Source organism: Saccopteryx bilineata, chromosome 6 (genome assembly GCF_036850765.1).
Source record: "Saccopteryx bilineata isolate mSacBil1 chromosome 6, mSacBil1_pri_phased_curated, whole genome shotgun sequence".
Classification (NCBI taxonomy): Eukaryota; Metazoa; Chordata; class Mammalia; order Chiroptera; family Emballonuridae; genus Saccopteryx; species Saccopteryx bilineata.
This window is the reverse complement of record NC_089495.1, coordinates 184623212-184911569: the sequence shown is the minus strand read 5'-3', so window position 1 is coordinate 184911569 and position 288358 is coordinate 184623212. Positions and strand designations below refer to the sequence as shown.

The following is a 288358-nucleotide window of genomic DNA, read 5'->3' as shown; positions in this document are numbered from 1 at the left end:
CAAGTGAGGACACTGTGGGCAGTACCGGTCTCAGGCCAGTCATGACATGGAAGGCGAGAATGCTGGGACACAGCAAAAAGCTCGGAGTGTGGAGAGCAGGGCCTGGGAGGGCCTGGAGGCAGCTCTGACCCAGCAGGAGGCTTTGTGAAGCAGCTGAGATCCTGTACCATGTAGCCCACGGTGCCCAGATCTGCCTGTTCTGCTCTGACCTTTAAAAACCAGAGTGTGTGGGACAGCTCAGCTATCCAACAGCACCACGTGCAGGCAAAGAAAATCAGCCCCGGAAGATTTCCCAGGAGCCACGCCCATCTTAGCAGCCCCAGGAGGTCAGGATTCTGCCTGTCCTACAGATAAGGAAACCAAGACTTCAACACCAGGAGCTGTGAGGTTATGCAGCGGAGCCTCCTGCCAGGTCTGCCCAGTGTTAAAGGCCAGGACTGGCTTGTTCAGTTCTATTGAGCTCCATCAATATGCGTGTAAATATGCAACGTGAGAAAAGCATGCCCAGGGAGACAACTTTAAAGATCACAGGCAGTATCAAGGAAGATCAGTCTATCCCTCCCCAGCCTGTTCTGCGTCTCAGAAGCAACAATAGATAGCAAGGTCTCGGACTTCCTTCTAGGAATATGCCATGCATATTTATGCATAATGACCCTCTTTTTACTTTTTATTAAAAGAGCTGCCTCTAATGTGAACTTTTCTGTACCTCGCGTGTCTCTAGCAGCGGGCTATCTGGGAGACAGTTCCGCATCCGTGCACGTGAACCTGGCTCAGCCCTGGGGTGGTGTACAGCTTTTTACGGGTGAGCCCTAATTTATACAGCGTCACCCCATTACTGAGCAGCTGCAGTTTCCGGCATTCTCCTGTAACTTTGGGCGATGTGTGAGAAGGTCTGCAACTCTAAGGGAAGTTGCCAAATCGAAGGGTGTGTTTGTTTTTAATCTAAGTGGATATTGCCAATATCGCCTAAGAAGTTAAAACGTTCAAGGGTTGTCAGATGTCCCAAGCCAAGAGATTGCAGGGTGTTGCCAAACTCTGTGATCATGCCCATCTGATAGATGTCTCATTTGCATTGTTATTATGCGTGAGGCAGGGCAGCTTTTCAATATACTTTCAAAGCCAACAGTAATTTCCTCCCCTGTGACTTAGCTATTCAGGTCCTTCAAAAGACACACCCTTGGCATCTTCTGCTCCGAAGATCTCCTTGGGTGGGCCATGAGGAGTAGGCTTGGGGTGGGAGCAGCGGAGGGTTGCAGGGGTCTTGGACTCTTATGACCAGCGCTGTACCCAGCTCTCTGTGTGGTCTTATGCAACCACCTACAAATGCTGTTTCTTCAAATAAAGGAGTTTAAATCAGATAATCCTAAAAAATCTATGACTCTCGTTATCACACAGACAGTTGTGGCTGGCAGTTTGCTATCTATTCAGAAGGAAATGGATCTGAGCTTCAGAAGAAAGAATTTAATTTAGATACTGTGGAAAACTTCCTGACGTCTCAGGATATTAAACTCTGGAATGAATGATGACGGTCTGGGGCAAATGTCTTTCTAATACAAAGAACTTCAAAAACACGATGACTCACTCGTCCTAATGGGAAAAGTTTCATTCTGGCTCGGAGGTGGGCGTCTGAAGTGACATGAGGGTCTTGTGGGTCCCCGAGCGTGACGGGTTTAACGAATGTTCCCCTCGCCATGTGCCAAGATCATTGTTGATACTTGGCCAATTACCTGTCCCCACCCCCTCCCCCGTGGTTCAGGCATTATCTAATTTCATGATTTGGCTCATTACACATGTTAGAAGCAGACACACTGTCAGGTTGAACTTAATGAATTACTAAAATTAGCATTATTGAAAAAATGAACTGTAAGGGAGACTGCTGATTTTAATCAATAGTCCAAGAGCATGGTTAAAGAATGCCAAAACTCAGCAAAGCCATGCAGGAACTCCACACCAACACCTGGGTCTGGTCTTTTTAGGGTGCAAAGTGTTCCAGATAATTGAGCTTTCCAGTTAAAGGACACAGGATGCGTTGTGAGTACCCAAACGTCCTTCCTTGGAGCCACTCTAGATGGATGGCATTGTGGACACTCTGTCTGGGGTCCTACCTCCGTTAACAGCACACTCGGCATCACCTAACCATTTTATGACGACTCAGGGTCCTGTTAATAACACTCATTGCTAATGCAGACAGTTGACCTCGCATTTTGCAGAATTTTAGAATATTAGTATTATTTGAGGGGAACTCAAGCTAATCTGACCTTCTCAATGCAGGGGAGCACCTTTCAGTAGCCCCCCCCCAAAAAAGAGCCTACACAATCCTCAGGGAGGAGCCTCTACTGTCCGTGGGTGGGGGGATGTGTGTGAGTCCCCCCGAACCACCCCTCCCGTCTCCTTACTCCCTCACTTTCTCCCTCCCTCCCGAGCTCCATACACTGTTCTTGGGGCTCAGGAATTGGTGGTGAAACAGGCAGGTCAGATCTCCACCCTCAGGATGCTTGACATCGAGTGTGGCCATAGAGGTTAAAGAGATTCCAGCACAGCCAAACATACAAGGACAGACTGTCGCAAGGAAACGTACAGGGTATCAGGCAAGTGACAGCAGATGATGGCGGCGGGACCCGAAGGTGCTACGGTGTCTGTCACAGACATCTCAGCAGCATGCCATCCCTGGCGTCAGGCTGCAGATCACCGGCTCCGCTCCTCCCGGTCACAAGAACACCTGCATGTGCACATGCTTTCCGGAGTCCCTGACCTAGCCTTGCGGGCCTGCAGGGAGCAGGGTCCCTGCGCTCAGCGGGGAAGTCCCTCCGGCACTCTTTCAGCCTTTCCTGCTCCCTGGACCCCCAGTACAGCTGGGCCAAGGGGGCCCGGAGGGACACATTTGTCATCCCTGGATAAACAAACAAAACCCAGGAAGCAGGAAGGGACCACAGGTGGAATGAAGATAGAACTGGGGTTAGATTCCAGGTTTGGTCAACCCCCAAGCAGGTGTTTTCTGGCCAGGTCCGCCCCGTGCCTGAGCCCCAGGCTCCCCTTTGGTACAATGGGGAGTCACTTCTGCCCCCAGGCAGCGTTGGGGGTCGAGGGTCACTCTGTGACCTGAGCAGAGGACAGTGTCCACGTGGTCCATGGAAATGGCCCCTTCCTCACTGATTGCTGACGCCGCTCCTGGCTCCTGGCCCGAGGGCCGTGGGCCCCTCCTTTACTTGGCTGAGAACCTGGAAACTGGACACAGCCCTTTGGATTTGGCTTCTGTCCGATGCTAGAAAGACATTCCTGGGAAAGGCAACCAGCCAGGGTTCTGAGGAAGGGCTTGCTCTAGGGTAACAGTTGAGGCACAGAAGCCCGAGGCAGAGCAGTCAGGGGACAAGGACCCAACAGCAAACAACCCTTCAATGCCCCCTTTCACCTCTGCTCCAGGTCCCCCCTCTGTCCCCTGTAAGACACACCGGAGCCAATGGAGGCTCAGGGGGCCAGGGTCATCACCACCTAGTCCATCCTCTACCCCTCCTTCTGACAGCAGGCTGTCACCTTCCTGTGAAGACAAGCCTGCTGATAGCCAAGTTCAATAAAGAATCAATTATCAAGTCAAGTGACAGTGCTGCTCACTCTGCTGCTTCTCGGCAGGTACCTGCGAGGGTTGATGCAGCCCGTAATTATAGCATTAGGTTTACAACCTTTTCCGTAGTAAATAATTTGTTCTTGCAAGGAAAGAATATACATATATCCATGTAAAGGTGGTTAAACTGGAGCTCCAGCAGAGGTCCGTGCTGGTGGCAAAGCTCAGATGTTTCATTTTCTGTTTTGACTCAGAAACCTGGCGCTGCATTCTGCTCCTGATCAGCGAGAAACAGCCTGTTCTGGGGAAACCATCTTCCCCATGATTTACTGACCGGCGCTTTGGGAACCAAATTAATTGCTAAATGTTCTATCAAGTCACTTGCCTTCAGCATTGAAGTCTGTGACATGGGGAGGTCAGCGGTTTGGTGACCAAGGGCTGTTGTGGCAGTGGTCTCTTTGGGGAGCAGAGCCCATGCTCGGGGACAGGAGCTGGCTGATGGGCCAGAAACCTGGCTGCAAAAGTCGGCAGTTTCAGTTTCTGCAAAGAGCAGGGGCCCAGGCTGGGTTGCTGATTTCCAGATGTCCCCAGCTCCAGGGACCCTCACAGTGGCTGTACCAGGCCTGGGCCTGACAGGATGTTTGTGTTTTTGCATGTGGGTGTTGGTCCATTTGCACATCCATGGTCCCTTCACCTCCAGGTGGGGTTGAGCTTATGACCTGTGACCAAGGGGGGTGTAAGGATCTGACCCAAGCATGTGGGTGTTTCTTCAGGCCCTTCTGTTCCTAACACAGGCAGATCCAATCAAGAGGTGAAAGTGGGTTCTCCAACTTCGCATGCTGTCCCAAACCTTGAACTGTCTTCCAGCATCCTGTGGACTCTAAACTGGGGAAGAAGGGCCTACATTGGGGAACACACTCGCCCTGCCAGCCCCCTGGAATGCAAGTGGCCCCACTTTCATGAGCTCACCCCCTTTGACTCTCACTAATGTAATTTTGTAATATTTGTTTCTAAATCAATCCTCCCTTCAAAAAAATGCTATAGATTTCTTTACAAAGGGTTGGAAGTGGAAAATCATCTTTCCTTGCCATAGTGGGTAGACAGTAACCATGGAAAGAAAGGCAGTGGGACAAAACATTATTAAATCTGGCTGGGAACCTCGCTCGAGAAAGATTCTGAGCCCAAGGCCTCCTTTGTTCAAAGGGCGGTTTGCCAGCGTTCAGGGGGCCGATGGTATATTAGAATGGGATTTTTATTGATGTGATCATAAAAATGACAAAGAATTGGACAGGAAATAAAACTTTTCTTTATGTGACTTGTCATTGCAACACCATACTTTAGTAAACTCGAACAGAGCACAAAACTTCAAACCCCAGAGGGGGACACTGAGGCACTGAGTGGAGATGAAGTAAACCCCAGGTTAAAGGGGAAGGCCACGCCTTTCTGCTCACCTGCCCCACCCTGTGCCTCCGTGTGTCTCCGGTTCCCTCTGCCCAGGCTCCGTGAGACCAGGTATTGGAGAAGTGCATTGGGCCCCACCCTCAGCACCATGCCAGCCCTGTCCCTTCCTTTGCCTAATGATGACTCCACTTCTGCCAGAGAAAGCCAGAGCACGCCTGTCCCCAGGCACTAACTGTTGGTGGAATAGAAATGTGCAAATCCTACCAATTTCTTCTTCAAAAACCAGAGGGAATGTTTCAACTGGAGCCAAATCAGCGGATGGAGGGCAGGGCCGCCATCAGGAATGTAAATTTCCTTGGCCTGTTAAATCATCTCCTCTGGCTTCTTAGTAGCGAGGACAGATTTATTTTTATCTCTCCCTCACCCAACTTTCCTCACATTTTGTGGAGTGTTTGTGTGACAGTGGAGAAAAAGACAGGCCAGCGCTCGGTGGTCCATTACTGCAGGGGACTATGGATGAGGCTGACAGAGCTGAGGTCAAGGGGTTCACAGTATATGGGGAAACATGCTTGAAGAACACCCCAACATCTGCCATCAACAGCCACTCACCCCCTTGCTCTACCTGCCGGGACACATCAGGAAGGCCATGGAGGCCCTTGTGTTTCTCCAAAGAGAGTTTACCATCTTGGAAGGTGATTTTCCCCGTACTGTGGGGAAATGCTGAGTCACTGGGTGAGAGGGCCCTATATTGGTGAATGAGGAGCCAGCCTCAAAGTAATGCACGATTACACCAGCTCATGCAAACAAAGAGATAAGACCTTTCCTTCTTTCCTTAGAAAGAATATCTATCTGAACTATTCCAATGCCGCTCTATTTTTCTCCTGCAATTTGGTTGCCCAAAGGGGTCTTGGTTGTGGTAATGGACAGGTAGGGAGGGGAGGACCTGTAAGAAAAGATAAATTTCCTCAAAGTTATCAATGCCATGAAATGAAGTCATAGGACCCTGTTCCTTCTCTCATGGGAAATGCTGAGGTTGGCCAGGGCAGATGCAGCTAACCCCTTATGAGCTTTGTCAAAGAGAATAAAGAATGTGAAGAAAGTGTTCCTTGTCTGACACATTAAAAGAAGAATGCATTCAGATTGGGTGTATCCCCTGGGTGGTCACAGGAAGGCCGTCTACTGCACTGAAAAGACATTTGCAAGTGTTGAGAAGAATGAGCTGCCTTTCTCCCCAGGGGAGAATTCTGTGCAAAGAGGTCATCCATCCTTTTGCGAGTTGGGTCAAGAACAGGGGGCTTAAGAAGGACTATCGCTTCTGAAATGTGATTGATAGGGTGAAAGGGATCTCAGTGGAAAGGGAAGTAAGTCCCATTTTAGTGTGGAAAGCTGTCTCCTAAGCCCTTCTGTGCTTCAGGACAATGTTTCAACCAACCAACCAAGCCATCTGGCCAGGGCTCTCTAAGATCTCTATACAAAGTAGATGTGAGAGGGAGATCACCTCCACAGTGGTAGTTACTGTCAGGAGCTGCTCAGGGCCACTGGGACCCCCCAGCCCAGAATGGGCACCCAACTCAACAGGTACAATGGTGGGACACAGCTGTCATAAAAGCTTGCCTCCCTGGAGTATAGCTGTGACTTCAGGGCTCAAGGATATTGGGAGCAGCATGGGCCACATCTCATTCTTCATGGAATCATCAGGTTAAGTAGATTAGGGGGCCAAGTGGTTGCTCGCTTCAGGCATGGGTGGATCTAGTTGCTCCAGTGTCATCATGGGACTCTGTCTCAGCTGCCTTTCTATGTACTGATGCTAAGTTCTGCTCCTTGTGGCTCCCACTGTCCTAGGCTTGCAGTGGAAAAGAATATCTTCTTCCTCATCACTACAGCAAATGGCTCATAACTAGCCCGGATTGGAAAGTCTGGGTCACATGTCCTTCCCTCAGCCAATTACTGTGGTCAGTCAGGATTATGTTGACTGAGTCAGGACAGAGTTGCATGACGTCCTTCCCAAAGATCCGCAGTGTCAGCCCCATTTATCCACATGGACCAAGAGAGGGCAATGAGTCCTCCAGGAACATCCAGATATAGTTACTAGAAGAGAAATGGATACTGAGTCTCCCAGAGGAACATATGTCCTCTGTAGTCCTTTTCATGCAAATTCTGACATCTTCAGAAAGTAAGTCCTATTATGACACATTTTGCAGATGAGCAAGTGAGGCATAGAGAGGTTAAGTAACTTACTCAAAGGCACACAGTTGATAAATTATATGAAGACTCCAACACAGCTGCAATGTTCTTTATAACGACCCTGAAAAAAGTTTTGCTACTGTTGGTTTTCTGCGCTCCTTTGTGGCTTTGCCGCCACTGGCACAGTGCCAGACACACAGTAGGTCTAAACATGCCACTCAGTAGTGTCCACGGGTGTCTCCTTTGGGTGTTGGTGTGACTGTTTATTCTTCAGAGTTGCCAAAGACGACAGAGTATTCACAAGGGCAAAACACATCAATTTTTACTGAAAATTATTTTTGTTAATAAATGATAGATAAGTTTATGCACCCTAATTAACCAAAAATTATTTATTGCAGCAATTAAAATGAAGTTGTGTAAATGACTGTGATTTTAAGTTCTTGACAAAGCAATAAAGTCCATTAACACCTCTCTGCATTGGTTGGCACTCCTTGAAAACCTGCCAACAGCTAGTGTTCTGCCTCACATGAAGCCTTTAAGGAGCAAATTCAGAGAGTCTATAAGTCCCCTGGAGAACTAACTACAGGTTGGAATTTGCTCCAAACCCTCAGCGAGATAACAATCAGCATCTTTGGACTTGTTATACCAGGGAAGGGATTATAATTCACTAAACCTACCAATGCATCCAGACACAGAGCTCTGTGCCCTATGCTTTCAGACAACCCAAAAGAGCCAGGTTTTCTTCCCTCTAACTTTTACTACTTTTGACAGAAGTCACTGTCAGTTAGTCCCATGACTTGCTGGACCAACCTAAAATGCCTTCTCTTCCTCCTAGGCTACCATTTATCCATCCATCCATCCATGCATCCATCCATCATCCATCCATCCATCCATCCATCATCCATCCTCTGTTCATTTTTCCATCTGTCCATCTATCTCATGGTAAGATGTGGGATTCCAAGCAGACAAGTACAACCTCAAAGAGATCTATGTGGAGAGGAAAGATGCAGGGAGGAGAACAGAAGGAAGAAAGTGGAAGTGAGAAGAAATGAAAGACATTTCAAAAAAAATTGGGGCTACAATTTAAGTAAGTAAACATGTGTAAGGACTCTTCTCCCCATTCTCCAGGGGAGTGGAGGGTGAAAAGTATGAGTAGGCTTGCCAGATAAAATGCAAGACACACAGCTAAGTTGAAATTCAGGGAAAAAAATTAGCATAATTATGTCTCAAATACTTCATGGGATATAGTTATACTAAAAAATTATTATCTGAAATTCTAATTTAACTGGATGTCCTGCTTTTCTCTTCCTGTCTCTCTCACCCCTTCCCTTCCCTTCCCTTCCCTTCCCTTCCCTTCCCTTCCCTTCCCTTCCCTTCCCTTCCTTCCCTTCCCTTCCCTTTCTTTCTTTTCCTTTCTCTAGCAACCCTCAGCCCAAGCTTACAGACAACCAACTGGGTTCAGGTTGAGATTCTACTCCTGCGAATAGGGTGGCCTTGGGTGGGTCACTCTGACTCCCTGACACTCATATTTCTCATCTGTAAATGTCTTAAGGCATATGGCCTAAATTGCCCACCAAAGGGGCCCCGTGGGTGGTGGAGTCTGGAAAAGAGGCATGGGAGCCATCACTAGCGACCAGAGTTCATCGCCTGCAGGGCACAGTTCAAATGCAACGCAGATCACAGAAAATTCACCTGTGGGCCAAACGGGACCTAAGGGCTGCTAATTTGCAAACTTTCACCTTTCTAGGGTTGTCGGATTTTTTTTCATGGCACTAACACACACTAATTACTAAGGTCAGTGCCCCTGACTAAATACAACCATTTTCATCTCATGGCACAAATAAATTAGTTACTAAGGGAGAAGAGGTCAGGGCCCCTTTTTCTTTAGTAATTAGTTTATGAGTGTGTGAGAAACAAAGGTTGAAAATCACTGGTCCAGAGGATCAAATAGGATACAGTGCTTCAAGCTGATTGATTTGCACTAGTTATGGCACCGCTGTTAGAGCTGAGGCATGGCTCTCCATGCAGAAGTGAGTCCTTAGGTCTCTGTGTTATTCTGCTCTCCAAGTTCCCCTCTTCCCTCTCCCTTTCTTAGCCTCTCTTTTTTTGTGTGTGATTTCACCCCTCCCTACTTTATCTACCTAAGAGACTTCTGCGTCCACAAATGGCCCCTGATCACTCCCCAAATCTACCCCCAATGGCAGTATAAGAAAATTTGCAATTTTTTTTAAAAGGCTCTCTCAAGAGCCCATGTTGAGACTTGGATTTCGTAATGAGACAGACTTACACAGGAACTTGAAGATTAAGTATTTGTGTGCTACTAGCTGGGTGCTTGTGGGGGCCTTCACGTTTATCATCCATGAAATGGATGCAAAGATTAGGCCTCACAGAGCTGCAGTCAGTGATCCCTGATTTATACAGATCCAGAAACCATGCAGGATCACAAAGGTACAAGGGCCCTTGGAGTTCACTGCCTCCAGTACAGGATTCATTTGGGGGGGGTTGATTTACAGCTTTCCTATGCCTTATCTTCTAAAGACAGAGTCAGAACAAGGTGATAGCTTGCTCCCCCAGAAAATGCCTAAGAAATTTTACAAGGATGGGCCCTCCACTGTCAACTTGTTGCTTGTTTTAAAACATTCATCCATCTACAATTTTTTCAGCATCATGACTTTAAAGCGCTGTTAAAATGTGTTAGTCAACATCCTTTTGGTTGTAGGAGCTAAAGTAACTAACTCTAAGAGACTTGAACAGCAGGGGTTGACTTATCCTATATAACTAGCAATCTAGAGAAAAGAGATAGCTTGGCAGTATAACCAAAAGCTGACGCTTTCCCTAACTTTCTGTTTTGCCATCCTCATGGTTACAATACAGTTGCCATAGCTCCAAGTGTCACGTTCTTACACAACGACATTACAAACAAGAAAGAAGGGGATACAAGCCGAATAGCCTTTTCTTTTATGAATCTCTCTTTATTCAGGGGAGATAAAAGTAGATTTCATTTCGTCTTTCATTTTCTGAGAGGAGCTCATAGGGTCATCCTTATACCGAGCAAGACAAAAGAGAGTGTGATTGCACTGGCTTAGATGAATCAGCACCCTCTCAGTGGAGCTGGGCACTTCGCAGCACAAAATCAGGGTTCTATTCACACGAACAAAGGGAACGCGACTGACTGCTGGGTGGACAGCCTGCATTTTTTAAACTCATAATAATGCAGATGAAAACAGCTTTTGGTTGTTGAGCACTTACTCTGAGCCAGTGACAGAGTTAAATGTTCAGCATGCATGTGTTCGGTTCAGGGCAGCCCTGCTTCCGCCTCACTGCAACCCAGTAAGCCACACTGCCTCTTCCCACCTTTAGGGAAGCCGACCGGCGCTCGGAGCATCTGGTGCAGGCTGCCCCCACAGCGAGCCCTGAGTTCACAGACTGTGTCTCATCAGTCAGTCTGCAATGAAAATCAGAGAACCCACCAGCGACCCCACACCTTTCTCCACTTTCTGAATTCCATGCATCCAGGTCAGGTCTGGTGGGAGAAGCCAGGAGTAGACCCCACCCCGCCATTCCCTATAGGGCTGCAGGAGGAGTCCTGGGCCCCATGCTATCCCTTCAAGTGCATATTTCAAGGATGTTGCAATATGTTGGGCCAAAGCAATGATTCTCAATCATGGAGGTCGTGCCCTGTGTCCCTGCCCTCCCAGGGCACTTAGAATGACTGATGACAACTGTTCCTCTGGGGTCCCTCCAGGCTGCATACATCTGAGACCTTCTGACTGGGGAGCAGTCACAGGCAGCGGGCCTCAGGAGTGTGAGCCCCATGGCCAGGACCAAGTGACCACTGAAAGGAGACGGAGCAAGTGAGAGGACGGTTCACACAGGAGTCGGGGATGGAAGGAAGTGGGAAGGGGAACAGCATATGGCACTTGGGCCCACTTCTGAGCCATGAAAAGAAGCTTGAAAAGACCGCTGGGTGCCCACACTGTGCCAGGAGGGTCGCCTGGCCCTGCCTCTCACCTGCTCCGAGCTTCCTCTAGATCTGAAATCCGTCTTTCTCTGTAGGCAGAAAGCTTCTCTCTGTCTGTCTGTCTGTCTCTCTTCCACACTTGTACGTATGAGTGTCCGCACAGGTGAGTATACCTGAGCAGGTTCTGAGGCCTCACTCTGCAGGCAGAGAGAGAGAGATGACTTTTTCACAGGAATCAAAAGCCTCTGATACCTGCTACCGCGCAGGCATAGGTGGGAAGATGCCTCTGGATCAGGGACCGGCTCAGTACAGAACGGCCTCCGTTTCTCGTGGCGAGTATCTACCATCTGGAACGCAAAATAAGTTTTTTCTGTTTTCAGTACAAAGAAAATTACACAAGTCCTATTGAAAATGATCTCTCTTGCTCTCAAAAGTTTTTATCTAAAGATTTCTATGTCTAGACAATAATACAACCCTCTCCTTAAGAAAGCGCATATAAGGGAGAAACACAAGACGACAGCTTCTGCCCGTTGGTCTTTTTCCCTGAAGCTGAAAATGTCTACGTGATATTTTCCAGGAAGAAAAACATCTGTGTCTCTATCTTTCTGTCGTTTTGTCTTTTTCTTTCTGTATCTCTCTCTCTCTCTGTTTCTCTCTCACTCTCTGTCTTTGTCTTTCTCTCTCTCACTTTCTGTCTGTCTGTCTCTCTTTCTTCACTCCTGCCACCAACACACACACATGTACTCAGGCAGAAAGTTCTATTGAATTTAAAACTAGACAGAAATTACTTCTCTCATTTAGGGAAGTAATATGGGAAGTATCATTTGAGGGGGGAAAAACTGTCTCTGCTAACACACAGAAAAGAGAGAGACCTCCCCTCCCGCAGCCGAGGCTCCATTGGAGCAAAGATGGCCCGGGCGCTGGGGATGGCTCTGTGGCCTCTGCCTCAGGCGCTAGAGTGGCTCTGGTCGCAACATGGCGACGCCCAGGATGGGCAGAGCATCGCCCCCTGGTGGGCAGAGCGTCGCCCCTGGTGGGCGTGCCGGGTGGATCCCGGTCGGGCGCATGCGGGAGTCTGTCTGACTGTCTCTCCCTGTTTCCAGCTTCAGAAAAATAAAAAATAAAAAATAAAAAATAAAAAAAAGAAAAGAGAGAGAGAGAGTGTGTGTGAGTGTGTGAGTGGGGGGGGAGAGAGAACTTATTCTGGCTCACAGAGTCTCTCTAAAGCTCACTCTCTCTGGGCAGAAACACTGTCTCCCTTGAGAAAGTACGTGCCAGAGAGAAAAACACGCACACAAATTCTCTGGACAGGAAGAAGTGTGTGTGTGTGTGTGTGTGTGTGTGTGTGTGTAAGATCTGTCTCTGTCCTGCTCTCTCTCTCTGAAAATAGAAATGCAGAGAAAGTGTTGTCTCTCTCTCTCTCTCTCTCTCTCTCTCTCTCACACACACACACACACACACACACGAAAGTGTCTCTTTCACAGGCTGCATCACTGAGAAGAAATGTCTTGTTTCTCTCACTAAGGAGGCAACACCGGGAAAACCAACACAAGTTTGTGTTCCTACTCGCAGAAAACTGCCTGGGTTTGGGTCCCCAGGCAGACGCCCGTCCCCTTCAGACAGCGCCCCCGTCTGGTGCTTCTCTCTGGGAACAGAGCTCCCCGCCAGCGAAGCCCTCACCAGACAAACCCCTTCCCCCCGGGGCTCTCTCCACACTCAGAAATGTGTGTGTGTGTCCTTCTACGGGCAGGGAAATCTATACATGTCTTCTCCAGGCAGAAAAACCTGTCCTGAACACACAGGCATGCGCACGCGCACACAGACACAGACTCAGACAGGATGCACACCTGCAGAGCCAACGTGCCTCCCAGGCTCACAAAGAGCCGTGGGCATGCTCGTCTGCAGGGAACATGTCTGTCTTCCTCCCTCTCCACAGCTCTCAGCCTGCGGGAGAAACACACACACCAGGGGGATAGTCAGGTCACTCTTTCACACTCAGAAAACTTGTGTGTGTGTCTGTGTGTGTGTGTGCGTATGTGAGTGTGTGTCGTGCAGGACAGCAAACCAAACGGAAGCCGGTCTGTCGGCCTGAATCTCTCAAGAGATCGGGGATGTACGTGCCGTTTTCCAGGCAGTAAAACAATCTTGGACACACGCACTCACACACTCACTCTACTACAGAGGTCTCAGGGTGCGCCCCCAGAAAAGCCAGCCCTTCCTCTTGCTTCCTGGCCCCAGACACGGTCTGCGTGCATCCAGGTCTCCAGGAAGAAATTGTTCCCTCTCACTTAGACAAGACCCGTCTGAGGAGCCTGGTTACCAGGCAGAAAGAACTCCCCTACTTAATAAATGGCACAGCTGAGAATACCACACGTGTGCACGCATGCTGGTGAAACAAACACCAGTGTCAGGTGCTGCTCAGTCTCCCTGCAGGCTTGGGAAGACAGAATTTTCTCCCAGGTACGAAAAAATTCAGTCTTTCCAAAACACACACACACACACACACACACACACACACATTGTGTGTGTGGCACTGGGACAGAAGAGTTCCCCGGCCTGCCTTTGTGTGCACAGCCTGATGGAGACCCCACTTCTTTCCTCTGTTTCTTGGTTCACAGAAAATCATCCATGTCTTGGGCACGAGGCTTTCTCTCTTGCTCAGAAAGGACTCTTTCCGAAACACTGTCACAAGTCATAAACTCCCCCCCAAAAAACACAAATCCGATAAGGAAACACACACTCATGCACTCGCACACACAGTAAGAGGGGTCTGTGTGTCCTTTGGGGGGCACAAACAGAAATGTCTTTCTGGTTTTTTTTTTATCTCATTCCCTTCCTCTCACACAAACACCTCTCTCTAACCATTAACCACTTGAAATATTTTTCAGCTCATGGAAAATTTTGTGTGCATTTATGAGCAGAAATGCTTTCTCTCACTCAAATATGCCTGTCCCGAAGCTGCCTCCACCTTCTCCCACACCAGAAAAGCCTACTCATTCTGTGTTTGTGGGACTATGAAACACACACACACACACACACACACACACACACACCCGAACAGAAGATAAATGACTGTGTGTCTGTCTCCTGCAGACAGAAATGTATGTGCCTTTTTCTAGGCAGAAAAATCCCTCTCCTGTGTACATGTGCAAAAATGTCTCCCTGTCACTCTGTAAGCTTGCACCAACACTTTTCTTTGCAATTCTTGGCTCTCAAGAAATCATGAGAATGTGTCCAGGAAAAAACGCACTTGCTTGCTGAAAAATGTCTCAAGTTAATACCAGGTAGACACGTGCCCTCTCCACACACAAACACACTCACAGAAGTCGAACAAGCACACAGATTCTTGTGTCACCTTTTCTACACACTCACACGCACATGTACACACACACACTCAGGCAGAAACGTGGCCTCTGCCCATTAAGTGTACACTACCAGAAAATCAACTCTCTTTCCTTCTAATCCTCAGCTCACAGAAATCTGTCTCCAGACAGAAATTAATTCTTCCTCCAAAAAGCGCTTACCACTTGGAGAGAAGTGACCCCACCCCAGGAAAGGGCTCTCTAGAGGAAATACTCCCACTCCTCTTCCCATACGGAAAATTGTGTGTGTGTGTGTGTGTGTATGTGTGTATGCGTGCAAAATTACTGCTTTTGATCTGTCTTCTTGCAAGCCAAAAAAAAAGTATTTTTCTTTCCAGGCAGAAAAACTACTCTTAGTCTCTCTGTCTCTGCCTCTCCGTGTCTCTCACTCTCACACACATACACACACACTCAAGCACGAGTGCCTCTCTTTTGCTCTCTGATTTGATGTACTACCCGAGAAGCCAACACTTAATAGCTGTCAGATCATAGAAAATGTCGGTATTTCTAGGCAGAATGTATTATCTTTGTCTCTCAAAAAGATCTCTGTCTAAAGCTCTCTGTCCACGGAACAGAAATGACAGTCCCCATGCCACTAACAAACACGTGCACAGAGAGCTGGCAAGAAGAGATGTGTGTGTGTGCATGTGTGGTTATCAGCAGAAAAAAAGCCTGTGTTGAGCCAACTCACGGCAAGCAGAAAAATATATGTTTTTTTGCCAGAGAGGAAAAATACTCCCAACTCTCTCTCTCTCTCTCTCTCTCTCTCTCTCACACACACGCACACACACACACACACACACACACGGTGGCTCTTTATGTCTGTGCTACCTGAAAAATGAACAAACAACAAACACTCAGCTTGCAGAAAATTACGCGTGCTTGTCTCCAGGCAAAATATTTTTTCCCTATTTCCACTCAGAAAAGTCACTGTTTAAAAATCATTGGGAGACAGGTACCCTCCCTCATAAGTGGTCTACCAGATAAAAACACAGACCCTTTTTACCTACTCAGAAAATTGTGTGTGTGCATGCATGTGGAAGGAGAAACGCTCAATTTATTAGACTGTCATTTTCTGCAGGCAGAAAAAAAAGCATAATTTTTCCGGCAGCAAATCGTGTATGTCAGCCACACGCACAATGCACACACACGCACGCACACTTAGGCACTCTTTTCATTTTCTCACGAAGTCTGCATCGCCACACTTTGCAGTCTTCAGCTCGCAGAAACACGTGTGTCTCCAGACATATAATGTTCTTTTTCGCTCTCAGAAAAGTCTCCCTCTAAAGCTTTTTGTCCCTGGGTGAAATAACTTCCCTCTTGCCCAAAAAGCTCACACAAGACAGAAAACACATATTGGAAAAGAAAAAAACTGTATGTGTTTGTATGTGTGTGGTTACAAGCAGAAAATGTATCTCTGTGGTGACCCAACTCCCAACAAGCAGAAAAAATATATGAGCTTTTTTTTCAAATAGAAAAATAGAATGCTGCTGTCTCTCACTTTCTCTTTGTCTCTCTTTCTGTCTCTGTCTCTCACATTCTGCCTGTTTCTGTCTCTGTCTCTTCCCTCACTTTCTCTCTGTTTCTGTTTCTCTCTCTCTCTCTCTCTCTCTCTAACACACACACACACACACACACACACACACAAAGCTATCAGGCTCCATCACCAGGCAAATCTGTCCCCCACTGTCTCCCCACCTGAAAAGTGCACACCACCTAAGAAACAAACACTATTTCTCGGTTTAAAGAAAATTATGTGCATATGTGTGTGAGGAGGGGAGGCAGAAAATGTCCTCCCAGTCTGTCCTGCTTTCTTTCTCTCTCCCTCTTGGAAATCTCTCCTCTGTTGCTGCCAAGAAACACACATCACATTAGAAAAATACATGGACACGCTCACTCTCTGGACAGGATGCTTCATGGGTGTGAGCAGAAGACCCCTGTCTGTGCTCTGTCTCTCCTGCTTACAGAAAAACGTGTGTGTGTGTGTGTGTGTGTGTGTGTGCGTGCCCGACTTCTCTGGGAAGAAGAAAATCAATCTTTCTCTGTGTCTCTCTCCCTCTGGAGGAAAAGTGTGGTTTATTGCTCCAAGCGACCACCGACCACGGTAGAAATACCTTCCTCTCTTAACCCCTGCAGGGGCTGCACACACGTCTCCTAGCAGCCCCGAGTCTGGCTGGCTCTCTCCCTTTCTCTGGAAGGGGGACATTGCTCTCTCTCTCTCATCCATTGCCCTCACAGTTAGGAGACTGCGGCTGTTTTTCTCTCTAGCTATGCTCTCTCTGTGTGTCTGTCTTCTGTGTCACTCACACACAAACACATTCACACACACACACACACACACACACACCTGCAGGCTGAAAAGTGTACTTCTGCCACTCCCGGGGCCCCAAATCTCTGTGGTTCACCTTGGCAATGAGAAGGAGGGACATTTTCTCCTAGTGCCCTGGGCCCCGGAGTTTCTCGGAGGGTCGTTCTCATTCTCACAGGACCTTGACCAGGTGGAAACTGGTCTTCCCTTTGCGGGCAGGCTGTTCTGTCCTCCTTCGCACTGCACAGGGGACTTAGTGTCCCAGGCAGATGTCCACGTACCAGTGCCCCCCCTGCCCAGGCAGGACCTGGGATACCCCTCCTAATTTCTCCACTCCAAAAGGACACTGGGCTTCAATCATGCCACTCAGGGACTCAGTCAAAGCCAAATCACCCCAGCAAAGGTCCTTCCTCCAGCCCCTTCTCCCAGTGAGGGGAGCTGCCTCCTGGGACCCCATCTCTTCTGGGGGCCATAGGAGGGAGGCCTGGCACTCTAGAGGGGCCATTCCAACAACCAGGACCTTGCCCTGGGACCCGAGGAGGGGCTGCGGAGCCAGAAGAAGGGGAAGGGGCCGCCTGCCGCCCCCGCATGGCGCCTCCAGGTCTGCAGAGCTCTCGAGTCCCAGAGCCGCCGCCCCCACGCACCGTGTTCACTCGCTGCACAACAGCGCGGCCACGCGGTCACAGGCGGAACTGCAGTCGATCCGCGCTGCAGCCGTGCGCCCCGCCCGTCTGCGATTCCCGCGGGTCTGCGGTCACTAGTTCTCCGCGGGGTCTCAGAAGACCCACGTACCCTCACGCAAGAGACGACTGTGAGATCTCTGCGTAACGTTCTTTGCCCCTTTTCTCCTCAGAGATGCTCAGCCCCAAGACTGGAAGAGAGTCGTTTCTAGAAGCTTCCACCAGCCTTTCCTTTTAGGGATCCAAGGGACCTTGACTTGGGACCCCCAGAAAGAGGGGCTTGCCTCCAATTTCCCCTCCTCTGTGTTTGGACTTAAGGTGTTGCTCTCTACTCATGTATTTAACACTTTCCCCACTCCTAGGGAAAAAAAAAAATTCCAGGCATCTGATCGAAGTATTTCACTAAAGGGCAAACAGGATATGATCATAGACTTGGATTCACCTGCTGACCTGGGGTGCTGGGACAAGACACGTGGCTTTCTGAGCCTCATTTTCCCCACATGTGAACCACACGTTCTCAGGAATTGCAGGGAGAATCGCAGGAAGTAAGAAGCTTTGGGGGGGGGGGGGGTCTGAACATGGTTTAGACCTTGGAAGTGCCGCTACTTAGCAAACAGGGCTCCCCGGGCAGAGGAAATGGGGCCTTGGGGCATGAGTTACCACAAGGATAGGTGTGGGTGGGATGCCTCTGTTCAAGATGGGAGGCTCCTTGGGGGGTGGGAAGTCAAATGATTTGTGTTCATTGTGTCCGAGGAAGAAGTTCTGATCCAAGAATAATCTGTCCTAATGATTCCCTTGTCTCCTATCAACACGAATTAGATCAGCCAGGTAGATGGATTATGAAATATGGATCCCACTAGGATCCTCATCGGGTCACTGATGGACCTACCCTGGGCAGAGTCCACTGGGGCTTCTCAATCACATTTGGGACATGAGGCAAAGCCACCACCTTCACAGCTGGTAAACTCACGACATTCTCTTTATCTTCACTCGAACCACAAGCATTGGTGTGGCTGAGAAGCTCTCCCCATGTCTTATCTCACTTGTTCCTCAAACCTGCCAGCTGAGGTAGGTTAAGGAGACCATCATTTCCTTCACTGATGTTTCTTAAGAAGTTGCTGTCTTTTGGGAACTGCGCTAGCTACGGGAATACAGTGCGAACATGGTAAGACCCCTTCTCTCAAGGAGCTTACGTTCTAGTGGGGGAAAGAGCAACAAACAAGTAAATTAATAAGTAGACAGGTCATTGCATATGAGAAAGCCTATGAATTAAGCAAAATAAGATGGAGAGTAATCAAAGGGGCTCCTGTAAACAAGGGGGGTCAGGGAGGGTTTCTCTGAATACTAGGAAGGCACTGGCCAGGTACAGATTGGTTGTAAGAGTGTTTTAGGTAGAGAGAATAGCACGTTCAAAGGCACTGGGAATAGTTTAAAGAAGTGAGATCAGGGAAGCAAACAGGACTCATCTGCATTAGATGAGAAGACAAGTTGAATGATAAGGGTTTTAGTCTAAGTTTGGGAGAAGCCAGTGGATTTCGAGTATGGAACTACATAATCTGATTAGCGGTTATGAGGTCTATCTGAGACTTTGTGGAGAGCTGAGAGCCAGGTAGCAATGCAGACTCAAGGAGATCAGTCAGACTACATTTGCTGTAGTCCAGGTGAGAAGCAACAGTTGGAGATGGGAAAATGTGGTCAGATTGGGGAGGTAAAGATAATAGAATTCGTCATAGAGTAAGGTTGCCCCACTTTTCAAATATTTAGCCTGAGGTACAAAGTAAGGTAGAATGGTCTGGCTGGAATCCCACTCTCTTATGGTGGGGAGGCTCCTCAACATTTTGTCCTTCATTTGTCTGTCTTATCTGTTGATACCTTGAGTCATATATATTCAATATATACATATATGACTAATGCTATTGAGCTAGTTCTGTGTCTTGTTCTCTTCCTAACTAAGGAGCTCCCTTGAGGACAAAACTAATAACTTCCTTTTCCCTTCCTCACAGCCCTTGTAGGAACTTACCCACTGCAGCTTTCATGAGTAGTTCCTGAGATGTCTGCTCTGTTCACTGCTGTTGGCACTTATATGTTTGTTGTCTGATGAATGAATGAATAAATGCAAAATTTGATCTCTCCACGGACAGTTGACCAGATGGCCAAAGGTTTGCCAAGTCAGCTTCTCCTTTTATCATCTTTTACTGAGTGGCACTGGCGCACAAAGACCTCTTGCCTTGGGGTTTCCTTCAGAAAATGCCTCACTGCTCCTCTGAGAAACCATTTCTTTGTGGGTGGTGTTGTTTTCTCAACATTCTTACATGTTGACTTAAAGATCTTCAACTTCCTTACGAAGTGTCTGAGGGAGAGGGGCTGGGTCCACATGTTGGCTCCAACTTTGAAATAAAATATTTAAACAGCTTGTCTCATGATATTTAAAACAATAGTTGAAAATGTGTTCTTTAATAGTCATTGATATAAATGCATAGTTCCCAAATCACCACTCTCCAGAGGTCACATGAAAGAACCATGGCCAATTCGAACATTTCCTGGATAGGCCAGAGCAGTTGTTCTCACTTGGTCTCACTTGAGAATCACTTTTAAGGAGGAGACTTTCTCAACTTGCCAAATCTTATCATGTTTATTTTTAGAAGTTCCAGTTCCATAATAATTTGCAAATGAGAAGGGCTCTTTTGCTAAAACTCCCTAAGAGGAGACTTGATTGTATTACCTAAAAGAGGAACAGAAGTAGAATTTTGGGAAACATCACTTCCTTGTCACGAATCCTCCCATGGCATATGTGCCCTCATTGTAGACCCTCATCTGCAATATTCACCTGCTGGAAATGGAATTATATTAACACTTTACACTTTGGTTAGAATAAGAGGCACTTGTTCCAGCCCTCTGTTATGAATCCATGTGAACCCCAAGAAAAAAATCCCCTGGTCTGTCTTAATTTCAGTGTGACCAATGAAGGTAAGGTAGGCTTGTGTTTTCTAAAACCTGAAGACAGCATTAGAGGCAAGATATGTTTTGGATGATGGAGGTTTTTCCAAGATCTCTGGGGATCTTTGAGAAGTACATGCTTCGGCTCTAAAAAGCCATCTGGTGAAATACAGGGGCTGGCCCTCAGAAAGAAGAACTCACCAAAGTAGAGAGAGAAGCCTTGCTTAGAAAGTCTCGTTAAATTTGAGTCTTGGTTCTCTCTCTCTCTCTCTCTCTCTCTCTCTCTTTCTCTCTCTCACTGTTTGACCTCTCAGCCAAGTTCCAGTCTCATAAAGGGATGGTCTGAATGCTAATTCCAAATCTTCCACGTCTCACATGAGGACACAGGAGCGAGTAAAAGAGGGTCCTGCCAAGTTGCCAGCATTAGTTATTCTTTCTGACCCTCAGCATAAAGCCAGAGGGACCTCCTTCCTCATGATTGTCCGCATGAGCCGCGTCTTCCTTCTGATCCGAAGTCATCTGTCGTCTGAGAGCTGAGAAAGGGCTTCAGAGCAACGGCAAACTTCTCACCTGATGTCATCGGAAGTGAGGAAATTTAGGTGAAGAGCTGCAACAAAAACTGGTTTTTGCTCTGCTGTCAGGACCTCATACCTGAATGTAAGATTTCCCTGGAGCTATGGCTCCCCCTGGTTGCTGCAATCCAAGAACTGAAAAAAAAATAGTATTTTGTCTTCAAGGTGAGAAGGAAAGGAAAAAGTAGGAAAAGAAAGTAAGAAATTAAAGAAACAGAAGGAAGAAGAGAACTGGGTTGTGCTGAGTTGGGTTGACATGAGTTACGTTGAGTTGAAGTCACTTAAGCCATAAAATCAGAGCGGATTTTTCATGAAAGTCAGATTCTTTCTGTCTCTTGTCCAATTGTTCAAGCAATTATTGTGTGCCTATTGTGCACGAGGTGCTGCGCTACATCCTGAAGTTAGAAAGAGAAGCAAGATTTGGTTTGCATCCTGAAAGAGGCTTTGGCCTCCTAGGGAACACCCACATTTAGGTTCTAGAAAGAAGGGGAAGCAGCTCACTTGACATTTCTTCCCTTGTCCCCTGTGGTTCGTCCTCCTCCATTTCCCTGGTCCTGCATCTTGCTTTTTTCTTCCGAGCTCTCTCTGTCTCTCTTTGACCATGGGGAACAAGTACGTTTTTTATTCATTGAATGTGTTGCATCCAGTTTGTCTTGCTGTCCCTTAACTTAGAAGTGAATGATTGTGGAGTGCATTGAACCTCTCTCTCTCCATTCACAGTGTTCATTTGCTTTGTTTTGGCACATGGGTCTCTTCATGGAAAAAGAAATTCTTGCCCTCAAATTCAGGGGTGTGCCTGTCATGCCTCCCACCATAAGACTGGCAGTTCCATTGGATGCATTTTTTGAAGGACCAATTTTAATCTTCAACACAGAGGCTGAGTAAACCACCTAGACACGTAGGAATTTATTTATTTATTTATGTTTTTAGGGATCCTGGGATAGTGCCCAGCTGAGAACACAAGCAGTTTAGATTCAGGGGCATTATGGTGCTCAGACTGTTTACTACATGAATGCATGCATGATAAATGGTGACAGGAGCTGGCTTAAAGGCTTTGCTGATTGGAAAAGATCTCTCTAGCTTCACCTTTCCCAAGTGGCAGAGCATATTCTTGGTAAGACTTATTTTCTGTTTAGGCAGATCCATCCTTCTGCTGTCAATAAGAACAGAACCAGAAAGGTCACGATTTTTCATTGTCAACAAGAAACAATGAGTGAATGAATTAGGGCTTGCAGGCTGGAAAAACAGGAACTAGAATAGGATCCCGTCCTCTCATTCTCTTTCCTGGCCCCAGTGGGCCAGTTAAGTATGCACCCTTCCTGGGATAAAGGCTTCTAGGTCTTAATATGTTGATGATCTTCAGTTACTCCCTATTTTTGGAAGGGTAAGGAAGGGAATCAGAAACAAGACAGAAGATGGAAGCAGACCCCCATTCTAAAGTGGAAAAGTGAGGTTATGTTCACCCGAGGAGCACACTCAACAACTCACAATGTATATTTCTTGCCACTCACTGGCTACTGGAACTATAATATTTTTAAGGCTCCATGACGTGCTTTAAAAATGGCACATCTTTAAACCACAGCGGTCCGGGAAGTTCATACACACACATGATCAACGCCATGTTTTGTAGACGTGTTATCTTCCCCTTTTATCTGGTATGGCCTGTTCAGAGGGCAAGTGGACATGGCAATCTACAGATAAACGTGTCTGGGTCCTTTTTTAGCATGAAAAGTCTGTAAGGACCTTTGAAGATCAGACATCCCACTGAGAGGGGGGCCCACAGGCTTGAGAGCAAACGATAAATGGGTTCGTCATCTTTCCCCTTTGTGAAAACAAGCACATCATCGGTGTGATGAATTAGGGAAGAAAATGTCTGTCTGGTGATAGATGACAAAATGAATCCAAGCAGGAAAAAAAAAAAGGACTTTTAGGCTATACACCCCAAATGGCATACTTATGAAATGTTAAACCTCTCCTCCTTTTTTTTTTTTTCATAAAAGTAGTTTCCCACCATTGAGATATAGTCATTATATCTTTAAAAACACACACACAACTTGGCATCTGTTTTAAAATCCTTTTAATGAGGTAATTGCAGAAAAAAATCAGAAAGAGATAGAGCGAGAGACCTTTGAAAGTAGATTTAACAGGCCGTTGTTTGAGAGGCCGTCAAGTGAGATCTAGAAAAAATTGCCCAGAGAATTCATGTTGGCTCAGCAAACAAACTAGCCCTGAAGAAGCTGATTAATGTTTATTTACGTGCACCCAGTGTTCGGGCTCCAGTGGCCACAGCAGGCCAACCGAGATAAGCACGCAGGGCCCACTCATTACGGGCCCGCCTTCCTCCCCGGCTGTCACTTCATTACCCCCGGTTCATTTACTCGCTTTGAAACTATGATGGGGAATTGACGCCTCAAAGTGTGTGCCTTGTCACGACTGATTTCTCCTTGTTTGTGGAAAAATTGGGTGCCCATCCACTGTTGCCTGGATGGAGGGACCCTGGTTGGGTCCCAGCCCCGGGGGCCAGAGCCTCACCAGCTGCTGCTCTCAGCTCGCCCACCTCCCACCACTTGGGAACATGGCCAAGGCTGCCAGGCCTTTTGATTTTTCAAGAGAAGATGCAGATCACAAACTGGGGCTCCATCTGGGGCCTCAGAGCTCAGCAGCTGCGTGCATTGATTGCCCAGTGGGGCCCGAATGCCTCCACCCTTTCCTGGAATGGCCTGCAAGTCTTGGGCCACAGACGGTACTTACCAAATGTGCTGAAGGCATGTCCATTCTGTGACGGGGCTGGTGTCACGAGACAGGCCACTTTCTCATTTTCCCTGGGTCCCCAGGGCAATGTTGTTCCTCCTTGGCAGACACTAGGTTTAGGAGTATATGACGGGGACTTTGAGTTTGGGCTGTTTTCTCTCCCTTTGCTCATTTCTGCTCCTCACTGGGCATGTATTGGCTTCCTCGGGAGACTCTGGTTTTCCCCTTCTGGGGCCTCGATGATGGAAGTAGGGACACACAGAGTCTCCTTCCCCAGGCCTGGGGTGACCAGGCAGCCACCGCCCAAGGCAGAGTCATCATCATTCTAACTGTGACACTACCTCCTTTTGCAATGACAGTTACTCAGGAACAAGAGTTTCCCAAATTGAAAACATCAAGCTATTTTCTACAGGCCCTTGGAAGAGGCCAAATGGGTATCAGCTGGAGACGGGGCCCGAGGAGGTGAGCGGTGGCCTGGGCAGCAAGGAGGAGCAGGAGGAACGGGGCAAAGGAGGGACTCAGGGAGACTTCCTGACTGGGCCTGTTGGTCCCTGCATCCCAGCTGACCCACAGGGTGAGGTCTGGATTGCAAAATTTCATGCTGGGTCATCAGAGATACTGTAGGCTTTTTCAGGGCAGGGTATGTTTTATTTTTTTTCTTGATTCCACTAGGCTGGATAGTGACCACACCTTGTAAATAGCCTTCTGACACCTGAGCTGCTCGGGCCTGTCATCTCGGCCCGGGAGGAGGACGGAGAAGCGACCTCACTGTGAACGCCAGCAGCTGGGGACAGGAGTCTGACCCTGCGCCCCTCTCCCTGGAGGTCCCAGTTCCTGAAACCCCCCAGAGAGGAACAGATATTTGGTTTCTCTATTAGAGCTCAGGATCAGCGTGCCTAGGGACAGAGATGAGGGCAGGACTGCTTTCTTGCAGGATTTTACTGACTTTCTGGGTTGTGCAAGAACACACCCTGCTAACAGGGGATATTGGGGCCCCCTGATTCAGGAAAGACCAGGGACCACTGTACCCTCTCGTCAGCACTTTGGTCACACCAAAACCCCTCAAAAATAGTCCCTCAAAACCAAGCCGGGAGTCCAGTCTCCCCTCGGGCCCTGATGGCTGGCAGCCTGACAGAGAGCTCTGGCGCCACCTGGTGTTGCTTCTGGGAAAGCCGCAGAACCATCCAGAAACCACTGGTCCCCGTTTACTAGAGTTGTTCCCCAAAGCCGCAAGCTTTTCTCTGTCTCCTGTTTTCCAGCCTCTTGGCATCTGTTCCCCTTGGAATTCCCAGGTGACCCCACTGACCTCACATAAAGTGGGAATGCGCGGGGGCCTTTGGTGGCGTCTGAGCCAAACCAGCCACACTTGCAGGACCCCCCTCCCCTGGCCTTGGCCCCTTGGAGCTCTTCAGATGTCACTCAGCAGCAATCAGGTAACTGCGGAAGGTAGGTCTCCTGAAAATTAGCTTAAGGCTGGGGGTAAGAGGGAAATTGCCAGGCAGAGACTTCTGTTTACGAAAGCTGTCCCTTCTCACCAGTTTTCCTTCCAACTAATCAGCCACCCAGCACTTTCCCTCCAGAGTGAGAACGAGAACCGCTCAAAGCCCCGAGCTCCTCACATTGTGCAGACCCGGCCTCATCAGCGCCTCTCCAAAGGGTTTGGGTTTCAGCAACCCCCAGGCAGGCTTCTACCTCACCGGTCACGGAGGACAGAAAGAACCAGGGACTGGGGGGACCTCCAATGTCTGTGGTCCACCAGCTCCCAACCCCGTGGGGCCTCGGCCCAGGCACTGAAGTCCCTTAAGAAGAGCTGCACAGTGGATAAAGCATCGACCTGGAAATGCCGAAGTCACCCATTCGAAACCCTGGGCTTGCCTGGTCAAGGCACGTATGGGAGTTGATGCTTCCAGTTCCTCCCCACCTTCTCTCTCTGTCTCTCCCTCTCCCTTTCTCTCTCCTCTCTAAAATGAATAAATAAAATTAAAAAAAAAAAGAAGAAGAAGAAGAAGAAGAGCTGCACATCCTCACTGAATGCCGCTGTCCACCCTCTCCCCCGCACCCACGGGAAAACTGGGGTGTCTTAGGAGGCTCTGCTGAGGTGCACCAGGTGATCCCCTCAAAGCTTTCCTCAAAAGGCATAGTCTGTGCCCTCAGTCCAGTGAGTGCTCCTGCAGTCACCGCGTAGGACAGGACTGAAGTTTCTTTCATTTTATTTCACATGGCATGTATTAAATATTGTACAATAATGAAATATATTTCTCATAGGGCAGTGGTTCTTAGCTGAGGGTGTTTCACCCTTGAGGGGACACCAGACAATGTCAAGAGACATTTTGATTGTTCCATCTGCGGTGGGGGGATGGTATTAGCATCTACTGGATGTAGCCCCAGGATGCTGCTCAACAGCCTACAATGTGCAGGGCAGCCCCCCACAACCAAGCGATATCCGGCTCCAAATGTCACTAGTGCTGAAGTCGAGGTCTGACTTGATGTATAGAAAGGTATCCAAGTCTGAAGTGTATTTGTTGATGGATATTCATATACAGGCACACTGTATTACTTTCCCAATGGCGCTGTCACAAAGGACCACAAACTTAGTAGCTTAAAGCAATGAAAGTTTATTATTTTCCAATTCTGGAGGTCAGCAGTCCTAAAAGCAAGGTGTTAGCAGGGCTGGCTCCTTCTGGAAGTTTCAGGATAAAGTTATTTCCTGCCTTTTCTAGCTACAAGGGGCTGCCTGCATTCCTTGGCTCTTGGCCCCTTCCTCCATTGTCAAAGTCAGCAGTGAAGCACCTTCTGATCTCTCTCTACTCTGACCCTCCTGCTGCCGGCCTTCTTATCATGACCCTGGTGGTGACATTGGGTCCACGTGGATAACCCAAAATAATCTCCCCATCTCCAGGCCCTTCACTTCATCACCTCTTCAAAGTCCCCTGTGCCATGAAAGTAACATATTCACAGTTTCCGAGGACTGGGATGTGGATCTCTTTGGAGGCCATTTTTATCCTAACACATATATGCAGATCAAAGTAAATTGCATCCATGATCCACAAGGCTCTGGTGTGGCTGTGCTCCCCAATACCTCCCCCAGTGCTGTTCCGACTTCTAGTGCCATTGAAAAATGTGCTGTTTCTTTGGATCAATGACTTTTAGAGAAAAAGCTCTCTTTATTAAAGGCTGCATATGAAATGCTGATATGATTATGAAGAAGTCCTAACATCGGACCCCTAGAAAGCCACAGGGAAATTTGTAGGCTGAACATTCAAACTCAGCTTAGAAAGGACTAGAACTTAATTAGAGCAAGAGGTGGTTATTTTACAGCCAGAGGTTCCCATTAATCACAGAAGAGGAGGAGCTGGGGGCTGGGATGCGAGTGCTCGTAATTAAATATGTTCGCAGGGAGCAGATCATGGTGGAAGTTTTAAGACACTTAACACAGTTTTTTTAAGCCCCTGGCACTAATATCCAAATAGTCTTTCTGGATGAGGGTGACGGGGGCTAGGCTGCCCCATAGGTCTAGAATGATAGACTTAAAGGTAGCAAGTTGCAAACAGTCACACCTTTTCTCCTTTATCCAACAATATTGGAATCAGACCTGGGGCCAAGCACCTATGCTCAGAAGATGGAGGCGGAAGTCAAGGCTGGAATGCACAAGGGGCCAGACCTCGTCACAATCAGAGCTCACCATCTATGGCGGAGGACAGAGGGTGCAGGTTCAGGGGGGCAAGGCCCCCACCCTCAGCCCCAGGCAACCGATGATCTTTTACTGTGTGCGCAGTTTTGCCTTTCTCAGAATGTCATGTAGTTGGAATCACGCCATCTGTAGCCTTTTCAGACAGGTTTCTTTCACGTAACAATGTGCTTTTAAGGTTCTTTCTGAGTGTCTTTTCATAGCTTGCTGGGCCTTTGAATTTTTAAGGCATCGTGTAAGCATGATGGTTGTTAGGTCTAAGATGAAAAGATGTTAGAGGATGTCAAAGGCAACAGTCAGTCATCAAATGAGCAAAGTGTTTACCACTGAAAGGCTTGGACCCCACACCCTGGCCTGGTCCTGCCTCCAGAAGCCCTTTCCCAGTTCTAGGAGAGAAGCCACACAAATGTGTCACACAGTCATGTCTTTGTCTGGTGGTGAGCCCAAAGGCAAGCGGAATTACCCAGGGGATCATGGGCTAGGGGCTTATGCTCAGAAGAAATTTCTTCATTTTCTTGTGTCCAGAGACTCTTATGTCAAGACTTTCAAGAGTCCTGTGTTTGGAAAGACTCCAGGGGGTTTCAGGGTAGATAGTGAGCACACAGCCTAGTTTCCTCATCCCTCCTCCCCTGTGAGACCCACATGGTCCAACTGTCCCGACCCTGCTTGCTGTTCCCCGGCCGACATGTCCAGCTGGCTGCCTGCCTTTATGAGCTCACCCTGGAATATACATACGTTGTGTGCAGAGCCTTTTCAAATGTTTTTTTTCTCTCTCTTATTAAAACAATAATGGCTGCACTACAAAACTATTAATCTGGCAGTAAATTCTTACAGGAAATTTATTGCTATGGTTGTATTTCAGAAATTGACCGTATTATCCCAGAAGGAGGTACAATTAAACATTTAAGAATAAAAGTCACACAGGATTTAGATGGCGCCTCTTGTCTGAAGGTTTCAAAGACTGTCTTTTTTTTTTCCATCAAATGCTCTACAGATGGTTTCAGAGGTTGAGAAATGGCAGAGCCAAGTCCAAGGTCAACCATGAAGTCATCTGCAGAACCAGCTCATCTCATTGTTTCCTTGGCTGTGTCTTGTGGCTCTTGTGGCTGCTGGTCTTGCTTTTTGGTAGGTGCTTATCCCACTTGAGGGCCCTGCAATCCACCAGGGCTCCTCAAGGTGGTTTGACCTTGACGTGTAGCTTCCATGAAGGTCAAGGTACTGTCAGATCAGTGGGCAATTGGGAGAACTAATATGAGAAGGGGAAATATCATGGATAAAGATCGGGAGGAAAAGGAGTAAATGAGAAAAGAAATGACAGGTATAGAGGGTCCATTTACAGAAAGCCCAATCTAGATGCCCAAGAGGAAACAGTCAGAGTGAAGTGTGGAGCAGAAGTCCGAGGCTGTGTCTGGGGAGGGAGTAGATGTGAGTGTGAGGCAGGTCTCAGCCCTGAGGGAGCCTTCCCCCTGTGTTGGCGGACCTGATACTGTGCACACACAGAGGGTAATCCACCTCAGATCAAGGAGCTGCACACTATGCATATGGGTTTCTGCACTGCTTTGATCCAGAGCAGAAAAGTGAGAGGAGGGCCCTCGGGAAGAGGATGTTTCAAGAGGCCAGTGAAGCAGGTATCACTAGGGCCTTCCTGTGGATGAAATTCTAGACGGATGACAGGGGCCTTGAAAGCCAACCGGAGAAGGCTATTTATTCAGCCACACTCATGAGCCTTACCCCATTACACGTGCTGCGGGACAGCAGATCCTGCCCCGGGCAGCTGGGAGCCATGGAAAGCTGATGGGTGAAGAAGTGCCCTGAGGACCCTGGGGTTATAAAAAGAAGCTTCGGGTGCACTTTTCTCCTTCTGTCCATCCCTCACTTATGCATCCTAACATGGCAGCAGGTGTGATCTTTGCGGGCAGAGCACCTGGTCTTACTGTCTCTGGATTCTGACGGTCGCAGTAGCAGCTCTTGCTGCGGGCAGCACAGCCCAGCTGTACCGTGCAAGCTCATTCACTCTCTTATGCTCTGTCGCTGGGCCTGCCTGCTGCTGCAGCCACACTGTGAGGCAGCTGCTGTTAGGATCCCTGTTTCACAGATGGGAAAAGGGAAGATTCAGGAGGTGCAATTAGTAACCTGCCCAAGACCAGCTGGCCAGTGTCACAGACAGGAGTCTATCCCACAATTGTCTTGTGGCCCTTCACCCCCTGGACTTGGGGTTCTTGGTGCCCAGGGAAATCTCCGTTTTGAGGCCTGTGACTGTCTTGTTTCTTTTGGCCACATGGGATGGCACTGTGGATGGATGGGATGAGAAAAATCCCATTTGGGCCCTGGCCAGTTGGCTCAGTGGTAGAGTGTTGGCCTGGCATGTGAATGTCCCAAGTTCAATTCCCAGTTAGGACACACAGAAGTGACCATCTGCTTCTCCACCCCTCCCCCTCTTCCTTCTCTCTCTCTCTCTCTCTCTCTCTCTCCTCCTCCTCCTCCTCCTCCTCCTCCTCCTCCTCCTCCTCTCCTGCAGCCAAGGCTCCTGCAGCCGGGTGCTGAGGATGGCTCTATGGCCTCCACCTCAGGCGCTAGAATGGCTCTGGTTGCTATGGAGCAATGCCCTGGATGGGCAGAGCATCGCCCCCTGGTGGGCATGCCGGGAGGATCCCAGTTGAGTGCATGCGGGAGTCTGTCTCTGCCTCCCCTCCTCTGACTAAAAATAATAAAAAGAAGGAAGGAAGGAAGGAAGGAAGGAAGGAAGGAAGGAAGGAAGGAAGGAAGGAAGGGAGGGAGGGAGGGAGGGAGGGAGGGAGGGAGGGAGGAAGGATCCCATTCACTTCCCTGATTCTCACATCAAACCCTTCCTGTTTAGTCCCCCTGGCCCGGGGATGAACAGGAGAACTGGGGGCAACAGGCTAGCTTGCAGAGGCATCTGCCTCTCGCCTGCTCCATCTTCTTCCCAGGCCAATGCTGGGCCCACGTCTGTGTGAGTCACGTCTCCCGGGTTCGTTTTAACTCTGGGGTGAAAAACAAGTGCATTTCTGCAATGCATTTGCTTCTCATATTGATCTGAGTGGTCCGCATGGACCCCAGGAAGGGCAGAGACAGAGGAGCAGAGGGGCGAGGCAGAGCTGGGTTCTGGAAGGAGGGGGCTGCCATGGTGGGAAGGGAAGTGTCTACTGTGTCCGAGGAGGTTGTGACATGTTCCAGCTTTCTATCTTGCCAACCTTGGATTGTGATCATCCTTGTGGTGACCCCACCTGTGTCTTTCTGAAGCTCGGCTGATCCTACGCCTTGGGCCCAGCATCCATATTAGATCCCTGGAAGAAGCTCTTCTCATCGGCTCTGAGGAATAGGATGTGTCGTGGGCTTTCTCCACACGTGACCACCCCAGACAGCCCCTCCAGTCTGTTGGAAACCTGGCATTTTATAAGAGGATTTTTTGTTTGTTTGTTTTATTTTATTTTTTTTAGGATTTTAGGGGAAATATGTAAAATGATGCTCAGAAAAGGTTGGGGAGATGCCTGGGCTTCACAGCGAGCTTGGACTCTAATGAAATTAAAAATAAAATAAGAGAAATGGTGCAAAATTATTGCAAACATATTTTCTCCAAATTTGGGGGGATGTTGAGGAGGGGAGAAAACATCTTTGACTGAGGTTGGGAAAAGGGCAGAACTGGCTCTAATAAACATCTTGCAGGAAAGCTCGCTGAGGAGTGTCCTGGATCCATCGCAGATCCTGCACTCAGCAGGCTCCCGGGAAACACCCCAGTGGAATTAGCAGAGGAATCTGGGCCCTATCAGCATATGGCCTGGCAAGAGCTAATGAGCACACACCCTGAGCCCTGAAACGGAGCAGATGGGGCTTTGTCAGAGGAGAGAGCTACTTCTCATATTACGTTTCAGAGGTTTTGTAGGGTAATGATAACATCTTCTTTTCTGCTTTTCCCAAAGCACCCCATTTTGGTAAATAGGTCAGCACTATGTGGGTCCTCAGCCCTTACTTCATCAACAGGAAACTCCAGGCTCAACCTAGGAGGCTGAAACACACCCAGGTGGACAAAAGTGGAGACAGGGGCAGAGCCAAAGGTTTCTGAGTTTCTAGAAGGGTTCTCCAAGCTTCTCATGCAGAAACACTGTGTGACTATTCTCCGGAGGTTGGAAATGGGGACCAGAGCTGTTCCATGGCATGGTAGAGTGGTCCCTCCCTCTTTCCTTTCCTTCCTTCCTTCCTTCCTTTCTTCCTTCCTTCCTTCCTTCCTTCCTTCCTTCCTTCCTTCCTTCCTTCCTTCCTTCCATTGACTTAGTTGCATTTGAAAATTGAGAATTCCGGAGGTTGGAAATGGGGACCAGAGCTGTTCCATGGCATGATAGAGTGGTCCCTCCCTCTTTCCTTCCTTCCTTTCCTCTCCTTCCTTCCTTCCTTCCTTCCTTCCTTCCTTCCTTCCTTCCTTCCATTGACTTAGTTGCATTTGGAAATTGAGAGAATTCCTGTTGTAATTCAGGAAGAGTCCTGAGGTCTGCATTCATGGCCTGTTACCACATGGTGCTGACACTCAGATGGGGCTGGATGGGGCATGTGCTTCCTGGTGGGATAGCCACTCCCAGCCCAGGTCCCTCATTTAGGATCTGGCTCTGGCCATGTCTCTGACCTGCCATCTGTAGGTGGGTGACACCTGTTCCTTGCCAGGACCTCCACATCTCCCATATCTTTAAGGCAAATGAAAACAGGAGACTGAAAGAACTTCTCAAATAATTAAAAGGGAAGAGTTGAGTTCTTGCAGAATGTAGTGGGCACCACCCAGCCCTGCTCACATTACAGCCCAAGCTAACCCTACTGCCACCAGGTCCTCTGGGGCTTAAATCAGTAGTTCAGGGAGTGGCTCAACTGAGCCATGTCAAATCCAGCTAGCCTGTTAGATTATGTGAAGGGTCTTAAAAGGAAAAAAAAAAAACACATTCATGGACCTCTAAATGCCTATCAACAGAAGTCTGGCTAAATAAAATAAGGTATTGCATAGAATGGCATTCTCATTAGCAGTTAACATCAGTGAACAACGGCTCAGCTGACATATATTTAGATGCACACAGAACATAACATGGAACACAGGGCTTGGCACAGCACCACCCCACTGCCTGTTTTCGTAAAGTTTTATTGGCGCCCATCCATGCCCATGTGTTTACACATTGCCTGTAGCTGCTTTCACACTGGAACGGCAGAGCAGAGTAGCTGAAAAGAAGACCATATGGCCCACCACGCTGGAAATGTATACTAGCAGGCCGTTCGCAGGAAGAGCTTACTCTCCCTTGCTCTACATTATTTTGAGATCTATATAAACATCAATATATAACCCAAATATTTCACACGTAGGTATTTGGTTGGAAAGATACTTAAGTTCATGGCAGAGCTCGTCTCTGAGTGGGAGTGCAAAGATGGGGACTAAGTAGTGTAAAATTTCCTTGATCCTAAAATTCCATTTCTTTAGTGTAAAAAAAAAAAAAAAAAAAACACATTTGCAGCAATATGAAAAAATGTTAAGAACTGTTGAATTTCAGTTGAGGGTTCACAGGTGTTTGTTTTACTAGTCTTTGAACTTTTCAGTATTTAACGTGTTTTAAATAAAAATTGTCACATAAAAGAAAAAAAAAGTTTTAGGAATGGAATAATTGCACCTGCATTTTAAAAACTCTTCGAGTGATGTTCTAATTATATGTGTTGAATGATCTATCATGGCTATATTAAATCACCAATGTATTAGCCTTCATTTTAGTCTAAATTATTTGGAAGAAAAGATTTTGGTTTCAGGTTTTCTTAATGCTTGTATATTTTATGCATTCCCTTCTATATCTTTATAAATAGTTTCCAGGTACAACCGACAAATTCACCTAATCCAGGCCCCGTTTCCCCCTCCGGGGATCTGTTTTATTTCCCCTCATCACAGAAGCAATGTATAGACTCACCCAAGAGTAACTGCCCAATTATGCAACCAGTGCCTTCCAACATGTAAATAACTTGTCTAGGAATCCAGGCAAGACCGCCAGCCGGGGGCCTTGTCCCACTTACTCAAATCACACGGACAATTTACGTTCGTGAATTGGAATTTCAATTTGATCTCGGAGTTTACATGTAGAAGCCAAGGCACATTATACGGGGGGGAAGGGAGGGGGGCTGAAGAAGTTGAGAAGAATTGGAATTAAAGTAATGAAAAACAGACGCCGGGACTCTGACGGATGCCAACTAAAGCCAGGTGCTGGGTCTAGGCAGGTAACAGGGAGGCAGGGGTCCAGGTCCTGGGGAGCCTGTGGGCAACGTCGGGGATGGTGGGCGGGCAGCACTATGGGGCCCACAGTGGTTCCAGCTGCAGGTCTCTCCACCCGATGAGCTGAGCACGGGGTCTGGAAATGTCAGCAGAACACACCCTTTTCTTTACCTGAATGAGGAATTATTCAACAACAACAAAAAAAATGATGGGTAGCCAAGTGGGCGTCTTTTGAAAACAGACTTCTGGAATTTCCCAGACTTCTTGCAAATAACCTACAGTACTTTGTCAGGGTGGAAAAACCTGAATTTCTTCCTACTCTGTCTGGAATATATACAGTGAAGTCTTTGTGACTTGGCAGGGCGTGCCTGGCCAGGGAGACCTCTCATCTCGGCCCTTCTGTGCAGCAATGAACTTGGTAACCTTGAAGAGATCGGGCCCCTCCGGGGGCCTCTCCCTCTGGGTTGCGGGGTCAGGGGGCTGGCGGAGGTCCAGGGGCCCCAGCCTTTGACCTTCAATTTCCCAAAAGTCAGATGATCTTGGACGTAGCGCGTGATCGTGACCGCTGCAGATGTGGCTGCTGGGCTGGGTGGGCTACCAGCTGCTGCAAGGACTGGATAGAGAGCAGAGCTGGGGCTGGAGAGCCTGAGTGCACGGCCCGGCGGAGGGGAGGGCAGGACAGGCCGGGGGAGGGGCAGGACAGGCCCTGCACCCGTGTGACTGTAGCCGCTGGTCACTCCAGGAGAGCCTCCGGCCTGGCCACAAAGGGGTGCTGTGCCTTGTGCCTTGTTGGAGCTGCGCATCTCAGGGTCCGAAATGTCCGTCCTTAGATCCAACCTGATAGGCAGCTCCCGGACCCTGGCTGCCCACACTTGATAGCTCAGCAACTCTGAAAGGCACTGGCTGTCTCTAATGCAGCAATTTTCAACTTTTTCATCTCATGGCACACATAAACTAATTACTAAAATTATGTGGCACACCAAAAAAATATACTTTTTGCCGATCTGACATAAAAAAAATATATGGTATAATTTTGATTCATGCATCCCGGATGGCTATTGTTGTGTTGGCTGCTGACATTTTTAAATTTGACAACCTAAGGGAAAAAGAGGTTCGTGCCCCCGACTAAATCGTCAGGTATCGCATGTTTTAACAATTCTTATAGCACACCGGTTGAAAATGGCTGCTGTAAGGCATGGGTTCCTCATAGGAAAACGGGGGTGATCACCTCATCCTGACCCCCAGGTTGCAGCCCCGCCTTTCTCCTACAGCTTCCACCAGGAGACTTTCTTCTGCAGGTTTCTCTTGGGCTCAGGTCACTGCGCACCCCCACTCCTTGTCCCCAGGGTCCCCACCCCGGCCTCGAAGACAGTCCCCTTCGTGCACAGTGTGTCCTCTCTTGCACAGGGGCGTCCACACCCTGCAGCGACTCTATCCATTGGTACTCGAAGGGCCTCCTCAGCACCAGGCACCATCCTCACCCCGGGGAAATGACCTTGACCAAGGAGACAGGAGCTTTGTGGAGGTTTCGTGGCAGTGGGGAACCACAATGGAGTGAATAAAAGGAAAAATCGAGGCAAGGATGATGGGAGGGAGGGGTGAGCTGGTGCTTTGGGCAAGCTGGGGGTTGGAGGAGGTGGTTTGGAGCTGAGACCCAGCTGACCAGGGGGAGGCGAGCAGCTCGCCCGAGACAGTGCTGGCTGAAGGTCTAGAGTGGGGGAAGAAGAGGAGTAACGCCAGTGAGTGGGCAGGTCAGGCGGCCGGGTGGACTCAGCAGTGGGCAGAGTCAGAGTCAGACCCACGCATGCTGGAATCATGCGTGGAGTCTGCTTTCCACTTTAGAAAGATCTCAGCCACTGGTGGGCAGAGAGCGGACCGCAGGGGGCAGCGTGAGAAGGAATGAATCTTTTCTCCACCTCCACTGCCCTTTGCTGGGGAGGATGGAACACACTTTCTAATTTAAGCTCTGGCTAAATTAAACTAATTTAGCTTCATGCAACCTAAGAATTAATGGACAGTCCAATGACCCCACTACCGCTGAAGAGAGAGAGAATCATAAGGCCTTCCACACGGAGCGGATAATGGAAAATGCTGATGGGTTCTGACCTGCTTGGCCACAGCTGGGTTTTAATAAAATTAACACATTTGGGAATTCTGTTGTATTTCTACTTCTCAGAGCAACTGCAACAACAACTTAAAATGAAACGTACCACCCTGGTTCCTATTGAAAAGTGCATAGTCTCCCGGAGCTGTTCTGAATATCTAATTCTGTATTATCAGGATTTCTCATAAATTTCCCCCAAAGCAAAGCCACAGCTCTTCAGGGGAAGGTTGACCTTAATTTAATTATTGAGAATTACTTTAAGATTCATGTTTTTCCTCATCTTACTGAAAAGTAATCACGGTAACAATGAAGACCGCATGGTTCTGGATCTAATTATTAAATTGTTATATTGCTTTATAATTCCCATTGGCTGTTTTGACTAAAGGGTCAAATGAGAAAAAGCAAAAGCTTTTCTTTTCTTTTTCGCTTTGACATTTTAGTTTTCTACCCACACAATTCACTCCAGCCCGAGGAAGGGCAGAGTAGGGATTGAGCTGGCATTGCCTGGGGACGTGGAGTTGGCCTTCAAAGCTGTTGGGGTCCCTGAAGGACATAGATAGGGTCCCTGACAAATGGGAACCAGGTCAAGGGTTCCCAGCGTTTGAGCTGGTGCCTGCTTGTTGGCCAGAGGGACTCAGGGGCCAAGTCTAGGCACCTTTTCTGATTGGCCCTTCCCGTTGTCTTAACCTTGAACAGACTCCTCCGACCCTGGCCCTAGGCACGCCTGCCTGCCTCCCTCAATGTCCCCTGAAAGGTAACAGCAGAGCACAGAAGTTAGAAGGAATAAATGTTTGATTATGTACCTAAAAGGTTATGTCACTTCTGCCAGTCAACTGCCAGGGGCTTCACTTATAATAAAAGTTTAAGTCACCAGAGAAAAAAAGAAAGAGCAAAACCCATGTTTTAAAAATGCATAATAAAATATCTGTCAAAAAAAAAAAACAAACAGTAAGGACACATTAATTTTTTACTTTTTTTGTGTGTGTGAGTAAAATTACAAATAATTTAAAAAGACAGATGATCAAATATTTCCAAAAATGTTCGCAGCAAAATGTCTCCCCTGAAGCCGGGGATGCCGTGGAAGAGCACTTGTCGCCTGCCCTGCCCGGACCTCCTGGACTGCCTGGGGCTTGCAGTAGTTGCTCAGTAAACCCTCTGTGATGGACTGCTGGTGGAGTCCATGTGGTGTCAGACTCCAGCCAGAGGGAACAGTAATTCAGTTATGGCCCCTGCGTCAGCTCTGGTGAAGGCCACCACAGGGCAAATTAGCTGGTTATGGGTTCATTTCAGAGAAAACAGGGAGGCTCTGCCACCAGCAGGGGGCGGAGGGACACTGCTGCCTGGGCCCCCACATCTGTAGGGACAGCAGAGGGGACAAGGACCCTATTCAGCATTAAACATACGCAGGCCAGAGACAGAGTCACAGGGCCTAGAGGGGACATGTGCACCTCTGTTTTTCAACATCTTTGAGGACCATATCAGCTTCGTCCTGTGCTCAGACCGGTGCTACCCTGAGCATTTAGTAAGTGTGTCAGAACCGAAGTGCTGCGGGTCTTCCCACACATTCCATTCTTCCTGAGTAGGACAGTGTTTGGCTTTCTCCTAAGCTCTAAGACCAGCTGTCATCTCTGCGCTTGGGAACTTTAGTTCATCCTGCTTTTATATATAATTACAAGGTGACCCCAAGTCCCTCTTTGCAGGAATCCTTTGCAATCATGAGGGATTGAACCATGAAAAAATGCTGAAGGACCTTAAAGTTGTGTGCTGTCTTTGTTTCACACCTCCAGCCAAACCCCTAATGGTTATTAAACTCTGTGATGATTGATCCACAAGGATCCTTATCTCAACAAGAATAGGGAGAGGAACCCTTCCCCTGGTCAGTCAGCAGAGCTGCCAGTCCGGGGACACTGAGCTGGCTCATTCATTCACTCACTCACTCATTCAGGTTTTCTGAACCACATAGGTCCCTGCTGTCATGGACTCAGCTGCCCAAAGTGTGTTAGCCTTGAACACAAATCAGCTCCTCTGCTTGTGGCAGTGTGTGCTGGGGGCGGGGAGAGGGGAGGGAGCGCCCTAGTGGTGGGCTGGTAAGACTGGCCTTTCTGGGCATCCCAGGATGAGCTCTCCCTGCAGAAGGAGGGAGTAATCAGGCAACAGGAAAGAGGTCAGAGGGACAGGGGAAAAGTGATCTGGGGTAGAGGAACAGTATAGGCAGTGGCCAGGAGGCTGGGAGGGTGCGTGAGAAACAGAGAAGCTGGGAAGTGAGGGTGAGGGCGGGGGCGCTGACCCCTAGCGGTATCCTCAGGGTGTGGTAGCAAGAGCCACTGCTCCCGCTTAGATGTGCAGGTGTTGGCCAAACCATCCCTGAATTCCAGAGAGTTTCAAGTCCTGAAGTGGTTCTCTAAGGACTTCACTCCACTTGGCAGGCCACGGTGGGGACCAGACATAAGAACAAGAAGTAAACTGTGGGGAAGGGCAGCCCTCAGAACCCGTGGGCACCCTGCATCGTGCCTTGCCGGCAAGAAGGGCCCTGCAGACCTGTCTCTCTCTGAGAGCAACTCTTCAGCCAAGAAGAGTGTCAACAGCAGGTCCCAAGAACATTCTGGAGATGCTCAAGGGAAAGACACATGCTGGGGACCTGTTTCTCAGAGCCAGAGGCAGCTTTGTGTTACAGCTGATGCACCGGAAGCCAGAGGGGGTCTGAGCAGGGACAGCAGCAAGTGAGAAACTCAGCCCCAGAGGAGCCCCTCCTGTTCCCTCCTGTCCCCTCCTGCCCCACCCTACCCTGCCTCGGTGGCGTAGAGAGACCTCCGCAGGTCTTTGAAAACCAAGGAATGGTTCCATGAGTGGGTTAATTTACATTTAATAAGGACAGAAACTGCAGCCACGACTAACCATAGCAACGAGTAATTATATTAGGCTGAAATTTTAAAATGGAATTTAAAAAAAAGGAACACCTCCGCAACCTGGCTGACGATGGGGATGGATCACAGCGGGGTCAGCGTCACGAGTGTGTCCAGGGCCTGTCTGTGCCCACAGGCGCCCACGCCGGGCTTCATTCTGGACTGTCGCCCGTCTTGAATTTCGTAACAACCGTGGAAACCAGGGGTCTTCATTTGCATTGCATTGGACCGGGTTACAGAATTGGGCTAACATACCTGGCCCATCCCTCCCTGCCTCCTTTTACATAATCTTCTCTTCCCCCATACACAATTATTTCATCCCTAATTAATCTCTTAGTGATTATTTATCTGGCCTTTTAAATGCAAGTATAACATACTTAACAGCAAAACTCAAAAACCTTAATTATTTTCTCTGCGGGGTTGAATCTCTGTAAGGTATGAGGCGTTCCTGCTCCCCCAGAAGATGCTCTGGAGCAGGTGCCCGCCCCCAGCCCCCACCCCCGCACACCACATGTGCGTTTGTAGCAGTATTTTATCTCAGAAAAAAAAAATGTATTTAATTTCCCAGTGTCTCTTGGAGATTATTCAGGTATTTGGGAATCTAGAAAATGTTAAGGGAAACATAAAAGATAGAACTATTTTCAATAACTGTGGCTATGGTAAAAAAAAAAAACCCCAAAGTTGAAAGACTATCTGAGCCCTTTAAATAATGTAGACCGTAATTCTATTTGGATGGTCCATTTCTGCAATGAGATCCTTGGGTCTTTTACGAGATGCTTTTAGGGATCTGGAATCATATATTTTTGAAATGATATCTTATCTTAAATGATCTTAATTGTTTCATTAATGTGAACTTGATATAAAGTAACCTCGTCGAGTGCAGCGCTAAAGGAAGGGAAGGAAATTAATAACCTAATCAAGCGTTTGGGAAAATCTGACATGTCTCATGGAAAGGGCACTCTAAAAATGTCCATATAAAAATGTAATTATATTGATTAGAAAGACGTATCCCTTTGTTTCAGAGAATGGAGCTTATAGTTTGAGAGCATTCAACTGAATTGATAGAATTATATTTAAAATGCAATCTTCTTAATTGTATGAAATGTCATTTCCAGGCTTTTACTACAGAAATAGTTGGGTTTCTGGAGCCTTCTGTCGTTTCCATATTAATTTGGGAGGGACCACTGGTGTTACTGGGATGGAAAATGTAAGAAAGTTAGATGTTCCTAGTACGTTATTGTGACGGCGGTGCCCACCTTGCTACAGGACAGGTGGGCGTGGCCTCGCAGGTAGCGGGGAGAGGAAGGAGCTACAGAAGGGGCTGGCAGGGATGTGCCCAACTCCAGGTCTGGGAAGCCGGAGCCTCCCTCCTTGATGCTGCTTCCCCGAGAACCAAGAGCCTGAGCCCAATTTTTAAAATCTTCCTTGTAGTGTCACATTTTCAAATTTTGTGGGACGGCTAATTTTTTTTTTTTTAATTTCTCCATTGACTTGAGAGAGAGAGAGAGAGAGAGAGAGAGAGAAGGCATCAACTTGTTGTTCCACTTAGTTGTGCACCCTTTGGTTGCTTCTCGTATGCACCCTGACCAGGGATGGAATCCGCGACCTCGGCACACGGGACACCACTCTACCCACTGAACCACCCGACCAGGGCCTAAATTGTTTTCAATTTAGGAGCTGAGACAAATTAGTGATGAGCTGGGAAGACAATGCTCTGAGATAAGGTCTCAGATAATGAAGCAAGTCCCCCAAGTCCTCAGGCTGGCTTCATTGTGTGCCTTCAAAAGCTAACCTCCTTTCATCTTGGGGGTCTTTCCTCTCTTGGCTATTTATCCTCAGGAAAGACCACCAAAGAAGGAAGAAAAGGTTGCATATACAAAGATGTTTAAGGGCATTGAGAATGATAACTAAATAAATAAACAAGCAAGTCCCTTCAGAAACAACTGCAATGTGCTCTGCCTGGGTGGCAACAGCTCCTGCCACCAGGACCTTGCCCCCAGGACGATGTCACAGAGACTGCCCGTGCATATGGAAACATTCAGGAGATAAAGTAAAGAAAAAATCCTGAAACTCTAAAATTGTAGGTACTTGGACAACTGGAAAAAGGAAGGGCGGGGGAGCTGTTGTGTCAAATTTGTGGGATTCTAAGGAGAGGACTTCTCCTCTTGACTTAAATGTGTCTTCACAATAATAATGCCAAGAACAAGGAAGAGAACCACAGTCTTGTGTCCAGCGCGGTGCTGTCTCTAGATGGGGCAGCCATTCCTCATGGAACTACGGAGGATGGGGCAGTGGGCGCTTGCAAGTACAGGTTTTTCACATCCAATAACCAATGTTGGAAAGTTCCCAGAAAAAATGTTCATGTAAAATCACGCTCTTTGTTCAACAGCCAGTGAGGATATTATTCCTATTGCTATATGACAGGGGGACACTGGCTCTGGTCCAAGGCAACACACTGAGGACTTTATAAAGTCCTGTCTTGCTGGAGGGGAAGGGACTTGTCCTCTGAGACAAAGAGGCTCTTATTCACACGTCCCACAGACTTCCCAGTTCTTCCCCAAATTGGCTGTTGTCAGTTTGATGGCATCCGTCACGTCCTACCTGAAAATTCCTTTGCTTCGTCCCGGCTCCATTGCCACCATTCTCTCAGTGTGGCATCCAGACCAGCAGACTCAACCTCAGAAGTTGCTGCAAAAATCCCCATCCCAGACCTACTGAATTAGAAACGATGGATTTTGACAAGCCTTCCAGAGGGTGGCCACGGATGGTCAAGTTTGAGGAACTCTGTCCTGTGGCATTTTAGGGCAATTAAGCCAATACATAGTTAAGGAGAAATATTGTTGCTCATCTATATGGCTAATTCAAACTTAAATCAGCTCGGTTCCTTTCTTTCACAGGACTCTGGTGGTCTTGTTTTTCCTAAGAATTGCATTATTTAAATAAACACAAAGCATAAGCTCTTTATGCTCTTTCTCTAAACCATGCCTGTAAGTCCAGTGCATAAGCATCACATTAAAGTCCAGCTCTGAAGATTTGTGCTCAGCCACATTCCTGGGCCACTCCTCTGTTGGATGTCAGTCGTGGCAGAGAATAAACTCTCCTCTGCGATGCCACACCTTTTTACTAATAGACCATTAAGCTGTCTGAAACAGAGCTCTCGCTGATTAAACAGGAAATGCCATCGGTATCCTTCCAGGGTCTGAGAAGGATGGGACCCAGACAAGGAAGAATAAAAATCCTTTTATTTGCTTAAAGTGTTCTAAAGCTCAAGATGACCTACAGGGAAATAATCGACAGAGAGCCTGGTCATAACCCTGCAGGGAAGAGCAGATAGGAGTAACGACATCTCCGCGTGGGGGACGGGGACACTGAAGCGTGACGGTAAAGGGATTTGCCGCATATGTGTTGTCTGCTGAGTGTGGGGTCCCACCTCGCTGCCTAGTACACATCTTCCTTTGAACCAGAACTCGGAGAGCTTAGCTCAGATACAAGCTTTCCCCGAGCCATCTGCTCTCACAGCCATCAAATAGCTGCAGTGAGTGAAGTGTGGGCTCTGTTCCCAAGTCAGGCTGAGTGTCTCAGGCCTCATATGTCACCCCTAGGTTGTCATGGTTTTGTCAATACTTTGGTGTCGCCCAGGAGTCTGATGAAGCCAGAAGGGTTTAATTAAATAGATAATTGGTCCTGAGAAAAGAAATGCAATGAAAGCACAATGAATGTGCTGTGCTGTTTGTGGACATTTGTCAGCTCTAAGTGAATAACCTGAATTAATTAGAAGGTGTAATTCCTCGGCATTTTAGCTGTCTATTAGAGTGGATCTCAACTGAGGTGATTTTGCCCTTACTTACAGCCTGGGGACATTCAGGACTGTCTAGAGCAGGGGTCCCCAAACTTTTTACACAGGGGGCCAGTTCACTGTCCCTCAGACTGTTGGAGGGCCGTACTATAAAAAAAACTATGAACAAATCCCTATGCACACTGCACATATCTTATTTTTAAGTAAAAAAACAAAATGGGAACAAATACAATATTTAAAATAAGGAACAAGTAAATTTGGCCCTGGCCGGTTGGCTCAGCGGTAGAGCGTCGCCTGGCGTGCGGGGGACCCGGGTTCGATTCCCAGCCAGGGCACATAGGAGAAGCACCCATTTGCTTCTCCACCCCCACCCCCCCTCCTTCCTCTCTGTCTCTCTCTTCCCCTCCCGCAGCCGGGGCTCCATTGGAGCAAAGATGGCCCAGGCGCTGAGGATGGCTCCTTGGCCTTTGCCCCAGGCGCTGGAGTGGCTGTGGTTGCGGCAGAGCGATGCCCCAGAGGGGCAGAGCATCGCCCCCTGGTGGGCAGAGTGTCGCCCCCTGGTGGGCGTGCCGGGTGGATCCCGGTCGGGCGCATGCGGGAGTCTGTCTGACTGTCTCTCCCCGTTTCCAGCTTCAGAAAAATGCAAAAAAAAAAAAAAAGAGGAAAAAAAAAGAACAAGTAAATTTAAATCAACAAACTGACCAGTATTTCAATGGGAACTATGCTCCTCTCACTGACCACCAATGAAAGAGGTGCCCCTTCCAGAAGTGCAGCGGGGGCCGGATAAATGGCCTCAGGGGGCTGCATGCGGCCCACGGGCCGTAGTTTGGGGACCCTTGGTCTAGAGAGATACCCTTGGTCGTCACAGCCTGGGGAAAGGTGCTGATAGCTCATAGGAGGAAGCCCTCAGTCCTGCTAAACAGTAACCAAGACAGGCCCCACCACGGAGACTCATCCGGCCCAGGGCTGAGAAAGTGTTGTGCTGTGGCTTTAAGCAGGCAGCTGGCTCCATTTCCCAACCTGGCCATACCCTGGAAAATCATAATGAAATAACACAGTAGGAACATGCGAGGTGGGAGGTGTGAATCCCAAGCACTGAGAGTACAGATTTGTTGATGATCGAAGTGCTGTCTGAGTGTTAGCCCCTCTTGGCCAGAAGGAGGATATTCCTACTGAAGGCTCATTAGTTGAGTGTCTTTCGGCTCTCTTTTGGGCAACCAAACAACCGATAAAAAAAATTTTTAGTGGAGTTTAAACCCTAACCTTAGGCCAACTGTATTGAAATATGGATTTGGGGTGAGCAGGCCCTTCCTGCTCTGGACGCAGGCCAGGCACTGGTCGAAAGAAGCAAACCTCCTTACTCTAACAGTTCAGTTCCTTTGGACGGATTTGTATCGAGCATCTATGCTGTTAATGGCCTTGGGGCCACTGGTGGGTGGAGGAGAGTCCAGACAAAGTACAGAGAAGGGTGTCGGAGGGCAATAACCGTCTGAGGGGGGTGATACTCACCAGTGGAGCTGATGAGAAAGAGAAAAAGAGAAGCTTGGGTTCGGGGAATTCTCTGCAGAGCCAGAGCCCCCACCTTGCTCCCGCATAGAGGCCAGGCTCCTCCCCAGTGTGCAACTACTGAGAACAGTCTCTGAAGTCACGTGGGGGAGAAATTTCAATGGAACTCTGAGGCGTGAGTGTCTATTCGGTTCCCTTCACCTGCTTCCGGAAACACTGGTTCTGAATAGAAAACACAAACCTACAGTGTGCAAACCCCCCAGGGCCCTGCACCAGGTCCTCCAGTTTCTTAATTGGAGAAATAAAAGCGATGGTGCCCGGCCTCCTGCCTTCTGCATAAATGAATTCATTCTGGTAAAGTGTACGAAGGTGCTCCGGAAGACACAATTATTCCCGGCTGAAATGGACCATTGCAGACTCACCTCATGAAACACATCTCATTTGCTCCCACTTGTAATCGGATTTTCATGCGCTAACTTTATTAGTGTGAAAATGCCGCCCAAGTGCCCAGAGAGAAATGTATAATAATGTTAATAATATTTCCTATGTCCAGAGTACCTTCCTCTGATCCCGGGGCCAGGAAGAAGGTTGGAGTGGTTATGGCATTGCCCTCATGATGGAAGCCTGGTGCCCACAGGGAGCAGCCAGCCCAAGACAGAATTACTCTCCTTTTGAAAACTGGGCAGAACCGGACACTCTTGACATGCAAGTCCCTGTGACTGAGACAACCTTGTTTTCTGGGGAGCTCGTGTGATGACTTTTGAGCCTTAGAACAGTGACTTGGCTCCAGTTTGTTTGTTGCTGTTTTACAGATATAATAAACGCATTTTCATGCTTTATGTTGGCTCACAAAACAGAAGGAGAGGCTCAGGCTGGCATGAGTGCATCGCATCAGATAGGTACAAGGCACACACCAATTCGGTCCCCATGCTGGGAAGGACCTCATTCAAAGGCAGCTAACTGGAATGTTCCTCCTTTCAGATTATTCATTATCTGCAACAACATCTTAATAAAACAGACAACGGGTCAGTAATCTGAGCTTGGCAATTAAGCTGAAAAAGAACAGCATAGTTCGACTGTTGTGCACCTTAATACATTCTGACATCTAAAGACATAGAAATGAAGGCAGGGGCATGGGAGGGGTGGCCCAGTAGATGAGATGTTAGCCAGCAGCCCTGAGCTTGTCTCTTCCCAGTTGGTGGGGAAGGGCCTGTGTCCAGGTAGGATAGCTTTTATTGGCTGGGGCACCCGCTAGGGCCATGGACAGATGCAATTTCATTTAACCAGATTGTAAGACAATTCAACGAAAATGAAATGTCTGTGTATTTTCATTTCTTTTAATAATGGCAAATGTGAAGTTTCCTGAGAAGCTTGCCTGGAAAAAGAAATTGGTCTCAGCTTCCAAAGAGGAGGGAGAGGGGAAGCTCTCGTAAAAGTCCTCGTATGCGTGTTCGGTGCTGGACGTGGGGGAGGTGGAATTCCACAAAAAAAAGCGGGGGGGGGGGGAGAAAAAAAAAGAAACCACTACCCCAGGGGGCTGTCACTCCCACTGCACTTACCTCCCGCTAATTATAAGGTCTTGAGAACTTTGCCCTGGGGAGTGGAAAGCTCGGTTTAAGAACCAGAACTGTAAGGATGCAAGGTTCATCTAAATAATAGACTGTCAAATATGTGCAGGGTGTGAACTGTCACTCTGAGAGTGGGTTTTCCAGCCATGGTAACTGGTGGGGGCATCCGGGATTCAAACAGCCGACCTGGAGATTAGGAGTCCCTCAGGAAGAGAGTCGTGGCAGGTGTCTAGGCCCCCATAAGCTGGAGCCCAACATGAAGGGCCTTCTGGTTGTCTAGCTTCTCTCATTTTTCCTTTGCCTTCAGAGATAATCACACAAACACTTTCATTTGTCTTTCATGCTGAGAGAGAAATGTCGGGTTTAACAGCCCCGACCAGGCATATGTGGTTACCTCCACGGAAGGAGAACTCTATCCCTTTTGATGTTCTATCTTCTGCAATGCCCTAGTGACCCTGTTCTCAGCGACATGCGCTCCGTTCCCACTCGCCCGGTCCCTGATCACTCCGTGCAATGCTGCTGTCCTGATCCCAACTGGCTGGGCAGGCCCTTTTTTCTTCCAGGGCTGGAAAATACCGTTGTCTCCAATTTTCCAAGTCTTGAGCACAGTAATCACTTGTTCCAAACCTACTGTATAAATTTCAGCCCACCAGCACAGCATACTGTGCAGGGTCAGGAGGTGGCTATCAGAGAGGGGTGCTGGCAGAGAGGGCCCAGCACAGCGGGGCAGGCTAACAACACAGGGAGCTCATTTTCCCTCCTAGCCTAGGCACATGCTTCACCACAAGGCACTAATTTGGGCAGTTTCCTCCCCCCATGGCAATGGTCAGTGACACTGGAGAGAACACTTGAGTCATTTTGTTTTATTGACATTTGGGACAATGCTCAGAAACCAGAGAAGCATCATCATGGTGTCCTTCTGAGTGGGAAGGGATGGGAGACCCTGATCATAAACTGAGTCCTGGATGACTTCTGGCTTCTGGTGGGTCAACTGGGCCCGAGGACTCACCCCAGGGTTATTTCCCCCAATTTACAGCTGTGTCTTTGGGATTGAGAGCTGGGGGGCTGGAGCCACCCCATATCAGGTCAGTCTTCCCGTGAGATGAGCAGCACTTCCATGAAGAAGTCAAGAAGAAACAGAACATTTATCCCTCTAGCCCACACATCACATCCCAGAGATGGGTGGTTATCAGCGCCATTCTTAGAGCTAAGAGATCAGGAGATGAGAGTCCCCTCCAGTCTCTGTGCAATATATCCATTTGGCCCTTGCAGAAACATGGAGGGAGACTATGGGCTCCCATAAGCCACCCAATAGTCCAGTGTCCTTGATCAGCTCCTCGCCAGCTTGTACCTTACCTTTGCTGGAACAGCAAACTCAGTCCCAGGTACAAGGTATGCAGACACTGACTGGGCAAATGAGTTCTTTTCCATCTCAGTCAGAAAAGATGTCCAGAAAAGGTTTGCATGGATCAGGAATGGATGACAATATACATTTGTTATTTTGTCCCAGGGCTAGTTAACTCTCCCATCCTCTGTCACAATAAAATCTGGACCACATGGACATCTGCAGGCTATCACATCGATCCATTACACTGGTGACATGGCATTGATCAGGTCAGAAGAGCAGGAGGTGATTAGCATGTTGTGGGCCTTGAGAACACGTACCTGCCGGAAGGGTTCAGGCAGTCACAGCAAAGAGTCAAGGGCCTGTTCCAGTGCTCAGAGCTCCAGTGATCAGAGGCATGCTTGACTTCTCCAAAGTAGAGGACAAAGTATTGCTTCTGACCTCTCTGACCATAAAGGAAGACCGTTTAAGTTTCTAGGGACAGCAAATTCCACATCTAGGCACTGCTGTGGTCTATTTTCTGAGTGACAGACATTCAGTAGCTTCCAGTGGGGCTCAGAGCAGGAATGGGCTCTGTGATAGGTCCCAGCTATGATGGAAGACACTTTGCTGCATGGACCACATGATCCACGAACACAATGTGGTTGAAGGTGTCAGTGGGGAGACGGCCACCATGTGGAGTTAGAGGCCAGCCCAGTAGGACACTCAGTGCAGGTCATGTCACCTTCACTAGAGAAATCTACACCCGGTGAAAAACAACTCCTGGTGTGCTCTGGAAAGGAGAGAATGCCTGAGCATGGGACTTCATATGACCAGAAGGTCATAACTGTCCATCATGAGCTACGTGCTATCTGCACCAAGCCATGCAGCTTAGCTGACCTTGGCATGGGGAATTGACTGCAAGGAGTCATTTTGGAAGCTGATCCCAGGAAACACAGGGAGAGGATGGAGAAAGAGACAGGGGAGGGCAGGAAGTCAATAAACTATGTTCTCAAACAGAGTCCCACAGGGCGCGAGGGTGGTTTATCCCCAAGTGACTCTGGGAGATGAAGTGGAACAGGTCCTCACTCCTTAGCGGGGAAATGCCAGGGTATCCACCCTCCACACCTCTGTCCATGGTTGCTTGACTCAAGGGCCATGAGTTCTGGCACTTTGGTGTTCCCTGTGTGAAGAGAGCTGAAGGTGCTCAGGTGGCGGGCCTCCGCGCATGCAGGTAAGCGCTGGGAGAAACCACACCGCTCCGCCCAAGCCTCCTGTTCTTAGAGGACAACCAAACAGCATTTAACTTAAGTGTGTTCTTCAAAGCTACTCACTGAAAACAAGTAAACAGATTGACTTTTGAAGGAAATTGGTACCCCTTCCCACCTTCCCTCTTCCCCTCCCTAATACTACTGTGGCCTGGGTCCCGTGCCGGTCACCAGGGGTTAACAGTGGAAAAGGCTCTGTCCCAGCAGTCACAGGTCTCAGTTTGGTTCTGAACAGCAGAGCAGTTCGCCTAGGGAATGGTGAGTTTCATAGACCGGAACGAATATGACAGCTGTTGGGTACACAAGTGTTCTTTAGGTTTGCTGGCTTGTATTGGGGCAGCGCCATGTGTGTGTAGCCCACGGAAGGCTGCAGGTGCTCAGGGCGGCAACTGCAAATTGCAGATGGCCTGTGCCCACGGGGAGGGGCAATTAATTGTTTGCAGGGGAAGGGGTATTTCTACCCGGCCCCCGTTTTGCTGGAAAGTCCAGAGAGGGGGAGGGAGTGTTGGGGGGCTTGAGAGCCCTGCTGAGGCTGGTGGGCGCCTGTGAGTCTGGAGAATGAGTCCAGGTTGTGGAACCAGAGACAGAGTTGGGGCTTGGGAGCCCTGAGATAAAGGGAAGCAGATTTCCCTGCCTGTTTTCCCGTCCCCCGTTAGGAGACTTTAGTAAATGGAATGGCCCACCATTTTCTGGCTCCACAGTTCTTTCACTGTCTGCCTGAATCCAATGGGAACCTGTATCTACATGGCCACAGCCACAGCCCCTGGCCCTACAATGGCTTACCTACAAAATTTTAAAATACACACTTTATTTTTAAACAAAGCATCACCCAGTACTGGGGTTTTTTTTTGGGGGGGGGGTTGTTTGTTTTTGTAGTTTATCCATCAAAATGCACACACATGTGGGAATCACTACCCCGTGTATGTATATTTGTCACATGCTCCGGTGTCTGCGGTGACACCTTTTAGTACCGGGGACCCCTGTACCTCACGAGGTGACCTTTGCCTTTCAAGAGAACTTCTGCTCATGGAGCGTAAACACAGCCAATCTATCTTTCCTGCAACTTTAATAACAGTTTTGTGAAAGCCCCAGGGGCGCTTTCCCTCCACTCACCTCCAAACCAGATTTACAAGTCAAGGAATGCCGGAAACGAATTAATCACTGCCCTAAATACAAGCCGGGCTCCCGAGCACAGAAAAGGGAGGGGAGGGGTTCTTGTTTCCTTGCACAGAAAGGATTATGGACAAACGCCCCTAATTGCTCTGCCTTTCATTGTAAAGCCCAATACTCCAACTCAGCTCCGTATCTCCTCAGAAAACGCCCTCTGCTGGCCTCTCTCTTTCCCTCTCTGTCTCTCTGTTTCTCTCTCTCTCTCTCTCTGTTTCTTTCTCTTTCTCTCTCTCTCTCTCTCTCTCTCTCTCTCTCTCTCTTTCGCAGATGCACATGCATCTGGGCACAGAGCCGTTCTTCTCCATCATCTGCAGGGTCAGGTGTGGACGGCCCCTCACCCTCTATACTGCAGTGGGCTACATGGCCTTCTAGATGCAGCCATGATTACTTTTGCTCTTAGTTCCAGAGTCTGAGAAGGTGAACGTGTATTTGCCACATGAAGGCGGCTACGCTTTTTGCCTCTCGGGTCTCCTTTTTGTTGGTTCTGCTGTGGTTTCACCAGCACCATCAGAACTATATCTGTAGACTTCTCAGGGAGATTAAACACACACACACACACACACACACACACACACACGCTGGCTTGGCTGGGGGTGCCTTCATTTCAGGGCAGGACTGTGGGGATGAAAAAGAAAAAAATGAAGAAACCCTGACACTCTCTGTTCAAGCCTCTGACTTGACAGGTACATGATTTAAAAAAGAAAAAAAAAATCTATTTTGAAGACACACACAGAGAAATTGGTCCCAAATCTTTTCCACATCAAACTGTATTTTTACTGGCAGATACACCCAAGGAAAGTAAGCTCGAGACTGAACAATGCTAGCCAATACTGTAGGCTGTGCCTCTTTAGAATGAGAGTTTGAAAAGTTCCAAGCTGTAACCAAAAAATAAAAATAAAAAAGGCTCTGGAGCCACAGTTTATCTAATATATTGAATCCAGATTTTGTAAACCACAAAAATGTCATCTCAAAGACCATATGCAGACACATGTTTGCCTCAGAACTTCTGACATGGAAATCAAATATACGATGAAGAGAGTGAGATGCAATTTGGAAAAAGCCACACCCAAGGGATCTGGGGCCTCTTTAGGCTGGGGCCCATTGGGAAGGGGATTCATACTTCTCAGGTGGGTGGAGTCCTAACTGAACGCCTGTGAGTACTTTAGAGTCAAGAATGCAGAGTATTTGAATCAACAGAGTGGGAGAGGGCAGGAGTTTTATTCTTTTTCAAATTTACAGTGTCGCAATGTTGCTTTGTAGATTTTCTTTTATCTAACCTTGATAATTCCGTATCAAGAGGATTATGGTCTCTGATATGTACTTTGCCACCAGGCAAAGGTCAGTCCTGAGGAATGCCTGTGCCCACAGGAGGGGGAAGAGAGTTTTCAGACTTTGGCCCGGACACAGATTGGTGGGGAGAGTCTCTGTGGGCTGTCCAGGCTGGTGTGATCTACCTGGGGAGAAGTGGCCTTCACGGGGCTGAAGTGGGGGTTGAGGAGGCCTGGTGGTCAGTGATCTGGCTCCAGGTGGCCTCTCTCACGTCTTGGTTTCATGTTCCCTTCTCTAAATGAGGAAAACATGCCTGCTTTTTCAGCTTGTGGTGAGGATCACAGAGAAAGCGTGAGAAGTATGTTAAGAAACTGGTTTCCTTAGTGATCACATTGATGATTTGAACAACCTCTCACCTTCATGCCCTGGGAACGGCTTGTCTCCTGCAGGCACACGGTCCTGACCAGGCTCTTCCTAGAAGCTAGGCTGTTTGTGAACCAATTGAATAACTGCTGAGGCTTACAGAGACGTTGACTCTTGTACTGAGTGCTTTGCAAGGGGTTATTTTCTCGCATCCTCACAAGGTAGGACTATGCCTTCTTCTCCAATGTCAGGAGATGCTTTCTCCTGAGGAGCAAAGAAGAATAAAGACGGGGCACAGTCCTACTTTGAAGTGAGTGCCACCGGTCAGCAGGTTCCAGGCCACCTGCTCAGTCTCTTCCTCCTGTTGGATTTTGGTCTTAAAAATGAGATGCTGGCCCTGGCCAGTTGGTTCAGTGGATAGAGCATCTGCCCAGCACACTGATGTCCCAGGTTCCGTCCCCAGCTAGGGCACACATGAGAAGTGAGCATCTGTTTCTCTCTTCCTTCTCTCTCTCTTCTCCTCTTGCAGCCAGGGGCTCGATCGGTCTGAGCATCAACCTCAAGTACTGAAGACAGCTTGTTTAATTCGAGCATTGGCCCCAGATGGGGTTGCCGAGTGGATCCAGGTCGGGGTACGTGCGGGAGTCTGCCTCTCTCTCTTCTCTCCTCTCACTTCAAAAAAAGGGGTGCCCAGAGTCACAGGGCAGGTTTATGGTGAGCCTGGAAGGTCCACGTTGAAGATTCCCATTCCTCCCCCTTCTGGCTTTTTGTCCTGACTCAGCCACCAACTTGCTATGGGACCTTGAGAAGGGCCTTTGACCTTCAGTGCTTCTACCTGCTCATGTATAAGTGAGAAAGGGTGCGACCAAGTAGCACCCTGAGGACCCCTCCCAGGCATTGTTTGTGAGGTGAGGGCAGAGTTTCAAGCACGAACAAAACATACACAGTCTGTTTATTGGGCATTCGTGGAAGCCCCTACCACATGCCGAGTTTCTCTAAGCAAACTGAGTCAGTGGGTGACTGGGCCGTGAGTCCATCTTACAATGTAGAGTCCCCTAGAAGCAGATCCTGACATGAGGATTCTTGCCATGAGGATGTGCTTTTGGGGAACACCTTTCAGGGAGCCGTGGGTAGTCTGGGGAAGGAGCTAATGAGTCAGCCTGATCCCACAAGGAGCTCTGAAAACGAGTTACTCTCCATCTTGCTCTCTACTCCCAATCCCCAAATGAGAGACCTACACCATCAGACCCCACAGAGTCATGGACGACGGTCATTCGTTCATGCAATAAATAGTTCAATATGGGGTGGTCCTGGCGAGGAGGGAGCACAGCCTCTCGGGCACCTCCAGGTGAGGGGGCTCCCATTGGCCAGAGGAGGTCTTCCAAAGGAGGAAGCAAGTGTGAGTATTCACAGCCGAGGGGTGGGCACCGGGCGGGAAACGGGAGTGTGGGTGGGGCAATGTGGGCATCCTTGTTTCTGTGATTTTACCATCACGGAAACAGAAGAGAGAGCATTTCATTTATACTTGTGGAACTTTTTTCAAGTACAGGTGTCTTCTGATCCCTTTGGTATATATCGTGGTCCCTTCAATAGCCACCGTGTCCTCCCCAGGAAGGAATGAATGAGGCCATCTGGTCTTGTCTCTAGTTAGCCAAGCTGTGATGAACACACAGTAGAAAATTGCCTCATTAGCCAAATGTGTCCTAGCCTGTTCTGAAATACCCATCCCAAAGGGGGGTGCATTCATTAGCAACAATGTCATTGCACACGAGCCTGTGGCAGGACATTCGGTCTCCGGGAGCAGGAGAGAGATGTCCCATTGCACCGTTCAGCATCAAGCTTTGCAAAGCATTGGTATTGAAGGGTCCCTGAAAGACAGAGGCCCACGCATACTGTGCACTTGGCCTGATGCAAACTCCCCACCCAGTTTCCGATGTAAGATTCATGTCCTGTGCATGTAGTACTTTTCCAATCAGCCCAAGTATTCCGTACTCCTAGGCAAGGCTATCGGGGAGATCGGAAAGAATTATTTTCTTGCTAGACTAGGAAGAAAGGAGATGTTTTTAAAAGACCTATTCTTGTCTTTTACGATTCAAGTGGACTTATGTGTGTATCTGTATCTTAATACCTGAGAGGAGCCTCCAGCTTCCCAGTTCCGTCTTCGAGGCCTCAGATGTCTTCAGTATCTTTGCAGCAGCCGAATTAAATGTGACAAATGATTAGAAAAATGAGACTGTTACAGCATGTGCTTTTCTTGGTCAAAGTCTGGAGTGAGGGTTGGGCAAGCTGGCTTCTTCAGGCTGTTGCACAGATGCATTGGAAGTGGAAATGGTCCCCGAGCAGGGAGTTCAGACCTGCCAGTTTTCGGCCGTGGGACTCTGGATAACTGATCTAAACTTTACGCCTCAGTGTCCTCATCTGTCAACAGGGTGACAATATCAATCTTCCAGCAGGTCATGAGAACTTTTCAGCATGCAGTGTGAATGTGTCATAAAGGTGAGCCGTTACTATTGTTAGTGACGGTTGTGTAACTGGCCTGTGGTTCTTCTGGGGCTCAAAGGCAAAAAAAAAAAACCTGAAAAGAGGGCCCTTATTCCTTGAGAGCAGTTTATTTTACAGGTATTTTTCTGGAACTTTCTCATCTGAGGGTGTTAACATTTCAGTGTCTGGTTAACCTTGGAGCAGAGCCATCTGCAAAGCTGGGGGAAGGAGACCACACCTGGAAATTGGGCTCCTCCTGTCTCCTGCCTGGGAACATTTTGTGGTGATTTGGGGGCCAACCCAGCTTTCTTCAGGGAAACGCAGCCCACTCCCTGGAACTGGGCAGCTGAGACAACACAGATGCTGAGACAGCTTGCGTTGCCTTTCCCCGAAGCTAAGGGACGCTGACTGAGGTCAGTTGGCGACTCCAGAGCTCAGCGCGCTTGGACACTAATCCTCTGCTGATAAGATGGAAATGATGTAAAAAAAAGTTCCTAGAGATTGGACTTGAAGCATTCCCACGCCAAGCACGGCCTCTCCCAAATGCTGGAGCCTGTGAGTCTCAGTAGATAAAATAACCTTGACTCTTCCCTTCCTTGGGTTACATTTCTTCCATCTTTGGACCCGTTCCTACCTCGCTTCTCAGCTCACATATGTTCGCCTGGATCTAATTAGGATGAGGCGCCCATGATTCACCGCGCTCTTTGGCAAACGTTGTAGCTGCATGCAGAACTCCGGGGAGGCAGGAAGCCACACTCGCAGGCAGGCCTGCATCACCTGGGGAGCCTGGCAGATCTGTTTCCCCAAAGCTCCGCCGCTCTCCGGCTGCGTGGGAGCTGGCCTTCAAGAGCGCAGCAGGAGAGACGGCCTCCAGGGTGTGGGCGCTCGCAGGAACGACGGCTCCCAGCGACAAGAGTGTCAGCCTGGTGACTACAGTTAATCATAGTTTATTGTATACTGGAGACTTCCTGAGAGGGGCGATCGTAAGTGTTCTTACCACACACAAACACACACACACGAAAAAAAGAAAGAAAAACGAAAAATAGAAATAATCCAAGTTGATGGATAGGTCAGTTAGCTTGATGGCAAAATCATTTCACAATGGATGATGTATGACAAAATGTCACAGATACACCTTCCGGGTCGCTCCATGTTTACTTATCAATTGTGCCTCAATAAAGCTGGGGGGATAAATTAAAAGCGGGCTGCTCTCTCACAACAGAAATGGTGCCCACACTTCTGTCCTGCTGACCCATGTAATTCTTTTGCAAGAAGGAAGAGGCCATTAAAAACACTTCCAGACATTCATCTAATGGGCCAAATGATTGAATTCAACCACGTGTCTCTTTAGCTCAGATATCTTGTCGAAACATGGCATAATGAGCATTCGTCTCTTATTGTAAATGAAATATTTTCAAGGCTGCTCTAATTTGGAGAACACAGTTGATTACCTGCTTTTCCACCTAGCCACGCGTGGGAAGCTGTGCATCTGTGACTAAGCAGAGGTTCTGCAGGCCACACAGTCACAGAGAGCTGACCCCAGAGTTTGCTTTGAAATGAGGAGGTATCATTAGAATGTCCAAGTGTAGGCAGACAGCACTGGGGAAACAAGTTTTTTTTTAATTTGCCATTTTCTCAACCAGATCTTTTTCTCTCCTTGGAGTTAGAAAGTTTTTAGAGGATTCTGAAGTTAATAAAGGCTTAAGATTAAGATGGTACTGTTTACAGAAAGTGGTCGGTCACTTTTCTCTTTCAGTTTTGGAAAAGATCACCTCAGTGCCTCTTATTTCTCATTCCCGACTTCTTTGGAGCAGACCTCTCAGTGATCCCATCCCTCGTCCTATGGATAATTGACCCCATGCATTTGGGTGAAGCAATGGTTGTATCTGGTCTTGGAATCTGGGCTGTGTTTAGTGGGGCACCTCCCTCTTAGGGAAGATGGCTCATGGCAAAGCCATTCTCTTATGCAGAGTCCAAGCTGTTTAGAAGTGTGATGCCTCTGGCATGAAAATATTCCCAGATAACTAGATACAACCCAGGCATCAAGATCCCCCTTGACAACATGATCCAGAGCCCACAGTGTCTGGAATGAGCACAGTTAGCGAGACTAGAATGCCATTTTTAATCTGTCTGATCCAAAAGGAAGACAGTCTGACAGAGACAAGATCATGTCTGTCCCTCTGACACCAAACTGATTGCTAGATCAATAAGGTGGGTTTCTTCTTCCCCTTTTCCTTCCTCCCTCCCTTCCTTCATTCTTTTGTCCCTTCCTCCTTCCATCCTTTTCTTCCTTCTTTACCTCTCTCCCTCCCTTCTTCTTTCTTCCTTAACTGTTTTTGTCCTTCTTTGATTTTTCTGGCTGGAACATTCCAGCTCAGTTGTTTATATAACTGAAACCAACTGTCTAATGATCAATTTTTCTCTCTGCTTCCTAATCCATAGTGTTTCACCTGAGCTAAATGCTTACTCACGCAAGATAATAAGAAATACTGAAAGCCGCAGAAGCACCGGGGAGACAAACAAGTTATAAAAATCGCCTATTAGGAACTCAAAGTTAAAAATCACTTCCGGATGGTCCTGCCTTCTTTGTTTTCACACCAGCTGCCACCCCTTCCTGAAAACCTCCAGGGTTACTTGCCGAATGGGGATGTTTGCAAAGGTCAGGTCCAGGGGGGCTCGCCTGGAGCCTCGATCACTTTCTCATCAAAAGAGAGGAGGGAGGAGAGAAGGCACCGAGACATTCTACAGAAGTTTTAATTAGGTACCAAAAGGCAAACATAAATCCCAGATTCTTCCAAAAGCTAGGATGAAATTGTTTACCCAGAATACCTGCTGCTAATAAAAAGTACAGAGGTGAGTGGGTGGGTCGTGTCCGTGACTGTGAAGACAGACCTCTGACACAGTCTGTACACATTAAAGTGCTATTCCACGCCAGCCAAAAATATGTTCAAAAGACTTTTGTAACTAAATGGCAAGAAAAATGTGTTATTTTCATGTCGTGTTAATGTGGTTTCTTCCCTCCCCCCCGCCACTAATTATGCTATTTCAATAAAATAATTGGAATTGGCTAAGAAGAAATTAAGAATAGAAACTTGCAAATTATATAACCTAATGAATCTAACTTTTGGTAATGAACCTAGTTGCTACTTACCACGCATCACTGGAGCCTGCAGTTAAACAGAGGAGTCCTCCTAATTCTTTTAATTCAACTGAACTATTCTTAATAATTCATAATTAAGTCTGGCCGAGAAATGATAGTCTCCATGGCAATATTGATGTATTTGTGTTTTGTTTCTCTGCCAAGTATTGGAAATGACAGGATTCTGAGTCTCAGAAGGCAAATGCCATTAACAAAGATAACAGAGGCAGAAGCCTAAGGAAGAGCTTTACCCAAAGTCCCTCTTCTCTGAACTTCCAAGAAAGATGAGATAAGAAATAGAATGTGGGGCTTATGGGCTTGCACACTGGTCTTAGCATGAAACAGACAAGCTGGGCTGAGTCCGGAAAACCAGAAACCCATTAAGATGTGTGTCTGTGATATGACAGCAAAGGTCTCCCATGTCTGGAGAAGACACGAGCCTCTAGCCACCCTGTCTCCAGCTCACGTTCTGCTTGAAAAACCCTCACAGTCTGAGCCTACAGAGAAAATGAGTTGAATGAGGACAGATTCAAAGCAGGCCTTGTTTGCTCCTCAATGCCTTCTCCTCGGGGCCCTTTAATTGAAGACACGATAGACTTGAGAGTGTGCGCTATTAGCATAGACTTGAAATACCCCAAACGGCCCTCCAACTGCGATCGCTCGTTTTTTGCCTGCTCTTCATAAAAATGGCATTCTGCTCCCGGCCGAAATGCTCCCCCAAAGACCCATCGTCAGCACCCTGAACTCTGACATCGAAGGAAATGAAGTCAGCTCAGATGCACAGATCGCAAAGCAGAACTATTATTTTTAGGACACGCAGTAATGAAAACAGTAATACTTATAATAAAAGTAATAGGCTCAATTAAAGTCTCTCTTCAGAGATATGAACAGGAAGCAAATAGTGGGAAAGCCTCGTATTTTAAAAGTCCAATTAAGAGTCTGCCGGTAAGGGGGCCGGGAAAAGGAACCCAGGCACCTTGAAATGCAGTGTCCAAAATCAGACCTTTTTGTTAACCCTTGAGGATATTCTATTTGTGATTTACTGTGCTTTTTCATTTAATAATTACCCGCCAGTTGGGCAACAACATTTTATTGACTGGGAGTCTGATGTGTGTTGAATCCCATACTAGAGATTTTTAAAATGGTTTAAAATAGTCTAAGGCCAGCACTGTTTTTCCAGATGAAGTTGCCGAAGCATCATCCAGACAGACAGGGTGCGGGGTGTCACATTGGAAAGGTAGGTTCAGTTCTCATGTACAAACCATTACAGCAGCGCATGACACTGACCCCCAGTGAGACTCCAGGCACTGAGCACTCTTGGTGATGTGTCTAGATAGCAGGAAAGAAGCAGACAGACCCGGTTCGGGTCCTACTCTACCGCCAACCAGCTGTGTGACCGTGGCCAGAGCCACTGGCCCTCTCTGAATTTACACTTCATTAGCTGTAAAATATGATGATTTCTCTGACCTATCTGTTTTCAAGAAAGTCAAAGGATGTAGTAGATGGAAAAGCAAAAAGGTAAGACACAAAGCAGATTACATACAGAGTACTAACTCTTCCCTGTTTCATCTGTGTGATCTTTACAAAGGTCCTTGACCTCTCTGTGTCTCGAATCCTATGTTTATAAATGGAGATAATATCAGTCTCATAGGATTGTATTAAGTGAATGAATATGAAATGATTTTTATTATCGTTAATGTTTTGTCGAAAAGCAAAGTGAGGAGCAGCTCATTCTCTCTTTTCTGAGAGGGACTCAACTTATGTCCCTAAAGTCATGGGACCCTTAGAGAGTTTCCTGACTGCCCCTGAAATAAATCCTGAAGGACAAGGGCATCAAAAGCTGTGTCCATGGTATAATTTAAAATAACATGCAATTCCCAGAAAAAAATGGAAACAAATAAGCTGTTACTCTCAAAAAAAGTGGGTGGCTATTGTCCATGTTTATCTATGTGGGGTCACACAATGAATAAATAAGCAGAAAACTTGTTCATTCACTTAGACAGCAACACTTGTTGAGCTCCTGCTGTATATGAAGTGGAATCATGGTGGTGGGCAGGCTGTCTATGAGAGAGATGACCTTGATCTTCAGGGAGCTCACAACTCTCACAACTTGGATGGGAGATGACACTATCGCATGGCACTACGTATGACAAGAGAAGAATGGGAAGAGCTGGGAGCCCAGAGGAGGGGTGCTGGGCTCTTTGGATGTAGGGGAAGGGGTTAAGGACAGACTCAGAGCTGAAGGTAGAGCCCTGAGCTGATGAAGAAGGGGTTAGTCCATTCCAGGCAGAGCACTAGGGTAGAGGGACTGACTCTTATGAGCAGGAAGGTGGGAAAGAGAGTGAATTGGGGCAAACTCATGAGGACCCTGAAAAACCAGGCTAAGGACTTTGGATCTCCTGCTGAGGCAGGGAGCAGTCAACAGAGGCTCTGAACTGGGGCAGGATGCCGGCAGACCTCCACTGCTGAGTGCTTGTTCAGGTGATGTGAATGTTGGACCAGACAAGGGGAAGGCTGAGGCGTGAGGCTCTGAGTAGATGTGAGACCACTGGACAGGCTGCCCTTAACCCAGGTGAAACTCTCTCATCCCCTGACTTCAGTGCACCTAGCAGATGTCCCTCATCCTCGGATGAGAAAGCACAGAGGACAATTCGGGGAGGGCTTCTCCCCACCATCAGCATTCCCCAGACCGTGTTGTGCTGGGAAGCCCAAGCGAAGGGCAGACGGTAGAGCAGAGGAGGACCAGGATTATTTGTGTGGGAGGAGCCTGAGGACCTAGAGAGAGTCTGTAGCCCCTTCCTTCCCTCCTCTGGGTTTGACTTTCTGGAACTGTAAAGAAGTCTTGATGTGATTTCCCCAGGATTTTCATCTCATGTAGGACCAGCCTTGATGGTCCTTGGAAACCACTTCAACGCCCTAGAGAGCATGGCGGCAAGCAATGAATGCTGTGCTAGCCATTTTGTGCCGAATGAATTAATCGACAGGAGCACGTGGAGGGATATATAAATTCCTCATTGATATGTGCTATTAAGGATAAGGAACTCATACAGAAAAAGGTGGTGTGAGTACCTTCAGCAATCCCAACATGGGAACCAAGCTTAAATGAACCTGCAGTTAGCCTGACCCCTGTTTCTGCTTCTTCTATCTCCACTTAAATTTAAAAAGCTATAGACGGCCTGGTTCAAAGATCCCTGTTTCCCTACTCAAACAGCTTCCTTGAAGTTTGGAAAATAGAAAAAAATATTTCCCCTGGGTGTAAAGAACACACAATTCCAGAACAAGTAACCTGGCAAAGTGAAATTAAAAATTTGGCTGTTGATAACAGCTGTCAGGCAGGACTGTTTGGTGATCAAGATTCTTGAACACAGCATGAAGTAAGAACTCCTTCCACGCAGACGCCAGGGGGCCTGTTAGCTTGTTCTCACATTCAGGTTCTCCGCACTTCTCAAAACTGCATCCAGTACCTGCTCAGCTTAATGTCTGACATTGTCCTCTCTCTCTCTCTCTTCATCTCTCTTTCTGTTTCTCTCTTTTCCTCTCTGTCTCTGTTTCTCTTCTCTCGCCATCTCTCTCTCTCTCTCTCTCTCTCTCTCTCTCTCTCTCTCTCTCCCTGTCTTCTCTCTCTTCTCTCTTCTCTCTCTTTCTTCCTCTTGTGGAACAAGCAAAGTCCAAACACGTACTTGTCATGTGTCCCCTGAAATAGCTAAGATATGAAGTGTCAACAATATTCGCAACATTTTAAAAAATCCGCAGCGTCCGAAGCAACCACCAGCACATAGCCGCTGCCATCTGTGTGCACCCTGCCTGCTCCCATTCACGGGTGCCGACACGTCCCCCTCACCCTGCAGGCCCCGGGGCGCCTGAGGATGGGCTTCGGCTGCACCCCACTCTTTGAGGCCAGATGATGGATTGACACTTAGAAGTGGAGCGTTTTTCCAGTTCCAGAGGAAATGATGATTACTCTTGGCATGGAGACGCTTGGCTCTCCTTCCTCTCCCGAGGACACTGAGTTGGAATGAACATTCAGCTGGGGAGGGAAGGGATGGATTTATGACTTCACCTCACACAAGATGTGATGCACATAGTAGTTAGCACTGGGCTCCTCAAATGGGTGTGGAGATTCACCCTCCAATCATCAAAAACTTTCAAAAGGCAGCTGGGTGGGGAAGAGACTTCAGCGGGGAAGGCCTCCACTGTTTACTGATTTGATTGTTCAGAGGGTAAGCCAGACTATCGTTCAGCCTCAGTTTCCTCACTTACAAAATGAATTAATACTGTTTACATGCAGTGTCAAGAGTCTATGGAGCTTGTAGGTGCAAAGTTCCAGCATGATGCCTGCCTGTCCATCTCCAGCTCTTTCTTTATTCATTTGCTGACTCATCCATCCATCCATCCATCCATCTATCCATCCATCCATCCGTCTGTCCATCTATCCATTATCTATCTATCTATCCATCCATTTGTCCATCCATCCGCCCATCATCTATCATGAACACCTGTTTCAGACCAGGGATGACATGTGCGCTGAGCACAGAGCGTCAACAGGGCAATAAATCCTGCCCTTGGAGAGCTCACGGTCTGAAGAGGAGAGAGACAGTGGTCAGAGTTCCCTACGTGCTGAGAAGAGAAGACAGCAGGGACACGCTATAAGGTGTGCTGGGCTAGCAAGAGCAGCCTTTGTCTTTGGACTGGACGGGCAGGACTGAGAGCTGGGTTCGAGCTGTCCAAGTGAGAGGTGCGTCTGCTGTCAGGAAAAGGCAGTCTAGTCCTCCTGACACCTCTGACTCCTGTGTCTGGCCCTTCTTGTAATCCCTGGATCAGGAAGCACCAAAAGGGGCCCAGTGGGTGAGGAAACCCCAAGTGGAGGTGGCTGCTTCCCTCAGTTCTCTGCCTTAAAAAGGTTCCTTTCTTGTGTCACCCACCCGAGGTATCTTATGAACAGACATGTGGTTCTAACTTCTTTCTTTTTGCCCAAGCGATACCACAGGACATCCATAGCTACACTCACTCCTGGCAGAGTAACCTAGGGACAAAAGCAGTTTTAGCATCAACATTTACTAACAGTAAAATATCTGGAACAGAATGCATGCCCATCAGAAGGGTGTGGGTTGAGTAGATTATGGCAGGACTTTTCATCCCTGGCCCCTATTGACATTTGGGGCTGAATAATTCTTCGCTGTGGGTATCCTGTGCATCGTCAGAGGTTCAGCAGCATCCCTGGCCTCTATCTGTCTGATGCCAGTGACCCCCACCCAGAGTTGTAATGATCAAAAATGTCTGCAGATGTTGCCAAACATCCCCTGGGGGGCAGAGTCAGCCCACCTCCATATGAGAACCCCTGGGTCCGGGTGCATAGATGCTATGTCATATTATATAGCTCCGACAGAAGGGGGGAGGCCTTTACTGATTCAGAATCCATGCAGGCCCAGAAGGACCCCCAAATCACCGGCAGACAGTGGAGACAGAGGCCATTTGCAGCGCCCCCGCGCTGCTGGGCTCCTCAACAGCAGTACTCAGAGGCACTGAGAAAAGCGATGGAGTGAGGAAAGGGGCCACAGCAGATGTGCCCCTGCAGACCCGTCACGAGGCTCTCCAGGACCCGAGAGGCCGCAGTGCCGAGAACATCTCGGCTCCCATCTCGTCCACCTTCCCGTGACCCAGGATGTGGTCCAAGGCTCCCTGACGACCAGCGTTGTTTGGGGTCGAGCCAGCAGCACTGGACAGATGTCAAACCATTTAGAAAAGCCCCGTCCTGAGAGTCATCTGAAGCCTCCCAGGATTTCGGTATGCCCAATTAACTCCAGTTGGCATCGCATTAGCAAGTTTTGCCTAACAGCATTCTTTTTTTTTTTTTTTTTTGCAAACGGTCCTCATTGGTTTTATTTAGAAAAACTCCAAGTGGCCCCATGAAGTGAACAAGATTAGCTGACAGAGCTATCCACGTTGGAAAAAAGTCTGTTTTCGTGGCTGTTGAATCGACGCCTGCTTTTCCATAAACCCAGGCGTGGGAGAAGTCGGGCTCATAATGGCTGCTTCGTCCATTTTCCATCTCCCCCTCTCTTTAATGCGTAAATGTGAAGGAAAAGAAAACACATATTTCTTCTGCTATCTTCCCCGCCTGACTCATGGGCTCGAAGGCTGCTTCTTGCTGGCTCAGCTGAAACTGGGGCCCAGACCTTGGCCTCCCTTGCGCACTGCAATGGAAACCAGGTGGCCTGAGCCGCGTTTTCTCACTTGTGTTCTTTCCTCCCCCCCAAATGGGGAAAGGGTCCCTCTTAGGTCATAAAAAAACGTGCCTTAAAAACAGAACATCTGGCAGGAGCTGATTGTTTAATGGAAACTTCTCCAAGCGTTCTCTACATGCCAGACCCCCACCCAACTCCGGGGGCCAGCTCGGATACTAAGAAATGCTTGCAGCTCAGCCTGGAAGGCAGGGCACATCAGGACCCGTGTTTCGGACCCAGCCTGTGCCACGTCCCACACGAACTCCCCTCAACAGAACAAGATGTGTCCTTGTTTCTGGGGCCACGTAAACTCAGGTTCTAACACTGGCTGCGTCGCTGATGAAATGCCTGTGACCTTGGGCTGGTGACGGGCCATGCTGAGATGCTGCTACGTGGGAACCAGCACCAGCGTATCTCTCCCCAGTGGGGTGATTGGGAGGATTAGAGGAGATGTTTGTGAAGCATTTAGCACGGGGTCAGGCTCTGCTACATTGCAACACACTGTAGCCCTTTGTGACACGTGGCGGCTCTCAAGGCCCTGGCTTTGGCACATTCATATGTATTGTAGCCACTGCGAGGATCAGTGGTCCCTCCCTCTGATAACTCTGTCCCCCCTCCACCCCAGCCTGTGAGAGTGTGTGTGTGTACAGTGGGGAGGGGGACTTCTCTGAGAATGTGGGCTCCAGCAGGGGGGAGAAATCCAAGGGCCTGCCAGGCCCCGGGCCCTGTGCCGAGCTGTCTGCCACTGCAAACTTCTCCAAGTCTTTGGGCTGCAGAGAGATTTCTTTTCCAATAACCACCTCGAGTGGCTCATTTGTGAGGCAACAGCACCCTCTCTGGTCAGAAAGCAGTATTTCCTCTAGAACTTTCTCTGGGGTTTCCTGAAGTGTCTGTACCCGGAGATTAAGACAATGTGCTAAGGCAGGGTGTGGCTGTGCCAGGGCAGGATTCGCCCAGGGCTCAAAGGCAGCCTCCCCCCCCCCATACCTGTGGGCCATTGCATTTGCTCGTTTCAGCCCTGGCACCTGTTTATTATCCCTTCCGAACTCCTGATGACCGGGTGAAAGCCCAGAAGTGTCCCCCTTGTCTGTAGGAACCACATTCGCCCCTCATTGGTTCCACCCCCCAATCCAGCGGTTCTTTCTGGGCCAGCGCCAAGTTGCCAAGCTTCTGGTTTTGCTGGTTCCGGCCTGTTGCAGTCCCAGGTGCTACTGCACCCCAGCGTCTCTGACCACTCCCCAGAACAGCCCCCACCGTGGGAACTTCTGTGCCGTCTGGTTTGGAAAACTCCAAGAGCCAGCCTCTCCTGGGGTGTCTCTTCCTTTGTTCAAGGCTCCCTGGGCAATGTCTGAAGAAAGAGAAGCATGGGTCTTCTTCTCAGAGCGCCCCCAGCGTTCCGGGGCCTGCAGAGCGTGGTCGGTGGTCTCCTGGCCGGTCGCTGAAGGGGGCAGCAGAGTGGGTGATGGAGCTCCATTGGAATCCAGCTCTGTGATCTCAGGCAGGCCTGTCCCCTCACTGGGACCCCTTTCTGTCTCCATGGGGCTTGGAGATGTGGCAGGGAGAAGGCAAGCCTTGGCTGGCTCCCAAGGCTCACCTCATGAGTCTGGCCTACGAGACACCTTCAGCAGCCTCGTGACCACTTTGCTCCCACCCCACACCTGTGACAGTCAGCAGAGGACTGCTTGCCTTAGTTAGTTCTTCACTGATGGCTATTAAGAAGCACCTGAGCAATTAGCTCAGGGTAGATACCAAGTGGAGTCTTTTGAAGGCAGTTACCTGAATTATGTCAATGAAAATGATGGTGATTGAGGCTCTGCAACACCCTACAGCAGGGGTCCCCAAACTATGGCCCGTGGGCCGCATGTGGCCCCCTGAGGCCATTTATCCAGCCCCACCGCACTTCCAGAAGGAGCACCTCTTTCACGGGTGGTCAGTGAGAGGAGCATAGTTCCCATTGAAATACTGGTCAGTTTGTTGATTTAAATTTACTTGTTCTTTATTTTAAATATTGTATTTGTTCCTGTTTTTTTTGTTTTTGTTTTTGTTTTACTTTAAAATAAGGTATGTGCAGTGTGCATAGGGATTTGTTCATAGTTTTTTTTTTTATAGTCCGGCCCTCCAATGGTCTGAGGGACAGTGAACTGGCCCCCTGTGTAAAAAGTTTGGGGACCCCTGCCCTACAGGACCCGATCAACATGATCTCATCACCTAACAGGCAGTTCACACTTCTACCACTCAGGCTCTGTCCGGAAACTCACTGAATGCTCGCAACAACCTATTTCACAGTTTCGAAAGTGGAGGTTCAGAGAGGGTGGGCAATTTGCCACAGTCCCCCAGCAACTGGGCTTGAAACTCAGGCAGCGCCAAGTCCCAGCTCTTAACCTCTATGCTTTGTGGTGATAATTGCTCTGTTTATTACGTGGCTCATAATGTTTTCTACTACGTTAGATGGTTTATATGCCTTATCCTTCCAAATTATCACTACAAGGAGGTTGCATCATGCCTACTTAATAGATATTGAAACTAAGGCATAGAGAGGTCTACCCAGCTAGAAATGGCAGAGATAATTTTCAAAGCAAGACTCAAGTGATGCTTTCTAGTGCACTTAGCTAGGAGGTGACAATGCCCTGGGGAAGAGTGCAAAGCTTGGGATGACGGGCGTTTCTCCTTTGGACTCCCCACTGCCTGAAGAGCCAGCAGCATTCTGAGACCCCCTTCCGGCTTGGGCTGCTGCTCACCTTACAAGCCAAGCACCAGCCTGCCCTCCACACCCACTCAGACCTGAACCTGGTTTCGTATCAGAGCTCAAATACGTCAATAGACACTCCCCACGGGCCCCTGTGGGAGACTTCCAGGTTCAGCTAACTCACATGCCTCACGTATGGCTAAGATAGTCTGTGCTGTTACTGCAGGCCGGCGAATCAAAGCCTCAGTCACAGAATCTGTTTCATGTTCCCATGATGTTCAAAATCACCAGATGGAGGAGGGCTGCTGGCGGGGAGAGGGTCAGAGCAGGTGTGAGGTCCCAATAATGAGCGAGTGGTCTTGCAGGGACCCGGAGGAGGACCTCTCATGGGGAGGCTGTGAGGTGAGATCACAACAGGAAGGAGGGGACGGCAGGGACAGGGTTTGGGGAACACTGTCAGGAGTTTGGGTTTTATTCTGAGCGTGTTAAGATGCCACCAGAGGGAGGAAATGGGGAGCTGCTCTCCAAAGCCCAGGCATACCCTTAGCCACTGTGGGGCAGGGACCCCTATCATGGCCTGTCTGTGCCTCTAGGTCCTCCCACGGGACTGGGCTTCTTGGAATGTGAGGTGGACAGATAACAGGAGGGGCAAGAGGCCAGGAAATGACCGGAAGAGAAGGCCTGGCTGTTCATGAATTATCTTGTTTCGTCCTTGGGACACTGTTGAGTAACAAATGAGGAAAGGAAGCTCTGGAGCTTAATCACTTGCGCAAGCTTACCTAGAGGAGTCAAGATTCAAGGCCACTCTGGCGATTGCAAAACTGGCTCAGTCCTTGCCCTGTCCCCCGCCTTTGCAACGCGGCTTCACTGCCTCTCCCATCAGGTGGTCGAGTCAGCAGGCAGATCTGCCCACCTTTGACTCCAGGCTGGCCTGGATCTTGCTTTGATAGGTAAAGCAAGGCAAGAGAGATCGTGCCAGCTCTGAACCTCGGTCTCAGGAGTCACGGTGACCTTCCACCATCTCTTGCTCTATCATGGGAGGCCCAGGTGAGCCTGATGGACACACAGAGATGAGTTGGGCCAGTTGAAGCCAGCCAAGGCCAGACACCCAGTAAGCCCAGCCCAAAGTGGCAAAGAGGCAAATCAGTGATGGTGGTTTGTAGCCAGTAAGTTTTCGGGTGGTTTGTTCCACAGCAGAACTCACTGCGGTCTCCTGAGGGTCCGAGGGGTTGTGTGCACAGAAGCCTGGATCCCGTCACAGTGCCTGCCTCCACCTGCAGGGAAGGGGTGTTCATTGCCTCCATTCCCTCTCCTGGGCCTCTCCTGCCATGTTCTTACCCCAGAACCGTGTTTTCCCTCCACAGGCTCAGCAAATGTCAGGTCAGGGCCACGCCCTGGGCACCCTGCCTGGCCCCATGTCCCATATCACATCCTAGCTTTGCTGCCATGGTCGGGAACCAGTGCAGGCAGACTCCCCGGGGTCTCATCCAGATCTTCTCATAGCCCCCCCACCCCCGTTTCCCATCTGAAACATGGGCACAGTACAACCTGCCACTTCACAGTCTGTTGTGAAGATAAAACCTGATGCTGTCGGCAGAATGCTGGGAACTGCTTCACAAATGCTATTTATGGGGACGCGTGCAGATATGGATACACATATGGAGATACATATCGCTAAAGGTAAATGCACTGTTACATTGTCATATGGCCCCAATTGACATAGTGGGAAATAATACCATTAATGATAATGGTGACAGTAGCCAAACAAGTCACCTTCATGTGCATTTTCTTATGAAAACTGATGCCAAAAAGTGCCTCACCCTGAACAGCCTTCCTATGGAGACAACAAAATGCCTTCCCTCAGCCTCCAACTCAAGGAAGAGTGGCCCTACTGACAGCTGCGTGCTTAGCACTGCCCCCCAATGACCTCTCGCAGGCATGCCCTCTCATTTGCTGCACCACGATAGTGCCTGGTGGAGACAAACCTGGGAGGTATTTTACAGGTAGAGAGAAGCCAAAGTCTGGAGACACCATCATTGATTTATAAATTGAGCACCTACTATGTGCCTGGCCCTGGGGAAGCAACAGCGAATGAGAAAGATAGGGTCCCTTCTCCGAGGAAGTAGCCTGTTCAATGTTGTACAGCTCCCAAGGGCCTGAGCTGGGATTTGCGCCAGGTCAGCCTGACCCCGGGGCCCTTTTTCTCTTCTGAGAGCTACCTGGCTATGGTCAGGGACCCCACAGAGGCAAGGACAGGGCTGTTCACATCCGACCAGACCTCCAGGTCACAGAACCTGCTCCCCATCCTCGATCTCTCTGCTTCTGCAGGAATCCCTGCCCACTGACTGCCACCCAGGGCTCTCGGGTCCTGCCTGCCCTTCGGCAAGGCCTGCCCTGCCCACCCCTCTGCAGCCGCAGGTGTGTGAGATACGAGCCAGCCCCTCGGATCTGGGGTCTTGCGGGAGATAAGCCTTGAGTGCTCAGGAGCCGCTCGCTCCCAAGTCCCCTGAGGTCAGGGGGGAAGGGGCCTCCAGACCACTCCATGCCTAGGCCAGAGGTGCCAGGGGGAGTGCTGTGTTTTTTACTTTTTTCCTCATTTAATTCATAAACATTCCAGTACATAGCACTGAAAAATAAGGAGAAAACCTAGAAATAAAGGTGGTCACATATGTTACTATGAGCACACTTAAAATCTTAACGATAATGCTCTAATGTTAAATAGCCAACCAGTGCTTAAATGCATGTGTTTTATGTACATACTGAGTACATATAGACTTTTTTTTTTTATTTGAAAGAGGAATCATATAATGTATGCAATGGATCAAAACTCATCAAATATGTTTACATTCGTGAGTTCGTCATGGCGTCACTGGTCCGCACGCCAGGAAGCAAGGGAAGCAACTCACGATTTGGGAAAAGTGGTGGAGGAGGACTGCCTTTGGTCAGTGGTGACCACAGAGGCGGAGCTGCAACTGTGAAGTCCCCCAAGATCCCGCTGTGGCCAGTCCTCGGGCGGGTGAGTGGGTTTGGGGGACCCTGGGCCCCTACTCAGGTGGGTCCAAGGCCGGAGCAATGCTCAACACTTATCTTATGTGGCCTTATCAGGCCTCTGCACCTGACCTCCACCCTTTGGGTCAGAGCAGCCACAGAATTTGGTGGTCCCAGTGCAAGAAGAGAATGTAGGGCCCCTTGTTCAAAAGTAGGAAGATTTTGGCCCTGGCCGGTTGGCTCAGTGGTAGAGTGTCGGCCTGGCGTGTGGAAGTCCCGGGTTCGGTTCCCGGCCAGGGCACACAGGAGGGGCGCCCATCTGCTTCTCCACCCCTCCCCCTCTCCTTCCTCTCTGTCTCTCTCTTCCCCTCCCGCAGCTGAGGCTCCATTGGAGCAAAGATGGCCCGGGCGCTGGGGATGGCTCCTTGGCCTCTGCCCCAGGTGCTGAAGTGGCTCTGGTCACAACAGAGCGACGCCCTGGAGGGGCAGAGCATCACCCCCTGGTGGGCAGAGCGTCGCCCCTGGTGGGCGTGCCGGGTGGATCCCGGTCAGGCGCATGCGGGAGTCTGTCTGACTGTCTCTCCCCGTTTCCAGCTTCAGAAAATATACAAAAAAGGGGGGGAAAAAAAGTAGGAAGATTTCAAGATGGCAGCAGAGCGTTAAACAAATTCGGGACATTTTGTCACTGCCCAGTCCTCGTGCCCATGAAGTCACTCTTTCTAGGCCGTGTCCCTCATGTGGGAAGGCTGCTGACCCCCAAAGGAAATACCTCCCAGGCTAAGGGGCAGCCAGGCCCAATTTCTGGGCCGTGTGGATAAGGATGAAATACATCTGCAGAGACCCCCAAAGAGCTGGAATACCCTCCCAAATCCACAAATCCAGCATCAGAAACCTCTGTTCCATGACTGAAAAGCCATGTGTGTGGCCAATGGGCTGCCACTCAGTGTCCCAGCTTCAGAACCCATGCTGCTGAGGGGAGAGGGGGGACACAGGGGCAGGAGGGGGCCTTGGAGCCTGCCCACCCCTAATGGGCCAGCTGGAGTGGGATTGCAAGGAGGCATTTGTGACATTGCCAGATGTGGGGGTGACTAATGGCCCTGCCAGGCCCCAGGGATGCAGGCATTCTCTGCACAGCAGATGTTTCATGATGACAAGGACATCGAGGCAGGCAGAGGCTTGGGAGCCCACGGCTGCACCTCTGGCCGGCAGGCCCAGCCTCGTTCAGGAGGGACAGACGGGGGAGATGGATGGACATGCCACGCAGGCCATCGACGAAGAGGCCGCCCATCTGCTTCCAATTAACGATCCCGCCTTGCTCTGCTGGTTCTGTAACTCATAAAAAGTCATCTTTTTTTTTTCCCCCTTAGATGAAGTTAATAGTTTTAAAGTCACCATATGCTGACTTCGGCCATTCATGTAGCCCAAGCTTAAGGTCCAAGTCTCCAAAGTGCCCTTGTCAGCTGAAGGTGCTTGTGCCTAGAGTGAGAGCACCCCCAAAAAACAGAGGTGCTGTTCCTCAAAGACGGGAAGACCCAGCCGGTGGGCAGACACCGCACTGTCCACTGTCTGCCAAGCCGGCATTGGCAAAGCAGAGAGGCACTACCCCTACCTGCCAATCCTAAGTGGTTCTGAGGAGTCGTCCCCCCCCCCCCCCCCGCAGGAAAAGCATGTACAGATTCTGTCATTATCCTGAGGGGAGAAAATTGGGGCTGAGAGCAGTCACCTGGTATAGCCCCGGGATCTCTGTGCCTCCAGCCCCCCTGCAGGACGAAAGCCATTGTCACTCAGCCGAGGTAAGAGACTGCATTATCTCCATTAGCTCCATTCTCACCCATCACCAGCAATCACTTCACATTTCTGTTCTTCAAGCAGGAGTCTGTCTGCGGGGTTTAAAGAAAGGGGAGGTGAATTAAGAGCTTTCTCCTGAAATGTGTCTGAATTCCAGGTTCGGTAGTAATTCAGTGGAGCCTGGAGGCTCTGGGACTCGTGGGAGCAGAAAGGTCTCACCCTGGGGGCTCGGGGAGCCCACCCTGGGCGCAGCGGTGGGATCCTCAGCCCGGAGAGAAGGAGAGGCTCCCTGCTGGAGTTCCCATCTCTCAGAGGGCCCAGGTGAGCACTCCTAAGTCAGGCAGGGAGACACCTAGACTTGGCGCCACCTGCAAATTCTTACAGAATGAGCAGCCCCGGCTGCAGCAGGAAGGAGGGGGAGGGCCGAGTCCGGCTCCGGAGGTGAGAGGAGACAGCCCCAGGACTTGGGACTCAGTCACTTCTCCTTTGTCCATTTTCTTCCCATTGCCTTTGCCCCCATTACCTCAGGCCTGCGGCTGGAATGCCTCTGAGTCACCTGGAGGGCTCACTGCTGCCCCAGCCACGGGGTTCTGACTACAAACCCTGGGAGGGGAGAATGTGCCTATCTCTCACGATCCCAGGGATATGGGCCCAGGGACCGCTTTGAGAACCGCTGTCTGACTTGACACGCTCGGCCGTTTTGTGAGGGACCGAGGAAAAACGGAAGGTCCGAGAGTGGAGGCTACTCGCCCAAGTTTGCACCGAAACTGACAGGGGCAGGATTGGAACCCGGGTCAAGCTGCTCCCAGGACTGCTGACCAACCACAGCCAGGTACTCGCTTCTGACATCAAGGCTGGTGCTCAGACAGGGGTCCTGAGTCCCAGCAGCCTCTTGGGGAAATGGTCTTAGACTTGACTCGACACTGAATCCCTTCAGAAGACTAAATGTTTCTGGCTGCCTCCAGAGCAATTGAAGGTGTCAGGAGCTCCTTCAGTCCCCCAGGTGGGTCCAGATGCAACCACATCGGAGGCCTTCAGGGCAGTGAGAGAGGTCTTAGCAATCTAGCCAGGCCGGACTGTGGGAGACACCGGGCTGCCGAACACCATCCAGCAGGTGGCGGTTCCTGTGCAGTCAGCTGGGCCCTGGACAGGGTCCTGGGGGAGCGACCAGTGTGGAGGAGGACGGTGCCAGTCCAGCTGGTGGCCACGTTGGGGGGGCCTCAAGGGGGCTGTCGGATAAAACAAGAATACCTAGGAAGATGTGAATTTCAAACAAACAGCACATTTCTTTTTTTCCACAAGTATGCCCCAAATGGGACATGGAACATACTTCTACTAAAATAATCATTTGTTGCTTATCTGAAATTCTAATTAAAAAATAATTTTTTTAAATTTAATTTATTGTGTTTACATAGATTCTAGTGTTGAAATTCTAATTGAGCTGGGTGTTCTGTATTTTTATTCGAGGAATGTGGCGACTGGACAGTGAATCCCTTTCGGAAGAGGGACCCCAATCCAGGTGGCTAACTCTGCAGAGAGGGGTCCCAGCCACCAGCACAGACCCTGGCTCTAAGTGGCTCCTCCTTCCCACCTCAGGGGCGAGGGGCTGAGGGAAATGAGTGAGAGTCACGTGATCAAGCGCTCTGAGCACTGGTGTGTGGCGGGGAATCGATTCTCTCCATGGAACTCCCGGGGCTCTGCTCACACCAGGTGAGAAGGGACAGCCCCCAGGTGCGGGTGGCACTCACTGTCAGGGACCCCTCCTCAGCCTCTGGGCCGGGGGCACTCTCACCTCACCGGGTTCCAGGCCTACAGAGCAGACGCATAGTTTTCCAACTAACTTGGAGGGTTGCAGCCTTGGGTTTATTGGGGGGAAAAGCCTGGAAGGGGAAAGAGGATTCTGGGTACTGGGGAGAGTGGGACGACCCCCCGCCCCAGCTGCCAGCAAGGGATGCCTGGCCGACACCTTGATTTTGGACTTATGAGACCCCAAGCAGAGGACCCAGAGCCCACTGGACTTCTGACCTACAGAAACTGTGAAATAGAGTAGGTCCTCAGAGAACGTCATTTTGTTCAATGTCCCTTCCTTATCATGCTGATAAAATACTGTAGAAACTTAACTCTTGTTTATTCAATTAACCTAGGGTCCAATTGGCTTCATTATATGTTGTTTTGTGTAAACTGACACAACCTATCCATGACACTAAGTGAGCACTTTCTGTGATAGGTGGCGTTTGAAGCTGCTGGGTTTGTGGTTTGTTATGGCCACCATGGAAAATAAATACACGCTTTGAATCTCTGACTTCTGCCCCACGTCTCTGCTTTTTAGGCCTTGAGGGGTTCCCACTGGGCTCACCCAGATAATCCAGGAGAACCCCCCACTTTAGGGTCTGTAGGTTAGTTAGTTCACATTCCAATATCCCTTTTGTCATCTCAGGTAACATGTTCTCAGGTTCCAGGAGTCGGGGTGTGGCCATCTTTACAATCATTCTGCCAACCACAGGCCTGTGCCACACCAAGCAGACATCTTCACACAGCCTGGAGAACTTCCCCATGCTCCCATACCCACTGCCACCCTCGTCAGCATACAGAACCTTCCTGGGGTCCTGCAGTCTCCCTGAGCCCTCACCCGTTCCTCCGTACCCCCAGACCCCTAAAGGTACCCACTATTCTAAATTGTATTAACTGTTTTAATTTTTTTTAAAGAAGAACCATACAATAGTTGCAGTTCTTTGTCTCTGATGTCTTTCACTTAACATTGTATCCGTGAGAGTCATCCATGTGACTGCCTGTAGCAGTACTGTGTTTCCCCATGTATAAGACGCACCTTTTTTTTGTCCCCCCTGAAAACTTTGGGGTCTAAAAACTGGATGCGTCTTATACAGTAGTTGTAGATTTTTTACTTGCATTTCCCACTTTTTCACACTTGTTTTTGTGCTCATTGTTGAAGACAGTGATTCGTCATCAGACACAGATCAGGATAAGTGAATGGATGGGAGTTTTTTTTTGTTTTGTTTTACAGAGGCAGAGATAGACAGGGACAGATAGGAACAGAGAAAGATGAGAAGCATCAATAATTAGTTTCTCGTTGCGTGTTGCAACTTCTTAGTTGTTCATTGATTGCTTTCTCATATGTGCCTTGACCGTGGGCCTTCAGCAGACCGAGCAACCCCTTGCTGGAGCCAGTGACCTTGAGTCCAAGCCAGTGAGCCTTTTGCTCAAACCAGATGAGCCCGTGCTCAAGCTGGCGACCTTGGGGTCTCGAACCTGGGTCCTTCCGCATCCCAGTCCGATGCTCTATCCACTGCGCCACCGCCTGGTCAGGCTGGATGGGAGTTTTGACAGTGATGAGGAGTTGCATGAACTTTATGATAAATAATTTTTTTTTCAAATTTCAGGTCCCAAAATTAAGATGCATCTTATACATGGGGATATACGGTAATTTATTATTTTTCACTGCTGTGTAATATTCCATTGCATAAACAAACCAAAATGTATCCATTCTAGAGGACAATGACATTGGGGTAATTATAGTTTGGGGGTCTTATGAATGCTGGCACATATTTTATTGCCAAGAGTCTGAAGATGGCTTCTATGGACACAAGTTATGAATATGTGTTTCATAAAAAGGCAAGCTTTTGTCTCAGACTAATTAGCATTCTAGTTTCTCTGTTGCTACTTGCTGTGTGGCCTTGGGCTGTCACATGATGTTGCTGTGCCCCATTCTCCTCTATTTACAGAGAATAATAACCATGCCTATCTCAAAGATGAGGATAAGTTACTTCAATGCCTATTGTAACTACTCAGCAAATATTGACTGTAATTACTATGACACTCAGCACATGGCAGAGTTGAAAATAGGTGAGGACTAATAACAGGGGAGGCAGAACAAGGCTAGGGACGTACTGTGGACTCGCGAGGGCATCTTGTGCCCGGAATACGCCCACAGCCTCTGGGCCCAGGGACACGTGCCTGTGCCAAGGAAACTGCAGGAGAAGGCACTGTGTCACCCTCCTAGATCATCACCCTCACAGAAAGATTTGAGGAGAACTATGATTTTTTATTTTTTAAGCGAACACACAGTTTGGAGTACACTGAAAAATCACTTGCATTTCTAAGATAAAATTAGAGGCTTCAGAAGCACCTGGTATTTGCTCTCCACACTGCACCTCAGGTTCTGTCTTGCAGATTCCCACTATTCTAAACTGTATTAATTGTTTTTAAAACAGTTGGCTGGGTGGGTCACTTCTGCCTTTAAGTGGACAAGCTGGAGGTTCTGGTTTGTGCCTTCTGGTGGCCACTAGAGGGCAGTACCATGCGTTCTGAGATTGATTAGGGTCCCAAAGTAAAAAGAAAAAAATGTTACCACTCCCACTTTTTCCTGAGGTTTACCACGGTGCTGTCTCTCTCTCTCTTTAAGTGCTTTATTGAGGCATTATTGATATAGCAAAGAACTGCACATACTTCATGTGTATGGACTGAGGAGTGTGGCCATCTGCAAACACGGGGATACTGTTCCCTCCATCAAGGTAGCAGACACATCATCACTTCCAGCGTCCTCTGCACCTTTGTCTTTGGGTTTTCCCACAAGGCCACTTAGCAAAGTCTACCCTTTAACAAATTTTGAAGTGCGCCACACTGAAGTTTATTTCTTCTTTCATCCCTGACACCGGTCATCTGTGTATCTTCCCCTTCTCTTGGACAGTCTAGCAAAAGGTTTGCCAACTTGATTGATCTTTTCAAAGACTTTCTTTTTGGCTTAATTGATTTTTCTGTGTTGTTTTAAGGTGTTCCTTTATTTTCTTCTTAATTTCTAGTCTTATTGTTATTATTTCCTCCTGTCTATTTACCTTGGATTTAATTTGTTTTTGTTGTGCTTATACATATACAACATAAAACTGACCATTTTAACCCCTTTTTTTAAGCAAGAGGAGGGGAGATAGTGAGACAGGCTCTCGTGAGCACCCCAATCAGGATCCACCCAGCAATCCTCATCTGTGGCCGATGCTCGAATCAACCAAGCTATCCTCAGCACCTGGGACCCACACTTGAACCAATCAAGCCACTGGCTGTGAGAGGGGAAGAGAGAGAGAAGAGGGAGAGGGAAGGGAAGAGAAGAAGATGGTTTCTTCTCATGTGTGCCATGACTGGGAATCAAACCTGGGACATCTGCATGCTAGGCCAACACTCTATCCACTGAGCCAACTGGCCAGGGCCCATTTTAATCATTTTTAAGTGCCTAGTTCTAAGTCATTAAAGTAAATTCGCATTGTTGTGCATCCATCAGACCGTCCATCTTTCCCAGTTAAAACTCTGTCCCTATTAAACAGTAACTCCCTATTCTCCCCATCCCTAGCCCTGGGCACGCCCTTCCCACTCTCTGTCTTTTGGGACATCAGATAAGTGGAATCATGCAGTATTTGTCCTTTGGTGACTGGCTTATTTCACTGAGCATAAATGTCCTTCAGGTCCACCCATGTTGTGCATAAGTCAGAATTTCCTTTCTTTTAAAAGCTGAGTAATTAATACTCATGGTGTGTATGTACCACATTTTGGTTACCCATTCGTCTGCCCATGGACTCCTGGGTTACTTTTGTTTTTGAGCTATTATAATGCTGCTAGGAACACAGATGTGTAAATAACTCCCTGATCCCCGCTTTCACTTGCTTGGGGGGATATAGACATGGAATTGCCGGATCATGTGGTAATTCTGTGTTTGATATTACGAGGAGCCGCCACTCTATTTCCCTCAGAGGCTGCACCATTTTGCATCCCCACCAACAGTGCACAGGAGTTCCAATCTATCCACATCCCACCAACACTTTTATTTTTAATTGAATTTTCGGGGGTGACACTAGTTAATAAATTATATACATTTCAGCTATACAATTCTATATCACCTGTATATTATATTGTGTGTTCACCAGCCCAAACACTTATTTCCTGATTTTTTTTTTTTTTACAATAGCCATCCTATTGAGTGTTAAATTTTTATAGCTTTTTAAAGTAAAAGCTTAGGGTAGTATTCTTCATCATTATAATCTGCCAATCAATTTTATTGAGATTTCATTTTGCTAAAGATTTGGGGGAAAAAATCTTTATATTCAAACAAATAATTGTATCATCTGATAGTTACAACCCTTAAATGTATATTAATGGCATTCAAGGCACCTTAGAGGCTGGGGTTAGGGAGCTTACAGAGAGATTATTATGAAGTGACAGTTTTGAGATGAATTAGGTCTCAGGATCTAACATATGCCATGGTGACTATAGCTGACATACTGTATTACTGTATTGTATAATTGAAATTTTCCGATAGGGTAGAACTTAGATGTCCTCACGCCCTCTCCCCACAGAAGAGAACTCTATGCGGTGATAAATATTAAGTAAGTAGACGGGCGGAATCCTTTCACAATGTATACATCCATCAACTCATCACAATGTACACTTTAAATTTTGTCAGTCACACCTCAATAAAAACCAGGAAAAAAAGGAGGGCAGGAGGAGAAATGGTGCTAATGTCCAACCACCTTGGCTGCTTCCCCTGGTGTTGGACAAGGACAAGAGCTGCTAGTCATGACTTCGCTGGCAGTTAAATTTCCAGGAATGTCTAAGCTGCTTGTTAACGTTACTAAAAATGAAAAAGTTCAACCTTATAATAAGTTATATAAGAAACCAAAACAAATAATTACTTCAAAGCCCTCACTTCCTAATTATCTAGCTCCAGTTCCCTATTCTCTGCCATCTGGGGGTTACTGCGCCCATCGTGTTGGCCAGGAGGGAGGCTGCAGGGGGGCTTGACGTGGTCTGTGACGGGGAATCAGTCCCTGTTATACTGCTGTGTTGATTGTCTAGAAAGTGACAGGAAAATGTTAATAATGCAAATTAACCTCCAGTGTGTGTCATGTTTATAGCTTTTCCATTGTGAATCACACAAAAACAGTGGGGGAATAGTCTTTCCTTATTTGAAAACGATTATCTAATTCAGCAGGGAAGTTACTCATGTCGTTATCGAGTGAGTGAAGTTTTGACATATGTCTTTGTTACTTCGCTTTTGGATTACTAGTTAACGTAAATCAAAACACCAACCAACATTCGGGTCGAAACTATAATTGTTTGTCAATGATGTGAGCCAGTTCTTGGCTGAATCAGATCTCAATTGAGCATTCATTCACAGCCTGCTAATGTGACTCCTGGTGACAGTAGAATTTTAAAGGCTGACAATGGATTGTGCAAGAAATACAAGCTATCCTGAAGTTGCAGTCGTATGGAATTCACAACGGCGTATTATAATTTACTGCGCTTGGGATGTTTGCTGCTCACCTTTGTGTCAGTGAAATTTATAACGAACATAACCACGTACTCATCCACATGTGCACGCGCTTTTATTTTCTGGAGAGCCAATGGTTAGGCTTCGCCAGCAAGCTTCTCCGCTGCCCCCTCAAGGCTTACCAGCAGCCCAGCCTCTGAGGTTATAGGAGGGTGTAGGAGGGACCAGGCAAGGGCACAGGCTGAGACCTCTGGCTGCTGCCTGGGAAGCCTGAGCAGCTACGTTTGTTTCCCAAGCCTGCAGGTTGCACCCTAAGGAAACTCGATCCTCCGGGATGACCCGGACAGTCTGGAGACCGCTGTATGGAGAGCATGGATTTATGAATCGGAAGCTTGGGCTGCAGAAGTGTTCCCACTGGGAATGATAATACAGTGTGTCCGTAAAGTCATGGTGCGCTTTTGACTGGTCACAGGAAAGCAACAAAGGACGATAGAAATGTGAAATCCACACCAAATAAAAGGAAAACTCTCCCAATTTCATACCTATTCAGTGCAGTTCGATGTGGGCTCACGCACAGATTTTTTAGGGCTCCTTAGGTAGCTATCCCGTATAGCCTCTACAGACTCGTCACTGACTGATGGCCTACCAGAACGGGGTTTCTCCACCAAACTGCCGGTTTCCTTCAACTGCTTATCCCACTGAGTAATGTTATTCCTATGTGGTGGCGCTTTGTTATAAATGCACCAATATTCACATTGCACTCTGGTCACGGATTCTAATTTAGCGAGCCACAGAACACACTGAACTTTCCTCTGTACCGTCCACATCTCCACTGGCATGGCTGTGGGCTACTCCGCTGTATACACGGTGTTACGTCATCAGCTGTGCATGCACATATGCTGCCACATCATCCTACAGAAACTGGGAGGATTTTCCTTTTACTTGGTGCAGATTTCACATTTCTATTGTCTTTTGTTGCTTTCCTGAGACCAGTCAAAAGTACACCATGACTTTACGGACACACTGTATAATAGAGAGGTTTTGTAAAGCTCTTTTCAAAAGACCTCACAGCAAAGAAGCTCACAGTTTAATTTCCTCTGGCACGTTGTTCCCTCCAGAAACTCTACCCAGCACATTGAGTCCCAGCGTGGGTGTGGGCGGCCCTGAATCATGGGGTCCACAGGGCCTGCGAGGAGTGCGCTGCTCAGGGGGAGCGCACGCCGAGGCTCCCAGGCCGAACACACAGCTTTGGCAGGAGTCTTCAGGCCGGCTCGGAGCCCAGTGGACTCAGGCTGGAGTTCCACACTCTCAGAGGTCCTTCTCCAAACACTGGAACTGTGTGGGATCAAAGGGCACAGCGGAGGCGCCTTATATCTTACAATTCAAAAATTATAAATGTGATCACTTAACTCACCACAAACATGTCTAGACTGTGGAAACTAAGACATGAAGTCTCAAGGGATTTTGAAAGATGAAGCAAATAATTCAAAGACATTCAGGTACTGCACCCAATCCCTCATCCCAGAGGCGCAACCTCTGCAGAGACCAAGAAACTGGAAAGTTGGGCTGCAATCTCAGTAGCATCCACCAGAGGGCAGTACCGCTGCCCAGGACTGACCACTGTGAGTCAGAACAAAACTCAAACCTAGTAGCAAAACCATTGCTGTTTATATGTATATTTTGTTGATATTATCATCATTATTTCCCTCTTCTGTTCCACTATTTGGGTGACCCCCTGCCTTGGATGCCCTTTGCAGTGAGCCAGGCAGCCTTTAAAAACACCCAATGCCAAAGAGACCCATTTCTACTGAGGCTATAGAAAGCCACCTGAGATTGTAGCTTTCAACTGGATAATCTGTAAAATTATCAATGTTGTGAGACCATGGAAACAATCCATCACCGAGTGAACGTATGTATATACAGGTCCTGCCATAGTATACGGTGGAGCAACCGAAAGCACACGTGCTTTCTACATGTTTCTGAGCCCCAAAATCAGAAATACGCCTTTTGTGCCCTGTGTGCCTTCTCACCTATCAGATCAAGTATCCTCCCATCAAGGAGGTCACCAGAGGTCAGTCTGCTTCACCTGGTACGCTAAAAACAGTGTTTCTGTCTTTCTGTCCCTTGTCTTAATTCGTGTGATTATTTGATTGTCTTCCCAACTGGGCAGTGAGCTCCGTGAGGGCGAGACCGTGTGGTTTGCTCACAACTACATTTCCTGCTCCCGGTTCCGTCCATGGTGGGTGCTCGCCAGCACGTTGCTGACTGCGTGAGTGGGTGGACCAATTGAATGCGTGAAGGGGTGAATGTGTGAATCAATGAGTGAGTGAGTGAGTGAGTGAGTGAGTGAATGAATGAATGAATGAATGAATGAATGAATGAATTCCACGTCAGCTATTCCGTAGCAGTGTGGTGCTGGGTAGATTATATAATTTTCTAAGCCTCCGCGATCAGCTTTTTGAAATGGGGACAATTATTGCCAGTTCCCATCTGCATGAGGAGGAGTGAAGTGAAAGCTGAGACACTTGACATTGAGCTTGGTATACAGGGTTTCCATTATTTGTCACAATGTTATTGTAGTTCTAATTTATTTTTTTTAACTTTTTAAAACTCGTTTCCAAGTGAGAGGAGGAGAGATAGAGAGACAGACTCCTGCATGCTCGCAGACCAGGATCCACCCAGCAATCTCCGTCTGGGGTTTATGCTCTGCATGGGACCATGCTCCCAACCGAGCTATTTTTAGCACCTGAGGCAGAGGCTCCACAGAGCCATCCTTAGCACCCAGGCTGATGTGCTCAAACCAATATAAACATGGCTGGGGGGTGGGGGCAGAATGAAAGGGGAGAGGTAGAGAAGCACACGGTCGCTTCTCCTGTGTGCCCTGACTGGGATGGAACCAAGGACATCTACATGCCACACTGGTGTTCTGCTACTGAGCCAACCGGCCAGGCCCTAATGTCTTTTTTATCCATGACTTCTCCTCACCACGTGTAATGAGGGCCTACATAGGCACATAAAATAAAACAACATTTTATGGATTGGCAGTGGTGAGAAAGATGAGTGAAATGTCAAATTTCTTTGCATGGCACAGAAAGATGACCCTACTTCTGTGACTACTGTGCGCTCCGCCCGCCCAGGATTTATCTCTCACCTCTCGTCGCTGCAACCTGGGCCTGCCCCCAGCCAAGGGGCCCCACCATATCACGAGGGTATGTGGAGTCGTGGGCTAAAGTGGTGTCGCCTCATGAGGGGTAATAATAACAGCAAATACTGCTGTCCTCACGCTGTGGCAGGTCTCATTCTACGCCCTTTGCTTGAATTTCCCCATTTATTTCTCAAAAACAATCCAGTGTGTTTGGTCCCATTTACAACCGATGCACAGATGAGGAGAGCATGGCAGCAGCGAGTATGGAATTGAGCCCAAAACACCCAAAATGCAGACTGCTTTCCCCGAGACAGTGCCATGCTGGCCTGCTTTTACTGGGATAGAGAGAAAATTGGTACTTTCATTAATAAAACAAATGTAGTCATATTGTTTGGTTGAACACAGGGCAATTTTTAGAAAATTTGGGAATGCTTTTTTTTTTTTTTGAGAAAAATCATGAGTGCCCTACTAAGACAAAGCAAAAAGCCTGGAGAGTCAAGCACCTGACCAGGCGGTGGCGCAGTGGATAGAGCCTCGGACTGGGATGCAGAGGACCTAGGTTCGAGACCCCAAGGTCTCCACAGCTTGAGCGCGGCTCATCTGGTTTGAGCAAAAGCTCACCAGCTTGAACCCAAGGTTACTGGCTCCAGCAAGGGGTTGCTCCGTTTGCTGAAGGCCCGCGGTCAAGGCACATATGAGAAAGCAATCAGTGAACAACTAAGGTGTTGCAATGCACAATGAAAAACTAATGATTGATGCTTCTCATCTCTTTCCGTTCCTGTCTGTCTGTCTGTCCCTGTCTATCCCTCTCTCTGACTCATTGTCTCTGTTAAAAAAAAAAAAAAAAGCCTGGAGAGTCAAGCTCCAGGGCTTCCGGGCTTCCTCAGGAGACCCTACAGCAGGGGTCGGGAACCTATGACTCACGAGCCAGATGTGACTCTTTTGATGGCTGCAACTGGCTCGCAGACAAATCTTTAATAAAAAAAAATAATGTTAAAAATATAAAACATTCTCATGTATTACAATCCATTCGTTTCCTACCACTCATGTTCATGGTTGCAGGTGGCTGGAGCCAATCACAGCTGTCCTTCGGGACAACACCAAATTTTTATTGGCTAATGCGCAACGTACACGGGTCATTGTATGGCTCTCACAGAATTACATTTTAAATATGTGGCGTTCATGGCTCTCTCAGCCAAAATGGTTCCCGACCCCTGCCCTACAGTCTCCTGGGCCTTTGGGAACTAAACTACAGGGGAAACGTGTTAGAGACTCAAAATAATCCCACCTTTAAACCACAAAGCTGGTAACGGGCAGCATTATGCCAGCGTTATCATTCTCGGGACTCATCACTCTGACTCTCACTTCTCTTCAGTCTCTCTCTCTCTCACTTCCACTTAAAGGACTCCTGTGATGATATTGGGATCCACCCGATGATCTAGGATGCTCTCCCTATTTTAAGGTTTAATGCTCCTTTGCCATGTGACCTGGTATTCTGCCCTGGACGAGGATGTGGTCATCTTTGGTGGCGGTGGGTCCTGATTCTGCAAGTCAATAGTCTCATTCCAGTTTTTTGTTTGTTCGTTTGAGCGGCTGTACCTTCAAATCAGGATCCCCCTCCCAAAAAAAAGATGCTTTTCATCACAATTGGCTGTCTCTTCAGTCTCTTAATCTATAATCCATAATCTCTTACAAACCATCTGTTAACAAAATCAGGTCATTTGTCCGGAAAGTTTTACACAACCTGGATGTTGCTGGTGGCGTCTCTGCAGTCCTCTATCCTCTGTGTTTCTGGATTTCCTGACAACAGAATCTAGATTTAGAGGCTGGATTAGGTTCAAGTTTGACTCGTTTTGGGGGGAGAGAAGGGCCAAGAGTATTTCACAGGAGAAGATGCCTACATGTATCTGGAGCATGAAATGTCTGTTCCTCGTTTTTGTTTTTGTTTTTTAATGTTTGGAGCCCTTTGTGACTGTCACCTACATCTGTTATTTTATTAGGGCTACAACATAGTAACATTCTAATTCCATTGTCTCTTCTTTATTTATTACATGGAGCTAAAATACTTTATAAAGGGACGTTCCCCTCACCAGTTATTTGTGAAATAAGGAAGGCAGGGAAAGGGTGGTTTTCTCTCTCTTTCTTTTTTTTATACCAATTTTCAAAACACTGAGTTTGTTTCCTTGGCTCCGTAAAATGTCACCAATTGGATATTAAGTATCATTACGATTTTGTTGATTTGGACACTGTGTATTTTAATTCATTGCAGAAATTGTTGATTCTTAAGTCAGCCCAGTATGAGGTCGAGCTTTTTCAAGTAGGCATCCGAACCTTTTTTTACACAACCTTACAAGGCTCTGATCATGTAATTATTCTATGATCATCTGGGACATTTCTCTCCCCAGACATGGAGTGGGTTATTTCTCCAAGGAGTTTGGGCTCATTGTAGAGGGAAGTGGACACCACAATCTCTGTGCCGGGGTGTTCATCACTTCTGGTCATTCTCCAGGGCTCCTCAGTGGACAAAGTGTGGACATGTGCATATTTTAAAGGAAAGATACATCCTGAATCCCCACTGACACTTTCAAATCAGACTCAGACAGCCAGAACTTTACCGACCTCCCCGATCTTACATCTGCATCTTCTTCCTCCTGCTCAGAACATTCCAGACCCCATGTCAAAGCGAGTACTCTGTGGCTCCAAACACCAAACACTCTCAGAAAGAAACAGAACACTACCAGCAAACTTAGGCTTACTAAAACCAGTTTAAGATTTTTTCCCAAGGTTTTTATTTTCTTTAGTATAATTTACTAGGGATGTATAGTCACGAAACTGTGTTTTAACATCAGCAAAGAGACGTCCCCTCTGGGTAGCAGTCCCACCCACTCGATATACAGTCAAGGTTAATTGTTTCATCTTCATTGTGATTATTAGGGATTGACTTAAAAGTAACCATCTATACATAGTTATATAATTTAAATATTACCTATTGTTAATGTTTTATAGCTAATTTTGTATAATTATGTAAAAATTGTCTCAAAGTCAAGTCTGCAAACAGGAAATATCATAAGTTTAGTTCCCGTCCCTGTCCTTTCTGCTTCCCTTGTCTTTCTATAAAGCGACAGGTATTTTTAACACTTTAATTTTTCCCTCTTTTTAAAAATAAAGGGATGTAGGCCATGGCCAGTGGTAGAGCATCGGCCTGGCATGTGGATATCCCCGGGTTTGATTTCCAATCAGGGCACAAAGGAGGGGCGCCCATCTGCTTCTCTACCCCTCCCCCTCTTGCCTTTCTCTCTCTCTCCTTCTCCCCTCCTGCAGCCATGGCTTGGTTGGAGCAGGTTGGCCCTGAGTGCTGAGGATGGCTCCATGGCCTCCACCTCAGGCGCTAAAAAGAAAAATTGGAAAAAAAAAATGGCTCCGGGTGCAGCAGAGTAGGAGCCCCAGATGGGCAGAGCATCGTCCCCTAGTGGGCTTGCCCAGTGGATCCTGGTCTGGGCACAGGCAGGAGTCTATCTCTGCCTCCTTTCCTCTCACTAATAAATAAGATAGATAGATAGATAGATAGATAGATAGATAGATAGATAGATAGATAGATAGATAGATATAGATAGCTAGATAATAGATGATAGATAGATAGATAGATAGATGATAGATAGATAGATAGATAGATAGATAGATAGATAGATAATAGATAGATCGAGGCAAGTACACACCCACACATGTTGCCACCCTTCTCAGATAAATACCGGCATTCCCATTTGCCTTTTTCCCGGATCACAGGCCAGCAGTACAAATAATACGTCTCTCATTCCTTTCCTAGAGAATGATAATTTGTTGTGTGGCTGTACCATGATGTAGTCAACCAGTCCCCTCCTGGGGACATTCTTAGCCCCTTCTGCTGCATAAGCACCCCCTGCCCCACTGCACAGCCCTACCCCCAGCACAGAGCCTGCCGCCTGGTTGTTGGGAAGACTCACGTTCTGGTTTTGGTGGACAGCTCCCTTGTGCTGCAATGTGGACTCTCCCTCGGTATTTTGTCGTTCAGACAGAGAGATATCTAATCCAGGACCATCCTTAGATTTAGCATCAGTTTATAAGGCAAGAATCTTTCATCAGCAGGCACTGCACCCTGTGGGATACATTACATCGTCTCCCTTTCGTGATGGTGACCTCGAGCACTCAGTTCACACATTGTCAGCCTGATTGAGCCAGGATATTGGCGCCCACCAATACTGCCCTTTGTAGTTATCACGTCCACAGATAACTATTGCTGAGCTCCACTGTTCTTAGGAAATCAAAGGGTAATTTAAAAATCTTTCATTCACCCTAATTTTATTAGCTGGCATTCCTCTAAAGAAGATTTTCCCTCATACCCATGTGGTTACGCTAAACTATAGGCCAGTCCATATGAGATGGTCAAGGTAAGTGCTTTATTCTTTCCCGCTATTTATCCATTTTTTGGAGGTCCCCTGCCCCTCTCCCATCCCAAACCTCCCTCCCTCTCCCCCCATTACCTCCACTGCATCTGCAAATGCGAATGTGAGAAAGACTGAATTATGTAATTTGTGATGGGGGGAGGGGGGTAAAAGCAGCCTTAGTGCTTTAGAGAAAGAGAACTTTTTCATATGTGATGATGATGGTGGTTTAGACTCTCCTCTACCTCCTTGGCCCTTGCAATACTAGTGTGTCATGACTGTCCTCCCCAGAGGACCTGGCAGCAGGTCACTGGATACTGCTAGTCCAAGCTGACCGGACGTGGCTACATGAGCCCAGGTGACTCGGCGACCTGAGAATGGGCTGGATCCTTCATCCCCAGGTGGGCCGACAGTACCTGGATCCAGTGCTTTGCAAGCTGTGTAGCCAGGTGACCTCCTACATACCTGTGTCTTCTCACAAACGGACAGTGTGGCCCCGCCGTCAGTGCGACTGTGGCTTTGAAGGTGGTCCTGGCAGGCATGGCCTTCAGTAAATGAAGCTTATTTATGGCCCACTCACGCCCTCTTTTGGGGACCCAGCACATTCCTTCTACCAGAGTCAGTCTCTGATTTGCAGAGCCTCGGCCGCAGTCTTTCCAGCCGCCTTTAGAGAAAGCCTGATCGCATCCTGGGTTCCTGGTGTCTCCTAGAGAAAAGCACAGGTGTATAAACATTCCTCTTTGTTTCCAGCTGGGTTGGGGCCACACAACACTGAAGATGTGAACTGATTTTGTCTTGGATGAACAGTAATAAAGTATTGGTGGAAGGGCACGTGTCCATCAACATCATATTGCAGGTTGTGAAATACGGGTCAATGTCCACCTTCACAGAACAAGCAAGTGTTCCCAGGTCCCAGGTTCTGTAAGCCAACAAGAAGGTGGCAGTGGCGCCTCAGTCACATTCTCACTCTTGGGGGATAGTAACCCCCACCATACATGTACACAATAACGATGAGAAGTCAGTTCCAAAGTCACTACAGGCCATTTGATATCATCTCCCATAACACAGCCTCAGCCGCTGCCTCCACTAACAGCAGCACCAACAATAGCACCGTAATGAAGGCAATTTTGGAAATAAAACAAAACAGTCTGGCTGGTCCCAAACCATGACGCAGCCAAATCTGGGGCTGTGTGAACAGTGTCGTCACATGGTGTCCTAGGACCAGGAAGAGAAAGAAGACCTAGGGAAGCAGATCTAAAACAATGAGGGGGCTCTTCTAAAAGGCTTTAAAAACTCATTAGTCTGCCAAGTTCTAGAAAGGTTAAGAGCACATGATAAAATCTGTAAAACCATGGAAGTCAGGACTGGAAGTCCAGAGGTTTCCATCCATCTTGGTGTAGGCATTTATTTCTTTCTTATCACTGTCATAACAATTCAGTGGCTTCAAACAACACGCACCAATTATCTTACAGTTCTACAGCCACGAGTCTGGCCCAGGTTCCCCTGGGCTCAAATCAAGGTGTCGGCGGGCTGTGTCGCTCGGGAGGTTGTAGGGGACGATCTGTTTCCTTGATCTTTCCAGTCCTTGGTTCCGGGCCTCTTCCTCTACCTTTAAAGCCAGCAGCAGCAGGCAGTCTTATCCAGTTCAGGCGGGGAGGATGGAAAAGCCGTGGTGTGGGCGGCTTGACCAACATACATTTATTCTCTCACAGTTCTGCAGGCTGCAAGGCCAAGGTCACAATGTCCTCAGTTTTGGCTTTTGGTGAGACGTCCCTTCCTGGCTCTATCTAAGTTGTTGTCTTTCTGCTTGTCCTCACATGGTGGACAGAGTGACAACTGCCTGCCTTCCTCTCCTGCTAAAACCATTGTACTATCAGATTGGGGCCCCAACCCGATGACCTCGATTAACCTTAATGACCTCCTAAAGTCCCTATAGCCACGTACACTCACGCTGGAAGTTAGAGCTTCAATTTGTGAACTTTGGGTGGACACACAGGGTACTTCCTTCTGATGTGGGACCCTCTGGCCTGGTCTGAGTCTCCCTCTTCCAATGTTCAGGAACTTTGTGATCACAAGGGCCATAGCCGGATCATCCGGGATAATCTCAGCTTGTCTGATTACCATCTTAATGCCCCCTTCAACCTCCATCCACTCTGCCATGTGACCTAACGTATTCACAGGTCATGAGGATTAGGACTGGGACATCTTTGGGAGGTCACTGTTCCGCTGGCCACAGTACATCAAAGGAACACGTCATACCCCAACATCAGAAAACAGAGGTTTTAGGATGAAAAACCAGAGGTACTCTTTTGTTTCTGTGAGTAAAACACATAAACTATACCCTCCTCCCCTTTGTTAACTGTGCAGCTCAGTGCTATACACTCTGCACATCACTGTACAGCGAGCAGACCTCCAGAAGTTTTTACCTGGACCCACTGAGCAGCACCTAGCCCCCACCCACCACTTGCAGACTCTGTACTTGCAAGAGTCTGAGCCCCTTAGGTGTTCACAGAGGGATCGTGCAACATTTGTCTTCTGTCCTGGCTCATTATACTGAGTGTGATGTCCTCACGGCTCAGTCACATGGTAGCATAACAGGTTTTCTTCTTTTTTTATTTAGAAAATAAATGGGGTGACATTAATCAGTGAGAGTATATAGGTTTCAGGTAAATATCTCTATAGCATTTGAACTGTTGATTGTGTTGTATACCCATCACCCAGTCAAATAATTTTCTATCACCTTTTATTTGTCCATCTTTACTCCCTTCCCCCAACCCCTCCCCCACATTCCCCTCCCCTCCCCCCGTAACCACTTTATTTTTATCTATGTCCATAAGTCTCAGTTTTATATCCCACATATGGGTGAAATCATACAGTTCTTAGCTTTTTCTGATTTACTTATTCCACTTAGTATTATGTTCTCAAGGTCCATCCATGTTGTCCTAAATGGCATTATGTCATCTCTTCTTATCGCTGAGTAGCAATCTATTGTATAGATGTCCCACATCTTCTTTATCCAATCCTCTATTGAGGGACGCTTTAGTTGTTTCCATGTCTTGGCCACTGTGAATAATGCTGCAATGAACATGGAGGTGCATGTGTCTTTGAGTAGCAATGTTGTCAAGCGTTTTGGGTAGATACCCAGTAGAGGGAATGCTGGGTCATATGATAGGTCTAGTCTTAATTTTTTGAGGAACCACCATACTTTCTTCCATAATGGCTGTACCAGTTTACATTCCCACCAGCAGTGAATGAGGATTCCTTTTTCTCCACAGCCTCTCCAACACTTGCTATTACCTGTCTTGTTGACAATAATCAAACAGGTGTGAGGTGGTATCTCATTATTGTTTTGATTTGCTTTTCTCAAATAGCTAGCAAAGATGAGCATCTTTTTGTATATGTTTATTCTTTGTACGTCTTCATGAAAGAACTGTCTGTTCAGGTCCTCTTTCCATTTTTTAATTGGATTGTTTGCTAGTTTGTTGTTGAGCTTTGTGAGTTCTTCATATATTTTGGATATTAACCCCTTGTCAATGTTGTTGTTTGTGAATATCAACTTCCATTTGGTTGGCATCTTTTTGTTTTGTTGTCAGTTTATTTTGCTGTGCAAAGCTTGTTAATTTGATATAGTCCCATTCATTTATTTTTGCCTTTACTTCCCTTGCCTTTAGGGCCAGATTCATAAAATGTTCTCTACAATCAAGATCCATTAGTTTAGTACCTTTGTTTTCTTCTATGTAATTTATTGTTTCAATTCTTATATTTAAATCTTTGATCCATTTTGAATTAATTTTTGTGCAAAGGGACAAACTATAGTCAAGTTTCATTCTTTTACATCTGACTTTCCAATTTTCCCAGCATTATTTATTGAAGAGGCTTTCTTTTCTCCATTGTGTGTTTTTGGCTCCTTTCTCAAAGATTATTTGTTCATATATATGTGGTTTTATTTCTGGACTCTTGATTCCATTTCATTGGTCAGTCTGTCTGTTTTTCTGCCAATACCATGCAGTTTTGATTATCATGGCTCTATAATAGTCAAGTTGTGTGATACCTTCAGCTTCATTCTTTTTCCTTAGAATTACTTTGACTATTCAGGGTCTTTTATGGTCTTTTATGGTTCCATACAAATCTGGTGATTTTTTTTGTTCTGTTTCTTTTAAAAATGACATTGCAATTTTAATGGGAATTGCATTAAATTTGTATACTGCATCAGGCACTAAAGCCTTTTTTTTTTTTTTTTTTTGTATTTTTCTGAAGCTGGAAATGGGGAGAGACAGTCAGACAGACTCCCGCATGCGCCGGACCGGGATCCACCCGGCACGCCCCTGGTGATGCTCTGCCCACCAGGGGGCAGTGCTCTGCCCCTCCGGGGCGTCGCTCTGCCGCGACCAGAGCCACTCTAGCACCTGGGGCAGAGGCCAAGGAGCCATCCCCAGCGCCTGGGCCATCTTTGCTCCAATGGAGCCTTGGCTGCGGGAGGGAAAAAGAGAGACAGAGAGGAAGGAGAAGGGGAGGGGTGGAGAAGCAAATGGGCGCTTCTCCTATGTACCCTGGCCGGGAATCAAACCCGGGTCCCCCACATGCCAGGCCGACGCTCTACCGCTGAGCCAACTGGCCAGGGCCAGGCACTAAAGCTTTTTTAACTGTTCATTTTTCCAATTTTTCCAATGGAATATTTTTCCATTTCATTCTCTCTTTTAATTTCTTTTAGTAATGCTTTGTAACTTTCAGTATATAGGTTCTCCACATCCTTTGTTAAGTTTATTCCTGGGTGTTTCTGTTGTTGTTGAAATTGTAAAATGAATTGTTTTTCTCAATTTCTTTTCTGAAATTTCACTGTAGCATATAGAAAAACAGTGGACTTTTAAATATTGGTGTTGTATCCTGTGACTTTGCTGTATTTATTGTTTCTAATAATTTTTGGTAGAATCTTTGAGGTTTTTCTATATACAAGATCACGTCATCTGCAAAAAGTAATACCTTTACTTCTTCTTTTCCAATTTGGATGCCTTTTATTTCTTTCTCTTGCCTGATTGCTCTGGCTAAGGCTTCCAGCCCTAAGTTGAATAAGAATAGAGAGAGTGGGCAGCCTTGTCTTATTCCTGATTTTAGAGGAAAAGCTTTCAGTTTTTCACCATTTAGGATGATATTAGCTGATGGTTTGTCATATATGGAGTTTATTATGTTGAGGTACTTTCCTTCTATACCCATTTAATTGAGTGTTTTAAACATAAATGGATGTTGTATCTTATCAAATGCCTTTTCTGCATCTATTGATCAGGTCATTTGTCCTTTGTTTTGTTGATGTGTATTATGTTGATCAATTTACATATGTTGAACCATCCATGTGCTCCTGAAATAAATCCCACTTTATCATGATGCATTATTTTTTATATAAATAAATTTTTATTAATTTTAATGGGGTGACATCAATAAATCAGGGTACATATATTCAAAGAAAACATGTCCAGGTTATCTTGTCCTTCAATTATGTTTCATACCCATCACCCAAAGTCAGATTGTCCTCTGTCACCTTCTATCTAGTTTTCTTTGTGCCCCTCCCCCTTCCCCTCTCCCTTCTTCCCTTCCCCCCCCCACCCTGTAACCACCACACTCTTGTCCATGTCTCTTAGTCTCGTTTTTAAGTCCCACCAATGTATGGAATCATACAGTTCTTAGTTTTTTCTGATTTCCTTAGTTCACTCCGTATAATGTTATCAAGATCTCACCATTTTGTTATATATGATCCGATGTCATCATTTCTTATGGCTGAGTAGCATAACCTAGTGTATATGTGCCACATCTTCTTTATCTAGCCTTCTTTTTTTTTTTTTTTTTTTTTTTACAGTGATTAAAGCCTTTAAGCAAACTCCTGGCCAATACAACAACAATCCATAAAAGAGTAGTGTCCTTAACATGTTCACCAAGTCCAAGTTGGCACCAACACCATTCCAGATCCCTGCAAATGCAACCCAACCCCAGTTCAGTCCATTAGGAGCTGTCACAAGGAGCAGGAATCCAGGAAAATTCCACATCCAGGAAAGGTCCTCATGGCACTGGAATTGTTGTCACAATTCTGTACTTTGCAGCTCACGTTCAAGTCCCAATGACCGCTGCTTCTAGCTGGTAATGATTCAGGTAGACTGGAAAAGCCATCTGCAGCATGTGTGGAGATGGAGCTTCTGTTCTCCTCTGCCTGGAGAGATGAGACCAGGTGGCTTTTCCCTGGAGCTCTGCGACTGTGGCTTGGTAAAGAGAACCTTGGGATACACTAAGTTGGGTGGCAAAGGTAGATTCATAATAGAAGTTGGCAAAAGGGGGAAAGAGAGCTCTAAATTAGAAGTAGGTCCCAGCCTGAAATATGAGTGGGGCATGAGGTAGGAGGAATAAAGGAAACACTATATATTAAACAAAGGAGCAGAAAATAGGACTATCAACACCCACAACAGAGATCTTTGAGGGAAGAATAAAAAACCTGACTATTCAGGCAAGACATAGTTAAGTGGCCCTTGTGCAAATGAGATCAGTTTACCTGCTTCTAAGAAGCAATACCCTAGGCTCATCAACAGTGTTGTAGATAGGGCCGACGGCCCTGGGCACCTTCAGCCTTCAGTGGCAAACCCCAGCATTCTGGGCAAGGTTAGGTCATAGGTGGCTGGAGCAGGGCTGGAAGAGACTGAACCCTCCCTTAGAGGAGCAAGGGGGAAGCCTACCTTCCAGTGTCCCTTTTTCCTCACAGCAAAAGCATGTAAGCCTGGCAGGCTTTAGCTCAATGACCTTCCTTTTCGCTATTGAAACAGGACCCAGATGGAATCCTATGAGACCCCTTTGGGATGTTGGAGCCTATAAGGGTGTATCCTAAAAGCTGGTAGTTCCCCTGATCTCTATTGGGCTTTTTCTGCCTCTTGGTCCCTTAAAAGCCATGCTCAGAAGATCTCGCTGAAGGGTTTGAGGGTCCCCATCTGCCTATATAAACCTTTTCTGTATATCTGGAGCTATTTGGAAAAAGACAAAACAGTGTGTTATTAGCTGGATTAAATAAAAGAAGGTAGAAGTTTGCAGGAGAAAAAAATTTGGCATCTCCTATTCATCAACATTCAAAAGAAATTTAAAAATTTTTAAGTAAAAAGCATGATATGGTAGACCTGTAGGAGTTCCAGGATATGACTCCCCCCTTTAAAATTTTTTTAAATTGACCTTGAAATATTTGCTGGGTATACTTTAATAAAACCTTGACTTTAAAGATTGTAAGAAATACCCATAATTCAAAAGGTTTGACAAAATACAGTAAATGCTTTTGCTACATATGCAGGAGCATTGTCCATTTTAACCAGTTTAGGAAATCCAATAATAGAAAAATGCATACAGACAATGAGCTATAACATGCTTAGCAGCCTCTCCTGTTCTGGCAGAGGTTACTATATATATAAATCCAGAATAAGTATCCACTGTAACGTGGACATAGGACTGTTTGCCAAATGAAGGTTTATAAGTAACATCCATTTGCCAGAGTTGTCCTGGTAGGAGTCCTTGAGGGTTAACTCCAAATGAAGGGACAGATTGTAGAGTAGGACACCTTGGACAGGATTTACCAATCTGCCATGCTGCTTCCCGAGAAAGTTGAAACTGTTTACACAGGGCTGCAGCGTTCTGGTGATGAATAGTATGAGACTGAATTGCTCGATCTGTCATGGTTGCTCCAAATAATCTTCTTTTGGGTAGCTTGATTAACAAGGGCATTCCCTTGTGCTAAAGCTCCAGGGAGCATGGAGTGAGCTCAAGTATGTCCTATAAAACATGGAGCTGTATGTTGACATAGAAGTCTTTATTTATTTATTTATTTGTTTATTTTTGTATTTTTCTGAAGCTGGAAACGGGGAGACAGTCAGACAGACTCCCGCATGCGCCTGACCGGGATCCACCCGGCACGCCCACCAGGGGGCGATGCTCTGCCCATCTGGGGCGTCGCTCTGTTGCATCCAGAGCCACTCTAGCGCCTGAGGCAGAGGCCATGTAGCCATCCCCAGCACCCGGGCCATCTTTGCTGCAATGGAGCCTCGGCTGCGGGAGGGGAAGAGAGAGACAGAGAGGAAGGAGAGGGGGAGGGGTAGAGAAGCAGATGGGTGCTTCTCCTGTGTGCCCTGGCCTGGAATCGAACCCAGGACTTCTGCACGCCAGGCCGACGCTCTACCACTGAGCCAACCAGCCAGGGCGACATAGAAGTCTTTGAAGAAGGAGGAACTGCTGAAATAGTTCCTCATCAGCAGTTGTCCCTAAGACAGCAGTCTTTATAGTGGAAACAACCATAAGTAAATATTTGCTGTCTGTATATAGATTAAAGGAGGAATATGGCAAATGCTGAAAAGCCATGATAATGGCATATAATTCTAGTCTTTGAGCTGATTTTAACTTGACTGTTTCAATATAAAGTTGTCCATTGATTTGCAAAAGTGATTTGCCATTTAGTGGAAGTTTCCCAGAGCCATTGTTGTTGATCCTTTGAAAGAAGGAACAACAATAATTTTTAGGCTCAAAACTTATAAGCTGTAAGGATTGCCTATGCCCCTTGATAATCCAGGAGGCGACAAGATCAAAATATGGAAGTGTATTCCATGGGCTATTAGATGGTTCAATGTGCCCAAGCTGTAGCTGCTCTTGTACCCAATGAGCAGCTGCCCTAAGTTTCTCCTGAGAAAGGGCCATTGGTCTACCCATACAGGATTATCTGATTTCCAAGTAATTGGGTCTGAACAATGTATTATTGGGGTAGCAGGAGCTACCAAGGCCCCTATGCTAAATTTTGATATCCTAATCCACACCTTCTGGTATTGGGAGCCACTTCTATGGGGGTGAGAATTCCTCACTGTTCTTTCCCTAGTCCTTTAGTGTGCAAAAATCCCCGATCAAGCATCTGAGTACTGACTAAACCCTTAGGACTGACAGGCAATGCTCCCGTATTTTTCAAAACATCTCTACCCCACAAATTAACTGGCCATCCAGGGAGCACATAAGGCTTAAAAATCCAGAATGACCTTCTTAATCTTCCCAATGTATAAAACTAGAACTTTGTTGAGGGGATTTATTCTGCCCTATACCTTGTAATTCTGTGGCTGCTGCATGAGTGGGCCAGGAAGAAGGCCAATGTAGCTTAGCAATAGCAGATACATCAGCTCCAGTATCTAAAAATCCTTTAAATTTATGCCCTTGTATTGTTAGCTCCATTTCAGGACGTTCCTGACCTATTTTTTTAAATCCAATTGGCAAAATCAGAGGAGTCAAATCACCAGTTTTCTTGGGGCCCCTTTTGCAAGATGTGGCCTGAGAAGCAGAATTAGCATCCTTATACTATTCTTCTAACTGTCTGAATTAGCCGTGAGACAAATTCTTTTTATTATTATTATTAATTTTGATGGGTGACATTGATAAATCAGGGTACATATGTTCAGAGAAAACATCTCTAGGTTATTTTGACATTTGATTATGCTGCATACCCATCACCCAAAGTTCAATTGTCTTCTGTCACCTTCTAACTAGTTTTCTTTGTGCCCCTCCCCTCCCCCACCCCTCCCTCTCCTCCCCCCCCCACCTTGTAACCCCCACACTCTTGTCCATGTCTCTGAGTCTCATTTTTATGTCCCACATATGTATGGAATCATATAGTTCTTAGTTTTTCCTGATTTACTTATTTCGCTCAGTATAATGTTATCAAGGTCCATCTATGTTGTTGTAAATGATCCTATGTCATCATTTCTTATGGCTGAGTAGTATTCCATAGTATATATGTACCAAAGCTTTTTAATCCACTCGTCCACTGATGGACACTTGGGCTGTTTCCAAATCTTTCTATTGTGAACAATGCTGCCATAAACATGGGGGTGCATTTCTTCTTTTCAAACAGTGCTATGGTGTTCTTGGGGTATATTCCTAACAATGGTATAGCTGGGTCTAAAGGCAGTTCGATTTTTAATTTCTTGAGGAATCTCTATACTGTTTTCCACAGTGGCTGCACCAGTCTACATTACCACCAGCAGTGCAGGAGGGTTCCCTTTTCTCCACATCCTCGCCAGCAGTTATTGTCTGTTGTTTTGTTGATGAGCGCCATTCTGACTGGTGTGAGGTGATATCTCATTGTGGTTTTAATTTGCATTTCTCTAATGATTAGTGATGTTGAGCATTTTTTCATATGCCTATTGGCCATCTGTATGTCCTCTTTGGAGAAGTCTCTATTCATTTCTTCTGCCATTTTTGGATTGGATTGTTTGTCTTCCTGGTATTAAGTTTTACAAGTTCTTTATAAATTTTGGTTATTAACCCCTTATCAGACGCATTGTCAAATATATTCTGCCATTGTGTAGTTTGTCTTTTTATTCTGTTCTTATATTCTTTAGCTGTGCAGAAGCTTTTTAGTTTGATATAGTCTCATTTGTTTATCCTGTCTTTTATTTCACTTGCCTGTGGAGACAAATCAGCAAATATATTGCTGCGAGAGATGTCAGAGAGCTTACTGCCTATGTTTTCTTCTAAGATGCTTATGGTTTTACAGCTTACATTTAAGTCTTTTATCCGTTTTGAGTTTATTTTTGTGAGTGGTGTAAGTTGGTGGTCTAGTTTCATTTTTTTGCAGGTAGCTGTCCAATTTTCCCAACACCATTTGTTGAAGAGGCTGTCTTTACTCCAATGTATGCTCTTACCTCCTTTGTCAAATACCAGTTGTCCATAAAAGTGTGGGTTTATTTCTGGGTTCTCAGTTCTGTTCCATTGATCTATATGCCTGTTCTTATGCCAGTACCAGGCTGTTTTGAGTACAATGGCCTTACAGTATAACTTGATATCTGGAAGTGTGATACCTCCTGCTTTATTCTTCCTTTTCAAGATTGCTGAGGCTATTCGTGTTCTCTTTTGGTTCCATATAAATTTTTGGAATATGTGTTCTATATCTTTGAAGTAAGTCATTGGTATTTTAATTGGTATTGCATTGAGTTTATAGATTGCTTTGGGTAATATAGACATTTTAATGATGTTTATTCTTCCTAACCATGAGCACGGTATATGCTTCCACTTGTTTGTATCTTCCCTGATTTCTTTTATCAATGTTTTATAATTTTCTGAGTACAAGTCTTTAATCTCCCTGGTTAAATTTATTACTAGGTACTTTATTTTTTTGGTTGTAATGGTAAAGGGGATTGATTCCTTAATTTCTCTTTCTGACAGTTCATTGTTAGTGTATAAAAATGCCTCTGATTTTTGAGTATTAATTTTATATCCTGCCACCTTGCTGAATTCATTTATTAGGTCTCGTAGTTGTTTGACTGCGACTTGGAGGTTTTCTATATACAATATCATATTATCTGCAAATAACGATAGTTTTACTTCTTCTCTTCCAATTTGGATGCCTTTTATTTCTTTTTCTTGTCTGATTGCTGTGGCTAGGACTTCCAGAACTATGTTGAATAAAAGTGGTGAAAGGGGGCACCCCTGCCTTGTTCCTGATCTTAAGGGGATTGCTTTTAATTTTTGCCCATTGAGTATGATGTTGGCTTTGGGTTTGTCATAGATAGCCTTTATCATGTTGAAGTATGTTCCCTGTATTCCCACTTTGCTGAGAGTTTTGATCATGAATGGGTGCTGGATTTTATCAAATGCTTTTTCTGCACCTATGGAAATTATCAAGTGGTTTTTGTCCTTCCTTTTGTTTATGTGATGAATCACATTGATTGATTTGTGAATATTGTACCAGCCTTGCCTCCTAGAATAAATCCCACTTGATCATGGTGTATGATTTTTTTCATATATTGCTGGATCTGGTTTGCTAGTATTTTGTTGAGGATTTTAGCATCTAAATTCATCAGGGATATTGGCCTATACTTTTCTTTTTTTGTGTTGTCTTTGCCTGGTTTTGGAATCAGAATTATGCTTGCCTCATAAAAGGATCTTGGAAGTCTTCCTTCCTCTTGAATTTTTTGAAATAGCTTGAGAAGGATAGGAGTTAGTTCTTCTTTGAATATTTGGTAGAATTCACTTGTGAAGCCATCAGACCGAGGACTTTTCTTTTTTGGGAGTTTTTTGATAACTGTTTCAATCTCATTTGTTGTCATTGGTCTGTTTAGGTTTTCTGATTCTTCCAGATTAATTTTTGGAAGATTGTATGTTTCAAGGAATTTGTCCATTTTAAGTAGGTTGTCTAGTTTTTTGGCGTACAGTTCTTCATAGTATTTTCTTACAATATTTTGTATTTCTGTTGTGTCAGTTGTTATTTCTCCACTCTCGTTTCTAATTTTATTTATTTGAGTCCTCTCTCTTTTTTTCTTGGTAAGTCTGGTTAAAGGTTCATTGATCTTGTTTACCTTTTCAAAGAACCAGCTCCTGGTTTCATTGATCCTCTGTATTGTTTCTTTAGCCTCTATGTCATTTATTTCTGCTCTGATCTTTATTATTTCCTTCCTTCTACTTGCTCTGGGCTTTACTTGCTGTTCTTTTTCTAGTTCTTTTAGATGTAGGATCAAGTTGTTTATTTGAGCTTTTTCTAGCTTCTTGAGGTATGCCTGTAATGCTATGAACTTCCCTCTCAGGACTGCTTTTGCTGTGTCTCATAAATTTTGAGTTGATGTATGCTCGTTATCATTTGTTTCTAGGTATTTTTTAATTTCTTCTTTGATCTCATTGTTTACCCATTCATTATTTAATAACATGCTATTTAGTTTCCAAGTGTTTGAGTATTTTTCAGTTTTTCTGTTGTGGTTGATTTCTAGTTGCATGCCATTGTAATCAGAGAAAGTGTTTGATATGATTTTAATCTTTTTAAATTTGTTGAGACTGCTTTTGTGCCCTAACATGTGGTCTATTCTAGAGAATGTACCATGAGCACTTGAAAAGAATGTATATTCTGTTGCTTTAGGGTGAAAGGTTCTGAAGATATGTATTAAATTGAGTTGATCTAGTATGTCCTTTAAGTCTGCTGTTTCTTTGTTAATTTTCTTTCTTGAGGATCTATCTAGTGATGTTAGTGGGGTATTGAAATCCCCTACTATTATAATATTGCTGTTGATCTCACCCTTTAAATCCATCAAAGTCTGCTTTATATATTTAGGTGCTCCTATATTAGGCGCGTAGATATTTATAACGGTTATATCTTCCTGTTGGATTGCTCCCTTTATCATTATGTCATGACCTTCTTTATCTCTTACTATAGTCTTTGTTTTAAAGTCCATTTTGTCTGATATAAGTATTGCTACCCCAGTTTTTTTTTTTCATTTCCATTTGCATGAAATATTTTTTTTTCCATCCTTTTATCTTCAGTCTATGTGCATCTTTTGCTTTAAAGTGTGTCTCCTGTAGACAGCATATGTATGGGTCCTGTTTTCTTATCCATGTAGCTACCCTATATCTTTTGATCGGACCATTTAATCCATTTACATTTAAGGTTATTATTGATATGTAATTTTTTATTGCCATTTTATTCTTTAAAACTGTATTCCTCTTTTGCTATATTCTTTTTCTCCTTTGATCTGTTTTCAACAGGCCCCTTGGTATTTCTTGCAGCCTTGGTTTTGTTGTAGTGAATTCCTTGAGGGGTTTTTTTGCCTGTAAAGCTTTTTATTTCTCCTTCAATTTTAAATGATAGCCTTGCTGGATAAAGTAGTCTTGGTTGTAGGCTCGTGTTCTGCATTACTTTGAATATTTCTTGCCATTCCCTTCTGGCCTCAAGTGTTTCTGTTGAGAAGTAGGAAGTCATCCTTATGGGGGCTCCTTTGTAGGTGATAGTCTTTTTTTCTCTAGCAGATTTTAATATTTTTTGTTTATCACTTAGCTTTGGTATTTTAATTATGATGTGTCTTGGTGTTGATTTCTTTGGGTTTCCTCTTAATGGAGTTCTCTGTGCTTCTTGAACATATGAGATGTTTTCCTGCCTTAATTGAGGGAAGTTTTCAGCTATGATATGTTTGAACAAAGTCTCTATCCCTTGTTCTTTCTCTTCTTCAGGAACCCCTATGATGCAGATGTTATTTCTCTTCATTTTGTCACAGAGCTCTCTTAGAGTTTCCTCAGACTTTTTTGAGTCTCTTCTTTTTTGTGCTCTGCTTCTGTGCCTTTATTTATCTTGTCCTCTAACTCGCTGATTCGATTCTCAGCTTCATTCATCCTGCTTTAAATTCCTTCCATTGTGTTCTTTATTTCTGATATTGTATTTGTCATTACTGACTGATTCTTTTTTATTATTTCAATGTCCTTTTTTATATTTGCTGTCTCTTTATTTAGGTGTTCATAATGACCATCTATTGTTGTTCTAATATCTTTTAGCATTCTAACAATCGCTATTTTAAACTCTGCATCTGGTAATTTGGTTATATCTGATTTATTCAGGTCTTTTTCTGGGGATTTCTCTTGATTCATTTGTGTTGCATTTCTCTGCCTTCTCATTTTCTCTATGTAAAGGAAGATTTTGGCCACTGGAGTCCACTGGGTGTGGCCTCTGTTCCCTAGGTATGGTCTGTCTGCATACCTGCCACCCCCTCTGCTGTTGCTGCCTAGGGCGTTTGGGTATGGGTGTTGCCCGGTGCCTGCCCACTGGGGCTGTTGCTGTGGTTTCTGCCTCTCACAGGAGTGGCTGTGATCACATACTCAGGTGTACAAGCCTTGGTGGCCTTGGCCTTTGTCCCACCCCCGTGGGTGGCATTATGCTCGGCCCTGAGGGCAGTGGCAAGCATCTTTGCTCAGCTGCAGGTCTCTGCCTATTTCCAGGCTTTTACCCCACCCTTGCAGGAGAAGCCCACTTGTGGGATGGCTGCAAGCCTTGACTCCACAGGCCGAGTGGGACTGCATGCCCATGCTCAGTAGCAGGACTCTGCTTCTTCTGGTTTTTTGGCTCCACCCCCCTGGGAGGAGCCGGCTCCCAAGGCAGGCCACAAGCCTCGGTTCCATGAGCGGGGCAAGGCTGTGCTCCTGCGCCCTTGTTCAAGGGCTGGTCGCCACCGCTTTCTGGGGTTCCCACCCTTCTCCCGCAGGCTGGATTGCAGGCTGCCTGCACCTGGGCTTTACCACTTTTGCATGCCCCCTTCTCCCCAGCCAGGCAAGACTGAGCTCACACCTGGGCCCAGTGGTGGCCAGCTGGCTTCTGCCCTTGCCGACTGAACCGCACTTCTGCGTCCAGTCGCTACCCACCTTCCTGAGAGCCCTCAGCTGTGTGGGTGGGGGCGCTACTGCTCAGACCCTAAGACTCACTACTGTAGCCCTGAAAGCTCCCTCCTTCTAAGTAACTCTGCTCTGAGTGCCTCGGGAGAGTTTGTTTGGCTGGTGTCCTGCTTCCCTTTGCTGGAATTGCTGTTTTCAGGGGAAATATTCACTTCAGACTTGGGAAGTGACTCGTCCCAGGGGTTAGGGTGGCTGTCTCCCAAAATGTTTCTCCCTGTGCCTCCTAGATTACACTCTCTTCCTGTTACTCTGGTCCTCTCCTCTCTCCCCATCCCCCAGAGCCCCGGGTGGGTGGTTGTGAGAGAGGTGTTCTGCACGGTCCCTTTAAGAAGAATCCTGGGTCTGAGAAATCAATCTCTTTCTCACAAACAGTATCCTGTCTTGTTTCCAGCTAAATACTTTCCATATGCCTCTTCTAGGCTCTGGGGCCGCAGGCTGGGGCTTTGTTCCTGGGACTCAGGACCCCCCCCCCCTCTGCTAAACTCACTTCCCGCCTTGCGAGTCTCTCCTGGCTGCCGTTCGCTCTGGGGAGCTGGGCAGCCCTCTCCGCGTTTCCGCTTTTCCTACCAGTATGGTGTGGCTTCTTCAGTGTTTCTTGGTTGAAGAGTCCTCTTAGTTTAGTCCAAAGTTGGTTTTTCCAGATGATAGTTCTTAAAATTAGTTTGTAATCCACTTTGGTTCTGGGAGGTGGAGGTTGGTACATCCGCCTACTCCATCGCCATCTTGTCTTCCTATTTTTAAAAATGTATTATTGCATTTTATTTGCTAGAATTTTGTTTAGATTTTTGCATCCATATTCATTAGAGATATTGGTCTGTAGTTTCCATTTTTGTGTTGTCCTTGCCAGGTCTTGGCATCAGGGTTATGTTAGCCTTATAAAATATGTTAGGAAGTATTGCCTCTTCTTTAATTTTTTTGGCAGACCTTGAAAAAGATAGGAACCAAATCTTCTCTCAATGTTTGGTAGAAGTCACCTGTGTAGCCAGCTGCTTCTGGGCTTTTATTTTTGGGAGGTTTTTGATAGTTATTTCTATTTCCTCTCTACTTATGGGTCTATTTAGATTTTCCACTTCTTCATGACTCAGTCTAGGAAGATTATATACTAGGAATTTATTTGTTTCTTCTAGATTGTTGAATTTGGTGGCATATAATCTTTCATATTTTAATATGTTCTTTTATATCTATGATGTCTGTGGTAATTTCTCCTCTTTCATTTTGGATTTAATTTATATGAATCCTTTCTCTTTTTTTCTTAGTGAGTCTAGCCAGGGATTTATCAATTTTATTAATTTTTTTCAAAGAACCAGCTCTTTGTTGTATTAATTTTTCTATAGTTTTTGTTCTCTATTTCCTTTAGTTCTGCTTTAATTTTTACTGTTTCCTTTCTTCTGCTGACTTTGGGTTGCCTTTGTTTTTCTTTTTCTAGTTCCTTAAGATGTGATATTAGGTTGTTTACTTAGGATCTCTCTTGTTTTTTTTTTTTTTTTAATTCCTTTTTTTTTTTTTTAAGATTTTATTTATTTGTTATAGAGAAGGGGGGGAGCAGGAAGCATCAACTCCCATATGTGCCTTGACCAGGCAAGCCCAGGGTTTTGAACCGGCAACCTCAGTATTTCCAGGTTGACGCTTTATCCACTGCGCCACCACAGGTCAACTCTCTCTTGTTTTTTAACATAGGCTTGTAATGATATAAAATTTCCTCTTGCTGCATCTAAGAATTTTGATATGTCATGTTGTCATTCTTGTCTGTATATATATTTTGATCTCTGCTTTTTCTTCTTCTTTGACCCAGTCATTTTTTAGAAGTATGATGTTTAATTTCCACTTTCTTTGTAGCTTTCTTTACTTCCTTTTTACAGTTGAATTCTAATTTCAGAGCTTATAGCCAGAGAATAAACTTGGTATAATTTCAATTTTCTAGAATTTGTTGAGGCTAGTTTGGTGGCCCAACATATGACCTATCTTTAAGAATGTTCCATGCATAGTAGAAAAGAATGTATAACATAGTTCTGGGTTGAAATGTCCTATAAATGTCTATTATGTCCATTTGGTCTAGTATGTCATTTAGGGCTGATAATTACTTTATTGATTTTCTGTTTGGACAATCTGTCTAAAGCTGTCCATAGTGGGTTGAGATCTCCAACTATGATTGTGTTTTTGTCTGTTCCAATTTTTAAATCTATTAGTAGATGTCATATATTTCAGTGCTCTTTGATTTGATGCATATATTTATATATTAAGAAGTAGTATGTGTTTTTTATATAATTTCCCCTTTATCATTATGAAATGTCCACCTTTGTCTATTGTTACCTTTGTTTTCTTGAAGTCAGTATTGTCAGATGTGGCTACACCTGCTTTTTTTTTCGATTTTATTTACTAGGAGAATTGTTTTCCAACCTTTCACTTTGAGTCTACTTTTCTCCCTGCAGCTTAGATGTTTCTTCTGAAGGCAGTATGTGGTTGTGTTTTGATTTTTGATCCAATCTACTACTCTGTGCCTCTTTATTGATGAGTTCAGTCCATTTATATTTAGAATAATTATTGATGCATAAAGACTTCCTATAGCCATTTTATGTTTTGTTTTCTGGTAGTTCTGTGTCTCCTTTGGTTTTCCTTTGTGTTTCCATCAGTTGTTTTTGTTTTATGGTTTCCATACTTCTTTCCTCTTTTTATTTCTAGGTGAGAGGAGGGGAGATAGTGAGGCAGACTCCCACATGCACCCCAACCAGGATCCACCTGGCAACCTCATCTGGGGCTGTTGCTCATGTACCAACCTATTTTTAGCACCTAAGACTGATGTGCTCTGATGAGCTATCCTCAGTCCTGGGGCCACACTCGAACCAATCAAGCCACTGGCTGCAGGAAAGAAAGAGGAAGAGAAGGGGAAGAGGGAGAGGGGGGAAGCAGATGGTCACTTCTCCTGTGTGCCCTGACCAGAAATTGAACCTAGGATGTCCATACACCAGGCTGATGCTCTATCCACTGAGCCACCGGCCAGGGCCTATTTTCTCTTTTTTTAAGCTATGTGTTTCAGTATTTTTTTTTAATGGGTGTTTACCATTAGGTTATTAAGAGAAAATTTTTCATATGTACAAGAGTCCTTTGTCTTATGACTGCTTCAGCACTCCATCTTCCTTTGCTACTGCCATTTTGCTTCAGTATCACATCAAATTCCCCCAATCTCCTGGTAGAAGAAGACCCACACACTCCCAGTTTCTCCTTTCTTCAGAGCCTTAAAGAGTGCTTTTTATCCTCTGCCCTCCATTTTTACCCTTCCCACCTCTAGTTGATTTGATGTGCAATCTTTTCAGGCAAGGCTGCACACCCAGCTTGTGTTCCTTCACTGAATTATAGCTGTTCAATTTGTTGACATTTCAAAGGGAGAGATCAAGGGGATCTCTCACACCACCATTACTCTGACCCAGGTTTTCTTCTTTTTTTAGGCTGAAAATATTCCATAGTATGGAAGGACCAATGGTATTTTATCAGTTACCCGCTGATGGGCATTTAGGCAGCTTCTACTTTTTTTCTATTGTCAGTAATACTACAGTGAACACGGGGGTACAAATACTTCTTCAAGATTCTGATCTCAATTCTTTTGGGTATACACCCAGAGGAGAAGTTCTAGACCATAAAGTAATTGTTGGAAAAGGCCATCTCACATGTGTGGTTTTGACCCCCACTCAGCTACATAAGAACATGGAGTTCTCACAGCATGTGCCCAACTTATCCCCTGTGTGGGACTCCTTCCCTGTGTTACACTCAATGTACCTCTACCTCTCATGTTCTCCTTAATCATGTGTCTTATGGCACCTGGTCACCCCTACTATTGTCTCTATCCCCTGCCAAAGGAATGGGGTCCTTCTGATGCAGTACCAGAAGGGTCGATGCAGGCCAACATCCCTGAGTTGGCTTTTAGCAAAAGGAAGGGGGGGTTGACACCCATGCTGAAGCTGGTCCTGCTGTGTCTCTTCTTTGTGTGGTTCCATCCAGTGCTTGACTGTGTTGTGTTTTCCTTGGTGCCTCTGACATCAAGACACAGTGGGCAGAGGTATTTCGACTTCTGCTCCCAGTGAAAGGCCACAGATGCCATTTACTTGGCCATTTGGGCACTGCTTGGGTAGAAACACTAGGGTCCCTTGGCCTCATTGCCCCAGGATGGTACCAGCTCTATGCGGTGGGAGCTGTGAGCTCTCTGGCCACAGGAATACTGCATGGTGTTGCAGGGTCACAGACAACATCCTAGGGAAGTAAAGGGCCTTATCCAGGGAGCTCTGCCAGGTCAGGTCACTGCAGGCCTCCATAAGATCTGTTTTCACTCAACATAAAACCACTGATGACGTTGCTGAAAATTAAGCTGTTGAAATGAGATCCTTCTCTAAAAATGAAATGCAGAAACTAAAGGGCAGGCTGGACAAAAGGCAGGGAGGTCTCAGCAGCCTGGTGAGTGTGCCTGTTCAGTGAAGAAACATTGCAGATCCAAATCTCTTGGGCATAATGGCACAGACAGGGATGGATACAAGGTCTCCTGGTCCCCACCTGGGACCAACAGCCCTTCACACCTATCTGGATAAAGGGGTCATGGCAGAATTCAGACTGTTCTTGAGCTCTTTGGTCCTGGTGCCCAAATGACAATATATCAAGGTCCCCATTACAGGAGGATTAAACGAATGACATTGGGAGCTTTGGAGGCAAATATGATGACCTGTGACAGACAGGTGCTAATCCACAGGTGGGTGGATCCTTTGGGCCATTTTGGGTGCTAGTGATTTTGGTTCCCACAGCTGTTAGCATCACAAGCTCTGGGATTTTGGTTGCTTGTGGCATAGAATGTCACTGCCTCCCAAAGCACCCTCAGCAAAGAATTTGAGTCATAGCAGTGGGTCGTGTCTACTGCTACCCAACCACCTGAGTTATCCAAGCCCCATTGGGCTATCTCTGAAAACAGTGCTGCACACCATGCTGAAAGGGAACACTGGTGACTCAGGACTTGCTACAGATAGGAATGATCCAAACCTGAGCACTTGGGGTCCCTGGCTGAGACCCATCCACCCGTGCTCCTGCTAGTCATCCCCACAAAATGCTGTCCCTGAACAGCAGAGAGTCTCTGTAAGCAAACCACACAAACAGGCGGTTTGGGGATGATTGGACTGGCTTCACCTCCACGTTGGGGACAGACAACCATCCCGCGGGGTATATAATGCTTTGTATTCATGCTTACCATGTGGTATGTGGGACACACATACTGAAGAAATACTTCTTGTTTATCTGAAATTCAAATTCCATTGACTGCTCCATTTCATCTGGCAACCCTATGTAATGAAGCCCTCTTCTCTTATTGAAGAAGGAATAGGAATTAGTTCTAAGGACTTCATGGTCAAATGGTAGAGTGTGCACCCCAAAGGCCATTAGCAATACTAGGCAATGTGACCATTTTCATTCAAACAGAGCAACAACAACAGCAAAATCAGTGTTTTATCTAAAAAACATGGTTATATGTTGAGTTAAAACATATGGAATTAAAATATAACTTATAAGATAAAGCAATTAACAATAAATTTATAGCACCCCTAAGTTTTATGTCCCAGCATCTGCAGATCACAAAACTGCTTCTTTGGAGAGAAAAATTGAGACACTCAGATGCGATACTTGTGATGGCCACTAGAGAGCAACTTGATGTGGTCACAGCTTCTGGACTACAAAATGAAACATGGGGAGAAGTACCTGTATAAATAAACCAGATGCTCTTGTTTTCTGTTGTTGTTTCTTTGGCTTCTGTAGATGCTTTTGTCTTTCTCTTCCTTGCCATCTCCCTCCACCCCTGCCCAGCAGCTCCAAGGGTTCAAGTCCCCCACTTCTTGCTGCTTCCCAGGCCTCCCTACAGGTGGCCACATGCCAGGGATCAAGTCCACTGGGGTAAATCTTTAATGAGCAGACACAGGAGGTGATAGTAAGTCTTTTTTCTTTCTTTTTTTTTTTTTTTTAAATTTACTCAGAGGAGGGGAGGCAGAGAGACAGACTTCCACATGTGCCCCCACTGGGATCCACCTAGAAAGCCCACTAAGGGGAGATGCTCTGCCCATCTGGGGCATTGCTCTGTTGCCCAGCAATGGTGCTCTTCTTAGTGCTTGAGGCAGAGGCCATGTAGCCATCCTCAGCACCTAGGGCCCACTTGCTCTAGTCAAGCCATGGCTGAATGAAGAGAAGAGAGAGAGAAGGAGAGAGAGAGAGAGAGAGAAAAGTGAGAGGGGAGAAGGTGGAGAAGCAGATGGTCGCTTCTCCTGTTTGTCCTGACTGGGAATCAAACCCAAGACACCCACACCCCAGGCTGACATTCTACCATTGAGTCAACTGCCCAAGGTGGTAAGTCCTTTTCTTTTCCAGTCCTTCACACCCAGTGTGGCCGTGCATCCTAGTTTGCCCAGGACAGCCCCAGGGGTGCTGCTGCCTAGGCGTCATTGGGGTAGCACCCCCTTTGCTCTCACAGTGTCTAGTCTGATAAATTATCTGCTTACTCTTCTTTTTTTTTTTAAGAGGATTTTTTTAAATTTTATTTATTTATTTATTCATTTTTAGAGAGGAGAGAGAGAGGGAGAGAGAGAGAGACAGAGAGAGAGAGAGAGAGAAGGGGGAGGAGCTGAAAGCATCAACTCCCATATGTACCTTGACCAGGCAAGCCCAGGGTTTCGAACCGGCGACCTCAGCATTTCCAGGTCGACGCTTTATCCACTGCGCCACCACAGGTCAGGCTTGCTCACTCTTCTTGTTCAGCCTCTAGGGTGGGTGCTGTGACAGTTGGGGGTGGGTTTTCTCCCTCCTTCTGCTCCTGGGTCCTCACCCTCCACTGGCTTCTGGGGGACCAGCAGGAGCTTTTCAAGGTGTGTGATGGGCACATCTGAGCCCAAGTAACAGCAGGCTCAGTTCCAGGAAGGACACCCACAGGGCAATGGTTCAAAAAAAATAATGGAGTAGGGGATTTCTGAGGGGAAGACACTCAGGGGGTGAGGGGAACACATCGCAGGAACTGTTAGGGGCACTGCAGGCGGCGGGGAGTGTGGTGGAAATGACTGAGTTCCAAGTTTAGGAGAAGTCTGTAAGGAGTGTCCTCTAACCTTGCTGCTCACCCCAAATCCCAGCCTGGGCATCTTCCGGTCCATGCAAAGAAGGGGAGAAGCAAGTCTGAGGAGTGACCCCAGTGAGCAGGGGACAGAGAGCCCCAAAGAAGACTGGGCTATTTCACCCCCCCCCCCCACACACACACACAGCCACCCAGAGACTCCTGCAGGGGGGGTTGGGTATACAGAACAAGCCCTTTACATAGGCTACAGGGAAGGGGCGCAGACTCTGCGTGGGAGGGAGGAAGGCTGGAACAGAGGTGGAGAGAGACAGAGACAAGAGGAGAGAGTCAGAGACCAAACTTCCTGTTTCTGTTCTGGAGTTTTGTGTAAATGCCATCATGCCCCGTGTGGCTCTGTGTGACCGGCAGCTGTGACTTGGCAGTGTTCACAAGGTTCATTATGCGGTAACGTGCACTGATAAATCACTCCTTTTATTGTCAAACAGCATTCCGTTGTACAGATAGACCACGTTTTACTTGTCCACTTATCTGCTGATGGACATGCAGGCTGTTTCCACTTTGGGGCTATTATGAACAGTCATTGCAATTTTTTCTGGGCACATTATGTTTCCACTTCTCTTGGGTCTATACCTATACGTGGCATCTCCCTGAAACCTGCAGAGATTTTTTTTTTCCTCAGGGGGTTTGAGGAGGCTTAAACTGAGAACTAAAATACAGCGGAAAATGGAAGAGAGAAGGAAATGTTGATTGTCTATGGAAAAAAAAACATAGACACATGTTGACTAGAATGCCAAATTGGGTAAGTTTTAGAGATCTCAAAAAGACCCAGCGCCTGCATGCGTCCACTGTAGTCTCTTGCCAGCCTCACCCTCAACATCAGATATCCTCTAAGAGGGGAATCGAGAAATTGGGGGAACCCCCAACACAAGCTTGGCTGCATGCTTCCTAGTGGCCACCAGAGGGCACCAGACCAATCCCTGAGTCTCAGATTCCTGGAAATAATGTGGTTTCTGAGTGTCTCTTCCCAAGCTGCCAGCAGAGCTGATCCACTGTGTTTTGATCCCAAAACTTCCCAAAGGAAGGGCGGAGGGTTTAGACTCCTAATGTGAATCAACACGTGGATGAAAGAGAGAGCAATGGAGTGCCCTCAGCTGGTGGCAAAGTTCACCCCAGAGCAGTCTGGCCTTGGAACTGTTCTCTGTGGCCACTCTGAGACCTTAAAGGTGTGCGCACCTCTGTAAGACGCGGAGAATCAAGGGCACAGTAGCCCATGAGGGAGGGCATAGGATCAGCACACAACCACAGTAGGTGCCCAGGAACAGCGCCATCACTGTCTGGATACATATTTGCCATTTGACCCAAAGAGTGTTTGGAGCCCATTCAAAGTGATTCACAAAATTCAGCAGCAGAGGAGACATGAGTCCAGATGGGGCCTGTGACCCATGATGGCCCAGAGAGGGTGGTGCAAAGGGAGAGAAGAACAAGAGCAGGGACATGAAGTGGGGCTGGGAGGTGGGAGAGGCACAGACGGCTCTTGGGGAGTCACCTCCAGGTTGATCACAGCAGTGGGCTCCCCACCTCCTGGAGCCCAGGCACAGCGCCGGGACTGCAAGGGGTGCGTATGGGGGCTGAGTGCCAGTTCCTGCAGCATCTACATCACTGGAGGATTTTAAACTAGTCATTTCGGTCCCAGACCACTGCAGGGCACACTGGATTTCTTAGGACTTGGGTTTGTACGTTGAGAAATTGTTGTTAGCTTTCTAAAGGGAAAACAGACTTCTCATGACTGCCAGAGAGAAGCACACACACACACACACTCACACTCACACTCACACACACACACTCACAGACAATTGCTCAGTGTGCCTTCTCCAGATTCCATTTTCTTTTTCATCATCCCAGCCACACTGAATAACCATGGTTACTTTAAAAAAGAGAGACAGAGATTGCTTTTCTTTTTAAAATAATTTATTGAGGTATAATTCACATCAGATAAAATGAAACACTTTTAAAGTGAACGATTCACTGGCATTTCTGTTTAGTTCTAAAACAAATTCATTGCTCCAAAGTAAAATCTCTATCCTTGTGGTAACTTTTAAACTTTTGTTTATTAATTATTTATTGGATGTCTACCATAAGGCAAATCTGTGTGGTGCTGAGGATTTTTAACAGTGTGAACTTCCATGGACCAACTTTCCCGAACCATCACTGAGAACAGAAGCATGGACTGTGCTGATTGGTCAGACGGGATCATAAGCCCACCCCCCCCCCCAGCAGTGTTAGGGAAGGGCCTTGCCTCCACCAGAGTTGGGAAGGGAGCTGCCAAGAGGGAAATGGAACTTTTGTTCCCAACCCAGGGGGACAGAGGCCACATGTTCATGGACCAGGGCCAATGCCTGTCCCCTAAAATCCCAGCACAGTGGTGCACAGAGCAGACATGTGGGACTGACTGAGATGTGGTGTGTGACCAACAGAGGCCACAATGTACACATGGGGAAGCCAAATGCATGGGAAAGAAAAGCAGAGGTTGAACACTGCTTCAGAGCAGAGGCAATGCTTAAGCTGGGTCTGAAAGAATGAGTAGGAGTTCTCCAGGGCATGCCCAATGGGCTGGGCAAAGGCACTGAGACATTGACTGGGGTTTGAATCCTGACTCTTCCCCTTCCTAACTTCCCAGGGCAAGTTACTCCATCTCTCTGAGCCTCAGTTCCCTTCTCAAAAAATGCAGGGCGAACATAGTGTTTCCTCCGAGAGCTGATGGAGGAGAAAATAGGATGAAACTGGGGACAAAGCAGTGGACGTGACAAAACCCCTGCTATCCCGGAGTTTGTATTTTCTCATCTGTGAAGTAGGATTATTTGCACCTTCCTCCAGTTGTTCGAAAGTTTAAGTGAATGAGTGCTCAGCACAGTGCCACCTAGTGTTAGCTGTTAACATTTGTCGTTACTATTGGTACAAAGTTCTGAAGGTGACAGAGAAGTCTGGAAGGAGATGCTGGAAGCAGGGGGCATGTACCCAGGAAAGGCTGCAGGTGGGTAGAATGCCCTGCTACATCCAAGTGCCAGCACTGCCTCTAAGCCGCCAGGTGGCGGTGGACAATTCTTTCCCAGTGGCTGCCTGCACATCTGCATGTGTGTGCTTCACCTGCTGGTGGAGTCGCTAGGGTTTGAACAGAAGGACCTCTGGGGCACTGCGCAGAGCTGCCCCAGAAAGCTCTCAGCGATGCTGGGAGGGTCTGTCCCTTTGGCCTCTGAGGACCTGTGCTTGTTACACTGAGCGAGTCAGTCTGATGGTTACGTTGACCTCTTCAAATTACCTTGGTGTTTGCTGACCGCATCCAAGTCAACAGAGGCTGCTAGCCCCCACCCCCACCCCGCCCAGACCCAAGACACCCAGATGCTTGTGAATGGAGGAGGGGTTGTGATTGGAGGAAGCACTCCGATGGACTTGGGGTGGGGTGTGGCCGGCACAGTCCTAGTCCTTGAGCTGGTTGGTGGCTACAAAGGTCCTACATACAGTACTCATTGAGCTAAATATTTGTTTTTTCTTATTTTTGAAAAAGATAGTAATACATATCGCTGGTTTATGAGAATGCACATATAGCAGTTAGAGTAAAGGCAGCCAAAGCGGCTTCCGCACGGGAACAGTCGGGGCCAGGGTCACTGTCCCCTCATTTCACCCTCCCAAGGCCATTTTACACCTGAGAGCACTGGGCTCAGAGGGGCCAAGCGACTCGCCCAGGGTCCCATAGAGGCTCTAACTCGGCAGCCTCTTTACAACGGGATCAACCGGCGGCGGCTTCCTCTCCTGCCCGGCTGCCCCTTTAACGTTTCAGGGAGTCCCGGGCACTGAGGTCCTTCATCCCAGGCTGCGGCGCGGGGCCGGGTCCCGGGAGATCAAGGTCAAGGCGGTGCCCTCCGTGTCTCCGCCCGCCCGACGCGGGGGCTGGCCTCGCGAAGCGGCCCCGCCCCCGCCCCGCCCCGCCCCTCCGGGCCAGCGCTTCCCGCAGCCCGGGGCCCCGCGCCCCCGCCCCCGCCACCGCCTCCCGCAGCCCCTAGCTCTGGTCGGCGCAGAACCGCCAGGCGGACGCAGCCCCGAGCGGCCTCCGGCGAGATGCGCGGCCGGGGCGGGGGGCGCGCCCGCTGGCCGGCGCCGGTGCGCTCGCTGCTACGCGCTTTCGGGGTCCAGGACGCTGCCACCGCCGCCGCCCGAGGCCCGGAGCAAGGTAAGCGACGCCGTGGGCAGCCCGCGCCCTGCCCTGGGCCGCTGCGGGGTGGCCAGGATGCCTGCTGCTCCCCCAGCACAGAGGTGGCGCCTGCTGGCTCCGGCTGCCCCTGCAGCCTCAACGGACGACTCTGGCCCCAGACAAGGACAGTGCGCGCAGCGGTCCGGAGGGTGGGCGGTCCTGAGTTTGGAACCCTCTTCTGCTCACTGCATGATTCGTGCACAGGGCACTTGGCTTCTCTGAGCCTCAGTTTCCACATCTGTAAGATGGGAGTGATCTTACACTTGAGTCTCGAGGCAGCAGTTGGGATCACGCAAGCCCAGGTTGCTACCCAGTGGGAGTTCGCACGTATTCGGTCAAGCGGGCCTCCACCTGTGCAGGGCAGGAGTGCCAGGGCCCCTGCAGGCAGACACCTGGTCCTGGAGCCGGTCCAGCCGCAGTTAAAGCGACAGGATCTCAGGAGAGAGGCCGAGGAAGCTGGAAAATGGTGAGGGCCCACTTGGCCCAAGGAAGGGGAGCTGGGAGCTAGAGGGAGCTGAGGTCTCCTGGCAGGTTGGGGCAAGTAGGTTTACAGTTGTGAGTACATGAAACAGTTTATTCTTGTATTATTATTTATTAATTATTGGATTGTTTTCCATAAGAACAGCTGTAAACTGACTTTCGCTCCACCCTGTAGTTGATGAGCCGCGGACTGAACCCTGGTGGGGTGAGGAGGGTTAGGCTGGCGTTTTCAGGCTGGCCCCGGTAAGGATCTCCAGGGAGCACTTAGTACCAACAGCTCCTGAGGCCTCCCCCCCTGCCTGCCTGAGGCCTCACCTCACCCCTGCCTGCCCCTTCACTTCCTGGAATCTGTATTTCTCCCCAGTGCCCCCGGGTGGTTCTGGATCTGGCCAGTCTGGAAACTCTGGTTTACACAGTCAGTGGTTCTTATCAGTGGCCCCTAACGGGAGTGAATCTGCCTGCCCCTCCTCCCAGTTTTGTTTCTTTACTTCTTACCCCCCAGTTAGTGCTGGCATCTGGTGGGGAGGAGCCAGCGAGGCAGCTGGACATCCTGATATACCCAGCTCTCCCCCTGCCCCTGAGAAAAAAGGAAAAGAATGATCTCGTCTATGTCAGAATGTGGAGGATGGGAAACTGTGATATATGGAGTCACAGGGTAGGCAAGGGAGGGACGGACTTGAGGGTTATTGGGACCAGCAGGTGTCATTGAGAGCCTGCTGTGTGCCAGGCCCCAGGTGGTGCTCTGAGGGTGCAGCGCTGCTGGTGAAGCTCCTGGCCACTTGTGCGTGGAGTACTGGGAGCCCAGCACAGAGGATGGACAGCCCTTCTGTTGCCCCCACTACTTGTGAAACCTTGTGCTGGACTCTGGGGTACAGCGGTGACACCAGGGCACACACCCTCTGCTGGGGACAAAAGCTTCCTCCCCAGAGCCCACACACAGTGGGTGCGCAGGACTGCTGCTTCCTCTCCCCTGCAATGCTTGGGTACTGACTTTGCAGCCAGGAGTATCGGGGCTGGGTTTTGAGAAGACATTTCATGAGCTGACCTTCAGCAGCTCGGAGGGGCATTCAGCGCCATCGCAAGTGTGTGGTCTGCCCGTGGACGTTATGCAACTCCTGCACACTCTCCTTTCAATTGTTGGGTGTTTTTAAAATAGTTCTGTGACTGCTGTCCAGGCTGTGAAGGACGGCTGGCTGTGCCACAGCTAACCCACTTTGGCCACAGAGAAAGTGGCCATTTAGGCAGCAGGTCAGCTGATGTTTATTAATCACTGGAAACGGGGCAGTTGCTGACCTAGATGCCCAGACATCACCCGGAGCAAGGCGGTCCACTTCCTGGCCTCAGGGAGCTTTGACTCCAGTGCTGGGAGAAAAGACCACTGACTGGAAGCCAATAAAACAAAACAAAAAGATAATCTCTGCAGAGAAATGTTGGAAAGAAGATAAGAGGAAGACGGGCAGTTAGAGACTGAGGGTGTGAGCTGCTCAGCTAGGGTGGCCAGGAAAGGCTCGGCAGAGACAGATGTTTGGCTGCAGATTCGAGTGGGGAGAAGCAGGGAGCCATGTGAGGGTGGAGGGTGAGGGCATTCCAGCAGGAGGAGGAGCAGGGGCAGAGGCCCTGAGATGGGAAAGGGCTTGGTGGAATTGGGGAGCAGGGAGGGTCAGCAAGCTGCAGATGGGTGTGCAAAGGGAGATGAACGGGCGGGCCCTGGGCTGCCGGGTGAGCTCTGGGCATTTCCTGTGTGCAGTCTGAGTCCAATGGCAGAATTCAGCCTGAGGAATTGCCGGACCTGCTGCCTGTGAGAGGAAGCTCATTCTGGCTGTCCTGTGGCAACAGGCGCTGGGTGGGAAAGAAGAGGCCTGCTGCTCGGAGGACAGAGTGGGCATGGGGAGGTTTAGGTGGCTGAGCCAGGAGGCCGCATGGGTTCTGTGTCCAGGCACCTGGGGAGAAGGCTTGGCGGAGGAGGAGGAGGAAGGCTGATTGTGGGGAGGGAGATGAGTTAGAGGGAGGAGGCTGTGCCAATTTGGAGAGGCCTGTTGACACCCTAAGGCAGGGGTCCCAAACTTTTTACACAGGGGCCAGTTCACGGTCCCTCAGACCGTTGGAGGGCCGGACTATAAAAAAAACTATGAACAAATCCCTATTCACACGGCACATATCTTATTTTAAAGTAAAAAACAAAATGGGAACAAATACAATATTTAAAATAAAGAACAAGTAAATTTAAATCAACAAACTGACCAGTATTTCAATGGGAACTATGCTCCTCTCACTGACCACCAATGAAAGAGGTGCCCCTTCCCAAAGTGCGGCAGGGAATGGCCTCAGGGGGCTGCATGCGGCCTGCGGGAGGTAGATTGGGGACCCCTGCCCTAAGGCATGGCCCATCTAAGCCTGGAGCTCAGGGCAGTGGTCAGCCTGGAGCCTCCCTCGGAGGTCCACAGGGTGTCGCTCCTCAAGGAGGAGGTCACTGGAGAAGGCTGATGCAGAGAGGGGCTGAGTTTCTGGGTAGCAGTATTGTATCTCAGTGTGGCTTCAGATGAGACCCGAGGCCATATACCAAATGTTGGTTTGGAGCCAGGGCCCAGGGACCCAGGGTCGAAGCCCTGCTGTGTGCTCACAACTCTGAGCATTCTAACAGCTGGACTTTGGTGGGGTCCCCTGGCCTCTCTCAGCCCGTGTCCGTGTCCGGGAGGACTTGCCCAGCCGCCTCCCGAGCCTGGCTCCCTGACTTGTGTGCCACCTCCTGGAGCTTGCTTTGGGTGGGTCTGCCTCCCGGCCGTGGAGGAACAGTGTGCTATTTCTGTGGCGGGGCTGCTTTAATTTAGGAACAAATTAGCCAGCAGCCATTCTTCCAGACTTTGACTTCTCATTGGAAGCTCTGACTCGTGCTGGGATATTTCTGCACCAAATGAGTTTTTTTTTCTTTTTTAAAAAATTTTTTTGAAGGGAAAGGCATGATCAATGATATCATGACATGTCTCAGCTGACGCTCATTAAAAGTTGTGGCTTTAGGGGCTGCAAGAGGCGGTTGGAAAAGAGACGCCTGTGTCCCTGGCTCAGCTCAGGGCTGGGCCTGGCTCCCTGAGGGCAGCGGCTCTGAAGACCCATATCGGGTCTGAGCTGCCCAGTTCTGAAATTGTGATGACAACCAGCTGGGCCTAGTGGGATTTTCGAGTAGCAAGTTACTAGACCTTTGGAAGCAAACTGTCAGCTCAGGCAGCCTCAGTAGCTCCAGCTAGCATCCTCTTCTCTGTCCTCGTCTTGGCTGAGCCACACTGCCCATCTTTGAACCCGTCACTGTGGCCTGGGAATGGAGGGAGCTGGACTGCTGAGGCCCCATAGGTCCGGCTTGAGACCCTTCCCCCAAAGAAAACCAGGCTGATGCCAGGAGAAGACAGAGAGCAGGTGCCAGGCATCATCAACCTCACATATGTCCAGCTGCGCCTCCACAGTGCGGGACCCATACTCCTGCTTACCTGACCTGCAAATCCTCTGTGGGTCTGGGGTCACCCTGCTGGCCTTAGCCTCCTCTCCTGACAAGTCCGGACAGAGTAGATGGCTGTGAGTCACCTGGCCAGGTGCTTGGGCATTTTTCTCATTACTTGTCCCTCACGTACGTGCATCTGCCCCCCCCCCCCAATTACTGTAAGGATTGCTGTCTGCTGGTGAACTTGGCTGATGAAATTGCTTGCTCCATTTTTGTTTTAAGGGAAATGAGTGATTCTCAGGCTTGAGACCAGACCTGGCCTATAGTTGGCTGTCCATGAGATTTGTCTGGTGAATGCATAACATGTTCTATTTAGGTGATGGGATTTTTTTTGGGGGGGGGATATGTATATAATTACGCTAAATGTTTCCTGAATACTTTCTCCAAGTAAGAAGTGAATACACTGCAGACAAGGCTAACACCTTCTTGGAACCCTATTCCTGTCCCCTCTCCTTCCTCCGTACCCAGAGATAACCCATTACCACTTAGAGTTTGCCCACCAGACTGTCCTGACATGTGCACGTGGGTCTGTCCCAGTGGGAATGTTCAGAATTCCTTCCAGTAAGTCTTTTAAAGAAATGGCATCTGGAAACAGCACGTCTTGTTCTGAAACATCTTGTTTTCATTCAACAGTGTATCTTGGAGATTTATCTGGGTTAATAGATTCTTTCTAATTGCTGTAGAATATTCCACTGTTTTAGCCTTTCTGGGGCTGATGGCCATGGAGGTCATTCTCAGACCTGCTCCACTGGGGGGCGCGCTGGAGTCAGCATTCCGCATGTTCCTCCCGGGGCATTTGTACCCCTCCTTCTCTGTGGGGCATGTGCTCAGATGTGGGGTTCTGCGGGACACGATGAGCACATTTTGAATTTCATGTGGTATTGCTAAGTTGTATCCAGCAGCTGTGTCCGAGGTGCCTCTTTCTTCAGGTGCCTTGAAATGTTCGTTGAGCGTTTCCAATCCTACAGAAGAAAAGTGGGACTTCCTTGGATTAATTTGCAGTCCCCTAATTGCTCCAGAGCATTTTTTCTTATGTTAATTGACCATTTGGATCTCACTTTCTGTGAGTTAGCCTCTCTTTTATTTTGCCCATCTTTCTATGCATTATTGGTCTTTTTCTAACAGGCTTGCAAAAGCTATTGATGTGTCCTGGACTCTCATTTTCTGTTTGCTGCTTATATTTTTGGTCTATCTGTGCTTGTCTTTTAACTTGATGTATAGTGTCTTTGGTTAAGTAGAAGTTGTTTTTTTAAAAAATATATATAATTGACATAACATTATGTTACTTTCAGGTGTATATCCAATTATTTGATACATGTATATATTGCAAAATGATCACCACAATAAGTCTAGTTAACATCCGTCACCACACATGGTTAGCAATTGTTTTTCTTGTAATGAGAACTTTTAAGATCTGCTTCTTAGTAACTTTCAAATATAGACTACAGTCCTGTTAACTACAGTCACCATGCTGTACACTATATCCCCCAGTTTTGACTTTTGATACAATAAAATCTATCAAGCTTTTTCTTTATGTGTTTGCTTTGTGTGCATGTGTGTGTTTCTTTAGAAATCCTTTCTGGCCTCAAGTTCAAAGTGAACACCTTCTCCCTGGGAGTTTGCCTGGGAGTAGTATCTGGTTTTAGCTCTGGAAGTTCTATTTCCCAAAGACCCTTGTATTGACATAAGAAATATCCACATTTGTAGAAAATTTTTAGGAGTTGATTTGGGCCTAACTGATGGCAATTGCAGGGAAGCCATATCTCAACAGATTGAGAAAATGATCCAGAGAATGGCAGTTTCACAGCATATTTTACACATTAGAATCAAAGGAGGAGACGAAAGGGGAGGATAGTTACATGAACTCTATTGGTGATAGATCAGGGGAGCGGAAGAGAGCAAAGTGGGGAGATTTCTGGGATTGGATAAAGAAGAAGTTGGAGAGGCTCGCCCTTCTTTCCCACTGACGGGTGCAGGAACACATGGAGATGGTGTTTGGGGAACATGGTAACAGCGAGGGGTTCTGTGGTCTGTGCTCTAGTGCCTGGGTGAGCCCTGCAGGGCCCAGACAGGAGAACACTGACATTTCAAAGGTATGTTATCATTGTAGATGCGGAAAGACAATAGACAAGACTCCGAGTAAAGATTGACCTTTGCCAAAGAAGCTTCAGGCCTGGGATGGGCTACTGCCATGACGTGCTCTTAGCTAGGAATCTGTATGTTCAGACCATCCTGTGTGGTTACTGTCAGCTCTGAGACTGCAGGGCCTGCCTTGCTAGCCTCCCCTGAGCGTGTCAGCTTTAGTACGTGGCCCTTTTTCCATCCACACCTGACTTCCCTGCAAACCAGGACATTTGGTCATTAACATCCATCCGTGTTTCCTTTTCATGAGTGCACAGCTCTTCTCTTTATGTTTCTTTTCTAATCCACTATAACTTACTTCCGTGAACAGTATGAGGGAGAAGAGAGAGTTTCAATGGGGAGTCCAGTGCACGACTTATGCTGACACTGGCTTGCCTCCTGGGGTCTGGAGTCTGGGCACGTGCCAGGCAGAAGGTACCCACAGAACTAGCCCCTGATACAAACCCCGGATGCTAAGTCTCCAGCAGGCCTGCCTGGGAGATAGCATTTCACACGTGACATCATGGCTGGAGGCGTTAAGTGCATCCTGTGTGGCCCCACTGGGAGGAGACTGGAAGCTTCTGCCCGGCTTCCCCCGGACGTTACCCCATGCACCATCTTTCATGCCAGTTGTCCTCTGTGTTTCTTTACTGCCATCAGTCACAGCTGTAACTATGACTGTGTTTGATCCTGGGAGTCCTGTAGGTGAGTCCCCAAACCTGGGGGACCTGGAGACCCCCACACAGTAGTCATCTTGCTCCTATGATGCTGCAGACCTGCCCGTTTTTGTGTGCACAGCCTGTAGCCCAGGGTCCGGCACGTAGTAGGTGCTTTGTCCATCTCGCCGCCGCAACCTTACTGAGGGTGAGCAACAGGTCTGTGGCGGGGCACTTCCTCCGCCCCCCGTGGAGACAGCAGAGCCATCCCAGGCTCACAGACAGGCCTTCCTCTGGCCGCATCTGTTCTGACACAGGGCTCTGTTCTGACACAGAGCCTCTGGCTCCTCCTTGAAGGAGCGCCACTGAACACAGCAACCCACAAATCCAGCCGCACTTTCCCTCTCAAATTGCAGGAAGCGGGCTTCTGAGGCTCCCGCCTTCTCCTGAAAGCGCATCCTATTTTTAGACTGTTTTGCATTATTTACACATATTTTGTAGAAGGGCAACTGGAAATGGGCGTGTGTGGGCCAGCCTGGGGCCTCTTCCCCCATCCTGACCCCGTGTGCTCTGCACCTGATGGGGCCCTTGGCAGTCACCTTCCCCTCAGCCAGGGCAGCCCTCCTTTGCCAGCTCTGCAGTCTGTCCCTGTCACCCCTGTCTGCTCCCTCCTGCCACCAGCAGGCGGGTGGGTGTGTGGATGGTGGGTACCCCGGGGCGAGGAAAGAGGCAGTGCCCATGGTGAGGTTTCCACTCCAGGTTCGGGACTGCACCTCTCCACTTCTCTGTGCCCCAAACAGCTGTGTGACCCGAACATGATCTGCCACCTGTGCCCAAATCTCTCTAACCACCGTCACCATACACATTCGGACAGCAAGGGCGTTGGTATAATAGAGGCTGGCTGCAAATTTCAGTTCCTACTTTTATTTTAATGGCTTCGCTGTTTGTGCTTTTTCCTATAATCCACTAAAATTTATGATAAATTAGCTCTCTTTTTTTTCTTTCATGCCTCTTGGTTAGACATCTGAATAATGAAAATGTAAGAGGAGACATTCCTCTCTGTAGATGAATGTGATTTCCAATTTGGAGAATTATGGCCATGAGTAAAAGTGGAAAATATTTCACAGTTGTCATTTGTGCTGGGTTCCTGTGGGAGTCACTACAGCGTGGGACTAGAGAGGAGCCACCTGAGACCCCTCTGCGTGGACATTGGGAGTCACACCAGCCCGTGCAGGAGGCAGGTGAGCCTGTCCTCGGGTCTGCTCACTCCTCTGCCCGGCTGCCCGCGAGGGGTGACCCCGCCGGGCACGTGAGGAAAACCGAGACTTAGAGAGCTGGAATGACCTGCTCAGGCCACAGAGCTGGTGGGGCCGAATTTGAACCTGGGCAGAGACTACATTCTTAGTCATTTTATTCTCTTACCTCTCACAAAATGTAATTACACTCTATACTTTTCATTCTGGAAGGCACTGCTAGTTCTCAGCACCCAGTTCCGGGACCCTAATGGATGCCCCCACCTGGGCTGCATGTTGGAGAGACCTGCTTGGGAAGGAAGAAGGGGCCTTGTACTACGGGTGGGGCACTGTGGCTCGTCTGTCTGCCCCTTGGCTTTGAGGAGCTCCTGTGAGTCCCCTGGGCCATCTGACCATCAGAGCAGCTTCCCTGTCCTCAGATTGTGACTGACTGTGACTACAGGAGGCTCCACGGCAGGGCCGAGAGCAGTGTCCGATTGAGTGACAGGGCGCAGGAGTCCTGGGGGATTAGAGTTCTGCTGGCCATGCTGGGTAAGTGGATTAGGTGGGGGAGTGCCCACAGCGAGCAACTCGGTACATGTGGGGTGACAGACAGCACTGTGATAGGACCTCACTGCCTGAGCGTATGGGGCTGGGGACAGCTGAATCCTGCTTTGAGGAATCCTAACATTAAAACAGACCACCCCGTGGCCCTGGCCAGTTGGTTCAGTGGTAGAGCGTTGGCCTGGCATGCAGGAGTCCCGGGTTCTATTCCTGGCCAGGGCACACAGGAGAAATGCCCATCTGCTTCTCCACCCCTCCCCCTCTCCTTCCTCTCTGTCTCTCTCTTCCCCTTCTGCAGCCAAGGCTCCATTGGAGCAAAGATGGCCCTGGTGCTGAGGATGGCTCTATGGCCTCTGCCTCAAGCGCTAGAATGGCTCTGGTTGCAACAGAGCAATGCCCCAGATGGGCAGAGCATCGCCCCCTGGTGGGCATGCCGGGTGGATCCCGGCTGGGCGCATGCGGTGTCTGTCTGACTGCCTCCCTGTTTCCAAATTCATAAAAATACAAAAAAAAAAAAAAAACCAGAACCCCCCCCCCCTAATTTGTAGAGCACATACATCAGTTGGTAATTGTCTCCATTGTAACAGTGATCTGTGCAGGAATGTTTCCTTACAGTTTAGCTGCAGGGCATCTTGAATAAGGAGGTGCTAATAGTCACAGTGTTTCTGGGTTCTGTTCACTGTCCCCGCCCTGAGCTAGGCTGCCTCCCTCTCCCTCTCTGTTGAATGTAGCACCCCATGAACCTGCCTTGTCTCCTGGACCTTTCTTGCCACCCTCCACTTTATTCTACTCCCAGTAGCCCCAGAACCTTCTGAGAGAGAAGGTAAATCCACCTCTTTCTCTCCTGACGGAGACCCTCCTTGGATTTCTGTTCTTCCCAGGATAAATCCATCCTCCTTCCCACGGTTCATGAGGTCGGCCCTTTGAGTTCTGGACCCTGCACCCCACCCTCACCTCATGCCACTCACCTTATCTCAGTTCCTCAAGCTGCCCAGCAATTTCCCACCCCAGGGCCTTTGCACATGCTGTTGTCAGAGCACTCTTCTCCTTGTGCAGAATGACTGGCACATACTCTATGCTCAATGAAGACTCATTGAACCAGTGAACAAATGAATTAATGAGTGAGTGAATCAGTCAATCAAACCCCAAACAGGGCCTTACGTTCTCCAGAATGTTTATCTGGAATTAAGCCTGGTGGATCTGCATGGTCTTCAGAACCTTGCCTTTCTAAATGAAGGGTCAGCTTCTCATCTTTGCTGGGTGTTATAGTTCTAATGGGAGCCAGAACCACCCCCACCTGACAGCCTTCCAGGGCCCATTTCTCTAAAGTTCTGGGGCTCCATTTACTATCACAGCATGAGTGGACACATGGGTCCCCCAAGTAGCCCTTGGAAAGAGCCAGGAGGGTCAGGAGTTCCAAACCCTGCAGCATGAAATGGCAGGAGGGATTCCTGTTGCACCCCAAGTCTCTGGACTGAAGTGGCCTCTGCTAAACACAGACATGAATATTATCCCCCTGCAGGTGACAGAAATCCCTGGTACTGTTATAATATACAGAATGGAGACCAGCAAAGGTGTTAGAATCTAATTGCCTAAGTCGGTACTGACCCCAAATATGAAACCCCAGTAGAGGCACTGGCTTCAAAGTGTGCAGTGGTTTTAATGAATTGTGAGCCCTGGAAGAGATCACAGCTTCTGAAAATACTGACATAGCCATCATTATTTATAGGCTTGAACAAGTAGATCTTTGGAATTAACACGCCAGCTACGGGACTGATGATGTATTTTTTAAGTACTTCCTATAAACCCAGTGTTACAGATTTTCTGTAATTTATGGAGCAGGTGCGATGCTGTGTTCAAACTGTTACACTGTAACACGTGCAGCTTGCTGTTTCTGCGAAGGGAGCGGTTGGTGACATAAATTCAGACTCTGGTAAGTCTGTAAGTCTGGCTCTGCAGTATCCCGTGGGAAAAGAGATGTCTCTTTAGACTATAAATCCAATAAACATATTAAAATGTACACGCTGAAGTGGAGAAAGTGTTTGGATGACACAGACCATTTTCAAACATGAATTATCTTCTTTTAAAAGTCAAAGTAAAATGGCCTGACGGTTTGAGCCGCAAGCATTCCTGTAGAAGAGGATGGCCGGTTGGCCCTGTTATTTAGATCAAGCATTCTGATCAGACAAGTGTTTCATGATCTGCTTCTCTGGGCAAGAATGGAAGCATTGGCAGTGGGAGGCCAAATGGTCCCTGTCACTGGTCTCCTGGAGTTGAGGGCAGAGCTGCCCAGAAGCCACCCCCTACTTTCATAGGGACAGGAGCCTGTGGAAGGTGCAGGGGATGATGTATGGGTATGTCTGTGTTCATGCTGAGTATCATTATATTATTGTTACGAAGTACCCACTTGTCCAAGAAGTAGTAAGTTCCATGCACATTAGAATACACAGATTTATGTCATTAGGAAAAAACTGCTTGTAACATTCCCTGTTCCCTGGTGTGGCTAGTCTATCAATCAGCTATTTACAGTTAGACTGTCTCCACTTTATCTGCCTTATTCATACCTCCCAGTGTACTTGGGCTTCTGTACTTGGGTACATCTGTGCTGGGTCCCCAAGAAAGGGCACTTTCTATCCTGTCAGAAGCAGCCAGCCGTACCCCCCACCCCAGCATTGGCAGGCTCTGTCTCAGCATTTCTGTCCCCTATAGCACATGGTACTGGGCCGGGGAATGGTTGGGTTCAATAGGTGGTTGTTCAAGCAAACAGCTTCCTTGTAAGCTGGGCTTGCAGGGAGAGATTTTGGCCAGAGGGGGTAGGCACCAGGAAGGCAGAGTGGGAAGAACACAGCAGTTCTTTCCTGTCCTGTTCCTGTCACTTGTTAGATGTGGGACTTTGGTGAGTCACATACCTTCTCAGAGCCTCAACCTCATTCTTCATAAGAGGAGAATAATTATTCCAACCTCACAAGATTGTTAACATAGGTAAGGTCCCTGGTAAGCTGCAAAAATGCTGTCATCATTCAGTGCCACCATGGCCACCTTCTGCTCCTTTTTCCATTATCACCATCAAATCAGTGACTTCCAGGGGGATCCAGTCATGAGGTCCCTGGCTCTGCCACTTAGGATATATCTGATGCAATAGCAGCGTGAGCTCCAGAGTGGAGGACCTGGGGGGACCTTGTCTCTGCTACCCAGCTGAGTAAATACTTTGCATCAGACTTGCAGCCTGTGAGTATGATAGTACCTACCTTGTTTATTAGTTTTAGCATTAGGCACATTAATAATTACAAAGTTCTTAGAACAGTGTTTGACACATAGAGCTATGTGTTAAGGAAATAAAAACCCAATCAACAGAGCTTAAGCTCCTGTTCCAGGAGATCTGAAGGGATGCAGTTCCAAGGTGCATCCTCAGTTGCTGGCATTCCATGCTCACGAGTGTCACTGCAGAGTCACAGGGTGGCCACTTTAGCTCCAGACCCCATAGGATCTTCAAAAGGCAGAAAACCATGCGGGCAGGTGACTGCACTAGGCGCAGTTTCTCCAATTACCAGCAGAGGGCGCTACTTCCCTCCTTAATACCCTGCTCAGGTGGGAGCGGCTTTGTCTCCGTCCACGTCTCTTCTTTGACCTGGAATTCCCTCCTGGGGTTTTTCCCTCTTGTCCCATTCAGTTTGTCCCCTAAGAGCTTGTACAGAGATAGTGGCCTCAGCAGTTCTTTTTCTTTTCTTTCTTTCCTTCTTTCTTTCTTTCTTTCTTTCTTTCTTTCTTTCTTTTTTTTTTTTTTTTTTAGTTTCCTGCTTAAATTTGTTTTCTGTTGGCGGATCAGGAGAAGCCACATGGTCAAAGGGGTGGGAGGCAGCTACCTCTGTCCCCCTGAAAGATTAGAGGTGAGTTGGGCCCTCGGGAGGCTGAGCCCTCATTGCTGAAGCAGGGATGACATGTGACAAGCCGCCCACCATATACATTCATTCATCCAGTCAGCAAGTATTTGTTCTCTGGGTGCCCATAACGTGCCAGGCATGTTTTTGGGTAAAGAAAATAAACAGAGACCCTCAGGCTCATGGGTGCTGACTCTGCCGTGGTCCAGGCCCCTCGGTGCCTCTGCTCTTCGGGGGGTCCTGGGAAAGAAGTAAGTTGTCTGGCAGAACAAAAGCACAACATCGATATAACCCTCCCAGTGCCTATAAATGGCAGCCTTGAGTCCGCGGTTGATGATGGTTCGCTTGGGTGTCTTCAAGTGTATCCCATCAGAGTGGGTGGGACCTTCAGGAGCTGGAGTGGCTGGAGCTGTAGCCCAGCCAGAGGTGTCTCGTGAGACTTACACCACAGCTGGTTCAGCACTCGCCACCTGACCCCTGGAATGGCCATCATGGAATGGCTGGGTGGGGGGTGACCTTGCTCGTTACAAGATGAGGAATCGGAGGCTCAGAGAGGGGTTGCCTAGCCTGCATCTCGTCCCAGACGATCTGTGAGACCCCAGAACTTGTGCCCTTTCCCTCAAGGACACCTGCTCCGATGGATCAGGTGGTGCCTGTGGGTCTAGGTAGTCATGGAGCCAAGCAGCCCATGGTTGGCATCACGTCTAATACCACATGTGTGAATGGGGCCCCCCTCTTCTGCCCCATCCGGCCCCTTCTCTGACCCTCCCCATTCTATTGTAAATATCAGACAGGATGGTTACCTTGACTCCCTCCCACTCCCCACCCAGATCCAAGTAATCATTGAAAAGTAAAAACGTGGGAGTCACCTTTGACTTCTTTCTCTCATCCCTCTGCAACCCATCCATCACAGACCTGCTGGGACCACCTTCAGAATACACTGCACCCGGCCTGTTCGGTGTCCCCACCACCCGCCGATGTGGGTGCCTGACTCCTTATCCACCCCCCGCTTCTGCTCTCGCTGGGTCCCTTCTCCATCAGCAGCCAGAGGGATCCTCTGGAGACCGTTTCTGCCTCCAGCTGCTTTCACCATCCTAGGCACACCATCCAGACGGTAACAAGGACCGTAAAGCACTGCGTGGTCTGGCTCCTCTCTCCCCAGCCTAGCTTCCCTGGCCCCTCACTCTGCCCCTTTTTGGGGACTTCAGAGCTCCACGTTGCTCCACCAGTTGTCCTGTCCCCAGTCTGTTCCTTCCACCAGGGGCACCCTCCCTCCTTGACTTGCCTGGTGAATCCCACTGAGCTGTCAGTTTCTGGAAGGTCACCCTTCCTTGGGTCAGGTTAGGCACCTCACACTGTGCTCATTGGCGTCATGGATTGACTGATTGCTTAGCTGCTAATTCTGTCTTCTCTGCAAAATCACTAGCACCACAAAGCCAAGGCCCAGTCATGGCTTCTTCACTATGCGATTCCCTGTAAGTCATGTGTTTGGGTACAAAATATTATAGATGTTCAGGAAAGATGTGATGGACAATATTAGTCTGAGCTTTGTGGAAGAACAAAGGCAGCTCTGGTGAGGTGGGCGCTGGGCCTGGGTCTTTGTGCAGCCTTCTCTCCCCACTCCCTGATAAGGGTGGGCACACCCTGCATATGTGGGTGGCTCTGCCAGCCTCAGGGTCACCTCCGCCATGACATCCCCCTGGATTGCCCTGGGCAGAGGAAGATCCTTCCTTTGGCTTCACCTCTTTGTGTTGTCGGAAGGGAGAAACTTGAGTAACCTAGTCTGGCTCTTCATAGTTCTGTGACGCAACCATATTGAGGTTACCAGTGCTTCCTGGAGTCATAAAATAGCTTTGGGTTTTCTGATCAAGGGCCAGAAGGTGACCCTGGGGAGGGCTTTTCTGATTCAGAGCTTTAGGAAGGAACAAAAAAGGTTTTAACCGAATTATTCTCTATAGAGGTGAGAGGTCAAACCCAACTATCCCTCACATCTAAAGCTCGACCTCTGTGCACCTGCTTTGTTATGTTTCTAAACAGCTTTATTGAGATAATTTACATAAATGGAATATAATATGTGATCTTTTGTTAAGCCCCTTTCACTTGACATAATGTTTCAAGGTGCATCCATGTTGTAGCAGGTATCTGGATTTTATGGCTGAGCAAGGTTACATTGGAAGAATGAATAGAGCAAATTTTATGTGTCTATTTATTGGTTGATGGACATTTGGGTTGTTCCTGTTTTGGGGTGATTGTGAAGTCTCATTGATTCCTGTTGTGTTTCCAGAGTTAGCTTCCCAATCAGTGTCACCTTTGCCAGGGGTCTTGTTGAGAAGGGACAGTGGGTGACATTCACAAAGACCCCTTGAGGATCCTCCAGGCTGGGACCCTCCTGCAGACAGCTGGCTTTCTCCCACTTTTCCCAGGCCTTGGTGGTCCTCGTTAGGGGTGAATGACTTGGAAGGCCAAATATACCAGGGGACAGTTTTCTGCTAATCAGTAGACTTAGGGTCACTAATTTTTTTTAATTAAAACTATTTTTATTACAGAACATTTCAAAGCTCAAGAAAAATAGAATGACCAGCCACATACCAACCCAGCTCTAACAAATCACAATACCTTATTAAAGTATATATTTTAAGAAATCAGCTTGGTTGTCACTCTTGTCTCCTGCCTTCTCATGCCCCACAATCTCCAGAGCGAACGCTGAGCCCTGGCCTCTCTGTGATTTTAAGCCCCGTCCATACACTTTGGGGGAGCATGGGGATGGGACTCCGCTGTAAACCATCTGAAGGACAGTAGTAGTTTTAGATGGATCACAGATAAGACAATAGGAGCATTGGCTTCCATAGAAAACTCCTTCTGTTCTTTGTCCTCCTTGAAACATTGGGGAGAACTTGTCTGTTTGGCGCCTGGGTGTCAGAATCCTCTCCCGCCCCTGCTCATCGTCCTTTTTAACAACTCACCCACTCTGCCTCGTGGGCCTTCCCGTTGACAGCAGGGGGCTGCCTTTCTGTCCCAGGTGAATGTTTTTTACAAAACGCTTGTAAGAGCAAAGACTCATTTTAAAGAAAAACCTCAGGTCAGTGGCGGTGTGGGTGGTGAGTAGGGAAAGCCAAGAAGCTGAGGGTGGTGGGTGAGTGGCAGACAGCTGGAGGCTGCTGGTGCCACCTTCCTTCTCCTTTCATCCCCATAATGCCCCTGGGCTGCCCTCCCCCCACCCCCACTGGCCCATCTCTGCGCCTGCTGCTGGCTGGTCCAGCGAGGGGCCCTTTCCTCGTTGTGTAGAGAGGGCTGAGGGTGTTAGGGGGTGGGTTCTGACACCTGCCCGTGAGGCCAGATCTCAGCATGGCTATGGAGGGGGTGAGCTGTCCATGGACCCACTTGCAGAGATCCCAGGCTAGGAGCATTGGCTGTATCCCAGCCCTGTCACAACCTGGTTTGTGACCTGGGCAGGTACCCCAACTCTGAGTCCCCTCATGTCTGCGATGGAGACTGCAGTCACTCGCACCTCCTAGGGCCATGTGAGGAAGAATTTCATCTGACACTGAAGTGCCCACCCCACAGCTGAGTACACCCCCATCCAGCAGTTTTATGTGGATAAAGAGTATCTAGTAAAATATCCTGCTCTGCTCGCTTTATCTTTGTTTCACAGTATTGTCAACTGTAATTAAATGCTTTGGGGGCATCTACTGGTGTGTTGGTGACCATTCCCAGTTCCTCCCTCCCTCCTGGAAGGCCCATGGGGGGGGGGGTTGTTTCTGCTTTTGTTCACTGTTGGATCCCTAATGCCTGGTGTGATGCCAACCACGCAGGAGACTCTCTACCCATATTTTGAATGGTTGCATGATTGAATATGTTTTCTCTGGAGGGGACTTCTGCACAGAGCCCAGAGCTCTGTGTGGACCAGCATCGTGTATTTCCCCCTATTGTGGAGAACCTTTGACCCTTCACTGGGGTTTATCCAGCCCTGCCAGGGCACTCCCCCACAGCCAGAGCCCTACATTAAGGACTGGCAGGATGTGAAGGAGCCACCCTAGGAATGACCCCAGTCTCTGTCCCCTGGGGTTGTTTGAGGGGCAGAAACAGGATGATGCCACCACCTCTGCACACAGCAGTGGCCTGTGCCTTAGCCAGAGAGTTGCCTGCATATCTCCCATTCTACCATCTTGACTAAGCATTGCTCATTAGCACCTTGGAGGACACCTCAGTAAAGCGGCAGCGCTAGGGGGTCTCACCTCCCTTGCCTGATCCCATCAACTTCATCAAGGAAGGCTGGGGGAAGCTTCCCAGGAGGGCACCGGGTGCCCCAGCTTCCTCTCTCCTCCCAGGCTAGGCGCTGAGAACCTGGAGGGAGAAGGGGTGAGCAGTGGGGAGGGGCTTAGGTGGGCGGGTGAGGGTAAAGCTAGGGGGCGCTCCCCGCATGGTGGAGCCTGGGCATGGGAGCCCGCTAGCCTTCAAATCCCCAAGAGAAGAAGATCCCAGGATGCCAACTGCCTGAGCTGCTGGGGAGGTTGGCCCTGCCTCCAAGGGAGGTGCCCTCAGGGTCTCCTCCCCTCCTGTGGGGAGAGGAAGAGGGAGCAGAAGCGTTCTGGGTTCTAGAGCACCTCTGGGGTGGGGGTGTGGGCCTTTCATAACTCAGGATCTAGCCCCCACCTTCCCCACCCCCGGGCCGCGGCGTGCAGTCCAGGTATTTGTAACCCCTCCCCAACACCACGCTCCTTCTCACCCCCCTCTCTCGTGACGTCATGCTCCTCTTCGCGCGGCATGATGGGAGAATCCTAATGTTTTCCAACAGATGCTCCAAGAACAGCTTTCAGATTAAAGCAATTGCAAGAGCAAAGATTCTTCATTTTTTCTTTTTTTTTCCGGGGGGTGGGGATGGGGTGGGGGGAGGGAGCGCCCTTAAAAATTCCTGGACATCACCCCCTGCTCCAAGCATGCAATAAACACTGACAAGAAAAAGTTTTTATTTCCTGGTTCAACTTTTTTTTTTCCTGGAATATAGACTGAAGAATGGGAATAAACACGAATAAATAGCAGAGCGAGGCCGCGCGCGCCGGGATGCGCCTGGCTGCCGCCGTGAGGCTATTGTCTCCCCACCCTGAAGCGGCCCCAGCCTCGGTCTCCGGCTCCTTCCCTTTCCCTGGGCTTTTTGATTTGGCTTTTTAAAGAGACGCCCCCTCCAGCTCCCTTGCCAGTGACCTTGGCCGCCTCGGATGCTCTGATTTCACGCGGCTCCCTCCAACTTGCCCCTGCGCCCGCTGGGCCCATGGCCGCGTCGGAGGACGGGAGCGGCTGCCTTGTGTCACGGGGCCGCTCACAGAGTGACCCCAGCGTCCTCACCGACTCCTCGGCCACCTCCTCCGCGGACGCCGGGGAAAACCCAGGTAACGGGCCGGGCGGGGGCGGCCGGGAGGGTGGGGGAGGCCCGGGCAGGCAGCACGCGGCTCCGTCCCAGGCGCTGCTCAGCGCCCCCGCCTGCAGTTGGGGAGCTCCGGCCGTGCCAGGCTCTCAGACTCCGCAGTTCGCGCCCCCCGTAATGCTGCTGGGGCGGCGAGGAGTCCTTTGTCCGGAAGGGAACGGGTTTCACCGGTAGAGCCGGGTGCTCGGCGTGGGCCTTCCTTGCCGGCTGGTGGGCGGTGCTGGCCCCTCTGAGGGGCTTCCCTTCCTTGGGTGCTGATCAGCTCCGGGAAGGGAGTCAGACCTGTGGCCGCCTCCGCCAGTGCTGGCTCGGAGCTCTGCCCCCGTCCTCCGGGCCCCAGCTCAGGTGGCTCGGTGTCCCCGCCCCGGCAGGGCAGCGCTCCTGGGGCCACCGTGCAGAGGGGCTTCCTCTGGACGCCCGACTCCGGCGTGGCCTGGCGCACCTAGGCGCGCCGGCCGCCTCCCCGGACAGGTGTGCTCCCAGCGCTGCCGGCAGGGAGGTGAAGGGCGTGCACCGGGATGGAGCCCGATTTCATTACATTACACGGACTTCGTTCACTCCCCACCCTTGAGGCAGCGCCGATTGTTTAGGTGATAAATCCGGCCACAAAGGCTTCTATGTGTCTTGATTGATTACTTTCCAGAGAGGAAGAAAGGCCTAATAAAGCAGAGGGGGGTGGGCTGTACGCGCGCCTTGTCACCATGGAGACGCAGGAAGCAAAGTGATCATTAAAACCTTTCTCCACCAGAAGGCAATTTTCACTTCATAGGGAGAAGTCTGAGGTTCAAAAAAAGAATCAAAGCTGGTGTTTTGGTAACAAGCCATAGGACTCAATATTCAATCTTAGAGAAGCGCCATCTCTTCATAGATTCCGTTTTGACAATAAGTTGCCCTCACCTTCCTTTGAGGGAGTATTTTCTCTAAATGCACTGACTCCAAATGGTACTCCATCATGACGCAGGGTGGGCATCAAATTTAAGACAGCCCTGGGGGCTGGATGAACAGGGCTCTGGGTGTGTGTGGTGGGGCGGACCCCTCCCCTGGAACACAGAGGGGCTTTCCTGTCTAACTACAAAGGAAGACCCATTAAAGGGAGCTCTGTGGGCACCAAAGCCCAATTCGGAATTTTAAACAATGAACCCATTCAAGACTTGTAAGATTTCTTTGTTAAGACTATTGACACTGTATCATTCGGTCAAACTAAGGTACCAGCCAGAGGAAATCCCTGTCTTTTCTCTATCTGAGAGGGCAAGTTCATTTCCTTAGAGCTTCAGGCAGAGGCTGCCCTAAGCAGACTCTTAAGGCTTTAATTAATCCTTTTATTAGAAATCAGGGATTAAGCCCTCGGCGCTCCCTGTTCGCTTGGTCTTCCTCTGGGCTGGAGGTGCTGAGCCCTGATTGTCCCAATTATGGAAGTTGAGTGGATCATCACGAGAAAGAGGATCCTTCCCAGCTCCTTTTGTCTCCCTGGCAGTAAAAGGAAGCAAACTTGAAGCGGAAATGATGGAGGGTTTGGCTTTTTTGGCTGTCTGTGAGTGGATGCTCCTGTGGGTGGGAACGGAGGGCTCGCAGGTGGCTGGTTCCTGCCCACCAGGGAGTGAGGTGGAGAGGGTTTGGATGCCCGTGATTAAATGATGGCAGGGGAGAGGGGATACATGAGTTAATCACTGGTTCAAATGGTCAAAACTGGACCCAGAGAGCGGATGTGTGAGGCGAACAGCCTGTTGTATGCACAATTCTGTGAGTGGTAGAGCCTCCCTAAAAAGCAGCAAGCAATGAAGTTTTCATGGATTGTATTAAGTAGAGGAGTTCTGGCAGAAAGAGAATCTTCAAGCTGGAAGCAACTGGGAGCTTGAAGCAGGAATAGGGGGCTAGGGGAGCACTTTCTACAACCGCCTTGCCTGGCTGACTTGGCATAAGCTTGCATACCTCTTTTGATGGGGGACTCGCTTCTTTCTGGTGCACTGCATGCCTCTTCGGGCATATCGATTCCAAGATTCTTTCTCAACCTGCTCATGAGAGTCTGCGGCATATCGGTCCCGATGGCATCTTCTCATGATGTGTGTTATAGGGGCTTTCTGAGAGTCTGGTGGTTTAGGTCAGTTATCCCACCAGCCTGAGTCACTCTTTCACTGGACTGAAAAGCCCCAGTTCTTCATCCTGCTCTCTCTTTACCTGTCCACCTGCTACTCTAGAGAATAACTCCTGAAAACTGAAGCTGGTCCTCCAGCTGTGGACATACCCGGCACAAAGTCAAGTGGAAGAGTCATCTCCTTCCACCTAGATTTTATATTTTATAAAACAGCCCGAGGTGGCATCTCTTCTTGTCCCCCAAATGCACATTAGTGCATCAGTATTCTCTTAGGAAAAACTCAGGACATTATCAGAGGGTGAGCTATGGCACGCCTCTCTCCAGAGGTTACCTCTGGGATGCCTGTCATGGGCAGACATCCTCTGCACCTTTTCACATGTTATGTGTGTGTGTGTTCTGAGGGGGGAAAGGCATTTCAGAAAATGTAAGTGTGAGTACAGGGCACATAAAGTTCTTCACCTGGAGTTTCGCCTCAGCGCTGGGTGCCGGACTCACCATGTGCTGTGTCTCCACCTTTCTCTCTCTTAATAGCCACACAGTCGCCCGAAGAATACATGTTCACAGTTTAGCTATTAGATATTTGCAGTGTTTTTAGTTTTACCCCCAACAGGCAACATAGTGGCAGCGACCCAGGCAGAGCTCCCTGGTACTCACCTCTGAATTTCCTCCCGGGCATGTTTCAGCCCGTGGGGTGTCTGGGTCTCAGGAGCCTATGTTGTATTTCTGATATTGCATCCCCCTGGAAAAAGGTACCAGTTGATATTGATACTCCTTCCAGAATCTCCGAGGGTGCCCTTTCTCCAACGCCTTGCCGCACCTGAGCTAATCAGTCTGCTTTTCTCTTGCACAAAGAGTGACAAATGCTGTCTCGTGTTAATTTGTAGCCCCTTGATTGCTGGGGAGCTGGAGCACCTTTTGTGGCCTTATTATTATTAGTGCATTAAATCTCTCAGCGGCCATGGACTGCACGGCCGGCATGGAAGATGTCCCCGAGGGCCAGCCCTTCCACTCTCTCTACGTCATTGCTCCATTAATGGCTTTGTCCGCGTCTCTGTCAGGCCCTTCTGTGTAAGTCCTTACTCCGGTCCCACAGCTGGAGACCCACACTGTAGGTCTTCTCCCCAAAGGCACCGTCCCCCTGAGCTCTCCTTCCAAGGCGTTCATACTCACCAGGAGTTCTGTCTCCTCTTTCCCCACTGGCTCCCAGGCTCTGGCAAGGCTGTCTGTGTGAAGACACCATGTCGCCTGTCCTGGCCTTGGTCCAGCACAGAGGAGACGGTCTGTGACCTCCTTGCTGTCCAATCCCCTAACACCCCCCAGCCTCCTCCGTCTTGTCCCCTGGCCCTGGCCCCTGGTTTTGGTCTGCTGCTTTCCCTGCTCCCTGCCTACCCTGTACCTTTTCGTCCTCCTGGTCCCCACACGGTTCCTGCAGGACCATCCTGCTGCCCCCTTGCTCCACTCCCAGCTCTCTCCCTGAAGCATCTCCCTGGTTCCAGATGCCAGGCCCAGAAACTGAGCTGAGGGGCACCTGAGACAGCTTTCCAAAACAGTTCTGTGTGGCCTTGTGATTTGCCTCTTTAAAGATTCTGCTCAGGAGGGTCTGATGCACAAGCAGGTGGGGGAACCTTGATCTTGATCTAGGCAAGGTCTCAGCCTTGGCACTGCTGACATTGGGGGCATCTCGTGCATTGTAGGGTGTTTAGCAGCATTCCTGGCATCTATCCAGTGCATGAAAGTAGTATCCCAGCCCTTAGTTGTGACAACCAAAAAATGTCATCAGATATTGCCAAGTGTCCCTTGGGAGCAGAATCTCCTTGGATTGTCGTTGACATAGATTATTCATTCTCAAACCTGGGTGCGTGTCCGAATCACCTGCAAGGCTTGTTAGCCCACCCCCAGTGTTCCTGCCTCAGCATGTGTGGGGTAGGTCTGATCACATACATTTCCAACCTGTTACCAGGTGATGCTAATGGCGCTGGGAAAGTGACCACACCTGGGGAACTACTGAGCCTCCCCCTCAGCCACAGTCTTGGTCTCTCTTCTGACAGCTTTTGTGTCTGTGTGTCTATGCGGGTCCTGCCCCAGCCCAGCTGGCTTCTGCTCTCTGGACTTCAGTGTGCTGCTGACCCCTTCTCTTTTGGGTTTTGGGCTAATGTCCCCTCAGCAGGCCCTCCTGTCTAGCTTAATAGATTCAAGTAGCTGCCCCGCCCCAGCCAACCCCAAACTCGTCCCTCCGTTCTGATTTGCACACAACACTCAGCAGCACCTGGATTCTGGTCCCTGTCATTCCCTGTAGACCAGGGGTCCCCAAACTACAGCCCACGGGCCACATGCAGCCCTCTGAGGCCATTTATCCGGCCCCCACCGCACTTCTGGAAGGGGCACCTGTTTCATTGGTGGTCAGTGAGAGGAGCATAGTTCCCATTGAAATACTGGTGAGTTTGTTGATTTAAATTTACTTGTTCTTTATTTTAAATATTGTATCTGTTCCCATTTTGTTTTTTTACTTAAAAATAAGATATGTGCAGTGTGCATAGGGATTTGTTCATAGTTTTTTTTAATAGTCTGGCCCTCCAACGGTCTGAGGGACAGTGAACTGGCCCCCTATGTAAAAAGTTTGGGGACCCCTGCTGTAGACTATCCCCCTCTTGGCGGGGAGCCCACTGCAGACCTCACATGCAGGAGGTTCCGGTAAGCATTTGGGGAATGAATGGACACAAACACCAGGCACCAGTGTCTAGGTGATGGAGTGTGGGGCTGGCTAGGCACTAGGACCTCCTGCCAGCTGGACAGGCCTCTGTGGACCAGCCGCTGAGACAGCCTGCAGGTGAGGGGAAGGCCGGTGTAGACCAGCCCCATCTTCCTGCGGGGGCAGAGCCATCTCAGAGAGGGAGACATCTTTCAGAGCACCGGCTCCCCTCCCGAGCTACAGACAGACACACAGGCACGTGGCCACCACCAAGCACAGGCTCTGGTGGCCCACACTGGCCACTTCCCCAACACATCATGCCTCTGTGGACAGAGCTGTCTGCCCAGTGGCTCAGCTTCCTCCTTCCCACTTCCCTGTCCCAAGACCCCGGCCGCCTGGAGCCCCTCTGCTGGTCTCAGGCGCTCCATCTTCTGTCTCCCAGATGCCTCAGCACCCGTCATAGTCACAGGGGTCCTCTCTTCCTCTTGCCCATCCCCCCACAGCACAGGAAGTGTTCCAGAACGTAAATCTGGTCTGGTCTCTCCTTTGCATCATCAGCCTGGGCCAGTTCCCCTGACCGAGTGGGTGAATAGGGAAGACCCGAGCCCCTCCCTCTGTAACGGGCTCTCCGCAGTCTGTCCCTCAGCTGTTCTTGGCTCTGGAGTCCTGAGTTCTGGGGATCTCCCTCTGGCCCCTTATAGAGTATCTTCATGGCTTAATTAGACTATGTACTAATTACTTCGTCAGCTTCTATGGGGTTATTAAAAATAAAAGCTGGATGCTGTAAAAAAAAATGCAGAGTTTAAAAACTGAGAGTTTTCCTTTCTGATTACAGAAGTACCGCACATGGACTTACTGTAGAAAATGGTTGGATGCTTTTGAAACTTGTGGTCCCACCCCTCCTCACCCTAGCGGGACACAGAAGGCAGTGGCGGGGACAGCATGGTGGCTGGGACCCTCTCAGGTGCCAGGCGTAGCTGTTGAGCACGGGGCAGTCAGCGGCCCCACTCTGCGCGTTCCTCTAGGTCACATTAGCAGATTTCCTTTTCTCACTTGTCTCTCTTTGAAATGATCTCACTTTTTGTTTGACAAGTTAGCTTATTATTTTCCTCTCCCTCGGGATAGCACTGCCCCGTACAGTATCCTCTGGCTACCTGTGGCAATTTAAATCTACACTACATAAGTTCAAATGCATTTTTTTTTTCTAACAGGCCACATTTCTAGTGCTCATTTGCCACATGTGGTTAGCAGCTGCCATATTGGATAGTGTAGATATCAGACATTCCATTCTCGCAGACGGCTAGGTCGCACTGCTCTGGACTGGAGGCCCCCTGACCTCAGAGCCTTGTCCGCTATGGTCCTGGCTCTTCTGCACTTGGATGCTCCCTGGTGAACAGTTATTGTGATTGACAGGGTCTTACAAACTCTCCCACCGCAGAGACCCTCGGCCTTCCTCAGTCTGATACTCTCACGCTCTCAAGAGAGGACACCCGAGCAGAGAGCTTCTCATCACCTCCAATAGCTCCATCTTATGTTAATCAAGTCAGGAGGTATGGACCCCATGAGGAGTGGGAGGCATAAGGGGGCAGCCTGAATGTTATGTTCGTCCAGATTTCATTTCATAATATTTATCAGGGGAACAAGACTGAGAAGGTCACTGACATTCATGGAGCTGACAGTCTGGTAAATTATCGATGACTGCAGAGAAAATGTGCTTGTCATCTCTGGGGTCACCATACTTTTTTAAATTTCATCTTCCTGTAAACTCTTAAGTTAGGGCAGAGGGCCAGAGGGTCAGAGAGATTAAGTAACTCTGCCATGGGCACATATGTCTGAAAAGGTGGCTTTGAATCCAGATAAGTTTGATGCCTCACCAAGACCTTAGTACCCTGTCCCCTCTCCACCCCAACCACCTTCTGCTGACCGCATCATGCCTCTTGCTGGAAGGCCATGTGTGCTTTAGACGGAACAGATAAATGTTCCATCCCATTCCTGATTCAAGCAATCCATACCACAGATGTGTACATCTCTGTAATCACATAAACACATGGATATACTCTTCCATTTCCCAGTTCATTTCACTAGAGTGACCACTAGAACAAGGTTTATTTATTGAAAGTCAGGCAATGTGATGACAAAGAATCAGCAGTCATTGGCAGAGTTGTTGAAGGTCCTGTCTTTAATGGTCTGGGGCTGGTACACCTGTTTGTTAAGGCAAGTCACTTGGATGGGTACCTTGGCAATGCCCCTTATCTAATGGGCATGATGATATAAGTTGACTTGACTTTGTGGTCAGCAGCCACGAGGTGAATCTGCCAAGAACCAAGCAGAAAGGATTTACAAATACATTTATTACACCGTATTATACAGCTGTTTTATATGTAAAACTTTGTTAAAGTCACATGAGTCATATTGTTACTACCTTATATTTTGGTTCCCTATTTCTTGGAAGTTTGTATCCATGTGCAGACAAAATGTTTGTCTTGTCCTAATCATTAGTTCAGGAGATTTACATAAAGTCAGGAAGGTGTGCCCAAAATGATCTTTTCACTTCCCTTTGGCAGGAAAACATTATCACAGACAGTGTTCGTTCTGGGGTGACTGTGTTTCTGCAGTCACATGAGTCAAGTTGCTGCTGACCTTGGCACGTTTGTCAGCTGGGGTTTCTGTGCGAAGCTCCAGAGTGCTGGCCAGCAGTCAGACTGTCTCAACACTGGGGCGCTGCTGTGCGGGGCTCCGCCTGGCACTTTATTTTCCTGGTTATACTCACGTATGACTGGGGATATGTACACATGAAGATGGGCTTCAGTGTTAACAAAGGGGTGGCAGTGATTCATTGACAGATCAAAGGATGGGTGTGGCAAAATCACAGAGTGGTACAGGTTTCAGTGAAGTGTGGGTGCTATTGTACGTGGTCATGACCTTGCAAGCCTTCCATTACTATTTGTTTATCTGTCGACATGTTGAACACTGCCATGTGCAGTGAGCATGATGCGGGAGGTAGGGGGTGTGAACATTCTTACCCATCCTGGAAGCTCACAGTCTGGTTAGGGACATACCATTTTGACAAGTAAAATGACAGGGTTTGTCTGTGATAAGTGCTAGACTGCTCAAGTTTGTCCCCATCTGGGTTGTGTCCTATATATTGTCTCCCAGGCACCCCTGGCTGCCTCAAAGGCACCCTTCAGACCTCAGGGGTCTGCAGCAGTGAGCAACACTCCTCTAGTGTCTGTAGGTGGACAGTGTCAGTGATCTGGGCAAGACCCAGGCTGGGCTCAGCTGGGTGGTTCATCTCCAAGGGCACCTCATGCTCCTGGGTCCCAGTGGTAGAAATGCACAGAGCCTTTTAGGGTCTAGGGCCTTTACTTCTGTCCAACACTATTAGAATGGCACATGGGCCAGTTCAAGGTCAAGGGGAGGGAAATACATTCCTCCCCTTCCAAGAGGAGCAGGCAGGTCGCACACAGATATAGGAGGTGTGGGAAGCTGAGACCAAGGTGCCATCAGCATAGCAAGCTTGTTGCCCCTCAAAGACTGGGAGCATCTAGGAAAAAGAGGGTCAGTTGTATCCATATTGGAATCTCCTGCTGCCTCTTACATGGCGGGATCTTGACTTGGGAGGCCAACAAACAAGGTTTTGAGGGCAGCGGGCAGATGTGTGGGTGGTATGGTGTCAGACTGCTGGGTCTATGTGACTGACAGATCCACCTGACATCTCTGAGCCTCAGGTTTCCCAGCTGTAAACTGAGGATTACCTACAGCAGGAGCCACCTGAAAGAGGGCCGTGAGGATTAGATGGGCTGGTTTCTGTAGAGCGCTGAGCACAGTGCCTGGAACGCAGGGAGGCCCCAGGAACTGTGGGCGGTGTTAGCCATCTCCTGTCATCACGGAGAAGCTGCCACCAGAGGCTTCTTGGAGGCCCCTGCACATTTGGCTCTGACAGTGGTAAGCTCTGATCCCGGGCAGTTTTGAGGCTCCCAGATGCCCATGTCTTCCACTGGGGCCCTCTTGATGCTGAAAGAAGGGTCCCTCCTGGCCTGAGGTCACCAGCACTGGGTGCAGTTGGGCATCCCTGTGGGAACTGGGCGCCTTCCCAGCTGGGAGCGGTTCACAGGGCCGCGGTGCACAGTGGAGGCTGCTCTCTAGGCACTGTGCCCACCGTCTAGCTGGGGAGCTGGGCTGGGTGGCCAGGCCAGCATGGGAAGGTTGGGCGACGGCCCGAGTCCGAGGCCACAATTGGAGGCAGAGTCAGCATCAGCTGGCACCCAGCTGCGACTGCACTGAGCTGACCACAGGCTCCTGGGCTGGCTGAGGGGGGCTGAGGGAGGCTGAGGGGCTGAGGGGGCTGCAGTGCACGCGGAGGGTAAAGCTGCAGCCTCCCCTGCTTGCACTTTGCTTCTTTCTTTCCCTGATCCTTACAAGTAGCTGGTCACAGAATAACAAACGATTTAGGGATACTTTGTTTTATCCCATATTTTTAATATGGAAGAGTGAGTAATGGGAGACATTTAATAGCGTAAAAGGTGGAACATGTGAACGGCAGTGCCTGGGCCTCCGTTAGCCTAGGCAGCCTCCGTAGGTGAGGACTTGGTCTCCTATCGCCTCAGTCTGCCCTGGAATCTAACGGAACTTGTCTTTTCCTTAGATAATTATGGCAAACAGTGTTGACATTTCTAGGTGATGATTTCTTTTTAATATTTTTCTAATTTTTTCCCATTCTCTGGGAAATGTTTTTGTATCATTTTTCTTTAAAGAGTTTTGTCCGTTGGTCCATCCTCAGCTCCAGAACAGCCTTGTTCAGGGAACGCTGGTTTTATCCTGAGGACGTGGGAACAGTAGCCCCTTCCTTTTCCTATTCACGTGTGCCCACAGGAAGAGTTTGATGGAGAGAGAACTCCCCCTCCCCCCGCAAATAACAACCACAGCAGAGCAGGACGACTCCGGTTAAACCAGCCATGCCCAGAAATGGGAAATTCCCAGAGTGATGAACAGCCACAAGGGCAAGAGCTTAGAGCACGACTTATTAGTAACAGCGTTTGCTAAAAATAAGCCTACAAATTTGTTAATAATTGGTCTCTGTGCGGTTTTTAAATTAACTAGTAACAGTTTATTCCAGGAGGACATTAGCACAAAGCAGCTGTTCTCTCAGAGGAAAATGTCTAATCCATCACTTGTCTGGTATCTTTCTGTCTCTGACCTCTGACCCTAGACAGAGCTGACGATAGCCTCTTGTTTGGTGAACTCGTTGGCCAGGAGCCTGTGAGGTCTTTTCTCCCATTAGCATCTGGGGGCCCAGTTAACATTTCATAGGGGTAACATCCCAGGACCTAGAGCTAGTTGGAGAGGGGGTGTTACATGATATGTGCCCCAAAAGAGTCAAGAGCCTGGGCAGAGAAAAGAAGTCACACCAAAATGAACAGCCATGAAATTCAGGTTTGTGGCTGGGGTTAGGATGCCAGGAACATGCTGAGGCCCAGAGCTAACATTTGGAAGGGGTTTGGTCTGGTTGCAGTGTAGACATTAGACTGAACCGGACAAGGCAGGAGTAGAGGGTCGTGTCATCACATTGTGGTGCCTTGGAGCACACTCTCTGCAGCAGAAGTCTCTGGTTCCTGTATCACTTTCCTTTGAACCACCTCTGTCCTCAGCTGTGGTTCCGACTCATCTGTGTGATGAGTGACAAGGGATGAGTTGGAGCAGCTTATACTGGCACATGAGAGCAGTGGTTGCATTTTCAGGAACGTTTCGAGCCGGTGGGTATCATGTTGGAAGTTTGAAATTGGCATCATGGAATTGGCAGATGTCACATTCCCACTTCCCTCCATCCCCCAGGTGGTTGTTAGACACTTGAGCTTAGCCAAAGGCCGAGAAGTGACCCCCCGGTAATTGTCAGAGACTTACCAGCCCACACTTCCAGGGCCCACCTCAGCCGTGAGCTGGGTGCCCACAACTCGCCCCCGACAGCACAGCCCGGCCAGAGCACCAGGGGAGTTGAGCTCGAGAGATAATCCTCACCTGAGAGACGAGGCTAAGGCCCCAGCCTCCCTCCTTCCAGTGGCCAGTTGAAGCTCTTATAGAATCACTTCTGCCCCAGCAGTGACCTTGATAATGTGCCCAAATTGGTTTTTCCTTCCTGCCTTCCTCCACCTGCTCCCTCACTCCTGCTTTCTGGCATCATCTTCCTAATAAACTGCCTGCACCTAAGTCCACCTCCAGCTCTGTTTCCAGGGGAAATCAAACCAAAACTAAGACAGCAGTACGGCCAGGAAGGGTAATACATGGCCGCAGTCTGGGTATATTGGGAAGGTGGGGATTTGTTGAAGGATCAGACCTGTGGAGGCAAAATTGTGTGTGTGTGTGTGTGTGTGTGTGTGTGTGTGTGTGTGTGTGTGTGTGTGTGTTTGAAAGAGAGAGAGAGAGGGATCAAGGAAGACCCAAGGCTTTGGTCTGAGCACCTGGTAGAAGGAAGTTGTTCTGAAAAGGACGGGGGGATGTGGAGATGAGCAGGTTGGGACACTGGCAAACCCATACTCCCTTCAGTTTTGGGAGGGTTCTGAGCCGGAGACCTATCAGGTACCGAGGGGAAACAGTGCATGGCGCTGAGAGCTGTATATGGACACCTGGGGCCAGACAGCATTGGTTAGTCAGGTCTACACCTGACATCTGGGACTCAGCTGTGCCTTCCTGTTTAAGAAGCATGTACTGTTTCCTTCCTTCCTCCCTTCTTCCCTGCCTAACTCCCTTCCTCCCCCCTCCTTTTCTTTCTTCTTTCCTCCCTCCTTCCCTCCCTCCCTCCCTCCCTCCTTTCCTTCCTTCCTTCCTTCCTTCCTTCCTTCCTTCCTTCCTTCCTCCCTCCCTCCTTCCCTCCCTCCCTCCCTCCCTCCCTCCCTCCCTCCCTCCCTCCTTCTTTCCTTCCAACTTTTCTCTTTCCTTATTTATTTTTTCTCTATCTAGCTATATCTACTTATTATAACTACATATTTTCTATATCTATTTATCTACTATCTACCATCTGTCTGTCTTTCTATCCATTCATTCTACCTACCTACCCACCTGCTCACCAACCTACCGATCAGCATCTATCCATCACTGGCCTCCCTTCACCTTCTTCAGCATTCCCACCCAGTTAGTCTTGCTCCTGCTTGAATGCCCCAGGTGACAGGTTAGTCTTTTAAAGACTCTGCCTAGAAGCTTCTGATCCTGTGACCACATTAGCATAGTGTGGTCAGGGACTGTGCCCCCCCCCTCTGCACTTGCCAGGGAAGAGTCCCTGAGGAGCTGGGAGCTGCTCCCTGGCAGGCTGGTGGGTGCAGTGTGCTGGGGAAGAATGGCGCCAGTCACAGCGGGATCGCCCCTCAGCTGCAGCTCCCTCCCCTTGGCTCCCAGGGCAAAGGCAGCTTTGTGCTTCCCCAGGACAAGGCCTGCCATTGAGGCACGCCAGGGGATACTGTGGAAGAGGGGGTCACAGCTAGAACTAAAATTAGGTGTTGCACAGAAAGCAAGCCCTGGGCCGGGGTCTCCAGGCGTGCTGTGTGCCTGCAGGGCCAGGCTCCTGGCAGGGCCGTGGGCAAGGCTGCGGGCAGGGATCTGGGCAGGGCTGCGGGCAGGGCTGTGGGCAGGGCTGCGGGCAGGGATCTGGGCAGGGATCCTCTCCCTCGGGGAGAAAGCAGCCCTGCCCTCTCCAGGGCGCTGTCTGAACAAATGAAAATGAGAAAGAAACAAAGTGGCCAGGGGACTGGTTCAGTTTTGCCCGGCTCCTCCTGGGCCTCCAAACCTGCCTGTGGGTGAATGCGTGTTCTGGACGCTTCCCCACAGCTGTATGCAGATGGCCATAAGAAGGCTGGCTTTGCAGAAAGCGGGAGGATGTGGTAAAGGACAGGGAGACTGGAGCATGAGCCAAGGAGAAGGGGTGTGAAAGGAGGCCAGGCTTTGCCTTTTACAGTTTTGTATATTTTCCAAACTTTTTGTTTTGCAATCATTTAAAACTCATTAAGAAGTGGTGGAGTGCTCCCCTGGCTCCCCTCAGTGGGAACACCACCCCACAGAGGGTGTGATAGACACCATCAGACTGACCTGGAAGGCTCATGGCTATGCCAGCAGGCACGGCAGATGTCCCAGGCTTCCTGTGCACTTCTGTTTGGTGTGCGGTCATATGAATTACTGCCTATGTAGCTTTACCACAAGCAGGTGAGACTGTTTTAGGTAAAAGCCTCGTTGGCTCTTGTGGTGACCCTGGCACTGTGTGACTGACACTGGTCCTGTACCAACTGGCTACTTGCCTCTGAGCCCCTCCATGGCCTTCTCAACCTGCAGGTCTCCGCTTCCCGGAGGCTGTTCGCTGAGGCCTCTGTTCCCACTGAGGCTCGGGACCCCTGCCCCTTCTGCACAGAAAGGCTGGGTGCCCAGGAGGCTCATCCTTTCCTGTTGCCCTCCCCTCCTGGGGCTGTAGTGGTTTCCTGCTGTGGCCGTGACAAAGCACCACAGATGGGCGACTCTAGGAACAGAAATTGGTTCACAGTCCGGAGCCTGGAAGTCTGAGATCAAGCTGTGGGCAGGGCTGGTTCCTCTGAGGACGGTGATGGGGAATCTGTCCCCAGCCTCTCTCCTAGCTTCAGATGGCCACCTTCTCCCTGAGGCCCTCACACCGTCTTCCCTCTGTGCATAGCTGTCTGTGTGTCTGCCCATGGTGCACCGGGGCCTGCCCGAATGTCCTCATTTCAACTGGATCACCTCTGCAAGGACCTTATGTCCAATGAGCTCACATTCAGAGGCACTGGGGTTAGAATCCCATCGTGGGAATTTCAGGGGCACACAGTTCAATTCCTAACAGTGGTTCCCCTTGGTCCCTTGGAGAGAAGAGACAGTCTACCTCCTTCCTCTCCCGGGATAGTCCTCACACAGTGAGATGTCGACATAGGAATGGGGTATTAAGCCTGTCAGGGAAGCTCCTTGGTGCGCTAGGGGGTTTGAGAAAGACAGTTTGTGTGGTGTAGATAGAGGTGGATGGATGGATTTGGCAAGAAGTTCGTGATAGACAGGAGAGGGGTCTATGGGGATTCTGGGGTGAGGTGACCAGGGCTCAGAAGCTGGTATGTGGAGCAGGCTTTGTGACTGTTGGCTGTCATGGCAGATGGAAATCAAGGTATGGGTTTAGAAGAGCGGAGGGAGTAGTTAGCACTCCCGTGCTGGGAGAGAAGAGTTCTCAGGGAAGTATGGTCTCCAGCTAAACACATGGGGGCACGCGCAGGGCGGTGCAGGGCGGAGAGAGGATGGGAGCACGTATCCTGGTCCAGTTGTTAAAAATGGCTCAACCCAGAAGGATAAGCACAGACTGCCAATTTTTAAATTTTTGTCAAATGAGGATGTTTAAAAACTAAAGGACAACAATGAAGAAACAAAAGAAAAATCTAACTCTTAGCACCATTATTTCCTAAAGGAAATAGAATTTCAAAGCCCAAGAAGCAGGAAGGCTACCTGCTTAATAGAGGACCCTCCTCTAAAGGATGTGGAGCCAAGAACACCTCTTTGCACTCTCCTCATTTTGTGGGGGCTTGGGGAAGGTCACCACAGGCTGGCCCGGATCAACAGGCTGAGGATTGGGGGTGTGCTGTAACAACAGGGACTTCCATGTCCTCGGAAATGTCCTTGTGTTCCCAGAAGCAGTATCTGGTGGCCACGGTGTCCTTTCCCAGGAGGAACAGCCTGGGCCAGGCAGAAGCTGTGAGCCAGGGTGCCCTTTTTCTGCCCTTCCCTCCCCCACCTTCATCCTCGGGTGCTGCATCGGCTCTGGCCTCTCACCTGGAGCCCCTCATGGCCATGGTGAGCCACAGCATTGCTGACTTGGTTGCCCCTGCTCCTGAGCCTATATCCCAGGATATGTTGGGGTTGAGCACCTAAGCTGGGGAGACCCTAGGGGTCCACTCCTTTTTCTCACATACCCCCTACCGTCTGGTTGCGAAGCACATACCTCCTGTTTCTATCTGTGTCCCTCTGAGTGGTCCTTGGATGCTATATGACTTGGGTTGACCGAGTCTAATTCAAGACCTTAGTTGGAGATTTTAAAAAGAGGTATTTCTGTCCACTAGGAGGTCACTGAGCTGGTAGGATGTGAGCTTGGAGTGCTGGTGGCCATTCCCCAGCCTGTTCAGGTGGGGCTACCCGAGAGTGGACCTAACCCAAGAGAAAGCTGAGCAGGGGCTTGAGGGTTGATGTCTTGGTGGCGAGCCCAGGCCTAGAACCAGTTGTGAGTGAGGCTGGTGCTCCCTGGACTCTTAGTTATACAGAGGTTCCCTTTCATGCTGACGCTGGTTCCCACTGCGGTTCTACCACCTGCAGCTACGAGATCTGATCCTCGCAGGCACAGAGAGGAAGCGAGTGGCTCTGCCCAGATCACAGGACTAATGGACTCTAGATGCCCACCCAGCCTACCCCCATCGCACTTCCTTCTTCCTGTCCTGGAGAGACAACAGAAGGTGACCCCTCTCCCGCCAGTCTTCGTGTGCTGCCTAACTATGGTTCCGGAAGGTTTTTGAATGCAGAGTGTCCTTCAAAGACTGTGGGAGTTGCTGGGAAGATGAGAGGAGGCATCTGTGGGTGACCTTTGCTGCTGGAATGACCTGTGTGACTTCCTGTGACTTAGGGGGTGCTTGGGTTCAGGATTTTTCATAAAAGTGGGCTTTTTCTTGCATGCTTTCATATTGCCTAGTTTTATGTGTCATGGAAGGCTCTGTAGGTCACCAGGAACGGTATTCTGAGGAGCTTCTAGGAACATATTTAATTTTAATAATGAGACACACACCATGATCAAAATTTATTAGCCCCGTGGCTTTAGACTCTGGCTCCTTGAGCAGCATAAAGGTTCTAGGTTAATGGTAACACCGTTAATTATTTAGAACATGGAGACAGAGGGTTCTTACAAATCCAAAAGACTTTGTAACAGATTAACTAATAGGTCCCTACCTTAATTATCACCTTTGATTTTCCAAAGAATATTTTCCTCAAAACCACTCGACTGTATAAAGTTATTGGGAAACATCTAATTTTTACATTATTTCTTTGCTGGGTTCTTATCATTACGTAGCTATTCAGTTCAAAGCTTCGGGTCTTCATTTCATTGCCTGTGACACACATACAGTGGACGCAGCCCTTAGGAAGCACATGGAAGGGAGCGCAACCCAGGGTGACATTTTAATGTTTGAGGGGCCAGAATGTGAGAGTGAGTTTTCCTTTTACTCTCCTGTGGTTACATGTGTAGTCTCTAGGGTCAGAGTGTTCTGGGGGTAGATCCCAGCCTCTCCACTTGGGTTGGTTACTTTACCTCTGTGACTCAGTTTTCTATTTTGTACAATAAGGATAATAATAGTATTAATCTAGTTGAGGTGAATTGAAGATTAAATGAGAATATGTGGGTAGGGAACGTAAGTTGGTACCCAACACAGGGAGGGTAACATGATGGTTAAAAGCATTGGCTGTTAATGATGATAGTAACACTAGTCTTCACTAAAACAAAGATCACCAGCCTGTGCCCCATGAGCCCACTTCCTGGGCTTGTAAATAAAGTTTTATTGGCTTAAAGATGCCCTCTTTCATTTACATATTGTCTGTGGCTTTTTACATGTGGTAATGGCAGAATTGAGTAGTTGCCCAAAGGCGTCTCACCCACAACATCTGAAATATTAACTCTCTGACCCTTTACAAAGAAATGCGCTGCCTTCTGCACAAGAGCCACCATCTCAGGCTTGTACCCCCTCTGGGACCATGTCAGGGGTGTACTGTAACTGAGTACTATCCACAACCATCCGCTAAGACCGAACTGTCCTTGTCTGTGCTGTGCTGCCCACGTGGCAGCCACTGACCACATATGATGACCAAATCCTTGAAATGTGGCCAGTGCACCTGCGAACTGAATTTTACATTTTATTTAGCTTTAATTAATTTAAATTGAAATAGCCTCCTGCGGCTAGGGGCTAGCACCTTGGGCAGTAGAGTGGCATGTTATTTCTCCTGTCTCCGAGTGTGACAGGTGGCATCCCGTGTGGTCCCCATGCTGGAACCCTTGGAGAGTGCCGAGGTGGAGGGTGCTGGGGTGAGGAAGGGGGATGGCTGCCTACTTCATTTTTCTTAAGTTTTTGCTTATGAAAAAAATTCTAATGACTAATATAAAATTTCTTTTTTATAAAATATTTACTAAACATAGAAAAGCATAAAGGAAAAAAAATCAAGATATCTAATCCCGTGATTTAGAGCTGAAGCTCCAGAGATACTGTGGTCTGCATGCATGATATCACTTTCATATATTTGTACGCCGCAGGAGGGAGGGATGACATTTGCATGGAGTCACCCCATTCTGACCATGGGACAGGCATATACCCAGCTCTGTGTAATCGTGATGAATGGCTGCAGGATTCTCAGTGGGACAGCAGCCTCTGTGGACGGCTCTTCGATCTGCTTACTGTGAGGGACTTCATAAGCAGCGTGGTGACAAGTGCCCTTGCTGTAAAGAGCCTTTGTGTTTCTCATGTTCCATACAGAGTTGCTATGTGTTCGTTGTTATGAGAGACTTTTATCAACATAGGTTCCTGCAGAGCAGAGGTGTTAGAGGCTTCCGTTCCCTCGCATGTAGTGAACACTGGACCTTGCCCACCTCCCCATCTTTGTCAGCCTGATGGTGAAAAATTACTTGCCTGTATTTGCATCACTTTAATCTTGAACAGGACGTGTCCCCCGAAGTCACTGCTTGGAAGTCAGTCTGATCATTTCTTTTGCTCCTTTTATTTCTGGGTTGGGCCAGTGCTGAGTGGGGCGTGGATTGGGTCTGAGAGCAGTTCGTAGTTGGTGACGATCGACTGCACTTTGTAGGTGTTGTCTCATCCATGCCCCATAGCCGCCGCTGAGCCAGATGTTGGCATCCCCACTACGCAGGTGGGGAGATGGAGAACGCCGTCAAGTCTGAAGTGAGTCAACAACACGGTCTGGACTTGAGCAGATGATCGACACCTTAGATTTTAGACTCTTGGAAGAGATGCACTGTGCTGGAATTAAATGTACATAAATCTATTGTCTTCCCTTTGTATTCTCCATTACAAGATAGATAGATAGATAGATAGATAAAGATTTTTCAAGCCACAGTCCAGCCCTGATGCTTCCTGGTCTGACAAAGATTTTCCTGGTTCTAGTCCTGGCTCTGTGAGTGGAACTCCTATGGAACAGCAGAAGGGCAATGTCCTTGCTCCTGTGCATGTGGGTTTGGGTGCTTGGGGTGTGCAGTAGGAGAGGAGAGCGCAGGGGACAGGTTGATAGTGCCAGTCTGGACGCACACCAATCTGGGTCAGTCACTTGCCCAATAAGCAATCTTTGGAAAGGCTTTAACCTCTTGTAGGGCCAGCCTTGGAGGGTGGGTGTGATTGAGTACAGTAAGTGTGCAGAAAACTTAGCATGTCTTTGGACTCCATAAGGAAGACTTTCCTGGAGAGCCTGGTTGCAGGTGGGCTGGGCTCAGAGCGGGGTGGAAGACAAGATGCCCTTGGGCCTGGCAGGCATCAGCCAGTCATGGTGAGACCTAGCCAGAGGCCCAGTCTGGGGGTGGGGTGACATTGGGAGCCCTGTGCTACCCTAAGGGGTTGCTGCTGCTGCTGTGGATGTGAGATTATGTGGGAATATGTGAGATTATGTGGGAATATGGGCTCAAGGCTAACAGCTCTATGGTTTTTTCGGAGAACTGGAGAGTCTAGAATTTCATGTGAAATTTCTCGACTTTTTAAACATGTTTGATTTTGATTCATATTTTTAAATAACTGGACGCATGCCACATGGTGTATTTCTTGACCTAGCATCATAGAAGGCAGAGATGAGGACAGAAACGAGTCAGGTGCCACAAGGAAATGGGAAACATGAATGGCCAAGCGGACACATCAGGCCAGGCAGCTGGAAAGGCGGCCACCGGAGGGCATACATTTCATATCTAGGGCGAGGTCACACAGGTGACTGTTCCCTATTGTCAACATTTCCCTGGTATTTTGGAGAAATACAGTGTAACTTCAGATTGAGGATGCTGTAACTGTAACAAACCATAAGGAGAATGCTGACAAATACACTTGTTTTTGCAAAAGAATCATAAATGCATCTTTGCAAATTAAGCACTCAGCTTCTAAGTTATAAGATGGGCCAAAAAAGGACCAGTAGGTTAGGGACACATAGCGAGTATATGACTATTTTTACCTCTCCATCCTGTCTCTTTGTTATTTGGTAGATGGATGGATGGATGGATGGATGGATGGATGGATGGATAGACAGATAGACAGATGGATGGATGTATCTATGTATGTACCTGTAGATATGTGTGTCTATATGCATATAATATACAATTACCTTGTCAGGAATGGCTCACAGCCCTGAGGGAGAGATTAACTCTGGCCTGGCGGTTTGCAGTATCTCTCTATGTACAAATAAATTATGCAGCAAGGATATCCCAGTCTGGTTTATTAATTACTCTCCTGTTAGTCTGTTTAAAGTAATTTAAACTTGGCGGAGCCCCAGTTCCTCTCATGAAAATCAGGTCCCTGTCACTTAGGAAACCTGACTGGATGACTGGTGGCTATTCCAGCTCTCAGGGAGAAGGTGGACAACTTCCCCTGCGACAGACTCCCTGGTCCCTGGGCAGTGTTTCTGTCCGGTGGCTGGCAGGGGGCGGGGCCTGCTGGTGTCCGCGTGTAGAGAGATTGCCTCTCTGCAGAAGTCTATTCTGGGAAGAAATGGTCTGATCAAATAGAAGAGGGGACTTAGAGGTGGGAAAGCATGCCACCCCATGTTCTTCCTCTGGCTTCCTGGATTTGGGGGGCTATTGGGATATTTTGATATTTAGGGGGTTTTTTTGTCTATAGCTTCATGTTTCTCTTTTTTGATGTTCTAATTAGAAAGAAAATTGTATTCATTAATTAAAAATTTAGAATGCACAGAAAAGTACTGAGAAGGAAAGAGTAACTTCCCCACCCCCAGCCAGAAATAATACTGTGGCCACTTCAGTGTGGTTCCTGCAAGCCATTTTTCTATGTAATTTTTTTTTTTTTTACTGTCTTGAGATCCTTCGATATATCCTTTATTTGATTAATATGTCATGAGCATTTCCCACATCTCTCAGTATACTTAAAACCATGGTCTGGATAATGTTCCGGAACATGAATTTGCCAAACTGTATCTGCCCATTATTCCCCTTTCATTGGAAACTTAGTCTAGCTGGAGGCTGCTGCCTGTTTTTCTTTGTTGCTATAAAGAAGACCTCTGTGGTAGACTTGAGGTGACACATTTTTTGTGTCCCTCTCTGATTATTTCTCTAGGCTGAGTTCCTAGAAGCAGGATCCGTGAGTCAAAGGGAATTAGGGCAGGGAGCGTTCTGAGGCTTTGGGCCAGTTTGTCCTGCTGAGGCTGGGGTGTTTGCAGCTACCTAGTGAACCCAGCAGCCTGGAGAAATTCAATTCTACCCCTGAAAGGAGGGGACCAGAGTGGGGGAAGGAAGGGCCCAGCACCCCACCCAGCCCAGAGGGTACATTAAACAGTTCTTCTTCATTTGCAGTCATCGTTTTGATCTATGAGAACATGAGTTTATACCTAATTTCTTTGTGTGAATTGGCCTTCACTGGAAGCACTGGGAGGAAGCAACATTTACACAGAATGATCTGTTTTTTAAGCATCTTGATTGAATGTGATCCCCCAATTTTGCTAAGTTTTGCCCACTTTGGGAGTAACTCTGCACACAGCTGTGTCCTTACTCCACAAGGAGAGCAGATATTTGCCTTGATTTTCACAGGATAATTAGGCTCTAAAATTAGAAGGCAAATAGTGCATGTTAAGATACATCTAACTAAAATCCCCATGGGGGGATTGTCTTCCTTGGCCACGCAGGCGAACTTGGACGCTCAGCTGGTGGAGCAGTGAGGGGCCGACCAAGTGACACGCGCTGACAGTGTAGGGCGTCCAGGACAGAGGCCAGGATGCTGCCGATGCAATCCCTTCCCTTCGTCTGAATGTTTTTGGTTCCAGATGAAGGAGGAGGAGGGTGTGGGACACCTTGCATTTATGTCTTCTTTGGTCACAGTTTGCAGATGCTGGGTGGGTAGCCCTCAGGACGTCTTGAGTCCCACTTAGTGCTGCTCTGTGAGCTTGTTGGAGGGCAGTCCTGGCCAGACTGAGAAAGGAAGTGGGTCAGACCACTCAGGGCTTGAGTGGCATTTCCTTCATTGACATCGGCTGACCCTGAAGGTGCCAGAGCAAGGCCTCCACCCACCCATCCACCCTGCAAATATTGCACGATGACTCACAGTCGTGGATGCTGTGGAAGCTTAAGAGTGTGGTGTGGTAGAAAGGCTCCCTTCCTACATCAGAGTTCCTGAGATGCCTACTATGTGCAGGCACAGAGCTAGGCATCGTGATGAGCAAAAGGAGCATGACATCCTCCTCAGCATTGCTGACCACCTGCTGGAGAGCCAGCCACTCAGCCGTGCCTCACCAGCGGGTTTCTAGGGCCCACCTGTGCGGCGTCTGGAGCAGGTGCCTGTGCTGCATTTGAGGTGAAAACAGCTCTGAGCTACTTTCTATCAGTGTGATGTAAAACGAAATGAACAATGTAGAATAGCAACAGTGAGGTCTTCTTGTTTCTTAGTCTCTGCCCTCTGACCCCGTACACACTAAATTGTCAACCTCAAAAGGCTGGGACTCCATCGGCTTTGTTCCCAGTTTGAACCTCGGGGTCTAGCCCAGGGCTGGCGTGGGGTGAGGAAAGTGTGTGGCTGGGTGGAGGTACACATCGACTCTGCAAGGCCTGAGCACCTGAAAACGGAGCTGCAGAGAAGCGGTGAGGTTGACCCAGTGTCCCCAGAGTGGGCCACAGCCCAGGCCTCCCGGCACCCCCTCAGGAGGCCTCCGTGCTTTCCCAGCTAGGCTGTCCCCATTTGCTGCCTCTGTACCTGCACCCCTCCCTATCACTTACCCCACTTGTCCTTCAGTACTTTGTGGGAGGGCCTTGGGCTGGGCTAACCTCCATGTGTCCAGGTAACAGGTGAGCCAACGAATGTCCTCAGGAGAGGAGGGAGAGAATGGGGCGAGGGGAAAGGGAGGGAAGAAAGGAAAGAAGCGTTGTGTGTGGAGCAACCTTCCCTGGGATCTTAGCACCACTGGCTGGCTCCTCGTGGTGTCTGTCTCAGCTCCAGGTGACCCTCTCTGGCCACCGACCCTCCCCAGTCACACCGTCACTACCTGTCCTCACCCCAATCAAATATTGCTTATATGAATTAGATGTAACATACAAATATATATACAGTGATGTGTGATCATATGTATGCCTGTCTACATCAGCAGAATACAATTTTAGTGAAAGAAGTCTTTCCTGGCACCCAGCACCATGCCTGGCACATGATGAATGCCTAACTAGTTCTTGAATTAATGAATGAGTTTCCCGTTCCCCTCCACTCTGCTACACTTCTCATGAGGCTTGAGCCCAGAACCCCCGCCCATTGATGGCCAGCACTAATGTTCAGGCCACCCAGTAGGACCCCTGGTCCAGAGTTGACAAGGATGCAAGTTTTTTCAAATCCTATGGGCCAGTCCAGGATCTTAACACCCTGAATTCCAGAGGAGACCCATGGCGTGTCTCCAGCAGACACCCTGACCTGAGAGACATCATTGGGCCCTAGTTCCTTTTAATATATATTTTTACCCTTTCTTTCCTTCTCCCTTTGACCAAGGAGCCCCTCATGTCCTGAAGGAAAGGAATGTGTTAGTGTCACATACACCCAGGTGCATCAAGTCATCTCCCACATAGTCCCAATTCCTACTAGGTTTCCTGAATGTTGGAAGAATTAGGGTCCCGAATCCAGGTCTTGGCCCACCACTGATGTACACAAGACCTTCCTTCAGTGGGTTTCCTTGGCTCAGTTTTCTTGTTATTTGGATTATTTCATTTCTCTATTTTGCTCCAGGTTTGAAACTTTCTGTCTGAGTCTGTTTTATGTAACCTGTGGAAATTGGAATACATTCTTCTGAGCAATTTATGGATGATATTGGCTAGCTTCCTTCCCTTCAGAAGCATCCTCATTGTATCAGTCAGGATGCTTTTAGTTGCACTGGCTGTAGTTGTAGGTGAGAAACCAACCACACTGGGAATTTATTGATGGACGAATGTGATGAGACTCTTTTATCTCAGAGACATCATAAAAGTTCTTAAAGTGACCTAGTGACTCCTTAGCCAGCAAGAGGATGGCGTAAGTCTGGTTATCCCAGGGCGGGTGTGGGGTGGGCTGTGGGAGAGGGTGTTGGAAGATTTGACCGTCTGGGGTTGATGACTCCATTTGTTTCCTTTCCCAGGAACTGGCGTGCGCTGACCTTGGTGCTGAACGTGGGGTCTGTCCTCTCCCTAGCTCACCAGCATCCATCACTGTCACGTCGTTTTGGCACTAATTAAAGAGGACACGTTTGGATTAGTAAAATGATGGATTGGGTTGGTGTGACTCAGCATGGGGGTGAGGGAGAGAGAGAAGCTCGCTCTCTGAGTATCGGCAGACCTCCTGCTTCACCTGAAGCAGGACTTTGGGATGACGTGGTCCCTACTTCCTCCTAAAAACTTGCCAGAATTAGGGTAACTTCACATTACTCTGTTTAGAAACATCTGTGTTGAAATGATGAGACGTGAAGTGTGGACAGTTTCCCTGGATCCATCAAGCTAAGCGTTGTTGACTTAGGAGTATGCTAGAAAATCAAATGCCACCCCCTGCCCCCAGAGTTTATGTGCTGGGTAATTGTTTACTTTGAGTTAATTTCTTAGTTTTATTTGTATGGCTCATCCTCACGTTTTAAGAAAAAAGCTAATGAGACTGAAATTTTATGGTAAGCATACTGAAAAACAAATAGCAAATAACCCATCTATGAAATTGTTATAAGAAAAGTTATTATGGTAATGGTTATAGCGAAATGACTCTGTTTAATGCTTGACAGTTCTAGAGATCCAGCTAAGACAGAGAAATGTAATTTTCTTATAAGATTTTTGAAGGCAAACATTTTAGTAAGATCTCTCTCATACACAGTCACATGGATTAATGGAGTAAATTCAGCAAAGGGTTAACTCCAGGCAGCCCCAGGCCTTCTTTCTCTAAATATAGGATAGCAGGTCCTGAAATAACATTGTTTCATTCAATGTCATTTGTCTGTGCAGAGTTTGTGTTCCTCTCCACGTCTGCGCGGATTTTCTCCAGGCCTCCGATTTCCTCCCCCATCCCACACATGTGCATGTTAAGTGAATTGATGTGTCTAAGTTGTCCCATTCTGAGGCTGTGTAGGTGTGAGTGACCCTGTGATGGAAGAGCATTTTCTTTTCTTTTCTTTTTTTTTTTTTTTTTATAAATTTTTATTAATGGTAATGGGATGACATTAATAAATCAGGGTACATATATTCAAAGAAAACATGTCTAGGTTATTTTGTCATTAAACTATGTTGCGTACCCCTCGCCCAAAGTCAGATTGTCCTCCACCACCCTCTATCTAGTTCTCTGTGCCCCTCCCCCTCCCCCTAACTCTCTCCCTCCCTCCCTCCCATGTCCTCCCTCCCCCCACCCCTGGTAACCACCACACTCTTGTCCATGTCTCTTAGTCTCATTTTTATGTTCCACCAATGTATGGAATCATGTAGTTCTTGTTTTTTTCTGATTTACTTATTTCACTCCTTATAATGTTATCAAGATCCCACCATGTTGCTGTAAATGATCTGATGTCATCATTTCTTATGGCTGAGTAGTATTCCATAGTGTATATGTGCCACATCTTCTTTATCCAGTCTTCTATTGAAGGGCTTTTTGGTTGTTTCCATGTCTTGGCCACTGTGAACAGTGCTGCAATGAACATGGGGCTACATGTGTCTTCACGTATCAATGTTTCTGAGGTTTTGGGGTATATACCCAGTAGAGGGATTGCTGGGTCATAAGGTAGTTCTATTTGCAGTTTTTTGAGGAACCACCATACTTTCCTCCATAATGGTTGTACTACTTTACAGTCCCACCAACAGTGAATGAGGGTTCCTTTTTCTCCACAGCCTCTCCAACATTTGCTATTACCCGTCTTGTTGATAATAGCTAATCTAACAGGGGTGAGGTGGTATCTCATTGTAGTTTTGATTTGCATTTCTCTAATAACTAATGAAGCTGAGCATCTTTTCATATATCTGTTGGGAAGAGCGTTTTCTATCCATGAGGGTCCCTTATGTACCCGGAGCTTCCTGAAGAAGCTCTGGTCACCCAAACCCCTGAAATGAAATAAGTGGGTTTAAAAATAATGATTTTACATGTTTTTATGAATCTTTCTTAAATCAAAGTATAACTCATATTGATTTTGATGTTTAGTGTTAAAATTGTTTTGGGTTTTCATTTAGAAGTTTGGTGATGGTTTTGTGACCATAAATATGCTATGGGAGCTTAACTCTGATTTCTGTCAATTATTAGTTTATGGTCCAATTGGTTTATATGTTGTTTTGCTTAAAGTTGCAGTTTTTAAGAACCTATTTTGGTGTGGAGTGAGAACTTACTATATGTATTTCATGTTGTAAATTAGGGGCTAAATTATACAAGATGGATTTTTGTGGTAATACAATGGATATTTGTGGTTTTATTGAGTTCCTATTTCTTTTTATTTGGGTTTAAAGAATTTCTCTGTACCGCAATCTATAAAGCACAATCTGTTAGAATCACAATTAGAAATATTTATTTCTATTAAGAACTCAGATGCCAGCACCAATTGATGATTTTGAAGACTTTTTACTAGTTCACGCCTCAGTAATTTTCAGTAGTATAACATTTCTTGTAGCATAGAAGTGCCACTGGTAAGTTGGAGTATCTTCCATTTAAGATAAAAATTGCCCCACAAGCACTGGATCAGTTTTTACCTTCACAGGTTAAACATAAGAAATAAATACCACAGTATCTTTGTTTGCAGTGAGAATATGCTTTTTACGAATTAGCTCTTATTTGACTCACGTGACTTGTTTTAGAGGTTGTATTGCACACTTGCTAACTGATAGGTGTTCTAATTCAGTGTTGAAAGTCAAGTAGTATTTGCCTGTATACTAATTTGTCCCCTGAAAGTCAAAAGGTAAATTTGGCACATGTGTCAAAACATAGGCAAATAATTTATAGATGTATCATATTCTATTTTTATGGGTATAGAAATAGATATAAGGGGACCTGGGAAGAATTTCCTTTTGGCAAATGAACATACAAAAACTGAACTATAAAGAATGAAATATTAGGCTCTGGATACAGAATAATATTCAGAATACAAAATGTTGAGAGGTTTGTGGTCATATTTTCTAAGACAGGGTTCTTGGACACCTGTGTTTCTGTTGTGTGAAACACAGAAAACTAAGAAATATTTAAACATCAAGGGAACCATCAATCCAGACACAAACCATGGGGAATTCCAAGTTCTGCATGGTTATGCTTGCCTTTTCCTCTAAAATTAAAATAGTGTATGCTTTATATAGCAGCAAGTACCTAAGCTTTACATAAAAGGTAGCAGATATGAAGATACTAAGTTCTTGGGGAAGAAAATAAATGTAGAAAGCTGTTCTCTGTCTTTTGCATTATGTCAATTGTTCCTGTGGGAGTGCATATTAATTTTAAAAAGCCAATTGAAAACATATTTTGCCATTTAAGAAAGATACTGTTGTTTTAAAATGGTATCTCATTCAATGCAAATTAAAACAAGATACCATTTCTAGCCATTATTAAACTGGCAAAAGTAAAAACATAATAATGGCTGGGGTTGGTGAAATTTGGAGAAACCAGAGCTTTTTATGCATCACTGATGTTAGTGTAAGTGTGGGTGACTACTTTGGACAGCAACATGGAGTTCAAAACAATGTAGTCCAGCCACGCCCGTCCAGGCTGTTGCCCTGGATGAAATCACTTCCAGGAGTTATTAGCAGGGAAGAAATCCAAGGATGTTTATTCTCTGGGGATCCAATAGCAAAGAACAGGAGGGGCCGTAGCAGAGAGCTGGGAAATCACAAGCAGGAAGCTGTACTTGTCTCTCTAGTCCCGCTCTCTGCAGAGGCAGCAAGCTTGGGGTATGATAGAGCTCTGGTGGTCACCACAGGGGCTTAAACTCTATCTGTAATGTTTACTTCTTGTAATAAAATAAACACCCCTCTTCAGCAGCTATGTCCAGATGTTAATCTTTGCTAATTCTGACTGTTGGATACATATATGTGAGTATATTATTCCCAAGAAATCAACCCATTCAGATTGCATTTTTTAAAGTAGTGGATTTTCTTTTTTATATCAGAAACTAGAATACATCAAGCCACTGCAGTATGTAGTAAATTATGCGCTATGGTATTTCCTCCATTGTTAGTTCCCATAATATCCCGCCAGTGTGTATTAATTGGTAATATATACATATATATTTAAAAAATTAAAACACTATGTTATACTGTCATTACAAACTAGCCATATACACCTTACGGAAGGGAATGTGGCTATATTTAGCAAAATACAAATGCAGTTACCCCAGCGGTTCTCAACCTGTGGGTCGCGACCCCGGCGGGGGTCAAATGACCAAAACCAGGGGTCGCCTAAAGCCATCGGAAAATACATATTTATTATACAATACATTTCACGACCCACAGGTTGAGAACCGCTGAGTTACCCTTTAAACCAGTAATTCCACTTATAGAAATCTTTGGCAAAATGTAAAAATAGCACATATGTTAGGCTATTCATTTTGTCATTACGTTGGAAATGATCCACATATTCACAAATAGTGGATTGGTTGAATAAACAATGGTATAGCCACACAACAGAGAAGTGAGGACACTCAATATTTCTGGAGTGACCCTCAGGATACATCACTGAATGGGTAAAAATCAAGGTATAGGAATGCTGAGAGTACACCACCTTTTGTGTGAGAAGTAGGGAAGACAAGTTGGTAGTTTAACTGGGAGAAAGTAATTTTTTCACATGAGTTTAACACCCAGTATTTTTTTTTACTGTTTTTTGTTTGTTTGTTTTTGACAGAGACAGAGAGAGTCAGAGAGAAGGACAGATAGGGACAGACAGACAGGAAGGGAGAGAAATGAGAAGCATCAATTCTTCGTTGCGGATCTTTAGTTGTTCATTGATTGCTTTCTCATATGTGCCTTGACAGGGGGACTACAGCAGACTGAGTGACCCCTTGTTCAAGCCAGCAACCTTGGGCTCAAGCTGGTGAGCTTTGCTCAAACCAGATGAGCCTGCACTCAAGCTGGCAACCTCAGGGTCTCAAACCTGGGTCCTCTGCATCCCAGTCCGACGCTCTATCCACTGTGCCACCGCCTAGTCAGGCTAACACCCAGTATTTTAACTGTTCCTCACTAGTGGGGTATAGATTGAGGATACACATGCATATATATATATATGAGGAAACTAAAAACTGCACTAATTGCTATTATTAGCTATAATATTAATACTGTTACTTTGAAATGTTTATAGGAATGATTTTGGAGAAAGCAAATAACTAATGTGTTAATGTTAGGAATCACAATTTTTTGCGTGATAAAAAAGAGATATAATATTTTTAAAGTTACCTGAGTCCTATAATCTTAAATTTGAATCGGAAATATCAATGTGAATTAATAATATTCTTTGCTCTTAAAAATACTTACTGTATACTCTGTCCATTGAAAAGACCTAGAAGCAGTGAAAACCTGGTGGCAATGAACACCCCGAACTGTCCAGATTTTACTCATTAAATACCATTTTCTGTTAACAGGAAGCAGAATTCCTTAGAGAAATGACTGATTCCCAATCTGCAAACCTTTATTATGCCAGAAAGCAAAAACAGTAGTATCAAAGACTAATGGGGTTATGTCAAAAAATATATATAAGAATTACATTGAATGAGTTTTTGCAGGCTAAGATGGGCTACTAGCATATCAGACAGGATAATCCCTAGGATTGATTGAAATATGTCAAAATTACAAAAAGATATGCCTTCAGAATGATATTTCAAAAATAATTGGTCACCATTATCTATTGAAGGGCCACCAGCTCATGTTATAACTATATATATTATATACACACATTGTTATAATTGTCACTTTATATGCATTTATATCTTATGGAGAAGCTAAGAGAATAAAGGACAGCAACCATATATTTATAGTTTGTGAGATTAACCATCCTATTTACCATTTCTGGTTCTGTTCATTTGTTTTTGTGAATCCAAGTTACCATCTGGTGTGATTTCATTACCCCAATACAGCTTTGTTCCTACACACTTTCTTTGTATTGTGCTTGTCACACATATTCCATTTATATATTTTATTAGCCCAATAATATGTGTGTATATGAGTGTTTGTGTCATCCAATGCAAATAGTTTCTAATCAGTTAAAAGAAGAAATCAGAAATGTGCATTCTTGCTGTCTTTTATAATTACATAATCACTTGTATGGGTGGTGTGTGTGTGTGTGTGTGTGTAGATTGGAATTACTGTACAATGACACTTGCTTCCAGCCTGAAAAACTTTCCTGGCATTTCTTATAAGGCACATCTGCTAGCAGTGAATTCTCCTTTTATTTATCTGGGTATGTCTTTAATTTAGCTACACTGTTGGAAGATAGTTTTGCTGGATATAATATTCCTGGTTGACAGCTTTTTCTTTTATCAGTTTGAATATGTCATCCACTGACACCTTGCCTTAATTGATTCTGATGAGAGGCCAGCTGTTAATCTTCTTGAGTTTCCCTTATGTGAGACTAGTCATTGTCTCTTGGTTACTTTCAAGATTTTCTCTTTATCTTTCAACATTTGTGTCTGGATTTGGATCTCAATGCATTTCTTTTGTTTGGAGCTTATTATTCTTGGCTGTATAATTATTTAAATCAAATTTGGGATGTGTTAGCCATTATTTCTTCCATTATTTTTTCTGCTTCTTTCTCACTCTCCTTCATTCTGGTACTCCCATTATGCATATGTTGGTGCAGTTAAGGGTGACTCAGGATTCATTAAACCTCTGTTTATTTTTCTTCTTTTTATTTTATTTTTTCTCTCTGTTCTTCAGATTGAATAATCTCTCTCATCAAATTTGATGATTATTCTGCAAGTTAAAAGATACTGCTCATCCCCAATAGTGAATTTTTCATTTTAGTTATTGTCATTTTCAACCCCAAAGTTTACATTTGGTTCTTTTTAATAATTTCTATCTTTTTATTGATATTCTCTCTTTGGTAGGGCATTGTTATTATACCTTCCAATTCCTTTTTAATAATTTTTTTAGTTCTTTGACTATATTTATAGCACCTTCTCTAAAGTCTTTGTCTTAGAAGTTTGACATCTGAGCCCTTTCATAGGCTGTTTCTGTTGTGCTTTTTTCCTTATTTATTGGTCAGATTTTTCTTTTTGTTTACACAGTGTGTGTGATGTGTGTGTGTGTTTTTTAAATAAAGACTGGACTTTTTAGATAATATATTTTAGCAACACTGGATACTGATTTCTCCTTCCCTTGGGCTTATTGTTTTCTTGTTCATATGTTTTGCAACTTAGATGGGCTATTTTAGTGTTTAACCCTCCATGGTGTCGAGCCTGTGGTTTTGCTTCTCAGAAGATAAAGTCTTGGGGCTGTACATAGTCACTCTGAGATGACAGTGGTTTTAGCAGGCCTCTTTTCCTAATTTCTCTGTTAATCTGTTTTTTGCCTCTGTTGGTATTATACCAAGCTGTTAGGCTCCATTACCTACCAACTGATTTCTCTGTTATTTTCAACAATGTCTAGGGGCTTACATTCCTCTACAGACTCCTTCAATTAAATTTGAATTCCTATGCAGTTATTTTTTGAAGCCAATCTCTGGTAGGGGGCTATTCTTAGCTGTCTTTTTTGTTTATAAAATAGCTGACCTATCATTAGCTTACTGCTATCACCATCATATACCTGTCCTCAAATTCACTGATCATTTCCATTGCTCTGCCCAATCTGTTGTTAAGCCCATCTAATGAATTCCTCATTTCTGATACCTTTGTAGCATTTTCTTTAGGATCATTTTTACATTTTCTATGTGTTTCAATTCTCCATCTCGTCAGACATGTTTTTCACCTTTCATATGCTATTCTTTAGAATTTTTATCATAGTTATTTTAAAGTCTCTATCTGATCATTTTTAATAGCTAGGCTATTTTGGAGTCTTCTTCCATTGTCTGTTTCCTCACTTGATCATGGATCACATTTTCTTGCTTTTTCACACATCTGATATATTTTTACTACTTGTCAGATATTTTGTATCATATAATAATATATCCCCCTTTGTTAGATTTATCAGAGTTGGATCCCTGAGTCAACCTTGTTTATGACTGAGCTGAATCTGGGCTTTACAAAAAAAAAGTATATATATATGGCTTTAATTTGATTCTGTTCACAACCAGCTTCAAGTGCTTTAAAAGCAGGGAGGGTCAGTATTTTCCCTCAGCATGGCCTGGGCTCTGAACACTGAGTAGTCTCTTGGTGCATCACATCTTTGTTACCAATTTTCCAAACCTTGAGAGTTCTTTCTCCATGTTACAGCCTGGCCAGTAGATCTAGAGGTCAAAGGGTATTTTTTATTCCCTCTGCCCCTGCTACTATGCTTCTAGACTTTGCATGGCAACTTTCTTATACTCAGTGATAGCTTGCAATGCCTTGAAGCGGCTTCCTCCAGCTCTCCCCTGAGCCCCAGACTTCAAAAGGCTGAAAACCTGGAGTTCCCAGGATGTATTTCTCTTGAGTTTCATCCTCATCCCTCTACTTTCAGAGGGCTGCTGACTTCCACTTGAGCACTCCATGTCTCAGAGGTCGTTCAGTTTTGTTGCTTTACCTGTGGGAAAGAGTAGCCAGTGGATGAAAGCTCTCTCTCTGGCTCGAGCTGTTTCACATTCTAATCTGTCACCTGGCCACCAGACATTAATTAAAACATCAGCACGTCTCTCCCTCCTATTCTTCCCTCATTGCTCTGTCAGAGGTGAGAGCAGTCAGCTGGCAAACTCTTGAAATAATACTTTTATTGCTCTATTTCCATACTCTGAATTTCATAGCAGCGTTAGTCATATGTAAACACGGCATATCCACATGAGGACATCCTTCTCTTGAAGAGCCAGAAAGTGAGTTGTTTTATGAAACATCTATAATTTAGTCATTAAAAAAAATAAAAAAATGGGGAAACTTTACAATAGTCATTGACTTGCCTGTGGAAGCTATAAAAGGGGGAGGGGTAGTGGATCATTGCTTCACCTCTGGGAGACACTTTCTATTTGCCTTTCCCTACTGTGTCCTTTACTTTTTCAAATATCCAATGGACAAGGAAGAGGATGTGGCCACTTGAATGTCTGTTTGACTAGACTTCTTCATACTATGGTCCTCATGTTCCTAATGTCAGCTTTCAAAATTTTAAAGCACTCAGGGGATGGTCCACATTTTCAAAGGCCCCTTTCTTAGTGAAAGAAACGAAGGGCTCAGGGCTGGGAGCACTGGACGCGGGAGGAACCAGGACTTGGCTCTGAACTGAGGAGGTCTGAGCCGAGAAGGTGGTCATTTCCATCTGGGCTGCTGTTTCATTGCTGGGTTGTTAGGTGTGTGGTTCCAAAGTTGTCCCCTGTGTCAGGACAAGTCCAAGTGGTTGTTTCTCTCATCACACTCCCTGGAACCTTGCCGGGATCTCCATTTTAGGACTTGGTTCTTTGACCCCCCTGGTTGCGACATGTGTTAGCGAATATTATACATTTGGCCAAATCCTCTTAACCATGTGGGAAACTTGTCTAGCTTGACCTTCCATAGGGTGCTCTCTCTGTGGCCCAAGAAACCGCTACGTGTTATTTCCTACATGCTTGTGGTCTTGGCACCCGGGGCCTTCGTGCTGACCATAGAGTGACAGACCTGCCTCTCCCTGGGAGCTTTCAGGCTGTCTAATCAAATGGAACTCTGACCTGTATGCATGACTGGCTTTGGCAGTGAGATGATTTTAAAAATTCAATCTGCCCCGGATTCCCTTGCCCACAAAGTGACTTGTAGCCACAGTCCTGCTTGCTCTGCGTTCGCGTCTCCTGGTTAGACTGCTTTAAATGGGATCAGTTTCTTCTGACCCCCGCAAAAAAGGAGTCACGACAGTATATTGCACTCAGTGCTGCATGGGAGACCACTTGGAGACGTAAGCCGTGTCCTCCAGGGGCTTTCTGTGTGCATCTGCAGGCCATTCATTCATTCTCTTGGCCCATTCTGTTGTGCGAGGCTTTGTGCCTGGGGCTGGGGTTATGGGGGTAACAGGAGACAGTTTCACCCATTGGGGCTTGCAGTCTATAGGGAGAGACAGGCACTGAAGAAGAAATAACACACGGAGAGTGTGAAGACGTTCAGGGAGGCTTGACCTAGCCTAGGCAGGGGCCAGGCAGAGGTGGTTTCCCCAAGGAAGCAGTCTTTAAACTGAGATGACGCCCCCATCACCACCAAGAGGAGTTACGTTCCCTGAGGAGTGGTGGTGAGAGGTGGGATCGTGCTCAGGCCCAGGGAACCATGTGTGGAGGGATCTGGATTTTATGCCAAACACTAGGGGAAGGAAACAAAAGGGTGTTAAGTAGGGCAGTGGTCCCCAACCTTTTTTGGGCCACAGACCGGTTTAATATCAGAAAATATTTTCATGAACCGACCTTTAGGGTAGGACAGATAAATGTATCACGTGGCCGAGACAAGCATCAGGAGTGAGTCTTAGACGGATGTAACAGAGGGAATCTGGTCATTTTTAAAAAATAAAACATCATTCAGACTTAAATATAAATAAAACAGAAATAATGTAAGTTATTTATTCTTTCTCTGCAGACCGGTACCAAATGGCCCACAGACCGGTACCAGTCTGCAGCCCAGGGGTTGGGGACCACTGCAGTAGGGGAGTTCTGTGATTAGATTTGCATTTTTAAGGAATCCCTCTGATGCAGAGGGGGCTGTCGAGGGCCAGGTCAGTGGAGGGGAGGAGGGCTTGTTTGGATACCCAGGCAGGAGGTTCTGGGGGCCCATCCTGGGCTGGAGGTGCGGAGTGGGGTGGGGGATCTGGAGTTACCCAGAGTTATTTAAGAGGTAAACTTCCTGTGATTTGGTGACAGGATTAATAGGGAGAGTGAAGGAGAGTATATGAGCATCTTGGGGCAGCTATAATACAATGGGGGGGGGATGCGCAGTGCTAACACAACAGATATATATTGTGTCACAGTCCTGGAGGCTGACAGTCTGATACCATGTGTGGGCAGGGTCATGCTCCCTCTGCAGAACATAGGAAAGAGTCCCTCCTGCCTCTTCAGCTTCTGGTGGCTCCTGGCTTTCTGTGGCTCATTGCTGTGATCCCTGCTCCATCTTCCCTGGCTTTTCCAGGTGTGGCTCTGTGTCCTCTCCTCTCCTCTCCTCTTCTTATAAGGGCACCAGTCATTGGCTGTAGGACCCACTGTAGTCCAGGATGATGTCATTTTAACTAATTTCATCTGCAAAGACCCTATTTCAAGAGAAGGTCTCATTATGAGATTCAGGGTAGATGTGACTTTTGGGGATACAATTGAACCCACCACCAAGACAGAAAGAGTTGTTAAGGAAGGTTTCAGGGTTCCTACTGGAAAACTGGGTTTTGTATAGGACAGACACCAGCATAGAGACATCAGGGCCACTGAACCAGGAACACACACTGGTGCATGTGTAGGTGATATGACCTGACCAAGTTAAGTGCTTCAAGTTGCCTTAAATTAACCTTTTTTTTTTTCTTATACGAACAAGGCTGAAAACCTTTCAGGTGACCGGTATGTAGTGAAACCTGATTTGTAAAGTTGACTTGTAGACCATTGGCTCAACGTAGTGAATAAAGGCAGTATACTTTTAACAGTGTGGTGACCACTGAGACTTCACTCAGTGCCAGGTCCAATGTTATGTGGTGAGCAGGCCCCGGCTCTGCGCTCAGCTGACCAGCTCCGCTCCCCTGCTGTGTGGCCCTAGGGAGGCCTCTAAGCATCTCTGAGCTTCAATCACTTCCTTTGTACAATGGAGGTAGACATGGTTAGGAACTGGAGTGTAGAAAGGATTTTATAATTTTTAAAGTGCCCAATGAAGTGCCAGTCTGGTTTTTGTTTTGTTTTTACTTTTAATGAAGAAATTTAAGACTAGTATTTTATATTTTACTAACTACGTTAATAAGAAAATACCGATGAGTATACGATGCTGATAGGAATGTCCACATTACCTTTAGCATAAATTATTGATGGGTACTTGTTTCTTCTGTGGCTTCTTCCTTTCCTAAACACCCAGGAGAGAAAAACCCCACTTAACTATAGAGTCTTATTTATTAAGGACATACTTTATTTGCTAGCCTGGGCAAATGGTGGCCCAGGATAAATGATAAGCGAATGGGTAAAAGAAACAATAAGCTTACCCCTTAGAATGAGGGCAAGAAGCCTGACCTATGGTGGCGCAGTGGATAAAGCCTCGATCTGGAATGCTGTGCTTGCTGGTTCGAAACCCTGGGCCTGCCTCATTAAGGCACATATGAGAAGTGGCAACTATGAGTTCATGTTTTCTGCTCCTGTCCCCTCCCTCCTTTCTCTCTCTCTCTCCTCTTCCTAAATTCAATAAAGAGGGCAAGAAAGTGAAAAGCTCACACACACACAGAGCAATGACAGAGAACTCTCCATTTTGAGACGTGTCAGAAGTACAGTTCTCTCCCTTCCTTTAGCGCCCACCCTTGACCCTTGCCTTCATGAAATGGCTTTTTCTCTACAAGGAAACTCAAGCAGTCCACTCTTGGTACAGTCCTGCCTGCCCTCCACCTCCTTGTGACCTTGCCCCAGCCTTCCTTTTTCTCCACTCACAGCCATGTCCTGGCACAGTTTCCTCCCTGACCTACCACTGGACACCCGGGTCTCTCATGTCCTGAGATCACTCTCCATTGGCTCTCAGCTTGACCTGCAGTCCCCGTCCTCAGCCTCCAAACATTCCTCTCTTGGTACCATGGAGCTGGCTCCTTGTTGGTGGCAGAAAACACCTGATCAGCTTTTATCCATTTTCCCAGCCTCCGCCAAGGCCAAAGGGCTACTTGCCCATCGTCTCATATATTCCAGTACCCAAAGTCATTAAGACCTGGGTTCAAGTCTCACCACTCCCTCTGTGAACCATCTGGATACCATGTTTTACAGGTCCCTCCTGGAATCTCCCCTTCTCCGTGAAGCCTCCTGCCCGTATTCATCACAGGAGAGAATGAGTGGCCTCTGTCCACCACCAAGGTCTAGACGCAGGGTTCTCCCAGCCATTCCCACATTCTCAGCCCTCACACCTGCATGATGGGCTGGCTCTCGCCTCCTACGCGGAGAGTATAATATGCTTATTCTGCACCTGGCTCACTTTGTTTTATTTTATTTCATAATCAAATAAAAGGATTTACTTCAAGCAGTCTAAACTGAAGTTGTGCTTCCAAAATTGCAAGCATAAGCAGTGTTTCCATAGAATAACCCCTTCAGTAAAATTTACTTAGCTGGTCCTCTTTCTACTGGGTACTTTCAGTGCTTCAAAAATCTCAGTAGAACTACTAATGAGGCAGGAAAGCCGTCATGCATGAGGTGTTCTCTGGATTGAGGGCACTTTCTTCAGGATAGATTCTGAGACATGAATTTAAGAAGTTAAATGTTCTGAGTCTCTTGAAAAAGAATTCAGAAGTGCCATACAGAAGGGTAATGCTCATTTACGGTGCTACACAAAGGTGTTTGATTCAGTGCGCGCGCGCACACACACACACACACACACACACACCGAGGACTGAAGAATTGGATAGAAAACTCAGCTGGGGTTGAGTAGAGACCCTGGAAGTCCTGGACTCAGTGCCCAGATGAAACCAAGTGAAATAGTTTTGTTGTGGGCACAGTGTTGTGATTTCTCTCCTACGGCTTTTAATCTATCTTCTCGGGAGCAGAAATGAGAAAGTGGGTGGAGGGCAAGGAGACGAGAGAGTGCCTGGGGAGTGGTTGAGTCTCCCGTGCTAGTTGGCCACGTGGACCACTGGAGGCAGGGAAGGGGAGCTGAATTGGATGGAACTAACACCTGGGAGGAAGGGAGGAGCTGGCCCTTAGGTGGAAAGAGGGGAGGTTTGGGGGTGGTGAGATATGGGGGCATCACATTTTCGTTGGGGTGCCTTTGACCTCTTGCTTCTCTGAGACTCAGTTTCCCATATCTAACATGGGGGTGATAATAGTGCCCACCTCTCACAGGTGTGTGGGTTGTCAATGAGATGACTCACACGTTAGATGCATAAAAAGCAGTGAGAGCGTGTAGCTCTGACTTTTGAGGGCAGTGGTCATGGCTAAGACCTTGGCTCTGGAATTTCACTCTCTGCTGCATGTTCACTGTGACCTCAGCAGGTGACTTGTCCTTGCTGAGGCCCAGTTTCTCCACCTGGACATTAGGGAGAGTGGTAGCGCACCCTTCTGGGGTCTGAGGAGTAAACGGGATGTTGTACTCCGCAGGTAGCGGGAAGATATGTGGGAGGGGGCGCACAAGGGCAGGCACATGGGGCGGGGTGTGGGAGCAGCGCCTTCTGGCCCTCCTCCGCCACAGCCTGCTGCCCGCTTGGCACACCTGTGCCCTTCGCAGTCCAGTGCTTCTCCTCTCCCATCCATCATCTCTGCCCCTCAACTGCACATCCTCTCCCCCCCCACCCAGCCCCACACTCCAGTGGATGGACCCAGGGTGGCTGGCACCGACGTGGGGAGACAGGAGGTGGCTGCTGTGGGCACTAGGCCAGAGGTGAGCGAGGGGCTCATGCTGAGATCCTGGTGGCCAAGCGAAGTTGTCTGTAGATCGGTCGTGTCTTCTGCAACATGTTGAGGGGTATCCGGGGCAGACAGCACCCCACTTTACTTGTGTCTCCCCAGCGTCTGAACCAATATGATCTGTGGGCTTAAATGTGGAGTTTTCTGGGACAATCCTAATTCACTTGTTATCGTCTCACAATTTATGTGTCAGTAGGGCAGGAGGGGCCCCAGCTGGGTCAGGCCTTTCTTCCACCTGTCACCTGGGCTGAGCTTCTATGGGTCTCAGTTTCCTCTTCTGTCGAATGGGATGAATCCCTTTCTCCATGGCCTCTTGGAAAACCTAGTCAGACCTGATAATTGGAAATCTCTAGCAAAGTGATAGCTTCTGAATTTCACAGGGGAGGAATCTGATGGTGGACCCTCTTCCTCATAGCCAGTCCCAGGGGCACGATTGCCTCCCTTGGGGAGCCTGGCACTTGCTAAGAGAGCTTCTGTGTATACCTGGTCCGGGTTAGTGGAAATACAGAAATGGGAGTGGTGTCCCAGCTGCAGTATGGTGGGAGTCGAGTGCAGCCCCGTCGCCGGAGTTTATCCCTTTGCGTGCACAGCGACACTGATCTTTAATAGCAAGAGCTTCCTGACTCAGTCCCTGGCCTGGGTTAAGATTTTTAGGGCCTTATTTCCCTCTGCAGAGAGAACACTGAGGCCCAGAGAGATGAGGTCACTTGCCCAAATTTGCACAGCCAGGGAGGGTGGGGCAAAATCAGACCTAGACTGCCTACTTATATAGCAGAACTCCTCAGCCAGGGGAAATTCCTTCCCCCTCCAGGGACCATCAGTGATGTCTGGAGACACTTTGGCTGTCCCAGCTGTGTGTGAGGATGCTTCTGGCATCTAGCGGGGAGAGACTAGGGATGCTGCCAAACCCTACGGTTCTCAGGACATGCCCACGACAGAGAGGGTGAGGCTCTAGATGTCACAGTGCTGAGGTTGAGAATGCCTCTCTGGGCCCCCTCTTCATTGGGTATTCACTGTTGACCATGTGCTCCCGGCCCTAAGCCAGACATTGAGGTACCTGGAGTAGACGTTGGGACTTTCGGGTCAGCCTGCGGACCTGACCTTGCCATCTGTCTCTGCCAGTCCTGGGCCTGGAAGAAAAGGGGCAGTGAGGGGCCTTCCATACCTTTTCTTCTGAGGTTGGACCGTTCTCCCACGTGGTCCCTGGGGCTTGGCTTGGGGCAGCCTTGATCTAAGTCTGCAGCACTCATGTCACAACTGTACATGGCACGGTACCCTCTCCCCAAGGCCAACATGGTGGCATTGGGGGCAGGGAGACAAAGAAGGGTGAGCGAACACCCTATAGCTGACGGACCTTGCCTCAGGCCGAGAGACATTGCTGGCCTAGTGTTTGTTGTACATGGGATTTAGGGCTTGGGTTCTGGAAATATCTGCCAGGTTCTGTCTAGCTGCTGGCCTGGGCTCTGAGCAAAGCTGGGGTCTTGGTGGGGACTTGCACGGGGCGCTTAGTCCACTGAGCTGACTCCTAAGGCCTTGGGCGGCCCTCCTCACTCCTACCCCCACCCCAAACTCCTGCGACATCTATATTTAAAAATGTTTACAGATAATAATGGTGTTCAGCCCCAAAAGGCAGACAGGAGCTTCCTGCCAATTGCAGTTCTGTGCAGGGCTGGAGGTTGTTCCGGGAGCTACAGGAATCCTGAGCGCCACCGGGCTCTCTGCCAGCACTACCTCTGGGGGAGGTTTGGGGAGACAGGATCCAGGAACCTCCAGGACACAGACTTTTCTGGGAGGATGAGGGCCTCAATTCAGAATACTTCCTTGACCTTAAGGTAAGTGGAATTCCCTCAGGCACCTCCAGGAGGGGAGGGAGGAGTAGGCATCCTTTGGAGGGCAGTGTTAGGGGCTTCTTAAAGGCAAAGGCTTTGCAAATGTTCACAGCAGCAGGGCCAGCAGAAGGCAGCTAAGTCCAGCCGGCCGAGGTGAGAAGTTGCAGCTCCCCTCTCTCATGTCTGGGGGATCGGCCAGGTGAGGCCGCCTGAGCCTCAGCCAAGAGCCCAGAAAGAGCCTTTTGTTTCCACATGAATGTGATTTTAACCTATTACTCTGGGCTAAAAATAAAAATTCCACCTGGATGCCTTTTCATTTCCAGCTTGTAAGATAATTTCCAGGAAATAATAGATTGTCATCGCTGTGCCTTTGGACTGCATGGGGTCCTGTTCTAAAGCCAGGTTTGTAAAAACTCAAGGCAGGGGAGGCCGCCAACAGTGGAGGTTGAAGCCTTCATTTATTGTCTGGAAGGAATGTGAGTTTCAGGGGTCATTATCCCTCGGGAATCTCTACCACACAGACGCCTGGCTGCAGAGGCCAGTGGAGGGCGTACCTTCTGCCTTTCTGTGCTTTGGTAGTGAGGGCCATTTGTGGATTCTGATTCTGAAAATTGGTTTGCATGTAGGATTGGATGTCTGGAGCTGGAGCCGAAGAGGGAGACTGGGCTTTTCTATGGGTCACGTGAATGCCTTGGAAGCAAGATTAGTTTCGGATGAGATGGTGCCCCAGGGTGTTTCCGAGCTGCATGTTTTTGGATCCAGAGTGAATGGTGATTTGGATCACGAGGAACTGAGGAGAGGACCATTGTCTGAATGCTAGGGGGGCAAAAAAGATGGGCTTTTAGCCATCCTTCTGTAGAGTGTCCTTGGCATGTTATTTTTAGAGGATGAATGACAGAATTAGTGCAAATACACAGGATGGTAATCAGTTACAGAATCTACGCATACCACATCATAAAAACAAAACACACCAATGCTTATGTCCATTCAGAAATAGTCAGGGTCTATGGTCTCACTAATGAGAGGAGCAGGGACAGTTGTCCTATTCCCAGAGTTCTAGTTGTCATTTGGGTGCCACTAGCAGAGAAGAAAACATTGCCAGGAAGACAGTCTGCAGATTGGCCGCTGTTCAATTCCACAACTTTCACCAGGCCAGCTAAAATAAGAGGCTCGTATGCAAATGCAGTCTTTCTGTCCCATAGATGTTCTTCCTTTCCTTGGCCACACCCATCGGGGGCTCAGGTGTTGCAGTTCTCTATCTACATTGAATACAGATTTTCCCCCTTGTGGGTTTTTTTTGGTTTTGTGTAGTATTAACTCTTTGTTTGCTAACCAGTTGAGCCCTGAGTTAATATTATTGACCCAGAGCCTGTGACTTTGTGGGGTTTTTTATCACTTCGTTGTTACATAATGCAATAGCTTCGCTTGTAGGGTGACTGTTCATATCGTGCACATGCAGAGCATTCTATTTTTAAACTATAAAATGTCATCCTCAGGAGGAACCTGCTCACTCCTGCCTCCCTGGAGTCCTCGGCTTTGCACACTTAAGGTTATGGCATGAGGACATGTGACCTCTGGACAGTGTCTGGGGACTGAGGTATGGCCGAAGGCAGTTTCTCCCTGGTCCTGGGGTTGCTGAGCCAGAGCCCTGGGTGCTCAGCCGTGCGCTGCTATTTTTAGCCCCTCTCTTCATTGCCTTTGACATAATTTGACATGTCACAGCTGAAGCCTGTCTGTTTGCAGAGGTTCCGCCATCTGTGTTCTGGGGGGCAGAAATAGTCCTCGCAGGAGGAGCACATCGCATTGTTATTACTCAGGCGGGAAGTTGAGAGATTACCAATTAACTGCTAAAGATGCAGTCAAAATAAAGTCTCTCCTTGTCTTTCATTTCTGTGCTGATACCCCACCTGCACACCTGGAGGAGAGGGACATTCCCCAGCTGCTAGCCCTCAGGGTTTGAAAACCTGCCTCATTGTCCCCCGGGGGCTTGGCCCACCAGAAGTCCCAGGCCCTACCTGAAGAGTTTCTGATTCTGCAGGTCTGGAACGGGCCTAAGAACTCGCATTTCTAATGTGTTCCTGGGTGCTGCTTCTGGCCCGCACCTCTCTCAGAATCACTGACATCGAGACCCATGGTGGGTCAGTGGTCTTTAAGGGGTGGAAGACAGTCTAAGTGTCGAGAGGCAACCTGGACATATTCAGAAGGGTGAGAGGGAGATTTTCCGTTGGTTGTGTATCCTGTCCACATGGCTGAAGATAAACTTCATTAGAATATAAATTAAAGTTCAGATAAAACCTTTATTTAATAATAAAGGCTGGGTATTTATTAGACGATCAAGGAAATAATTCTTAATGGTGTTAGATCTGAGACTATTGTTTTAGTGGGATGAAGGCTGAGCCCTTTAGAGGTCAAGTCTCTCCACTAAAGAACTGACTGGGAGATGGGTGAACATCCTGTGTCTGGGAGCGGGGAGTGGTGTATGCAGCTGCGAAGCCCAGACAGGAAAGCATTAACAGTTGCTGAGCCTGAGTGTGTTCATTATACTAGTCTTTTATTATTATTATTATTATTATTATTATTATTATTATTATTATTATTCAGTGTGAGGAAGGGAGGCAGAAACAGATTCCCGCATGTGTCCTGACTGAGATACACCCAGCAAGCCCCTATGGGGTGATGCTCTGCCCATCTGCTCCATTGCTCAGCAACCGAGCCATTTTTAGCACCAGAGGAGAGGCCATGGAGCCATCCTCAGTGCCCAGAGCCAACTCAAGAGGGGGAAAGAGAGAGAGAGGGATGGGGAGAAGCAGATGGTCACTTCTCTTGTGTGCCCTGACTAGGAATCGAACCTGGAACTTTTACACACCAGGCTGACACTCTACTGCTGTATATTAGTCTTAATAATATTTTTTTGTAAGTTCAAAAATGATATTGGAAATTTAAAAACATTAACAGGGATTCAGAAGCAGCATTCCTTTCTTGTGTGTGCTCAGAGGGGGAAAGTCAAGACACCGTGTATATTTAGATCAGAATGCTGGGTGTGTCCAGCATGCATGTGGACACACAGCTCTGAAATGCTGTTGCTTATTGACCCAGTTAGTCCTCAGGATGTGATTACGCACCTGGTCCACATCCCCTCTGGGTTGTCTTACTGATCCTGTTATGAAATTCTCTCTTGGAGTTGGGCTTAAGGATTTGTGGGTGCTTAACCACCATATAAGCTCCCTGATTCCTGTGAATTAACCTCCCGATTAACAAGAGAATTCTGTATGTGCAGGACCTGCGACATTTCTCACCTGTGAGAGGAGAGTAATAATCGTACCTGTCTGAAGGTTTTTGGGATTAAATGAGTTAGTTATATTTAAAGGCCCTGGAATAGTGTCAGTGCCTGGCACCTGGTAATTGCTATATAAATGGGAGCTTGTGATGCTGGTGATGCTGCTGGTGATGGTAGTGATGACGGTAATGATGGTGATGATTGTGACAGTGATAACAGTAACTGATGAAGGTGACAATGACAAAAATAACAATGATAATGGCGATGGTGATAGTGGTCACAACGATGATATTTTGTAGTCGTTTTCAAAATGTTGAGTCAATGAGAAGAGAGGGAGGGAACATTTGCCAGCAAGTGAATGAGGTGGATTCAGCCTGGTGAGCTTTGCTGAACCTGAGATGCACTGAGCTGAGGGCAGGGCGCCTGCCTCCCAGAGTGTATACACAGCCCCCAGCAGAGATGAGGGAGGATTTTTCCCAAGATACCTCTCAGCCCCTCTGCGGAATAGGACATGTTTTAAAATGTCCAGTCTGTTGCAAACTGTTACTTTCTTTAAAGTGGATAGAAACATTGTAACCATTTTCCCTTAAGGGAAGAGTTGGGAGTGGATTGGTACCTGGGACAATGCTTACCTGGTTGCCACGGCTGCAGTGGCTCTGGGCACCTGTGAGCACCGCTCTTCCATGTAGCTCAGAAGGGGCTTTGAGTGTCACGGAATCCTGTGGTCAGATGGAGATTGCCCCTTTATATTCTCTTTGGGTCATCTGGTTGTGCACATCAAGGAGAGCGTTTTAGTTTATGGCCGCTCTGCCTTTGATACTAAATGCTGGCTGATCTCTCCTTCCTAATGAGGGCACAGCCTCAGGCACGGAGCCCTTGGAAGGTGTGATGTCTGCCAGAATATATTTACATTGATTTGTTACCACTGTATTTATTTTGTGGTCACTTCACATTTCTGAAAATTGATCCTGCCAGTCTTACAAAAGCAGAGGTGTAAAGTTTCTTTAACAGATAAAGAAACAAATGTATTGTACTTAGGTGCATAAAGTCAGTTGATAAAATATAAGTTATCATGCAGCCGATTGTGCATATATTAACAAAAATCGTGAAAGTGGTCCACAGATCCTTGACAAATTTACAGAGGACTCTCAGGAAGATAAGGGAGGTGGGAGCAGGTAGAGTGGGAGTTCAGGGTCCTCTAGGGCTGCTAACCTCCTCCCTCTGCTCTCTGCTAGGGTGCCACGAAGAAACCACAGGAAGATACCATTCTTAGGACTGGAGAAAGCCTGCTTTGCTCTATCTTTTGGATTCTGAAATTCTTGAAACTTGATAATGTTTCTCTTTTCACCGGGGTTGCTAGGAAGCTCAGTGTTCACCTTTTTTATTTTTTTAGAAAATTAAACTTAATGGGGCGACATGGAGTAATAAGAGTATACAGGTTTCAAGTGAAGATTCCTATAGCATTTGAACTACTGATTATGTTGTGTGCCCATCACTCAAAGTCCAGTCATTTTCTGTCACAGTATATTTGACCCTTTTTACTTTTATTCAGACCTCTACTCTCTGCATGGACCCTGAAGGATGTGTTGTATGAATTTGAGTCATGGAATCACATATTTTCTTTCCTCCACTTGTTTTCTCATTCCTTGACTTTATCTTTTTTTTATAATGCCATGGGCATTTTTGTGAACTAATTTATCCCCTTTTTGGAATGGGGTAGGGGGGGTCATGAACAAATGCTGAATGAAGAAATCATGATGAGACTGTGTCCTCAAACTGTGACATTGGGGCAGCCTTGTTGCTGGATGTTTGAGAGTCATCAGGACCAGGAGGCAGGCTGTGCATCGTGGGATGCCAGCCTTTGTTCTTGGGGGCTGGGTGACATCACGGTGGTTCTGAGCACTCACTTCTATTATTTGGTAGTGCTCATATTTCAGGCCTGTATTTAAGATACAACATAGATTTCTCCAAGGCACATATTTGCATTGTGTGTGGGCTGAGTTGCCTGGCTTGATTCCCCCTCTCTCTCTCTGTCTCTCTCCATATATATATATGTGGGTATGTGTGTGTGTGTGTGTGTGTGTGTGTGTGTGTGTGTATATATATATATATATATATATATATATATACCCACACCATCCCAGGGGTATTTTTAAATGCACATCTGAAGAGCCAGCTTTTTTGCAGGGTGCAGGCTTACCACTTTGCCCAGAGAGTTTCCAGGACTGAGGACAAAAAGTGTTAAGTCCTGGGGGAAGCTGCTCTGATTGTGGCCCGAGGGCCAGTCCCCCAGCAGGCAGGGCTCAGTCCCTGGTGGCTGTCCTTAGGGCTGGTGGCTGTCCTGAAGGGCAAGTCTGAGGCCAGGCAAGGAGGATGACTCAGCCAGGAGAAAGTGGTTTGTCGAATAGGAGAGTGGGACAGAGGCAGACAGCAGGGGCTGGTGAAATTGTTGAGTCCTGTATTTTTTCACAGTGGTCTGGGGATCTTTCAGAGTTTCATGAAGGCACCCCACAGCCCGGCTCAGAAACGAAGTCCATGCTAAACTATCCCGCCTAAGTGTCCCATTCCCCTCTCATCTGATGTGTTTGGGTACCAGGATGCATTGTGGATCGATTCGGGGTCCAGACGTGGCTGATAAAACTAGTTGGAAAATGCTGCAGTAGTCCAGCTTCCTCCTTCAACGCTGGGAGGGTACTGAGAGCACTCACTTCTTTGTCCCTTTGCAGTGTCCCCAGAGAATGACACTACTTCAAACCTGGCTGCTGAAGCCAGAAACTTGGGAGTCAGTTTGCCTCCACGATTTCCACTTTCACTCCCCATCCTGCAATGTCCCTGCATCCTGTAGACTCCACCCCTGAGCACCTGCTTCTCATCACCTCTCCACCACCAGGGTCCAGGCCTCCTGGGCTCTCCTCCGGGCAGTGCAGCTGCATCCTGCCCCAACCCTGCTTCCTCCGGCAGGCCCACCTAATTGGATTTCTGCTGGGTAATTGCATAGATCTTTTGAAACCTCAGTTTTCATTATGGCAGAATCCTTTGTCTAATCCATCCCATGTTCCCATCTTGCCTAAAATTCCTCAGGGGTTACTCATGACTTGTAAGATTAAAAATACCCAAACTCCTCCTCATGCCTGCCTGAGCTGGTCTATCCCTGCCCCTCTGACCTCGTGATGGCATGGAGATCCTTTCAACCTCAGGACCTTGACACATGCTATAGCCTGAATTGGACTTCTAACTTGTGAACTCCACCCCCTGCAACATGCACAGACACAGGTTTTCCTGCTGTCCCTTCAGAGTCCAAGCACCACTTCTTCACCAGGACCTGTCACATCTTCCTGGTCCTCTAGGGTACCCCAAACGTCACTATCTGCATTGGGGTTCTGTGTGGCTTTGCTCCCACCCATGGGGCTGCCAGCTACATGAAAGCCAAGCTCACCTACCTCATGCCCCTGCGTCCAGGTCTGCAGCACAGTGACTTCCCAGGGTGCAGCCAGGACGTGTAGAATGGATGGAGACCTTAGGTGCTGTGTGAGGACCATGGTTTCATATTCTGAGGTCCAAGCTGAAAATGGCTTCTTCCTCTTCATTGTCTAGCTAGAAAGCTCTTCCTCCTCATTGGGTCATTGGAGCATCATGTTGTAGGAAAGGTTCAGACTTGGGGTTCCCAGGAAGGAGACCATTCCCAGAGCCCTGGCCTTTTGTTTCCTTTCAGGATCTCTGTGCTAACACTTTAAATAATCAGTATGTAACTAGTTACTTGCTATCTATCATGTGACCAAAGCCCAGCCATCAGAGGCCACCTATGACATTCCTGTAGTCAAATAAAGTTAAGTTTTACTGAGCTGGCTACAGGACAGGACAGACCACCCAGGAGCCTTGGCAGTGTCCCAGTAATGAAGGCCAGGAGAGGCTTCTTTGGGGTTCAGGGCATGAACTGGATGATTCTAGAAGGAATGAAAGAGGCAAGAGCCAGGACCAGATTGGAAATGTCAGGAAAGCGAACCCTTCCACTATGGGCTATGTCAGTGGTCTTTGTTGGAGGCTAGTAAATTGGGGTCAGGATGTCATAAGTAAGAAAGCCGGACTCCCATGAAGGGGTCGTTTGCAGCATCCATCTGGCCTCATGTTAGTCCTGGTGGAAACCTTGTCTCTCTCCCATCAGAATCGTCCTTGGAGTGTCAACAGGGATGACTGTCACATCGCTTACTCCATCCTCTGTTGTTTCCTTCCCTCTCTTCTGTTTCTGTGCTCTCACAGGTCAGGAAGCTGAGCTCTTTCCTGAGGTATGACTGCCAAATATTTTTTCTTGGTTCGACACTAGTCTTTCAACTTTGTCTATCACGATTTTTGTCGTATAGAAATTGTCATTTTATATAGGTAAATTGACCAAGACTTTTTTTCCTTTGTGACTTTTGGGTTTCACATCATAGTTAGGAAGTCCCCCTCAACTCCAAGACTACTTTTTCCACTCTTCTTTTACTCTTTTTAGGCTTTCATTTGTTGAAGTATTGGAAAATTTGATAAATCTGGAATTTATTTGGATGTAAAATGTGATGGTCAAATCCAACCTGCTTTTCTTCCAGTTTCCCACCAATTGTCCTAACTCCGTTTATGGAGTGACTCCACTTGCCTCTGACTGTCATTGCCTTCTTTATAAATACATTGAAGTCTCTGTGACTTCAGGTTTGTGTTCGAACTTTCCACTTTCTCCCATTGAAATCTGTCTAGCCTAACCAGGCGGTAGCATAATGGATAGAGTGTCGGACTGGGATGCAGAGGATCCAGGTTCGAGACCCTGAGGTCACCAGTTTGAGTGCGGGCTCATCTGATTTGAGCAAAGCTCACCAGCTTAGACCCAAGGTTGCTGGCTTGAGCAAGGGATTAGTCGGTCTGCTGAAGGCCCATGGTCAAGGCACATATGAGAAAGCAATCAATGAACAACTAATGTGTCGCAACAAAAAACTGATGATTGATGCTTCTCATCTCTCTCCGTTCCTGTCTGTCTGTCCCTATCTATTCCTCTCTCTAACTCTCACTCTGTCTCTGTAAAAAAAGAAAAAAAAAGAAAGAAATCTGTCTGTTGTTGTAACACACCCATGTTGAATAACTATCACTGTTTTATATGTTTTGATAACAAAAGAGTGTGTTCCCTTCATCCCTTAGTCCTCTTTCAATTTTTTTCTTTTTCTTTTTCCATTTACACTTTAGCTTATCTACTATATGTCTTTTCAGTCTCTGATAATATTAGCAGAATTTCAGTCATAGAAATTAATGGATTTAAATCTGGAGAAAAAAATTGTGGACACAGACAACAGTGTGAGGCTTGCATGAGGGCAAGGGGGTGGGCAGGGGGAGGGTGGAGGGGCTAGATGGTGATGGAGGGACTTGGGGTGGTGAGCACACAATGCAATGTATAAAGGATGCAATGTAGAGTTGTGCACCTTAAACCTGTGTAATTTTATTAACCAGTGTCACCTCAATAAATTCAATAAAAAAATCTTTTTTAAAATCTGGAAGGATGGTTGGAGAGCCCTCTCTCTAACTCTCTCATTTTCAAGCGTACAGTATTTTATCAAAGTGATGCTGTGAGCTAGTGGTAGTGGTGAACCAAGAAGTCCCCACAGTCCTGCTCCTCCCCCCGAACCCCTACTTCCCAGGCAGAGCCTCCAGCTCTGAAGCTGTTCTTCCCACTGCCAAGAAGGCATTTAATCAATACATGACCTAGTGTATTCCCTATGATTAAAATTTGATCCTTTGAGTCACAGCGTCCACTTCTGCAAGGTTGATTTTAGAGGGAAGGATGGAGCTAGGGAATGTAGCCTCGATTTGCATTTTGCTGTTAGGTTCTGAGTAAAACTACAATGTAGCCAATACTACTTCTTTGTTCCGATGTCAGAAGAAAGCTCTGTTTGAGGGTTTGGCTCCGTTGAACTTGTGAGTAAAATCTCACAAGTATCCAGGGCCCAGGGTTCAGTGAGGAAGTGAGTGGAGTGAAATCCAGTCCGAGGAACAAAGGCCTTACCAGCGTTTTCCTAACAGGGCCACAGGACTGGAATTGTAATACGCAGAATTGGGTGAGAATCTAGAAGGTCACACATGGTTCAGCTCTGGAGGTGTCCTGTTTGTGCTGGCTCTGAGTTAGCATCAGCTTATAATAGCATCTGGCCACTGCCCGGTGATGATTTTGACTGTCCCTTGCCAGAGGCCTGGCTTGGTGTCTTGGTTGTGAGGCTGCCACGGGTGGCTGTGACCTCCAGGTAGAGGGAGGTTGACAAGGATGGATGCTGCTGATATTAGCAACTCACTTTTTCAGACAACAGTGCCCAGTGCCATTCTCTGCATGCTCCACAGATTAACCCTCTAGCCCCCAATCGTCCCTTTGCAGGAGGTGCTATTTTCATTCCCATCTCACAGATAAGAAAACCGAGCTCCGCAGAGGGGATGACAGAGCCACCAGTTGCCCATAGCCCCCTCTAGGATGTAGAGACGTGACAATAAAAACAACATCAGCCATGAGCCCACTGCCCAGAGACAAACGCAGTGGATGTCGTGGGCGGGCTGACTATGCATTTTTCCTCCTTGTATGTGTGCAAACGCAGAGTCCGTAAGCAAAATTGGGATCGAGCTGTTTAAGCCGTAGCCTGTGTTTTTAACCTGATGTTATTCTGTGGACATTTTTATATAACTGTCTTATTGACTGAGCATTTTTGGGTCTGGCATTTTTCATGTTACCTCTTGAACTCAATTTCTGTCTAGAAAATGGGGATAATAATGAGATCTTCCTCACAGAGGGTATTTATTTTGCTTTGATCTGGGGAATGGTTACATGAGCTAATGCACTCAGCTCTGCTCTGTAACCACCAACTCTGAATTTTTACAGATGGACGTGCATTAGGGAAGAGAGCAGTGTGCTCGGTTATTTGCAAGATCTCATGTAGAAAGAAGTGTTGTGAATGCTTTGGTGCTAGAACCAAGTGAAATTAAACAGAGGTAAAAGCAGCGGGGTGTGTGTGGGGGGGCATTGACGGATTTCGGAAGTGTTCCCAGCGACTGTGGTTGGCTGTAACCAACAGAAATCAGCCAACGTGCTGCCTGCACCAATTCCAGGAGTCTCCACAGAGCGGCGTCAACATCAATGGATGCCCCGAGACGCCACCTTCATGTGGGTTGATCCATCCCGAGGGAGGACCTGCCCCTTCTTCCTATGTGGCTGAGCCTGGTGGGAGTCCGCGCGTGAGTGTGTTTTGCTCTCTTGTCTCATTGGGATGCTTTTCATACCTCAGCGGGGCTGTGCATTCAGATGCGGGACATTTGTATGCCAGCCCACTTTGCTGAGAAGGCCCAGCAGCGATGTGGTGACTACTAAGGAGCTGCTTCTGTCCTGGCTCGGTGGTGCCGGGCTTCCTGGGCAGCTGCCTGTGGGGAACACAAGCCAATGGTCTTTGAAGAGGGGCCAGCCAGCATTTGGCCACGTGGGGTTGACGGGGGACCCACAGCTGTCCTTCAGGATACCTGGATCTGCTCTGAGGAGACTTTGAAGGCCAGTGATTCTTCTCACCAGGCTCATTCTTGCTTTCCCTGCACTGATACCAGGACATGGGAATGTGTGAAGCTTTCCTGGTGGGTGGTCTCTGGCTCAGCTGGTGGCTGGACACTGATTCTACCAGTAATAATCCAGAAAAAAATATCCCAGAATTAAACACAGAATCCTGGGGTTCATCTCAGGTGTTTGGGTGGAAGGGAAGAGGGACTGGGTAACACAGTGATTGACGATAAAGTAAATGATTCTCATTAGGGCTCTATGAGGTTAGTGCTGCCCACATAACAGGTTATGAAACTAAGGCTCAGCAGGTTGGGCCAAATCACTCAGGCATGGACAGGAGCCCAGCCACCTCCTGTCGATTCTTCCACAAAGGCTGCAGACACGTGGTACCCCGTGGGTAGCTTCCTTGCCTACTCTCGTCTCAGGGTGTGAGCTCATGTTTCATTGATGGCTGCTGGGAGCCCACATTCAGAAATCTTCACAGAGCCATGCCATAGCTGCAAAAATAGAAAAAGGGTAGTTATTTTTCATGGTGGCCCAGGTCTTCTTTATCCCTGTTCATACACACAGAGGCTCCCAACAGATATGAGTGGTGGGTGAGAGGACTTTGGAAGCTAGGAGGTGTGACTCTAGACCCACTCCACCCTCTCTTAGCCAGGAGACTATTGGCAAGTCACCTACCTACCGTTGGCCTCAGGTAGTAGCCATCGCTGTTAGTGACCCACAAGGACCAAGGAAGTCATCATTGTATATGATGATCTAAGCTGTGCACAGGTTAAAAAGGGAGCATAGATTAGAAGGAAGAGGGGAGGAAAAAAGAAAGGGCAGGACATTTTTCACCCAAGAGAGTGACCAAAAGAAATTTAAATTTGGCAATTTCAACTGTTGGCAAAAATGTGGGGAAACAGCTGTCATATTTTTCAGATATAAGTTGGAATGATCATTTTGGAGTGGCCATTTGCAATGCCAAGTAAAATTGGAAATGTGCCCATTCCCCATGTCTATTCCAGGCAGATGGACGTGGGTAAGGAGGCATGTGTGGGGTGACCATGACAATCAGGGCATCGTGTGTAATCATGGAGAACCTGAGTGGCCATCAGTGAGGACCCACATGTATCAGAGGTAGTGTGTCCCAATCTTTAAAAGCAGTGAACTAAATGTGTTACAAGAGCAAATTGCAGTACAGTAGGGACAGTGAGATACCATGTTTGTAAACCTAAACCCGCCAATTAAATATCATACAGATCATGTGAGTGTGATTGAGGAAGGGAAAGGAGGGAGAGAGTGAGCAGTGACCACAGGAGGGAGAGTGGGTTACATTTTAAGTACTGGGCTGGAAAGACATGTTACTTCTGGGCTGTTGGATTTCACCTTTATCAATGTTTCATTATATATATATAAAAATATGTAAATATATATATACATATATACATATATACATATATATATATATAAAATCAAACACACACACAAAAGCAGCTTTAAACTAACAGCTGCCAGTTTGGTGTAATATATTATACCCGCCTATGCTTTTTTAATTTTAAAAAATTATTCAGAGAAATTAGAAAAATAGTTTTAAAAGAAAAGTTTATTTAAAGGAGGACGGAGAAGGCTGGACAGCTGCAGTTAATATTTTAAGTTCAAGATCTGATCTGACTTACCCCCTGGAGAATGTTTTATGAGTTGCCTGGCGTGTTCAGGGGCTGCAGAACTGTCCGTGGTGCTAGTTTGTAAACTTCTAGGCAGACAGAGACATTCTCTAATTGAGTTTGTCTTCAATAAGTTGTTTTTCTTTTCCTTCTGTGTTTGATGAGAATTCAGACAGTTACGCTCTGGCCCCTCCAAGCCACAGGATGCTGCCGGTAGAGCCACAGTGCCTGGAAAGTACATTCAGAAACATGACTGGACCCAGATGCTCCAGTGTTTCTGCTGATCCAAAATTCCCAAAGTCAAACCATGTAAGTCAAAAGGTCACATCTGCCCTGGCCGGTTGGCTCAGCGGTAGAGCGTCGGCCTAGCGTGCGGAGGACCCGGGTTCGATTCCCGGCCAGGGCACATAGGAGAAGCGCCCATTTGCTTCTCCACCCCTCCGCCGCGCTTTCCTCTCTGTCTCTCTCTTCCCCTCCCGTAGCCAAGGCTCCATTGGAGCAAAAAGATGGCCCGGGCGCTGGGGATGGCTCTGTGGCCTCTGCCCCAGGTGCTAGAGTGGCTCTGGTCGCAATATGGCGACACCCAGGAGGGTCGCAACATGGCGACGCCCAGGATGGGCAGAGCATCGCCCCCTGGTGGGCAGAGCGTCGCCCCCTGGTGGGCGTGCCGGGTGGATCCCGGTCGGGCGCATGCGGGAGTCTGTCTGACTGTCTCTCCCTGTTTCCAGCTTCAGAAAAATGAAAAGAAAAAAAAAAAAAGGTCACATCTGAGTTATAAAAACACCATCAAATTACTGGAGTCTTAAGTAGAAATGGATGTCACTTCTTTTTTTTTTTTTTTTTTATGGGCCCAGAGGGCTCCAAGAGCAGAGACACCACCCAGACCAACTCAGGAAAGGACAGCAGTGCCAAGCCCATTGGCTGACGTCTTTATTCGCTCCCTACCCCTGGGGTGTGCAAGGAGACAACAGAACTTCCTTATGTTGCTTTAAGTCAGGGGTCCCCAAACTTTTTATACAGGGGCCAGTTCACTGTCCCTCAGACCGTCGGAGGGCCGGACTATAAAAAAAACTATGAACAAATCCCTATGCACACTGCACATATCTTATTTTAAAGTAAAAAAACAAAACGGGAACAAATACAATATTTAAAATAAAAAACAAGTAAATTTAAATCAAGAAACTGACCAGTATTTCAATGGGAACTATGGGCCTGCTTTTGGCTAATGAGATGGTCAATGTGCTCCTTTCATTGACCACCAATGAAAGAGGTGCCCCTTCCGGAAGTGCAGCGGGGGGGCGGATAAATGGCCTCAGGGAGCCACATGTGGCCTGCGGGCCGTAGTTTGGGGACCCCTGCTTTAAGTCTTGGGGCAAATATGACATCCTATAAATTCAGGGCCAAGGGGTACAGGAAACATAGCCTGAATCAGTGACTTCAAATCCAAAAGTCTGATTCTTGAGGATCACACTGATCCCTCACTCACCCCCTGTAGAGACCTGACACTCCTCGATAGGCTATTAAAAAGAAGCCTGCTGGTTGTTGTTGAGTCCTGTCTTTTCTATGTTATGATTCCTTTCAAATCTCCATAAAGGTCCAACTATTATACTTGATCTGACAAATGTCCCCCCTTCTTCCTTATATTTATTTTAAAAATATTTCCATGGATATAATACATGCATGTGATAAACTATTAAGCAGCAAGAAAAGGTGCACATCACCATTGTGAATGCTATTGTTACTATCATGAGTACTTTTATTAGACAGCGGACAGCACCCCTCCTAATCTTCTTCTCTGATTATCCAATTCTCTGTCCCTGAGGCAACCTCTGTATGAGTTCCTTCTTAGTGACCCCTTGCAGAGCTGTTTCAAGTCATACATCATATAGACGTGTACTTGTGCCTATGTCTTCCTGCTTTCACTAATGATGGTATTCTACACATGTTGTTTGTACCTTTCTTACTTGCCAAGATTTCTTGTGGGTATTTCAGATCAGTGCATGTCAGTCCTCCTCATTCTTTTCTGGTGCCTAATCATCTAAAGAAAACACGTAACAAAATGTTCTTCTCCATTGCCCTATCAGTGGAGACCAAGGTAGTTTCCAAATGGCTGTCAGTAAAAGCGGCTCTCCCGTGAATAGTCTTTAACTTGCATGTGCATCTTAACTCTTAGGTTCAAGCCTATTTGAAACATATGCCCCAATGAGTGTAACTGCTGAGTCAAACAATAGGTGCATTTTAAGTTTGAGTAGATGTGAAAAATTGACCTGAAAATTGACCTACCAATTTATAATCACACAGAAATTAGTAAGGACACTATTTCTTGACCTCCCTCATCAAACCTGGTCATTGAGAATTCTAAAAGATGTGTCAACAAGAGTAGTACTTGAAAAAAAATCATTTGGGGTTTAAATTAAAGCCGTATTTGCAATTGACATGATATAATTAATGTCTTGCATGTGCTTCAGAATGATGCAATGGGGTTGGGGGAAGTGGTACATGAGAAAGACCAGCCATACTTTGGGAGTCCTAGGAGTAGAGTGATGGGTCTCTGGCATTTCATATTTGCATGCCCTGTTTGTTTGTCAGTGTTCCATTTTTTTATACTTTCTAAAACAGACATTTTCAAGTCAGATGTGAAACAGTTTTAACATCTGACCCATACCATACAAATGTGGACAATAAATTATGACAGATTTTGGCCCTGGCTGGCTGGCTCAGTGGATAGAGCATTGGCCCAGCATATGGATGTCCTGGGTTTGATCTCCAGTCAGGACACACATGAGAAGCAACCATCTGCTTCTCCCCTCTCCTCACCCTCTTCTCCTCCCACAGCCAGTGGCTTGATTGTTTTAAGCGTCAGCTTGGTTGATCCGATGGCATCAGCCTCAGGTGCTAAAAATAGCTCAGTTGATTAGAGCATTGGCCCCAGAGATGGGGGTTGCCAGGTGGATCCCAGTTGGGGTGCATGTGGGAGTCTGTCTCACAATCTCCCCTCCTCTCACTTTAAAAAAAGAATTATGATGCATCTTCACTTTTCTGCCCGCATTTGATAAAAGCTCATGGTGTGGCAGGCACAGTCACCTCGCTCCTCTAGGCTTCCCTACAAAGTTTAGAGATGATGGTTTTATTCCTTTCTTACAGATGAGAAAACAGAAGTTCAGAGAGGTTAAGTAGATGGCAGGACCAGGAACCCAGACAGCTAACAAAGTGTTACACTGCCTGTGACTGGCCATCCCTTTGCGTGGTGAATGCCCCCTGGATATCACCTGTCTGCCTGGCTCTGGAGCACTAGTCACACTGAGGGTCTAGTCCAGGGGTCCCCAAACTTTTTACACAGGGGGCCAATTCACTGTCCCTCAGACCGTTGGAGGGCCAGACTATAAAAAAAAACTATGAACAAATCCCTATGCACATTGCACATATCTTATTTTAAAGTAAAAAAACAAAACGGGAACAAATATAATATTTAAAATAAAGAACAAGTAAATTTAAACCAACAAATTGACTAGTATTTCAGTGGGAACTATGCTCCTCTCACTGGCCACCAATGAAAGAGGTGCTCCTTCCGAAAGTACGGTGGGGCTGGATAAATGGCCTCAGGGGGCCTCATGTGGCCCGGGAGCCGTAGTTTGGGGACCCCTGGTCTAGTCAGTAGACAGGCCCTAGTGGGGTGAAAAAGACCAAGACTGATACAAATGGATTGTACAAACATTATAACAGCAACTTTTTTTTAGAGTAGTTTTACATTTACTAAAAGAAGTTGTACAGGAAGCACAAAGTTCCCATCAACCTTCTGTCCCCCACCCAGTTTCTCATATTAGTAACATCTTGCAGTAGTGTGGTACTTCTGTTAACTGATGAGTCAGTATTGATGCATTGTTATTTACTGAAGTCACTGGTTTACATTAGTATTTGTGCTTGATGTTGTACATTCTATGAGTTTTGACAAATATATAATGTCATATCTCCACCCTATGGTCTTACAGATAAGTGTCACCACTCTAAATGTTCTCTGTGCTCCCCTTACCCATCTATCCCTCCATCCCTCCATCCCTCCATTCCTCCATCCCTCCATCCCTCTCTTAACCCCTGGCAAGTGCTGATCATTTTACTGTCACTATAGTTTTGCCTTTTCCAGGATGCCATATAGTTGAAATCATACAGTCTATGGCCTTTTCAGACTGGATGCTTGGCAATATGCCTTTTTCTCATGTCCTCTTGTGTCTTGATTTCTCATTTCTACTTGTCATTGAATACCATAATATTCCACTGTCTAGATGCACCACAATTTGTCCATTTACCTGTTAAAGGACATCTCATCCTATAAATTGGTTGCTTCCAATTTTTGGCATACAGCCTTTTTATATATTTTCAAAATGGTTAGATTTCACATGTAAATCTCCTTGGACTTAGAACATCATCTGATGCTCCCATGACCTGAGGCCCGAATGGCCTGGATTCCAGCACTCTGACCCCCTGTCTGGCTTCATCTACCCTGTTCTTCTCCTACCCACCCACCTCCATCATGGCCACTCCAGCCTCTTCCTGTTCTCCCAAATACCACCCTGGGTCTGGCATTCAGCACCTTCATGCTTATTCTTTCCTCGGTCCAGAAAGTTCTTAGCCCAGGTCTTATTGTCTGGGTCTCAATGCATGACACCTCCACTGAGAAGCCCTCCCTGACTTCTTACTGGAAGGAATCTGCACTGCCCCGTAACTCTCCTTCACAAACTCCTGTTCTGATTCCCTTTATTGTGTTTTTTATTCCTTGAAATGGTCCTGTCTGCTTGTGTGTTCCCCAGCTCCCCACAGAGGAAGGGTCCACACCTAGCCACATCCGCCGGCCCTCACACGGCACCTGCAGCACAGTGCAGAGCTGTGCCAACTATCTGTGGGATGAACAAATGATTCTGTGACCATGCTGATGTTCCTCAAGTTGATCGCCTTACCTCTACACTAGGCACATTCATCCATTAGCAAGGAGATGAGAAGCTCAGTCTCAGTGATGTGTTGTATCTCGGGCAGCTTGGGTGGGACTAGGACATGTTTTTTCATGTGCATCCCCCTTCCTCCAGAATGGAAGATGCGGGGCTGTCACTGTTGTATCATCCTAAACAAACATATTGCAAAGATCGGTTTCAAAAAGATCCTTATTTAAAGGTTCCTTCTCTCCTCTCTTCCCCCTCTATTTTGCCTTTGGAAGGTGTTGATGTCACTTGTGCCATTATTCATTCCTGAGGTGCAGATAAGCACCATAAATATATTCGTTTTGAACAGGTCTTGAAATGTACTGACATAATTTCCTCTTGTCAATACTTAGGAGCACGAGTGTCTTTTTTTGTTTGTTTGTTTTTGTTTGTTTGTTTTGGGGGTTTTGGTGTGGTATGGTGAATTATCCCCCATTGGGGACAGTTTGAAGGTATTTTTATGAGGATGTTTATGGGGATCACTTGTTTCTGAGTCATGCATTTATTTTAAGCCCAAGTTTCTTTTCTTTTTTTTTTTTTTTTTGTATTTTTCTGAAGCTGGAAACGGGGAGAGACAGTCAGACAGACTCCCGCATTCGCCTGACCGGGATCCACCCGGCACGCCCACCAGGGGGCGATGCTCTGCCCACCAGGGGGCGATGCTCTGCCCCTCCAGGGCATTGCTCTGTTGCGACCAGAGCCACTCCAGCACCTGGGGCAGAGGCCAAGGAGCCATCCCCAGCGCCCGGGCCATCTTTGCTCCAATGGAGCCTCGCTGCAGGAGGGGAAGAGAGAGACAGAGAGGAAGGAGAGGGGGAAGGGTGGAGAAGCAGATGGGCGCTTCTCCTGTGTGCCCTGGTCGGGAATCGAACCCAGGACTTCTGCACGCCAGGCTGATGCTCTACCACTGAGCCAACTGGCCAGGGCCAAGCCCAAGTTTCTTGAAAGATCATTTAGATTTTTCAAATACAGTAGGATGGACCATTGTCTCAGATTCTTTTTCCTCGTCCAGTCTTGCTTGTGGCAAAGGAAATTATTTTTAGGGAGAGAAGATTCAGATTCGGTGATGCCAAGCAGCCCAGGAGGAGTTTTCCACACACGCTGGCGAGGCGCTTGCGTCTTTCCGTGGGGAGGGGTCATGTCCTAGGAAGAAAGTGGTGAGGCTTTTAACCAAAGTCTCATTCCCAGTGATGAAACTAGTGAATGATACATAAATATAAGAAAGAAAATTGTTACCCATAGTTCTTTAAATATCATTCGCCTTTTGTTGTATTTTGTGCGTGTGCGTGCGTGCATGTGTGTGTGTGAGAGAGCTCATCAGACTGTAAACTCCCACCAGACAGACCCCTCACCTGTCTTGTTTATTCTACAGTGTGTCTGCCCCTGAAAAGATGCCCAGTGATACTATATGTGTCACATTTTTCAAAGCATAATGTGCATAATTCTCTGTATTTTGTTTTGCACCCTGCTTTTTTTTTTTTTTGGTTTTAATTTAAATTTCATGTTTCAAAAGATTTCTTTGCAAACATGATTTTATTGGGAATTTTATTGCGTTATAAGGAAAGTCATGTTGGAACCCCCTTCATACTGTGATCTTTGAGATCCTCTTCATTAACTTCCTCACAATCAGTCTTTAGAAGTGGACTTCTTGGGTGTAAGGGTCTGATTATTTTGCTGATACACTTTTGCTAAATAACTTGTCAGAGAGAAGGTGCCAAGCTTCCATCTCATCAGCAAAGAATAAAGTGTCTTCTCACTATATCTCCCCCAAGCAAAGAGTGGTGGATGGGGGTGGGCTCACTGTACTGATACATTCTTGCCACATATGTTAAGATATTTTCTCCACTGAGCAGCATCCTGTTTCATTTTTCTTTAAATGGTGTGTTTTCATGATCAGAAGTTTTAAAAATTATTAGGTCACGTGTACTAGTATTTCTTCTTTAAGGCTTTGTGAATTGCTCTTATACTTAGAAGGTCATTCCCCATCACCAAGTCGGATACTTAGCCACTCGTTAGTTCTTTCTGGTTCTTGGTTTCTTTATGTTTTTCCTTTAGCTCATGACACCCTGACCTTCTGAGTTAGATCAGGGAATCAGCCCCATCCTTTATTTTATTTAAAAAAAAATTTTAAGACTTTATTTATTCATTTTAGAGAGGAGGGGAGGGTGGAGAAGCAGGAAACATCAACTCCCATATATGTCTTGACCAGACAAGCCCAGGGTTTCAAACCGGTGACCTCAACATTGCAGGTTGACACTGCATCCACCGCGCCACCACAGGTAAGGCAGCCCCATCCTTTAAATTGTCCATATTTGCCGCTGATTTGAAATGCATGTTTTATAGGATACCTACTTATCTTATTTATACTGACTTCTTCTTCTGGACTTTTATTTACCTACGTGTGTCTTTTTATTATATATTTATATATCTAGACTCCCTTAGCACATATTTATATATTACTTATTAATTATAATTTGTTATCAGTATGAGGAAATGACACAGCTAGGGTCCAAAACTGCAGCATGTTTGAAATATGTACTCCTCCCGAGCTCCTCTGACTGTACGGACCATCTTTTCTGAACACGGGTGCTGTGACAGTGGCACTCTGACCGCAGCCAAGTGGCCAGGCCTGCAGGATGTGGCCCCTCCCAGAGCAGAGCCCAGCACTCCTGGATCCCAGAAGCCAGTGCTCCTTGGGCTCCTGCCTGGATCCCATTAGCATTAATGGACGTTCCGCTTGGGCCTGGGAAGATAACTGAGCTGTTTCCCCAGAGCTGTTAATTGGGGAAAAAAGTGTTATCGTTGTTGTTTTCCCTGCTTTGCCTGTTCCAGGCTTCTTTTTGCTTATAATGCAGACACACATGGTTACACACACACACACACACACACACACACACACACACACACACGGAAAGCCAGATCAACCAGAGGCCCTTCCCTTTGGGAACCCAAGCTCGACAGACGGAGGATCATCCACAACCTGGCTCCCGGGGATCAGGCTCTTGGCTGTGTCGGTGCTGATCTGGGGAGTTAGCTTTCTCCACTGGATTTAAAACACCCTCAACTGCTTTGGGTCATCTGTGGGTCTTCTCCTTGGTGCTTCTCTCAAATTCCCTTTTCTGGTTTTCTTCCTGAAAAGAATGCAAAATCTACGTGTGTTCAGTAGGAACACACAGGGGCGGGGGAAGAGGCTGACTGAAGGTGTGGAAACTAAGGGCCTTGATGGGTTCACAGAACTACATCCAGGGTGTGGCTCAGGTGCCTGCCCCGGCCCCTGGTGCAGACCCCACCCACAGGCGGCTCTCCCTCAGGTCCGCTCTGAGTCAGCATCTCAGCATCGCCCGCAGACTCTCCCCACAAGGTAGCAAACGACTATGAAGCTCATGTTCCAAAGCCTGGCAGCCCTTACATGGGAAAACAAGTGTCAATCCCAGGTTTATAACAAGCTCTGGAACTGAGTCGCATGGGTCCAGCTCAGTCACGTATCCATCCACAGTGGCCAAGTGATAGTGACACTATGATTCGATAAGGTCTGAGTCCTGTGTCTGTACACAGGGTCATGGGGGGTGTAGGGAGGTGGGAGGGGGGGCATTAGTCAGGATTAGCTGAGCTCATGCTGCTGTAACAACCTGAACATGTGAGGGGCCCACAACCATGGCAGTCATTCCTCTCCCATTCTGGGTGTTGATTCTGAGACAGCAAAAGTACTCTACTTTGTCACACCCAGCTTGATGGGGCTTCCATCCCAACACATGCCTCCATGGTCAGAGAGGCAGGAAAGAGGACCATGGAGAACTATGTGGTGGCTCGTCAAGCGTCCTCCCAGATTGACATATGTCCCTTCAACTCAGTCCTTTGGTCAAAGCAAGGCCTTTGTACAAGCTGACTTCAACAAGGTGGGATGTGAACTCTCTCCCCCGGGCGAGGTGTTGAGCATCTTGAACAATAGTAGTCTGTGGTAATCTGGCCTGCTGGTTCCCAAATATCTAGTTCTGACCCCCTTCCCTCAGGAGCCAACCCCAAAGTCCCAGCCAGTCAGAGCTTGTCCAGGATCTGTGTGGCAGCTCATCTTTATAACATATTTGCATGCTGCTCTTGTCATTCGTCATGAGATTTACGACAACCTTGCAAACCTGTGAATTGTGTCTGTGTTTCCCACATCTACCATTTCTATTACTGGGAAGAGCCTGGGGCATTGTTTTCGTCTGTGGATGCTGGATCAAAAGGCTTCCTACTGCCCAGAATTTCCATCTGGTCCCATCGGGAAGGGGGATGCGATTGCTGTGTTCATGGCCGAGTTCCATCAGGACCCGAGCCCCAGGGTCACTGGTCCCACCTGCCTGGGCCATCTGCAAGGTGCATGTGCCTGAGGGTAGAAAGGAGGGACAGTTGGTTCCAGCATGAGAGCATGCATGTTACTCAGACTTGGGTATGACGATATGAGCAAACATCTCCCCCAAACAATCCTAGTCACACTCCTGTCTTTGTGTGTTTCGTTTTCCAGTGAGGTCTGGTTTTAACTTACAGCATGTTGCTCTGTATGAAGTGGACACTTTCTTAAGTCAGTGACAGCCCAAGATTGGCAATAATTTCAAAATGGTCCTATCTGATGCCACATGTCCAATTAAACCTTGAGGAATACGCAAATTCGCACTTTGCACGGTGCTGTTTGAAAAGGGGCATCAACATGTTTCAGCTGTGTTTCTGTCATGTCCTGTGAGCAGCTGTTCGTGGTGAAGTCATCATGGTTGGCCTACGCATGGCCTGCTGTCATCACTGGAGAGCCTCCCCCCTTCCAAGTGACAGGGATCACATTGCTGCCAGGGCCACGCCTCATCTAGATAAGAAACCATCAGATCTCATGAAAATTTAATGTGTCGAAGTGTATCGTTGCTTGAGGGTTTTTATTTTAATAAATTAGTTTTTAGCTCTTGGTAATGCCAGATGAATAAATTAATAATGGGCCTCCCCCAGGGGCTGTCTGGCGGACAGGCAGCGCACTGGGGCGAAATTCCCCTTTCTCTTATTTGTAGCTTATCTTTAAAAGGGAATTTTCTCCCTTTAGTCTTTGTCTTGGGAAATCTGCCAGATTCTGTGGGGCCTTAACTGGACTCTGTGCTGTTAGCCTGAAGGAGCAGCAACCCCCCCCAACCCCAGAGAGTGGTTGAATCAAACGTGTAGTCTCCACCTCAGCCTTGGTTTGCGGGGCTCTGAGCAGACTTGGGGGGGTTGTTTCGCTTGCTCAGGCGCGCGTTTTGGTTGCTGCTTTCTTTCCCAGTATCGTCATGGGTGTGACCGATATTATTATAAAATGAGCATTGTCACATGTCCCAGTGGGGAACCCCTGAGAGACCTGAAGAGGTCTGTGACCGAACTGTGGTCACGGGGCCAAGAGGAAGTGCAGCCCACAGCCTCTCCAGGCTTGGAAGCCCAGGGTCTTTCCAAGCTGTTGGTGAGACCACACCCCTGGACAGCAGCCCCTGGGCTATGTTCTCCCGGTTCCCGCAGCCTCCGCTGCTCTCACAGGTGGTTCCGTCTCCTGCAGAGGAAAGGTATGTATGTGCTGGGTGGGCTTCTCCCTGGAGAAGGAGCATCACTGCCCAGCTGCCCTCCACGGGCACCGCATTGTACACCAACACAGCTCTCATCAGGAGGCCAACACATCAGGCCGAAAAGGTCACTGTTTCTTTGGGTAAGCCCTGTACCAAGTGGCTCACACCACACACTAAGTGGCCCGCTGCCTCCTGGCATCCCATGTTGCTTACATGTATATGTATGTCAATAAGCATTACAACCGCCCATGAGGAATCTGCAGGCTTACACGGAGACTGAAGCAGACAGAGGCTACAACCCCTTATGTCTCTTAATTCCCATGCCCTTGGCTTACTGGGTGTGGGGAAGGAGCACCCATGGAGTGTGGTCCTGTAGTGCTCTCTCTGGCTGGACCCTCCAAGTGGGCACAGCTGACTGCACCCACTAAGCACACTGCCATGCTCCCGTGCCCATGCTTGGTGCCCAGCTCGGTGCAAGTCCTCCCGCCGGAGCCCCTTTCCAACAGGAGCCAGGGACACACACACTTCCTGGCGCCTTGTTTGATCTGAGGACACTTGCTCTTCCAAATGTCTTTGTTTTTCTTTCCAGATCTCTGAAAGGGATTGTGTCTCTTCCAATTATCTTAAGAATTTTGACATAAGAACCATGCCTCCTAAAGCATTTAACTCCATCCTTAGAGATTCCACAAGGAAACCCTGGGTGTGTGTATGTGTGTGTGTGTGTGAGATATATATATATATATATATATATATATATATATATATATATATATATATATATTTCCCCCCATTCATCTTTGCTATTTTGCTTTTGGAAGGGAGTATCCATTCTGTTGAAAATCAAAGACTTGATCAAAGCATTTGCTTTTTTTGTGATTCCCTTAACACTGTGCAGTTTTGCCCAGGATCTCTGCTTCTGTGGTGTCTTTACTCATTCAACAAGTATTTATTGAGAGGCTTGCTGTGTGCCAGATATGAGTATGCCGAAGGCCAGCAAGGAGCCTGGCGCCGCCAGTGATGAAGAAGGTGACAATGGCAGCTCATTAGACATTGCTATGTGCTGGACACTGTGTAAGGCTTCCAGAAGCATGCAGGCACTAAATCCTGACAGTAATCATTGCAGCAGGCACTGAAGTCATCCTGTGTTGTAGATGTTAGGAAACTGAGGCTCAGAGAAGTTAAGCGGCTTGTCCAAGTGTTGGCAGGGAATAAACCTAGTGTGTTCCGGCTCGTGGAGCCCAGTCTGGGTATTGCCATGCCGTGCTGTGTGGAACCAGCCCACAGCAGCCTTTGCTCTGTCAAGAGGTCCTTGATGAGCAGAGGTGGATTAAGGTCGATTGAGGCCACGGACACAGCAGAAAATATTTGGCCCCTTAAAAAAAGAGAGAAACAGGGAAAATAAAAATACATGTTAACCATATTTTTAAGTAAATAAAAAATACTATGTACTATTAATGTTAAAATTTCACATATGAAACCAAACTTGGTGTCACTAGAAAAACGTGTGAAGTTGGGGTTTTGCGGGGCCCTTCAGAAGTTGGGGTCCAGGGCACATGCCCAGTGCACCCACTGTTAAATCCGCTTCTGTTGCTAAGGATGGAGTTTGTGTGGGATTCTGCCCTGATTGATGGGGGTGGGCAAGACATACCTTTCTTCTCCAGCTTGATAGAGTCATTGCAGCAGGAAATGCAGGAGAAGCAGCCATTCTGGGGCTCAGTGTGAGACCACCGGCCGCCCGGCCACACCATGACGGTTCTGATTCCCCACATCCTCGCCCACACTCATGCCGTCCCCGAACACCTTTGACACCATTGGTCACACTTGCTCTACGCAGTTGCATGTTGATTCACAAAACAGGTGCTCCCCTCAGAGCACCAACACACTTTCTGGCCCCATGCGAATGGGCTGTGAGAGTCGGATGCGAGGCAGCAGCACCCTCCTGCTCTCTGCCGAGTTCACGGCTGGCGCTCTCGGTGTAACTTCCTTTACTTAATGGATGAGAGGGAAATGACTGCTGAGGCGAGCCCCAAGCGGTCCCCACGGACTCACTTTCAACAATGCATTTTAACCACCACAGGGGGATTTGCCTCTTAGACTGGGAATTGTGACCAAGGATCTTTCAGCATTTTATGTTTATAAAGGCAGTTGGAGAGTGATGACTTTTAAAGAGCCATTTCAGTTGAGAAAACTGGGGTTGTCTGAATTTACGAGAAGCAGCTAGAGGAGTTGTGTGCTATATGATGCTCTGGTCTGGGCACCATCACGTGAGCGAGCAGTGTAGGAATTGCAGCAAGAAATCTCCTTCAGCTGGTCAGAGTAGAAGCCCAGTATCCACAGGGACCATCACCCTGTGCTCTGTGACCCTGGGCCAGTCACTGAACCTTTCTAGACTACAGACATTTCTGTGCTACATGGCTTCTGATGGCAATGCAGGTGAGACAAGTCAACAGCAAAAATTTTTAGAGACAGGTGTAAAAAGGAACAAATATACGGTGACAGAAAATGATTTGATTTTGGGTGATGGGTATACAACATAATCAACAGTTCAAATGCTATAGAAACATTTACCTGAAACCTATATACTCTTATTGATCAATGTCACCACCACGTTAAATTTAGTTTTCTAAATAAAATATTTTTAAAAGAAAATTTTTTTTAAATAAACATCAACATTAAAAAAAAACAAAAAAAAAGTGTCAGTGAGCCTCCTGCAGGTGGATTTGCTCATTGTTTTTGTTTTTGTTTTTGTTTTTTAATCAAAAGTGCTCAGCCCAGCTCATTTTCCTCATCTGAGTTGGAGTCGCCTCTTCTAGGAAAGAGGCCCAGCCCCCCACTCCCTGCTCTCATGCAACTCTCTCACTGGCCCCAAAATACTTACCTGCTCTCATGGTGCACCTATGTGTTCGATTCATTGATTGGTATCTGTGAGCCCAGGTAGCTGTGAGCCTGGTAGCTCTGAGCCCAGGTAGGCTGTGAACCTAGGACAGGTAGCTATGAGCTCAGTGAAGTCAGGCACCATGTCTATTTCTGCTCATCAATGTCACCCCAGCACCTTGCACAGAGTAGACTGTTTTGTTAGTTTGAGATTTTTACAAAGTGACCCTGGGCTGAGGGTTAGAGGGCAAGTAACACATGAGAAAGTGCTCCCAGGAGAAACTGGTGACAGACCGGGAGAGCCTCACAGGAGAAGGGGAAGGCCAGTGTGGGTGTGCAGAGGACAGGTGCAGCCTGATACACAGGGGACTCTGGAGTATGAGCAGCTCCTCAGAGCTTGTCCCATACGGAGGCAAAAGGGCTGGGCTTGTGACATCGGTCATTGGCCAGCCTTCTGAGGCTGCTCCAGGTCAGCACACACCCTGTGTTCCACCCAGGCCTCCAGGACAGGCCTGGAGGAACAGGCTAATGCCTCAATCAGCTTTTGCACCATTTCTGACATGCTCTGACGTAGGAGAGTGTTTAATCATCAGCCTCGTGTGGCGGTCACGAGGACCCCGTTTATAATTCCCACAGCCTGACCACTGCGAAATACACCATCCTTACCAAATTTCTCATTTAAGGCTGTTTTCAAAGTTTTCACACTGTGTGAAGCTTTGTTTTCCTGGCTCATTCAAATATGCATGAAACATGGTCCTCGTGTATGTGCGGGTTACCATGTGATATCCTGACCAGCTTCTCTGGCCTCCAGAATCCGAGTCCTGCAAAGGGCTGCACTGACGTCTGTGAAGGGAGATGCCCGGCCTGGAGGCCAGAGAGGGAGCTGCCACCCAACAGCAGGGAGTCTGCACGCAATTCTGAGCAGACAGGTTTCCTCTGCAGGAGCAGGTTCCCAGAACAGCCCTTGTCGCTGGCCGATTGTCCCCAGAAAGCACGGACTGTGGACTTGGTGGCTTGTTGGGCTATGTCCATCTCACTGTTTGCTTCCATGACCATCCCCAGAGAAACCAGGGCTGGGACATGGCCTGCAGTGAAGCAGGTTGCCACAACCATGGCAAAAGCACAGACACTTGCAGGCATTCAAGCCTATTGCGCCCTGCTCTGCGGTGAAAGTTCTCAGTGAGCATGAGGCAGAGCCATGCAGGAGTGTAGTATGGCAGAAAAACTCATCAGGTTCACAAAGCAGCCCAACACAGCAAATCCTGAGAAACATGCCTTGGTCTGGTAGGATCAGCAGTCCCCGAGATGATGGATTGGCTTCCCATGCTTAGGGACTGGGACCCTGAGCACAGGAGGAGAACAGCACCATTCCTTTGGGTTCTCTAATGCTCACTGAGCCCTTGCTGGGCCTTACTGGGCTCTGTTTTAGAGCCCGGAGAGTTACGTGGGATGCATTTGATCTCTGCTTTCATTATCTAATAGCCAAAATGAACATTAAACTAATGAACACAAATCACTAGCTAATTATAAACTCCACTGAAGACTGTGGAAGAAAAAACATCAGGAAACCTAAGAGATGGGCATAGAGGATGGGACCACAAGGGATGAATAGGAGTTCCCCAAGGAAAAGTGTTGCCTCTAGAGGGGTTGGCATGAAAGGCAACCCTGTGGTGGGAAAAAGCTTAATGAGTCAGGAGCAGAAAAAAGAAACACACACACACAACTGGAGCAGAGTGGGAAGGAGCGTGGTGTGAGAAAAGCTTGGGAAAGCAGAGGTCAGGACTCTGGGGTCACAGTTGGAGTTTTGTGTTTCATTCTGAAATCCACTGTGACATTAAGTATGGATGGGGTGCCAGGCCCTGTTTGCTTAGTGGGGCACGATTAGCAGGTGTGGGAAAACCAAGGAGGTGGCTGCAGGGTTGGGTGAGGAGAGTGATGCTGCCGGGTTCATGTAGGGGTGAGGGTGAGGGGTCAGGGTCAGACATTGTTCCTTCTCTACCTTTCTCAGAGCAACACCAGGACCTGTTCCCTGAAGACATTTCCAAAGGAACTCCTGAAGGCAGGAGTTGGCAAACTAGGGCCCTTGGATGAAATCCGCCTGCCACTGGTTTCTGTACAAAAAGTTGCATTAAAGTGTCGCCCTTCCTATTACTGTACGTGTCATCTATGGCTGCTGTCATGCTACAGGGGCTGCATTGGGTGGTCACAACATAGATCAATTATACAGCCCGCGAAGTCTAACATTTACTTTCCGGCCCTTTCCAGAAAACATTTGCCTATTTCTGACCTGAGCAAACTGAGGGGGGGACACGTTTTCAAAATACAAATCTGTTGGCTCAGAAACTTTCCAGCATTTAAAATGTGTTTAATTCCCCTGAAAAATGTTAAAGTATGTATAATTTCAAACAATTAACATTTGCCTGTCCTTAAGCTTTGACTAACATTATAGAAAAACCTCATCTCATGCTTGAGCTTTAGGAAGTCAGGGCTGGAACTGGGGCTTTGAAGATGATGGGCGATATTATTTGTCTAAATTTATACTATTCACTGGAGTGTCCTAACACATTATTTCACTGTTAAGCCGCTCCCTGAAACACTCATTTTTCTCCCCTGTCACATAGGATCTCTAGGAGGATGTCTCTAAAAACAACTTCTAATCTTTACAAAGTCTCTTTGTAAAGATGCCTCTTTACAAAGGCATCTTGCGAAAGAATATCTATGAGAATCTGTGTGCACGCACATACCCAGCGTCCTACTTAGTCCCCTAACAGCAGAGGGCCAGGACGATGCAACGACGAAGCCCTTTTTCCAGGCCCCACCTTCTCCTTCCCTGACCCCGGCCTCTTCATGTTGTAACTCCTGCTTCCAAAGTCCCGGCACCGTCTTTCAGAACCACTTGATTTACGGAGCTGAGCTGATTTTCACTAGGAGAACTGGCCATATGTCTGGCAGGCACCAGGGACCATTGGCAGAATTATGGGGCTGATACTAAACAGATGGGCCCTGTGGTTACATGTGCTGTTTTTTCCACCATACATGTGAGGAAAAAGAAGCCACTAATAACGTCTTGATTTTTCCACTGGTGTCAGAGGCAAAAATGACGCCCATTTATCTAGCCCCAATGTCAGCATCTTTGCTGTGTAGGGGGCCCTCAGACAGCTAGACGAAGCTTAGAGACTTGGGAAATTTTGTGGCCCAACCTCTGCTAAAGAATGCTATTATCTTTGGAACGCTGATAGAGGGAAGGAGACATCTCTATTCCGAAAATACATTGTCATTAACACTACTTAGCAGGAGTACGTTCAGACTGCTTAATCTCAGGTTTATTGCTCCAGCTCCATTTTGTGCGGTTATTGCTGTCTGGGCATCAAGGTGTAAGTAAATAGGGTTGCCCGGTCCATCTGTCTAGGAAAAGCTGGCTCAACGACTGGATAGGAGTGCTTACTTTCAGGACTTCACAGTGCCTTTGAGACGACGTGGTGGGAATCTTCAGGGAAGGCTTGTAGTGTCGACCGTGTTTTCCATCCACAAAGCACCTCCCCATGCTCAGGTCCCATGGAACATGCTTTGGGACCCGCTGGTGCCATGCCCAGATGGTGAACTTTAGATCCCAGAGCCTGGACACCCGTGCCAGACCTGCCGTTTAACAACTGTGTGTGACTTCACACACAGGCTCCCCGCCCTTAACCACCACTTTCTAAACGTCAAATAGAGCTGAAAATGTCCCTGCATCCTAGGGTTGTTTGCTCGAACATGCTGAAGAATTCAGTTGTTTCCCCAGGGCATTTAATAAACTGTTCTCCTACGTGTCGGCTGGGTTGGACTCACCACATTCCAGGGGCCCGTCATTCAGCAAACTTAGCCTGGCTCTTCTATTTCCTCCTCTGTGCGTCTTAGCTCCCAGACTAGTGAGCGAGGCAGGGAAGGGAGATGCCGTCTGTGTTAAGGGCTGCTTGGGTGGCAGCCAGGAGAGGTGATGAGCCAGTGTGAGGCCGGGCCTTTGCTTAGGAATTGCCATTATTCTGCTGTCGAGGGGCACAGAAATGACTCCAGGTTGTCATTGATAACCACTGACCTGCATTGTCATTTTGTTTGTTTTATATCTCAGGATCAGTCTGACTGCCTCCCTCACTCCTTCATTCCTTCACCCCACGTGCCTGCCACTGTGCTGGGTGCTGAAGGAGGAAGGAGCGGTGCCGTCGAGATCCTGGTTCTCCGTACCTGGAAGGCAGCAGCGTTTCCCTCCCGGGGCCGTAACTGACTGCGGGTTCTGAGGGGTACGCTCTCGGAGCTGTAGGAAAAAGCCTGCAGAGGTTCTGGGAATGCAGCCCAGACCCCGAGAGGTTCTTCTCTCTTTATTTATTTATTCTTATTATTTTTAATAGAGGAACTGACTGTTTAAAGACTTTATTTATTCATTTTAGAGAAGGGAGAGAGAGAGAGAAGGGGGGAGGAGCAGGAAGCTTCAACTCCCATATGTGCTCTGACCAGGCAAGCCCAGGGTTTGAACCGGCGACCTCAGCATTCCAGGGCGACACCGACGCTTTATCCACTGCGCCACCACAGGCCAGGCGGTTCTTCTCTCTTTAATAAATTAGCCCTTCTTACTGCCTCCCTCCCTGCCCTGCCCATCCTGGCCACCAGTTTCTTCCTCCATGGCCAGCAGTTTGAGCTGGTCTACCTCCTTCCTGGAAGGTGTTCACATGTGGCTCTAGTTCTGTTCATTCTGATCAATGTTCCCAAAGTATCCCGCTCTTCAGATGTTACTCAAGAATTTTCCAGGAGGCGTGGAGAAGGTCAGGAATACTTTTACATCTGGGAAACTTCAAATGCATTTTGAAAATTTGGTTTAAGAGGGTCAGACCCATCCTGGTGGTGGGTCAATTACAGCACCCAGCACTGTCTTTGTAGATGGCCGTCAAGCCACATCTTGCAGCCTAGACACAAGCCATTGGTCTCCTAGCCCCCTGAATACCATAATTGTACTCTATGTGCTGCTTTACTGAACTCTGTCCCAGTCCTGCTTCGCCTCCCTCACCCCACACCCCTGATAACATCGTCTGCTCCCTGTGGTCTAACAAGGGGTTAGGATAAGGGCTTTGGGGCAGATGTCCTGACTTCTAAGCCCACTCTATCACTTTAACCTTATGACCTGGGGAAATCATTTCATTTCTCTTTGCCTCCATTTTTGTCCTTGAATGTGGGTGATGAAAAGAGTGGCCTGCCCTCTAGAGTCTGGATGGGAATGGGACAAGCCCATTCAAGTCAGGTGCTCAGGACAGAGCTTGTCACACAGCAAGTGTTCATGACAGTGACAACAAAACAAAGCTTGGTTTTCTTGATTCTTCCATATGAGTTTATATCTCACATTCATTTCTCATTCTGCTCTGAAGACGATTCTGCCTTGGTGACATCCCCTGATTCCTCCTTCCTTTCTCTGATGACCCTCCTGCCCTTATCTGGCTGTGCCCGCTCAATGGGCCTCCCTGCCTTTGCTCTTGTTCCCCTGAAGTCTGTCAGTCACACTGACATTCTGTGTGTGGCCTTCCCACAATGCTGATCTCACCCCAGGTCTGCCAGTGGTTCCTGTGCTCTCAGGATGTCATTCATGGCCACACACAGCTCTTCTTGGCTGGTCCCCAGCCTCAGCTCCATTCCCTCCATTTCAGACACTATGAGCTCCAAATTAAGAGTTCTCAGACCCCATGCCAGCAAATTAGGACACTTAGGACAACATAGCCTTGGTATTTTTCTTATTTATCAATGTGTATTTAATGAAAAGATTCTTTTCTTACAATGAGATTATATTCTTTCTATTAGTTATAGTCAGTAGTGAGAATAATAGATGATAGCTTTGCGTATGAGTATTTGTGTGTGTGTGTGTGTGTGTGTGTGTGTGTGTGTGTGTGTGTTGGTCATTAGTCAGCACCAGAGAAAGCTGGCATCTCTCTGTGATCCTAATTTTATATGTGGGAATTTTGCTTTGTCTGAACCTCAGACTGGGGACATCAGATCTCACCTCTCTGCATTATTCCCCATTCCCTAAACAATGTGTACTGCCATTGCTTTTATGGATTTGCTCTTTTTATTCAACTCCTACACAGTTTCCAAGGCCCGACTCAAATATTCCTCAGCAACAGTAGCCTTCTCAGAGTTTTCAGATTGCTTCTCAGAATTATTTCCTCTGTAGTTGTAATCCTCTGTCTTGGTTCTTCCTGGTGACTCCTTGCACCTTGGTTTCCTCTGTAGGTCTGGTGGATCAGGGAGCCCACCAGAGCAAGGGGTGTCCAGCAGAGCCTTTGTTCATAGAAGATAGTCATTAGGTATGGCCAGATGGACTCTTGGGTAAGGACGGACTCATGGAAGAAATAGAAGCTGTGCTCTATTGGTCCTTATCCCGGCTTCTTGTTTGCCTCCTTCATAGCCAATGTCACATTCTGAAGTTATCGCGTGGTTTTCTTGTTTGTTTTGTTCCTGCTCCATAAGCAGGTGAGCTTCATGCAGTGTGGCATGTCGATCATGTTTACTTGACTCAGATTCAGAGAAGCCCTGGCACACAGCAGGCCTCAGCTGGTACTTCATGAATGAGTTTGTAAATGAATGAATGAAACAAGCAAAAGGCATGTTCCAACATTGTCTGATGCAGATGATGCCTGTCTTCCTTAAGAGGCCAGCCATTCAGCATGTGGCCCCTGGTACCAGACCTTTCTCTCCCAATGAGGTAGGATTTCCCTCCATTGTATTTTAGGGCAAGGTGTCCCAGGGATGTGGAGAGAGAAGACACGGATGGGTCCGTGGAGAGAAGACAAGGAAGCAGAAATGCTGGCATCTCTAAGGGGTGGACTTTGCAATCAGGTGGATGGGACCAGATCCTGGCTCCAACACTGGCAGCTCCGCATCCCAGACTCATAGGTCGAGCAGGTGTTTATTGAACCACCTCCTGGGTGCTGGGTATCCGTAAAGATGCCAGGGACACAACGATGGACAAGACAGCCAAAGTCCCTGGGCTCATGGAGCAAACGTTTGCTCCAGTGGGAAGGACAGATGGCAACAGTAAACAGCATATCCCACAATGAGATCTGAGAGTGACCAGTGCTAGGGTGGAAGGGGCTGTCATTAATAAAGGAGTTGGCCCTGTGCCAAGTTTGGAGAGTAGCCTGTGAGCTCAGTGAGCTCAGCCATGGCACTGGTGTCCCTCACTAACTTGTTATAGAACAGTACCTGACTTGTCAACTTCTGGGATCCATTGAGGGCATGATGGGTGGGGCTGGGCACCTGAGGACAAGTGCACTGACTGTCCTGAGCCTGATGGGGGACAGAACCTTTGCTCTGGGTGTGTGATGACAACAGGGTGGCCGCCAGCCGTCAGCCCCATCCATCATTCGGGTACCTGGGAGGCCCCTCCCATGTGTGTAGTACCTTCTCACACACATGTGGTGAAACATTCTCATTAATTAACTGCTAATGTCTCACAGGCAGCAGAGGTGCCTCTGGAAGTTAGCACCGCTGTGTTATTCAGAGGGTAGAGGGACCCGCTAATGTGTTTGCACCTCCGATCCTCCCCAGGGTGAAAAGGGGGTTCCTCAGCAACTCTGAGAGATTCGGAGATTCCCAAGCTGGAAAGGGAAGCAGGCAGGCACGCCAGGCCTCCCTTCCCTGTGGACACACAACGAGGGGTACATGCACACCCACTACATATGTACACTCCCACCATGTAGGTGCACACTTGCACACATTCCCACACACCCACTCACATTCCCACACACCCTCGCACGTGTGGGGACGACTCCATGCCCAGAAGGACCCACACCTCCCTCTCGCTCACTCAGACCCCCCTACAGAGTTGATGGCACAGTCATGCTCTCTCTGCCCTCGAGGTATTTATAAGTAATTCCTTCACTGAATAGCACCGCCTCTCTTCTGCTTTCTGGTCTTAGATTGCAAGTCACAGTGTGGAGAAGCCCTCACCAGCCTGGCCCTGGGCCTGAGCCACCTGGGGAGGAAGCGGGAAAGGGTGTATCCTCCTTCAGACCTCTGGAGATTGCCGTCCACTGAGCTTGGGGATCTTTGCTCCCTCCTGAGAGCAGGCCCCTGAGAAGTCACTCAGACTGAGCACGTTGCCCATTCAGTACATGCACAAATCAGATATTTTGAACTGAAGGTCCCCCGTGGCTCCCTGCTGAATTCTGAACCAAGTTCAAGGCCTTCTCACCTTCCCAGCTGCATCCCTGGCCCTCACCGGCTATGTTCTTCCTCCGAGCCCTTGAATGCACTCTTTCTCTTTCTGGTGACCTGGACCAGGGTCTCAGCAATGCAGGTGGCCAGTAGGGTGGAATTTGTAGTCTAATGTGTAGTTTATTCTTTGTCCTGCTCCTTTTTGCTTTGGCTGCTAGGGAGCTCGGAGTCACATGTGTGCCCTCCTCTGGCACCCACGTGAAGTCTCTAGCCCCCGGATACTGTAGGCTTGTCAGTTCCCCTTCTTCCGTATTTCCTTGGATGCTCATTTTATCTTGATAGGCACGTGTATTTTTTGTAAGGGTCACCCATCCTTTGTGGACTAGGCAAGGCATAAAGAAAACAATGGCAAGGCTGGATTGTCCCCCTGCTCATCTCTGGGGATCTTTGTCTTTATTTTCTAATGAGCCGCGAGGCTTGTGAAGGCCTGGCTAATTCTTTACAAATTGTGCCCAAAATGCCTCCAGGACAGTCAGCTTCCCCGGGAACAGGTGGCACTGGCCGTTTCACTCCATCTGGCATCCGTGGGTGCAGGAAGGGAAGGTGGGGATATCAGAATAAACCGCCTCTGGGAAAAGGGGGCCCGGCTGCATCCCTCATGCTGCGGGTTGAGCTGGGGCGATGATAGGGGGCGGGATCCTGACTGGCACCCTTGGGTCTCCCTGGCTCCATCACTTCCTCACCTGCATGTCCTAGGTTCCTACTGGGTGCTGGGTGTTGGGATCAGAGCAGAAAACAAGCACAGAATGTCATTGCCTTTGGTGTCTTATTGGTTGCTGAGCCTGGAGGGAGATGTTCTGAAACAAGAAGACACTGGGTTCATCCTGAATAAAAATGCCTCCCACCCAGGGCCGCTGTACGGACCAGCTGTGGCCACAGTCCCCAGGCACGCAGTGCATGCTCAGGTAACAGAGAGAGTGTGCGGGTACATACCCCGGCTGGCCTGAGCCTGTCCTGGTTTATGCCCCTTGTCTTGGTGTCCCATCATTGTGTCCCGCCCTGGGTAACAAATATATGCAGTCACCCTAGAAGCAGCTTAGCGATTTGAGAGGGATCTCTGGAGTCAGGCTGCTCGAGGTCACACCTCACCTCAGCATTCCTTGCTCTGTGACAATTGACAAAATGGCTCACTGCTCAGAGCCTCGGTGTGTGCATCTATAAAATGGACATAATAACAGTGTCCAGCCCATAGGTTCACTGTGAGGGTAAAATAACACCTGTCGTATGAGGGGTTGGGCTGGGTCTGGCAGAGGGCGGTCCATCCCAGGTCCCTCTGACTGCAGGGGGCCTCCTTTCAGCCAAATAACACTGGGAGGTTAAATCTGAGAGCCTGTAGGGGACTCGGGTCCTCATCACTGTCCCTGTCCCAGGAGGGGCTTGGGGCAACTTGGGCGTTTTTTTCTTGGTCCTACACAATGAGGACCCGAACTCTGGGCTCAGCTCGGCCCAATGACGGGGCTGGAGTGAGCTGATGGGGACGCCCTGGCTGTTTCTCACCGTTCTGCCTTTCACCATCAGTTAGTCATATTTTGTTTTCTATTTTGTCTATCTTAAAAAATAATAATACACCTCACTTGCAGCCTGTGGTGAAACCTATGCCATCCTCTTTCCCAGGCCTCCCAACAGTGTGTCCCGTTTCTTGGGGCTGTGCGGATGTTTCCCTGATACACCAGCGTGTGTGTGTGTGTGTGTGTGTGTGTGTGTGTGTGGTCCCCTTTTGCCCACCTGTGACACATGCTGTGTGGTTCTGAGTGCCGGCTTTTTCACCCAGTGGTTTATCTCAGCCAGCTTCCTGTCCACTCACACCCATCTGCTTTACTTTCCCACCTCTGTACGTGGGTCATTGAAACGAAGGACGATGGCCTAACCAGTGTCCTGTTGTTGGGCTTGTAGTTGCAACCAGTCTCCTGTGCAACACAATGGTGCCCTGTGCTTCCTCGGCCCTGTCTCCCTGCACCCCACAGAGTGTACAAAATGGCCTCATTTTCTGAACAGGGAAGGAAACCGAAGTTGCTTTGCTCTGTCCACTCCTGGACTTAGTCATTCTGTAGCTGTCCACTGAGAAGCACAGCCAGGTCTGTGCTGGGGCCGCGGCATTGCAGCTCCCTGCTGCCTACATGAGTCACTTCAGGACCAGAGGGCCAGGGGCTGGACCTCGTCTGGGACAGGAGGAGGACAAACTTCCTGCAGGAAGTTAGACTCAGCTGAGCAACTAGAGGTCACAGGGCACAGAGGAAGCTAACAGGGAGAGCATTGCAGGTAGAAGATGCAGCATGAACAAAGGTCCAGGGGTGGCAAAAGTTTCATCCTGGAACTCAGTGTCTTCAAATTGCTGTGGCGGAAGGCAGAGCTGGGTGAGGACCTGCAGCAGATGATGGGGAGGTGGCAGGAGGGAGGGTCTCATAGAGGGAAATGTGGTACAGTCATTTATGAACTGGCACATGCCACCCATGGGTGCACCTGATTGGAATGAGCCTCAGAGATTCTCCATTGCTCCGAGGACTCTCTTGAGCTCCAGGCTCTGGAGAAATACAGTGGATCCTTGGCGAGTCATGTAACATTGGTGATCACTTGAGCCTGTCCTTGGTTTTCTTATAGATGAGATGGACTCTACCCCCCCAGTGCGCTCAGAATATCTGGTCTCAGGGATCCGGACTCCGCCCGTGAGGAGGAACAGCAAACTGGCCACCCTGGGCAGGATCTTCAAACCCTGGAAATGGAGGAAAAAGAAAAACGAAAAATTGAAGCAGACAACGTCTGGTGAGCACGCAGAAGCCGGGCCTGGTGTCATTGTCATGGTGCCTTCTGTGGCTGATGTTGTCTCTGAGCCCCACAGGAGGGCAGACTGTGCTTAGTGGCCCCTGACAGCCAGAAGCTGCTCAGCCTGCTCCAGGTCACCATCCTCCGTGGGCCCGTGCAGGCCCCACCCACCCAGCTAAGACAGTCAGCACCATCATCCACTCACCGCCCGGACCCTAAAAAACACACATCACCAGAGACCTCATTACAAAGGCGGGGCTGGCCTGAGCCAAGACCCTGGCTTGTCACAGCTTTCCTGGCTGACCCCACTCGAGTAGCAAGCACCTAGCCCTCCCGCAGGGAAAGCCACTTTGACAACCCTGGGGCCCTCGGTCCCTAAGAGCCCCCTGGGGATTGGGAGTGTTAGGGCCCTCAGCTCTCAGCTCTTTCTGGAGGGAAGGCTCCTTGCCTCCCTCAGAGGACCCTGAAGACCCCCCCTCACCGCTGGCCACTTCCTTATCTCTTGCCAGTCCTGGCTCTGTGGGAAGTCAGGTTGTGACGGGCGGTGCCACTTTCTCCCCTCACAATTCACACTGGGAACTATGACCATCAGACTAAACAATAGGGGACGTGGGTGGTAACAGCAGCAAACTGGCCATATTAGCAAATGGTGACAGAACACATTTCCAGCTAACAGAATATTCAGAACCATGCCTAAGGCCAGTGCTGCTGCTGTGTCCCTGCCCATCTCAGAGACACAGCTGGGCTCAGAGAGAGGAAACTGCTCCCAGGGCCAGGCAGGCAGCGGTCAGGGAGCTGGGGAGGAGCCCGGCAGTCCTGCTCAGGGTCAGCGCCCAGACAACAGGGTGTCCTTGGTGAAGGAGAGGTCGGGGCCTGGAGAAGCAACCCCAGGGAGACAGCATCTCAATCCCACAGGCCTCTCTGCTGGGCCACGCACCTGTTAGCTAAGGCTGGAAACAGATAGTGAGTGAGCTGCTGGTAAGGAGTCAGTCCTGGGCCTCGGGGACCTGCCTGGTAAGTGCTTGGCTCAGGGCTTTGCCTCTGGTGGTCCCCCAGGTCCCCGCTTCCTCCCCAGGGTCAGAGGCTGGCAGAGGCACAGCCAGTGGGGGGACCACGAAGAGCAGCAGCTGGTCCTCCACTCATACTTCTTACACATTTTTTTTTAATTACTCAAGAAGTCGATTAACTAATTCTCCTTGGCAAGAATGAAAGCAGAGTAGACACCATGAACCAGTGAATGCTGAGTGCCTCCTAATGCCAGGGCAGACGGGGCGCCCGGCCTGCCCACTGTGAGCTTCCAGTCAGGCCACGGACCTACAACAAGCAAGCGAGACAGTGGGGACTCCGGTGGGGCCTCGCAAGAGCTGTGCAGGTGCTGGGGGAGTGGGCAGGGTGGGCGTTGCTTGGCTGAGAAGACCCAGGGTGAGGAGGTGACATTGAGCTGAGACACAGTTGGCCTCCTTGAGAAGGGCAGAGAAAAGCCTTGCAGCAATAGGAACAGCCCGTGCAAAGGTGCTAAGTTGGGGGAGACATGTCTGTGTAGCAGTGAGAGGCAGAGAGAGCCAAAGCGGGAGCCGGACACTCTCTGGGTTGGACGCCCCCAGCCGTGGGATTGGAGGGTCGAGCTATATGCGCTGTGAGGACCCCGTGCCTCGGGCCCCCTCAGCACTGTGGGAGAGTGGCCTCTGAGGTCATCAGGATACTGTAGGACCCCGTAGGGGCACTGAGGGCTCCAGCAACCTCTGCAATATCCTCACCTGTGGACATAGCTTCCCTACCGTCAGACCCTTTATTCCAGCATTTAGGTATCTTAGAACAGGACTGCATTTCTTTCGTTTCTTTATTCTAAAGCATTCTTTTCCCCCAAAATGTGGGATGTTATTTCAGCATATCAAATCCCTGATTTCTTAGGCATTCTTGGTTAGAATGAGATAAAATTAAAAAAAAAAAAAGATTTAAAGAAAAAAAACAAACAGAGAGGTTGGGCAGGGCAAGGCCTGGGCGGCATCATGAGGGTGCTCTCGGGAGTTTGGGAAGTGGCATCTGAGCCCCTACGTGCTCTGGGGGTGGCTCTGGCAGTGGGGGCAGTGACCCCTGAGATGGGGGCAGCAGGTCCTCACAGCTGCCTCTTCGGGTCATTGGGAAGACCACGAGTCAGAGCAGGTGACATCCTGCATCAGAGCTGGCCCTCGTGAGTGTCATGGGGGTCCCACAGCTCTCTGACCTCCACCCTGTTTCTGGGGGGGGGGGGGAGCGCCACCCTCTTCACTTGCCCTTCCCAAAGTCAGAGTTCAGTTTCTCAGTTTTACCCACACATCACGCACCTGGGAACTAGGTTGGAGGTGGGACTACAGAAAGGAAACTGATCCTTCTCCCTGATACCTCTGGGTTTGCCCTGCTCACCCCTCAGCTCCCAGAGCGGGCACCTCGGGGAGGCCGCACGCCCCCGGCCCTGGGCCCTCTGGTTCTGGCGGATGTCTGTCATCTGTCCTCAGGCAGAGACCGTGCCCGTCTCGCTCCTCTGCCTGGCGCACAGTGAGTGCTCAGTACATGCCGTATTAGTGCGACTCCACTGACAAGCCTCCTGTCACTACCTGCTCCCTGAAGGAGGGCTGAGTTGGTTCTGCCTCGCAGTGACCCCCACCCCCAGGACTCACCCAACTCCTGGCACATAGTAGGTGCTCAGTAAAGAATTTTAAACAGACTAAATAACTTCGTTGCCATTCCCTGCTTGTCCACCACTGCCGGACTTGAAGCTCTGACAGGTGGGCTGGCTCTGTCTGTCCCCCCACAGCCAGCACGGGCAGAGGGCTTACACATATGAGTGACCCTCTGTGATGCAAGCTAACGGCTGGCTCTCTGCATCGTTTAAAGAAAGGGTCCTAGGATGACATAAGTTTGTATTTGGAGACTGGGTTCGACTGTAGGGAAACAGTTTCCTGGACAGGTAGAGAAAGCAAGGGGGAACACAAGCACGTTGCTGAGTGCTTTGCTCTGGCGTGGGGAGACGGGGAGGAAGAACTGAGGAGATTTGGCAGAGTGAGGTCAGGGAGGGGTCCCCTCCCTCCCTGTTCACCTGGTGAATTCTTTGACAGCATTAACCTGGGTGTGTGGAGGAAGCCCTGGGGCAGCTGCGCAGAGACTGGGTTTATGAACAGAGTGGTCAGGATGCATTTAGCAATCCATCACCGAACCGCAGAGAAGTGCCCCAGAGAGTTGGGGGCAGAGGGAGGCTGTTCCCGGCTGGTTAGTTAAAGAGCATTTGGTGGAGGGCAGCAGTGGGGCGGCTGAAGGAAGGGTGTCATGCCAGGTGTTGCTTCTCAGCTGGTCAGCTCGGTCAGTGAGAAAGCGTGGGCTTCCTGAACACGGCCCTTGCCAGGGACCAGGCCCCTAACCCTGCCTCCCCTGCTGCCTCCCTGTGTCTTCTGGATGTCCCTGCCCGGACTAACCTGGTGTTTGTGCTTGTGCAGCATTGGAGAAGAAGATGGCCGGCCGGCAAGGTCGCGAGGAGCTCATCAAGAAGGGGCTGCTGGAGATGGTGGAGCAGGGTGAGTGCGGGCAGGGTAAATGGGAACCCCTGGGCCAAGGAATACAGGACTGGGCGTCTCTCCTGGGCCCAGGAAGCACTTTAGGGCAGCATGGAAATTGGAGGAGTCTGGTGTCCACGTGGCTGCTGGACCTGATGCGTCCTCCACGGTTGGAGAAATTCCCAGAGTTACGCCCCATGAGGCCAGCCCCCCGGGGCCTCTGAGAGCCCATCAGGGAGTCGGAGGCCACCTCTCATGGGGCACAGAGCGAAGAGCCTGCTTCTTCCCTGAGGAGTGTGACAGCTTCCTCTAAGCCGGGTGTGGATTAAGCTTGTGGTGGGTCCTGATTCCCCTGGAGTGATAGCGTTGGCTTTTATTTTCATATTCACATTTTAATCCTTGATTTGAGCAAGTTACTTTTACTGCCACCTACAACTCCGGCTACCCTGTGTTAACCAGCGACTGGACTGTCGGCTGAGTGCTGGGCACTGTACCGGCCTTATCGCTGTGGCCCCCACAGCACCCCCGGGCCGCTGCGTCCTTTCCCCTCCTCCCGTGTGCAGAGAAGGAGTGCGGGGTCCAGGAGGCAGCACCCACAGGGCCGAGAACGGTTCAGTCCCTGGTCTGGAGAGCTTAATTGTGGTGGTATCTGTGTGGCCACCTTCATTTGCATCTTTGAGAAACAGCGGTTATTATGCTAGCATTATTAATTCATAAGATTCTTGAGTTCCCCGCCTTCCTCTCTCCGTGGTCCCGGAAGGCCTAGAGCACAGGCCTGGGTCCTGGTGTGCTTCCGGTTCCCTGACCTCCTGGGCTTGGTGTGTGTGTGTGAGGGGGGTCACAAAACCGCTCTCTTGGAGCTGTACCGGGCTCTTCCTCCTGACTGAAGGATCCTGGCCCCTGGGAGGGGTGGGGGAGATTCCTATCAAAATTCCTATCTCCCACATTGTGCCTTATACTGTGAATGGCGTGTTTGTTGCCTGGCCTAGGTCTCAGGAATCAGGAAGGACACTCGGCGAGTCCAGCTTCCTAAATTCCCTGGCTCTGCGGGGCCCTCACCTCCAGGCCCAGTGGGGTCCAAGGCCTTTGTCATCCTTCCTTTATAGTCAAAGACTGAAGGAATTTGAGGATGATATTTCAGAGGAAACCAACACGGGCACATACTCAGTACCAGTAACCAAACTTTACATGTGCAAGGGATGACTCTGCTGACTCAGGTTTGCAGGGATGTCATTGCTGAGAGAAGTGTGGGCTGTTTTCATCTGGACGGGACGAAACAGCTCCGGGCACAGGGCGTTTCGAATGTGTTGCCAACAAACTTGACTTTGGATCTTGGGGAAGAATTCAGGCCTGTGTATCATCCATTATGGAAAATATAATCATTGGTGAGTGAAGACTAAATAAGGATGTAGACTGACTCCTGGAAAAACAAAGGGATGGGGGGAATGACTGAAGGAGGGAACTTCTAGAAGGGCAGCTTGCCTCTCCTGAATGCTGATTATTTGTAGAATGGTGTTGTTTGATGGGCTGAGGACAGAGACCTGGGGACAGACCATGGCAGCAGCCAAGGTGTCAGGGTGACCGCCAGGCTGGGCTGCTGGGCAGGCTGTGCTCCTGGCCTCCATGTGTGAGATGATGCCCCACACCAGCTAGATTGGGTTGGCACACCTTCCCTGCAGAAGATCGTACAGTTAACTTAGGCTCTGGGGGCCAGAGGGTCTCTGTCACAACCACTGACTCTGCCATTGAAAGGCAAAAGCCAATAACACATAACAGTGGGCATGGCCGCCCCAGGAAACCCTTATTTGTGGACATTGAAGTTTGAATTTGGGGTAACTCATGAGCTATTATATTTCTTTTTTGATTTTTTTTTTCAACCATGTAAAGATGTGGAGTCTGTGCTTCGCTTGGGCGTTGGAACAGGCGATAGGCTGGCTTTTGCCCCCAGGGTGCAGGTTGGCAGCCTGATCTTTCTCTCTCGTAAGTGATTTTGGATCAGGAACTAGAAGGGCCTGAGACTCAGTCTCTTTCCTCAGAAGTTGAACATGCACTTTTTAATTGGTACTCCGGTACTTTTTGGAGGAGCTCCTGCTATGTGCAGCATCTGAGGATGCAGGTGAGCCAAGTGCCACCCTCCCAGAACACATAGCCCAGTATGGGGGGGGGAGGGGAGACAAACACCAGGGTTTGTAACGTGGCGCAGGTGTTGGGAATCACGACAGGCGCTCCAGGAGTGCCGCTTTATAGAATGCGCCAGCGTTGCATGATCACAGCTGACACGAGTGTGGTGAGGGACTGGCACAACGTGCCCTGAGAACGTGAAACGGGCACCTGGCCTGGCTGGTTCTGTTTGCGCACATGGGCTCCACCTGAGCAGCTCTTAACAAGCATTGTGGGCGTGGCTTCCATGCTTTATAAACCTCAGCTGCTGCCGGCTTCAGTGCGGCCAAGGGTGAGAAGCCAGGAGAGCCGGGAAAGCAGGAGTGTGTCTTCAGCCCAGAGAAGCAGGACCTCGTACTGGAAGGGAGCGGGGAGCCCCGTGAAGAAACCAAGAGCAGGTGGGGTGCAGTGAGGGTAGAAACAGGGAGGGGGGCCTGCGATCCACAGAGAATCATGTCTTGTCTACCTTTTCTCTCCAACATGGTTAGAGTCAAGACAGTTTGAGTCCCCAGGAAGGGATCGAGGGACAGGTGCCTCTAAGCCGATATGGGAGCCCAGGGCAGCCACAGGGCGACCGGTGAGTGGGTTTGCAGTGAGCCTGCCCAGGCCGTCGCTGCAGGGCATGATAGAAGCCGGTCCCAGGTCCTCTGGGAAGGGACCTGGCGTCGGGGAGAGGAGTGGAGGACTGTGTTCTTCACATGGACAGGTGCTGCCTGAATTCCTACTGTGTCTCACCTCTTCTGGACGTAGTGATAACAGGACATGTGGATTTGTTTGGCAGAAGGCATCTGCGGTAGATACTTTCTTGCCCTATTGTTTCTGTTGTTACCTGCTCAGACAATGCTTTTCCTCACTGGGGGCGAAGTCAAGCTTGGGGTTAGGTTCTGTGTATCTGTAATTCGTACTGACATTGCGATAACGGGTCCTAGTGGGCTGATAGGATTCTGTGGCATCGCCCTGACCCCAGAGGGGTGGGAGCTGGGGTGGGAGTTCTGGATGGGAATCCAGCACCCCCACACACACACAGGTCTCTGACTGTTGTAGCTGTGCTGTGAGCTCTCCCCACTCCTGCCGCCCCCAGGAGGCTGCTGTGGTTTCCTGGGTTTGGGTTAAGCCAAGGAATCTCCCTCAGCTGCCAGCACTTGCTCCAGACCAGGTGAACATCCCTGCAGCTGGGAGCGCCCCCCTGTGGCCGCTTGCTGTCACTATGACTCCACACAAGGCAAGTGCCTGGGAGGCTGAGTAGGTGACAGTGACAGTGAGTTTCACGTCCCACCTGACCCCTCTGCGGTGGCTCCTGGAAGTTGAGTGATCTGCTGGCACCCAGGAAGGACCGTTTGTGCAGTGTGGGATATACGAGAGGGACCAGGTCTGCATGAGGAGGGCGGAGGTGACCCCTTTTCTCTCCATCTTCACTGCTGTGGCCGTCCTTCTCTGACATGTGACAAGCGAGGACCCACCAGCCTCCCAGTCCCTGCACCTGGCTCCACCCAAATGACCTGAGTGAGGAGAGGAGTTGGCGGGTATCTCTGTGCCAGATCCTGCATGTTCCTGGGTGACTTCCCTTCACCTTCCTGTTCATGTCCACGTGGCATTTTCTTAAATAACTTAAGGAGTTTCATACTCCATTGTTGGTTCTGTGAGAGCTGGTGAGCCTGCTGCTGTGCTCTATGACCTGGGAGATTCAGGGAGCTTTCCTCGGGGGACTTGGGCAGAGGCAAGAGGTCCGTCTGGTCTCTGTGCAACTGAACATGGGGGTCAGTGGGTGCATGCCTGCATGCATGTGTGTGCATGTATGTGTGCAAGCGTGTTTATAGCATGTTCCCTCTCACTGAGTCCTCTGTAGACAGAGGCTCAGCCTTGTGCTCCCCACTGTGGCCCTCGGAACGAAAGGGCAGCAGCGGTGGAGATTGGGCAGGAGGGAGGGCCTGCACCCACAGCTCCCCCACCCCAACCAGTGTTTCTTAGCAACCTCCCTGCCACCAGGGCTATTTTGGGAACTGTAACTTTTCATTGAACAAGATTGAGCTGCAGCTCTAAGCCCGGTCGGCTGTGGAAGTGGGGGTTGGGGGGCAGCCTCTGCTGAGTCCCTCCGAGGCTGGACACCTTTCGGTCCTCCTGGTTAAGGATTCTGATCAGCTTTTTCTTTTTGTCAATGAGGAACACACTGTTGAGGGACACAAGGACGGCAGGCAAAGGGGGCCCCAGACTCCAAAATAAATATTTCCTTCTCCTTTCCCCACCGTGATGGGAGGCAGCAGCATGGGGACGTTCTTCCAAGACAGGCTGGGGTCCCCACGCTGCTGCCTCCCAACTGTGTGCACGTTACGCTGCCACTTTCCACCGTGGTGGCCCCCGAACCTGCTGCGGGGAAGAGGGGACCCTCGGGGGTCCTGCGGGGGACTGATTTGTGTTTCAGAAGGGGAGACTTGTGTCAGCGGAGTCTCCCAGCCTGGACCTGCCGCCTTATGACTGTGTGACTAGGACCAGTTGTTCTCCTGAGCGCCAGGCCCCTCATCAGTAAGATGTGATCCTGAGAGGTTGAGGGTCAGACCCTCAAAGGCTGAGCCCCAAACAGGGGGATTCCAGGTCTCCTCCGAGCCCTGCTAGGATCCTGGTGTCATCTTTCTGGAATCTCCGCCTGTCTACAACCAGGGACTGCCTGCTCTGTGATGCCCCCCAATCCTAGGATTATGAGCCTTAGTATATGAGCCGATGGAGGGTAAGGATTGCAGCTTATTTCTCCTGCCTTCCCAGGACCTCTGTGGGGTGGTGGCTGCACAGGTAAATCTGTTATCTGTAGCCACGATAGTGTCACCTAACAACCCAGCACCTCGGGGGTGTTTTCAGCTGTTGGATTGACCCAGGCTGGCAGGATGGAGGCAGCTCAGCCCTGCCCCACCTGCCTCTCATCCCCTCAGCATGCTAGCCAGGTGTATCCTTAAGGTGAGGGCCAGGTACACACAAGCAGCAGGCAGATATTTTTTGAAGCCATGGTTGCATCAAACCCGCTAAGGTTCCACTGACCAAAGTAAGCTACAGAGTCGGGGGGGGGGGGGGGGGCGGGCATTGTCCAGTCTCCGCAGGTGTTAGAGTGAGAGTGCGTAGGCAGGGCTGCAGGGCAGAGGCGAGGGCTGTTGCAGTGCTCTGTGCTGCCTTAGAAAGACGGTATGGACAGGGACTCCAGGGATGTGGGGGAAGGCGGTAGGGTACTGCCCCTGGTCTGGGGAGGCACATTGCCCAGCAAGGCATTTGCATGCATGAAAGCACACAGGAAGGGAGGACAGGCTAGGCTGACAGCTGAATTTCCTTGCAGATGCTGAAAGCAAAGTGGGTAACTCTGACAGAGGTCCCCGAGCCACACAAAGCGAGCCATCCACTCCCAAGCAGGAGACCCAGACTCTGGAAGATGCCCCGCCAGGAAGCCCCTTGGCCGCTGGCATAGACCAGGCTTCCCTGGACGAGCCCATGTCCTCGGACACCCATTCGGATGATGCAGGTATCAGAGGGCACAATGTGGGGTTGAGCTGCTGCAGCATGGCCGTCGGCCTGGGTGGCAGCTGGGGTCCCTGGCCTGGGCAGTAGCTCTGTCAGGAGGGACAGCCATGCCCTGAGGGACAAGCTCTAGCTCCGCCCCCCTCCACCATGCAGCTGGGTCTGAGTGTTTGCTGGAGCATTTTCCTTGTGCGGTCTCTTAAGTCGGGCACAGCGTGTAAGTGAGAGTGCTTAGGATGCTTACAGGTGGCCCTCCCGTGTGCCTTCCTCCCGGCTACCTATGCTTGTTCACTGGGCACCTCAGAGCAGGAAGTTTTCTACTAAGGAGCCAGTGTCCAGTGGAAACAGCTTAGATGAGCCCAAGACCATAAGGCAAGATGGAGGTGGAGGGACCTTCCTGGTGGCCTGAGTCCCACAGCAGCGGCTGCCTCTCTGTGGAGCGCGGCCTCTGGCCCTGAGACGGTGCTTCAGTGCCTGCTGTGGCAGCCTGGCGGGTCGCACTGGAAGGGCCCAGTGCTGCTCCTCCAGTGGGAGAGTGCGGCTCGCTGCTCCTCCCCTCGGTATGCTTGGTACCCTGCTTCAAGCTCCCATTTCCTCTGTTGAGTGGGACAAACAGTGGGGCCTGGCAGGTGGAAGGCCTCAGCGCAGTGTCTGTCGTGTTGGTTATTGGTGGTGCGGCTGGAATGGTGATGGTCCCGATTTTAACTGATCAGGACGGTTGTCAGCTGTGGGGAAGAAGAGGAGAAAAGCATGAATCCGGCAGAGAAACCTGGGGGTGCTGTGAGGTGACCATCCCCTGCTCTCAGACCTGTTAGCAGCGTTTTTAGAGAAATCTTCCGGGGACCTCACTGTCCAGTGGGAAGTGTGTTCCCTAGTAAAGTTGCAGCAATGAACATGTCAGGTATGGTGTGGGGGCTGGGACTTGAACTGTGTCCTCACAATTGTGGGAGGTTGGGAATCCAGGCCATGAGGACAGGTATGCTGGGTCTTCCGTGGTGGGCGAGGTCTTTGGCTTCATAGCCGGATGGGCCTCTGGCCTCGGCTACTACTTCCTGCCCAGCAGGGCTCCCACCTGTGCTTCTCACTACTGCCTCTACCTGCCGCCGCCTTCCAGCATTTAGGCCAGTGGTAGGATCCAGCCAGTTCACAACGGGTCAGCAGAACTGATACCTAATTTTTTGTTGAGTTTGGAGAACTGATTGTTAAAATGGCACTTGTTCACTCTAAGGTCTCTTTCCAGTGTGGAAATCACAACTTTACATCCCCTACACTTTTTTTTTCTTTTTGAAGAGACAGAGAGAGAGTCAGAGAGAGGGATAGATAGGGGCAGACAGACAGGAACGGAGAGAGATGAGAAGCATCAATCATCAGTTTTTCGTTGCGACACCTTAGTTGTTCATTGACTGCTCTCTCATATGTGCCTTGACCATGGGCCTTCAGCAGACTGAGTAACCCCTTGCTCGAGCCAGTGACTTTGGGTCCAAGCTGGTGAGCTTTGCTCAAACGAGATGAGCCCGCACTCAAGCTGGCGACCTCAGGGTCTCGAACCTGGGTCCTCCACAGCCAAGTCCAACACTCTATCCACTGCGCATCGCCCAGTCAGGCTCCTTACTCTTTTTTTTTTTAATTTATTTATTAAATTTAATGCAGTGACATTGATAAATCAGGGTACATATGTTGAGAGAAAACATCTCTAGATTATTTTGACATTTGATTGTGCTGTATACCCCTCCCCCAAAGTTAAATTGTCTTCTGTCACCTTCTATCTGGTTTTCTTTGTGCCCTTCCCCTCCCCCAACCCCTCTCTCCTTCTTCGCCCCATCCCCCCTCCCCCCACCCCCCACCCTTGTTGCCATCACATTCTTGTTCATGTCTCTGAGTCTCATTTTTATGTCCCTTCTATGTATGGATTCATATAGTTCTTAGTTTTTTTTTTCTGATTTACTTATTTCACTCCGTATAATGTTATCAAGGTCCATCCATGTTATTGTAAATGATCCGATGTCATCATTTCTTATGGCTGAGTAGTATTCCATAGTATATATGTATCAAAGCTTTTTAATCCACTTGTCCACTGACGGACATTTGGGCTGTTTCCAGATCTTCGCTATTGTGAACAATGCTGCCACAAACATGGGGGTGCATTTCTCCTTTTGGAGCCATTCTATGGTGTTCTTGGGGTATATTCCTAAAAGTGGGATAGCTGGGTCAAAAGGCAGTTTGATTTTCAGGTTTTTGAGGAATCTCCATACTGTTTTCCACAGAGGCTGCACCATTCTGCATTCCCACCAGCAGTGCAGGAGGGTTCCCTTTTCTCCACATCCTCGCCAGCACTTATTCTGTGTTGTTTTGTTGATGAGCGCAATTCTGGCTGGTGTGAGGTGATATATCATTGTGGTTTTAATTTGCATTTCTCTAATGATTAGTGATGTTGAGCATTTTTTCATATGCCTACTGGCCATCTGTATGTCCTCTTTGGAGAAGTGTCTATTCATCTCTTTTGCCCATTTTTTGATTGGATTGTTTGTCTTCCTGGTTTTGAGATTTACAAGTTCTTCATAAATTTTGGTTTTTAACCCCTTATCAGACGTATTGTCAAATATGTTCTCCCATTGTGTAGTTTGTCTTTTTATTCTGTTCTTGTTGTCTTTAGCTGTGCAAAAGCTTTTTAGTTTGATATAGTCCCATTTGTTTATCCTGTCTTTTATTTCACTTCCCCATGGAGATAAATCAGCAAATATATTGCTCCAAGAGATGTCGGAGAGCTTACTGCCTATGTTTTCTTCTAAGATGCTTATGGTTTCACGGCCTACATTTAAATCTTTTATCCATTTTGAGTTTATTTTTGTGAGTGGTGTAAGCTGGTGATCTAGTTTCATTTTTTTGCAGGTAGCTGTCCAATTTTCCTAACACCATTTGTTGAAGAGGCTGTCTTTACTCCATTGTATTTCCTTACCTCCTTTGTCAAATATCAGTTGTCCATAGAACTGTGGGTTTATTTCTGGGTTCTCTGTTCTGTTCCATTGATCTATATGCCTGTTCTTATGCCAGTACCAGGCTGTTTTGAATACAATGGCCTTGTAGTATAACTTGATATCAGGAAGTGTGATACCTCCCACTTTATTCTTCTTTTTTAAGATTGCTGAGGCTATTCGTGTTCTCTTTTGGTTCCATATAAATTTTTGGAATATGTGGTCTATATCTTTGAAGTATGTCATTGGTATTTTAATTGGTATTGCATTGAGTTTATAGATTGCTTTGGGTAATATAGACATTTTAATGATGTTTATTCTTCCTAACCATGAGCACGGTATATGCTTCCACTTGTTTGTATCTTCCTTGATTTCTTTTATCAATGCTTTGTAATTTTCCGAGTACAAGTCTTTAGTCTCCTTGGTTAAGTTTATTCCTAGGTACTTTATTTTTTTGGTTGTAATTGTGAAGGGGATTGTTTCCTTAATTTCTCTTTCTGACTGTTCATTGTTGGTGTATAAAAATGCCTCTGATTTCTGAGTATTGATTTTATATCCCACCACTTTGCTGAATTCATTTATCAGGTCCAGTAGCTTTTTGACTGAGACTTTAGGGTTTTCTATATACAATATCATATCATCTGCAAATAATGATAGTTTTACTTCTTCTTTTCCAACTTGAATGCCTTTTATTTCTTCTTGTTTGATTGCTGTGGCTAGGACTTCTAGGACTATGTTAAATAAGAGTGGTGAAAGGGGGCATGCCTGCCTTGTTCATGATCTTAAGGGTATTGCTTTTAATTTTTGCCCATTGAGTATGATGTTGGCTGTGGGTTTCTCATAGATGGCTTTTATCATGTTGAGGTATGTTCCCTGTATTCCCACTTTGCTGAGAGTTGATCATGAATGGGTGCTGGATTTTATCAAATGCTTTTTCTGCATCTATTGAAATTATCATATGGTTTTTCTCCTTCTTTTTGTTTATGTGATGCATCGCATTGATTGATTTACAAATATTGTATCAGCCTTGCCTCCCCAGAATAAATCCCACTTGATCATGGTGTATGGTTTTTTCCATATATTGTTGGATCCGGTTTGCTAACATTTTGTTGAGGATTTTAGCATCTATATTCATCGGAGATATTGGCCTATGATTTTCTTTCTTTGTGTTGTCTTTGCCTAGTTTTGGAATCAGAATTATGCTCACCTCATAAAAGGAGCTTGGAAGTCTTCCTTCCTCTTGAATTTTTTGAAATAGTTTGAGAAGGATAGGAGTTAATTCTTCTTTGAATATTTGGTAGAATTCACTTGTGAAGCCATCGGGCCCCGGACTTTTCTTTGTTGGGAGTTTTTTGATAACTGTTTTGATCTCATTTGATGTAATTGGTCTGTTTAGGTTTTCTGATTCTTCCAGATTGATTTTTGGAAGATTGTATGTTTCAAGGAATTTGTCCATTTCATCTAGGTTGTCTAGTTTTTTGGCATACAGTTCTTCATAGTATTTTCTTACAATATTTTGTATTTCTGTTGTGTCAGTTGTTATTTCTCCTCTCTCATTTCTAATTTTATTTGAGTCCTCTCTCTCTTTTTCTTGGTGAGTCTGGTTAAAGGTTCATCAATCTTGTTTACCTTTTCAAAGAACCAGCTCCTAGTTTCATTGATCCTCTGTATTGTTTCTTTAGCCTCTATGTCATTTATTTCTGCTCTGACCTTTATTATTTCCTTCCTTCTACTACATTTGGGCTTTACTTGCTGTTCTTTTTCTAATTTTAGATGCAGGGTTAAGTTGTTTATTTGAGCTTTTTCTAGCTTCTGAAAGTGTGCCTGTAGTGCTATACACTTCCCTCTCAGTACTGCTTTCGCTGTGTCCCACAAATTTTGAGTTGTTGTATGCTCATTGTTATTCGTTTCTAGGATTTTTTTTATTTCTTCTTTGATCTCATTCTTAATCCATTCATTATTTAACAACCTGCTATTTAGTTTCCATGTGTTTGAGAATTTTTGAGCTTTTCTGTTGTGGTTCATTTCTAGTTTCATGCCGTTGTGATCGGAGAAAGTGCTTGATATGATTTCAGTCTTCTTAAATTTGTTGAGAGCACTTTTGTGCCCTAACATGTGGTCTATCCTAGAGAATGTACCATGAGCACTTGAAAAGAATGTATATTCTGCTGCTTTAGCGTGAAAGGTTCTGAAAATATCTATTAAATCGAGTTTATCTAGTGTTTCCAATAAGTCTGCTGTTTCTTTGTTAATTTTCTTTCTTGAGGATCTATCTAGTGATGTTAGTGGGGTGTTGAAATCCCCTACTATTATAGTATTGCTGTTGATCTCGCCCTTTAAATCCATGAAAGTCTGCTTTATATATTTGGGTGCTCCTATATTAGGTGCATAGATATTTATAATAGTTATATCTTCCTGTTGGATTACTCCCTTTATCATTATGTAGTAGCCTTCTTTATCTCTTACTATATCCTTTGTTTTAAAGTCCAATTTGTCTGATATAAGTATTGCTACCCCAGCTTTTTTTCATTTTCATTTGCATGAAATGTTTTTTTCCATCCTTTTACCTTCAATCTATGTGTATCTTTTGTTCTAAGGTGTGCCTCTTGTAGACAGCATATGTATGGGTCCTGTTTTCTTATCCACACAGCTACCCTATGTCTTTTGATTGGATCATTTAATCCATTTACATTTAAGGTTATTGATATGTAGCTGTTTATTGCCATTTTCTTCTTTAATGGTGTATTCCTTTTTTGCTATATTCTTTTCCCACTTTGATCTGTTTACAACAGGCCCCTTAACATTTCCTGCAGCATTGTTTTGGTTGTAATGAATTCTTTGAGTTGTTTTTTGTCTGGGAAGCTTTTTATTTCTCCTTCGATTTTAAATGATAGCCTTGCTGGATAAAGTAGTCTTGGTTGTAGGTTCTTGTTCTGCATTACTTTGAATATTTCTTGCCATTCCCTTCTGGTCTCAAGTGTTTCTGTTGAGAAGTCGGATGTCATCCTTATGGGGGCTCCTTTGTAGGTGATAACTTTTTTTTCTCTTGCAGCTTTTAATATTTTCTCTTTATCACTTAGCTTTGGTATTTTAATTATGATGTGTCTTGGTGTAGGTTTCTTTGGGTTTCTCTTTAATGGAGTCGTCTGTGCTTCTTGGACTTGTGAGAGTTTCTCTTGCATTAATTTAGGGAAGTTTTCAGCTATGATATGATTGAACAAAGTCTCTATCCCTTGTTCTTTTTCTTCTTCTTCAGGAACCCCTATGATCCTTACTCTTTCTTAATGTTCATCTGCACAACAGTGTATTACAGGAGCCTGTAGTAGTGTTCATTCTGCCCATAGGTGAAAATAATTGCAAGTGAGGATGCCAATCAAGAAGCAATATGGAAATATCTTAAATAACAGTTTTATTGTTTTTTTCCAGATATTGAATATTTTTATTAACATTTTAAAACTTTCTTAGAATATAGTTTTGTATACCTTTTTTATTATTATTTAAGAGTGAAATGCATGAAATAATAAACCACCTTTCAGTATATCGTTTCTTTATACTTAAAATGGTCATTAGGGCATAGAACTGGTTGTTAAATTATTTGAATCCCACCACTGATCTAGGCACCTGCCAAGAGGGGCTGACTGTGCCTGTCCAGTTTCACCCTGACTTGGGGATGTATTAGGAGTTTGAGGTCTGAAGAGTATGGCTGGTGGGACATCCCAGCCTCCCCTGCAGAGGCCCTTGTGGCACACCTGTGTCTTGCCATCCCCCAGGCATCAGACTTCAGCCAGGTTGGAGGTTGGTGGCTGAGCAAGGCTTTGCCCTCCACTGGTGGTCCTTGCTGCTGAGCGGCTGGCCTTGGCCTCTGAACCTGCTGTTCCGCTAAGTGGCTGCCCTGCCTGCTGCTGGCACCTGGCGCTCGTCCTTGGCTGGTTCCTTCTGCTTGCTCAGCCCTGAGGAATATGCCTGGTCCCGTCAACACCCATCTAACCTCAGGTGCTCTCTCCAGAGGGTTTGGGGGTGGATTTGAGAGTAGACTTGGTATGTTGAGCACAAATTTATATTAAGGACCTTCTCGTAGGTAGGATGTGCTGTTGAGTCTGTCGGGGGGGGGGGTAGGGGTGTCAACCTTCCAGAGTGATGGGAGAAGGTGGGCTTCAGTGACTTCTTTTCCTAGATCGTAGCCCTTCACTGGAGTTTGCACAGGACATCGGAGCCTCTGCTGAGTGTTTGGTAGGTGAGCAGCGCCCTCTGCTGGTCAGTATAAGACAGGAACAGCTTAGGGAGAGATCCCCAAATCAGGAACACTGTAGACCTCACTTTCTCTTCTTTTTCCCCCCTCCATTACAACATTTGAGACTTAAAGTGATGTTAAAATTTGTTTCAACAAGATTCCAGAGTATAATTGTAGCTACACACACACACACACACACACACGTGAGATGCAGAAGAGGATGCTGCAGACCGCTCAGATGGGGCAGAAGCATGAGGGTCGAGTGTGTGGTGACTGTAGATAGTTTTGTGGAGAGACTTTGGAGGAGGGCTTTGGTAAGAGTTACTGGTGTGTTGAGTCCCAGGGCCTTCAGAGCAGAAGGGGGCCCATGTTCCATCTTGAGCTAGTGGGATGGGTAGACCTTTGTGTAACTGATCTCTCTAGTTTAGCAGTTATGGGCTATGACCACTGACTCCCAGAAATCCAGCTATCCCATCCAATCACCTCTATCTGCATGGCTATTTAAATTAAAACAAAATTAAAAGTTCAGCTCTCCAATCACACCAGCCACTTGTCAGGTGCTCATCTGCCACACGTAGCTAGTGGCTACTGTGACGGACAGGGAGGAACTATTTCCATTGTTGTAGCAAGTTCCTATGGGCAGCACAGAGGGTGATAGATGCTGTCCACTTTGGAGCACAGTGAGGGGAGTTCTGCTGTTTGGATTGGCCAACCCTTCCAGGGTTTTCTGTGCCACCAGAGACCCTGTGACCAACAAAGCCAAAGCCCTTTACAGAAAACGTTTGCCATCCTGTTATTTGGAGAATGGATTTGGGGCAGATGAGAAGGATTAAGAGTGAGGCGGCCATTGCTGAGATCCAGCTGGAGACCAAGGCAGCTGATGCTGGGAGGGCAAGTGGACGTTTCTGAGAAGTATTTTGAAGGGAGAGTGCAGTGTCTACTCACGAACTAGGTAAGAGGGGCAGAGTACAAGGTGAAAAGGATGAGAGGGATCAAGTATCGCGTCCAATTTCCCTGGACAGCTGGGGAGGGGTTCATGCAATCTGCCTGCTAAAGGCAGTGCTCTGTCTTGGTCAGTGCCAAGTCGGTGGTTCCTAGGAGGGTGCCAGGGCCTCATGTTTGTTCAAGGACATTTGCAAGATGGATGAACAGATGGGTGATTGAAAGGGGGGGGCTGCTCATAGGAAATCGAGATGCATGTGGCAGTTTCATTTTGTCCACTTAACCTCCAAGTGGAGATGAAAAGTAGCCAATAATGAATGAGTCGGGAGCTTTGAGAAAGGTCAAGGGTTGACGGGTGTGGCCAACAAGCGAGAAGGAAACCAGGACAGAACCAGAAGAACGTGGTTCCATAAGCCAAGAGGGAAGCTCTCAGGTGTCCCCAAACTACAGCCCACGGGCCGCATGCGGCCCCCTGAGGCCATTTATCTGGCCCCCCGCAGCACTTCCGGAAGGAGCACCTCTTTCATTGGTGGTCAGTGAGAGGAGCACTGTATGTGTCCCCAACGGTCTGAGGGACAGTGAACTGGCCCCCTGTGTAAAAAGTTTGGGGACCCCTGTTAGAGATAGAGATTGAGGGGCTGTGCGAAGGCAGAGCCACGTGGACCTGCAGTGGCTGACCCAGGAGTAGGGGCCGGACCCCCTCTATTGCCCTGGTAGTGCTTCCATCAGTGACACTTCTAAGGGAACTGTGGAGTCCAGTCCAAACACTGCCTTGTCTAAACTCTGGACCTGGGGGAGGAGACTGAAGCCCAGAGGGAGAAACTGGCCTGTCCGTGTTTCTATGGTGAGAGGATGTCACAGTCACGAGCCTTCCTCACCAAGTAGACACCACAGTGCCTCCCTCCAGAAATTGAACTAGTGTCTACCTGAATCTCTGGTTCTCAGTCCTGGGCACTTTGTCCCCCACCAGGGGTCATTGAGCAGTGTCTGGAGACATCTTTCGGTAGTCAAAACAGGGAAAAGTTGCTAGCATCCTGTGGCTAGAGGCCTGGAGTGCTGCTTAACGTCTTACAGGGCAGCCCCTCATAACAGAATTGTCTGGCCTGAAATGTCACAGTGCTGGATGAGAACCCAGACCTAGGATGAGTAGGAGACTCACCTGTGTTTCACGATCACTTCTATCTCTGGAAGGTTAACCCTTAAATGTCAGATGAATGCCACAATGTTCCAACAAGCATTTCCTTCTGACCTCGTGTAAGCCTCCCCACCCTTGAGGTGGGCAGGAGCATGTATTTTACACAGGTATTTTTACAGATGAGGAAACTGAGGCTCAGAGGTGGAGACCAAGGTCACATGTCTGGAAATGAGTCAAACCACAACAGAGGCAAGGGATAGTTGTGGGAGACTGGTGTCCTCCAGGCCAGGTGACTTGCCCTGTCTCTCCTGAAACCATGGCTTTAGAAGCACACTCGGTGCCCCAAGGACAGAAACTGAGCCTGGGTGAAGTACCATGAGCTCATGCCAGCCCGCATCTGCTGCTTCTGGCTGTAAGTGTGGCTGCAGATTACCAGGGCTATGGTGCGTGGTGTTCAAGGATGAGTGTGCATCGCCTGGCACTACTTATATGAGACAGGAAACTCCACTCCTGGAGAGACAGGACATTTCTGTGCTTACCCTGGCTTAACAAGGTAAACCCCACAACTGTTTTTACCTAGAAAATAAAATGTTATTTTAATGTTGTTAGTGCTAAAACTTAATCAGAGCTGTGAACTCTTAGAAGTATAGATTACATTTCATGGGACATAACACTAGGCTTGAAGTCTAGGATTCTTTAAAAAACTCGTATTGAGGCCCTGGCCAGTTGACTCAGCGGTAGAGCATCGGCCTGTGTGTGGAAGTCCCAGGTTTGATTCCCAGCCAGGACACACAGGAGAAGTGCCCGTCTGCTTCTCCACCCCTCCCTCTCTCATTTCTATCTTTCTCTTCCCTTTCAGCAGCCAAGGCTCCATTGGAGCAAAGTTGGCCCCAGCGCTGAGGATGGCTCCATGGCCTCCGCCTTAGGCACTAGAATGGCTCTGGTTGCAGCAGAGCAACCCCCTAGATGGGCCGAGCATCGCAGGTGGATCCTGGTCGGGCGCATGCGGGAGTCTGTCTGCTGCCCCCCACTTCTCATTTCAGAAAAACAAACCAAACCCCCCCCCAAAAAAAGTATTGACAACACTTGAGGACAGTTTTATAAGTAGTAGTAGTAATTAAAAACAGCATTATCATGTGGGTATCTGAGCAGGGCAGGACACTGGAATAGACTGGGAATGTAAGGAGCATGCTTGAACTGCTGTTCTCAGTTCAGATTAACTTTGTGATACAAAACAGGCTGCCTTCTGCAGAGGGTGGAGAAGGGGCATTTACTTTCTTAGATTTTTCCCGTTAGCAGTTGGGACGGCCAGCCCTATCACAGCAAAGACTGCATTTCCATGAGCCTCACAAGAGAAAGGACCTGCCTGAGATGGTTTTCAACTTCCAACATGGACAACAAAGTGATAGAAATGGTGATAAGTAGTGGGACCCGAGGGGCGTGTGTTGTTTGCTGCCGTAGCCTCAGTGGAAGCTCCCTAAAGGGCAGGGATCCGCCGCGTCAGGCCTTACGTGCATTCAGCACCACGGACAGCGCCTGTCCCTGTTGGGCAAGCACCAAATGGTCCCTGATGGATGGATAGGTTCACTCTGACTTGTAGGACCAGCTCTGAAAGGTTGTTCCTGGATATTAGTATCCTACTCAGGTGGTTGTAAAAGCAAAATGGCAAGGGCCTTGCACAGGCCTGGCTAACTGGGGTCCCAGGGTGCGGACAGGAGACTGCCTCTAGTTTTATAAGGAGGGTGTCAGGGTCAGTAGATTTGTGTTTGAGCTGGAATTGGAGGACAGCTCCTGTTTGATGGCCCTAGTTTCCCCTGTAAAGCTGGAGGTGAGGCTGCACGGCAGGAGGGAGGTGAGAACCCAGGCAGGAGAGAGCAAGGAAAGGTATGAAACAGTGACTGAGAGTGGAGGGAGACTGAGGGCTCGGGGGAAGGCGCTCCTGAGACAGCCAAGACTGGGGCTTCTGTGTCCGCCTCCACAGGGGTAGGATGATGCGGAGCTTCATCCAGAGGTGGGATTTCTCCAGAGTTAAATGGGAAGAAAGTGAGGCAGAGGACTGTGGGCAATGGGTGAAGTGGTTGCTATGGTGGCAGGTGGAAGTTAAGCTGGATAAAGTTGGAAGAGGAAGGTTGAGGGCAGGGGTCCCCAAACTACGGCCTGCGGGCCGCATGCGGCCCCCTGAAGCCATTTATCTGGCCCCACCGCACTTCTGGAAGGGGCACCTCTTTCATTGGTGGTCAGTGAGAGGAGCACAGGATGCGGATGCATCTGCATCCTGTGCTCCTGCAGTACTGTATGTGGCGGTGACGCAAAGCCCGGCATCGCTCACGTGCAGTACTATTTCCAGTGATGCAGGACACACGCGTCAGGGCTCTGGAAGCACGTCATGTGAAGCACATCACCAGAAGCAGTGTGAAATAACAGCAGAAGTAGGAAGAAAGGCAGAGCACTATAACCATTACTACACAGTACAATGGTCCCCATATTCCCCAAATGTACAACAACATAATGGCCCCTATAACTTCCCTTTGCCCAAAAGTCTCCCCCCACATTACTACACACCAGGTTTCCCCTATTATAAGACCTGTCTTATATTAATTTTACCCCCAAAATATGGGGGCTGTCTTATTTTTAGTTCCCATTGAAATACTGGTCAGTTTGTTGATTTAAATTTACTTGTTCTTCATTTTAAATATTGTATTTGTTCCCGTTTTGGTTTTTTTTTTACTTTAAAATAAGGTATATGCAGTGTGCATAGGGATTTGTTCATAGTTTCTTTTTATAGTCTGTCCCTCCAGTGGTCTGAGGGACAATGAACTGGCCCCCTGTGTAAAAAGTTTGGGGACCCCTGGTTGAGGGGTTAGGAGAAAGCAGGGGGTGGGCAGTGTGGAGGGCGGTGCTCAAGGGACTGGAGGAGCTGTTCCAGGGGAGCCTGGACCAGTGGCTGGAAGAAGAGGGTGGAGGTGGGGCTCTGGGCGGGCCAACCCTCTCCACCACTCAGGGTGGGGGCTCTGGGCAGGCCGACCCTCTCTCCACCACTCATCTAGCCGGCATGCCAGGGGACAGGGCTGCTGAAAACCAGGCACATGAAATTAGTAGCTGCTGAATTTGAGGATCTACAGCATGCTAGGAACATACCTTGTTGTCGCTTCTTGTTTAAATGTCATTCCTGTTACTAGTCCAGTGTCATGCATGGGTAGATAGAGGCACTGAGGGGTTTAGTAAAGTACCCTGGGTCACAGATTAAGTGCAGGGTCCAACTGGGGCCCAGCTGTGTCTGACCCCAAAACCTGTGATTGTGACCACCACCCTCAGGCCGGGTGGGAGCTTCAGCACCACCTAGTGAGTGAAAAAGGGACTGAATAACTTAACACTCTTGAAATTATTTCCCTCCCTCCTGCTCTTTCTCTTTGCTTCTGACAGTTTTGTCCATGGTTGAACTCACAGAAAGTCAAGTCAGTATGTGAAGTGACCCCTCTGCATTTTTTGTGTTGACAGTACTACCCTCCCTTGCTGTCCTCACTCACATCCACCCCAGTTGGAGGAACCATAGTTTAAGAACTCTGTTTTGCCTTTGAACCAGCCAAGACACCCTCAGCATCCAGAGGTGAAGAAACAGATGCTGCTGGCAGCCTCCCGCCTACCACGGATGAGTCCTCTCAAGCCTTAGCTGGGACTGACTCCCTGGACAGTCCTCCCAGAACCCTGGAGAGATCCGTGGGCCAGCTCCCCAGTCCCCCGTTGCTGCCCACCCCACTGCCCAAGGCAGGCTCCAAAGCCACAAAAAATGTCACAGGTGGGTCTGTGTGTAGCATCCATCCATCCACCCACTCTCCCATCCATCCTTCCTTCCCATCCATCCTTCCTTCCCATCCATCCTTCCTTCCCATCCATCCTTCCTTCCCATCCATCCATCCTTCCCATCCATCCTTCCTTCCCATCCATCCTTCCTTCCCATCCATCCTTCCCATCCATCCATCCTTCCCATCCATCCATCCATCCTTCCCATCCATCCATCCTTCCCATCCATCCATCCATCCTTCCCATCCATCCATCCACCCTTCCCATCCATCCATCCACCCTTCCCATCCATCCATCCACCCTTCCCATCCATCCATCCACCCTTCCCATCCATCCATCCATCCATCCTTCCCATCCATCCATCCATCCATCCTTCCCATCCATCCATCCATCCATCCTTCCCATCCATCCATCCATCCTTCCCATCCATCCATCCTTCCCATCCATCCATCCATCCTTCCCGTCCTCCATCCTTCCCGTCCTCCATCCTTCCCGTCCTCCATCCTTCCCATCCATCCATCCTTCCCATCCATCCATCCTTCCCATCCTCCATCCTTCCCATCCATCCTTCCTTCCCATCCATCCCATCCTTCCAATTCTTTCATCTTTCCCATCCATCCATCCTCCCCATCCATCCCTCCCTCTCTCCCCTTCCTATCCATCCATCCCTCCTGTGCCCACCCATGCATCAGTGCTTCAACAGTCCTGACTGGGCTTCTACTGGGGGATGGTTCTCATCCTTTGCTTCTGCAGTCAGGTTCTGGGGAGGTCCAGGGAGCAGAACCTGGGGCAGGAGGTCTGTTTTTAGTAAGGGTGTCTGGTTGTCAGAAGCAGACCACTTGGGCCCTCTCTAGCAAATGGAGTAGTCTGTTGACAGGAGTCTGATGTCTTTCAGAACCTAAATGCAGGAGACATAGCCAGCCCCAGGACAAGGTCTTTCTGTCTACCTGGGTGTTCAGGTGTCCTATATTTGTTTGTTTTCTCTTCTCTCTCTCTCTCTCTCTCTCTCTCTCTCTCTCTCTTTCTTTCCTTCCTTCCTCTCTCTCTCAATCACTGTCTTTGCTCCTCTGCTTTACCAGTTATCTCTGGTGAGCTCCATCCAGAAAGGCAGATTAGGGCGCTGGTCAGAGAGGGAAGCATGGCTGGGCAGAGGCTCCCAAGGCCTCACTTTTGGAGCTTTGGCCACGATGGCTCCATGCTGGCTGAATAATCCCAGGTAGTTGAATCATTTACTTTCCAAGCTTGGGTATCTCTTGTCCCGTCACTGCTGGAAACTAGGGGTGCTGCTGGTCTTAGGGGAAAAGGAGGCCCTTTACTAAGAGGTGATTGTTTTTAAGAGTAAATCCTGGACTTGCTTTCAGGGTGCAAGGCACCAAGATGACCATGGATAGCAGAGTTTAATTCTGCTCTACACCCTTGACCACCACCCGTAATATGACCACTTACCACTTGTCGGGTGCGCACCAGCCCCAGGCACACCGAGGAATCCTGAGTACACACACCCCAGTCACTACCTTCAAGGGTCAGGACATGTGCCCAGTGTACAGTGAAGAAAACAGCCTCAGGGGGCTCCAGCAACTCTTCCAGATAACCCAGCTAATGCAGGCTTGGACCCAGTTTGGGGCCCAAAGCTAACACCCTCCGCCCCCCTGACTTCCCTGCTGGAATGTTCTTCCTCCTTAACTTCACCTGGTCAGTGCATCCCTGTCCTTCCTTCCGGGGGCCTTTCCTGACCAAAACCCCACAGCCACGCACACCTCACCCTCCAACATTGACCACATGTAGAAGAGCATCGGGGGCATTAATTGGATATGTCACCCACTACTATGGGGCCTGGAGTAAGAATGGAAGGGACAGGAGGGTGGCTACAAGACTTTGGCCTGGATTGTTCAGAGCTGAGACTCCATTTGAGAGAGTTTCATTTTTTCCCCTGTCCTTTTTCCTTTCCTTCCGGGGCAAGTTTGCTTCATCCTGTGAACACTAGGTGGCACAAAGGAGAAATGCCCCTCACCCGGGCCACACGGGACAACACACAAGCTGAATCCCCCTGGGCGCTTTCCTGTCTGAGCTGCACAGCAGCCCCCAGCCCAGCCCCACACCTGTTGTCAGGGAATCACCTGGCCCAGATCCCACCGTGGACTTGCTGTGCCGCGTCTGCATGGTGTTCAATATTTTTTTTAAAGTGGGTTGCCGACATTTAAAACATTAAAGCATATTGAAGTATTAGATATCACTATGTATAAAAACGTTGGAAACAGTTAATCCAAACCTTTGGCTTTTTTTGATGAGTCTTCATACCTGGCAGCCCCGAGTCGCAACAGCCCCGTGAAGATGGACGGGCTCTCCTGTTTGCTGCAGTCCCTTCCTCTCCCCTCCCTTTTGTATGAATTGCCCCTTGACTCCCCAGTGTTTCACCTGCCTGGACCCCAGAGACTGGTGACTTATCCCCTCAGGCAAGCTTTTCCTGCCCCTGCCCCGCTGGGTGATGGCTCCTTGTATGGAGTCCTGTGGCCTTTGCCTACTACACCTGGGATTATCTGCCAGGTTCCAGTCCCAACCCCTGCCATCTCCTGGAGGTGCAGACTTGGAGTGGACTTGGAACCTGTTTCCTCACCTGAGAAGTGGGATGATAAACGGCCCCGTAGGCGTGGAAAGTGCTCGGCCAGGCGGCATTTGTTCCCTGTGTCTGTGCTGGATAGTGGCGCTCCGGCCCTGGGTGGGGTCCAGGCTGAGGGGGCATCAGCGGGCTCTCCTGGCCAGGTCCTCGTCCTCTCTGCTCCCCGGCTCCTGTCTCAGTGGTCCTGTCTCCTGCTCCAGCGGACTTACATTGTCGTCACGTCCTCTCACTCCCCAGGACAGTCTGTGCTCTTCCAAGACTCTGGCGGGAAGAATACTGACCCTCCCCTCCGAGGACAGCTTTCCACACCCACGGGGTCTCCGCATCCCACCACTGTCCACCGGCCACTGCCCCCCAGCCGTGTCATCGAGGAGCTGCACCGGGCGCTGGCCACCAAGCACCGCCAGGACAGGTAGGCCTCTGCTCTGGCAGCTGAGACCCGTTTGCCCATGCGGGGCCAGCCCATGCAGCACACCTGTGCAGCGTCCAGTCTGGGCTTGCTGCTCTATGTCACCTTCTTGAAATTCTTAGTTTTTAACAAGGGGCCCAGCATTTGCATTTTGCACCAGGCTCTGCAGCTGGTTTGTAGCTGGTCTTGGTTGCCACATTCTGCCTGCAAAGTCCCTGTATTTCCTCAGAGGATCTCAGTGGGGCGGGGGGGGGGGGGGGCTCACAAGAGGCTACTGATGGCGGAGTCCCAAAGTGTTTGACAGGAAGGATGACAGAGGAGCTTGTTCCTGTGGCTCCCTGTGGTCCTCTCGATTTTACAGCCAGTGGTGTGTGAAGGAGAAACAAATTGTTGGCGGGCAAAGCAGGTGATGGGACACACACAGGGCTTGGCAGAAAACACCGGACAAGCAAAATACCTTGCTCAGTTCTCGGAAGCTCTTGTTCTGAGCCTTTGCTATGCTCAGGTTGGCAGGTTTTATTGCATGTGTTCATGCTGTTCAAAACGGCACATTCTCCATATCCGTGTGCCTTGGACTCAGCCGTGTGTGTGTGCCTCTGGTGCTTCTTGTTCTGTGTTCGGGATGGAAGCCAAGATGTCACTCTCACACTTGGGTTAGTCTTTGCAATATCCACCATAAGCGCCCCTGTCAGCTTTGCGGGGTTTCCTGGTAAAAGGGACAACATATAACCCGAACTACTTTTCTGATTCAGTTTTCAAGGGAGGGACAGTAAAGGGTCCCCGAAGAAGCGGGTGGATGTCCGTTTGTCAAGAACATCCAGCGTGGAGCGGGGCAAGGAGCGAGAGGAGGCCTGGAACTTCGACGGCACCCCAGAGGGCAAGCGGACTGCAACCAAGGAGTCAGAGGAGAACAAGGAGAACTTGCTCGTTAACTCAGAGCTCAAGGACGACTTGCTCCTATACCAGGACGAGGAGGCGTTGAACGACTCCATCATCTCCGGTGAGTGGGCGGATCCAGCCGAGCAGAAGGCTCCCACAAGGGGGCTTGTGTGCCCGGCAACATGTTTGAGGTGGTGCTCCTGTCACAGCTCGGAGGAGGACAGGGAAGGGGGTCTGCGCCCATGAATGGTGAAAGGGAGACTTCCTCTGAAGATGAGCAGGGGGCGCGCAGGTGGGCTCAGTGAACTCTGGGAGTCTGCTTGGAATGACAAGGCTCAAACTAATATAGGTTGTACTTGAAGGCCAGTGTTTGGAAATGTGGCAGAAAATGCTAGCAGGAAAGTGAGGTGACATCTGGGCGAGAAGAAGAGGGAGCCATTCCAGTGCCACCCAGAAACGGTGTAACTGTGACAGCCTGTGCTTGTTTGGGGCCAAGCATCACAAGACCCTTGGAAGTCCAGCTCATATCTGTCCTCACAGTGTGTCCTCCGAGTTGCGGTGTTTGCTCTGTCCTCCCATCGAGGACTCGGGAAGACAGAGCACTGTAGACACCCTCTTAATAAAGGGAAGGGACGCAGGCCAGGAGCAGGACATGCAGAGGGCTACTGCCAGCCTTTTGCAGGCTATGCTGAGTGCACTGTCACAGGAGCCTCTGGGGTGGCCATGGCTGTAGGTCCTTCAGGGAGGGTGACTGTTATTGAATGGTGGTGGTTTTTCATGGTAGCATCTCCTGGTGACTGTCACAGCCATGGATAGAACGTGGGGTTCTCTGCAGTGAGGCTAATCTCCCTGGCTCAGACGGGATCTGCCCCTGTAGCCCTGGACGGGTCCCCACTGTCTCATCTCCACTTTCTCATTGACCAGATCAAACACCCTCACCCTGGGCTCCTATGACTACACTGTTCCTTTGCAACTCCAACACAGTTAGCTCCAACACTGGACGCTAATATTTGTCATTACCTGACTATTGCCCACCTTCTCACTAATTTATCAGTTACCCGATTATTTCCGTTATCTAATATTGCATCTGACTGTTGTTTGTACAAGGGACAGCAGCAGTGTGGTTGCACACAGTGGTAGCCATCATCCACATGGTGCCTGGTTCTAAGAGCCAGAAAGAGGCTTGAAGTTCTGCCTGTAACACCCATGGGTCCCCAGTCACTGCTCAGGCCCATGACCTCTGAGCATCATGTATGTCTGTTTACTCGTATGTCCACCAGTCTTTTGGGTGTGGTTGACCAGGTGTCTTCAGGTCTGAGCTCTGGACCTTCCTGTGGCCTGGAGCCACCTTAATGCGCTCAACTTGACACCTGATGTGCAGACAGCCTTAGGGGCATTAAAGGACACAGGGCCTGCGAAGGGAAACTGTCAGCCCAGGGAGCCCTGTCCTGGCCAGCCCGTGGAAGATAAGCCATTTCTCCCAGGGAATGGGACAAATCTGAGTCTCCTGTTTTTCGGTTTTTTGTTTTTTGTCACTTAAAACCTGATGCTCTTAACTGAACGTAGAGTTTGTGGTCTGACAGGAATGCAGGAAGGGTCAACTCATTCTAGAAACTCAGGTGTCACTACTGTGCCCTGCTCACCACCACTTACCATATTAGCAACCTCCCAGCAAAGCTGCCTCTCCACCCGGAGCCTTTTGTGGGCACCTGCGTTTGGAGCCAAAGGTCAAAGCCTCACACTCGGCCCTAAGAACCTCATGTTGAAGGCTGGGCCCACTGGACACAGGCCTGTGTGTGGATTCCTGCCATCTGTAGACTGTGTCTCTGAGGGCAGCCCCTGAACTTGGGGCCCCTGACGCCCTGCAGCCGAGAACAGAGGGCAGGGGCGTGGCTTCTGTCACATTCTCCCGTGTGTCCGTAACTCCTCAGGAATGTCAGAGATAAAATGCTTGGAGGAAAAAATTCAATATTGCTTATAGAAAAAGTCCATAAATTGTTACTGTGATGAGGGTATCATTCATAGTAGGAAGGGCCCATAGAAGTGTCCCACTCTGCCCGGCAGGACAGTGGCCAGGAATGGGGGTTATTTGGTTCTCGGGTTCAAACCTCACTCCCTCTGTTGCGGCTGCTTCGTTATTTGTGGATGGATCTCTGTGGTGTGGAAGCCAAAAAACACCAGGCAGCACCTTCATTCATTATTAGTCATAAAAACTGCACTGTTGCTTTGTTTTGTTTTGTTTTAACCATTGAACGTCCGGCTGGCAGAACCGCTGCAGGTATCGGCTGTCCCACGTAACCATGCCAACCCAATTTTTGTTATCAAACATCTTGTCATACAGAGTTCTCTAATAGTCGGCATCATACACATCGGTGTTAGAATCTAATTTCTGGAGCTGAGGAGGCCCCGTCCTAGCAGCCAGCAGCCAACCCTGTGGATCCACTGGACGGACTCCTGCTTGACCAGATTGTAGTGAAGTTGTGTTTGTCTTAGCCGGAGAGGGACAGTTGGGTTTCTGTGCAGGGAAAATACGATGTCTTGACCAACGCAGAAAGGTGCGTCACAGGCCGCGCATGTGTGCGCGCCTCACTCACTGGTCGCCATGACCTGCAATGTGTACATGCACCTGCCTGTGCACATGGGCACCTGTGGGCATGTGCAGTCAGCGCCAAGTTAGAGTAGGACAGTGGGGGCATTCTTGAGTCCATCAAAGGTGAGTTTTAAAAAAGATTTTGCTTTATGGAGCAGTTTTACCTTCACAGCAAAAGTGAAATGTACAGAAAATTCTCAAATACCCTGCCCCAGATCTGCATAACACCCCTCCCCCATTATCACCATTCCCCACCAGGTTACATTTGTTACAGCTGATGACCCTAAATCAACACATCATCGCTCACATCTGTAGCTTATGTTAGGGATCACTCTCGGTCTGGACAGATGTGTACTGACACACATCGTCCATCATTAACATATAATTTATTTTCACTGCCCCCAAAATCCTCTGTATTCTGTTGATTCAGCCTTTCCCCCTGAATCCCTGGTAATCACTAGTCTCTTACTGTCACAATAGTTTTACCTTTTCCAGAGTGTCAGAGTTGGAATCATATGGCATATAGCCTTTTAGATTGGCTTCTTTCACTTAGTAATGTGCATTTAAGGTTCCTGCTTGTCTTTTCATGGCTTGATAACTCATTTCTTGTTAGCGCTGAATAAGAGTCTGTTGTTGGATGTATCACAGTTGATTTATCCATTCACCTGCTGAAGATCATCTTTGTTGCTTCCAAATTTTGGCAATTATGAATAAAACTGCTATAAATGTCCATGTGCAGTTTTTTGTGTAGACATCAGTTGTCAGCCCCTTCAGGTAAATACAAAAGTGCATGATTGCTGGATCATATGGTGGGAATATGTTTAATTTCATAGCAAACCCCCAAACTGTCTTCCAAAGTGAATGTATCATTTTGCATTCCCACCAGCCATGAATAAGATTTCTTCCGCTCCACATCCTCATCAGCACTTGGTGTTGTCAGTGCTCTGGATCTTGGCCATTCTTTTAAGTGTGCAGTGGTATCTCATTGTTTAATGTGCATTTCCCTGATGACATAGGCTGTGAGGCAGGGGTCCCCAAACTACGGCCCAGGCCGCATGCGGCCCCCTGAGACCATTTATCCGGCCCCCACCGCACTTCCAGAAGGGACACTTCTTTCATTGGTGGTCAGTGACAGGAGCACTGTATATGGTGGCCCTCCAATAGTCTGAGGGACAGTGAACTGGCCCCCTGTGTAAAAAGTTTGGAGACCTCTGCTGTGAAGCATCTTTTTGTTTATTTGTCACCTGTGTGTCTTCTTGGTGAGGTGTCTGTTAAGGGCTATTTTCTCACGGTTGAATTTTAAGTGCTTTTATATATTTTGGATAATCTTTTATCAAAATTTTTTTGCACATTTTTTCCTCAGTCTACGGTTTGTCTTCTAATTCTGTTGACACTGTCTATTGCAGAGCAGAAGTTTTTAATTTTAATGAAGTCCAGCTTATCAATTCTTTCCTTCATGGGTTGTGCCTTTGACAATCTTATATAAAAAGTCATTACTGGCCCTGGCCGGTTGTCTCAGTGGTAGAGCGTTGGCTTGGCATGCAGAAGTCCCGGGTTCAATTCCCGGCCAGGGCACACAGGAGAAGCGCCCATCTGCTTCTCCACCCCTCCGCCTCTCCTTCCTCTCTGTCTCTCTCTTCCCCTCCCGCAGCGAGGCTCCATTGGAGCAAAGATGGCCCGGGCGCTGGGATGGCTCCTTGGCCTCTGCCCCAGGCGCTAGAGTGGCTCTGGTCGCAACAGAGCGACGCCCCGGAGGGGCAGAGCGTCACCCCCTGGTGGGCAGAGCGTCGCTCCCTGATGGGCGTGCCGGGTGGATCCCGGTTGGGCGCATGCGGGAGTCTGTCTGACTGTCTCTCCCTGTTTCCAGCTTCAGAAAAATAAAAAATAAAAAAATAAAAAGGCATTACTATACTTACATCATCTAGGTTTTTTCCTGTTATATTGGGAGTTATATGGTTTTGAATTTTACATTTAGGTCTGTGATCCATTTTGTGAAGGTTATAACATCTATGTCTAGATTTATTTTTAAGCTAATTTGCTTATTAACATTTTTAAATTTATAAGTAATTTTTAATAAAAATGTAATTTAAATACTTAGATAAATTTTCATTGACAACTTAAATCATTGTGGCCAATATTTTGTTGAGGATTTTTGCACGTATTCATGAGAGAGATTGGTCTGTAGTTTTCTTGTACTGTCTTGGTCTGGTTTGGGCATGAGGGTAATGCCCTCCCCATAGAATGACTTAGTATTCTTCTCAAGATTGTAGAGAATTGGTATAATTTCTTAAGTTTGGTAGAATTCACCAGTAAACCTGTCTTGGCCTGGTATTTTCTGTTTAAAAGATTATTAATTATTGATTCAATTTCTTTAATAGATATAGGACTGTTCAGATCATCTATTTCTTGTGATTTGGGGCAGGTATATCTTTCAAGGAATTTGTCCATTTTATCGAGATTATCAAATTTGTAAGCATAGAGCTGTTCATGTTTTACTCTTTTAATGTCCATTAGGCCTATAGTAATGGCCCTTCTTTCATTTCTGATATTAGTAATCTGTGTCTTCTAAAGATGGCTAGAGGTGTATCAGTTTTACTGATCTTTTCAAAGAGCCAACTTTGGGTTTTGTTGATTTTTTTTTCTGTGGATTTTCTGTTTTGCATATCACTGATTCTTGCTCGAATTCATATTTCTTCTGCTTGCTTTGGATTTAATTTGCTCTTTGGTTTTCTAAATTGGTAACAGATTATCGATTTTATATCTTTCTTGCATCATGCAAATTTTGGTAAATTGTGTTTTCACTTTCATTTAGTTCAAAATACATTTAAATTTCTCTTGAAATTTATTAAACCTATGTGTTTAGAAATGTGTTTAACCTCTATATATTTTGGGATGTTTCTGTTATCTTTCTGATTTCTAGTCTAATTTTAGGTTCTGAGAGGAGACATAGTATTGTTTCTATTTTAAATTTGTGAAGGTGTGTATTATGGCCCAGAAAGTGGTCTACATTAGTGAACGTTTCATATGAGCTTGAGAAGAATGTGTAATCCTCTGTTGTTGGGTGATAGTCTATACTTGCCAATTATACCCAGTTGGCTGATGGTGTTCAGTTCAGCTGTGGCCTTTCTGATTTTCTGCCTGCCAATCTGTCCACTTCTGATAGAGGAGTGTTGAAGTCTCCAACTATAATAATAGATTCGTCCATTTCTCTTTGCATTTCTGTTTTTGCCTCATACAGTTTGACATTTGGTTGTTAGGCATATGTACATTAAGGATTATGTCTTCTTGGAGAATTGACCCATTTACAATTATGTCATGTCCTTCTTTGTCCCTGGTAACTTCTTTCTTTGAAGTGTGCTCTGTCTGCAATTAATATAGCTCCTCCTGCTTTCTTTTTAATTAGTATTAGCATGGTACATTTTTCTCCATTCATTTACTCATAATCTATAAGTGTCTTTATACTTAAAGAGGGTTTCTTATAGAAACATAGCATTGTTCTTTGATCCACTCTGAGGATCTCTGCCTTTTAACTGGTATTTAGACCATGGGTGTTCAAAGTGATGATTGATTGTTGAATTAATCTCTGCCATATTTGTTACTTTTTTTTTATTATTATTACCCTTGTTCCTCTGCTCTTTTTCTACATTTTGTGGTTTTAATTGAGCATTTTACATGATTCTATTTTATTTTCTTTCTGAGCATATCAGTTATAATTTTCTTTAAACTGCTCTAGTGGCTGGCCTGGAGTTGATAATACATGTGTACATCCAGGTTCACTTTAAATAGCACTGTGCCACTTCACAGGTAGTATGAGTACCTTACGTTAACAAAGTAATCCTAATTCCTTTCTCACCTGTCATCATCATGGGATATGGTAACGACTGCTTAAAGTTGAAGCTCTGCGGTTAAGATTACCCAGAAACCTGGCCATTTTTCCAATGGGCACTAGGTGGCACTGTCAGCAGGCACTGGGATACAGGATGCTGTAGATTACATTGGGTCCCCTTGGTTAATCCAGGAGAATCTCCCCATTTTAAGGTCTTTAGTCACATCTGCAAAGTCCCTTTGTCATGTAAGGTAACATAGTCCTAGGTTCTGGGATCAAGACAGGGACACCTTTGTTTTTCTGCTGACCTCGGTGGCACACAGAGCCCCCTGACAAGGAGTTGCTGAGGAGGAGAGAAGGGTCCCAAGCCTCACTCATCGGGGGGGGCCCTAGCCAGGCATCCCTTGCGAGCTTAGAGAGGCAGTGCTCAGGTTCCACTTGACCTGCGGAACCAGGGCCGCATTGTGCTGGGACCCTGGGTGCTCTGTGTCTCAGACGAGGGGCTGCAGGTCTGAAAGCCATCCTTTCCTTTGGCTGGGGTGGCAGGGTGGCCGTTCCTACCTCCCGTCCTCTCAGAAGGGACCAGTTTTAGATGGACTTGCTTTATTCCTGTCTCAGGTGCTTAGTCCTTCAGGTCAGGCTCTATGGCTCACTTCCATGTCACTCTCAGCAGAGTGCTGGCACATGATGGGTCCTCAGTGATGGGTTGAGGTGGTGTGACCCGGACTGGGTTCCATCATCCCATTTCCCAGATGACAGAACTGAGGCCCAAAAGATTGTCCGTTTTGGGCCCTGCGGCCAGTCCATGATGGGTCTGGGCGGGAACCCAGGGCCCGGGCACAGGCTATGATTCCCACGCCCCTTTCCTGCCTGTGCACAGCTGGTGGACAGAGCAGAGCACCTTCCCTTGGTGACAGGCAGCCTTGTGTTTCCAGACCCCAGAGAACTCTGGGGATATAGAGTTACAGGGATCCACAGAATTATTTGCTAAAATTGCAGTACTGGTTCACATTTGAAATCCACACCGAAACCCTGGAGAAGCTCATCCCCATGGAGCACGTTTGAGACTCCGTACAAAGTACTAGCCTGACATCCTTTCTGTAAATAAGACTGATGAGTGTGCTGAGGTTGAGATAATTTCCGAAGTCAGGTGGCCCATGACAGGGTTTCCTGGAATCGATGGAACGTGGGGACGATGACTGGAGAGGACTGTGACCTCGCTTTTCAGGGTCCATGTCAGGGTGGCACCCTCTGCTCACTGACCTCTGAGCTCACACTCTCCTGGCTGCCACAGGCTGGCTCTCTCCCCACCCTCCCCACCTCTGCACAGGGTCCTGACCTGCCCTCCTGGGGGTGTGACCTCCACTCCCAGCCTCTTCCCTCCCCCAGCCCCGGGTTCTTCCTCTAGGCTCCTCCGTACACGCTGTCCTCAACGTGTAAGTGGATGGTTCCAGATCTGTATCCCTGGCTCTAGGCTCCCCTCTAATGTGAAAGCCCTGTGTGCTGTCCTTCCTCACTGCCGGAGTCCCTGAGGCTCAACAGTCCCCTAACGAGAACAAAAGCCAGCACTATCCCCTTGCCCAGAAAACCTGCTCAACCTCCCAGGTCCCTGGCCCAATTAGTGTTCTCTCCATGGTGCCAGACACTCAAGCCTCAGCAGTCCCCTCCTTTCTTCCCCATCTTCCCACTCTGTCCCCAAAACACACTCATTAATCATTCAGGAAATATCAGTCGCACACCATGAGTCTGGTGGCAGCATCTAGAACAGTGTCACTTTGTTTCTAGAAGGGGTCAGCCACCACTGCTTCTGGTAGCTGCCCTCTTGCCAAAATCACCCACAGAACTGGGTGTAGGAGGCCACTGTTTGGGGTCATCGAACAAGATATGCAGGACTTCTCTGGACAGAGGGGAGACACACAGGGTGAGCCCCACCGTGGCCTGTTCTCTCCACCTGGGACATCTTGTTGGGAGTGCCGGGCAGTGGCCTTGCTGAGATGAAGTGAAGATTGCAGTCTGGCCCACTGAAGCGGCTGGGATTCGTAGGACAGGGTGCTGGGCAAGAGGGGGCCGGGAAGCAGGGGCCCCGCGAGTGTGCGTGGAGATTCTGTCGGCCAGGGCTGGGATGTGCTGTGGAGGTGGAATTCCCCCAAGACTGAGCACCTGTGGGAATGAGAGATGAATGGTGATCCCGGAGGTCAGGGATGCTGTGGGCAGGGATCCAGTCCAGACACGAGTACACAGTCTCTTAAAACCTGAGAAAAACCAAGCCTGAGGAGGAAGGGTGCGTCTTGGAATAAGGATCATGTTCAAAACCACAGTAGACTCGACCCTGATGAATGAACAGAAGGAGGATCTTGGCAAAGAAACAGACTCTCAGAACCCAGTGCAAATTCTAGAATTAAAAAGTATAATCTCTGAAATGAGACTTTCACAGCAGACTGAAGATGGCCCTACAGTGATACTGTGTGTGCCAAGACAGGCTCCCAGACAGTCCTCACCACGGGCGCCTGGGCCAGGACAAGGCAGCGGATCTGCTGCCCTCCCCTCTCCTGGCATCCATCCCGCCTCCGCCTCCTCCCACTCAGTGTCAGAGCCTCCCACATGAACCCATGCGGCCAAGCCCGCCAGGCTCCAGGATTGCTGTTTTTGGGTGGGAAGCTGCTGCCTTAGCAACATGGGGATACGCAGACATCCTTGCAGCGAAGACTTTGTGCATCTCTGTAATTATCCTTAGGATAAATTCCAAAGTGGGACTAATTGAGAAAAAGATAGCTCATGGTGAGTTTATTTTTAACTCCAGAGCCTCTCAGCCTCATGTTCTCATTTACACAGGACCCTTTTACATTTCCTCCTCCTTCCCAAGAGGGCTCCCAGGACAGGTCTGAAAGCAACAGCTAGCCAAGGACGAGGGGGTGTGGGGGTGGAGCAGGGCCAGGAGTGCCTGTTGAGACCTAAAATAGCAGCTTTGCCTGGGGTGTTCTCCCCTTTCCAGGGTGGAGCTGATGGGAATATTCATACATGTGCAGGGAAATAGAGTGTGGGCATTTCCTGCAGCTATGGTTGAAGACCAAAATCCACTCACAGCGGGCTGTGGGTCCATTCACAGCGGGCTAGACCCACACTCCAGGAGAATATACCACCATTGAAGGGAAGAGCTGGATCCATTCATTCTGGTTTGGAACCTGAGCCAGACACACAACTGAGCGAGGCCGTACTGCAGGCCGTTGTGTGCGGTGGGAGCCCACTGCAGAGAACGTAAGAGTCAGGTAGGAGCTATAAGTTGTCCACTGTGTAGAAATAGGTCTGGAAGCAGACTCGGCAAAATGTTAGAAGTGGTTTCTTCTGGAGGTGAGATGTGGGTGGAGAATCATCTTCTCTTACTTCAGCTGTTAGCCTTAAGTTGTTTGCAATGAGTATGTGTAATTTTCATAGCTGAGAGAACACAGCTCTCTGAGCCGGATGTCAGCTGTGACCTGAGACACCTCACATCTCCATGAACTTCACTGTCCCTCTCATCAATTCACCGGTGAGAGCTTGGTGGCCCCTTTTGGCTTCAACACTCAGGGCCAGGACCCCAGAGGTCTAAGGGTAGTCCATGGAAGTAATCATAGGGTTTTTCTCCTTTTAAGTTTCATTTGGTGAATGACATTGGTTGCTTTTCAAGTGATGGACCGCCTTGCATCCCAGTTCATCCTGGTAGATTAGCACTTCTATAAACTGTCGAATTGAATTTACTGAAATTTTGTTTAGAAGTTTACATCACTGTTCCTGGGGGCTATTAGTCTTTAGTTTTTTTTCAATATCTTTTCTGATTTTGACATCACAGTAAATTCTAGCATGATAGCATGAGTTTTAAGTATCACCTTCGTTTCAATTTTCTAAAATAATGTGTATAAAATAGATATTATTTATTTCTCAACATGTTTTATAGAATTTATCAGTGCATCTACCTGGCCCTGTAGAGTGGTGGTGGTGGTGGTTTGTTGTTGTTTTTGATATGTGGAGGAAGGTTTTTAACTGAAATCATATTATTTAATAGATACAGGTCTGTTGTGGTTATATGTTTCTTCTTGAGTGAGCCTTGACAGTTTGTAGGGAATCAGATGGAGCTATCACCCCTTTAGTTCTTGACATTGGTAAGTGGTCTCTCATTCTCTCTCCCTCCCCAGAAAGTCTGGCTAGAATTTGATCAATTTCCTTGTTCTTCTCAAAGACCCAGCTTTTGGTTTCAAATATTTTCATTGGTTTCTGTTCTCATCTTTATTATTTCTTTTTTCTACTTCCTTGGTTTTAATTTGCCCTTTCTCTAGTTTGTTTATGGGGGAATCTGAGGGCACTGAGTTGAGACTTTTATTAATTTTAATAGAGGCATTTAATGCTGCAAATGTCCCCCAAACACCCTATTGGTAGGTTGTATTTTTATTTACTTCAAAATGCTAATTTCCCTTTTAATTCCTTCTTGGAACTATGGGTTATTCAGAAGTTTTTTTATTTAGTTTCCAAAGAGTTTGGTATTTTTCTAGAGACCTTTTTATTTCCAACTTAATTCCACTCTGAGCAGAGAGCATACTTAGTATGATTTGAGTACTTCTAAATTTATTAAGACTTGTATGGCCTAGAATATGGTTTATCTTGGTAAATGTCGCAAGTGCACTTAAAAGCGTATGTTGTTCAGTTTGGAGTAGCATGTTTTTATAAACATTAATCAAATCAAATTGCTTGAGAATGGTGTTCACATCTTCCCTGTTCTCACGCATTCTATCTGCTTGTTCTGGTCATTACTTAGAGGTTTTGAAATTTCCCACTCTAACTAGATTTACTAGTTCTTCTCTCAGTGGCAACAATTTTTACTTTATGTATTTGAACCTCTCCATAAGGTCATAAACATTTAGGATTGTTCTGTCCTCCTGAAGTTGTCCCCGTATCCTTATGAGACCCTTCTTTGTTCTTGGTAAGGCTCTTGGCTCTGAAATCTACCTTGTCTGAGAGTAATAGACCACTCAGCTTTTTTTTTTTTTTTTTTACTAGTCTCAGAATGAGATCTTTTCCCCCATGTACTTTTAATCTATTTGTGTCCTTTTGCTTAAAGTTCTTGGTTTTTGCCCTGGCCGGTTGGCTCAGCGGTAGAGCGTCGGCCTAGCGTGCGGAGGACCCGGGTTCGATTTCCGGCCAGGGCACACAGGAGAAGCGCCCATTTGCTTCTCCACCCCTCCGCCGCACTTTCCTCTCTGTCTCTCTCTTCCCCTCCCGCAGCCAAGGCTCCATTGGAGCAAAGATGGCCCGGGCGCTGGGGATGGCTCTGTGGCCTCTGCCCCAGGCGCTAGAGTGGCTCTGGTCGCAACATGGCGACGCCCAGGATGGGCAGAGCATCGCCCCCTGGTGGGCAGAGCGTCGCCTCATGGTAGGCGTGCCGGGTGGATCCCGGTCGGGCGCATGCGGGAGTCTGTCTGACTGTCTCTCCCTGTTTCCAGCTTCAGAAAAATGAAAAAAAAAAAAAAAAGTTCTTGGTTTTTAAACAATTATTTAACATAAGAAAACTGTTTAGGATTTTTAAAATACCAGAAACTAAAAAAGTTAAATCATCCATTTCTGGTATTACTCTGCTGATTTATAGTAAGATTATATATTCTTACAAAATTACACATGACTGTAGTTCTTATGTATAAACAAACATACTTTTCTACACGTTGCTTTTCGCAGGAACACTGTGACTGTCCTTTTGTCCCTCGGGAGCACATGCCACCACTGTCTTCACAGGTTCACAGTGTGCAGACGGTACAGGTGCCTGTCATTAAACAAGCCCCTCTTGTTGGATATCTAGGTGGTTTCATTTCTTTCTTTCATCAATGAAGCTGGAGGGCTGACCTGTACATGTATTTTATGTGCTTATTCCAATTGTTTTGGGCAACAGACCCCTGAAAGTGGGATTTCTGGATCAAAAGATCAGAAAACAAGCGTGTTTGGGAAGCTTCGGGAGGGAGGATTGCTCACTCCCCACGGTGTGGACGGAGGGGTGTCCTGGCTTGTGTCTCAGCTTCCCACCTGCCCAGCGTGCTTGTCCTGGTGAATTGCATCGGTTGGGTAGATGCACCACTCAAATTCATGAAAAGCTCTCATTGTAAGATATTTGGAAATTTCCTTTTCTGACTTTTATGTAGCAGAACTCAGTAACCTCCTGATGCCTTGGGGAAGACCTGACAGGTGTTCATTGTGGTACTACTGTGTGCCCGGTTGTGCTTATGGAGACTGGATGACGAGTGACAGGGGGAAGACTTGCCCCACACATTGATTTTACAGGAACTGAGTTCTCAGTTACCTCTAGGAATCTCTGGTGAAAGTCTCTTTTGGTTAAGGTCAAATATGATTAAAGTTTGTAATGACAAGCCTGAGATATTTGCAATAAATTTAGGGACTCTATCAAATGCTAAAAGGTTAAACCACAGTCCATATAGTCTTTTTGTTTTGTTTGACATAGTATAGTTCTCTGAAAAAGGCAATCTCTTCTGCCATGTATTAGACCCTTGACATTCACGAAGGATTGGTCCCGAGACCTTAAAGATGCCCTTGAGTCATGAACGTTACCATAGCTTCCAGTCTCCCCAAAACATGCAGTCCAGAACAACTGAAAATGCATGTGACTCCTTTAGGCTCTCTCTGATTCCATAAATACATGCTTCCAGTTCTTTATAATGCTACTAAAGCAAATTCAGGCTGGAGCCCATGCTGAAATGGTTTCTGGAGTCATTGTTTTTCTGATTTCTCTGTAAAACACACAAATGAATTAGTATTAGAAATTCACACCTGAGCTGAGTCCAACTTTCTGTCTTACTTTGTCCCAAACTCTATTAAACTATCATGTTATTAGACATTTCTTATTTTGTATTTTCATCTCAAACTTGAGGAGTTGACTTTTGGGGGGGAGCCATTTTTCTTAGTTTGCCTCCATCTGTAAGAATAACTGTGCGGGCTAATGATTTGAGCCACGGGACTTAAATCTATGGCTCTAGTAAAACTGCAGCGTCACACCCTGCAAACCTGCAGTCTCTGTCATACTTTGCCACTCCTTGCTGGTAGTCAATATCTGCGAGGGGCAGGTTGGACTCTGCTACCCAGAAAACTCAATCAACGGAACACCCCATTTCAAAGAGTGCTAATGAATGACCCTTCTCTGACTGTGAATGCAGCCAAACCCCAATTCTGCTCTATGTAAGTGTAGACAGTCTGTTCCCCAAGTTCCTACTTATGCCTGAATTTCAGCCCACTGATCTGGACATGTGCAGAACACAAGGTCAGTCTCAGCTTCATGGACCCCGAGTCAGCCCTCCACTCACCATTTCTTCCTGCAGCAGTAATCATTGGTTACCTCCTTTGCCTATACTGCCTTAGGACCTTGGAGAGCAGACACTGGTTGAAGCTAAAGTCCTGTGGAGGAGACAAAATAAATTCGCAAGAAAGAGGCAGATGAGGGAGGAGTTAATGGGGGGGGGGGGGGTGATAGTGATGGAAGGCCCTGTCGGACCTGTTTGAGGAGCTGGTTCAAGGCTAGCTGCACAGCTCAGCAATAGGCCAGCCCCGGACGGTCCAGGCAGAGGACAGACATGGGCACAGACTGAGGTGGGACGTGCTAGCAACCGAAAGATCCACGTGGCCAGAAGGCAGCAGGCAGTGGGGAGGGGAGGGTTGCCATGGATAAGTAATGGTAAGTTACAAGTCAAACATGAACACTTTTGAAAAAAAGTAGATGCTATTAATAATCACTCTGGGGTAACTGGTGTCAATCAGCACTGCCCCTGGAGCCCTAGGCTGTGTGTTTGACCCCTGGCTATGATCACAGGAGCTGGCATCATCCTGGTCCCCCTGTGTTGCCCAGAGTTCCCCCTGGAAGTCACCACAAGCTGATGGTGCCACCCTCGCTCTATCCACATCCCTTCCTCCAACAGGTGGGTGGCTGCAGTGACAAGCCAGCCCTCACTCACACCTGTCTTTGCTGCCCTCCTGGCTCTCCTAGGGACATTGCCAAGGAAATGCAAGAAGGAGCTGTTGGCAGTGAGACTGAGGAACCGGCCCAGCAAGCAGGAACTGGAGGACCGGAATATTTTCCCCAGGAGGACAGATGAAGAGAGGCAGGAAATTCGGCAGCAGATTGAAATGAAGCTCTCCAAGTAAGTAGTGGCTTGAGGGCCACACAGAGGCTGGTCCTGTCCTGCCGCTCAAACCCTGTGCAACCTCCACATCCCACCATGCGCCGTCCCTGGGCTCCAAATGTGGCACCCACTGCCATGAACCAGCACAGCTAGTAATTCCAGGTACTGAGTGGGAATGGTGTGGAATTAAGAAAATAGACTTAAAGAGAAAACGATGGGCTCGGGAGGTCTCTTTGCAACGCAAGAGATAGCTTGCAAAAAGCCACCCTCCATCCTTCAACCTGCTTTATTTATAGGGCAAAGTGAGCTATTAGCAAATCAAAGAGATCACTAAAGCAAAGTCACATTTCCAAGGCATCCCAAGAATTCTCCCAAGTACAGAAAACCCCCACCATACATAACATCTTAACTTCACAAGACAAAGGATAAAAAGAAACTTGCCTCCAGTCTTTCAGAGGGACATAGAAGGTAGAACTAGTATAAACAATCCAGCACCATAGCAAACAGAAAGGTGTGGGGAAAAATAGCCTTTAGCAACTTCACAGAACAAGTGAGGTGGGGGGTTGGGCAGACTGTCGGCTTACTGCAAGTTCCCCACACCTCTGTCCCCCCAAAATTTAAACTTTGCAAAGACCCTGTTGGCTTTCGGTCCCCAACAACCCACAGCAGTTCTCAGCCTGGCTGCTGTGCACACTTGGGACCTCTGTCATGGGGGTTGGCCTGTGCACTGTCACATGCTTAGCAGCATCCTTGGTCTCTACATGTTACATCCCCTGGTGACAACCAAAACTTCCCCTTGACTTCGCCACCTGCCCTCCAGTGGAGAACAGTGGTGACTAGAACCAAGCAAGTGCCTGAGGAGTGAAGGGTGGCAGTTAGCAGAGACTGTGGCAAAGTGGGGAAGATGTGCCTTATGGGGGAGGGGGGAAGTGTCCCTATTCACTGTCACCTGGTCATTTTCCTGCAAGACTATGCATCCCGTGTTGCCAAATCTTCTAAGTGTTTCAAGAAAAGGCAGAGTTCTGTGTATTGGGGGGGGTAGTCTGTGTGCCAAACCAAGCCTGTTGCTGTTGGGCAATGACCTAGACCCAGCACTGAGCACCCTCTGTGTACAGCCCCCATGGGTGCCCTCAGTGGTCACCGGGGTCCTCTGGCTGGAGATCCAGGTGCTATGGGGACAGAACTGCATGGTGTGAGCCTTCGTGGCCAAGGTCTGTTGGGATTGTGTGCCCTGATACAGGACACCTAACAATGCGAAGGGCAGTGGTGTGAAAGTGTGATTTCAAGCACTGGGCAGCTCTCTAAGGTTGCTTTCTAAGAACCAGAGCAGAGGTTCACAGCTCCCCACCCCTTGGTTTTCTTATTTATGAAGAGAGTGCAGACTCTTTTATAAAAAAGTCATTGTGAGTTGCAGGGACATCCTTTACGGAAGGTGCTTGGCAGAGCCCAGGCCCTGTGGCAGATGCTCTGTCAGTCACCGTGCTCGCAGCTGGGTCCTCCAAGGCCCCCCTCAGGTCTAAGTTGCATGAGGCTGCCTGAGGCACAGATCTCTGTCAAGGTTCCTGGTGGTGACCATGGTCCTGAAATGGGACAGGGCTCCCCGTGGAGAAGCTTCTTTAAAATACAGATTTAGGAGCCCCACCCAGACCTGCTGTCCCTCTTGGGAGAGGGCATTTTAATGAATTCCCTGATACAGATGGGTTGAGGGAACCTCTCTACACTGGGCCTTCTTAGCCTCATGGGAGTGAGGTTGTCAGACCCCTTAAGCATTTTTAAAACAATTATTATTTTTTTATTTTATTTATTCATTTTTAGAGAGGAGAGAGAGGGAGAGAGAGAGAGAGAGAGAGAGAGAGAGAGAGAGAGAGAGAAGGGGGGAGGAGCTGGAAGCATCAACTCCCATATGTGCCTTGACCAGGCAAGCCCAGGGTTTCAAACCGGCAACCTCAGCATTTCCAGTTCGACGCTTTATCCACTGCGCCACCACAGGTCAGGCAGAACCTTTAAGCATTTGACATTTGCTGCCTGGTTATCAGCAAAGACGCTGTGGCAGTCACTGGAGGTAACAGCCATGGGGTTGGACACCCCTCCATTAGCTCATGCATTCCTGGATAGCAGGGCTGATGGCCACCCTGGTGCTGGGTACAGACAAGATGCTTGAAAAACACTCGTGGGAGGGAGGGAAACGTGGGTGGGCCAATCCCTGAGAGGGGACCTGATGGCCACAGGGGAAGCAGAGACCTGAGCACAGGACACACACACCAGGGCAGGGAGAAGGGGCCCATGTAGGACAGGGACACCTGAGACAGAGGTCAGCCCCCGCCACAGGCATGCTCTTTCAGAGGCCCTTGAAGAGAACCATCCTGATCAGCATTTCCTAAAGAGATGACAAGTATTAGGTGGTCAATAAGTCTGAGAACCGCTTTCACAAGTGGTTTCTTTGCCACTGGACTTGTCAGAGCCTTTAATGCAGTAATGCCCATTGTATTCTGCAGGAGGGGACAAAGGGTCTTCCTGAGTATCTCAGGGACATCTCCAGGCCACCCTGGGGACCCACCACCTGTTGATGCTTAGATATTTTCCTCCGAGTTTTTGCTTTTACATCAGCAGTAAAGTAGAGCATTCCTCTGCTGTCGTCCTCATGTGAGCGTTTTTCCAGGGTCCCTCCTGGTGGGAATGGTGTCACAGAGCATGCACGGTACTTACCAGGCGTTGCCAGATTGCTCTTCCAAGTTGCTCTTTCGGTTTACATTTCTGCCCTACATCATCAAAGCTCCTGCCCCACAAGCCCGTCATGGACACTCACCTGTCCCAGTGTGTTGTGACCAGGCTCACAGATGCCCATGCAATCATGGGACGTTCTGTCGGTGTGTTGTTTCTCATTTCTAGAGAGATCGAACAAGTTCTTTTCAGTGTCTATCAGCTCTTTGGTTTCTTCCTTTTTTCATGTACTTCACCTGCATCATAATGATTTTAGGAGTTGACTTTGGAAATAGTCGCTTCCAGTCCTTGCCCAGTTTTGTAAGCTGCACCATCCTCTCTGCAAGACTTGTATTTCATCTTGTTCACATTTTTTTTGGATATGCAGCATTTGTCATTTTTTTTTTTTTTTTGTATTTTTCTTAATTTGGAAACGGGGAGGCAGTCAGACAGACTCCCGCATGCGCCCGACTGGGATCCGCCAGCATGCCCACCAGGGGGCGATGCTCTGCCCATCTGGGGCGCCGCTCTGTTGCGACCAGAGCCATTCTAGCGCCTGAGGCAGAGGCCATGGAGCCATCCTCGGCTCCTGGGCCAACTTTGCTCCAATGAAGCCTTGGCTGCAGGAGGGGAAGAGAGAGACAGAGAGGAAGGAGAGGGGGAGGGTGGAGAAGCAGATGGGTGCTTCTCCTGTGTGCCCTGGCTGGGAATCAAACCTGGGACTCCTGCACACCAGGCCAACGCTCTACCACTGAGCCAACCGGCCAGGGCCCAGCATTTGTCATTTTTAAGGTCCTACGTTACCAATCATATGTGTTAGGCATCAGCAGACTCTTGCTGTGAGGGGCTGGGTTGAAACTTGTGGCTTTGTGGACCCGGGTCTCCTGTAACTACACAACCATGCTCTTGTAGCCCTAACACAGCCCTGGATGGTATGGGATGAGTGGGCAGCCTGTAATGAATGTAAGCAATAACTGCCAATAAGACTTTATTTTCAAACTGCCGATGTGACTAAGTTTGCGGACCTTTGTTCTTGTGTGTGGCTCGTATTATCTTTGCTGTGTTGGAAAAATTCTTCCCTCCCCAGAGGTGAAACAAAGACTCTCTCATGGTCTTACTTTTGCAACTGCCTTCCAACGATTCCAATGGGTAATGGTTTTCTATTTGATAAAGAAACCAAATTCTCCTTGAAAGTATTAAGTGGGTTCATTTAAAGAAAAACTAAATACTCAATGATAGTATCTGTGGTTCAAAAATAGAACAGAGTTCAGGTGGGGTACGTGGTGTGGAGAAGCTCGGGACCAGCCTGCTTGTGCAGAGGGGGTGGGAGTTATGCAGAGGGCCTCAGTTTCCTCCCTTACCCACTGAAGCTGGGACTAATTTTATACCTGGGGCTAGAATGTAGTAGCAGCTCCTTGGACCTTTGTCATTATGTTTAAAAATGGGAATGCAGCCCCCAGATTAGATGCAGAGCATCTGTTAACAAATTGTGTCTGGGAAGTCAGAGGCGTCCCTCTTGCCCCCAGTTTGCTTTCCCTACAGAAATAGTTTAATTGGATCCCTTTGTCTTTGTTTATACTCCTTTTGGAAATTCTTCTGCCATTACTTGCTAAATAATTCAGCCTCTTGTTGCCATGGCAACAAGCCATTTCCCCCCCCATATCCTGAAGGGCAGTTGGTGTTCTTGTTTTGTTATTTCCAGACCCTTACAATTTGATCTTTTGGGCACTCCGATGGAAGTGATCAGCGTGTTCCCTGTCCGCCTGCCCCCAGTGGCACCCTCTGTGCTGGACCGGGGGACCTGAGTAGATTCAGAGGAGTAAAGCTCTGTGCCCATTCCCGTCCCCTTCTGTGAAGGGCCCAGCTCACCTTTAGCACCTGCGTAAATGGACCGGCACATAGGGACCCACGGCTCACACAGTAGAGGCGTGTTCTGGAAATTTCTGCACACAGGCAGAGTTATCACCCCATCCCGGGGGCATGCACACACCCTCGAGGGCAGCCTGCAGTAAGTGTGCCCAACAGAATTTCTAAGTGTCAACCCCGTACAGTATGTGTCGCTTACTTTCCCTCATTTAACTTCATTCTTACAGGAGCCCAGTAAAGCAGGTGTTATCATCCCCTCCACTTTACAGAGGAGAAAACTAAGTCTTTTTTTTATTTTTTAATTTTTTAAATTACAGTTGACATCACTGCTGTATCCGTTTCAGATGGACAGCATAGTGGTTAGACATTTATATACCTCACCAGGTAAGGTAAGTATAGTACTCACCTGGCCCCGTACATAGTTAGTACAATATTATTGACAGTGTCCCCTAGACTGTGTTTTACATCCCGGCGACCGTTCTGTAACCCTGATCTGTCCTTCTCCACCCTGTCATCACTTTCACACAGCCGCCTCCCCTCCTGCCGGGCAAGCCTCAGTCTGTTCTCTATATCTGAGTCTGTTTTGTTTTGTCCTTTGAGTCTACATGTAAGTGAATCACACATTTGTTTTTCTCAGTCTTTGACTTATTTTACTTAATACTCTCTAGGTCCATCGATGTTGTTGCTAAAAAGAATTTCATTCTTTTTTGTTAATGAGAAAAACTTGCCCAGGGTCACACAGCCAGGAGGAGGCTGGGTGCAGCCCTTGGGACACCACGCCCTGTCCTCAGGTGCAGCGCTCGGGGAGGGGACAGCCTCGCCTCGCCTCATGACCTTAGACTCAGCTTTGCGTTCTCTTTTACTCATTTGGCTTGGGGGGGGGGGGGCATTCAGACCTGCAGCCAGCACGTTGGGCCTCTGGGTGCAAAGTGCTTCATGCCTGTGTTAGGGTGGGTGGCAGGAAATGATGTGACTGTCCCCCAACATGGAGCAGAGGAGCTAGTGAAAACACTCAGAAATCTGAGATTCATGGCCGAGCATGGGCTTTGGGGAAACGTGAGTAGGCGAGTTCCCACCCCAGCCTTCACCAGGCAGGTTCCACCCCAGCTGTGAGTTTGTGCAAACACCACCATCTTCAGCACTCCCTCCTGGGTGTAAAATGGTGACTGTTGATGGCACCTTCCTCCCTGGGGCCCCTTGGAAGGTTCCAGGTCAGTCCCTGTAAAAATACATAAAAGCGCGTTCCTGGCAGGAGGTACTCAAGCGATAGAGCTGCTGCTGTTCTGGTCCTGGCGGGGCCACTCCTGGGCTAGTTGTCGCCTGTGGAGGGGGGAGGCCAGGCCACAGGCCTCAGTGAGGTTGAAGGGAGCTCGCTGTGGTAACAGTTCCTGGGCGGCCATGGAAGCTGGCAGGCAGCAGGGGTGGTAGCTTTCTCCTGTTGTTGATGACTGTTGTTATTCGTGGCTGGTGTGTAATTTGCCCGGAGACAGAAGAGCCTGGCAGGCAGTGTCTGAGTGATGCTCAAACCTTCTATTAACTCCCCTGGGGGGTCCTTCTCCTGGGACCCGATCACGATCTCGTTGTAAGGAGCTGATAAGTGCTTGGAAACATCCTTCAGAAGCAGGCACTGGGAGTGTCAACACGGGTGTTAAGTGACCCTCAGCTCATCCCTATGGACACTCTGTTCTGAATCTGGAACAGGCTGCTACCAGCAGGCCATCCTGAAAATATGAGTCCCAGGGGAAACAGTGTCGTGAGATGCTGATCCCACCCCTGAACCCACACAGTCACCTGGAATCACCTGGAATCTGCAGAATTTGGAGGAGAGGGGGCTTGTCCTTCCTTTTTTTTTTTTTTTTTTTTTAACAGGGACAGAGACAGAGAGAGACAGAGAGAGGGATAGACAGGGACAGACAGACAGGAACAGAGAGAGATGAGAAGCATCAATCATTAGTTTTTCGTTAACACCTTAGTTGTTCACTGACTGTTTTCTCCTATGTGCCTTGACTGTAGGCCTTCAGCAGACCGAGTAACCCCTTGCTCGAGCCAGCAACCTTGGGTCCAAGCTGGTGAGCTTTTTGCTCAAGCCAGATGAGCCCATGCTCAAGCTGGCGACCTCAGGGTCTCGAACCTGGGTCCTCGGCATCCCAGTCCGACGCTCTATCCACTGCGCCACTGCCTGGTCAGGCAAGGTTTGCCCTTCTTAAGGGTATGAAAGAGAAGGGCACAGCTTAATAATCATGGAGGGCTAGACCCCAAAGCGTTAGACTTGTTTCTTTCATTCCACTGAACCTTCAAGACCCGGGGTCTCAGTTCTGTGGATGGACACAGAGTTGTGAAAATACAGAAACCGTTTTGTTTTTCCCCCTTGGGCTTACTAAAAAAAAGAGAGAAGAGTGAGACTTTTAATTGCCAGAAAGGAAGCCACTCCTTTGGGAAGTGTGGATGCTTCATTGCTGGGGGTGTGGGATTGCACACTAACAGCCAGCCATTGATAGGTATTTGCTGACTTCCCTCCTCCCAACCTGTGCTGGGTGGGAGCCTGCCTAGTCATCCTGAGTGACTTGAATCCAGTCCCTCAGGCATCACCCAGGACAGGGGACAAAGAAGCATGCCTGTTAATAATGGTCGTTGGGGCATAAAACTGAGGACTTTCTACCTTAAATCAGGAACAAGACAGGGTTGTCCACTCTCTCCACTCTTATTCAACGTGGTGCTAGAAGTTCTGGCCAGAGCAATCAGACAAGACAAAGAAATAAAAGGCATCCATATCGGAAAAGAAGAAGTAAAGCTATCACTTTTTGCTGATGATATGATCCTATACATCGAAAACCCGAAGGACTCCACAAAAAGATTATTAGAAACAATAAACCAATACAGTAAGGTCGCAGGATACAAAATTAACATACAAAAGTCCATAGCCTTTCTATATGCCAACAATGAAATATTAGAAAACGAACTCAAAAAAATAATCCCCTTCACGATTGCAACAAAAAAAATAAAATACCTAGGAATAAACATAACAAAGAACGTAAAGGACCTATATAATGAAAATTACAAAGCATTGTTAAGGGAAATCGAAAAAGATACAATGAGATGGAAAAATATTCCTTGTTCTTGGATAGGAAGAATAAATATAATCAAAATGGCCATATTACCCAAAGCAATATACAAATTTAATGCAATTCCCATCAAAATCCCTATGAGATTTTTTAAAGAAATGGAACAAAAAATCATCAGATTTATATGGAACTATAAAAAACCCCGAATAGCCAAAACAATCCTAAGGAAAAAGAATGAAGCTGGGGGCATTACAATACCTGACTTTAAACTATATTATAGGGCCACGATAATCAAAACAGCATGGTATTGGCAAAAAAATAGACACTCAGACCAATGGAACAGAATAGAAAGCCCAGAAATAAAACCACATATATATGGTCAAATAATCTTTGATAAAGGGGCCAACAACACACAATGGAGAAAAGAAAGCCTCTTCAACAAATGGTGTTGGGAAAACTGGAAAGCCACATGCAAAAGAATGAAACTCGACTACAGCCTGTCCCCGTGTACTAAAATTAATTCAAAATAGATCAAAGACCTAAATATAAGACCTGAAACAATAAAGTACATAGAAGAAGACATAGGTACTAAACTCATGGACCTGGGTTTTAAAGAACATTTTATGAACTTGACTCCAATGGCAAGAGAAGTGAAGGCAAAGATAAATGAATGGGACTACATCAGAATTAAAAGTTTTTGCTCAGCAAGAGAAACTGATATCAAAATAAACAGACAGCCAACTATATGGGAACTGATATTTTCAAACGACAGCTCAGATAAGGGCCTAATATCCAAAATTTACAAAGAACTCATAAAACTCAACAACAAACAAACAAACAATCCAATAAAAAAATGGGAAGAGGACATGAACAGACACTTCTCCCAGGAAGAGATACAAATGGCCAACAGATATATGAAAAGATGTTCAGCTTCATTAGTTATTAGAGAAATGCAAATCAAAACTACAATGAGATACCACCTCACTCCTGTTAGATTAGCTATTATCAACAAGACGGGTAATAGCAAATGTTGGAGAGGCTGTGGAGAAAAAGGAACCCTCATTCACTGTTGGTGGGACTGTAAAGTAGTACAACCATTATGGAGGAAAGTATGGTGGTTCCTCAAAAAACTGCAAATAGAACTACCTTATGACCCAGCAATCCCTCTACTGGGTATATACCCCAAAACCTCAGAAACATTGATACGTGAAGACACATGTAGCCCCATGTTCATTGCAGCACTGTTCACAGTGGCCAAGACATGGAAACAACCAAAAAGCCCTTCAATAGAAGACTGGATAAAGAAGATGTGGCACATATACACTATGGAATACTACTCAGCCATAAGAAATGATGACATCAGATCATTTACAGCAACATGGTGGGATCTTGATAACATTATAAGGAGTGAAATAAGTAAATCAGAAAAAAACAAGAACTACATGATTCCATACATTGGTGGAACATAAAAATGAGACTAAGAGACATGGACAAGAGTGTGGTGGTTACCAAGGGTGGGGGGGGAGGGAGGACATGGGAGGGAGGGAGGGGGAGGGGGAGGGGCACAGAGAACTAGATAGAGGGTGACGGAGGACAATCTGACTTTGGGCGAGGGGTTTGCAACATAATTTGATGACAAAATAACCTAGACATGTTTTCTTTGAATATATGTACCCTGATTTATTAATGTCATCCCATTACCATTAATAAAAATTTATTTAAAAAAAAAATAATAATGGTCGTTGGTGACAGTTATGAAGTGCCTTCTGTGTACCATCTCCCTGGTAAGTGTTTCATGGATATTATCTCCTTGGAATAGATTCAGTGGTCTTATTTTTCAGATGAGGAAGATGCTCAGAGCAGTGCAGTCACTTGCCCATGATCACACAGCAGGAAACATAGGATAGGTTCCTGGTCATCTGATCCACACCAGTTCCCACATCTGACTATGCTTCCAGATCACCAGAGAGCTTAGTGCAAACACACATTCACATGCCTGGACCCCACTCCAAACCTCCGGAGTAGGAATCTATTTAACAGAGATTTTCTCTCCCGAGTGTCACTGCCCACCATATGCTTCACTGTGTCCCCTTCCTCAGGAACTTGGGAGACTATTCTTTGAGGCCATGGGCTCAAAATAAGCGTTGCTTCAGCCTAACAGTGGATGTTAGTATCTCACAATGCACATTTTATAATTGTGTTTCCCTTTTTGCTTTGGCCACCAGGAAGCTCAGAGCTAAGTGTGCAGCTACCATTGGCAACTGTGTTGTATCATTTTCGGTGTGTGTCTGCTTTGGACCTTCTGTTATAGTCTCCTTGCCTCAATTTTCTCACCTTTTTTTTCTTTTTATCTTTATGTGGTACATTTTTTAATACATGATTTCAAATCCATTTCTAGATTTTATTATAAAAATGTTAGTAAAAATATTTTTTATGGTGGCCTTTCTAGTATATGTCAGATTTTCTCACACAATCCAATGCTTCTAGCATAGTCATAGAGTTGGGTATTCATTGCCACAATTTTAGAACATTTTCATTCCCCCCCAAAGAAGCCCCTCATCCCTTAACTGTTTCCCTAATCCCTGGAGCAATGCCTAGGTCATGTGGGCATTTTGCAGTTACGGTCACCAGGATTGAGGGGACACTACACATAAGGCCCATCCCAAACAATATTGAGCATTAGTGTCACCATCGTCATCATCATCAGCTTTGTTTTCACCACTACCATCATCTTCCTCAAGGTCTTCACCATCGTCACCATCTTATATTTGTCAGTGTCTTTATCATCTGCCTCTTATTATCTCTTTTGTCTTCACCATCACCTTTGGCAACATCTTCACCAACATCTGTATCATCATCATTACTCTCTTCATCTTCCTCGTCCCCTTCGTCATGGTGGTCATCTTCATGCTCTTTAATGTCTAAGATACATAGGTAGGAAGACGTCCGGGGCTTTATCTCTCCATGTTCCGAGGGATTGAAGGCCAACATCTCGGGCCGGGTGAGGAGCCTCGTGTGGACTCCTGCCTGGACAGGAAGTGGTGGGCAGGGCCAGGGTATCGCAGATCCGGCAGGGCTCGCCCGGGATACCATCCACCAGCAGTGACCTGGTGGGATGGCAAGACATCCCTCTGGCCGGGTCTGGCTCTTTGGATTTTGAGTTCCCAGGAAAAAAGACAATTTGTGTTTAGCAGTTTTCTCTGCTTTGCCTCTTTTTATGATGCAGCACCTTGTACTCAACTTGCTTTCTCAGTCTCTGGGAAGTCTGGCTGTGACTGGGGCTTCAGAGTCTCTTCGCTTAGAAACCTCAGGGTACACTGAGGTCAGGTCTGTTCTTTCCAGATAAACCCTCCCAAGCCCTAACTAGATGCCACCAGCCTGCTGCTGCTGTGGTGAGGGGCCTACCCACGATTTTACACAGCCCCCAAGGTTGAGAAGAACGCCAAGATTTTTAGGGCACGCTCAAAGATTTATTACAAAAATGCAAAGAGAATGCGTGGGACAGAGCTATGACCAGGTCCTATGGGATGTCGTGGGGAGGGTGCCCTGATCTCCGTCCTGGAGGGAGGGGGTGAGGCCAGCCTGGATGTCAAGTGTGGTGTGGACCTTACACATTCTGCTTTCAAAGGTAGCTAAGAAACAGAAAAGAGCACTTCTAAATTGGGGAAAGTTGAACAAGATCTAAGCCTCAGAGAACATAAACCTAAGTCCTGGTCTTTGGGGAAGCACGTGGGGTGTGCACAGGGGGAGAGCCACGGGTGGGCTCCATGGTGCCGGCAGAGAGGGCTCGGGCTCCCTGGTTTGGTGTCCCTGTGGAGTGAGCCCGCCTCCTGTGAGTCATCCCACGGGGGCAGCTGCTCTTCATTTCTCCTGGTTGCTTGCGAGTCTGTCCAGGAAGGCACAGCATGTTTTATAAGAAAAGGCAGGACAACATCTACCTCTCTTCAGTGTCAATAAACATGACTCCCAAACCCAGGGGAGCAGGTGGTCTGGTGGGTTTGGAGATCTCCTGGCTAAAAATCATGGACTGAATGAGCCCAGACTAGTCACTTGACCTGGGTGTGTACTGCTTTCTCTCAGCTGTTTGCAGGGACTGAAGAATACACCCAGTTCTGCTTGACCTGGATCAGGGCTTATCCTGTGAGTAACAATCATAGCAATACTAATGCAATGATAGTTCCCTAACATTTACTAAACTCATGTTACATGCCCAGGGCTATGCTTTGCCTGCATGCACTCAAGCCTAAGATGTAAATGCTCAGAGAGGTTAGCTAAGATGTACAAAGTCACACAGCTAAGTAGATGACGGACTGAAATTGGATGCTAACTGGCTGGCTCATTCTGGATGTTGTACCTGGAACCACCCTACTTCATAGAATAGTTGTAGACAGACCTGGCGTGGTAGTTTCAACAGTCCCTGAGGACCCAGGCTCCTTTATCTTCCTGCTCAATTATCCTCCATGGTCCAGTATGGCTGCCAGAGCATCAAACATCACATTGAAGTCCCAATGGTGCATCCATCCCAGTGGAGACCGATCTTACGGAGGTGCTCCCCAGACGCTCCTCAGCACACCTTTCCCTTGGTCACCTCTTCATGTAACCATCTTAGCTGGCAAAGAGGCTGCACTGAACAGAATCAACTCTCTGGTGCTACTTAAGGAGACTGAAGATTGGGTATTAGCAGTTTCTGGTACTGTAGGTGTGTAGAGTAGCTTTGTTGAATAGACAGATCAAAGGAACAAGGAAGGAATGAACAAACAGATGAGTGAGTGGAACACATTTCTTCTGTTGAGTAGCAGCGATTTCCAAAGCAGTCTGATTGGAGGAGTCTACATGAAGCCCATGCAGGTTCAGAATTTTCTAGTGCCTCATTTTCCTGGCTGTCCAGTGCGGGGCCCAGGGCATCTTGTCAGGGAGCTGGGGAGGGGAACTCTGAATGCCTCTAGGGTGACGTGGACAGCTATGCTGTCTCTCCTCAGTGGTAAACCCACCACGACATTTCAGTTCAAGCATAGATACTTCTTTATAACCTCTGTGTGCCTTCTTCATAACCACTGTCAATACTGGGTCCTGGGGAAGGAGAAAGGGATTAAAAGGACTTTGGCACTGCCTTCGAGACAAGGGCACCCAGAGGGAGGTCAAGTAAGAGGGTGTGTGACATGAACAGGGTTACACAGCATGTAGCAGGGGACACAGGAAGTACTTCTAGCAGGCCATGGCACCTAGGTGCCATGGGGTCCTGGGTTCCCTTGGGGTGACCAACCTCCCCTCACTGGGCTGGCAAGGTCAGATTCCCCTCAGCTCCGATGATATTCTGTGTTCTGCAGGAGTTGTTTGTGTGTAGGTAATGCCGTTTCTTTAAAATCGAGGACAGATGGAAGTGGAGTTTGTGTTCCTCTGTGCCTCGGTATCTCGTTGTCCAGGGTTTGCCCGCTTACCCCAGCGTTGCTGGGCCCTTGCCGTGTGCCACAGGAGCTGTGCTAGATGCTCCCCCACCGCCTTTGTCCCCAGACCTGCTGAGGAGAGACAGAGATAGGAGCTGTTAAGAGGCCCAGTGTGGGAGCCTCTTGGCCGAGGGGGAGCGGGGTGGGGAGAGGGGTCCAGGCTTCCTGAGTTGGGGACTAGAGAGAGGTGCGCCCTGAGGCTGCCCTCTGTGCCCAGATGCCCAGCAGACCTGCCCAGGCAGGTGGGGAAGGGAAGGCCTGGAGGAGGGACTGTCTGAGCAGAAGCTCTGAGGTGGGAAATGCAGTGCCTGAGGAGGGGCGGCCACCAGGTGCCGTCGGGGCAGGGAGGCAGGAGGAACAGAAGGCAAGGGCCTGTGCCCGGCAGGCGCTCCAGATGATGAAATGATCTTAGTGCCAGGGAGCAGGCAGTGGGGAGCATTATGTGTTTTAAGTTCTGAATAAGGGACAGATACACGCAGTAAACACGAAATGGTGATCTGGCTCCCACCCCACCGCTCTGCCCAGGGGTAGCCCTGCGTTCCAGGCCGAGTTGTGTGAAACCACTCCAAAGCGGTTTACATGAGTGGAAATGGCCCCGAGGTACTTAGTGTACAGTAACCCGTTTACCCAATGGATACCACAGGTCCTGCTCGGGGCTGAGCTTGCCACCTGGAGGGGTCACAGTCCCTCAGGGAGGCTGGGTGGACTCTAGCCCTCCACATAGGACACTGGGTGATGAATGAGAAAGCCAATAGAAGAAATTACAAGCATGATTTGTTTATGCTCTGAACATTTGATTCTCACCAAAGTCGCACAGGTGCGCATGTGTCTGACTGTCTTCTCAGCTGGAATCAAGGACGTCTTGCTGGGGGAGGGTCCTCTACAATTTCCAGTGTTGGCTCTTTGAGACAAGTGAGGCTTCAAAGACGCTTGGAAGCTGTCTAAGTGCAGCATCCTTCCAGAGTTTTAGAGTTTTCCAGCTTTTATACTTTTCTCCACATGGGCCGACAGCAATACTTTAGCTTCTGGTCTTGAGTGGCTTCAAAGCATCCCACTCAGTTCTCATAGCACGCTTTCTGTTTACATCCATGTTGAGTTGTTGAATCGCCATGCAGAAAGTTTAATTGAATCACCTAATTACAGGAACAAGTTTCCCTGGTGCGCACAGATTAGGTAGCAAAGGACCCTGCTGCAGATCACCGAGGAGGGCAGCTGGGGGGGGGGGGGCAGGGGCTGCCTGCCGGGCGTGGTCAGTGGATTCTGCTTTTCCAGAAGGACTCAGCACCTTGGTTAACTGGGCGGAGTTGAAAAACTGGCAAAAACTTGAGAGAGCGTCTCCCACAATATTGTCATCCTTGCTTATAGGAGAGAAAGCTGTGTTGGTCAGAGTGAGTAGGGGATAAATTAGAGATTTATTGTTAAGGCACAGGCTTAGGTGACGGGGGGGGGGGGGGGGGGGCGGGGGCAGAACCCATGGGCCAGGCCTTCGTGAAAGGCTGGAACCCTCGGGCTACAAAGGCCACAAAACAGAAAACATGCACTTGAGAGCAAGTAGTGCAGAGAGAAGTTGGTTACTTTAGCTGGAATAGTCGGGGTAGGTTTCCTGGAGCAGGAAACATTTAGGCTGAGCCATGGGAAGGAACAGTCTTCTAGACAGAGGGAACAGCATATATATATATGAGCCCTAAGGTAGGAGTAAGCTTAGCATGTCAGTGTGACTAAAAGAAACCAAAGTAGGAGGAAGTGGGGGAAGGCAGGTGGGAAGGTGGGAGCCAAGGCCAGCAGAAGGGCGAGGGCTAGGCCATGGGTATTCAGCACGTTTTCTGCCCATGCGCCATCCCACAGGTGCCAGGATCTCACTGAGTGTCTCCAGCCCAGCAGGTGCCAGAGGCTGCAGCCCAGGCCTGGGGAAGCCAGCGTCATATAGGCAGGGCGGCTGGGCCTATAAGAGGCCAAGCAGAGGTGGTAGGGAGGCTCCCACTGCAGCCCCGCTGCCTCTCCTGGTCCATGGGGCACGTTCTTTCTCCGTCACTGCCCTCACCCTGCACTCCTGCACGGTCTGTGATCCATTCCTCCTGCGAGCTTGCTCGCTCTTCCTCGCACCCCAATCGTGCCTGGGCCTCTCCTCCACACTCTGCATTCCTCCTTTCAAAAAGAACATTGGGCATGGTTGGGCGGTAGGGTGGGCATTACCCACCTAGACTGAGAGAAAAGAGAAAGTACCTCTCAACAGATAGAAACATGTCTGGCCTTGAAAGCCCGGTCTCCCTCCAGCAGCGTCACCCTTTGGGCCTGGGTGGCTGGCTCGCTGCAAGCCCTGCAGACCTGAACCGCCACAGCAGAGGAGGCAGGAGGTTGGGTGCCAGGTGTTCGGTGCTCAGGTGTGGCCCACGCCCTACACAGGGCCCTGCGTATGTCGATCCTGTCATGCTCACCATAAACCTGCGAGGGAGACCATCATCTCCTGCGTCCAGGCACACAGAGGGACCCCTGCCCTGGGAGTGAGTGGCGGGGAGGGGGCAAACTCCAAACCCCAGAGCCGTCCCCCCTGCCCGGAATGAGCCCAGGAGGCTTGGCCCTTAGGGCAACAGAGGAGAGCCTGTGGCCTGAAGGTATTCAGAGGAGAGCCTGTGGCCTGAAGGTATTCGACGGGTGCGCCTGGGGACGGACACCTTCCTGGGTGTCAGCAAGCCCACAGTTAGTGGCAAAAGGGGTCCTGCCCAAGCCCCAGGGGCTTCCCAGAGGAGGTGAGGTGGCTGCGCCAGTGCTCAGGGTTGGAGCAGCGTCCTGTGTGGCCGTGGTGGTTGTCACAGTGACAGGGATTTCTGCATTTGGGGAGCAAGCCTGGAGGCCCTGCAGTGAAGGGCGCTTCTGAGCAGCCAAGTTACCACACACTCCACTTGATTCCCGGTGCCCCTCGGGCCTTCACTCGGGTACAAAGCCTGCTGTGATTACCTGCGCCTGCAGCCTACGTGCTGCAACCGCACACAGTGATTTGTCACAGGGAGCGTCCCCGGATGCAAGTGCCTTGGAAATTGATGAAAGTGTTTCCCTTGTTTCCCTCTGAACCTTACTAGTAATTGCTCATTTCGGGAACAGCTCCCCCATAGCACTGTTTCTTGGCGCTTGTGCGTGCGTGACCAGGAGGGGACTCTGGGGCCCTGCCTTGGTAGCTGATGTTGTCACAGTGACTGTTTTGTGTAGCATTGTGTGTGAACACTCACATGTTGAATGTATACAGGGTTGGGCAAAAGTAGGTTTACAGTTGTTCATGTAGGAATAATACAAATATCATTTCTAAATAACTAGTACAAGAATGAACTGTTGCGCATGCTCACAAGTGTGAACTTACTTTACCCTGTCTCCCCCCTCCCCCATATTATTTGATTAGAACTGATCTTCCTTCCTCCTCTGTTACAGCTAGGACATTGCATTGATTTTTAAAATGAGGTGTACAGGAGAGATGGAGAGTTAGAGTGACAGTTGTTATAAAGCAGTGTGGGGTTGGGGACCCCTGAGTTAGGAGAGGGATGTCTATGCCCCAGGAGGGCAGTGTGAGGAGCTCGTGGGGGTAGTCATTGGCCATTGGGGGTGATCATTGGTCAGGAGGCACCTGCCTGTCACCAGCAGGGCAGAGGTCCCTGTAGACTCACTCACAGGCCTTTGATGTCCTGATTTCAGTGGGGACCCTGGGGTTCGGGCTTATCATGAAAATGGGGCTCATGTTTCAGAAAGGCCAGCCTGCTGCTGTGGGGGCCAGTGGGAGGGCAGCTGGGGGGCTGGGGCCCATGGAGGCTGTCATAGAAGCTGGTGGCCGGGCTCAGGTGGCCAGGGGATAGAGAGAGGAAGATGGACGTGTGCGGTGTTGGCACACGGAACCCCGTGGACTGGAGATTCCTGAGGGCTGAGGGTAAGGAGTAAAAGAGTTGCCCAGGGGTGTGGGGCAAGTGACTGGGTGATGGCCAGTGCCAGAATCTGAGACAGGGACGCTGGGAGATGAGCAGGGTACGGAGGCGGCTTCAGATGTGTGTGTGTGTGTGTGTGTGTGTGTGTGTGTGTGTGTAGCACCTGGGGTCACCCTGGTGTGGGATCTGCAGCCAGCACCTCCCATGTGAGCCTTCAGCAGGCTGATAGCTGTACTTGGGGGTAGTGGAGGACAAATAAGGTTTGGGGGGACACTAACTGTTCCTCAACATGAGCTACTCTGCCCCCTCAGAGCCTGCAGCCTGTCCTGCTCTTTCTGTGGCCTGGTCCTCATGTCAGCCCCTCAGAGAGGCCTGCCCTCCCATCCTCTCTCACATGCTGCCCACATGCCCCTGGTCATCCATCGGCCCTGATGGTGCCCCAGGGAACCCCCTGAATCCTGCACTCAACACAGGCCTATGTCTGGCAGGAGGAATCACTGTTGGGTGGCAGTGGTGTCATCACCCTGGGGGAATCCCATGCCAGGGAGCAGGGATGCCAGCATTCCTGAGTGATACAGGCTGGCGCTGGAGCAGGATCGGTGTGCCCGGGAAGGAGCTCCCAAAATAGCCGGGTGTCCCCATGGGTGTGGGGCTGTCTGCCGTGTAGCCGAGGCTCTGCTCTCCAGGAAGGCCGTCTGCCTGGTTTGCAGGATTGCATCTCAGTCTCTGCTCCATGCCAGGATGACTTTGGGCATCTGCTTGAAACTCAGCGCTAGAGGAGGTGGGGATGTGGGGCACAGGAACTGAGTGGAGTGACGCTGGCCACCTGGGTCTGAGTGTGGTCAGTGGAAGTACCTGCTCTTGGCTTTAGTGATCTAGACCTCCTCGCTGTCCTGTGGGTTCACGGGGCCAGGTAATTGGAGGCTCAGGTAGGGGAGAGCGGTAGGCCCTGGCACCCCTAGACAGATGGCAGAGCTGGGACTTGAATTGGACTCTGTGCCTGTGTGTGGCCCTCAGTGCATTTCCCAGGGGAATAGAAATTTGACAGCCTGAGGAATGTGGCTGCCACAACCCTATCATTTAATCTCCTAAAACCTATTCCAGGATCCTGGCCACCTCGTTGTCAATGATCTTGTCCACTGGACCCCCTCTCTGCCCGTTTCTCTTGCTCTTTCCCCACCTGCTCACTGGCGGGGTCTCCTACATCTGCAGTCATCTCCTGTGTTCACAGCACGGGGTCAGGTGCAGAGCAGGGTTCACTCCAGTTCTGTGCAGTGGAGAGGCAGGAGGGCCTGGGAGCCCCCACGGGATCAATGGTGTGGGCTGGTCCCCACGTGCCCAGATGACTCCCACCCACATGTGCCACCCCTTCACCCTTCTTCATGTGTTCCATACCTCTACCTGCTGTTTGAGTGCCAAGGCCTGTCTTCACGGTCCTGTTCCCCAGCCCCGGCACCCTACCTCTCCAAAGTGTACAGGTGGGGACCAGGCTAGGAGACAGCAGACACTTCTCTACCTGGCATTTCTCTTCTCAGTGTGGCTCCCACCCCAGGTGGCACTGGAATTAGCCGCCACACTCCGGCTTTCCCAGTGTGGACAGTCAGAAGTAGACCACGGTTCCCCAGCTCCAGGGGGCACCTGCCCGTCACCAGCAGGAGCAGCGAGTTTCATGCATCAGGAGAGGGGGTGGCCACAGGGCAGGAGCTGGGAATACCTCAGGGTGCTGGACCCCACCCGTCCCCCCACCCTGAAACCTCGACCCCTCAGCTTAGCTCCCAAATTCCAGCCTCCCTGGGGCTGTGTCTCCACAGGACCCCGTCTGTGAGACCTCAAAGCAAGGACACCCTGGCAGCACCCCTCACTAGGCACACGGAGCACACTTCACAGGGGAGGGCAGGGGGCCTGTGTGCTTCCTCTGTCAGGCCATGCCCATCCCGCTGTGCTGGCCCTGGATGTCTGTGTGCTGTGAATCTGATCACAGCACGTCCCTGAGCCCGAACCTGATCACACTGCCTCCCTGGGCCTTGATGATCTCATCTGTACAGGGGGTACCAGGTGCTGTCTGAATGATTGACATCAGGGCTGTCCTCACTCTTGGATTTTAGAAGCCCCACCCCTATAGGCAGAGCCAGGTGAGTTTCAGGCAGCAAATGGATGATATATTATCTATATTTCATCTAATATATATTAATCTGGAGTTTACAGAGTTCTTAAACCAGAACTAGTAGCTTCCTCCATCTTGAATGTTTCAGGGGATCATTGGCCACTCACAAGCCTGGGACGCCTGTCCTTCCTATCTGATGGGGGTTGGGAGGCTCCAGGCCCTGAGCAGGTCCCTGTCTCCTGGTGGGTGGTCCTACTCTGTTCTTCCTTGGGCAGCAATCTGGAGGAGTCCACAGGGTGCTTCCAAATGAAAATCCAGGGCTGGCGTGCCCTTCCCCCCAGCTCGCCCAGGTCTCCTGCCCATGGTTGTGCACACCTCTCCAAGCTGAGTAGAGTTTGCAGGATCCTTTCCAACCTCAGGACCTTTGCACAAGCTCTTCCCTCCCTCCCTTGCTGAGCAGTCCCCACTTATCCTTTTGATCTGGACTCAAGCCTCACCCTCCAGGGAGCTGTGCCATCCAAGTCCACCCAACCTAGACTTTTACAGTGCTGTTGGGTTCCACCTTTTAGCACTGGTCACCACTGAAATGCAGTTGTTTGTGTGATAATAGAATGGGTGTCTGGGCCTCATTGGAACCAGCGCTCCCTGAAGCGGGTCTAGGTCTGACTTCTCAGTGCCATGTCCCTAGGGCGAGGCATGTCATCAGTGCTCACTAACACCTGAGGAAAAGGGGTTGGGTTAACCCAAGGCTGAAGTTCAGAGCTCTGGTGCCCTTCCTGGGTGCTCAAGCAGGGTGAGTCTAGATGGGAGCTCTGGACTTGCATGCTTCCCTTAATGCTGTCTCCTGCCCCTTCCCGAGGGACCTGGGATCTTTCTCCTGAAAGAATTTTACAGGGACGGTACGGGCTGGCAGTGCTGGGTCCTGGGACTCTGGGTTCTCTCCTCCAGCCAGCCCTGGGCTCCTGGGCTCCCTCTGGGTATTGGGCAGGTTAGTGACAACCCGGCGAGCCACACTTTGCTCTGCTCACCACTGTGTACCTATGGGACTGCATCAACCCAGACAGCTGCCCCATCTAGCTCACCTGGATGGTGGAGGTGCCCTGGAGCCAGCTTTCAACCTGGAAGCATCGGGGGGAGCCCGGCACCAGCTGAACCTGCACTGAGTGGTGGGACCCTACCTGCTTTCCCCCTCCGGCCAGTGGCATAGATTTTGGTGGTGAGATGTCCACACTTTTCTGAAATGTTTGACTTAGATGAAATGCTTTCCTAGAAACTCAGTCCATGACCAGCCAGCAACTTACAGGGTGTCTTCTTGAGAGAGTTCTTAGAAAATTACTATATGGTGCATGTAACTGCACCATGTTACAGACACTCTGTGTGTTAGTTCATTCAATTCTCACACCTATGTAAGGAGCTATTATTACTCCTCATTTTGGAAGAGAAGACAAGTCTCTCTTGTGGAGGTGGAGGTGGAGGTACTTTTCAGGTTTGAGGAGGTACGTGGCCTCCCTTCTTGGTGTCCCTGCAGGCACCCCTGCTGGTCAACTGGCAGTGAGTAGGCACTAGGCTCTGTCCTTTATGGAGTCTCTACAACTTGGCCAAAGTCTCCTTTTTCATGAAGCCTGCCTTGATCAGCCCAGCTCACTGCCTGGAGCTGGTCCAGAGGCCTCCTCTCCCCTCCTCCCCCAACTGCGAGCCTAGCATGTGAGCAGTTAAGAGACCCTGTCAGACATGTGGTCACCCCATGGCCAGCTTCTCCTCTTCATGGTCTCAGCAGAAGTGGATCTCACCTAATTCCCTGTCCTGTCACTCACCCCGCCCCCAAGCCTCCGATCTTAGTTCCTCTGTGGCCTTGACTGCTCTCTGGGCTGGTCTTGTTCATGTTGTGGTCTGTCAGCCTTCCAAAGGGCAGGGCAGGCTTTTCTTGGTGACATGGTGCTCTGGGGCTGGGACAGTGCCTGGCACAGAGCGCATACTCCAGAGGCACTTGCAGAGTGACTGAGTGAATGGCATGTGGGGAATGTGACCAGGCTGAGGGCGCCCCACCCAGTGAGCTAAGTTTTGTGCTTACTGCCTGGGGCTGGCCTGGAGGCCCGGGGCCCTGGATCCCTGCCAGGAGTTGTGGGGGCAGGTTTCATGTCCCCCCAGATATTAAATTAGTACATTGAAGCAACCACCCACAGAGCCAGCAGAGACACAAAGCCACCAAGGGCCCCAAACAGCAAACTAACTGTCCTGTTGAGTATGGAGGGAGGAACAGCCGTGCCCTGGGGACGCCCTCAGCTTTGTGCTGGGACAGGGGTTATAAATAGCAGACAAATGTTTCTGGAGGCAGTGCCATCTTTGGGGCAAAACATTATGCCCCAAATTCAAGGCATGTGAACACAGAGCCCTGTTGTCTCCCTGGCCATGGCTAAAAGGTCTGAAACTGGGGAGGTTTCTGGCTGTGACCCAAGAACAACATTACTGGAGTTACAGAAACAATTGGAGCTTGGCATTAATTTTGGCTAATTATGCCTCCCTCTCCTGACAAGCCGTGTGTTTATTTATGTATTTTTTTGGCTGCATCCTCCAACGCCTTCAATGAAGAATCCATTTGAAAGGAAATAATGATTAGTCTCCAGGTCGCAGGAAGCAGAGATTAGGCTGGGTGCGTGGGGCGCTGGCTGCGCATACCAGGAGATCCCCGGTTGTTATGGGCGCCCTCCCTCCCGGCTGCGGGCTCCTGAACCGGGAGGTGGGGCGCGCTCGTCACGCTCGTGCCGCTGGAGGATGTTTCAGAGGCAGGTTCAGGGGCGGGAGCAGCTGGAGCCACTAGGAGCCCCGCGGGTGCAGGTGTTCCGACCCAGGCGCATTCGCTGCTCCCGGAGCAGAAGCTGAAGCCGGCTGCCCCACCCTCCGCCTGGCAGCAGCCTTTCCTGAGCGGGTCTCTGTGCTACTCAAACTCGCGGCGCCCGGATCGTCCGGACCCGCCAGGCTGGGCGTGGACCGGGACATGAGGAGCCGCCCCTGGAGAGGCGGCACGTGTGCTGCCACCCAGAACCCAGTGACAGCGGGGACCTCCCTCCCACGGGGAGTCTGACTCGACCTGCCGCAATAGGCGGCCACCAGAGGTCCCCTTCCTCTCCTGCAGCTTTTGGAGAGCAATCTTGAGGGGTGCACCAGCCACCTCCGACCTCACAAACCCCGGTGGATCCATCAGCGGTCACCATGGTGCAAAATGTAATTCTAGTGTTTTTCCGCAGACGGCTGAGCCAAAGACCTGCGGTGGAAGAACTGGAGAGGAGAAACATCTTGAAACGTGAGTAGCGAGCTGGTGATCCCCCTGGCGGTCCCCGCACATGTGCTGAGCTGTGGCTGTACCAAGCCTGCTGGCACTGTCCCTGGTGCCCTCCCTTCTCTCCAGTCTAGCTCTGTTCTGTGTCCCCAGTAAGTTGGAGCAGCTGAGCAATTCTGACAGCCAGCTCTAAAGGAAAGTTGTACCCAGAAATGTCCCCTTTTAAATTATAGAGAGGAAAAAAACCTCCTCTGGACACAATTGAAGATATCCCCATCTTTAGGTTATTAGTTGATCCTGTAAATCTGAGGAGGAGAAATCAATGTTTTCCCACATGCTGGCTTTCAAGCAGGTTTCCCTGGGAGTTTTAAACGGGGCTTCTTCCTGATGGCCGCAGGTGTCACAGGCAAGGTGTAGACAGTGTCATAAATCCTACCACAGAAAAACAGCGCCCTCGGTCGTTGCACCTGAGGGACAAGCAGACAGCTCAGAGAAACGGTGAAGCTGGGGGACATGCATTCAGAAACCTCTACTCCCCGCTTCACACTCACAGGTCGGGTGTCCCCAGTTAGGTGTATGGTGTGAACATGCCCTGGACACAGGTGTCCGGTAGCCTCCACAGTACAGAGTACACTGTTCTGTCTCATTTAAGTCATTGATGATTTGGGGTGGTAAAACCCTTTCAGAAGTGTTTCTCGGCTAGTTCTTTCATGATCTGGTCAACAAACTTTAGTCTTCAAAACACTTTCTACAAAAAGTGTCATCTTACAGTTCAGATTTTTAAAGTATTTGTATTTGTTTTCCTCTGTATGTGATGAATGCTGCAGACACTCTGAGTCTGGTTTTATCCTGTGAACATCTTTTGACAAAGTTACACGGCTGCCTTTCTGCCAGAAAGCAGATGGCAGAGCCTCATTCTGGGTGCAGAGTCCGACCTGAGTTTCTCCCCTTCCTCTGCCTCGGACAGTTCCCTCCTTTATAGACCATTGGAAATATTTAACCTTAAGAATTCTTTGTTTTACTTTTTACCCTTAAGATATGACAACGACTATTCTCTATTATGCGCACGAGGCCACGTGTGAGGATTTGAAGAAAGGCTTTCTGTTAATAACCTGCTCAATTAAACGGGCAGGTGGAAGAGTCAAGCTAGATTACCAAACATTTGAATTTTAAAACATTAAGTCACTAATCTGTAAAGCTTGTAAGTCACAGACATCCTGAAAGTAACATGATTGGGACAAGTTAAAGCCCAGACTCAGTGCCACCGTCTGAGGGGTCTGCTGCCCACAGCCAGTGGATCCTTTCTCCAGGGAACTGGTCCTCCTGGCTGTAATGACCTGTCCCTGATGTGGCAGTGGCCCAGGCCTCCCACCAGCCAGCGCTTCTGCTTCTGCTGGTCTTGGCAAATAATTGCAGTGCCTTTCAGATGGAACAGGTGTTAGGTGCCTAGAGCTGGTGAAGGAAACTGACTGCACTCACCTTCAGGGCACAACAGGGAACAAAAGCGTGGGTTTCCCACACATGGCGGTGGCTGTACGTTCTCTGCCATTGAAGCAGTCAGCTGTGTCCCCAGCTCAGAAGTGTCTCCACGCCCTGAGTGGGAGGCTTGAGCAGTTCACTGCCTGGTGGTGGGTGTGTTTTTTGTTCCGTGAGGATGAGGACAGAGTAACCATGTCTGGTCTGGGGAAGAACATTGCACCCAGCAAAGGCTTCAGATGCTCCTGCTCTGTTGCTATTTCTGCTCAGAAACATTCTGAGAATGCCTCCCATTGTGTTACTACCCCTTCAAGTGGGAGGTCACGAGTAATGAATGGCAGGAACGCTCCGAGCTCAGCCTGAGTACTCAAGACACAGGGCGCCTTTACGTGTAATAATACTGAATACGACAGTTCTGCCCTCAGCCCACTGTGCAGGCATCGTACTCAGCCCTTGCGATGTTCCCTCATTTCATTTCTAGAACACAGTGCTGAAGTGTGCACAGCTGTCCCCAGCCCCCTAGGGAGGAAGCTAGGACTCAGCCAGCGTAACAGGAGTTTTTAACAAGAATCATGGTAACAGGGGACAGCTCAAGTTCACAGTCAGGTCACCCAGCATCATTGTCCATGTCCTAGCTGCTGCATTATGAGGAATAGTGCATTCCTGATAGTTTACGAAAGGCTTGTGTGGGATTGTCCAAACTCCTGGCACTCTTTCCAGAAAAATTTGGGAATGGAGGCTCTGATCAGTGCTCTCTTGTCTTGGAGGAGACACAGGGTTATTTTCTGGGTCTGGGATCAGAGATCCGCAAACCCATTGCTAAGTAGAGGTCAGGGAGAGAGCCCATGGCTCGGGCTTCCAGGAAGGGCATCCTGGAGTTGATACCCAGCAGAGCACCTGGCCCAGGGAAGGACCTGCTCGCGCTTTCCAAGCTCAATTCTCCAAAGCGCCTGCTGTGCTCACGTGACCTGGGTAGTGCTACTGACGTTGTTCGTGATTGAAAAAAAAGAAAGATCCAGTTTCGTTTCAGTGTTTTCACATGAAGGCTTTCCCTGGGAATTGTCCATGGCCTATTTTTAAGAAATTCTGAAGAATTGGTTTCATATTATTCTTTATATCCCTCATGGTAGACCTGACATGTGATACTTTTACAATTTTTGTCCTAATTGTGTTACCAGCTTCCTGATTACAGCTTGTGACTGGTTTCTTCTGGTTTACTACTAGGATTCTCTTTACAAAACACCCAAATGCGAGATGACTCTTCTGGGCTTTTTAAAAAATTATGGATAGACCAATGGCTGATATATTGATATCAAACACACATATACCCAATGCCCCCAATGCATGCATATTTGAAATGTCTTAAATAAAGGCAGATGACATAAGAGTATGTGAAGTCCAAGCAGCAAGGCTTCCCTTCCTGGGACCTGGCGGTGTTTCCAGGGGTACTTAGAGGAGCCCCCTTTCCTAGGAACAGAAAACTCGGCCCCAGTCAAGGAGCTGAGGCTTTATTTAGCAGCAGAGAGCGCCAGAAATAGAACGTCCATTATCTCCTATCCGAGGGCGAGGCATAGATTTTCCACTACATGTCAGCATTCTGCTCTATTTTTAGCTCCCAAGAGTAGGTGTTGAACACCACTCGAATGCTAATAGTCACAACTCACAAGCAAAGCCAATTTTGGTGAGAGACTTGGGCTTCGACAAAAGGCGCGTCATGGTGTCGTGTGAGTGTTCTGGCTCCTGGTGCGGAGAGGCAGCTGGGTTCAGGGGGGTGTTTGCGCTGGAAATACACCCTGAAAATTTAAATTCCAGGCAGGCATCTGTTGCCCAGAATCTGAAGAAGGGTGTTCCTTAGCTTATATTGGTTGGCTAAAATTAAATGTGTCTACCTAGTAAATGGAAAAGGAAAAAAAAAGGAGGCAGTCACAGTTCTATTAATATTCATTCATTCATGTGTATGAATGTGTATTATAGATATAACTTATCCTACTACTAGGATTTGTTTGCCATCGCTGTTCCTAGATGCGAATCTGCATGTAGAGATGAGAGATTTGATCAGAGGGGCAGACGCCCCCTGTTTCTCCTGGAGTGACTGCAGAGCAGCAATGCCATAGTTACCCTCACACAGAGAAGGGCCCAGGAGACGGCCGACAGCAGAGCCTCCCTTCCAGAAGGGTTCCTGAGTGTCAGTGAGCCCACCATCTCCTGAGCCGTCCCTGGCCGAGTGGAGGGAAAATAACTGATACAGGGAAGCGTCATCTCAAGGTGGCCTTGAGTGCCCCCTCAGCCACCAGAGGGATGGAGATCCAGAGGACACTTCCCTGTCGGACAGAAGGAAGTCTCAACCTGCTTCTTTCTTTTTCTTTACTCTTAGAAAGGAACGACCTGACAGAGCAGGAGGAAAGAAGAGAAATCAAGCAGAGATTGACAAGAAAGGTACTATAATTGAAGCATCTTACTCTCTGAATGAAGGTCAAGGGGTAAAAGGTGGGCAAGAGGAAAGCTGCTCTGTAGCCAGCGTGATGGACAGTACAAGCCCGAGGTCCTGAGTGATGGTTTCCTGGGGACAGCAGACTCACTCACCAGACGCTGGGAAAGCAGTGTCTTTAAGGTGTGACTCTGACGTGCCTCCAGCTGAGGTCCGTGCCCGGCACAGGGCTGGCCTGAGGGCTTTCCCTTTGTTTCCCGGAAGCCAGGTGCTGACTGGGTATTTTCTTCATTTATTTGGGGCCTTTACACAATGTCTAAGAAAGCATACCTGGATGTCAGGGTTTTTACCTTTAGCTTCTCTGGTAACTTTGAATTTGTGTAGAAGCTCCGGATGGCGGAAAACTTTGTTCGCCCTAAGGATTTGTATGCGGGACTCAGTTAAATCAAAACTTACTATGGCAATAAAGGTAGAAACAGTGTAAACTCTGACCTTTTAAAACCTGAACTGGCTCTAAATTCTAGTGTTCTGGTGTTTCCTTCCCTGGTACCTCCAAAGTGCTTTATAATAATCATGATGATCATGATGCTATCTTGTCCTGCTTGAAATTAAAAGAATACTTTCTTCCTGAGCTTGACTTAAGAGTACTCGTGGTAGTTAGCATTTTAATTTTATCAGTAACTTTTTTTTATAAAGCTTATCTGATAGTTGGAAAGCAGCAGCTTCTGCCCTAAAATTTATTCCAAGTAAATCTGCCACCCTGTCCCTGAGCCTCTGCTCCATACGCACTGCTAGGTGACTGGGTGGGAGCCTTCTGATGCCATGTGTGCTAAGTGGGAAAGCTGACTTTAAGGTGCACCATTAAAGCCCTTCCCATTAAAGATGGTTTGCATTAAGGTTCTGTTTCGCCTTTTTCAAAGTTTATACTTCTTGATGGAAATGCATCATTTGTTCTGAGTACTTTAAGAAAGCTAGTTTGGCATGTGATACCTAAACTGTGCTGACCTTTATTTTAGCTCAACCAGAGACCCACGGTCGATGAACTAAGAGACAGGAAAATTCTGATACGATTCAGTGATTATGTGGAAGTGGCGAAAGCCCAGGACTACGACAGACGGGCGGACAAGCCCTGGACGAGGTTGTCAGCAGCGGACAAGGTACATGACAGACGGTCTGAGCTGGTCAGGGCAGTCTTGTGGGAAAGGGCCAACCATGTCATGCCAGGGAGTGCATTTGTTCTCAGACAGCGAGTGCTTCAGCTATGAAATTAAGGCCATGCCCTAACCAGTTGTTGGTTTCACAGACATTATGCAGGTCAGGGTTGTGTTTTCAGCTAGGGGACCGTTCAGCCCCAGGGACATTTGGCAATGCCTGGAGACATTTTTGGTGTCACCAGTCAGGGGTACCACTGGTATCTAGTGGGTGGAGCCCAGGGATGCTGCTAAACCACTCACCGTGCCCTGGGTGGTCCCACCACAGAGAATCACCTCGTCCAAGGTGTCAGGGATGTGGAAGCTGAGAAACATGGTCTGGGGAATGAATCAAAAGTAGGCAGGGCTGGCAAAAAGAGAGTAGATGACACAGGCTTAAAGAAAGTGAGCTACAGAGGGGACAAGGAGGAGTGGAGGAGGTCCAGGAAGCATTCAGATGGAGGTGGCTCCGGAGTCAGTCCTGGTCCAACCGATCAAGGAGATTCCAGAACCTCCTAAGCCATCTGAGCTGCACAGCCAGAGAGGCAGGAAGACAACAAAGAGACAAGGGGTCCCCAGGGGCTAAGGGGTGAACAAACATCCACCCAATGAGCCCTTACTCTGCCCTGTGTTAAACCCTGTCAGCTGTCAGTCATCTAATCCTCCAAAACACCCCTGCAAGCCAGGTGTTGCTATTATGCCTGGAGAGATGCTACTGAACAGATGACTTGGAAAGGCACAGGGAGGTGAGCCCTTGACTGTGGTCAGATGCTGTTGTCTGGCAGGATTTAAACCCAGCAGTGTGTGCCTACAGTATTTCTATCATACCTCCTAGTGGTTTTTCAGAACTCTTAAATAGTTTAGGAAGGGATTGGAAATAATACATTCAGCCAATGAGTTAGCTGAAATTGCTAACTATTCCTCACTCTTTCTATGCTGAGAATGAATGTTATGAATGTACGAGGTTATAAATCAATGCACGTGGGTTTTGCACCAACTTGGAGAACTACAGACATGTGCTTGGACTGACTCTTGGTCACTCATTGTTGATGTGCACCAAGAGGTCCTAAGGGGTGAAGGCAAAGTGTCTGACAGCAGACCTGTGGCGTGTGGCAGTAATGCCCCCTGAAATCTTCAACTCCAAGCCTTTCCTTGCCCTGGAGGTGGGGTTGTGTCTGATATTCTTGGATCACCCAGCCCCAGATGGGTTTATCTGAGAGAAGTCCTCGATGAGAGTGGGCTTTGGGAAGCTGGAGGAGGGCCAGATGAGAGGCATGTGTCACCCATGTGCAATGACCATGTTATTTTTCAAATAATACAAAACATCAATGCATGCTGAAGTTAGAATGACTTCTCTGTAAGTTTATCAAAAGCTGCATTTGACTCATTATTTTGGTCTTCCTCCTCTGTAAGTGCCCTAACCATGTCCTCGATCAATCTGTTATGTATCATACCCCAGCACAGCAAATAAATTCACTGACCACTTCCACAGTGCTGGCCAAACACTACCATGGTTAGGACTGAAGGTGAGGGGGAGTCTAAATGCTGCACAAAGTTGTTTCTTCCTTTCTCTTTTGAAATTTTGATTATGAAATAGTAAGTCAGCAAGTATTAAGAATAGTTGTTAACCTATGGTCGTGGTACTAATTTCCATCCTCAACTTTTTAATGTCCCGTAAACCACTGTGCTGTTTCAAATTTCAGGCAGCAATCCGTAAAGAACTCAACGAATACAAAAGTAATGAGATGGAGGTACATGCATCGAGCAAGCATTTGACAAGGTCAGATTTCTATTTGTGTGAATTTCATGATACTTATAACATTGTATTTACTTAAGAAGAAAAAAAAGAAGAGCCACAAAGAACTATGTATTCAGGTGATCCAAAGTACTGCTGCAGAGAACTACTATGAACAACCAGAATGCTCCCTGATTAGAAATGGTGTTCACGCCCACAGTTTCTTCCCGGGCTTGGTAAAGGGTGATTATGTAGTACAGTATTGCACAGGTCATTGGTTTATGTGTGTAGTTAATGTACATTGAAGAAAATTAGTCTCCAGGCAATCACAGTAATTTGCCTATATATTTCATTCCCCTCCTCTAATATTCACAACACTCCAAGTTTATAGAACTCCCCTATTTATACTTCTGGGAGTGCTAATTATTTCCCACCCTCCCATTTCCCTTTTCCCATCTTTTTAAAATTTACATTCATATCTTTAACCAAGTTCATGCTCCCCACAGGCTCAAAGGCCTTTTGTGTCCTCTGTAAATATTTGAGTACCTTCTATGTGCCAGGTACCATTCTAGGTGCTGAGAGTAAAGAGATTCCCATCTTCATAGAGTTTATACTCCAGTGGGAATATACCGGCTGGTTCTTTCAGAAACAAGACTTCACCAAGGCGCATCTCTTCTCTGTCCACGTGGTTCATGGTTGACATGGGGTTTCTTGTTGATGGAGAGTGGAGACTTGCTTCCCTTTGCTCACTGGGCAGCATATTCCTTCAGCATTTCCCCCTTCTTTTCCATGGTCATGATAATGAGCAGTCATCCTCGGAAGCTCTTGGGTACCATTCATCCCACAGGCGAGACCGTGATGCAACAAGCCTTCAGTTCAAAGCAGCTGCTCTGTCCTTTCTGCCTTGGTCTAAAGATGCCCAAGCCCCAGCTACAGAGAGAAAGGAAATTCTTCCTTAAACTAAAATAATAGTTTCCTTTCCTTTCTGTTTGTCACAAAGCGGCCACAGCAGTTGTTATGTAGAAGATGTATTCTGTAAGGTCAGTGTAGCTGTGGAGCTGAGGCTGGGAACTGTCTTCCACTCTGCAAGACAGTTTTATGATGAAGATATCAAGGGAGGAAGAGGAGGCTGCAAGGCAGGAGAGAATAAGTAAATTATCTAAATATTTCTGCCATTTCCTCCATGACTGGTGTATGTGAGGGAAAGAACGGGTCATCTTGTTTTTGATTATTCAGAACACTCAAAAACATTTAGGAAATAAATGTTCTGCAGGAAAGCGTTCAAAACTATTTTTAATGTTCACTCTGTGTTAAAGAAAAAAGGTATAAGTCCTACATAGTCTGTGTATGGTGATATCAAAATATTTAATACATTTCCCCATTATACATTAAGAGATGTTTACTAAAAATATGTATTTTCTTTCCTAAGTCCCTGATAGTTTTCTTAGATGACAGAATTTTGAGAGTGAGCCCAAAACTTAGATATCAGGAAATAATTATAAGACTTTTTTACTACCACATTTTAGGATTTACTGTTGATTTTTAAAAGTCAGAAAAATATTTGTAGTCCTATAAGATTTTCTTGTGTATTAAACATTACCACCCATTTCCAACTCTCTGAAAACAAATGGAACTATAACTTTTACTAGAATTTCCAATAACCTGTTTTATCAATCCATTGCCTTTATCAAAGCCCTGGCTTTGCATGTACTTGAAGGATTTTAAAGCTGTTTTCAAACTGTTTTAGGTTGTCTTGAGAATTCATGACTTCATTCTCTTTTGGGTACTAGGGGGCGCCTGAGAGTTGGGAGCCCTGTGGGTGCTACATACACTTTAACCAAAGCATGTTTTCCATGTTGGACTTCTGAGAAGCTTTTAGTAGCAACCAATTTCCACATGGATGGTTTTGGCAATTTTAACTTAGAAACGTATAACCTTAAGTTATTCTTTTTTTTTTTTAATAACTTCTAGATTCCACAGGCCATAGAGATTTTCTTCTGAGAAGAATTTGTGTTTAATTTTTGATACCAACACTGAACACTCATCAGGGAACTTTCCTGAAGTTCAGCTCAAGACCCCCTGCTGTGTTTGTGAGCAGAGCAGGACCACATGCAGGTGAAACTGTGGCCACACTAAGCCAGAAGAGGTGCAGGACACACTTCACTCTTTGATGTCTAAAGAATGAACCATTGGGGTCAGCTGAAACCCAGGGTAACTCTGCCAGGAGAAAACTGTTGTTTGCCTTTGAGCCTTGTTTTAAGTTCTGCGGAGTGACAGGACGGGCGACACACATGTGCAGGCGCAGCACTCTGAGGCCTCAGCGTGAGGGACATGTGACGCGGTGTCATTCAGTATTATGTTGAGAAGACATTTTTATTGCAATCATGATTGAGTTGAGAACTCTTTAAGTTTGTGTTAATACAAAATGATTTACTGTATTATACTTTTCCTTTTTTTATATAATGTCTAACAAAAATACAGCTGCAACATTTTGATTCCTGTTAATTTTATTCTTTAATTAAATGACTACTTATTGCAGGAAATTTACCTGGGCTTTATATTTTGGGGGAGGGGGGTCAGATAAGAGTTTGTTTGAACAGTAGTTTATGAAACAAGTCAAATTTTACTATTTTTGAGCTATCAGAATCCAAACACATAAAAGAACTCCAAATGTTTGTGTTTTGTTTTCTAAATTGTTAGTGTATATGGTTGGTGCCTTGGAAAATCAAACTACCTTTTTCAAGTTAATTTAATGTATCATTGAGAAATGAACCTAGAAATCAGTACTAACTTGCTGAAAAGTTCTACCAAGATGAATATTCTGCCCTTTTTAGTTCACACTTAGGAACATTATTAACTATTATAAGAGACAAAGGTTTAAATGAAGCAGAGATTATAGGAAGGAAATTTATGCCGCAAGAATGTAAAGAGAAATCTTAGCACAAAGGAAGAAATACATTAAATAGAATACATGGTCCCTGGAGATGATGTGGGTTCTGAATAAGTGGCCTCACAAAATGAGCCCCACCCCCACCCCTGGACAGCAGTGAGGCAGCTAGCATCTCGCTTGGAGCTTGTGGAACCTGTGTGCTCAGGTCCCAGGTCTGCCCTCTTCAGCAAAGTAATTATTTTCTCTATTGGAACATCATCTCTCTGTGTGTCTCACATGCTGTAATTTCTTCATTTTTCAACCAGATTACATTCAGCATCATTCCACAGCAGTTTCAGATGTATAGCAACGTGGCTGGAAAACCATGCACTCCACAGAGTGGTCCCCCTATTGCCCCAAGTACCCATGTGACTCCATAGCCCACTATCTTGACATTATTGACTCTATTGCCTGTGTTGCAAACTGCATCTCTGTGGCTATTCTGCAACTACCAATTTGTACTGCTCAATCTCTTCACCTTTTTCATCCAGCCCCCCCAACTTCCCACCCCTTTGATAGCTATCAGTCTGTTCTCTGCATCTATGAGTCTGTTTCTACTTAATTTTGTTCTTTAGATTGTATGTATAAGTGCGATCATACAGCACTTGTTTTTCTCTGACTTATTTCATTTATGATAGCATAATGCTCTCTAAGTCCATCCATGCTGCTGGGAAAGGTAAGATTTCCTTTTCTTTTTACAATTTAGTATTCCATTGTGTAAATGTACCACAGCTTTTTTATCCACTGATAGACATGGGCTACTTTTGAATCTTAGCTATTGTATAATGCTGCAATGAATATAGGGGTACATATATTTTTTGGCATTAGCATTTTGGGGTTTTTTAATATATTCCCAGAAGTGGGATATCTGGGTCGTAGGTGTTTCCATTTTTAATTTTTTGAGGAACCTTCACACCGTTTTTCACAGTGGCTGCACCAATCTGCATTCCCACCAACAGGGAACAAGGGTTCCTTTTTTTCTACATCCGTGCCAACACTGGTTTGTGGATTTATTGAAGATAGCCATTCTGACAGGTATGAGGTGATATCTCATTGTTTTTAATTTGCATTTCCCTAATGATTAGTGATGTTGAACACCTTTTCTAAAGAAGATAAAGTGTTGGCATGTGTAGCATCCAACTCATCCTAAGTGTCTGATAAATGTGACCCGCCAGTTTGGTTGACAGGGAGCCTGGAGCACCTGGTGTCCTCTGGGACTTCTTGCACGTAATCCTTCAGTGCGTTCCATGACCTTCTCTGCTCTACTACTTTAAGTGGGTCAGGTGCCCATGAAAACTGCCCAACCCTTGTGCTGGCACTTTATCCCAAGGGACTTGTGATCACTCCTAGATGCTAGCAAGCATACTGCTTGTTGAATTAGTCTTGTACAAAAAAAACACTATTATAATAGAAACACTCTAGCTCTCTTACTTGCTGAGTAACTTGTGAACTGCTTGACCTCTCTGAGCCTCAATTTCTTCATTAATGAAATGAGATATTTAAACCCTTCCAACTAGATGGCAGTTTTCTTAATTTTATAAACATTTGTGTGCATATGGTATATTTAACATATATAGAGATATGTACTATTTTATTCATAACCAATTATTTGTGGCCAACCTCCAAAAAGTTTAGGGTTTTCTTCTATTTTAAGGTACATATAGCAGCTCCCTATTTTATTTTATTCAATTTAAAATAATTGGAGCCCAAATTATGTAAAATTAAGATTTCAATTTCCTTCCTGTAGAAATATCCATACTTATTATAAAACAAAGAAAAAAAAAGTGCCTCTATTCTAGAAACCATCTTGGCCTTAAAGCAAAAAGGATCAGTATTGCTTATAAAATAACTGAACTGTGTCTATAGTTAGAGATGAGCTGGGAGAAGGGACATGTTTAAGTTTTCTGTCCAAGTTAAGTCCCATAACTAACGGCAAGTAAAATTAAAATACTCATAAGAGGTTTTGGTTTGGTCTAGACTCCTCAAGGATTTTAAGATACCGTAGGCCTGACTGCAGTGGCACAGTGGATGCAGTGTCAACCTGGAACGCTGAGGTCACCGGTTCAAAATCCTGGGCTTGCCTGGTCAAAGCACATATGGGAGTTAATGCTCCCTGCTCCTCCCCCTCCTCTCTCCCCTCTCTCTAAAATAAATAAAATCTTTAAAAAAAATAAAATATTGTAGAACTACTATAATCAAAATTTTTAGCGATAGTATCTTCTACCATTGTACTTTTATTCATAAATAATTATTCTAAGTTGTTTCCATATTTCATGCTCTTGTATTATAAGAGATTGAACGATAAACTAAAACCCAATAATCAACTGTGTGCACCTAGTAAGTATATGCAATCCTGATCTAAATATGCATATGACATGGTGTCTTAAAGTCTTTCCTAGTGGGAGAAACAAATTTAAAAAGCAATTTATACATCACATGTATATGTGATTACATGCATATTATACATATATAAATTTACCTTTGTTGCATATTTGTAGTTTTTATACTTAAGAACCTGAAGACTTTGAAAAAATTTTCTGCTTTATTCAATAAAATACAGTATCTGATCAGAATTCTTCATTACTAATAGTCATTAAAGAGGTTTTAAGAATTTTTCAAAGTTTAAGAAAATATAAAGGGGTAATTTCATGATAATACAACTTCCAGGAGAATCCATTAAGTTTTAAGCCAATCCTATAGGGGAAATAGTAGGTCATGACTTTATACAAAGTACCTTTTTAAAAAATGTAAAGGTACTTTAAAAGTATGTAATTTTTAGACAATTGAAATGGATAAGGAAAAACATCTGACATCAAGAGGTCCACCTTGTGGACACATATGGTAATTACAAGTTTAAATTTATTCTATTATATATCAATATATTGAAAAATGTTTCATACACATCCACAGTTCTTCAACACCAAAGTCAAGTCCAGAAATGTAAAATTCTAATTGTACTGTTAAAATTGTTAGTCCCAGCCTGACCTATAGTGGTGCAGTGGATAAAGCATCGACCTGGAACACTGAGGTCACTATCACTAGTTTGAAACCCTGGCTTGTCTGGTCAAGGCACATATAGGAGTACTAATGTTTCCTGTTCCTCTTTTCTCTCTCCCCCCTCCCCTCCCCCTTCCCCCTCTAAAATTAATAAAAAAAATTTTAATTAGTGCCACATGTTTCTAATACCCATTTACCCAGTTCTTTTTCAGAGATTTGAGTTTCTCATATGAAAGCAACATTTCAGTAGGTGCTCATAAGCAACTGAACATATTGAAAGTCAAACTGGACATGTAAACATTTAAAAAAGTAAATATAAATTACATATTTTCCTGTAAGTTTATTAACAATGAAGATAATAGGAACATATCACTAGTTCATATTTAAACAATGTTTTGCTAGGACAATGGAAAAGCTACCAGTTATCAGTTTCATAGCTCTATGAAAACAATAGCATTCAGTGTTTAGAGTAATAAGTAATTTTTTTTACTATCAACTATAAATATAAATATGAAAGGGAAACTCTTGAAAATTTTATTTTCTTGACAATAAGCAATGTCAAGATTTCTGGATATGGCATACATGCTGATAATTTTTTTTAATTGATTTTAAAGAAGGGGGAGAGAGAAACATTGATCTGTTGTTTCTCCACTCATTTGTTGATTCTTTGCACTTATTGGTTGATTCTTTTATATACCCTTACCAGGGATCGAACTCACAACCTTGGCATATCAGGACAACTGAGCTAACTAGCCAGGGATGCTGATAATTTTTAAAGTTTAAAATGTGCATTTATAATTTATGCAACATTACTTTCTGTATTTTCCCTTTTCAAAGATGCACATGCTGAAAATGTTCCTCCAGTACAAATGTGTGACCTAAAAGACGGGTCTATACCCCACTTCCCAGCCAGAGAGCTTCATGGTTATAGTGTTGACTCTTGTGGCACAAGACAGTCTCAGTAACCACATAACATTTTGCTCCAGTTTTTACATTCCCAGTTACATTTGCTTATTGCTATTATCTCCTGATGTGTTACTTTGTTGAAAATTGTACTTTAGTTGCTTACCCATAGCAATTATGATTGTTTTCATACTTCAACTTTTACTTCAGTAGGTTAAGGATCTTAGAAGTATGAATTCATGTACAATAACTGTGACTGGGTCACATAATGCCAGGTGGTAGTAACAGAATGGCTGAAGAATGATAGCAACTGTGGAACTGCCCACACCAAGCCCTGAGTTCAGAGTTGGCAGAATTCATCACGGTGGACTACCAACTAAACCCGAAATTAAATGTTAAATGAAAACCACAGTCTACACCCAATCAAAGGATCTGCAGGGTATCCCCAGTGTCAGGATTTGGTGACATTTATGTCTCTGGAGTAATATCTGTAGAGTTCAGTGTTTAAGCTTCTGCCTGGTTATACTAATACTGCAAAATTTCTTTTCTTTTACATGTGTTCTTCTGGGACAGCTACCACTTTACAGCTCAATTTGGTTGGAGTGCAGTAACCTATGCCAATATGGTCTGAAATTGTGACCCAGGTAAGAAATATGTCGTTAGCTATAATGATTATTTGTTTTTAATGTTTGAAGTAGGAAAATCAAGAAATTTTAGCTATGATAACAATCTTTAGCCTCTGCTAATGCAAAATTTATTTAAATCCCTATTTCTGTTAAATGATAAGATAAAATGAGGAATACATTTTATAATACAAAAACAGATGCTTTAAAATTTTTCTTCTAAACTCAGGGTCTTGCAAACTATAGCTCAGACCAAATCTATCCACCCTCTTTTTTAATGGCCCGCAGGGTAAGAATGGTTCTTGCATTTTTAATGACTACATTTGCCATGTTTATACAAGTACCTACATACTAACCTCAAATACACCTTTTGGCCCAAAAGACAAACATTTACTACATGCCCCTTAAGGCAGTTTACCAACTCCTGCTCTAAAATTTTTTCAAAAAAGTTTAACAGAAAATGTTAAAAATGAATTACACAGCTTAACCAGGTGGTGCAGTGGATAGAGCGCTGGACTGGGGCACAAAGGACCCAGGTTGAAGCCCCGAGGTTGCTGGCTTGTGCACAGACTCACCAGCTTGAGCGCAGGGTCACTGGCTTGAGTGTGGGATCATAGACATGATCCCATGGTCGCTGGCTTGAGCAAGGGATCACTCACTTTGCTGGAGCCCCCCAGTCAAGGCACGTATGAAAAAGCAATCAATGAACAACTAAGGAGCTGCAACAAAAAATGGATGCTTCTCATCTTTCTCCCTTCCTGTCTGTCCCTACCTGTCCCTGTCTCTCATCACCAAAAATATAAAAAATAAAAATAGACCAAAATCAAACAGCTAAATTTTGTTTATAGTTTTTAATATCAAATCTATGCCAAATGTCAACTCACTAAGAACTTTGCAGTCATGAGGTAATTCCATGTTAACTTATTGAGCTGGCAGCTTTCCATAGCAGCTATGTTTATTTACGTCCCCCAGAAATTCATCAAGGTTTCCATTCCTACATATCCTAGCCAAACTTTTTTCTTCTAGCCATCTTAGTGAGTGTGAAGTGGCATTACATTATGGTTTTGATGTGCATTTCCCTAATGACTAATGAATGACATCAATATATTTTAACATGCTTATTGGCCATTTGTATATCTTTTCTGGAGAAATGTTTATGTAAGTCCTTTGCCCATTTTTTAATTGGGTTGTCATTTTGTTGTTAAATTGTAAGAATTCTTTATATATTCTGGATACTGGACCCTAATCAGATATGACTTACAGATATTTTCTCTCATTCTGTAGATTTTATACTTTTATGTATTCTTTTATGCACAAGCTTTTAAATTTTTTTGTGAAGTCCAACTCACCTTTTTCTGTTGCTGTTTCTGGTGTTATGTTTATGAATCCATTGCCAAATTCAAGGTCATGAAGATTTACTTCTGTTTTTTCCTAAGAGTTTTATAATTCAGCTCTTACTTTGCATTTTTGATCCTTTGGGAGTTTTTATATATGGTGTAAGGTAAGGGCCCAACCCTATTATTTTGCATCCAGCTGTCTAGTACTAAAACCATTTGTTGGGAGATACTATTCTTTCCCCACCAAATGGCCTTGGCACCTTTGATGAAACTGAGTTGTCCACAGGTAAATAGGTTTGTTTCTGAACTCTTGATTCTATTCTGTTTGTCAATATGTCTATTCTTCCATAGGTACCACTCTGTTTTAATTTAGCTTTGTAGCATTAAATTGGGAAGTGTAAGTCTTCCAACTTCATTATTCTTTAAGATTGTTTTGCTATGTAGGGTCCCCCTTCCATTTTCATGTGAGTTTTAGGAATGGCTTTTTCATTTTGCAAAAAGGCCATTGGGGGTTTTGACTGGGATTTCATTAAATGTGTAGCTTGCTTCACTGAATACTGCTCTTTTAAAAATATTGTCTTGCAATTGATGACCATAGGATGTCTTCCACTTGTTTGGTTTTTTTTTTATTTCTTTCAACAATGTTTTGTAGTTTTCAAGTGTACAGTAAATCCTCACTCAATGTCATTGATAGGGTTCTGTGACTTCTAGTGAAATGACATAAAACCAATTTTACCATAGGCTAATTGACATAGAGTTCAGTTCCTAAGACATCTCATCACTAAAATGAAACATTTAATAAAATGTTGAGATCCTGCTGTACAAAATCATTCTTCCTTCATAAATTTATTTTAATATGCTGCTGAATTCAGTTTGCTAGTCTTTTTTGAGGATCTTTTCATGTGTATTCATAAATACTTGTTAGTACCTTGGTAATACTGGCTTCATCAAATGAGTTAAAACTGTTTCCCCCACCTCTATTTTTCTGGAAGCATTTGAGAAAGACTAGTATTAACTGTACTTGAAATGTTTTCTACAACATTTTTTGGGAGGTTTTTGATTACCAATTCCATCTCACTTGTTATAAGCCTATTCACATTTCCTATTTCTTCTTGAGTCAGTTTTGGTAGTCTGTTATTAGGAAATCATCCATTTTGTCTGAGTTATCCCATTTGTTGGTATTAAAATTGTTCATAAAATTATATTTTCTTTTAGGTTAGTAATATCCACAAGTTTCACTTCTGATTTTAGAAATTTTAGTGTTATCTTAATCTAATGGTTTATCAGTGTTCTTGATCTTTTCAAAAAACCACCTTTTAGTTTTACTGACTCTATTTTTTTAATCAAGTCTAATATTTCTTCCAACAACTTAAGGTACAGTTAGTTTGATCTTCTTTTCCTAAGTAAAGTTATTGATGAGAACTTTATTCACTTTTAATGTATATTCCCAGCTATAATTTCCTTCAGCACTGCTTTTGCTGTATCACATTAGTTTCAGTATGTTTCATTTCCATTTGTTCCAAAGTATTTCTAATTTCCCTTGTGATTTCTTTTTTGACCCACTGGTTATCACTGGATAGTTCCAAGGAAGGGAGTGACTTGGTATGAACTATGATTTAGCAAGCACAGGCTGGCTGCTAAGTTAATAAAGGATTAGGGAAAAGCAAATATGAATGGTGGAGGCTGTCAAAATTGTGTGGAAAATGATGTTGACACTGTCAAAAGCAGGGACAGAAAGTATACACATAGAACATATTTTGGGAGTATTTTGCAGGACTTGTTGATCAACTAACTGGCCAAAGGAAAAAGAGAAACCAGGAATTAATTTTAGATTTTTGGCTTGAGTAATTGGGTGAATAAAAGTGAAATTTACTGAGATGAAAGGTTTACTTCTTTTTTTCTTTGGTGATGAGAATGTGGAGGTAGAACAATCAAGAATTGTTTTGAGCCTGACCAGGCGGTGGAGCAATGGATAGAGCGTTGGACTGGGATGCCAAGGACCCAGGGTCGCTGGCTCAAGCAAGGCGTTACTCGTGGTCTGCTGAAGGCCCATGGTCAAGGCACATATGAGAAAGCAATCAATGAACTAAGGTGTTGCAATGCGCAACAAAAAACTAATGATTGATGCTTCTCATCTCTCTGTTCCTATCTGTCTAGCCCTCTCTCTGACTGACTCTCTGTAAAAAAAAAAAAAAAAAATTATTATTTCGAGAAAAGAGATGCTTGTTAACGTGACAATAAGGCAGTGTATCTGATACTGTGATGTCCAAAATAAAGGTCAGAATTTTTATATATTTTTAAATCATCAATACACAAAGATAATTATTATCTGGGACCAGATGAAATTCCCTATAGAAGTGAAGGACTACGAACCCCAGATTAAGAGATAGAAACAAACAAGAAGTGTAAGATGCATACCAGCCAATGGTGAAATGGCACCAAGAAGCTGAGTAAAAAGAAGAGATTTATTAAATCACTGGTGATATTGATAAAAGCAGTTTCAGTGAAATAGTGACAGAAGTCAAGGGAAGGGAAGGAATAAACAGGTAGTATATAAGTTGAGGCAGTAGAGAAAATTCTGTCAATGTTTAATAGTAAGTAGAAAATACATAGGGAGGGCAGCAATGATGCCAATTAAAAATAAGTGTGAGCTATCCACACCAGTACAGAGAAGTCAAAGACAACAAACAGCATTAGAACACTAGTAGGAGTTGTCCTGACATGTGAAGGCAAATCTTCCAGTGGAACACGTGAGAAATCCAACAATGCTTGTGTCAATGCAGGTACTACATTAGAGTTTAGGGAGAAGAGACAAGAGTATCATGTGTGGCTACCTGCTGAAAGGTAAAGAATTAAGAGATATTGGCATACAACAATACTCTGGAAATGCAATACTCTGAAAATGCAGTACAGTAAGGATTACTGAGCAATGCCACAAAACCACGTGAACTATGTGGTCATAAATGTATAGCTTGATTATGTGATTCTTCATAGATGTTCAGATTGTGGAGTGAGGCATGTGAATTACTGGATAAAGTCCAGGACAGGAAAGAGGGCAAAAGAGGATAATTTTATATATAGGAATCTAGAACGGGGAAGGAAGAACAGGAAGGGTAACAAACTTAGCAAACTGCCTGGGACTACTCTAGAGAACAAGTGTGAAAGGTAGGATAAGAATGTTGGAAATAGATTCGGGAAGACAATGACAAGGTCACAGTAGAAAAGTTTGGAAGAGCATAGAGAAGTAGGAACTTGGGCTGGATTACACATATTACACAGCAAGGGAATAAGTGTGATGTATGATTTAGAGCAGGGGTCCCCAAACTTTTTACACAGGGGGCCAGTTCACTGTCCCTCAGACCATTGGAGGGCCGGACTATAAAAAGAACTATGAACAAATCCCTATGCACACTGCACATATCTTATTTTAAAGTAAAAAAACAAAACGGGAACAAATATAACATTTAAAATAAAGAACAAGTAAATTTAAATCAACAAACTAACCAGTATTTCAATGGGAACTATGCTCCTCTCACCGACCACCAATGAAAGAGGTGCCCCTTCCGGAAGTGCAGTGGGGCCAGATAAATGGCCTCAGGGGGCCGCATGTGGCCCGCGGGCCGTAGTTTGGGGACCCCTGATTTAGAGTCTTGTCAGTCTGGCCAAAGATGAGGTCAACATGTCTAGATAGAGTTCTGTAAGTCTCACAGGGCAACATGGATTTACAGCTCCTGACTAGTGTTTATATTAGAGTTGTCACTCTCTCTTGAAACAGAATCCCTATCCATAAATCTTAACTGATGGTTAACAACTGAATGAAGCTGAGTAAGAAGTGAGCCACTTTCCTAAATACTGGTAGTATTCACCTATTCCACCACCATTAAGCAGGCAGGCAACAGTGAGTAAGGCTGCTTGGTATTATATATATTTTGCATACCTGACTGAGAAGAAT

At 47.7% G+C, this 288358-nt stretch overlaps 1 protein-coding gene across 3 annotated transcripts; it reads left to right on the top strand.

Moving 5' to 3' along the window:
* The first annotated feature begins 111413 nt into the window (after positions 1–111413).
* On the top strand, positions 111414–278156 carry PHACTR3 (phosphatase and actin regulator 3). 3 transcript variants are annotated; one of them, XM_066236337.1, is made up of 13 exons: positions 111414–111549; positions 205541–205702; positions 209173–209250; positions 214706–214888; positions 227748–227960; positions 230820–230994; positions 231744–231991; positions 246295–246448; positions 268757–268812; positions 272639–272700; positions 273709–273849; positions 275586–275662; positions 277589–278155. In XM_066236337.1, the coding sequence occupies exons 1-13, from the start codon at positions 111438–111440 to the stop codon at positions 277602–277604; spliced, it is 1677 nt and encodes a 558-aa protein (XP_066092434.1). In that variant the 5' UTR covers positions 111414–111437; the 3' UTR covers positions 277605–278155. The 3 variants fall into 3 exon arrangements, with proteins under 3 accessions (XP_066092434.1, XP_066092433.1, XP_066092436.1); XM_066236336.1 differs by lacking the exon at positions 111414–111549 and adding an exon at positions 128902–129378 and having other exon boundaries at positions 277589–278156; XM_066236339.1 differs by lacking the exons at positions 111414–111549; positions 214706–214888 and adding an exon at positions 128902–129378 and having other exon boundaries at positions 277589–278156.
* Positions 278157–288358: the final 10202 nt, after the last annotated feature.

Bases quoted from the DNA above. Each gene is read 5' to 3' on its own strand.
- PHACTR3 (XM_066236336.1), top strand. From the start codon at position 129,261: ATGGCCGCGTCGGAGGACGGGAGCGGCTGCCTTGTGTCACGGGGCCGC. The intron at 209,251-214,705 runs GTGAGTGCGGGC...ATTTCCTTGCAG, and splicing joins GCTGGAGATGGTGGAGCAGG to ATGCTGAAAGCAAAGTGGGT. The intron at 214,889-227,747 runs GTATCAGAGGGC...CCTTTGAACCAG, and splicing joins CACCCATTCGGATGATGCAG to CCAAGACACCCTCAGCATCC.